Genomic DNA, 288,358 nt, shown 5'->3' on the forward strand with positions numbered 1-288,358 from the left:
TGGAAAAGGTCAGTTTTCATTTCAATCCCAAAGAAAGGCAATGCCAAAGAATTCTCAAATTACCGCACAATTGCACTCATCTCACACGCTAGTAAGGTAATGCTCAAAATTCTCCAAGCCAGGCTTCATGAACCATGAACTTCCAGGTGTTCAAGCTGGTTTTAGAAAAGGCAGAGGAGCCAGAGATCAAATTGCCAACATCTGCTGGATCATGGATTAAGCAAGAGAGTTCCAGAAGAGCATCTATTTCTGCTTCATTGACTATGCCAAAACCTTTGTCTGTGTGGATCACAGTAAACTGTGGAGAATTCTGAAAGAGATGGGAATACCAGACTACCTGACATGCCACTTGAGAAACCTGTATGCAGGTCAGGAAGTAACAGTTAGAACTGGACATGGAAAAACAGACTGGTTCCAAATAGGAAAAAGAGTACATCGAGGCTGTATATTGTCACCTGCGTATTTAACTTATATGCAGAGAACATCATGAGAAACGCTGGGCTGGAGGAAGCACAAGCTGGAATCAAGATTGCTGGGAGAAATATCAATAACCTCAGATATGCAGATGACACCACCCTTTATGGCAGAAAGTGAAGAAGAACTAAAGAGCCTCTTGAAGAAAGTGAAACAGGAGAGTGAAAAAGTTGACTTAAAGCTCAACATTCAGAAAACTAAGATCATGGCATGCAGTCCCATCACTTCATGGCAAATAGATGGGGAAACAGTGGAAACAGTGGCTGACTTTATTTTTCTGGGCTCCAAAATCACTGCGGATGGTGACTGCAGCAATGAAATTAAAAGACGCTTGCTCCTTGGAAGGAAAGTTATGACCAACCTAGACAGCATATTAAAAAGCAGAGACACTACTTTGCCAACAAAGATCGGTCTAGTCAAGACTATGGTTTTTCCAATAGTCATGCATGGATGTGAGAGTTGGACTATAAAGAAAGCTGAGTATGAAAGAATTGATGCTTTTGAACTGTGATGTTGGAGAAGACTCTTGAGAGTCCCTTGGACTGAAAGGAGATCCAACCAGTTCATCCTAAAGGAGATCAGTCCTGGGTGTTCATTGGAGGGACTGATGTTGAAGCTGAAATCCCAATACTTTGGCCACCTGATGTGGAGAGCTGATTCACTTGAAAAGACCCTGATGCTGGGAAAGATTGTGGGCAGGAGGAGAAGGGGACGACAGAGGATGAGATGGTTGGATGACATCACTGACACAATGGACATGGGTTTGGGTGGACTCCAGGAGTTGGTGATAGACAGGGAGGCCTGGCGTGCTGCAGTTCATGGGGTTGCAAAGAGTCAGACACGACTGAGCAACTGAACTGAACTTAACAGAAGGAGGATAAAGGGACCATTTCTGAATGGGTTTGTGTCAAATATACTTACATATTTAAAGCTACTAAGTACATGCCCATATGTGTGCTATTGACAGAATGGGGTGAGAGAGGCAGCTTTCATTAGCTAGCTTTAGCTGCTGTAATAAAATACCACAAACTTTGTGGCTTAAACAACAGAAGTTTATGTCTCACCATTCTGGGGGGTGGAAGTCCAAACTCAATGTGCCAGGTGATCTGATTGCTGAATTGTAGTCATCTTGCTGCGTTTCAGCACTGGCTCCCTGATCTTTACTTCTAAGGATACTAACCTGATTCTGAGGACTTCATCTTCAAGACCTAATCTAAATCTAACAAATTCCCAAAGGCCCCATCTCTATCACACTGGCATCAGGATTTCAGCAGATGAATTTGGGTGAGGTGTAAGACACACATTCAGTCCATAGCACTGTGTAAGGTGAAGTCACAGACAAGTGATACATTCTCTCTGCCATCAAAATAACTTCTCTTCCAATGGATGGTCAGTTGTATATCTGGAAGACAAAGGATGGAGACTAATGGAATTGGAAGGGGAGAGGCTTTCTAATTAGACACAATATAGGACTAGGAAGATATGTCTCTGTTACAATACATGAATGAATTACTAAATAATTTAAATAATTCCATTGAATTGGAACTGCTAGGATTTCCAAACTAGATTTCCCTCTACTATATGGACAGCACCTCATCAATCTTTTCCCCCAGTGTTATGTGGGTCTATTTCCTAAAGTCATTCAAATCTTAGATTTGTAATCTTTATAATATAATATCACAAAGAAATTGTTTTTCTCCTGTCACTTTTCAGTTCAGTAATCTTCATATATGCTTAATCTTTACTAGTTACTTGTGTTATTTCATTTTCTTCAGTTTTGTATTTCCTGTGGAATATCAATGTCTTTTTACTAGTTTCTAGGAATTCATTTATAACTTAGGATGTTAACCAATTGTCATGCAGTGTAAATGAAATATATTTTATTGCTATCAATTTGCTATGGTATTTTGTATTTTGGTTGTGTATTAAAATATAATCATTAGTGTTATAAAACAAAAGAAAGAAAAAAATCTTACATAAAACTCTAATATATGAATAGCAGAAGTAGACTATATCCAGTTTAAATGAAGATGCAGGGACCAGACTTTTTCTTGGCCCCTGTAGTAGTCTTCTAGGGCTGCCATAACAGGATACCATAGACTGGGTGGTTTAAGCAACAGACATTTGTTTTCTGATAATTCTGGAGCCTGGACAACCAAGATCAAGGTACCAGCAGTGTTGGTTTCTGGCGCAAGTTCTCTCCTTCCCTTTGACAGTGGTTGCTTTCTCACCGTGTCCTCGCAGGACCTTTTCCCTGTGCCCATACCTTCCTGATGTCTCTTCCTCGGATAAGGACACCAGTCTTAGTGAATCAGGACCCCATCCACATGACCTCATTTAACGTTAATAGCCTCCTCAAAGGCCCTGTCCTCAAACACAGTCACACTGGAGGTTAGAGCTTTAACATACAAATTTTGGAGAGATCATTCAGTTCATCCTCCCTACTCTTTATATGGTCTATAAGGCATTTTAAGAAACCCTAATAGTTTATGGAGAAAAGTATGAAAATCATTGGTCTACATCATCAGTGACTCACTTATACCACTCAAACCTTTCAGAGTATTACAGTGGATTGACCAGTGTTTCTCATTGGTTTGTGTTTATTTCTTCTTACTAGAATTAAGTCGACAATGACTAGAAAGCAGTTTAAGTAAATGGTATATGGTTAGCAGGAAATCATTCACTTAACTAAATGCACCTATTTCCAAGGACATTTTCTCTGAATTTGGCCAGGTCCACACAGATTTTAGACTCTACAGTTTTGAGCTTTTCTGTGCTGTGTGCAGCAGCCAACACATTCCTTGTGTGCATTTAAAAAGGGGCAAACAAGAGACCACTTTAGCTTCCTTTCTCGAGGCTTAGGTAAAACTCTTTGATTGGCTGGGAAAAAATACTAAACATATATCCTGAATTACCTTTAGTGTTATCAGACACTGAAATTACCTTTAGCATTATCAGACACTATAAAGGACATATAAACTACTCTATGTAGCAGATGATAAAAAGAAATTTACAAGAAAGAATCATTATGACCTTCAAAGTTACAAAATTTGTAGTAGCAGAATTAAATATGTAGTAACCAAGATTAAACTTCAGATTTTTGATCCAAAGCTACCATCTCTCCACTAAATCATATAACCAATAGAAAAGACATCGGTGTGTATTTTTATAGCTAGACCACAATGAAAAATCATGTGACTTCCTATGTGATTTGCATAAGAAAATTAAAACTTTAATGGGGTAGAATGGAAATATTAAACTAAATTTATAAACTGATCTCTATTTTATAAATTCATTGGTAAATGTAACCTTCTTTCTTAATAGAAAAGTTCTTGGTTTTTCTCAAAATGACATCAGTGCCAACTCTGAATTCCATAAAGTGTTAATGAAAAGCTGTGGAGAAAGTGTTTTCAAATTCATACTTGCATGAGAAAATTACAGAGATCTGGATATATGCCAGAACCTCAAAGATAGGGGAAACCTAGTATCATTTCCAAAGATGATAAATAAGTGCATCCCAGGAAATTAAGATGTTTATGTATGACTTTATCCCTGGCAAGAGAACTGGTCATAAACAGATTTCTTGTTAGCATGTGAGAAAAGCAAAGTGATCACATGGAGTCATCATGGATTCACTTGGGAAAGAGTCTACCAAACAAACCTCATAAAGTTAATATGACATTTAAAGTTAATATGACATTATCTTTGACAAGTAACAGAATGTCACAAAATCTGTAATGCAGCAAAGTCTAGTAGCACATAACAAAATCTTTCATGATATCCTTATGGACAAGATGAGGTAGTTAGCATTAGCTGTAATACTGAATAATAGTTGGTAGAACAATTATAATTATTGATGTTAACTATTTGCTACCATAACCATAGGTCAATGGACCTCATTTTCCTGGGAATGAAGAGAGACAGCAATGAGGGGGAAGGGTCTTTGAAAACAGAAAAACGTAGAATGAAACTAGCAGCATCAGGAGCTACATTCAAAGAGTGGTATGTCCATTCAGTGCAGTCCATTGTCAAGAATCAGAGAAATAATATCTTTGAGGACTGAGCAGTTCTGTAGCTTCAGAATCATAGAATGGAGAAGGTAAATGATTCTACTCCAATTATAAGTCTTTCCAGGGATCCCACTCAGAAATAAAGTACAAGAGACCAAAGCAGGTTACACTGTCGCCCCTCTCACCAGGGGAAAACTGCTGCAGGATTAAACAGAAAAGCTAACTATGCATAATAGACACTGTGCTCAACAAGATCACCAATCACCTCCACATTGTTGAAGTTTCCCTTCTCCATCTTCATCTTTATTGGCATATCAGCACCACTCCATATGCACTACAAGCTCTTGTTGGTTTTCAGGACAGCAACCCCCCGGCCACTCTTTGTCACTCTCCTTCACTCATTTCCCCTTGTCTTAATATTGAGGTATCCCAGAGCAAGTCCTTCGTTGTCTTCTCTTCTTTATGTACACTCACTACCCTAGAGAACGCATCCAATTTCCTGGTTTGAAATCCATCTATATTTTGACATCTCAAATTATTATCTCTAGCCCAAACCTCTCTCCTGAAGTCCAGATTCATATATCCGACTTCTTACTTGACATCTCCATTTCCATGTCTAGCAGAGAATAAGTCCAAAATTAAACTCTGTTTTCCCTCTGAAACTCTCTCCATCCACAGTCTTTACCATCTCAACTTCTAGCAACTTGCTCCTTCCAGTTACTGAGACTAAAAATCTTCGAATCATTCTTGACTAGTCTCTCTTCCTTGCATACACAGTCTGCCGGGAAATTCTATTAGATCTATTTTCAGAAAACATCTAGAATCTGATTGGTTCTTGTTACTGCTACTATTTCAGGCCAAAGTACTTAAACTTTCCCCTGAACTCTTGCAACAACTTCCTAATAGGTCTTCCTACATCTAACCTTGTTTCCCTGCAACATGTTCTCAGGAAAAGTGCCACAGTGATTCATTTAAAATCTCAAGATCATTTCATTGCATTCTTCAAAACATGTCAATAGCTCTCAAGTTCACTTAGCTGCTGCTGCTGCTAAGTCACATCAGTCAAGTACAACTCTGTGCGACCCCATAGACGGCAGCCCACCAGGCTCCCCCATCCCTGGGATTCTCCAGGCAAGAACACTGGAGTGGGTTGCCATTTCCTTCTCCAATGCATAAAAATGAAAGTGAAGTCGCTCAGTCCTGTCCGACTCTTAGTGACCCCATGGACTGCAGCCTACCAGGCTCCTCCATCCATGGGATTTTCTAGGCAAGAGTACTGGAGTGGGGTGCCATTGCCTTCTCCTAATTTCACTCAGAGTAAAAGCCAAAGTCACTCAATGCTTACCAAACCCACTATTACCTAGTTTTCCATTAATTCTCTGTCCTTTACTACTCCCCCATTTGTGACCCTGCTCCTTGCTGTTTCTCAAAGATGCTGGACTCACTCCCAGCTCAGAGTCTACCTGGAATTCTATTCCTTATGCCTGGAATTCTCTTCCCACCAATAACCATGTGATTCAATTCCTCACTTCTGTCAAAAAGTTACTCAAATTTCACCTTCTCCTGTAGGTTCTCCTTGAACAGTTTGCTTAATACAACAATCTGTCTACCCACTCCATGAAACTCTCATCTTTTACACTTCTATTTTCCTTTTTTCATTGTAATTATAATCTTAAAAACTACCTAATTTACTTGTTGACTGGTTTTAATGTTTATTTTCTATTTCTCTCTGCTAGATCACTAACTCCATGAAGACAAAGTCTTTTGTCCATTTTCTCATTGATATACTTCAAACATGTAAAAGTGTACTTGGAACATAGCAGTCAATAAATATTTGTTGAACTAATGCAGTTTAGAACCTTCCCCACATTCACCTTTTCCCCATATCCTAGATTTAAACAATGAGAGCTCTGCATTCTCCTACCAAGACAGAGAAGCTTCTGCTACTGAAGAAATACAAGCAAAAGAATCAAAATCTGAGAACAGGGGAATTCTGGACCAGGTGCCAGATGAGAGGAACAGAAAAGCCCTTTAATCATTTGACCACAAAGTGCCAATTCTCTTTCTTCATCTTCAATTCTAGAAAAGTATTGAGACCATGGCTGGTTGTCTTTTCCTTGGTTTGGAGGTCAAGGAACCCTCCTCTTGTAAGTGATTCACAGTCTTTCCCACTAACTGGGATAAAGTAAAGACCCAACCAATTTTGCCAGAAGAAAGGAGGGATGATTGATTGATGTCAACCTATCACCATTCAGTTTTACTCCCATTAAGGGTACTTGGCACAATGGTAAAGGATGGTCTAAAAAATCTGTCAGGGTCACCTGATTCCCTTGGGAACTCCTAAAAGTTTACCTTCTATCTCTATGAACCTAACTATGACTTCCCCTGGTTTTTTCTCCCCATATTGGTAATATCCCTAACTACTTTTCTTTTGGATGTCCCTTAGGCATTGACCTTTTCTCCTTTGGGACAGAAACTTCATACTTATTTTCTTGTATAGCCTCAAATATTACAAAAGTGACCCACATCCTCCCTAAATCATACCAGTTATCTGAAATTCTACCTTGTCAGATTTGTTCCATATTCAGCCCCAGCTGAATGAGAATGAAAATTTCCTAGGAATGACAACCTAGAAGAAATAGTTCAATGGTTTTTACTATTTTCTTTATTTGGTTCAAATTTATTCAATATATTCCCTCAATGACTTGAATAATTATATGACAACATGCTTGGCAAATTTGCAGGTGACAAACAGCTAGTATAAATAGCTATTATTTTAAATGATACACTCAAAAATCCAGAATAACTCAAGCAATTTAATGAAAAGATGATAATAAAGTAGCAATTCATAGAAATGACTAGGCCAACACCTGACAGACAGTAGGCATTCTATAAATGATTGTGGTTGTATACAGAGGTTATAAAAATCAAAGATAGATGCATAGGTTTACTGGATGATAAATGCCATAAGAGTCAGTTCTGTGACACAATGGGGCTATTGCTAGGGAGGGCACACTGACAATTATTGTCTTGATTTGTGGGATTCACATTTTTCAACTAATTTTGACAAATTTGAGTGATACCTGAAAAAAGTGATTTTGAAACTGAAAGATTATCCACTGATTTATTCATTCATTATGTAGTCTGGAGTGCCTATTTTTTAAAAGCCTTGGCCTAGTCATTAAGGATACAGAATGTTTATATATGGAATAGCTAAAGAACTGAATATATAAGATTATTTTGCCATTGTCACTAATGTTAAAATAAAATGTTATGACATTCTTTAATAATGTGTATATATAGTAACATAATATTAATCATAAATTGACATGATTTTAAGCAAACTTTGGGACATAGTGAATGACAGGAAAGCCTGGTATGCTGCCATTCATGGGTTGCAAAGAGTTGATCACAGGTGAACAACGACAAAAATCATATAATATTACTACTGTAATAAATATAATAATATATTACGATGTAATCTTACATGTCATACTATGAATATGGAAATAATTTTATTTGACCACATGTTATTGATTAATAATAGTAACAGGAGATGCTGAAGACAAGGGTTCAATCCCTGGGTCAGGAAGATCTCCTGGAGGAGGGCATGGCAACCCACTCCAGTATTCTTGCCTGAGAATCCCATGGACAGAGAAGCCTGGTGGGCTACAGTCCATAGGATAGCAAAGAGCTGGACACAACTGAGAAACTTAGCATGCACATGCTTAATAAATGTGTTTTGACAAGCCAATCAAAATTATCACAATTCCATTGGAAGCTAGGTCACAATTTCTATGACAGCAAGTACCCTTAAAGTCTTTAAAATAAGAAAAAATACTCTAAATATGGAATCCTTCTGAAATGTTGCACTTTTCCACAATCATTATACTTTTCTTGTTCACACCTTATTTGATGCTAATTCTTTAGTATGTGCCTTTACTGAGTTTTTCTAAAGTATTCAACATATTTTCATTGAAACAAAAGCTGTCCTTCTTTTTAAGTATTATTTTATTGTTGTTGCTTAGTTGCTGAGTCATGTTTGATTCTTTTGTGACCCCAGGGATTATACCCTGACAGACTCCTCTGTCCAAGGAATTTCCCAGTCTAGAATACTAGAGTGGGTTACCATTTCCTTCTCCAGGGGATCTTCATGGACCAGGGATCAAACCTGGGTCTCCTGCATTACAGGTGGATTCTTTACCACTGATCCAACAGGGAAACCCCTAATATTTTATTAGCTTGCATAATATTTACTCAAATTATATATCTATAGTGAGAACTCTGGGCTTCCCAGGTGGGGCTAGTGGTAAAGAACCCACCTGCCAATGCAGATGACATTTAGAGACTTGGGTTCCTTCCCTGGGTTGGGAAGATTCCCTGGAGAAGGGCATGGAAACACATTATAGTATTCTTGCCTAGAAAATCCCATGGACAAAGGAGCCTGGTGGGCTACAGTCCATAGCATCACAAAGAGTCAGACATGACTTAAGCAACTTAGCACGCACACACAGTGAGAATTCTAATGGTATAAGGAATTTGGTAACTAACACAAGTGACTCTGCAAACGTATATGTCAGTGATTGGAGCAGAAGTACAAGTGAGTACCAGAGTACTGCCTACTGGCTACAAGTATGCTGTAGAATCCATTACAATGCTTTACTATGGAGGTGAGAAATGGAATGTTTCCTGCCACATCAGTAAACAAATGATGTCACAAATCATCAGTGTTTACAACCACTGCTGTGGTGAGCTGGTAAGCCATGAGGAAACTCAGGAAGGAAAGAATACTTGCAGCAATCAAACTGCAGCCACTCCCTATGGTGAGCCCTGAGGAAACTCAGGATATGAAGACACAGGATACTGGCCCCAGATAGGAGAGGTGCCTATCAAAGGAATGATTTCAGTGAGCCAAGACTCTTGCCTCTTCTCATACATAGAAAAGCACTAAATTTCATAACTTGGGATATCTGGTTTTCCTCTAATTAACAATAATCTTTTGACATTCAGACTACCTGCCATTTGTTGCAAAATTTCTATATCACCTGACTCCCCACTACCACCCTCACCTCCTCAAAGCATTTCTCTCAGGGTTACTTAATATGCTGCTTACCAAGCTTAAAGTTCTAAAATTTCACACTGAATAAAACTTCACTCTCAACTTTCAGATTGTACATATCTTTATTTTTCTTTAATAATTTTAAAAAATACAAAGCACAATGCCATAAACATTAACAGTTAAAATATCACCAAATGAAAAAAATACTATAGAATACACAGTTGCAAAAAGGTACATTAAGTTATTTTACAACTGCCTCAAGCTGGAAAAAGGAAAAAAAAAACCCAATGCCTTACCTAAGTTATCCCTCTCTCAAAATAATGCCATTTATATTATAAACCACGAACTCCCCATCAAAAGATGGGAACTGCTTTTGTTAATTCATATATATATATATGACTGTATCACTTTGCTATACACCTGAAACAAACACAACACTATAAATAAAATAGAGTACAATATGAAATAAAAATAAGTAACAGATCTTTGGGGCTTTACATCGAGTTAGAGTTCCTATCAGAGGGACAACAGCACCACAGCCACACTGGATCCTCATGAAGGGGGCACACGAATGACTGGGTTACAAGAATTACAGGAATGAGAGCTGCTCACTTCCCAGAAACTACAGCTCACAGAAAACCAACAAAGGCACGAGATACAGACCATTCACTTATGAATGTGTAAAACTCAAAAAACTCCACATCACTCCTACAACATGTCGAAAGTGCCTCAGAATTCACACAATACCAACTTTCTCATGGTTGTGGTTAAATTACATACACCAGTTTATAACAAATGGCAAAATCTGTAACTCTGTTCAAAGTTTTAAAAAATTACTTAAGAATAATTTCTTGTATTTCTATGCCACCTTTATAGTTCTGGTTTCTTATTTCTTAATTAGTAAATTCAGCGTGCAGTTTCTATCCCAGGCTAATTTATACACTTCTGGAAGAAACGGCCTCTTAAATCCACAGAGTGTTGAGGTGGGGAGGCCCCAACCACATCAAATTCATTTCACATATGATAATATATATGTTTCAATCCATTCTCCCACATTATCCCACCCTCGCCCTCTCCCACAGAGTCCAAAAGACTGCTCCACATATCCAAGTCTCTGCTGTTGTCTCATATACAGGGTTATCGTTATCCTCTTGCTATATTCCATATACATCTGTTAATATACTGTATTGGTGTTTTTGTTTCTGGCTTACTTCGCTTTGTATAATAGGCTCCAGTTTCGTCCACCTCATTAGAACTGATTTAAATGTATTCTTTTTAATCCCTGAGTAGTACTACATTGTGTAAATGTACCACAGCTTTCTTATCCATTCGTCTGCAGATGGACATCTAGGTTGTTTCCATGTCCTGGTTATTATAAACAGTGCTGTGATGAACATTGGGGTACATGTGTCTCTTTTAATTCTGGTTTCCTTGGTGTGTATGCCCAGGAGTGGGATTGCTGGGTCGTATGGCAGTTCTATTTCCAGTTTTTTAAGGAATCTCCACACTCTTCTCCATAGTGGCTGTACTAGTTTGCATTCCCACCAACAGTGGAAGAGGGTTCCCTTTTCTCCACACCCTCTCCAGCATTTATTGCTTGTAGACTTTTGGATAGCAGCCATTCTGACTGGTGTGAAATGATACTTCATTGTGGTTTAATTTCCATTTCTCTAATTATGAGTGATGTTGAGCATCTTTTCATGTGTATGTTAGCCATCTGTATGTCTTCTTTGGAGAAATGTCTGTTTATTTCTCTAGCCCATTTTTTGATTGGGTCATTTATTTTTCTGGGATTGAGCTGCAGGTGTTGCTTGTATATTTTTGAGATTAATCCTTTATCAGTTGCTTCATCTGCTATTATTTTCTCCCATTCTGAAGGCTGTCTTTTCACCTTGCTTATGGTTTCCTTTGCTCTGCAGAAGCTTTTGATTTTAATTAGGTCCCATTGGTTTATTTTTGCTTTTATTTCCAATATTCTGGGAGGTGGGTCATGGAGGATCCTGCTATGACTTATGTCGGAGAGTGTTTTGCCTATGTTCTCCTCTAGGAGTTTTATAGTTACTGGTCTTACATTTATATCTTTAATCCATTTTGAATTTATTTTTGTGTATGATGTTAGGGAGTGTTCTAGTTTCATTCTTTTATAAGTGGTTGACCAGTTTTCCCAGCACCACTTGTTGAAGAGATTGTCTTTTCTCCACTGAATATTCTTGCCTCCATTGTCGTACATATCTTTAAGTCAGGAAGAGGAAGAACAGCATTTAACTGTGCAAGTTGATTAATCTAGCCAAATGGCAAAGTGGAAGCTGGCTAAGATAAATAATAACTGAACACTCAGTTAAGTTCAGTTCAGTCGTTCAGCCGTGTCCGACTCTTTGCAACCCCATGAATCACAGCACGCCAGGCCTCCCTGTCCATCACCAACTCCCAGAGTTCACTCAAACTCATGTCCATCAAGTCGGTGATGCCATCCAGGCACTTCATTCTCTGTCGTCCCCTTTTCCTCCCACCCCGAATCCCTTCCAGCATCAGAGTCTTTTCCAGTGAGTCAACCCTTCGCATGACATGGCCAAAGTATTGGAACTTCAGCTTTAGCATCAGTCCTTCCAATGAACAACCAGGATTGATCTCCTTTAGAATGGACTGGTTGGATCTCCTTGCAGTCCAAGGGACTCTCAAGAGTCTTCTCCAGCACCACAGTTCAAAAGCATCGATTCTTCGGCGATCAGCTTTCTTCACAGTCCAACTCTCACATCCATACATGACCACGGGAAAAACCATAGCCTTGACTAGACGGACCTTGGTTAGCAAAGTAATGTCTCTGCTTTTTAATATACTATCTAGGTTGTTCATAACTTTCCTTCCAAGGAGTAAGCGTCTTTTAACTTCATGGCTGCAATCAGCATCCACAGTGATTTTGGAACCCAAAAAAATAAAGTCTGACACTGTTCCACTGTTTCCCCATCTATTTGTCATGAAGTGATGGGACCAGATGCCATGATCTTAGTTTTCTGAATGTTGAGCTTCAAGCCAACATTTTCACTCTCCTCTTTCACTTTCATCAAGAGGCTTTTTTGTTCCTCTTCAATTTCTGCCATAAGGGTGGTATCATATGCATATCTGAGGTTATTGATATTTCTCCCGACAATCTTGGTTCTAGCCTGTGCTTCTTCCAGCCCAGCATTCCTCATGATGTACTCTGCCTATAAGTTAAATAAGCAGGGTGACAATATACAACCTTGACGTACTCCTTTTCCTATTTGGAACCAGTCTGTTGTTCCATGTCCAGTTCTAACTCTTGCTTCCTGGCCTGCATACAGGTTTCTCAAGAGGCAGGTCAGGTGGTCTGGTATTTCCATCTCTTTCAGAATTTTCACAGTTCATTGTGATCCACACAGTCAAAGGCTTTGGCATAGTCAATGAAGCAGAAATAGATGTTTTTCTGGAACTCTCTTGCCTTTTCCATGATCCAGCGGATGTTGGCAATTTGGTCTCTGGTGCCTCTGCCTTTTCTAAAACCAGCTTGAACATCGGAAGTTCGCAGTTCACTTATTGCTGAAGCCTGGCTTGGAGAATCTTGAGCATGACTTTACTAGCATGTGAGATGAATGCAATTGTGCGGTAGTTTGAGCATTCTTTGGCATTACCTTTCTTTGGGATTGGAAGGAAGACTGACCTTTTCTAGTCCTGTGGTCACTGTTGAGTTTTCCAAATTTGCTGGCATATTGAGTGCTGCACTTTCACAGCATCATCTTTCATGATTTCAAATAGCTAAACTGGAATTCCATCACCTCCACTAGCTTTGTTCGTAGTGATGCTTCCTAAGGCCCATCCTTAGCCCCTGCTATAATTTATCTTCAGGGGACTGATTATAATTTTACTTTATATATATATATATATATATATTTACTATTTGTTAAATATCTATTTCTACCATTAGACTGCAATGCCACGATGGTCATCACTGTGTCTACTGAATAATCTATAAATTATTGCTAAAGATATAAAAAGGAATTAATGAATGATTAATCCCTGGAGACTAGGGGATCTGATAGGATGTGGTAAGAATAATATTGGAAAGGTAGATGGGGCTGTTTGTGAGGAGCCTTGAATGACCTGCTAGGTCATTATGGCTTTAAACCTTAAATAGTGTGAAAGCACAGGAAACTGAGATAACAGCATACACAAAGGAAGAAGATATAAAGAAGATGTTCAGCCCAGATCTGAGTAGAACAGCAAGTAATCATATTTGGTTAAAAGAAGATAGCATCGTGTTACCTCAGGTCACTGACTCAAAAAAGAACAAAGGGGATCACCCAGTTTCTTATGACCCATTCAGCTCCCAGATTGGAGAACTGTTTTGCATTCTCCTGACTTTAATAAGATGCTCTTCAAGGGAAGCACAATAGCACTAATTGGGATCAAATCTCTGGGCAGAGATCCATCTCCTAAACCAAACCTGGGAGGCAAGAGCATTCCAGCAATGAAATATACTGATTGTCAAGGACATTTCAGGATCATCAGAGTAGATATGAATATTGATTGTCATGATCTTAAATCGGGTTACAGGGAGAGAACCCAGAGGAAGAGCTGGAGCATGTGAATAGAAATCAGTGATTCCCCTGCTTGGCTGACTGTCCCATGGCAGGATCCCAGAGGGTGGAAGATTTCTTCATTCATCCAGCAAATGTTTACTGAACACCTACAAGGTGTCAAGGTACTCCCTACACTAGACTCTAGGGATACAAGGTTGAGGGAGTGGCCAGGGCTGCCTAGAAGTTCACGGTCTAGCTGGGGAGAATAGCAAGGACCAGGCATTTAGATAAAGTGTGGTAAGTGTTCTGCTCCTAATAAGAACAAAATGTGAGTCCAGAGCAGTGGTGCTGGGAGCCAGCGAGGGAAATCCTACCCATGGCAAAGGTCAATTGGGGAAGAGGCCTGACGGGCAAAGCCTAATCAGGACTCGAGGAACCCCCTGGACTTACCTGAGCATCTACCCCAAAGAAAACCGGAGTCTGACTGCCTTACTATCTTACGTCTCTTATCAAGTCCTCTAATACTTACGGGGGCTTCCCCCCAACCACCTTTCTCTGAAAACATTAATTCAGAGCTGTAGTTTAAAAGTTCTCCTCAGCTTAACAGGAGTGTTCCAATCCAAGCCCCTCTGATAGCTTTCTAACTAGTATGACAAGTTTGTCCGGGCTCTTACAACTATGAGTGTGACTGTTTATAGCCTCCCAGCCATGCAAGGACAGAAAGCCTAATATTCTAAATACAGGAATTTGTTGAAGAAGTTAAAATCATTAGAATAGTACTAAAAAAGATTTCATTGTTGAATCAATGCTTGCTGCAAAGTTTCCTCTATCTATTGTATCCTTGGAAATATATTAATCACATATAGAGAAAATAAGTAATAGCCTTTGATTTAACCACATCAGATCTTAAGTTAATAAATTCCTTTCTTGTAGCTCACTACACCCTTGCCTTTTAGGAATGTAACTTTGTCATGTGTCTTTGGAGAATAGCACCTGACTTTAGGAAAATCACCTTAAAAGAATATAAGACTTTTTCTAGCTAACTAACCTTTGTTAGGAGAGAGGGCCATAAACTGTTAGCAGGCCACCTGGCCAGAAGATGATGTAAATCACCCAAAACTTTTGTATATCACAAGACATACAAAAATGAGCCCTGATCCTGATAAGGGTCAAGACTGCTGACCCCGCATGATTTTGGCGTGACTCTATACCCCTCTTTCTCTATTTTTTATGTGCACAACTTAGGGTACAAAAGCAGCACTGGAAAATAAAGTTTTGGGCCTTGCTTACTGAAGCTTGGTCTCCCCATGTCGTTCTTTCTCTTTTTCCGTCCTTTTCTCTATTCTCTTTTTTCTGGTTGAGATCCTTGGAGCGCTGGGCCCTCTGTGTTTACTTATCTGTCTGGGCTTCTAAGACCCACTCAAGGGGGTGCCCTGGTGGGGTGCCTCCAGTGATTCGAGAGGGCACCTGCAGCCTACATAAACAGAGCAAACCCCGTGCTGGGGTTTTATTGGTTTCCTGCGTAAACCAAGGAATCATCAGCCCCTGTCTCTCTCTCTCTCTCTCTCTCTCTCTCTCTCTCTCTCTCTGACACCGACGCCGTACATCCTGAGGATACCCTGGGCCATATCGAGGCTGGTCCCCGATACAGTGGTCTCTAATGCGGCAGTAGGTTCATGAAAAGCTTCTGGGAGGAAAATAAGTCTTAAGTTAGATGTTAAGCCTAAGCCCAGGATAACCTAGTTGAAGGGAAATGTATCGGTCACAACTTTTATTTTTTTTTATTTTTTTATTTTTTTTCGGGAGTTGGTGATGAACAGGGAGGACTGGCGTGCTGTGATTCATGGGGTCGCAAAGAGTCGGACACAACTGAGCGACTGAACTGAACTGAAGGATTGGTGACTTGGCTTCTAGTCCTGGTGATAAACAGCACCACTCTGAGCACATAGTGGGTGCTCAATAAATACCAAATATTGTTTCCTTCTAGCTTCTCACTAATCTCGACAGTGCCAAAGTCGAACAAATAAAATCATGTAAAATCGAGTTTGTGATTTTTCTGGTACTGTCCCTGCTCTCACCTGCCTCCCACCACCAGCTCACATTGTCAGAAAGGTTTATTTTGTGAGAGAAGTCATGTGACAAAAGAAGAAATGGAGCAACATGTGTACAATTTTTTTTTTGAGTATGTGAACAATAGAGTAGCATTTGCTATAAAGTGCAGGTGAAATAAAGCATCTATGTGCCAAAAATGATTGGGTTTACCTCAATCCAATCCCTTAGATGAATCCATGAATTGCTTTCAATTCTTGGTTCCATTGAGCTACAGAGGTTTCCAAACGGAAATCCTGCTACTGCCTTCAATAGGAGCAGAAGATGGAAAAGCTATTTCTTTAATAAGAATTTGGTAGGAAATTGTTTCTTTGTGCCTCCGTTTCTCAGTGGAGTGGTTTCCAGCATTCAAAAGGAAAGGGGACTCCTGTAACTTGTCCAAACCAAGATATCTTGAGATAACAGATAATGCACGATTTGCTTTTCAGAAAGAGTCCTATCTCAGGAGTCCTGAAGGAGGAAGAACTGAATTGACTTGTGAGAAATCAAAAGAAAAAGTTGTCCAATCTTCCCACACCACAGGAAAAAATATTTAACTTCTTGCAACTTTTAGATGCATGAACAATGAAAATTAACGCTACAGTAAGTAGTTTACCATCATTGCTTCTTTTCTTCTTTCCCCACCACCTCCCCCTGCTCCTTCTACTCTTCTTTCACTTCTGTTGTTGTTGCTCAGTTGCTAAGTCATGTGCAACTCTTTGAAACCGCATGGACTGCAGCATGCCAGGCTTCCCTGTCCTTCACTGTCTCCCAGAGTTTGCTCAAACTCATGTCCATTGAGTCGAAGATGCCATACAACCATCTCATCCTCTGTCTCCCTCTTTTCCTCATGCCTTTAATCTTTCCCAGCATCAGGGTCTTTTCCAAAGAATCAGCTCTTCATATCAGGTGGCCAGGGTATTGGACCTTCAGCATCATTCCTTGCAGTGAATATTCAGGATTGATTATCTTTAGGATTGACTGGTTTGATCTCCTTGCTATGATTATTAATATTATCAACAACAATAATAATTCATTTGGTGAAATTTTTCATTGTGTTTTGTACCATTTATTAAATAAAAATTAAAATAATAATAATAATAAGACCTAACATTTTGAGCAGGTATCATGAACCGGGCATTTTATGTTTAATCTTTGCAAGCACTATTTGAAGTAGGCACTATTGTTACCCCATTTTAGAGATGAAGAAACTGACGTAAAGAAGTTAGTTGGCTAGAGTAAGGTTGTGAAGAAAGCTGATCGCCGAAGAATTGATGCTTTTGAACTTGGTGTTGGAGAAGACTCTTGAGAGTCCCTTGGACTGCAAGGAGATCCAACCAGTCCATTCTAAAGGAGATAAATCCTGGGTGTTCATTGGAAGGACTGATGCTAAAGCTGAAGCTCCAATACTTTGGCCACCTCATGCGAAGAGTTGACTCTCTGGAAAAGACTCATGCTGGAAGGGATTGGGGGCAGGAGGAGAAGGGGACGACAGAGAATGAGATGGATGGATGGCATCACCGACTCAATGGAGGTGGGTTTGAGTGAACTCCAGGAGGTGGTGATGGGCAGGGAGGCCTGGCGTGCTGTGATTCATGGGGTCGCAAAGTGTCGGACACGACTGAGCAACTGAACTGAACTGAACTGAAGGTTACATAACTAATAACTAAGGTAGAGAGTATTTGGACTCAGTCTCTCTGACCTTGAAGCTTCTACTGTTGCTGTCTCTGTCAGAAAATTAGACAATGCCTGCTCCTTTCTACTTGTGTCACAAGTCCCTGAGCCAAACTATGGTTGGCAGAGCCTAAATCATATGCATATGTCTTAGCTACAGAGGGGGTTGTAATGAACCAATGATATCTCATCCCCTATGTAGTAAAACAGCCTGTCCCACAATGATCTCAAAGTGGAAGTTTCCCTATACTTAGAAAAGGGTCCTAATGATAGATAAACAATGACAGGGATGAAAATTTTCCAGGCACGAGAAGACATTTACAAAGACATAGAAGCAATAAAGAGCAAAGATATTTCAACAAACTGCAGTTAGTTGCTACAAACAGCACTTAAAATGAAAGTCTGTGGTGAGTATGAGAAGAGTTACAAATGGTGGGATGGAATTTCCACACAGGGAATCCTGGTGGGCTGCCACCTGAGTTGGACATGACTGAATAGCTGAACTGAACTGAAGGTATGGGAGGGTCAACCTGAGGAGAACCAAAGGGAAATGATGTGGAGACTCATATACACAGCTTTATCCACAGAACACTTGGCCAATAGATCTTGTCTAAAGAGTGAAGCTGATTTCCAGGGCTTTCAAAAAAATTTGAAAATTGAATTCAAAAAGAATAAAGAGGTCGGAGGTTCGTGACACTGTACAGGAGACAGGGACCAAGATCATCCCCATGGAAAAGAAATGCAAAAAAGCCAAATGGGTGTCTGAGGAGGGCTTACAAATAGGTGTGAAAAGAAGAGAAGCCAAAAGCAAAGGAGACAAGGAAAGATATAAGCATCTGAATGTGCAGTTCCAAAGAATAGCAGGAGAGATGAGAAAGCCTTCCTCAGTTGTCAATGCAAAGAAATAGAGGAAAACAACAGAATGGGAAACACTAGAGATCTCTTAAAGAAAACAAGAGATACCAAGGGAACATTTCATGCAAAGATGGGCTCGATAAAGGACAGAAATGGTATGGACCTAACAGAAGCAGAAGATATTAAGAAGAGGTGGCAAAAATAAACAGAAGAACTGTACAAAAAAGATGTTCATGACCAAGATAATCAAGATGGTGTGATCACTCACCTAGAGCCAGACATCTTGGAATGTGAAGGCAAGTGGGGCTTAGAAAGCATTACTACGAACAAAGCTAGTGGAGGTGATAGAATTCCAGTTGAGCTATTTCCAATCCTGAAAGATGATGCTGTAAAAGTGCTGCACTCAACATGCCAGCAAATTTGGAAAACTCAGCAGTGGCCACAGGACTGGAAAAGGTCAGTCTTCAATCCAATCCCAAAGAAAGGCAATGCCAAAGAATGCTCACACTACCACACAATTGCACTCATCTCACACACTAGTAAAGTAACGCTCAAGATTCTCCAAGCCAGGCTTCAGCAATCCATGAACCATGAACTTCCAGATGTTCAAGCTGGTTTTAGAAAAGGCAAAGGAACCAGAGATCAAATTGCCAACATCTGCTGGATCATGGAGAAAGCGAGAGAGTTCCAGAAAAACATCTATTTCTGCTTCATTGACTATGCCAAAGCCTTTGACTGTGTGGATCACAATAAACTGTGGAAAATTCTGAAAGAGATGGAAATACCAGACCACCTTACCTGCCTCTTGAGAAACCTGTATGCAGGTCAGGAAGCAAGAGTTAGAACTGGACATGGAACAACAGACTGGTTCCAAATAGGAAAAGGAGTCCGTCAAGGTTGTATTTTGTCACCCTGCTTATTTAACTCATAATCAGAGTACATCATGAGGAACTCTGGGCTGGAAGAAGCACAAGCTAGAACCAAGATTGTTGGGAGAAATATCAGTAACCTCAGATATGCAGATGACACCACTCTTATGGCAGAAAGTGAAGAGGAACTAAAAAGCCTCTGAGGAAAGTGAAAGAGGAGAGTGAAAAGGTTGGCTTGAAGCTCAACATTCAGAAAACTAAGATCATGGCATCTGGTCCCATCACTTCATGGCAAATAGATGGGGAAACAGTGTCAGACTTTATTTTTGGGGGGCTCCAAAATCACTGCAGATGCTGATTGCAGCCATGAAATTAAAAGACGCTTTTCCTTGGAAGGAAAGCTATGATCAACCTAGATAGCATATTAAAAAGCAGAGACATTACTTTGCCAACAAAGGTCTGTCTAGTCAAGGCTATGGTTTTTCCAGTGGTCATGTATGGATGTGAGAGTTGGACTGTGAAGATAGCTGATCGCCGAAGAATTGATGCTTTTGAACTGTGGTGTTGGAGAAGACTCTTGAGAGTCTCTTGGACTGCAAGGAGATCCAACCTTGCATGGGGTCGCAAAGAGTCGGACACGACTGAGTGACTGAACTGAACTGAACAATAAAGGATGAGAGAAATGGATGCAAAGACTGGAATTCTTTTAGTCCAAGAGAGAAAGTTCTGATATAAAAATCTATTTTCCAATTACTGTTTATGGTAAGCTGACTTGTAGATTACTTTCAAAACAGACTGTTAAGTTAGATTCTGCTTGTTCTTCTATTTTCTTTCTTGTTGTGGGTCTATACCCATTTACTCATTGATCATTTAATGAGAAACTTATGTGTCAGGTAGAAGCTTTTCATTCTGGAGCACAAAATGATAAATCAGAAATAGGGCTTACACTCATGTAACATACCAATCTAGTGATAGAAATTGAATGTGCTTCAGTTCAGTTCAGATCAGTCTCTCAATCATGTCCGACTCTCTGCAACCCCATGAATTACAGCATGCCAGGCCTCCCTGCCCATCACCAACTCCCGGAGTTCACTCAAACCCACCTCCATCGAGTCGGTGATGCCATCCAGCCATCTCATTCTCTGTCGTCCCCTTCTCCTCCTGCCCCCAATCCCTTCCAGCATCAGAGTCTTTTCCAGAGAGTCAACTCTTCGCATGAGGTGGCCAAAGTATTGGAGCTTCAGCTTTAGCATCAGTCCTTCCAATGAACACCCAGGATTGATCTCCTTTAGAATGGACTGGTTGGATCTCCTTGCAGTTCAAGGGACTCTCAAGAGTCTTCTCCAACACCAAGTTCAAAAGCATCAATTCTTCGGCGATCAGCTTTCTTCACAACCTTACTCTAGCCAACTAACTTCTTTACGTCAGTTTCTTCATCTCTAAAATGGGGTAACAATAGTGCCTACTTCAAATAGTGCTTGCAAAGATTAAACATAAAATGCCCGGTTCATGGTACCTGCTCAAAATGTTAGGTCTTATTATTATTATTATTTTAATTTTTATTTAATAAATGGTACAAAACACAATGAAAAAAAATTTTTTATTTATTTTATTTTTTTTATTTAATTTATTTTTTTTTTATTTTACAATATTATATTGTTTGGTTTTGCCATACATTGACATGAATTCACCCCAGGTGTACATGAGTTCCCCTTCCTGAACCCCCCTCTCACCTCCCTCCTCCCTTTATCCTCCCTCTGTGTCATCCCCGCACACCAGCCCCGAGTATCCTGTAACATACATTGACCCTAGTCATGTCTTCTGTCACCTCAAGCTTCCAGTAATTCCTATCTGCATTATGGCTTCTCCCCTCAGGACTAACTGCTATTTCTCTCTATGCACTACATTCAAGTTCACCGAGGTTAGCTCCAAGTGGCTCATTTGGTGATTAAAATACCTATTGGATGGATTTACAATGCCAGGCCCTTGAGTGCCCTTGAGCCAGTTATCTGGAAGATTGGCTCTGTCAGCTGTACCAATCTACTAAGATCACTTGGGAAACTATACTATGAGGAAGCAGTGCTTTATAAACTCTTCTGCAATAAAATTAAAAATAAGGTAAAGGATATCTGACTTATGAATCATATATTTACATGGAGTCTAGAAGAAAATAGGCCAGGAGAGTAAAATAGTGTGGAAATCCCAACACCTTGAAGAATAGAGTATTCGACTGCAATTTTGGCCTAATCCACCATAGAACTGCAAAGGAATTGTAACTGAGAAATGAGAAGGCTCAATCACTTCCATAACAAGACAAAGGTAGTGGTTTGGTCAGAGTAGAGAAAATGGTGTATTAAGTATGCAGTCTTTATATGAATAGTCCGGGATAGTGAGAAGGACAAAGGCATTGGAAACAGATAGACACGGTTTATACCTGTCTGGGTAGGCTCCTATTTAGAAAACCTTGGGTAAACTTTAACTTATATACCTTAGCATTGAGAATATAATATTTAATTAGCATGTCAGTTTCAAGGATAAATAAGAGAACATATGTAAATTGTTCAGCATATAGTAAACATTCAGGAAATGATACATCATCTATCTCTCCTGCTCAATAATGAAGGAAAATCTCCTTATTAACACTCTCATCACTCATACTTGGTTCAGTTCAGTTCAATTCAGTCGCTCAGTCATGTCCAAATTTTGCGACCCCATAAACTGCAGCATGCAAGGCCTCCCTGTCCATTGCCAACTCCCAGAGTTCACTCAAACTCATGTCCATCGAGTCGATGATGCCATCCAGCCATCTCATCCTCTATCGTCCCCTTCTCCTCCTGCCCCCAATCTCTCCCAGCATCAGAGTCTTTTCCAGTGAGTCAACTCATCGCATGAGGTGGCCAAAGTATTGCAGTTTCAGCTTTAGCATCAGTCCTTCCAATGAACAACCAGGATTGATCTCCTTTAGAATGGACTGGTTGGACCTCCTTGCAGTCCAAGGGACTCTCAAGAGTCTTCTCCAACACCACAGTTCAAAAGCATCAATTCTTTGGCGATCAGCTTTCTTCACAGTCCAACTCTCACATCCATACATGACCACTGGAAAAACCATAGCCTTGACTAGACAGACCTTTGTTGGCAAAGTAATATCTCTTTTTAATATGCTATCTAGGTTAGTCATAACTTTCCTTCCAAGGAGTAAGTGTCTGTTAATTTCATGGCTGCAATCACCATCTGCATTAAGTACTTGATAAAGATGGAACCTCTTTTGTATTTGTATTTATTGGTTTATGTATACATTTATTATTTTGAATAATTTATAGAGGGAGTTTTTCAAGTGGGCATATGTGTGAATGCAGAGGAGTCTCCAGAGCCCCTTGGCGACAATAAAAATATATAGGAAAAAACAATTTCTGAAATCACCTTTAATCTAGTTTTTAAAATAAAGTATATTATACTCTCAATCCAAAAATATTATTTGCACATTATGAAAATATATTGAAAAAACGGAATTGAAGAATGAAAGAAGAGAACTAATCAGAGTTTCACCCCTCAAAGGAAACATCTGTTATCAATGATATATTTCCATTATAGTTTTCCATTCTTTGAGCATACTTTGGTTTGTTTTACTTAGTATTTATCTAATTGAATATACAGTTCCTTCTGCTGATTATTTCCCTTAAAATTATAGCATGTTTTCCATGTCATTTAATCTTTTCACATTGAATCATGTCTGTGTAATGGACTTCCCTGATGGCTCAATTGTAAAGTATCCACCTACAAAGCAGGAGATGTGGGTTCTATCCCTGGTCCAGGAAGATCCCCTGGAGAAGCAAATGGCAACCACTCCAATATTCTTGCCTGGAGAGAGCCATGGACAGAGGAGTATAATGTGCTACAGTCCACAAGGTCACAAAGAGGCAGACCCGACTTAGCGACTGAACAACAGCAACACGTAAATCAGTAAGTGGGTGTGTGTTGATTGACTCAACCTTTCTTCATAGCCAATGGGCAATGGTTTTTCTTTTTTGTTGTTTTATTTTGTTTTGGGTGCTTAACTAATGCTACAGTAAAAATGATTTGTGTAAACTATGTCTGTACCTTTATTTTAGGAAAACAGATTATAGAATAAATGTCTTCTGGGGACTGAAAGTATGCATTTCACCACATCTACGATAACATTGCATATTCTAATTTTTGCTCATTTCCTAGTTTATAAGCCTCCTTTTACGGGGTCTGGGGTTCTAGGCAGTTCCAGTAATTCTGCTTTCCTGAACCTTCTACCCATTGCTCTCTCCACCAAATAAGATCACACAGAAAGAAAAAATATCTGCTTCTAGTTCCTTATGGCAGCCCATGAGATAACTGAGGACAGTTCTTATGTCCTGAGACTTCTTTTAGCAACAAAAGGAAATGTCTATACTGTGGCTATTTTTCAGGAAAATACAAGTTTATAACAAGTGATTCTAAACTTTTTGCAGCAAAGTTTTAAGTTTAAGCATTGAGATTCACAGAAAAAATAGTTTTAATGTCCAATACCATTGCCTATATCCTAGTTCCACAATGGAATGGAATGGAGAACACTGTGTTCTCTCCTGAGGCAGAGAACTGAATCCAGAGACTGAAAAATAACACTAATCATAACAATCATAATGATGATAATAGCTAACATTTCACTGCTTCCTATGTGCGTTGTTCTAAGGACTTACAGATAATCTCCCAGTAATCCTTAAATAATGCTATGAAGTTTACATACAGAGCTTTCTTACACAGGGCTAAATCCACTTGTTTTAAATGTGACTAAAGAGAGCAAAATGGAGAGGAAAATTCATTCATTAAGCCCAGATAGGTTATCCTATGTATTCATTTGCTATTGTTGCTGTTCTGAATTCTAACTTAGTACCTCCGTTCCGTTCCGTTCCATCGCTCAGTCGTGTCCGACTCTCTGCGACCCCGTGGACTGTAGCCTACCAGAATTCTCCGTCCATGGGATTCTCCAGGCAAGAATCCTGGAGTGGGTTACCATTTCCTTCTCCAGGGGATCTTCCCAACCCAGGGATCGAACCCGGGTCTCCCGCATTGGAGGCAGACGCTTTAACCTCTGAGCCACCAGGGAAGCCAGGGAAGCCCTAGTACCTAAAGTAGTGTAAATTCATTATCTTACAGTTCTGTAGGTTAGACTCCAGCACTGGCCTCAGTAGGGTAAAATAATCAAGATATCAACATGACTACATTTCATTTTGGAGACTCTAGGGGAGACCGTTTCCTTGCAATTTTCAGATTCTGGAGGCCACCTGTATTCCTTAGCTCATTCCCCCCCTTTCTCTGTCTTCAAAATAAGCAAAAGTGGGTTTTGTACTTCTAACCTTGCATCTCTCTGACATTCTTTCCATTGTTACACCTCTCTGACCACAGCTAGAAAATATTCTCTACTTTTAAGGACTCATGAGATTAGATCATGACAACTGGCTAACCCAGGAAAATCTTCTCATCTTCAGTTCAGTCGCTCAGTCACGTCCAACTCTCCGCGACCCCATGAATCACAGCAAGCCAGGCCTCCCTGTCCATCACCAACTCCCGGAGTTCACTCAAACTCATGTCCACAGAGTCGGTGATGCCATCCAGCCACCTCATTCTCTGTCATCCCCTTCTGCTCCTGCCCCTAACCCCTCCCAGCATCAGAGTCTTTTCCAGTGAGTCAACTCGTCGCAAGAGGTGGCCAAAGTATTGGAGTTTCAGCTTTAGCATCAGTCCTTCCAATGAACACCCATGATTGATCTCCTTTAGAATGGACTGGTTGGATCTCCTTGCAGTCCAAGGGACTCTCAAGAGTCTTCTCCAGCACCACAGTTCAAAAGCATCAATTCTTTGGCAATCAGCTTTCTAGGCAAGTGTATTCATTATCAACTATCGTATAACAAATGACCCCAGAAGTAAGTGACATTAAATGACATTTATGACTTCACAGTTTCTCACAGGATCATGAATCTGGCTGAAACTCAGCTATAGCCTCTCTTTCAGGGTCTCTCACAAAACTGTAATCAAGGTATCCATTTAGGCTTCAGTCTCATCTGAAGGGTCAACTGGGATTAGATTTGCTTTCAAATTTATGACATGTTTACTAGCAGGATTCACATCCTCATAGGCTGTTGACTGGGAGCCCCAGCTCCACTCAGTTGTTAGCCACAGGCTGTCTCAGTTCCTGTCTATGTGGGTTTTTCCATATGACAACTTTATTTTTCAAAGTGAGTAAGCAGAGAGAGTGAAAGTGTCAGCAAAATAGAAGTCATAATCTTGTACAACATAACTTCAGAATTGATGGCATGCCATAACTGATGCTAAAGCTGAAACTGCAATACTTTGGCCACCTCATGTGACGAGTTGACTCACTGGAAAAGACTCTGATGCTGGGAAAGGTTGGGGGCGGGAGGAGAAGGGGACGACAGAGAATGAGATGGCTGGATGGCATCACCGACTCTGTGGACATGAGTTTGAGTGAACTCCGGGAGTTGGTGATGGACAGGGAAGCCTGGAGTACTGTGATTCATGGGGTTGCGGAGAGTCGGACACGACTGAGCGACTGAACTGAACTAGCTTAAAGGAAGTGACTGGATCAATATATCCCGCCCACACACAAAGAGAGGGCCACGAAGAATGACTGCACGAGGAAGGGATCATGGGAGCCATTTCAGAAGCAGCCTACCACAGTGTTTGTATCAGTTAGCTATTACCACCTAGCAAGTCACCACCAAGCTCAATGAGTTGAAGTGAAAATTATTCACTCTTGGTTACCTGCCTGTGAGTTAATGGGGCACATCCGATTCAAGCTACAGGTTCTGCTGACCTTGAATCCTTGCTGCAGATTCACTGTAAGTTTGCTTATTGGAGCCCAGACAGAGGAGGCTGCAAAATCCCAGGGAAGTTTCTTTTTTTTCAATAACATAAAAGCAAGACGGTTAAAGAACCATGGGGCTATTTTTAAGTTCATCGCACTGTATCTGTTCCTTCTCCATTCCCATTGCCCAAAGCAAGTCATATAAATAAGCCGAAAATAAAAGGACAAGAAAATATGTATCCCACTAGATTTTCCTCTAGTAGGAGTGACTGCGGTCACAAGGTAAAAAAAAGTCAAGGATCCAGGAAGAGGTGAAGAATTAGAGCCAATAATTCCACCAATAATTCCACCTTCCATTGCATCATTACTCACATTTCACAGATAAGGAAATTGTGGTACAGAGAAGCTAGCTGACTTGCCCAAGGTTACATAACTCAAATTCAGATTTGTCTTACTTCAAGACTCATTCTACCTATTTTATACCACAAGGCCTCAAGATATATTCTCCAAATTAGTTTTTTTTTTCTTTCCCCCAAATAAATGAGTTTATAAATTGACATTTAAGAAGTCCTTTGGCAAACAGTAGTTAGAAATTCCATTTTGTTTTCTGTCTCCTGTTCCACTTTATCAGCCTAAATTTGTTACATGGGCAGAAGCACGGAGATAAAATCAGCTCTGAAAATGAGAAAATGGATTTTCTTGCCATGCTTTTGCATTACAAATGGTCCCAGTCCACAGCAATCATGGCTGCACCTGGAACACTGCACAGGCCCCCATGAATAATCCATGTTCCTCCCACACGCCTCCCTGCAGTGCTGACTCAGCAACTCCTCTCCTACTTCTGTGAAGCAACATAGAGGTCAGGTGAAGTGCAGGAATGCAACAACACTGTGAACATTTGGTTGAATCTTGAAGGCAGACAAGGGACTTAAAAATCTGATTAGAATTTAAGCAGACTGCCACACTTTCCTTAGAATACTCCATTCCCTTCAAGATTAAATCTAGGCTCCTTTATGTCACACACACAGAAGCTTTCATGATTTCACCATTGCCTATCTGAAGAGATGCTCATCCTCTAATTCTCTGGCTTTCAACTTGACTGCCTTGGCTACCTCCCTCACCTTCAAAAATGTCAGATATACCTATTTGGATTTTGCCAAAAGCAAACATAATCTGCAGTCCTTTGCACTGTTGGTCCCTTTTCCTGGAAAATTCTTCCTTCCCTTTGTCACTGACCTAAATTGAATTCTTTCTTTCAGAAGTAGTCCAGGGGTCACCTTTTGCAGAAAATCTTTCCTGACTTTACCCTCACCCTGGCATCCAGCTTACTTGGGGCTTCTTGGCTAAGAAACATTTAGTACTTCCAACTAGAGCCCACATCAGTTTATATTAGAAGCACCTCTTTACTTGTCAATTCCACAGACATTGAGCTCTTTAAGACTTGATTCTAAATTCACATTGTCTTATACACAGTGTCCAGCAGTCATTAAATATTTGCAGAATAAAAGATTGGGAAGAGAAGGAAAAGAAAGGAAGAAGGGAAGAAAGGGGAGAGGAAGAGAGGGAAGGTAGAAAGAAAGCAGGGAGGCAGAGGGAGAAGGAAGAGAGGAGGAGGCGAGAGAAAAGGGAAGGAAAAAAGATACAAGAGAAAAACTATGATCCTATATGAGAAGGTATTTTGTGATAGCATATAGTTGTGTGACTCTAAGGAGCTCTGTTCATTTTCACCTGGAAAATGCTGAAGTGTTTGGCTGGCTATTCCTGGGCAAGACTGTTTCCTTAAATTCTTCTACTCTGGCAGTTCCAACCCACTAACATTCTTTGTAAACTCAAGCGAGGAAACTTTTTAAAGAGTGAAGTCTCTTAGCCAGTTCCTCAAAGTGCTCTAGTGCGATCAATAACCAATCCAGATGACAAATTAATGTTAAATACGGTTTGAAGAATGGCAAGAAAAAGTGTAGTAGGAGAGGATTAGTGGAGAGTTTTCCTCCAGAATTGTGGCCTCATGGGATGTTTAAGGACCCTGCTGAGATTCCTCAGGTAAGAGGCAAGAGTGCTGGGAAGATGGACTGTGGGTTAGATTGGAGATGATGAGTAATCTGGCAGGTGGGAGGGCACTCTGCAAATGTAGTTCTCAATTCTGCTGTAGAAATTGGACTCTTGAATCAACCCAAACTAGAGTTTCCAGGTAATATTTCCAAATGCCAGCTGCTGCTATTTTTGCTTCTACACCACAACTGGCTGAGTGTGATTGCTTGATGGTTTTGAAGCTGCCTTCATACTCTAAGAACTGCACTTTGTGAATTGCACCTGAGGTATTACCATACCTGATAAGGCTCTTAATTGATGTTTTAGTATAATTTCTTGGAAAATGCATCCTTGAAAAGATTAGTTAGGAGATAAATCAAATATGTTCTAGGCTAATTCTTTGCAGTCATGGGATAACTGCTTCTCCCTATGACCCTTCCTCCCCCTAAAATCAATGTTGCTGTATTAAGGCTTGAAATTTTTTCAAAACCTCTAGAAGCTTTCCTCTTCTAATAAAAGATCCTTCATTTCTTTTTCCTGTGAAATTGCCACAGCATACAGCCAAAGAGAGAGGTGTGGCTGTCATGATCTAGGGTTGCCAAGCTCCTGACCCTTTCCCTGACATTAAAATGGTGTTTGGATTTGAGCAGCAATAGCAACTCACTTAGAGCAACTTATTAGCTGAAACTCTCCGTGCTTCATTCTCTCTACACTGTAAAAGAGGGGAAACAGCTTATCTTCACTGGACTATGGTAAGAATCAATGAAATCTGATGGATAAAAAAACAAAGCAAAAGCTAAACTAGTCTGTGTGATTGGAGAATTATGGATTAAAATTATAACTGAGGGCTAGAATTAGTTGAATCAGAGTAGACACAGTGTATTATTCTCTTCTGGCTTCCAAAGATTGGGTGGCTTAAATAACAGAAATGTATTTTTTCACAGTTCAGAAGGCTGAAAGTCCCAGAATAATTTCTTGCTGGGCTTCTTTCAGATGAGCATTCTCTTTCTGGTTTTTAGATCACCTCTTTGGTCTCACGTGGTCTTTTCTCTGAGCACGGACAGACCAGACGGAGAGAAAGTTCTGGAGCGTCTCTTCCCTTTCTTATAAGGACACCGGTCCTATCAAATTTGGGTCCCTCCCATATGACTTCATTTAATGCTCATCATCACCTCACAGGCACCGTCTCCAAGTTCAGTCACATTGAGGGACAGAGCTTCACGGCGTGACTTTGGTGGTCAGGAGCAGACACAAACATTCAGTCCATAGCACACAGGTTTTCCCTAAGGACTTTTCTTCCACAGATGTGTTCTTCTACTGCTCATGGAGCTCAGACATGGCTTTAGAGTCCACTTAATATATTTTAGGCGGGTTTAAAACTTTTGAAAGAACTTTTCTCTACTGCTCCTGCAGGACTAATGCCTGCCTTCTCTTTGCACCTGCTAGAACTTTCCTCTCCAATAGCACTTAGCTCATTATCACTTGTCTTTTCTCTTAGGAAAAGTAGAGGTTTCTCTGGGTCAAAACACCACTTCTTTTCAATTTTACATAACCAGACTATTGAGGATTCTCAATATGGTGTGGTAAAAGCATGAGTATATTTTAGCTTTTTTTCCATTAATGTCTTCAACCCAATTTTGACAGATCACCCTTTCTGATTTCCTTACAGATATCTTGGGCAGATTTATTTCTAGTTATTTTTCATAACTGAGAGCACAGTTTAAAATTTTAATCTCAAGATTGATTTGAAACCCATCTCTTTCATTTTCTCCAACTAAGCTTTGGGCTCTGACCCTTGCTTATCAGTGTTAGAGGTCAGAGATAGGCTGGGCTATGAGATTCATGCAGGCAACGACATAGATCCATGCAGGACATAGACTGCTCAACTCTGGAGAGCTGGATTCATACAATATACCATATGACCATCTTCCTGTGTTGTCCAGTACACAACCTGCACGACCGTAGAAGAAGCCCTGAATACACAGTCTTCTACCCCCTTGTCTAGGTCCATTTACCCCAGAATTTGATAAGAACTGAAAGAATAGGAGAATCAGGGGTCATCTTATAAAACTTGTCATATTATCAGTAAAGCCCTGATTTTGTTCAGTTCATCATCTCTTGGTGACTTTCACAAATAACAATAACAATCATAGCAAATAACAACTGTAATTATAATGCTTCTAGAGTATTCATTACCATACTACATAAATTCTAAAATACATTCTTTCATATTCCAACATTTCTGAAATAGCAATGTAATTTATAATTGATGATGTATCATAGCTTAACTGTCAGAATTCTTCTTTCTTTGTGGTACATAAAGGAATGATGAGTCTATCAATTGCTGATCTCTGATAACTGATGAAATATAGAATGTACAAGACAGTTCTAAGCACTTGTCTTAATTCATCTGGATACAATAATACTGTGGGATTAGCTATGATTATTATCATTCCATTTTAGTGACATGAAATCTGTGATGATGAGATTAAGAAAGCTAACCACAATCCCACCTACTAAGCTTTAGAGCTGTTGTTGTGTTTAGAGAATTAATACCCCCCCATTGGATGCTGGACCTACACAGCTGTGTGACCTTACAACATCTGCGCCTCAGTTTTCATTTCTGTAAAGAAGAGATAGTAATGACTACTTCCCCAAAACTACTACCATTAAGATCACAATACCAATGCAATGAATGTATTCTGTCCTCTTCTTTCTTCGCCCTTTCCAGTTAAGCACTGTTGATAATATCCTCAGTAAAACTCTCTGCTCTCTTCTTTCCTTTTGTATTTCCTATCTTACTTGCTTTCATCACAGTTACTGAGTCACCCACGCCAAAATCTTGGATGTGATCTTTGAGTCAGGCCTCCCATTTATCCACCATTTCCAATTACTAAGTCCTCTGTACATTTAGCCTTCTATTGGGCTGCAACCCACAGGCCTGCATGCCTTGTGGTTGCCTGGCCTTGAGACTGAAGAAAGAGCCTGGAAACAGAAGCAGTGACATCAGTGGTTTATGGGGCAGGGGGATCTTACCTGAAGAGAAGTCCTGGAGCAACACCCCACTGTGTGCAGCAGACAACATAAAGGATGTGGCAGCAGTCTTTGCTCCTTGGGGGAGACTAAAGCTACCATTTATAGGAAGAATTGACATCAGGTGGGTTTCCCAGTTGCCAGAGACTAATTAAGTCCTATAATTAACAGCATTGGATAGTCATGTGAGTGAAACAGGGCCTGGTCAAGCAAGCAATGTACAGAGAAAGACAGTAGCCATCTTGAATGGCCTGACCCATACTTTTAAAATATTTTATATTTCCACTAACTCTAGCCAAGTTTAGACCACCATTACCCTTTAGATTATTATAATATCTTACCAGCAAATAACTTATATCTCTGCTTTTGGCCCTAAGTCCCTCCAATCTATTTTCTATACTAATGTCATAAATCTGCCCATGTCATTCTGTCACTGAAAATGTTTCATGGCCACCTGCTAACATTCACTGAATGCTTGCTACCTGCCTAGAACAGAACTGTCAGGTAGGTACTGTTATTATTCCTATTATGCAAATGAGAAAGTTGAAACACAGAAAGGGTAACAACTTAGCAAGTTACCAATATTTGAAATGATTTAGAGTTTCTCAAGTGAATTATACATCCCTGTATCCAATATTTTCCTACTTGACCACCTTGCTTGAAATTTCAATAAAACTTACGTTTCAATAGTGCTAAACTGCTTTCCTGAACATTTAATGCTCTATCTTTGTTCATGCTATTTCTGTGACTGAAATTCACTTTCCAGGCAAGTCATCTTTCTTTTCCTAGTTAACTCTTCTGATCCCACAAGAGAATTAATTCTTCCTGCTTAGTGTTCTAATATCCCCATTAAATACATTTGTCATTGTATTTGCTACGATATATAGATGATCGATAATAATAGACGTATATGTACAATTATGTACCCCTCTCTCTCCCAACATAGATTAATGATAATGATCATATAATAATACTAATAAGACTATACTGCTAGTAATAATGTGTATTCAGTGAACAGATGATACAGCCTAGAAGTGTGCATGTGTTAATTCCCAGTAAGGTTATCTTTAACCAGTGAGATAAAGGAAATTTGAATGAGCCAAGAAAATAGTCTCACTCTTCATTTCTTCTGAAATGCTCTGAGGCCTTGGATTTTTGTATAGACTGATGGGAAATGTTTCATGAGACCAAGTGAAGCCAAGTGCTGATAGTTGAGGTTCATATTTGTGCCATTTGTAATGGATAATGAGTAATATAGCACCTTGTCTTGTTTTCCAACTTCCAGAATATGGAATATGCATTGACTCAAAACACAGTTTATGGTACAGTGTCTATAACTGTTAGAGTTCAAGAGTCAGCTATCAAGAAGTGGAAGTAGGTGTGGCCTCTCCTAACTCCAGTGATTCACTAACAGAATTGTGCTTCTTGCCCTCACAGTTTTGTTCCTAGGAATAGGGAACACATCCACCAAGCTGTGACTGTGACTTGGCTACTTTAGGCACATCCTTCCAGTGGACCAACAGGCGAAAGAAAAAAAGAAAAAGTTACTACAAGATAAGGGCAGCAGGGAAAATAGTATGTGCAACTGAAGAAAGCCACCAAAGATACTTTTAATAGTTGCTGTAAGTTTATATTACAGCAAGTAATAACTGCTGATGGGCAATGGCATCAACCCCAAGCCAATAAGAGTTAGGCAATTAAGGGCTCCTTCCCATTAGGGACGAAGGTCTGTGTTTCTCCACCAGGAAACTAACCAGACTAACTAAAATACTGGCCAACAGTGATTGGAAAGTCTAGGATGGTAAAGGATGGAGCTACATTTCTCAAGACCAATCCCTGGTAAGAACCTACCACATGCCAGAATTTTTCACATTGTTCATCTCATTTAGTGCTGCAAATTGACTAGTGATACAGGAACATTACTACACATCTATTCTATAGATAATTAAACTGAAATCAAGAGAGAGAGAATGGAATCTCAGAATAGATATTGACTTACCTTCAATTGGAAAACAATATTAAGCAAATTATTTAATACACCTGAATCTTTTCAGTTCAGTTCAGTCACTCAGTCATGTCCGACTCTTTGCAACCCCATGAATCACAGCACACCAGGCCTTCCTGTCCATCACCAACTCCCAGAGTTCACCCAAACTCATGTGCATTGAGTCGGAGATGCCATCCCGTCATCTCATCCTCTGTCATCCCCTTCTCCTCCCGCCCCCAATCCCACCCAGCATCGGGGTCTTTTCCAGTGAGGCAACTCTTCACATGAGGTGGCCAAAGTATTGGAGTTTCAGCTTAGCATCAGTCCTTCCAATGAACACCCAGGACTGAGCTCCTTTAAAATGGACTGGTTTGATCTCCTTGCAGTCCAAGGGACTTCTCCAGCACCACAGTTCAAAAGCATCAATTCTTTGGAGCTCAGCTTTCTTCACAGTCCAACTCTCACATCCATATATGACCACTGGAAATACCATAGCCTTGACTAGACAGACCTTTGTTGGCAGAGTAATATCTCTGCTTTTTAATATGCTTTCTAGGATGGTCATAACTTTCCTTCCAAGGAGTCTTTTAATTTCATGGCTGCAATCACCATCTGCAGTGATTTTGGAGCCCAAAAAAATCTTTTAAATGGTGCTAATTAACAGTAAATGTCCTAACTTTCTTGATGCCAGGGTGAAAAATAAACTATTCTAGAAGTGCCATTTTCCATATATTGATGAGGAAATTCAGATTCAAAACATATCTTTTAATGGGACCATGTACCACTGGGTCAATGTCCTACAAATTGAATAGCACACAGTTGAATAAGACTCTTAATCAACCACCTGCACAATTTATGCTACAATTATCTTGGGCAAAAGTGGAGAAGAGATTTCAGGTATTCTCATTCTAGTCCACTGTGTTCTCACAGAACAAGTCCAGTGGCAGCAGATAGGAAGAAATTGTGAAAGGCATGTTTTAAAGGACTTGTGTATCCTGACATCTTTCAAACGAGCCCACAGAGTAAAGGAGAGAATCAGTTTACCAATGTGAATATAAAGTTGTCTGTATTGATACTAAGGAGGTACTTGGTACTCCTCCAAGGTCTTTTATTTATTTTGGTGGTTAGTTTGTAAGGTTAATTCTATATGCCAAATAAAAGAGAAAGATGTATGTGCAGACAATGCTGCTTTCAAAGCTAGAAAAGCATTTGGGTGGTTAAGAATAAGGTCAAAGGAAAAATAATAATAATAGTGAAAAACAACACAATTAACATTAACAACAATAGAAACTGTCGATTTACTAAGTAAAGGACTCAGGTTAGTAACATACTATAGAATTCTGTGTAAGAGACGTAGAGGTAACTCTTATGCACATGCCCAGACTTTTGCACTTCTAAGAACCTTTCCTTCCTTAAGACTATTACAGATGGTTGGGGATGAACTGAAGGAACATGCTCTTAAAGTATAAAATGTGGAATATAATATTTACAGAGTTAGGTTTTATGATGTTTAATCAAAGGAGCTGTTGAGAGGGGACTGGAGTTCAAGGAATACTATGTATCCTCTGTAGATTTCACTGGCCTACATAGGTACACAGCTAGAATTCTAAAAAGTAAAGCAACTTGAACAAAACTACACAAGTTAGATTTCCTAAAGCAGGTTAGATCCCAATAGGCTCAAACTTATATATGGGAAGTATGCCTGGAAGTGTTGCTTTTGGTAAAATTACAAGAGGGCTTTGAAGGCTTTGCAGGCATTTGTAAATCTTCAGGAATCTATGAGAAATTAATATTCTTGACAAGTTAAATAGCATGATGTGAAATATCCTTTAGAAAAATTAATCTTGCCTGTGTGTAGAAGGAATTGGACTGAAAGATACAAATAAACAGGACAAGCAGTTAAAAGATGATAGTAACATAGTGCAGACTATACTTGGAGAAGGCAATGGCACCCCACTCCAGTACTCTTGCCTGGAAAATCCCATGGATGGAGGAGCCTGGTGGGCTGCAGTCCATGGGGTCACACAGAGTCAGACATGACTGAGTGACTTCACTTTCACTTTCCACTTTTATGCATTGGAGAAGGAAATGGCAACCCACTCCAGTGTTCTTGCCTGGAGAATCCCAGGATGGGGGAGCCTGATTGGAGTCAGACACGACTGAAATGACTTAGCAACAGCAGCAGCAGCAGCAGACTATGCTACAGTTCAGTCTACTGTATAGTATAGACTCAGTAGAATTATTCTACTCTTAGTTCTCAGATTGTGTTATGGAAACCTGGGGTAGCCAGATAAAGAGACCTCTAAATAAAAAGTAGGTTTCCTTCACTTCCACTGAAGATCTCATAGTAAAAGGAAAAGATAAAGAATTCTGGATAACAGCATCTCTGAGAAAAGAAGGTGGGAACACAAACCTCTGTGACAGAGATTGCTGGATGTCATCTGATAAGCATTTCTACCTTTTTTCACTGCAAAATAATCTTATTATTTGAGATGACAATGAACCAAGCTATAAGACTGTCTTCTTGCAGCTGAGTGCGGTAAAGTAGAAAAGATCTGGATAATTAAAAATGAGTAAAAGCAGGAAAGCTGCTTAAGGAAGCTGACTCAGCTGAAACTGAGTCCATTTTACCTGTACTACTTTCTCCTGCTGCCAGCCTGGAATGCAGATGTGATTATTATTCCAGCAGCTATTTTGGACAATCAGGTGACCTGGAGAATTAAAGCCATATGATGCAGAAAATACCTGGCCCTGAATATCTTTTGCATGACAGATAAACTCCACTCCTAAGTCATTATTGTTTGGTGTTTCCTATTATGTACAACTGAACCCAATCTTAACTGATAATGCAAATTTGCAAAAATAAACCTTGGGAACCTGGGATTTAGACACAAGTCCTTTAAAGCAATGACTAGAGGACCATCATGTTAAAGAATTCCAGGGATATTATCTAGCCTAACTCCCACCTCTTACAGGGCCCCAGCTATGAAATCTACTCCAAATAGCCTCCCTCAAGACGACATTGTTTTCAATTCTGTTTTCTAAAAATCTTAAAGACATACCCTTTCCTTCCCACTACCATTGCTTTAATTCAGTTTTTCATCTTATATATATTGAAATATTACCACAACTTTCTAATTTGCTTCCTATCTTCATTTGCCAACCTCATACCCTATACCATTGCCTACTGTCTTTAACTCCAGCTGCTGTAACAAAATCCCATAGACTGAGTACTTATAAACAGCAAACATTTATTTTTCACAGTCCTAGAAGCTAGTTAGTCCAAAAGCCACCAGCAGATCTGCTGCTGCTGCTGCTGCTAAGTCACTCCAGTCGTGTCCGACTCTGTGCGACCCTATAGACGGAAGCCCACCAGGCTTCCCCATCCCTGGGATTCTCCAGGCAAGAACACTGGAGTGGATTGCCATTTCCTTCTCCAATGCGTGAAAGTGAAAAGTGAAAGTGAAGTCGCTCAGTCGTGTCCGACCTTTAGCGACCCCACAGACAGCAGCCTACCAGGTTCCTCCATCCATGGGATTTTCTAGGCAAGAGTACTGGAGTGGCTTGCCATTGCCTTCTCCGACCAGAAGATCTAGTGTCTGGTAAAGGCCACTTCCTGGATCATAGATGGCAACTTTTCACTATGTCTCCATATGATAGAGGAGACAAAGTATCTCTCTGGACCCTCTTTGATCAGGCAATTATCTCATGAGGGTTCCACCCTTATGATCTAGCCACCTCCCAAAGACCCCACCCTCTAATATCATTACCATAATATCATATAGATTTGGGGGGAATGCAAACATTACAACACACACCCACTTTCCATGCTGCCAACAAAGTGCCGTGTGTAAATCCAAAGAAAATCAGGTTAGTGTCTTACTTTAAAAGTTTAAAGTCTTCTGATTGACTGGCAGAGTCCTTTCCTTCTTCAACCTTTCTCTCCATAATCTATTCCACATACTCCACTTGCATCAGCATGTCTTCTTAAGGTCCTGAATAGGCCACACAATGCTTTATGTCTTCTTGTCATCCCTCTGGAATGTGCTATCATCTCTCATCCACCTTACTTGCTCTGATCCATATTTAAAGACTATAGTGAATATATATGGCAGTAATAAGCCTTTTGGTCTCAAAAAAAGAGTCTAATCAATGTTATTGAGGACCACAAAGTCATTTGCTTGTGTCAGTTGTATACATTAATATTTACCATTTAGAAATTTTAAATGAGAACAATTTCAAATATCTATGTATTAGTGAAAGAAAGTGAAGTCGCTCAGTCGTGTCCGACTCTTTGCGACCCCGTGGACTGTAGCCTACCAGGCTCCTCCATCCGTGGGATTCTCCAGGCAAGAGTAGGTTAATAGGTTGCCATTAACCTATTTACAAATAATATATGCTAATATATAAAATAGTTTATGAAAAAAACTACATTTTAAACAAATTAATAAGAAGAGTGGCATTATTTTACATTTCTGAAAATTTCTCTGATGTCTGGCTTAATAGAAGACTTTTCTGGCTTAAAAGATTTTTCACATCTTTTTTTCACATTTTTCACATCTATAGTCAACCTATTTTGATATACTATTTTGACTGAAGTATGTAAAAATTTGGAGAATTTTATAGATTTTATTCTTTAAATCTAAGCAAACAGTTAAGTAGTGATATCTTAAAGGTTAAGCTGCAATGTAGAATCTGAAAACATACAAATAAATTTTCTATATTCTGTTACATTAAAATCTATTGGTCAACCCAGTATGGATTTTTATCAATGATCTTTGTAGCATCAGGATTCCTCGGTGGCTCAGAGGGTAAAGAGTCTGCCTGCAGTGCAGGAGACCGAGTTCAATTGGGTCGAGAAGATCCCCTGGAGAGGGAAATGGCAACCCCCTCCAGTATTCTTGCCTGGAAAATCCCATGGATGGAGGAGCCTGGTAGGCTACAGTCCATGGGGTCTCAAAGAGTTGGACATGACTGAACAACTTCACTTTTGTAGCATCAGAGCATGAGTAATTTTAAAAATATTGGTTTAGTCATGTAGCTCCTCCAAATATTGATATGTTGACTCTATAATATCAATAAATCATATTTGTTACTCTCCCCGCATATTCCATCAGAGAAGTAGTTAAGTATTAGAAACCATGAAGTTCACAATAGTACAAGCTTTCTAAAATTCTGATTTTTATTTGAAAGTTCTAATTTCATCATTGGTAACAAGTACTATAGTTGTTTCCCTTGAAATAGCAGCCTTACTTTGTTCATGAATATGTCTTCCAAATGCACAAGTTTGAACAGTCATAATTTTTCTGTAAGTTACTCTTCAAAGTAAAAAGTACATTCCATGAAAAAAGGCAGCTAGTTCAGCTTGCAACTCAAACAATTGTGCAACTATTTTCCTCAAGTCAGACATTTTACTACAGTATGCAGTGAAATAACCTTATGGTAGAACTAATTTGGTACATAGATATTAAAAAGCATGTAAACAGGATTAATATTTAATGAAATCAATAGTTTTACTGTTTATTCAAGGGCATTCTAAATTACACTGGCCTCTGTAGCTATGAGTAAAATGTAAAGAATACAATGATGACCTTAAAATTTTGGTGCTTTGATTCATACTGAGGTGCTTGCAGTTTTGCTGCTTTTGTAACATTACATTGCTTTTACAATATCAGTGCAAATGTCAAGATAGCGGGGAAAAGGTAAAAAGCATTTTAGGATTACAAAGTAGTTTTGACCTCATGGATCTTCTAAAATTCCCCTGGACCACACTTTGAGAACCACTCGTCTATAGAATCAGTAATCTGATCCTACTTCCCCTGTTTTGGAAACTGACTCTTGCAAGTCCTCTGACACAGTTTCTGTGGATGTTGCCTATTTCTAAGTAGCTATCTTAGAGATACATCTAATTGGCTGAGAAGTACACCAATGAATTCCTTCTCTAAAATTCTGGACAGAGAACTTTGGAATGTGGACACTTCAATAACGCAGCTTCTTTCCAGTGTCTGAAGATGTAAGATGTAAAATTTTGAAGTGTCAATGACAGTACTTGATGTCAAAGACACAAAGAAACAGAGACAGCCAGTCTGAAGCAAGAGCAAAGCAGAGATTAGAGGTGAAGAGACATTTTATTAGTGTTCAAATAAATGGATCCGAGTTTACATAACCATGTTGCTATACTTGATTGTGATGAGATCTCTATTAAAAGCTCCTTTGAGATAAAATCATTTCTATAGGTTTTCTATCATTTGCGATTCAAAGCATCTGCAAATAAAAGTCTCTTCAAGGGACTCCTCATCTGTGAAGCCCCCTAGCTCCATTCTCTAAGCAGAATTGATAGCCCACCTTTGAGACAACATTAGGCCTACCACTCACCTCTGGCACAGCCTCTGCCTTACTGCAATCACACACACTCTAAGGCTTTCTCACCTGGAAGTTTCCCCATTACACCACAAGCTCTTGGAAAGCAGTGAAAGAATAGAACCATTTTTTTAAACTTAAACTTTAAGTTGGCATCACTGACTTTTTTTAAACTTAAACTTTAAGTTGGCATCATCAACTCTTGGCATCACCGACTCTGTGGACATGAGTTTGAGTGAACTCCGGGAGTTGGTGATGGACAGGGAGGCCTGGCATGCTGTGATTCATGGGGTTGCGGAGAGTCGGACATGACTGAGCGACTGAACTGAACTAAACTTTAGCAAATTAAATGTATGAATGGATATAGGTAGGGGAAGAAGAAGAAATGAAGAAAAAGAATCATTGACATGGACATAAAATCTTGCTCTATTCCTTTCTGGGTAAGTCGTTTCATGTTTCTGTGCCTTCATCCACTCATGCTAGACTGAGTCTGAATTAGGTGAGAATCGTTTTTTAAAATTTACTTTTAATTAGAGAATAATTGCTTTACAATATTGTGTTGTATTTTGTGTTGGTTTCTTCCATATATCAACATGAATCAGCCATCGGTGTACATATGTCTCTTCCCTCTTGAACCACCCTCTCGCCTCTAATCCCAACCCCTCCAACGCCCCACCCCATGCCCAGCTCCAGGTTGTCACAGAGCACCGGATTTGCGCTCCCAAGTCACACAGCACATTCCCACTGGCTATTTTATGTATGGTATGGAGTGTGTTCCCGTGCTACTTTCTCAATTCATCCCACCCTCTCTTTTCCAGACTTATTCACAAGTGGGTTCTCTACGTCTGGGTCTCCATTGTGAAAGTTGCTCAGTTGTGTCCGACTCTTTGCGACCCCATGGAATATACAGTCCCTGGAATTCTCCAGGTCAGAATACTGGAGTAGGTAGCCGTTCCCTTCTTCAGGGGATCTTCCCAACCCGGGGATTGAACCCAGGTCTCCCGCACTGCAGGCAGATTCTTTACCAGCTGAGCCACTAGGAAAGCCCAAGAATACTGGAATGGGTAACCTATCCCTTCTCCATCGGATCTTCCTGACCCAAGAATTGAACTAGGATCTCCTGCATTGCAGGCAGATTCTTTACTAGCTAAGCCACCAGGGAAGCCTTGCTGCTCTGCAAATAGGTTCATCAATACTATCTTTCTACATTTCATATATATATATGCATTAATATACAATATTTGTTCTTCTCTTTCTGACTTACTTCATACAATAGACTCTAGGTTCATCCTAGGTGTGACTCTTAAAATGCCTTCAGTAAGTAAAATTTTCCTAAGAAACTCCATCGTTGCCAGTTCAGTTAGAAACAGAAACCATATCTATAGTATTTCTCTGGGAATCAAGATGAAGTTTATTAAACTTTCCGTTTTGTAGATTTGAGGCCTCCAAAGAGAACCACCTACTTTCTCCCACCTTCGTTCCATTTTAAGAAACTTCAAGTCCCCCACACTATCAAGTATAAATTTTATAACTCTTCAACAAATCTTTCAATTTCTATTTTCTCATCTGTTCCTGATTTATAACTTACCATCTTATGAGTTCTCTGAGACAATTGTTTGACTAATGTGTTCACATTGCCTACGTGAAATGAAAATATCTCCTGCCATATTAATAAACAAGAAATGTCACAGCCTTTGGTGATTTCTGGCCTCCAAATGTGAATGAGGGCTCCATAAACTGCAAAACAGCAATGCTGCCACCCGCCACGGTGATTGCTGAGGAGCTCTGGGGAACTAAGAAGCACGGTAAACAAAAACAGGATTGGCCCCAGATAGCTGAAGTGCATATGCTGCTGCTGCTGCTGCTGCTGCTAAGTCTCTTCAGTCCTGTCCGATTCTGTGCGACCCCATAGACGGAAGCCCACCAGGCTTCCCTGTCCCTGGGATTCTCCAGGCAAGAACACTGGAGTGGGTTGCCATTTCCTTCTCCAATGCATGAAAGTGAAAAGTGAAAGTGAAGGCGTTCAGTCATGTCCGACTCTTCCCAACCCCATGGACTGCAGCCTACCAGGCTATAAAAGGAATGAATTCAGTGAGTCCAGAGGCTTGTGTTTTCCCATACATAGAATGGCAAATTCCTTAACTTGATACCTGGTCTTTGATGTTCAGACTGCAAACTCTTTAACTTCCTAAATGATCTTCAATGTTCAGACTGCCTGCTCCATGTGTTGCAAACTTGCATATAGCCTGACTTCCCCTTCTGCCTCCCTGGAACGGTTTCCTCAGAGCAATCACAGCAGATGGTGACTGCAGTCATGAAATTAAAAGACACTTCTCCTTGGAAGAAAAACTATGAGAAACCTAGACGGCATATTAAAAAGCAGAGACTACTTTGCTGACAAAGGTCCATACACTCAAAGCTGTGATTTTCCCAGTGGTCATGTACAGAAGTGAGAGTTGGACTGGACCATAAAGAAAGCTGAGTGCCAAAGAATTGATGCTTTTGAACTGTGGTGTTGGAGAAGACTCTTGAGAGTCCCTTGGACTGCAAGGAGATCCAACCAGTCAATCCTAAAGGAAATCAACCCTGAATATTCATTGGAAGGACTGATGCTGAAGCTGAAGCTCCAATAGTTTGGCCACCTGATGCAAAGAGCCGACTCATTGGAAAAGACCCAGATGCTGGGAAATATAGAAGGCAGGAGGAGAAGAGGATAACAGAGGATGAGGTGGTTGGATGGCATCAGCAACTCAATGGACATGAGTTTGAGCAAGCTGTGGGAGATGGTGAAGGACAGAGAAGCCTGGTGTGCTAAGTCCATGGGGTCACAAAGAGTTGGACACAACTGAGCGACTAACACACATACCATGAGGTAAGCTAAGTCTTTTATTTTAAGCTCTTCTTTCTGGATGTTTCTCTCCTAGAAACGCTATGTACTTCAGGTTTATTCTCAGGAAGTTCAGATTGAAATAGTATTTATCTCTGACCTGCACTGAGAGAAGTCACAAGACTGGCCTAAATTCACACAGCTAGTAACCACTTCCCAAAAGCTCAATGGAACTTCCTGACTCTAAACCATGCTCTTTCCACACCTATGGCCAATTCCACTTAGACAAAGAGCCCAAAGCTTTTAGTTCAAGTAAAAGACAAGGATTTTATTCCATCTGTGGGTATTTAAGGAAATGAATTTTGTAAAGAACTGAAAAAGAGCTGAAAAATAATGGTGGGCATTTAAAGATATTACAATTTGACTGAAGCTAACGGCAAGGAGATTGGAAAGAGGAGGGTGTGGATTTCTGTCACTGCCCTGATACTAGCTTGGTGACTTGAGCAGGTTAAGCAAAACAGACAATTTCATCATGTATAAAATGAAAAGAAAAAAAATCTTACAGAGAAAGAAAACAAACTTATTTTCTGAGCGTACCCATAGTCTTGACAAGCATTATCATACTTAATTTTTACAACAACTCTACTTACCTGATTTTTTCTAACAAAGAATCTGGGATTTGCAAAATTAAATTTTCCCAACATCACAGAATTAACACCTGTGATTCCCACCACCACTGGTCTATAGGCCTTAAATGAAGGCTGTGAGATAAAATAGCCTAAGAAATGAGAATAAAAGTGTTACACTATCCAGAAACTGGTACCTTTGGGTACATCAGCAGAACCGTCCCTAAATGTCAAATCAGGAAATTTACTCTTATTTCACCACTTACATTCAATCATGACAACCCCACTTCATGTCTCCAAGCCTCAGTTTTCTCACCAGAAAAATGGGGCAAATGAATCACAGTCCTAGATTCCTGCCTTATGGAGCAGTGATGAGGCCTCATCAAGATCACAATGATAAAATGCTTTGTGTTCCATAGAGCCCTATACAAACGTGTGCTATTATTATTATTATTATTATTATTGCTATTAAGGTTATTATTACACCATGTTCTTTGGGAAAGACATTTATGTTAAACTGACACAGCACATAATTGGAGTGCTCAAGTTAAATAAATGAAGTCAGCTGTCTGACTCCTTTAAGATAAATGATGTTATTACAACATAATTGTATAACCCCATATAGCTTACAGCAGCAAAAGGATGTGTATTTCACATGCCCTCCTATAATTACATCCCCATTATAATTTTGCAGTTAGTTGCGATGAGCTCTGGTCATGAAAACATGCCAATTTTGTATGGGATTGAAGTCTGCCTAATTTTAGCAAATTGAGAGTCACACAAAAGAAAAGAGATAAATACTATGTTGTTATTTTTCATTAGAGAATTGCTATATTAAGAGGCTGCGATCCAGCTGTGTTTGTTTAAATAAAAGTGTGATTTGAATACCTCCTACAGCTAATGTTCCTGCCAATGAATAAAAGATAAAATGTGGCTCCCCTCTCGTTGGATGGGAGTCTCTGCATTCTAGCTGACTTGGAGATTTATTGTTCCACACAAGGAAGTTGAAAGCATGGAGGGCAGACCACACGCAGGGGCCTTTTGTGTATTGTTTCAAGCCATACCACTAATAGATTTCTTCCACTAAGGCTCCCAGCAATTCAGCTGTGCTCAAATGCTCCACTTATCTGTGAAAAAATAATAATAAAATAGTAATTATGCCTCAATGGCAAATGCAGCCCAGCTCGATGCCACAAGGAAGAAAGTAAACAGGAACAAATACCATTCAGAGAAGGAATGCTGTATTGGAGTCACTGTGATAATGGATTTAAGCCTTCTTTATTTCTTCCAAGCAGACTCTCTCACAGCTCAGTGCCTCTGTCTCCCAGTGTCCTCCCAAAACTAACAATATTCTCCTGAAATTCACTGCCTTGCAAGTTGGCCGACCCAGAATGAAAGACCAGAGGTGAGATTGAAGACGGAGTTACAATGTAGTTAAAGTTAATTTTAAAACATCTGGAATGGTTTTCTAGACGTCTGGCATACCAGGATATGGACAACATGAAAGTCTTTGCCATCAGGTAGATCGCAGTCTAACAATGCATGTAAGATATATACATATTCCTCATTCCCCAAGCCATTAAGTGTGACATTTTCAAAACCCTGTTATCTGAATACTACTTGCTCTTGACCACTCAATTCTTGCCCACCATTCCCTTTCATATAGCTATATCAGATCTCCCCTCCCGCTGCCTCAAACACACACACACAGCATTCTGTATTTTATCTTCAGGCTTTTTCAGGCATTAACTATCCCCTCTTTCTGACTTGACTTTCCTCCTTTAGTCATGAAGTTAATTTATCTTCATAATTTTGTTCAAACTTCAGCTCCCAGAAGTTTTCCTTTAAAAAAACTCACCCATCATGAGGATGCTCCAAGTGCGAGATAAACATACCTCCTCTCTGTAGCAGGAACACCTGTGCTAACCTCACACACTGGTGCCCAGCTGAGGAGGTTGAGTTAGAAAGACATATATCACATATTCCCTATCTCCATCCAGGGTGGGGGTGGGGGGGAGCGGGGAGAAGGGAGGATAGCTCTTCTCTCTTTTGTTCCTTCTCCTTCCCACCACTCAACACCATCTACCAGAACCATAGCCATCATGAGTAACTCTTACCAATAGGAGTGCATTTTTTACATGTGTTGAGCTGGAATAAAAATAAGAGAACTATATTTGTATTGAAACAGTGGTCATGTATGGATGTGAGAGTTAGACTGTGAAGAAAGCTGAGTGCCGAAGAATTGATGTGTTTGAACTGTGGTGTTGGAGAAGACTCGAGAGTCCCTTGGACTGCAAGGAGATCCAACCAGTCCATCCTAAATGAGATCAGTCCTGGGTGTTCATTGGAAGGACTGATGCTAAAGCTGAAACTCCAATACTTTGGCCACCTCTTGCGAAGAGTTTACTCATTGGAAAAGACCCTGAAGCTGGGAGGGATTGGGGGCAGGAAGAGAAGGGGATGACAGAGGAAGAGATGGCTGGATGGCATCACTGACTTGATGGACATGAGTTTGAGTGAACTCCGGGAGCTGGTGATGGACAGGGAGGCCTGGCATGCTACGATTCATGGGGTCACAAAGAGTCGGACAGACTGAGCCACTGAACTGAACTGATTCTATTCATTTATCTGTCTCTTTTCCAGGTCTTTGAGGAGGATCTTTTTGTCCCTGTATCCAAAGGCAGTACAGTGACTAAAGCTTTATAGACATATAGTAAATGGAAGAGTGAATAGCTAGATAAGCAAATAAACACAGGAGGAAAAGGTGACTAGTAACAGGGGCCATAACCTCCAGGCTGTGAACTGGTACCTCCTATCAGATCACTGACTGCATTAGATTAGAATTAAAGTGCACAAAAATTGTAATTCGTATGAATCATCCTGAAGCCATCCCCTCCAATCCCCTGGTCTGTAGAAAAATCATCTTCCATGAAATTGGTCCCCTGGTACCAAAAAGGTTGGGAACCACTACTGGTAACTTGAAAAGTGAGGACAAAATCCAATAAGAACCAAAATTAGGCGCAGATCATTTGCAGCTGGGAAAATTGGAGGACTCTTACAGAGAATGTGGCCATTGAGCTAAGACTTCAAAAATCTTGTGATAAAGGACAATAAAGGTGACTATTTAACAAACATACAGTATCCACAGGATGTAGTTACAATACCCAAATGGTGTAGTCACTTCCAAAATAAAAACTCTGAAAGGCTATACACCCTTCCAATAATAACCTATATCTTAATTTTTTGGAATGGTCTTCCTAATAGGCACTGAACAAAATCTAATTCAGATTGCTTTGGGTTTTTTTAATTTTTTAAACCCAAATCTGGACTGCCTAGCTTAATTTCCCACTTCACTGTTTCTTCAAAAGTTGAATATATGTGATTCACATAAACAGCATGTGCTCAATATATTGAATGAAGTCAGTGAAGTAACAAACTCAGAATTGCCACCACTGGGGACAATAAAAGTGTCACGTTACTTCATCATAGTCACCGAGAAGAATTGCCTAGGTGAAAAAGGAAAAAGCACACCAGTTATTGACTGTTTAACCCTGTGCATATTATATAACCTAGCTAAGCTGCAATTTCCTCTTTTGCAAAATAACGTTAACAATAGTTGATTTGTAAAGGTATTGTTAGGATCAAGTCTGACCTTAAATCACATGATATTGCTATTTTGTAGGTAAAAGATCAGCAATTTAATGTGATTCAACCCAATGTAACTGATTAGAATACAGTAAATGCTCAATTTAGGTTAAGAATGAATCTTCATTGTGTGTACACGATAAATGTCAATTTAAACCTTAGTTAGGCGAGAGACGCCCGGCTCCCGGCGGCGCAGACGCGAGAGACGCCCGGCTCCCGGCGGCGCAGACGCGAGAGACGCCCGGCTCCCGGCGGCGCAGACGCGAGAGACGCCCGGCTCCCGGCGGCGCAGACGCGAGAGACGCCCGGCTCCCGGCGGCGCAGACGCGAGAGACGCCCGGCTCCCGGCGGCGCAGACGCGAGAGACGCCCGGCTCCCGGCGGCGCAGACGCGAGAGACGCCCGGCTCCCGGCGGCGCAGACGCGAGAGACGCCCGGCTCCCGGCGGCGCAGACGCGAGAGACGCCCGGCTCCCGGCGGCGCAGACGCGAGAGACGCCCGGCTCCCGGCGCAACTGACCACGTGCAGAATCGTGGCTGAGAGGAGCTGCCCCGCACCCAGGGTTAGGGCGGTGGCCGAGAGGAGCTGTACCATGTCTAGGAGGCGGTGGCTGCTTGGGCACCGGAGGGCCGAGAGGAGCTGATCCACATTCAAAGCAGGAGGGGCGGCCTTGAGGAGATACCCCTCGTCCAAGGTAAGGTACAGCGGCTGCGCCTTGCTGGAGCAGCTGGGAAGAGGTACTCCACGATCAAGTGGAATATAAGAATCCAGTGTTCTGGGGAGGAAGGAACAAGATGGCGGAGGGATAAGACGGCGAGACCACTTTCTTCCCCACAAATTCATCAAAAGAACATTTGAATGCAGAGTAAAGTCCACAAAACAACTTCTGAATACTGGCAGAGGACATTAGGCTCCCAGAGAAGCAGCCATTGTCTTCTAAAGGAAAGAGAAGAAATCAAGCTCCACCCACCAGAACACTGACACATGCCTCCCTAACCAGGGAACCCGGACAAGTCACCCGTCCAACCCCACACACAGCGAAGAAACTACATAATAAAGAGAACTTCACAAACTGCAAGAAGAGGGAAAGGCCACCCCAAGCAAAGCAATATAAGCAAGATGAAGAGGCAGAGAAATACCCAGCAAGTAAAGGAACAAGATAATTGCCCACCAACACAAACAAAAGAAGAAGATATAGGGAATCTACCTGATAAAGAATTTCAAATTTTGATGGTGAAAATGATTCAAAATCTTGAAAGCAAAATGGAGTTACAGATAAATAACCTGGAGAAAAGGATTGAGAAGATGGAAGAAAGATTTAATAAGGACTTAGAAAAAATAAAAAAGAGTCAATATACAATGAATAATGCAATAGATGAGATCAGAAACACTCTGGAGGGAACAAACAATAGAATAACAGAGGCAGAAGACAGGATTAGCGAACTAGAAGATAAAATTGTAGAAATAAATGAAACAGAGAGGAAAAAAGAAAAACGAATTAAAAGAAATGAGGACAATATTAGAGACCTCTGGGACAATGTTAAACGCTCCAACATTCGAATCATAGGAGTCCCAGAAGAAGAAGACAAAAAGAAAGACCATGAGAGAATACTTGAGGAGATAATAGTTGAAAACTTCCCTAAAATAGGGAAAGAAATAATCACCCAAGTCCAAGAAACCCAGAGAGTCCCCAACAGGATAAACCCAAGGCGAAATACTCCAAGACACATATTAATCAAATTAACAAAGATCAAACACAAAGAACAAATATTAAAAGCAGCAAGGGAAAAGCAGCAAATAACACATAAGGGGATTCCCATAAGGATAACAGCTGATCTTTCAACAGAAACTCTTCAGGCCAGAAGGGAGTGGCAAGACATACTTAAAGTGATGAAAGAAAATACCCTACAGCCCAGATTACTATACCCAGCAAGGATCTCATTCAAATATGAAGGAGAAATCAAAAGCTTTACAGACAAGCAAAAGCTGAGGGAATTCAGCATCACCAAACCAGCTCTCCAACAAATGCTAAAGGATCTTCTCTAGACAGGAAACACAGAAGGAGTGTATAAACTTGAACCCAAAGTAATAAAGAAAATGGCTACGGGATCGTACTTATCAATAATTACCTTAAACGTAAATGGGTTGAAATTTTCAAAAAGGCTAGGAAACAATTCTCATAGCCATCAATAGATTCGTGTTGAGTTCATGAATAGTTTTTAAAGTTTGGGACAAACTGTAGTATTTGCTATTTGAAGTACTATTTGTAATTGGCATATTACGATGTAACATTGGTCTTCATTTCCAACTTAAAACGCCTAAAAATGCCTAACAGGTTTTTAGGTTTGTGAATTTTAGTTGAAATGTATTTTACGATGTTACTAAACCTGCAGAAATATTGAAATATTTCAGAGAACTTATTCACTGTACATTTAATTTATTTTATTTATAAAAGTTATGAACTGTAGAAAGTTTTACTTGTTGGGTCAAATGCTTGTTGCTTCAAATGCTTGTTGCATTTGAAGTGCTAGTTACAAGAAAATCAAATACCTTCAATGTATAAATGCTACTAAGTTTTTAAAGGACTCTGGAGTATAAGTAAGTTTGTTTAAAGAAATTTAGTCTATTCAACCTGAATCAGCTCTGTCAAACATTAATTAAAAGCCTCATTTTAAAAAAATAAATAAATAATGGTGGTGGGAGGGAGGGTTGGGAAGCTGGCTGGAGGTAGAGGTGGTGAAGTTTATAAATCTAATTAAAAGTGAAGTTGCATTTCCATTTTCCAAATCCACCCATCCACCAGCGTACTGTGTCACTAGACATTATGTACGATTTTACTTTGCGACAGAAACCATTACATTTAAAAATTCATTACAGCAAGGTGAGTTAGACACATGATGGATGCAGCTTTAATTCTGCCATATATTTTTACAGTTAAAATGTAAATGATGAAAAATATTTTGTGCTTATCAGCATTTATGTGGAAATGTGTTTTACAGTGATATATGATGTTATATTTCTATTATTGTGATGAAAAAAAAAGCAATACAAAAAGACGAAGTGTTTATTAAAACATGAAAAAAAAAGAAATAAATGGTTTTGCAGCACTGAAGAGATTATAGAAAGTAAATAAACTAGATCAGACCTGTAAAAAAAAAATAAAAAATAAAAATAAATAAACCTTAGTTATATCATTTAATAGCAGCGAACAAGTAAGTCACCATTGTCCTAACCACAGTTTCCTTATCTGGAGTTGATGTTATTTCCCTTGTAGATATAAAAATAAAAGAAATTAGAGATATCTGACACAAAGCGGTCACTCAACCAATAGAAACCTAGATGATTGCAAAAGACCAAGATCTATGAAAAGATAACAGTATTCCAAAAAATAATGGGGAGAAAATTTATTCAAGAGTAGTTTATATACATAGGTATTCTGGTCTCATGTTGAAATATTCTTTATTGAAATCCTATGACCTTTCATGTAATTCTAAAGAACTGTTGTGTTGGAGCTGACTTAATTAAGGCTCAGTAGAGAACTGAGCAGGTGGTTGCCAGAAGCCACTGGGAGTCTGGTTTATACTGTCTGAGTCCATTTAAATAACCAGAATGCTCAAAGTCTAAAAAAAATCTAGTCAAACAGTAACCGTCATGATCAAATTAAAACTACATGCTTTGTGTGTGTGTAAAAATATGGCATGGGGATCAAAATTAGATGTGAAATACTCAGAGGGATCTTATTAACAGCAGAAGTTTCTGACCTAGAAGCACATAAAGAATGTATTCATTCATACCATCAGAAGTTATTATTATCTGAAATAATAATAAACTAAGTTATGACAGCCTGCAAAAGTGCTGGGCAGACATGGTTTTTATCAAGTGTGTAATGCTAATAGCCATCCAACAAGGTAATTATTTGAGTTAAAGTTTAGAATATCTGAGAAGCAGTGCATAGGGATTGTAAGGGAATAGTAGTGTTCTCAGGGGAATGCTTCATCAATGTTCAGAATGTGTGCTTGGAGACTTGCATCTCACACACAGAGTTTAGAGGGCACATCTTGATGCTGTGCTGAAAATAATCACCAAATCTCAAAAGGTTTCTTCATTTAGAATTTGGACTGGGCATTATGCGAGGTATCCTCAAGAGAATATCTTGGAGTGTGTTCTGTTTTAAAAGGAAAAGAAAAAAGGAAAGAGACATTCTGAACTACCTTCTGAAGCATTCAAACAAGGAGAAACAAGAGGCTTCTCTCAAAACCAGGACTTGAAAGCTGGCTAACATGTGCTTTTAGCACCAAGTGACCACAGAGGGTGGTAATCTAAGGCTGCAGGCTTGGGGGTTACCTACCTCCAGGTCTGCGGGCAGGTTTTGCCATTCTAAGTCCTGGGACAAATCATCAAATCTCTCCAAGCTTTGGTGTCTTTATCTGCTAAGGTGGCTAATAATCTGTATCTCATGGGAAGTAAGTAGCACATAACCTCAGAGACAAGTCACCCAGTAACAAGTGGAGGCGAATGTGTGTCTTCAGGTTTGCTCTGCTTCTCAAGAAGGATTTGGGGATGCAAGAGGACAAATGTCCTGATCCTTAATGACAAGGTAGGTGCCCAAAATTTTTCCAAAACCTCTATGCTGGGATCTAGGAGGTAAAGGGTGAGCTTATGTGTGGGCTCTGAGATGTTAAGGTGCAGGAGCTGGCTGAGCCAAGAAGAGACTGAACTCTTTCTCAGCCTGAGGTCCTCTTGGAATGCCCGAGGCTGCATCTTGGCCCTGGGGAGACTGTGGCACTGGACAGACTAATCAACTCCAGGCTGTCATGTGTTTACTGCAGTATTGTGGGGAAAACGATAGGTTTTCTGCTATTGGAAATCTGAAACTAATCCAGTATAAGGTTTTGGTCATTTGAGAAAGAACTTGAATGAGAACCAAGAGAAGTTGAATATGAACATGTCTTTTCAATGTCCTTGTCAGATGCCAAAAGAAAAGCTAAGTAATGTGTAGGATACAATAAGTTTTCCTAAATTGTTCCCAGAACACAGATTTGAAACATTTATAGGGGTTCCACCAAAAAATAGTGTTCTGTAGTCAGACTAGAAAATGCTACATGCTGTGTTTACATCTGTCCTGAATAATAGTAATTCACATTAGTAAATCAAATGCTCTGAGAAAGCCTGTAATACCAAATATACTTTTAAAAATTTGTTCAGTCCCTTTGGGTATTGTTCTCTTTGTTTTCTTTTGAAAATATAACACCTATGTGTACCTCTCAAAACATCAGTAGTCTTATGAATTCAAATTGGGAAGTACAGAGGCTGCAAGAATGATAGTGTCAAACAATTGTTCCTATGGATGTCTTCTAGGGACTGACTAATCCCTACCTACAGGATGATGCCTTCCGTGAGGTACCCTTTCTATTTTCTTCACTGGAGTACTCAGCTCAGCATTCAGGCACAATTTCTGGAAAGCCTTCTTTATTTTTTCTACCAGTAGAAGTTAGGATCTTCAGTTGTACTCCTGCAGCCCCTAGGCTTAGCCCAGTGTGACAGTGGCCATAGCCACTTGTCCCTGAGTACCTTGAGGTCAGACAAACTCTTGTACCCCCAGCAACTAACCAAATACTCACAGTGCCCTGATTAACATCCTACACTTGACTCTTAATCTTTACTAAGCTGAACTTTAATGTTTGAGCAAGGCTTCTGTGCTGAAGTCTGTTCTGAAAGTCGAAGTAATTTCAAGTCTTTCTCTACCAAGGCAATTCCTTATCCCTGGTTTGGAGGCCTGTACAGAATTAGAGAGTCTTGAACGGTAACCCACTCCAGTATTCTTGCCTGGAGAATCCCATGGACAGAGAAACCTGGTAGGCTACAGTCCACGGGGTCGCAAAGAGTCGGACACGACTGAGCGACGGAACGGAACGAACGGAAGAAAAGGGAAGCTAGAAATGTAGCTTCTTGGCTGACAAATAAAAGGTTCTTCTGTGGTGTAATCAGTTCAGTTCAGTTCAGTCACTCAGTCGTGTCCGACTCTTTGCGACCCCATGAATCACAGCACGCCAGGCCTCCCTGTCCATCAACAAAAATCTTTATAAAGAAATAAAGGTATTACCCAGGTATTACAAATAAATCTTTATTCTAGAAGATTTGATATCAATGGCATGTTCAGAATGTATCCAGGTCATTTCAATCTCACCACCACTATTCTAGTTCCAGTGTTTGTATCTCCCATCAGTGACATTGCAATGATGCCTACACAACTCTCTCATCTTCCATTCACCTTATACAAGATTCATCATTTTCTTTAATAACAAAAGGTATCACTTTGACTCAGTGGTAAAGAATCAGCCTGTAAATGCAGGAGAGGCAAGAGACTCGCGGTCAGGAAGATCTCCCGGAAAAGGAAACGGCAACTCAGTTCAGTATTTCTCGCCTGGGGAATTTCATGGACAGAGGAGCCTGGTGGGCTATAGTCTATAGGGTCACGAAGAGTCAGACACAACTGAGAAACTGCAAATGCATGCATGACTTCTGCAGAAAACCATGAATTTTCACCTATGCAATATTATTTAATATTAGGTAGACCACAGTTTTTTCCTATTCTTCCCAAAATATTCCATAGAACCTCATGAACCTATCCAGTCATTCAAGATCATCAAAATATGGGGCAGATTTTCATATAGATTGCAAAACTGGGATTGATAGTTGGGGCATTTACATTATTAAGTGTGCTTTCAAGACTGAAATAATAAGCACTTAACTTAGTTCTGAATATATTTACTGTTAGCGATAACAAATGATATGATACATGTTTTAATTTTTTACTAAGCTGTAAAACAAATCCAAGTGTTTTGTGTTGCACAGGTATTACATCTTTTAAACTCAAATATAGCAATTTCTTCTATATGATTCACTCAGATACACTCTGTTCTGAATTCCCCTTAAATATCTCTTCTTGACTATGTTTTAATTGATTATAGCGCATGCTAAGTCACTTTCTGCATTTCCGACTCTTTGTGATCCTATTGACCATAGCCTGCCAGGCTCCTGTGTTCATGGGATCTCCAGGCAAGAATACTGGAGTGGGTTGCTATTGCCTCCTCCAGGGGATCTTCCCGGCACAGAGATCAAACCCAGCCTCTGAAGTCTCCTACATTGACAGGCAGGCTCTTTACCACTAGCACCACCTGGGAAACCCTGTGTGCAGGCATCCACTTAAAAGTGTACAGTTTAATGAGTTCTGACAAATGTGTACACCCAGACAGACTCGGTAACAATGAAGAAATAGAATATTTGCATCCCTCAAAAAAACTGCCTAATGCTTATGGCCAGTCTTATCAATCCTTTGTCCTTGGCAACTTCTGATCTGCTTTCTGCTATTATAGATTAATTTGAATTTTCTAAAATTCTGTATAAATGGAATTATACAGTATATACTCTTTTGTGTCTAGCTTCCTTCACTCAGAATAATGTTTTTGAAATTCATCTGTGTCATGCATTAGAAAGTATATCAATCCTTTTCATTGCTGAGTAATGTTCCTTGTGTGTGTATATATAATGAAATTGTTTATCAAATCCCCTATTGATGGGCATTTAGGTTGTTTCCAGCCTGATTACCAATAAAGCTGCTATAAACATCCCTTTACACAGCTTTCTGGGAACATATGCTTTCATTTTTCATTTCTTTGGGGTAAATAACTAGGAGTGGACATAGTGGGTATGTATGATTAGTGCATGTAGCATTTTCTAAGAAATTACCAAACTGTTTTCCAAAATAGTTGTAATATTATACTTCTCTCCAGCAACCTATCAGATATTCAATTGTTCTGAATCCTTACCAACATTTGATCTTACAGTCTTTTTCATTTTAGCCATTCTAATAGCAGTGTAGTGATATCTTATTTTGGTTTTAAATTGCATTTTCCTGATGACTAATGATGTTAAGAATCTTTTCATATGCTTATTAGCAATTAATACATCTTCCTTCATGAAATGATGAAGTATATGTTTAAATCTTTTCCCTGTATTTAGTTGGATTATCTTCCTGTTATTAAGCTGTAGTTTACTATATATACTGAATGCCAAGTCTTTTAACAGATATATATATATATATCTTTTTTCCCAATTTGTGACTTGCTTTTTCATTTTCTTAACATTTTCTTCAAAGAGCAGTGATTTTTAATTTTGATTAAACCTCACTTATCCTTTTTTTTCTCTTACTGTTTTAAATGTGTGAGGTATTAGTTAAGAAATCTTTTCCTACCTTGAATTTGCAAAAATTTTCTCTACTTTTACTTCTTAAAGTGCTATCTATTACATTTAGGTCTTTGAGTTAATTTTTGTGTATGTGCATGTGTGTCAAGTCACTTCAGTCATGTCTGACTCTTTGCAACACTATGGACAATAGCCTGCAAGGCTTCTCTGTCCAATTTTGGGGTGAAGTATGAGTTAAAAAACAATTTTTTTTTCTATCTAGATTTCTAGTTCCTCCAACACAATCTGCAAAAATGACCGCCATTTCCTCAGCAGATTACTTTAGGATATTTGTCAGTAATTACTTGACATATTAAGGCAGGTCTATTTCTGGACTCTATTCTGTTTCAATGATTATTTGTCCTCCTTATAGCAACCAATACCACACTGTCTAGATTGCAATAGCTTTATAGCAAGCTTTGAAATTAGGAGTGTAATTACTCCAAATTTGTTCATTTTTAAAATTGTTTTGGCTAGCTTAGACCCCTTTACATATTCATATAAATGGTAGATTTATATTACCAACTGCTAAATTTTTAAAAACCTGCTTACATTTTGGTTGATATTGAGTGACATTACTAGGTCATTTTTGGTACAGTTGATATCTTTCAAAACTTTAAGATTGTGTTCCATTGTCTTCTCACTGGATTTCTGATGAGATATATGCTGTCATTTTTGTTTGTTTGTTTGTTTGTTTTTTTAATAATTTAATTGGAGGCTAATTACTTTACATTATTGTATTGGTTTTGCCATACATTGACATGAATCTGCCCCGGGTGTACATGTGTTCCCCATCTTGAACCTCCCTCCCCATCCCATCCCTCTGGTTCATCTCAGTGCACCAGCCCCGAGCATCCTGTCTCATGCATTGAACCTGGACTGGCGATTCATTTCACATATGATAATATACATGTTTCAATGCCATTCTCCCAAATCATCCCACCCTCACCCTCTCCCACAGAGTCCAAAAGAATGTTCTATACATCTGTGTCTCTTTTGCTGTCTCGCATACAAGGTTATCATTATCATCTTTCTAAATTCCATATATATGCGTTAGTATACTGTATTGGTGTTTTTCTTTCTGGCTTACTTCACTCTGTATAATAGGCTCCAGTTTCATCCACCTCATTAGAACTGATTCATATGTATTCTTTTTAATGGCTGAATAGTACTCCATTGTGTAAATGTACCAAAGCTTTCTTATCCATTCGTCTGCAGATGGACATCTAGGTTGCTTCCATGTCCTGGTTATTATAAACAGTGCTACGATGAACATTGGAGTACATGTGTCTCTTTCAATTCTGGTTTCCTCGGAGTGTATGCCCAGGAGTGCGATTGCTGGGTCGTATGGCAGTTCTATTTCCAGTTTTTTAAGGAATCTCCACACTGTTCTCCATAGTGGCTGTACTAGTTTGCATTCCCACCAACAGTGTAAGAGGGTTCCCTTTTCTCCACAACCTTTTCAGCATTTATTGCTTGTAGACTTTTGGATAGCAGCCATTCTGATTGGCGTGAACTCTCTCTCTTTTTTTTTTTAATTTGGTTGCTTTAAAATTTTTCTCTCTATAACTGGTATTGAACAACATAATTAGATATTCCTTGGTGTGATTTTTTTCATTTTCTTTTTGCATTTGAGTTTCATAAATCTTCCTGATTTTGTGTTTATAATATTTACTAAACTGGAGCTGTTTCAGTGATTATTTCTTCAAGCATTTTCAATTTCTCCTTTCTTCTGTGGTTCAAGGAACCCTTAACATTCATTTTATCTATATTTGGCTACTTGATGTTGACTCCATTTTTTTATATTCCCTTCACTTAAAAGAAAAAAATTCTTCCTGTGTTTCATTTTTGTTATCTTCTATTTCTGTGTCAAGTTCACTAATCTTTACTTGTGTAGTATCTAATCTACCAATAACCCCATTAAATGTGTTTTTTACCTTGGACATTTTGATTTTTATCTCTAGAACTTTGATTTGGGCCTCTATATATCTTCCATGTCTATACTTAATTTTTTTGAACATAGAGAATATGTTATAATGTTTTTAACATCAGCTCAGTTCAGTTCAGTCACTCAGTCATGTCCGACTCTTTGTGACCCCATGGACTGCAGCAAGCCAGGCTTCCCTATCCATCACCAACATGATGTCTGCTAATTCTGCTTCTTTGTTAGCTCTGGATCAGTATCAATTGATTGATCTTCTTTGCCTCATTATGAGTCCATTTTTCTTCTTTGTTGTATGCCTGCTATTTTTTAAATTTAATGCCAGATATTGAATTTATCTTATTTTGTGCTTGATACTTTTTTGTATTCCCACAAAATATTGAGTTTTCTTCTTTGATGCTGTGAATGGATCACAGTTTGATCCCTTCAGATCATGCTTTTAAGATTTACTAGGGAGGATCAGAGCATTGCCTAGTATGAAGCTATTTATTCTCCACTGCTGAGGCTAGTTCTTTGGGTACTCTACCCAAATTCCTGTGATTCATGAGGCTTTCCTGGCTGACTGGTAGAAACAGGCACTATTCCCAGTCCTGCCTGAGCACTTGTCTCTTTATACTTTCAGGTGGTTCATTCAGTATCCTCAGATGCTCTTCCTACGTGTATGAGCTGATTTCTCTGTTGAAGACTCACAGAGAATCTTCTACGGATCTCTGGAGTTCTCTCTCTGTACAGCTCTCTCCTTCCCAGTAGTCTGACCTGAAAACCTGTCATGGTATCCTCAGACTGTCAGCCCTATCTCCTCAACTCAAGGAGTCCAGCGGGGTTCGTGTGATTCCTATCCCCTGTTTCATGGCCTGGAAAACCCCTCACAGCAGCAAGATGGGAAGATTATAGGTCCCACTTAATTTTTCCCCATCTTTCTTAAAATTCACTGGGATTTTTTTTTCTTTTATGCAGGGGAAGGTAGTGTTTATTTCTTGGTTGTTTCAGATGGGAGAGTAAATCTAGTTTCTGTTACTCAATCTTGGGAAGAAGTAGGGTCTATATTTGTTCATTATTAATACACTTTTCTTCTTTACAGTTATATTTGGATATTTCAAGTCCATTGGAAATTTTTTCTCAGTTTTCTAATCTGCTCTTTCATTCCATATTTCTATCTTTCCAAACTCTTAGCCCTGTGTCTTGAACTCAGTGAGAATGTTATGTTCTGTGTAGAATCCCCCTCCCCACACTGCAGCCCAGGAAGTTCCTCCAGATAAAGCATCAGGACGTTACAGAACTCACATTTTTTCCATTTTCTAAGAGGTTACTGTTCTGCAGTATTTGTTGTTCAATGTGTGAAAAGTTATTTTATGTATATTGTCCAATTCTCTGATCATTTTCAGTGGAAAAGTAAACCTATTCTTGTGACTGGTAGTAGAAGTATTCTTTGGGTTTTCTGTCAGCACTTAAAGATGTCACACCATTATCTTCCAGTGTGCATGGTTTCTGAAGTCTGCTATAATTCTTAATTTTTTCTTCCATATTGAATGTGGCTATTTTTCTCTGGCTAACTGCATGATTTTCTCATTTTTCTTTGTTTTAAAAATATGAATATGACATGCCAAGGTGAATTCTTTTAGGCTGGAAGATTGTTTCCTTTTGATTATCCTGTTTGGTTGACAATGGGGATTGGTCTGCCAGACAGATTATTTTTCAGTGCTTACTCTACCCTCAGATTTGATTTTCTCTTCACACTGCACCTCAGAGAGGGTATATCTCTTGCACATTACTTGCTACTCGCTGCTTTTAAGTCTAATGGTTTAGGATGTAGGTCTTCTAAAGACCCTTTTATTCTAAACCTCACAGTTATATAAGCGTTGTGTTTTTGGCTATGGACTTCTCACTAATATTGAGCCCAGCACATATTCTTGTTTCTCCACCCTTTGGATTTTAATCAGTATACTACCAAAAATCTTTTTGATAACATACAAGCACTATTATTTTCTAGCTGTGTGACCTTAGGCAAACAAGTCATTTTTCTGAACTTCAGGATTTTTATTATATAAAGTGGAGATAACAAAATCAAGGAGATTAAAAATTTTTCAAAAGAATATTAACAGATGCTCAAAATCACTAATAATTAGGGAGAAACAAATCAAAACTACAGTAAGATGTGACCTCACACCTATTAGAATGGCTATTATCAAAAAGATAGGAAATTACAAGAGTTTGTGAGTATATGGAGGAAAAGGAACCCTTATATACTGTTGGTAGAAATGTAAACTGATGTATACAGCCACTATGGAAAATAGTATGAACATTCCTCAAAAATTAAAAATAGGGCCACTGTGTGATCCAGCAACTTCTCTTCTAGGTATGCAAAGGAAACAAAAACAGTAACTCAGAAAGATGTTTGCTGCTGCTACTGCTGCTGCTAAGTCGCTTCAGTCATGTCCGACTCTGTGTGACCCCATAGACAGTAACCCACCAGGCTCCTCTGTCCCTGGGATTCTCCAGGCAAGAGCACTGGAGTGGGTTGCCATTTCCTTCTCCAATGCATGCATGCATGCTACGTCTCTTCAGTCACGCCTGACTCTGTGCGACCCCATGGACAGCAGCCCACCAGGCTCCTCTTTCCACAGGACTCTCCAGGCTGGAGTGGGTTAAAAAAATGTTTACACTCCCACATTCACTGCAGCATTATTCACAGTAGCCAACACATGCAAGCAACTTAAATATCCATTGATGAATGAATCAATAAAGAAAATATGAGATATATATATATATATAATTCAGCCATATAAGAGAAGAAACTCTTGCCATTTTCAACTACATGAATGGTTCTTGAAGGCATTATGCTAAGTGAAATAAATCAGAGAAAGATAAACACCATATGACCTCATAATAGAATCTAAAAATTTTTAAAAATAAAAATAAAAAAACTCATAGATAGAGTAGATTGATGATTACCAGAGATAGAGGTTGAAGGATGAACAAAATGAGTGAAGATAGTCCAAAATTACAAGCTTCCAGCTTCCAGTTGTAAAAATAAGTCCTGGAGATTTAACATACAAGCATGTAGTTAGTAATACTATATTTTTGAAAGTTGCTAAGAGAGCAAATCTTAAAATTTTTCATGACAAGAAAAATATTTGAAACTATGTGTGGAGATGAATAATAGACTTAGTGTGGTGACCATTTCACAACATATACAAATGCTGAATCATTATGTTACACCTGAGAATAATAAAATATTATATAGCAATTATATCTAAATTTTTAAAATAGGAAAAAAAAAGAATGGATACTGAAAAATACCTAAAGTGAAACAACATGAAATCTCTATGTTTAAAATATGGTAGTTGTTTGACATATATTTTTCTGATTAACTTACTAATTAATAATGATGCAAAGTGGGTGAATTGCAACTCTTAACACACCTGGAATTTAGCATTTCTCTTTCAAAATCAGCTTCTGGAAAAATCCCATTTCCTCAGTTGGCATCCAAAAGGAAGATAAAAAATGAGATGTTCACCATTCAGATATCAGAATGTGTAAGAACACAAAAGGTTAAAAAAAGCAATATGTCAGATAATTGGCAAAGGAAATGGAATTGAGGGGAGCCCTCTGAGCATGATGTAACTCCCAGATCTATAAATAGTGTTCAGAGAAATAGAGTAACTAGGAGACACAGTGAGATAACATGTTGGACTAGCAACACCTTCAGATGTCTGACCATGCCAGGTTTAAACCCCAAATCTTCCATTTTTAGGATGGGGCAGTTTGGACAAATTAATTTCTTTAAACCTCAGTGTCTTTATCTGCAACAAGGTAATAATTGTGCTTTCCTTACAAATGTGTCATAAGGATTAAGAAGGAGAAATGAGATAATATACATGAAAGATCCTGAGATACAAGAGGAGTTCACTCTACGTTTATTTACGAAACACACTTACTTAGAAAAAAGAAGGCTATCTAGCAGGAAACAGCAAAAGTAGCCAAAGGCAGCATGAACCAAAACTCAGAAATCTAAGAGAGAGATGCCAAACCAGAAACCCAAATACCAAGATTAGGAAGCAAAGGTGACAGTCAGATAGCACCATACCACACTATAGGAACAAAATTAGCCAGACTTGGGTTAATGAAGACAATGTGTCTGAAAGGGACGAAAAGGGGAGTCTACAAGGAATTCTAGTCTAGGTCACCTCTAAGGAGCCTTCCATCACTTGTATTTTATTTTATTATTTGACTGTGCTGGGTCTTTGTTGCTGCACACGCGCTTTCTCAGTTGCGGTGAACAGGGGCTACTCATTATTGTGGTACGCCGGCGGTGGCTTCTGTTGTGGAACAGGGGCTCTAGAGCCCAGGCTCAGGAGTTGTGGTGAATGGGCTTAGTTGCCCCACAGCATGTGGGATCTTAGTTCCCCAACCAGGGGTAGAATTCATGTCCCCTGATTTGGCGGGTAGATTCTCAACCGCTGGACCACCAGGGAAGTCCCCCAATACTTGTATTTCTGAATTCTATGCTCTGCTTAAACAGTGTTTTTTCACTAGCTCCCATTTCCAGCCTGGGAAGCAGCAGAGTAGCATAGTTCATTCCTGGATCTTAGCAAACCTTCCTTCAACACCTCAGCATTGTGAGTTTGGGCAAATTCTCGTAATGGACTTTGCCATTCTTTTTAGATACTTATTATCTTAACTCCTTTCACATATTTGGGATCTTTTCTACCTTACTGCTTAGAGGATAGCCACTCAGCATAGAAGCTAAAGAAGTTGGATGCTTGCTTTTTTAGTCTCCTCAGAAGACAATATTTGAGCATTTGAATTGGCACATCAGCAGCATTCTCCATGGGCTTTGAATTAGAAGCTCAAAACCCAAAGATTCAGAGTCATAGAGAAGCTTCACCTTTAAAGGTTAACACTGAAAAATAACATTCCAGGTCTAACATTGGTCTCCAGTGTCAACTGACTAGTAGCTCTATGCCAGTAGCAGCAATATTTTTCCCTCGTGAACTGGTTTTGTAGAGTTGATTTTAGGTTGTGTTGTTGGGAGTATCCTCTGAACCTGGCTTTCCAATCAACCCATCCATTCTTTTAGTAAATTCCTTTTGCTTAAATCAGACATATCAGTCCTGAGACTAATACATTCTCTTTAGCATCAGTTACCTCATCTATAAAATGGAGAAAATAGCAATTTCTGCTTATAGGAAACAGTAATGATTCAACTAAAGGAGGCACATAAAATGTTTACAGGTGTTCCTGAAATATCTGTTTTTCTTAATAAATATTTGCCCTTATTATTTAGTGTTTTATTTTTACAGGGAAATTTTGAAAACACTATATCATTGAAAGCTCTCAATCACATTTGAAAAAGATACGACTTTTACTAATTTAGGAACACATATCCATTAACATTAAGCACATAGAATGAACAAAGCTAGATGTTCTGAGAAAATTACTAGGCAAACTACCATTAAGATGGGATATGAAATGGTAGGAATGGATGAGATCAGTACAAGAAAGAGTGTGAGTGAGAATAGGGCTCCAAGTTCTCACAGAGATCAATAGGTTTACCAGTTCCAGTAAGAATGAGATGTGTGTCAGTTCAGTTCGGTCGCTCAGTCATGTCCAACTCTTTGCGACCCCATGGACTGCAGCACGCCAGGTCTCCCTGTCCATCACCAACTTCTTCCGGTGTTTACCCAAACTCATGTCCATTGAGTCAGTGATGCCATCCAACCGTCTCACCCTCTGTCGGCCCCTTCTCATCCCGCCTTCAATCTTTCCCAGCATCGGGGTCTTTCCAAATGAGTCAGTTCTTCGCATCAGGTGGCCAAAGTATTGGAGTTTCAACTTCAGCATCAGTCCTTCCAATGAATATTCAGGACTGTTTTCCTTTAGGATAGACTGGTTAGATCTCCTTGCAATCCAAATGACTCTCAAGAGTCTTCTCCAACACCACAATTCAAAAACATGAATTCTTCGGTGCTCAGCTTTCTTTATAGTCCAACTTTCACATTCATACATGACCACTGGAAAAACCATAGCCTTGACTAGACGGACCTTTGTTGGCAAAATAATGTCTCTGCTTTTTAATATACTATCTAGGTTGGTCATAACTTTTCTTCCAAGGAGCAAGCATCTTTTAGTTTCATGGCTGCAATCAGCATCTGCAGTGATTTTGGAGCCCAAAAAATAAAGCCCATCACTAGTTCCACTGTTTCCCCATCTGTTTGCCATGAAGTAATGGGACTGGATGTCATGATCTTTGTTTTCTGAATGTTGAGCTTCAAGCCAACCTTTTCACTCTCCTCTTTCACTTTCATCAAGAAGCTCTTTAGTTCCTCTTCACTTTCTGCCATAAGGGTGGTGTCATCTGCATATCTGAGGTTATTGATATTTCTCCCAGCAATCTTGATTCCAGCTTGTGCTTCTTCCAGCCCAGCGTACCTCATGATGTACTCTGCATATAAGTTAAATAAGCAGGATGACAATATACAGCCTTGACGTACTCCTTTTCCTATTTGGAATCACTCTGTTGTTCTATGTCCAGTTCTAACAGTTGCTTCCTGACCTGCATACAGATTTCTCAGGACTCAGGTCAGGTGGTTTGGTATTCCCATCTCTTCAAGAATTTTCCACAGTTTGTTGTAATCCACATAGTCAAAGATGTGTGTGCTGCTGCTGCTGCTGCTAAGTCACTTCAGTCGTGTCCGACTCTGTGTGACCCCATAGATGGCAGCCCACCAGGCTTCCCCGTCCCTGGGATTCTCCAGGCAAGAACACTGGAATGGGTTGCCATTTCCTCCTCCAATGTGTGAAAGTGAAAAGTGAAAGTGAAGTTGCTCAGTCATGTCTGACTCGTAGCGACCCCATGGACCACAGCCTACCAGGCTCCGCCGTCCATGGGATTTTCTAGGCAAGAGTACTGGAGTGGCTTGCCATTGTCTTCTCCAAGATTTGTGTAAGCAATACTAAAAAGAAAAGAATAATGGGGTTGAAAAAAATAAAATTTGGTAAAAAAGCCAAAAGAAAATCATATTTCAAGAAAAGAGGGTCAATTATTCTCTGGAAAATTCTAATCCCCCTGCTGAAGTAAGAAGCAGCATTCAATATAAAAACAGGGTGGGAGGAATATGGACAACATGATTTGCTAAAGGAGAGAAATAGGGTTTTGTTAATGCAGGAATGAACAGAAACATCTTGCTCAGTAGTTTCTAGGTAGAGTATCCCACAATTCAGGATAGAGTGTCTGACAGGATGCAACAAGGCCAGGAGAGGGCTAGACCTGATATATAAGAAGGGATCCAATCTCGTGCATTATCATGGGATGGACAGAGCTATGGGAATCTCTAGTTAGGTTGTTATCCTTGAAATCAAAATAAAATCTTATTCAGAATCCTGGTTACCAGACCTTTCAGAATATGATACTATTTGTTATTTTTTTGTATCAGGGACTGCATCCAATTTAAAACATGAGACCTAAAAAGAGATGTTTGATCACTAGCCAAGCTAAGAGTTAAGCCAGAGCTCACATACAGCATAGAACTAGAGCAAAATAAGAGAAATCCAGTGTAAAATAATCAAATAGCAGCTATAGGTACAGGGTCAAGATCTATAGAAAAGTTAGGTGAAAGCGAGAGCCTCAATGTTGAGAGCCAGTCCCCAGACACACCGTGTAAGAGAATAATGCAATCAGAAGTGCGAGGAGGATGAGGCTCCTAATTGCTGGGAGAGAATGGGCTCATGAGCCTGCAGAGAAGTCATCTCAGGGACCCGGGCTGAGGGGGCTGGAAGAAGGAAGGGAGAAAAAGAGGAACGGAAACGTTACCTGCCAGGGCTCTTGGCCTCCTTAATCAATAGATATTGATAAGAGGCCAAACAAGAAATTAAGGCAAGGCTTTATTGGTACTCTATAGCAGGAGAGAGTGAAAACAAGTAACAGTTTTCCCTGCTAGCTTTCTCGCTCCTTAGGGGAAGCAAGCTGGTTCCTTACATGGGATGAGGGTAGGGGTGGGTCCAGGAGTTGGCCAGATTGGTGGCTTTGGTGGTTTACCCACCTGTTTGGTGGTCGTGTGTGCAAGGGGGCACACACATACCCTGCTTTTGCTCCCAACACCCTTCTTTTGCTCCTGGCTCTTTAGAAGTGACAGTTGGGTTTTTGGTCTCTTTGTATCTTGTCCATAATTTAGCCCAACTGCACATGCACATAGTTATTTATAGTTCATTATAGATTCTTTGTATTTTGTTGCTCAAGGAGATGTTTGTCCAAGGGGCAGTGCTGCAGCAAAGGGTCCCAGGTCCCAGCCTGTCTCAGAAAGAAGAAGAAAGTAGGATGGAGAAAGAAAGCAGGATGGAGAAAGAAAGCATGGACTGTAAGAGAACTGGAAGGAAATGTGGGGGCAAAGGAAGAAAACAGAAAGGAAAGAGAAGTGGAAACTGGAAGTGTGGGAGCGACTGACAGAAAACGAGGCACAGATCTATATCTTAAAGCAGGAAGACACGACTGAATCATTGGGAGAGAGAGGATGCAACAAATGTTTGAAATGTAGGTGAAATATAACTTAACTTTCTGAGGTCATCCACCACACATGCGGGGTGGGGAAGGGGGGAATCATATCGGGTTCTAACTGCCATAGTACCAAAGAGTTACGTTTCTGCATTTATAAACAGATATCTTTTGGCAAGTGAATCAAAAAGGCCTCCACAAGACACGCGATTCTGGGCTTCAATCCATTCACTCTGTGAATTAATTGACTTTATCTGAACTCTACTGTTTTCAGTTGGAGAATTCACTGTGAACATGTTGTACATCTCTCAGATATCAAATAGCAAATACACTGCAGCCAGATACTGAAACAGAGCCAGAAATTGTTCATTAATCAGAAAGAGATTTCTCCATGATTAGGAAAGACAACCAAGAGGTAAATAAATAAAATAAACAGCTAAACTCTTTAAAATATCTTAAATTTCACTTTTCATTTGGGAAGCAGAAGCTCCATTGGAAACCAAGTAATTGTACTCACTAGGGAAAGGAGGTGGTAAATGACTTCTGCTTTCGAAATAACATTTGTTCCTAAAACCTCATTTATAATCAGTTCTTCATATCTTACTCAAAATCATCATTTACCAGCACTAGATTCACAAATTCAATTGTTTTCTTCTTTTACAGCATAAAAATTACGTTTTAATCTTCTACAGCATATAAACATTTATTTGATTTGAGAAGCTCATGGAGTACATGTTCTCATTAATTTTTAAATTTACTATATTTTAAAAGGTTAAAACACATATGTTCTAGCCAGAATTTATGGGTGCTTTCAAAAAATAATTACTCTTCTTTTCCTAAACAAACAAATTAGATAGGTGATGATAGATTAGATGATAAACAGATAAAACAAGGTTCACAGACTCCCATGAGAGCCTGGGTGAAAAATTGGGCTGGGAAATAGCCATAGCCAAAGGCAAACCACAGGTTCTTTCTGATATACCCGGCACTACTACTGGCATTGTGATCAGTCTAAGTATTTCCCCTGCCTGTTTCATTTTCTCAAATTCAAGATCTCCTCACTATGTTTTCATCCCCCTAATCCCTGAAAACTAGCACGGATTAGAAAATACCCTACAAAAATATACAAACAGCTCATACAACTTAATAACAAAAAACAAGGAACCAAATCAAAAAATGGGCAGAAGAACTAAATAGACGTTTCTCCAAAAGAAGATATACAGATGGCCAATAGGCACATGAAAAGATGCTTAAAATCACTAATTATTAGAGAAATGTAAATCAAAACTACAATGAGGTACCTCCTCACATGGGTCAGAATGGCCATCATTTAAAAGTCTACAAATAACAAATGCTGGAGAGGATGTGGAGAAAAAGGAACCATTCTACATTTTGGTGGAAATGTAAATTGGTATAGCCACTATGGAAAACAATATGAAGGAAAATAATTTTTTTAGTTAAATAAAAATAGACTTGCCATATGACCAAACAATCCCACACCAGGGCATATATCCAGAGACAACTCTAATTCAAAAAGATTTGTGCACCCCAACATTCACAGCAGCATTATTTGCAGTAGTCAAGACATGGAAGCAACCTAAATGTCCATGTACAATTGAATGGATAAGCAAGATGTGGTGCATATATACAATGGAATACTGCTGCTGCTGCTGCTGCTGCTGTAAGTCGCTTCAGTCTTGTACGACTCTGTGCGACCCCAAAGACGGCAGCCCACCAGGCTCCACCATACCTGGGATTCTCCAGGCAAGAACACTGGAGTGGGTTGCCATTTCCTTCTCCAATGCGTGAAAGTGAAGTCTCTCAGTCGTGTCGGACTCCTAGCGACCCCATGGACTGCAGCCTACCAGGCTCCTCCGCCCATGGGATTTTCCAGGCAAGAGTACTGGAGTGGGTTGCCATTGCCTTCTCCAGCAATGGAATAGTACTCAGTAATGAAAAGAATGAAATAATGCCATCTGCAGCAACATAGATGGACTGAGAGATTATCATACTAAGTGAAGCAATTCAGAGAGAGAAAAACAAATACAAGGCGATATCACTTATATGTGAAATCTAAAATATAATACAGATGAACTTATTTACGAAAACAGAAACAGGCTCACAGACAGAAAAAAAAAATTTATGGTAACCAAAGAGAAAGAGGGTGGGGGAGAGATAAATTAGGAGATTGATTGGGATTAGCATACATGAACTGCTAAGTCACTTCAGTCGTGTAGGAATCTGTGCGACCCCATAGACGGCAGCCCACCAGGCTTCCCCGTCCCTGGGATTCTCCAGGCAAGAACACTGGAGTGGGTTGCCATTTCCTTCTCCATACATGAACTGCTGCTGCTGCTGCTGCATCACTTCAGTCATGTCCACCTCTGTGTGACCCCATAGACAGAAGCCCACCAGGGTCCCCCGTCCCTGGGATTCTCCAGGCAAGAACACTGGAGTGGGTTGCCATTTCCTTCTCCCAAGTGAAAAGTGAAAGTGAAGTCGCTCAGTCGTGTCCAACCCTTAGCGACCCCACGGACTGCAGCCTACCAGGCTCCTCCATCCATGGGATTTTTCTAGGCAAGAGTACTGGAGTGGCTTGCCATTGCCTTCTCCTATGTATAAAATAGATAACAAAATTATACTGTGTAGCACAGGGAACTATATTCAATATCTTATAATAAACCATAATGGAAAAGGAACACTTTGCTGTGCACCAGGAACAAACACAACATTGTAAATCAACTGAACTTCAGTAAAATAATATTTTTTATACACTCTGGGGAAAAAAATAAAGCACATGACCAATATGAACTAATATAAATAGCTTTACACTGATTGAATAAAGACTACATTTTTTGTTTTTCAACATGCTTGAAATATTCACAGAATTCAGACAAATATTGAATACCCAGTAGGAAGCAGAGAATAGAAATTAAACAAATTAGGTCTTCTAATTGCCATACTGTAATGTCATCAGTTCAGTTCAGTTCAGTCGCTCAGTCGTGTCTGACTCTTAGTGACTCCATGAACCACAGCACGCCAGGCCTCCCTGTCCATCACCAACTCCCGGAGTTCACTCAAACTCATGTCCATCGAGTCGGTGATGCCATCCAGCCACCTCATTCTCTGTTGTCCCCTTCTCCTCCTACCCCCAATCGCTCCCAGCATCAGAGTCTTTTCCAGTGAGTCAACTCGTCGCATGAGGTGGCCAAAGTATTGCAGTTTCAGCTTTAGCATCAGTCCTTCCAATGAACAACCAGGATTGATCTCCTTTAGAATGGACTAGTTGGATCTCCTTGCAGTCCAAGGGACTCTCAAGAGTCTTCTCCAGCACCACAGTTCAAAAGCATCCATTCTTCGGCGATCAGCTTTCTTCACAGTCCAACTCTCACATCCATACATGACCATGGGAAAAAAAACAGCCTTGACTAGACGGACCTTGGTTGGCAAAGTAATGTCTCTACTTTTTAATATGCTATCTAGGCTGGTCATAACTTTCCTTCCAAGGAGTAAGCGTCTTTTAATTTCATGGCTGCAATCAGCATCTGCAGTGATTTTGGAGCCCCAAAAATAAAGTCTGACACTGTTTCCACTATTTCCCCATCTATTTCCCAAGAAGTGATGGGACCAGATGCCATGATCTTCGTTTTCTGAATGTTGAGCTTCAAGCCAACCTTTTCACTCTCCTCTTTCACTTTCATCAAGAGGCCTTTGAGTTCCTCTTCACTTTCTGCCATAAGGGTGGTGTCATCTGCATATCTGAGGTTATTGATATTTCTCCTGGCAATCTTGATTCCAGCATGTGCTTCCTCCAGCCCAGCGTACCTCATGATGTACTCTGCATATAAGTTAAATAAGCAGGGTGACAATATACAGCCTTGACGTACTCCTTTTCCTATTTGGAACCAGTCTGTTGTTCCATGTCCAGTTCTAACTGTTGCTTCCTGAGCTGCATACAGGTTTCTCAAGAGGCAGGTCAGGTGGTCTGGTATTCCTATCTCTTTCAGAATTTTCCACAGTTTGTTGTGGTCCACACAGTCAAAGGCTTTGGTGTAGTCAGTAAAGCAGAGGTAGATGTTTTTCTGGAATTCTCTTGCTTTTTCTATGATTCAGCGGATGTTGGCAATTTGATTTCTGGTTCCTCTGCCTTTTCTAAAACCTGCTTGAACATCTGGAAGTTCACGATTCACATATTGCTGAAGCCTAGCTTGGAGAATTTTGAGCATGACTTTACAAGCGTGTGAGAGGAGTGCAATTGTGAGGTAAAAGATAATTGAAATTTCATATATCTAATAATGAAATAATACTACTAAATAATGCATGGGCTAAAATTACAGCAGAAAGAAACTATTACAATTTAGAGTTGAAAAATAAAAGAACTATATGACAAATTTTGTGAGATACAATTATAGCAGTAATTAAAAGGAAAATTTTAGTTCTGAATACATTTATTAAAAAATAAAGAAGACTGAAAACAAATAAAAGAATCATTCAACAGTAAGCTTTAAAAAAAAATTACAACTGAATAGTAGGAAAAAAAATCAATTAACAAATGGGCAAAGAACTTGAATAGACATTTCTCCAAAGAAGACATACAAGTAGCCAATTGATAAGATATTCAGCATAACTTATCATCAGTAAGATGAAAATAAAAACCACAATAAAATGTTACCTTACCATTCTTAGGGTGGCCATTATTAAAAGGAAAGAGAAAAAAGAAAAAAAGAGAGAGGAAAAATATAACAAACTTTGACAAGGATTGTAGAAATTGAAACCCTTGTGCACTGCTGATGGAAATATAAAATGTTTCAGTCAGTATGGAAAATAGCACACAGTTTCTATAAAAAACTAAAATAGACTACAGTATGATCCAGCAATCTCATTTCTGGGTATTTACCCAAAAGAATTGAAAACACTATCTTGAAGAGATATTTGCACTTCCACGCCCATTGCCACACTGCTTACAATAGCCAAGGGTAGAAACAATGTAAATATCCATCAAGGATGAATGAATAAGAAAAATATAATATAAACACACAATTAAATGTTATTTAGCCTTAACAGAGAAGGAGTTCTGTCATATACTGTAGGCCTTATACTAAGTGAAAAAAATCAATCACAAAAGACAAGTACTATATGATTCCACTTACATGAGGCGTCTAAACTAGTCACTCATAGAAACAATAAATACAATGGTGGTTGCCAGGGGCTAGGGAGAGAGAGAATTGGGGAGTTTCTCCTCAATGAGTATAGAATTTTAGTCACGCAAGATGAAAAAGTTCTAGAAATCTACTGTACAAAAATATGCAAATGCATATCATATATGCATATAGATAACAGTACTATACTGTAAGTTTAAAAATATGGTAAGAGGATAACGGCTATGTTACCTGGATTTTTGTTGCAGAATTACAATAAAAGAAAAGTTAGAAAAAGAATATTAAGATAAACACAAAGAAACAAAAAAAGTAATAAAGAACAGAAATAGATGAAAAAGAAAAAACAGATAAATAGCAGTGTATTTTTTTTAATATTAATAATATAAATAAGTCTCTAGCAAGAACAAACTGACATAGAAGAAAATACACATATAGGCACATGCACACACACACACAGGGAAAGAAGGAAAAAAGAGAAATAGAGATTTAACAGATGTTTTTATAAAACGATAATACTTCTGAGAACCTATATAAAATTTATGTGTTTCCAGAAAAATATAAAATGCTAAAACTGGTACCTAAAATTATAAATTTTAATGAATCAATAAATATTCTTTAAAATGGTAACCAAAAACCTCTGCTTACCTAAATAGCCACAGTATAGACAGATTTTCAGATGAATTAAACCAAATTTTTAGGAAATAAATATTCCAATCTTAAACAAGTACTTTTATGAATAGAAAAATAAAACAGTAAAACAACTCTAATAAAACAAATAAATAAATGTTTTAAAATTTTTACAATGGTGCGTTGATTCCTGACACACAACAATGCAAATAAGCCATAATTATACATACATCCCCTCCCTCCCTCCATCTCATCCCTCCAAGTCATCGCAGAGGGCATCACATAACAGAGCACCAGACTAGGCTCCCTGTGCTACACAGCAACTTCTCACCAGCTATCCATCTTCCACCTGATAAAACTAGGAACCATGTCTGCACAAAAAGCAGCACGGAAATGTTTTTAGCAACTTTATTTATAATTGCCCAAACTTGGAAGCAACCAACATGTCCTTCAATAGATGAATGGTAACCAAACTGTGCTAATCCATAAAACGGAACACAAGTCAGTGACAGAAAAGAATTAAGCTATTAATTCATGCAACAACACCAATGAGTCTTACATGTATACTGTTATACGAAAGGAACCAGTTCGAAAGACTACATACTCTACGATTTCACTTATATGACATTTCAGAAAAGGCAAAATGATCGAGATAGAGAACAGAGCAGGGAGTTGTAGAGGAGAAGGGTTGATTAGGGGAAGCACAGGATTTTTAGGGCAATGAGACTTCTGTGTGTGGTACTATGGTAGTAGATTCACGCCACCATGAATTGTCAGTACTCGTAGACCTTAACAGCAACGAAAGTAAACTAAATATAACTTACTAGTGTATAAATGTATCCATAAAACACAAACTGTATGCATGTTTTCAAGGGTTTACAAGTACTTACTTTATTCCAGGCACTAATTTTATGCTGTATTATAAATCAATTAATTTAATCATCCAATAATGAGACATTAGTTAGGAAACTGAAGAATGGAGATGCTGAAGAGCTTGCTAAGGTCTCACTGGTAGAGTGAGGGATGGAACTCAGGTTCCAAAGCCTCCATTCTTAAACAGTGTGTGATATTGCCTCTTGTGTGGCAGGTGATTCAGAAGGGCATATATCAAATATACCATTTGTGTGACAGCTGTGGAGAGGGAGGAAACAGCAGAGGTAGGGAAAGAGAATGAAGGGAGAGAGTACAAAAATGTAACAGGAGGAAAAAGGGCACCTGCAAAGGCTGTTGATGAGAGCCAACCAGACTGAGGAGGATGATTAGCTAAATCTGTGCATCTGCTGATTAAAAAAAAAAGTGCTGACATTAGCCAGAAAATTCTGATTACTCTTCAATCTTAGGTAAGCAAACATTTTAGATACATATTTTTCTTCGGTTTTTTGGTTGTTTTGTTTGTTTGTTTTACTAAATCAGCAACTTTGTAGACCAGAAACGTCTAGCCCAACAGACTCATGAGTACCTGCCTAGAACATCTGAAGGACAGCTCACAGATCCTATAATTCTGGAGAACTCCTCACCACTTGTTTGAACTATAGCACCAACCCACACATTTCTGATCCATCCTTGAATTTATTAACTAGAATTTCTGTTGAAGCTGAAACTCCAATACTTTGGCCACCTGATGCGAAGAGCTGACTCATTTGAAAAGACCCTGATGCTGGGAAAGATTGAGGGTAGAAGGAGAAGGGGACAACAGAGGATGAGATGGTTGGATGGCATCACCGACTCAATGGGCACGGGTTTGGGTGAACAACGGGAGATGGTGATGGACAGGGAGGCCTGGCATGCTGCAGTCCATGGAGTTGCAGAGTCGGACACAACTGAGCAACTGAACTGAACTGAAGATCAGTTTATTGTCTCGCACCTAACCTATCTCCTACCTAGTATATATGTCTATTTCCCAAACCCTTCTTTCTCCTACTCTGTTTGCCCCTCTGCTCCATATGTCATGCATCTAACCTTACTGATACCAACTGATATTTATTCATCCCCCTGTCCATGCATGTATCCAGTCAATAGACTCTTAGCCCTTGCTATGTGTCATGCACTGTTCCAGGCACCAGAGATACAGGAACAAGTTGGACACAAATCCTGAGGATAAGAGCTCACATTTCAAGAAGGAAGACCAACATACAAATAAACGAGTGCAGTAAAATGAAACCCAACTTGTGAAATAATGTATGTAACTCTATAAATGGCTCAGCATCTTGTATGACATAGAGCTTAGAGTTCAATAAATAATACATTCTTGCCTATTTGCAATTTCTTTAATGTCCTTTTGGGGAGTGTGTGATTTTCTTTCTGGGTAAATGACTCCCCACACATTTTCTTTCAGAGGTCCTCAGGCTGTCACTGTGGCTCTGCTGCTGTTCATATGTATGTGCAAAATAGAAAATATACCAGGTTTGCACTTAGCATCAGAAAGAAAAAACTGGGACTTTCTCTACAAATTTTCCTCCTTGCCTGCCCATTTTTCTGATCTCTTCTACTCCAGATCTTTTCTATGGTATGAAAAGATATACTGCTTTTAAATCCCAACAGTTTAATTTATACAACAACTGTTTCTTTAAATAAAAATTATTATTTACCATTATAAAAGTTATGAATTATTGAAACTTTTGAGAACAAATCAAATATTATTTGAAGCCTCCATAAAGGTAAAAGAGGCCAGATGTCTCTATTAGTCTGTAAGTGCTGCCATAACAAAATACCACAGACTAGCTAGCTTAAACAACATAAATTTATTTTTTCACAGTTCTTGAGGCTAGAAATTCAAGATCAAGGTGCTGGCAGTGTTGTTTTCTCTTGAGGGCTCTCTTCAATTTTCAGATAAATATCTTCTCACTGTGTCCTGACATAGCCTTTTCTCTGTGTATGCTTCTAGTGTCTTCCACTTCTCATTAGGATACCAGTCCCTACTGAATTTAACTTCATCCTGATGATCTCATTTAGTCTTAACTATCTCCCGAAAGATCCTATCTCAAAATCTAATTACATTGGAGATTAAAGCTTCAAAAAATGAATTTAAGAGGAGAACACAATTCAGGCCCTAACATCATACTTAGAAGCACAATACGTATCACAGAACACTGGATTGAGCTCCCTCTTTTACACAGCAAATTCTCACTTGCTACCTGTTTTACATAAAGCTGAAACTGCAATACTTTGGCCACCTCATGCGATGAGTTGACTCACTGGAAAAGACTCTGATGCTGGGAAAGGTTGGGGGCGGGAGGAGAAGGGGACGACAGAGAATGAGATGGCTGGATGGCATCACCGACTCTGTGGACATGAGTTTGAGTGAACTCCGGGAGTTGGTGATGGACAGGGAGGCCTGGCGTGCTGTGATTCATGGGGTCGCGGAGAGTCGGACACGACTGAGCGACTGAACTGAACTGAATGTACATGTTTCCATGCTATTCTCTCAGTTTGTCTCAATCTTTCCTTCCCCCACTATGTCCATAAGTCTGTTCTCTATGTCTGCGTCTCTATTGCTGCCCTACAAATAGATTCATCAGTACCATCTTTTTTATTCCATATGTATATGCTGCTGCTGCTAAGTCGCTTCAGTCGCGTCCAACTCTGTGCGATCCCATAGCCAGCAGCCCACCAGGCTCCCCCATTCCTGGGATTCTCCAGGCAAGAACACTGGAGTGGGCTGCCATTTCCTTCTCCAATACATGAAAGTGCAAAGTGAAAGTGAAGTCGCTCAATCGTGTCCAACTTTCAGAGACCCCACAGACTGCAGCCTACCAGGTTTCTCCGTCCATGGGATTTTCCAAGCAAGAATACTGGAGTGGGTTGCCATTGCCTTCTCTATATGTATATGCATTAATATACAATATTTATTTTTCTCTTCCTGACTTCACTTTGTATAATAGGCTCTAGGTTCATCCATCTCATTAGGTGGAAAAACTCAAATGTGTTCTTTCTTATAACAGAATATTTTGTTCTATGCTGCTCAATACTGTAGAGTTATAATCTTTGATAATTATTAGTTACTCAAGAAAAAAAAAAAGAGTTGAACTCCTAAAAACAGAAAGGTGGCTGTGAGAGGTGTGAGGAGGGATATGGGGATATACTGTTCAAAGAGTAAATACTGTCATTTGTAAGATGAATAAACTCTGAGAATTCAGTTTAAATTAAAAAATAAGAAGAAGCACGATACCTTTATTCCCAAGGAGCCCATCACTGTCTGCTAAACAGGTTGATGTGAAATCTATAGCTCTACCACAAAACAAAAGGTGATTGTTAGAGAGTAACATCATCAAAATGGCAAAATAGGAATTTTCTACCATCTCACCCACAAAGAACCTTGATTCTGACAATTGTTCATGGACAAGAGTGTCTTTGGACAAGAAAGGAAAACTTTCTTGTCCAGCAGAGAAACTTTAGCACAAAATTGGGGGAAAAAAAATGATACTGGACATATTGAAGAGGGTAAGAGAAACAATTCCACTTTACCTGCATCACCCTTAACTAAAGGTGGTAGAGTTTATTACCAAAGAAACATGATAACTTTCTAATATATTTAGTCACTCAGTCATGTCCAACTCTTTGCCACCACGTGGACTGCAGCCCACCAGGCTCCTCTGTCCATGGGGATTCTCCAGGCAAGAATCCTGCAGTGGGTTGCCATGCCCTCCTCCAGGGGACCTTCCCAACCCAGGGATCAAACCCAAGTCTCCCACATCGTAGGCAGATTCTTTACCATCTGAGGCACCAGGGAAGCCCAACTGTCTAATAACTGACCTCAAAAAAAGCAGTTAGGCTCTTGATTTCTCCCACAAAAGAAAGTAAGAGAATGTCAGTGAGCACTTGGCTTCCTCAGCTATAAAAGATGCTGCCAAAAATACTCACTTCTTTCTTGCCTCACTTAGAATATTATGTGCTGCACAACTAAGGGGTGGAGACCCACTGGGAGAACAGCAGCCACGCCTCTCAGAGGGCATCAAACGGATGTAGATCTGAGTAATTGCAAAGCAGTCTCCATCAAGAAGCTTGAACTCCCCCAGCGTTCAGTGTGTCTCACCTACCACCTACCACACCCCCACCTCAAGGTTGGCTCCTGATGCAGGTCCTTGAGGAGAACAAGAGTAAGCCGTTGCAAGCAGCCTGTGAGTGTATACAAAGCTAGCCAAATTCCCCAAGATTGGGAGAAAGTCTACAAATATGAGCATTGAGCACCACTCTAGGGAAACAAATGGGAGGGAGCCCCTCAGCTCCTGAGTTGGCTCTGCAGGATCAAGAGAACATACACAATCCAAAGAATTCCTTCATAAGAGGGAATAAGAAGTATGGAGTAGGCATACTGGAAAGGTTTGAAGGGGTCCTCAGAATCCCCAACAGGGCTCATGGAAGATATTTCTCTCCTGATAGCAGTCAATAAAGACTGGAGGAAGTGACTCTTTTTTTCAATGTAAAGAAAGCAATGCATGACTTCAAAAAGCATGAAAATTCAAGGGAACACGACACACTAAAAGTACATGTTAACTTTCCAGTAACTGACCTCAAAGAAATGAAGATCTGCCATTTGGCCAATAGTTGTTTTATGAAAGCTCACTGAGCTAAGAAAATGCAGGAATACAATTCAACAAAATCAAGTAAACAATACAGAAATAAAATTAGATGTTTAATTGAGAGGTAGAAATTATTACCAAAAAAAAAAAAACACAGAATTTCTGGAGCTAAAGAATAAAATATATAAACTGAAAAATCAACATCATTAACCACACACACACACGCACAAAATTGGTAAGGTAGAAGATGATTTGAAATTATCTTACCAAAAGAGATCAAAGAAAAGAATAATTAAAATAAGTGAAAAAAGCCTATGTAAACTGTGGGATATCATGAAAAGATATAATCTACATATTTATTAAGTGTGAGAAGAAAGGGGAAAGGGGAGGTAAATAGAGAGGGGAGGAATGTTTATTTAAAGAAATAATGGCTAGGGAAAGATTTGATATCCAAATTAATGAAGCTCATAGATTTCTAAACACATTCAACTCAAAGAAATCCTCTCTAAGACACATTATAACAAAACTGTCAAATCAAAGATGAAAAGAGAATTTTAAAAGCAGCAAGAGAAAAAAACTCCTTAGTACAAAAGAACCCCCATAAGGTTGATTTATCGGCAGAAACATTGCAAGCCAGGAAAAAGTAGGATGATTTATTCAGTGTTGAAAGGGAGGAAAAAGTGTCCAACAAAGGATACTTTACCCAGAAAAGCTATCCTTCAGAAATGAAGGAGAAATAAAGACTTTCTCAGATAAACAAAATCTGAAGAAATTTATCAAGAAATATTCAGGCTGAAATGAAAGAATGCTAATTAGTAAGATGAAAACATAAGAAAATATAAAACACAATGATAAAATGAATATACAGTCAAATTCAGAATATTTTAATAGAGTAATATGGTGGTATATTAATCACTTACCTCTAGTATAAACATTAGAAGGCAAAGTATTAAAAATAGCTATAGCTCAATAACTTGTTGATGCACATGTAAATTGTGATATCAAAAACATAAAATGTGGAAAGGGGAGTAAAATGATAAGGTTTCTGTATGTGATCAAAGTTAAGTTGGTATCAGCTTAAAATGATTTACATTTTTGAGATGTTTTATATAAGTCTCCTGGTAACTACAAAGCAAAAATTTATAGCAGATACATAAGAGATTAAGAATCAAAGCAAACTGTTACAGAGAATCATCAGTTCAAAAAGGGAGAAAGAAATAAGGGGCTACAAAACAGCCAGAAAAGAATTAGTAAAATCTCACCGGTAACTCTTCACTTGATAATAACTACTTTAAATAATTACATTAAATAATCCATTTAACTGTAAATGGATTGAATTCTCCAATAAAAAGACACAGAGTGTCTAAATAGATAAAATATAAGATCCAACTATATGCTGCCTACAAGACACCCACTTAACCTTTAAAGACACATATAAACTTAAAGTGAAGGGATGTAAAAACAATATTCCATTCAAATAGAAACCAAAAGAGATTAGGGGTATCTATCATAAAAATAAATTTTGAGTCAAAAATTATAAAGGGGAAATAAGGTCATATGTAATGAAAAAGGGGTCAATTCTTCAAGAGAATAAACAGTTGTAAATATATATGTATCCACATGAAAGCACCTAAATATATTAAGCAAATGCTTACAGATTTTCACCAATTTCATCCAAAAAAATAAAAATAAAGAGGAGGAATATTCTCAAACTCATTTTATGAGTCTAGTATTACCCTGATATAAAACCCAATATCCCTGATAAATATAGATGCAAAACTTCTCAACAAATACTAGCAAACAGATTCAACAGCAACCATATGTAAAATAGATACCCAGTGGGAATTTGCTGTATGACTCAGGGAGCTCAAACTGGTGGTCTAAAACAACATGGAAGGGTGTGGTGGCATGGGAGGTGGATGAGATTCAAAAGGAAGAGGCTATATGTATACCAGTGGCTGATTCTTGTTGATATATGGCAGAAGCCAACACAAGATTGTAAAGCAGTTATCCTTCAATTAAAACTAAATAAATTTAAAGAAAAAAAAAGATCATACACCATGATCAAGTAAAATTTATCCCTGAGATGAAAAGATGGTTTGATATTTGCAAATCAATAAATGTGATACACCACATTGACAGAATGAAAGATTAAAATGTTTGATCATCTCAATAGATGCATGAAGAGCATGTGACAAAATTTAACATCCTTTCATGATAAAAATTCTCAGTAAATTGTGTACAAAAGGAACATACCTAAACAAAATAAGGACCAAATATGAAACAAGTCCACAGCTAACATCATACTCATAATTGAAAGATTAAAAGATCTTCCTCTAAGATCAGGAATAAGACAAGGATGTCTACTTTAAATGGATAAAATATAAGATCCTACTGTATGCTGCCCATAAGACACCTAGTATTCAACAAAGTACTAGAAGTTCCAGTGAGAGCAATTGGTCAAGAAAAAGAAATCAAAACATACAAATTGGAAAGAAAGAAGTAAAATTATCTGTATTTGCAGATACATGATCTTATACATATAAAATACAAAAGAAAAAACAAAAAACACCTGTTAGAACCAATGAAACTTTGAGTAAATTTACAGGATATGAAACAAAAAGTCAGCTGTGTGTCTATACACTAACAACAAATTATCTGAAAAAGAAAGAAAATAACCCTGTTTATAGTTGTATAAAAAACAATAAAAGGAATAAATTGAATCCAGGAGATTAAAGATTTGTAACCTAAAAACTCTTAAGACTGTGGTGAAAGAAATTTATTAATAAGAAGATATAAATAAATGGAAAGATCTATGTTCATGGATCAGAAGAATTAATATTGTTAAGATGTCACATTACCCAAAGTCATCCAAAGATTCAGTTGAATCCCTACCAAAATTCCAATGGCATTTTTCACAGAAATAGAACAAACAATCCTAAAATTCATCAGTTCAGTTCAGTTCAGTTCAGTCTCTCTGTCGTGTCCGACTCTTTGCGACCCCATGAATCACAGCACACCAGGCCTCCCTGTCCATCACCAACTCCCGGAGTTCACTCAAACTCATGTCCACCGAGTCGGTGATGCCATCCAGCCATCTCATTCTCTGTCGTCCCCTTCTCCTCCCACCCCCAATCCCTCCGAGTATCAGACTCTTTTCCAGTGAGTCAACTCGTCGCATGAGGTGGCCAAAGTATTGGAGTTTCAGCTTTAGCATCAGTGCTTCCAATGAACACCGAGGACTGATCTCCTTTAGAATGGACTGGTTGGATCTCCTTGCAGTCCAAGGGACTCTCAGGAGTCTTCTCCAACACCACAGTTCAAAAGCATCAATTCTTCGGCGATCAGCTTTCTTCACAGTCCAACTCTCACATCCATACATGACCATGGGAAAAACCATAGCCTTGACTAGACGGACCTTGGGGAGCAACAAAAAGCCTGAAATAATTAAATTAATCCTGAGAGAGAATAATAGAGATGAAGACACTGCAATCTGTATTTTAAACTATAACACAAAAACTGTAGTATTGAAAACAACATTTAACGGCATAGAAAAAAAGCAGACACATAGACCAACGGAACAGAATCAATAGCCCAGAAATAAACCCAAATATATATGTTCAACTTATATTTTTAAAGGGGGACAAGAAGACTGAATGAGGAAAGCTGGGGGGGTCTCCTCGATAAACTGTGCTGGGAAAATTAGATATTCATGCGGGAGAAAAAAAAATGAGACTGGTTCCTTATTTTATACCAAACCCAAAAATTAATTCAAATGGATTAAAGACTTAAATGGAAGACCTGAAACTGTAGAACTTTTGAAGGAAAAATAGGAAAAGAGCTCCTTGACAACGGTCTTGGCAATGGGTTTTTTGGCTACGACACCAAAAGCAAAAGCAATGAAAGTAAAACAGGACATAGAACTAAAAAGCTTCTGCCCAGCCAAAGAAACAAACAATGAACAAAATGATAAGGTAACTTGTGCAATGGAAGAAAATATTTGGAAACCGTGTATCAGATGACAGATTTCATTCAATTCCCATAGAAAAACACAAATAATCTGATTAAAAACTGGGCAGAGGACCTGATAGACATTTTTTCAAAGAAGACACCTAAATTGCCAACAGATACATGAAAAGATTTCAACATAACTAATTATCAGGAAATGCAAATTAAAACCAGAATAAGATATCACCTCACACCAATTAAAATGACTATAATCAAAATGACAATAGATAAATGTTGGCAAGAAGGTGGATGCACTGTTGGAAGGAATACAAACTTGGAAAAATACACTATGGAAAACAATATGGAGGTCCTCAAAAAATTAAATGTTGGACTACCATATGTTCCCACTTCTGGGAATACATACAAAGGAACTTAAATCATTATCTCAAAAAGACATCTGTATCCCCAAATTCACTCCAGCATTTTCACAATAGTCAAGACAAGGAAGCAACCTTAGTTTCCATCAATAAATGAATGGATAAAGAAAATGTGGTATATATAAAAAAAAAAATGGACTTCAGCCATAAAAATGAAAGCAATCCTGCCACTTGAAACATGGATGGAATTTAAAGGCATTATGCCAAGTGAAATAAGTCAGAGAAAAACAAATACTCTGTAATATCACTTATACATGAAATCTAAAAAATTCAAATTTATAGAAACAGAGAGTAAAATAATGGTTGCCAAGGAATGGATTGTGGGGGAAGTAGTGGGATTTTGATCTCAAAGTAAAGACTTCAAGTTATAAGATAAATAAGTTTTGGGGATCTAATGTACAGCATAGTAACTAAAGTAAACAATACTATATAATATACTTGAAAGTTGCTCAGAAAGTGGATCTTATTTTTCTTACTCCCCACAAAACAGTAATCATGTGAGTTGATGGTTGTGTTAACTAATGTAATTGGGGAAGTCATTTAGTAATGCATATGTATATGAAATAAATGTATATATCTTAAAGTTAATTTAGTCACACTTGCAAAGTCACTTTTGCTATATTCAGAATTTCCAGGAATTAGAACATGGCCATCTAATGGGCCATTATTCAACTTACCACACCTAGCTTATTGTAAATTTGAGTACATAATTGTTGGTTTTGCCTGCACAGTGTATCCTTTGCTCTCTTCCTTATCCTGTTCTGGTGATAGAATTTTGTATCTATGCTATTTGCCATGTGTCTAGAGTAAAAGGATGATATTATTCAGCCTTTGGTACAGGTCATTTACTTTGGTAAATGAAATGTTTGAGCAATAAATATAACATGAGCAAAGGCTTTGAATGTGCTTGTTTGGCCTGGCTTTGTCTTGAGAAGGGGATGCCCTGGATAACTCCTGGTCCCAGAGGAGAAGACATGTGGTTTATACTTAATCCGTAGACTAAGTAGAGCTTCTCTAGCCAACTTGTTAGTAAAAATAAAATATTTGATGTGGTAAGCCCCTGAGATTATGATGACCTCTTCTATCTAGCAGTATTGCAACAACAGTTGACCAATGAAATATCCTAAGTTAGGTTCCCCAGAAATAGATCATGAACCAAGAATGCTGTCAAAAGAATGAAAAAATAAACCACAGACTGGAAGAAAACATTTGCAAAACACATATCTAATAAAGGACTGTTGTCAGAAATACATAAACTATATACAAAGAAGATATAAAGAATAGACGTAAAACCTAACAATGAGAAAATAAACAACCTAATTAAAACTAGACCAAAGACCTTAAAAGACACCTCACCAAAGAAAACAAGCAGATGGCAAATAAGCATATGTAACATTCCACATTATGGTTTATTGGAAAAGGGCAAATTAAAACAACAATGAAATACCATTACACAGCTATTACAATGTCCAAAATTCAGAACACTGACTTCACTAAATGTTGGTGAGGATGTAGAACAAGAAGAGCTCTCATTCCTTGCTTGGGGGAGTGCAAAATGGTACAGCCATTTCGGAAAACTGTTTGATGGTTCTTACAAAACTGAACATACTCTAATCGAATGATCCAGTAATCACAGTCTTTGGTATTTATCCAAAGGAGTTGAAATAAGTCCATGTAAACACCTGCAAATGGATGTTGATAGCAGCTTTTATCATAATTGGATTTGCAAGATGTCCATTAGTAGGTGACTGGATAAATAAACTATATTACATACAGACAATGGAATATTATTCAGCACTAAAAAGAAATAAGCTATCAAGCCATGAAAAGAGATGAGGGAACCTTAAACACATATTATTAAGTAAGAGAAAGCAATCTAAAAAGGCTACATTCTATATGATTTGAACAATATGGCATCCTAATATTTGAGACTGTAGAAACAGAAAAAAGATAAAAATATCAATGGCTACTAGGGGTTAGGAGGTGAAAGTGAAGTGAAAGTAGCTCAGTCGTGTCCGACTCTTTGCAACCCCATAGACTATACAGTCCATGGAATTCTCTAGGCCAGAATACTGGAGTGGGTAGCCTTTCCCTTCTCCAGGGGATCTTCCCAACCCAGGGATCGAACCCAGGTCTTCCGCATTGCAGGCAGACTCTTTACCAGCTTAGCCACCAGGGAAGCCCCTAGGGGTTAGGAGGTAGGGAGTGATAAATAGATAAAGCCCAAAGGATTCTTGAAGAAGTGAAACTACCCTGTATGGTTCTGTGATGATGGATACATGTCACTATAAATTTCTCCAAATTCATAAAATGTACAACTCAAGAGTAAACTATGAAAACTATGGACTCTGGATGATAATGATGTTCAATATAGGTTCATCAGTTTTAACAGATGTACCACTCTGGTGGGTAATGTTGACAATGGGGGACTATGCATGTGTTGGGGCAAGAAATATATGGGAAAACTCTGCACCAATTCTCAATGTGGCTATAAACTTAAAATTGCTCTAAAAATAAAGATTATTTTTAAAAACTTTAAAAAATTACCATATGGTAATATTTATAGCTACTTCCGAAGCTATTCTAATAAGTAAGATTTTTCTATAACAGTAATCATAACTTTTTTCAACCCACATTTTCCTTACCTATGTATGCAAGGGTAAGGAGTAACAGTATCTCTCTTCCAAACTAGCACACCCTCTAGGTTCACTCAGATCATCAGAGGGAAAGGGTAAGTGTGTTCATTGGCATTACATTCCAAGTAGGATGCTCAATTTTATACAGATATTAACTTGTTTGATCATCAAAACTACCTTATGAAGAAGCATTATTATCCTTGTTTAGCAAAGGAGAAATATTACTGCAGAAAGTGCATGGATTTGGAGGTGAAACGAACTAAAATCATATAAATTACTAGCTATGAACTTGAACCAGTAATTTAACAGCTTTGTAGGAACTGACTAAAATGATGTTTCCATCAGCCTGGCACATGGTACATACTTTTTAAATAGTGATCCCACCTTCTCCCAGAGAGCAGTGGGACTGTGATTTGACTTCACTTCTGTCTGACTTTAAAATCCATGCTCTTTGCCCTTTGTAAGTCTTCCTGCAATAGAAAGCCATCTTGTGTAGATTTGGCGCATGTGTTTTTGCGCAGTGCAGAGCTGGAAAAGGATTATGATCCCCAGCAACCTTAAAAATGAAGTACTTAACTATTGATTTATTTTTATTTAATATGACCTCCTGAAAAAACCTCTGGTCTACTGAAGATTCAATTGAAATTATTAGCCTATAGGCATTTATGGATACATGACATATGCAGCTCTAATAAAAACAGATTAACCCCCTCTTTCATATTTTACACTGCATCAAGCACTGAAAACCAAGTCTGATGTAATAGATCTCTTTTGTGGTTTTAATCATAACAATTGTACCAAATGACTTTTTTTGGTGCATGTGATAACATCATAATGGAAAACTAAATCGATAGCATATTTCTCAATCTAATTATATGCCTTGCATTTCTAAACCAGTTTTAATGAAATACAGTAAGTGGTAGCATGGAAATTAGAAGAGGCTAAAAAAAAAGCAGTTGCAAATAATACTGTTAGTGACAGGAATAGTATGAACTCTGCTAGTCTATGTGAACAATGCCTTCTCACTACAATTGCACAAAAGACAAAAAGAGGCAAAGGGTTCATCCAAACAAATCATTATTTTCAGAAACAAGCATGTTTTACAGAATAAGCCTAGGATACAGCAATTCAAAAATAGATAAGGAGCATCAGAAACTGCAAAACTCATCTACACACAAACCTCACCTGGGTATCACAGCTAGGTCATCAATCTATAATCATTCTAGCACTCTCATAAAAATTTTAAATGGTTTCTTCCCCTATTCAGACCCCCTGGAAAAGGACATGGCAACCCACTCCAATATTCTTGCCTGGAGAATCCCCATAGACAGTGGAAACTGGTGGGCTACAGTCTGTGGGGTCACAAAGAGGCAGACATTACTAAGCAATTAAGCACAGTTCCCTATGTAGAAGAGTAACTCATGCTCATTACACAGTTATGGAAAATATTAAAAGACACAAAGAAAAAGTATACTTTAACCTAAAATCTACACCCAGAGATAACCCTGGTTAAAAATTTGACTAGTCTTTGTTTTTTTCTCCTACATATATGTTATGTATTTGAAATAATACAATAATTCAGATAGCTCAAAGTAATAAGGTAGGTAACCCATAAATAGTTCCTAATATAAAAATATATACTTTTATAGGCACTTTATTAGTTTCCTAGGGTATCATAAAAAAAGGAGTGTGGATTAGGTAGCTTAAATAACAGAAATTTCTTTTCTCACAGTTCTGGAGGCTAGGAGGCTTTCTTTTTCCTAAAATCAAGGTGAAGGGAGGATTGATTTCTTTTGAAACCTCTCCCCTAGGGTTATAGATAATGATCTCTCTGTCTTCATATAGTCTTTCCTCTATGTATGACTGTGTCCATATTTCCTCTTTTTATAAGGAGACCAGTCATACTGGATTTTACCAACAAAGATCCAACTTTACCTGCAAAGGTCCAAGTTTTTTACCAACTTTACCAACAAAGGTCCATCTAGTAAAAGCTATGGTTTTTCCAGTAGTCATTTATGGATCCGAGAGTTGGACTATAAAGAAAGCTTAGTGCCAAAGAAGGGATGCTTTTGAACTGTGGTGTTGGAGAAGACTCTTGAGAGCCCCTTGGACTGCAAGGAGATCCAACCAGTCCATCCTAAAGGAGATCTGTCCTGAATGTTAATTGGAAGGACTGATGCTGAAGCTGAAACCCCAATCCTTTGGCCACCTGATGCAAAGAACTGACTTATTTGAAAAGACTCTGATGCTGGGAAATATTGAAGACAGGAGGAGAAGGGGCCAACAGAGGATGAGATGGTTGGATGGCAGCACTGACATGATGGACATAAGTTTGAGTAGACTCTGGGAGTTGGTGATGGACAGGGAAGACTACAGTCCATGGGTTTGCAAAGAGTCGGACATGACTGAGTGACTGAACTGACTGACTAGGGGCATCATTTTAAACTAGTTGCCTCTTCAAGACACAATCTCCAAATGCAGACCCATTCTAAAGGGTTAGGGTTTCAACATATGAATTTTGAAGGGTCACAATTCAGCTCATAACAGGTGTTAAGTGTGGCATACAAATACATCATACACCCAATAAAAGGATAATATCTTACAGGCCCTGCAGCCTGCTCTAGAGACATAAAGATCAGTAAAGATCAGTGTCCTGAAGGAGCTTAAGTTAGTGAGCAAAGGAAGGACTATTTAGTGAATGTCATTGGGAATTTGTTAATATTCTGGGGAGAATATATAAAGGCTCTCCTGATAGCATATACCAAAATCAATGAGATATTTAGTAAAATGATAAAGCTTCCCTGGTGGCTCAGCTGGTGAAGAACACACCTGCCCATGCAGGAGAAACAAGAGACCTAGGTTCAATCCCTGGGTTGGGAAGATCCCCTGGAGGAGGAAATAGCAACCTGTTCCAGTATTCTTGCCTGGAGAATCCCATGGACAGAGGAGCCTGGCAGGCTACAGCCCAGGGGGTCACAAAGAATCAGACATGACTGAGTGTACACATGCATGCATACAGACACACACACACAGTAAAATAAGTGTTAAGAGAAATAGGGGGGAAATAAAGAAGAGAAGGAGGAAAGCCAGAGAAAGGGGAAGAGAATGGAGAAGAAAATAAGCAGAAAATGGAAATGAGTTGTATCTATCTTGCCTATGATACAATGGTGTATTTTTTAATCCATTCATTTAATAGATATTAGTTGATCATCTACCACATACCAGGCGTTCGACTAGGCACAGGAATAAACCAGGGTTTTTGATGTTCATGCACATTGGAAGGAGCCCCTCAGATTGTTTATAATGTAAATGCAAGTTCACATTTTCTTTACCTTCCTGTTTGATATTGGGTTTGCATCAACATCACAAGCTGTATGCAGTCAATATGTTCCTGCATAAGTTGTTTCCAAGACTTTTTGTAAATCAGATCTTATTAGAAATGCACAAAGAGAACCGGCTGTTCAAAGGCACCCTAGAGAGACCCCTGTGATAAGAAGAAGCGTCCTTATGTAAAGGGAGGTTCCAGGGCTGTGTCAGTCCCAACTGTCATACCTATGTCCTGGCTCGCAGGTTATGCCTGAGCGCTCATCTGTGTTCGCACTGTCTGTCCTTCTGCCTTGGATTACAAACCCCTGGAGGTTGGCCCACCACATCTGTTCCCTTTATTGCATCCAGCATCACAATGAAGAATGCACAGAGAGATCTTAGTAATGTTTTCAGCTGCTGAGAATGGATGCAGAAACGGATCTCAGCCGATAGCATCCGTGGGGCTACATTGAGGAAATATCCCACATGGCCTGTTTCTAAACAGTAAAGCCTCACATCAAATCATGGCAAGGCATTGCCAAGTGGAAGAAGCAAGACCTGGGATCCCTTAGTCCTGTTCATGTTCCAGAAACAGAGAAAGGAAATTATTTGAGGAGATAACAAAAGAGACTAAGAGAGTTGGAGACCACTTGAGGGCACTCTGAGAAGCTCAGTCTGAGCTGTTCTGGGTTGTTCACCACGCGGTGCCTTTGATGAGTGCAGACTTTTCTATACGCTTCCATGAAGGACAGTTGCTGTCCTCCCCAATGAGAACCCTCTCAGGTTAGTAGAACATTGCATGGCAGCTTGCTTCTGGAGTCTAATTATCAACTCAGAAGAAATGCCTAAGTCCTTGCCTTCTACCTTGGGTTCAGAGAAATATTTCGGCCAAAAACTGTTTTTCTAATAAGTAGTTTTACAGTGCCATTGCCAATAAATGAGTGCTATAATTTTTGGTTGACATTTGCTCAATTCAGTCAAATTGTAGCAACCCTAAAATTAAAGTCAATATTCACAAATACAAACATGTCCCTAGAACTATACTAATATTAATGAATCTTCTTTAAGGGGAAAAGGTATATTTCTCCAGTATGATTCGGTCATTTTAATTCTTTGACCAATTTTCTATCTACTCATATTTTCCATCTTTATTTCTATCTTAAATGATCCTCATAAGTATCCACCATTTTCCATGTATATTTTATAATAGAATTTGGAGTTATTTAACTTTTCATCCACACTAAATTGAATGATCATAATAACTTCTGCCATGGGAACTTTTCTTTAGGGGTTATTATTTCCATAATGTCTAATTTTCTTAATTTTGCATTTATAAATTTTGCCTAAATTATTTTATTTACCCATTAATATCTTGATAATGTCTTTATATTAGCAAGTTTCAGTCTGTGATGGTTTTGGGGGTTATTTTTCTGGAAACTATTATCTCCCCAGTTAATGTTTATGTTTTCGCTTTTACCTATTTTTCTACCTGTAACATACCTAATCCTATCAGTCCTGAATATTCATTGCAAGGACTGATGCTGAAGTTGAAACTCCAGTACTTTGGCCACCGGATGTGAAGAACTGACTCACTGGAAAAAACCCTGATGCTGGGCAAGATTGAAGGTGGGACGAGAAGGGGATGAAAGAAGATGAGATGATTGAATGGTATCACCAACTCGATGGACATGAGTTTGAGTAAGCTGCAGGATTTGGTGTTGGACAGGGAAACCCACTGTGCTGCAGTCCATGGGGTCACAGAGTCAGACACGACTGAGCAACTGAACTGAACCGAACATATTTAATCATACAAAGTCTTAGTTATTGCTAATCTTCTGCTAAGTTCTTATTATTTCTAAAATTAAGATTCCATATAAATTAGATGTAAAATAGTGTATTTTTATTCCTTTGTAAAGGCAAATAGGAAACAAAAGGAGATGAAATATCTGTGAAGTCAATATAGTGTGGCAAAAATTTTCAGCTTCATTCAAATGCACGCATCCCTGGAAAGGGCAACACCATTCATAGCTGGAATATTGAAAAAGTGATTCACATCTCATGCTAAAAGATGGGAATGGAGGTTTTCCCTTTCCCAGCTGCCTGCAGCTGAGGTGCTGACACATAACCTGGTCTCCCTCTGTCCCTTTCCCTTTCCAAGGCTCTGACGCTACAGCTGGAGAAACAAAGCAGCAGGAATGGGAGATTTGTTTCATTGTAGCACAGCTGTGGCAGCAGAGACATACAGGGTCCTGGAATGAACACGAGGGCCTTGAATGCCATGCTAAGGGGGTTGAGCTTTCAGTTCACTTCAGTCGCTCAGTCGAGTCTGACTCTTTGTAACCCCATGGACCACAGCATGCCAGGCCTCCCTGTCCATCACCAACACCCAGAGTCTACCCAAACTCATGTCCATTGAGTCAATGATGCCATCCAACCATCTGATCCTTTGTTGGCCCCTTCTCCTCCTGCCTTCAATATTTCCCAGCATCAGGGTCTTTTCAAATGAGTTAGTTCTTTGCATCAGGTGGCCAAAGGACTGGAGTTTCACCTTAAACATCAGTCCTTCCAATGAACACTCAGGATGGATCTCCTTTAGGATGGACTGGTTGGATCTCCTTGCAGTCCAAGGGACTCTCAAGAGTCTTCTCCAACACCACAGTTCAAAAGCCTCAATTCTTCGGTGATCAGCTTTCTTCACAGTCCAACTCTCACATCCATACATGACTACTGGAAAAACCATAGCATTGACTAGATGGACCTTTGTTGGCAAAGTAACATCTCTGCTTTTTAATATGCTGTGTAGATGGGTCATAACTTTCCTTCCAAGGAGTAAGCATATTTTAATTTCATGGCTGCAGTTACCATCTGCAGTGATTTTGGAGTCCCCAAAAATAAAGACAGCCACTGTTTCCACTGTTTCCCCATCTATTTCCCAAGAAGTGATGGGACCAGATGCCATGATCTTCGTTTTCTGAATGTTGAGCTTCAAGCCAACATTTTCACTCTCCTCTTTCACTTTCATTAAGAGGCTCTTTAGTTGCTCTTCACTTTCTGCCATAAGGGTGGTGTCATCTGCATATCTGAGGCTATTGATATTTCTCCCAGCAAACTTGATTCCAGCTTGTGCTTCATCCAGCCCAGCATTTCTCATGATGTACTCTGCATATAAGTTAAAGAAGCAGGCTGACAATATACAGCCTTGACGTACTCCTTTTCCTATTTGGAACCAGTCTGTTGTTCCATGTCCAGTTCTAACTGTTGCTTCCTGATCTGCATACAAATTTCTCAAGAGGCAGGTCAGGTGGTCTGGTATTCCTATCTCTTTCAGAATTTTCCACAGTTTATTGTGATCCACACAGTCAAAGGCTTTGGCATAGTCAATAAAGCAGAAATGTTTTTCTGGAACTCTCTCGCTTTTTTGATGATCCAGCAGGTGTTGGCAATTTGATCTCTGGTTCCTCTGCCTTTTCTAAAAGCTTGAACATCTGGACGTTCATGGTTCATGTACTTTTGAAGCCTGGCTTGGAGAATCATGAGCATGACTTTACTAGCGTGTGAGATGAGCGCAATTGTTCGATAGTTTCACTGTTCTTTGGCATTGCCTTTCTTTGGGATTGGAATTATAACTGACATTTTCCAGTCCTGTGGCCACTACTGAGTTTCTCAAATTTGCTGGCATATTGAGTGCAGCACTTTCACAGCATCATCTTTCAGGATTTGAAATAGTTCAATTGGAATTCTATCCCCTCCACTAGCTTTGTTCATAGTGATGCTTCCTAAGGCCCACTTGACTTCACATTCCAGGATGTTGGCTCTAGGTGAGTGATCACATCATTGTGATTATCTGGGTCATGAAGATCTTTTCTGTACAGTTCTTCTGTGTATTCTTGCCACCTCTTCCTAATATCTTCTGCTTCTGTTAGGTCCCTACCATTTCTGTCCATTATTGTCCTGTAGAAATGGAGAGACATGGAGAGCTCTATCTGGGGAATCATATGCTCACCTCTGAGATTTAGAGAGATGACTAGGGCAGCGCATCACATAGAATGGATTGAAGATAACAAGTCTGGAGACAGACTTTTGGAGGGCTAGTTCTGCACCACTGGTCAGCATCTTCCGAGTCCAAGACACTGGGTGCCAATGCTGCTTCACTAGTCCTTGATGGCATGGTTCTTGCCCACCTTTTCATCTGCCCAATAATCTCACCTACTCCATTGCGTACCTCTCTATGCTCCAAACAAATCATTCCATGCCCCCATATCTGTATTCGCATGTTCTATTCTCATGATTCAAGAAACCCCTTACTCTCATTCTCTGCTGCTGCTAAGTCGCTTCAGTCGTGTCCGACTCTGTGCGACCCCATAGACAACAGCCGACCTGGCTCCCCCGTCCCTGGGATTCTCCAGGCAAGAACACTGGAGTGGGTTGCCATTTCCTTCTCCAATGCATGAAAGTGCAAAGTGAAAGTGAAGTCGCTCAGTGGTGTCCGACTCTTAGCGACCCCATGGACTGCAGCCTCCCAGGCTCCTCTGTCCATGGGATTTTCCAGGCAAGAGGACTGGAGTGGGTTGCCATTGCCTCCTCCGCTCTCATTCTCTACCTGACAGATTCAGTTCCAGCTCTAGGGGTTAGTATTTCTAAGGAGACTGAGCTTCTCACTGAAAAAGGCAATGAAGAAACTACATAATGCTTCTTTAGGAATGAATTTCTCAAACTTTTCCTTCATTAATAAGAGGAATGAGTGCTTGAACTTGTGAGTGAGTGAGGAAAGGTGGAGAGAGAGAAAAATGAATCCATTCACAACGGTCTATCTTCTGAGTTTTCTATAAAAACATCACATAATTTGAAAAAATAAATATTAAACATTTTCACCCCAGTATTCTGATAATTATATTCATTTCTTCCAGGCAGCTCAAACATCCCAATATAGGTAGGCTTGCATACTCTTAGCCTGCTGCTGCTGCTGCTGCTAAGTCACTTCAGTCGTGTCCGACTCTGTGTGACCCCATAGACGGAAGCCCACCAGGCTCCCCCATCCCTGGGATTCTCCAGGCAAGAACACTGGAGTGGGTTGCCATTTCCTTCTCCAATGTGTGAAAGTGAAAAGTGAAAGTTAAGTCGCTCAGTCATGTCTGACCCCTAGCGACCCCACGGACTGCAGCCTACCAGGTTCCTCCATCCATGGGATTTTCTAGGCAAGAGAACTGGAGTGGCTTGCCATTGCCTTCTCCGACTCTTAGCCTACATGAGGCTTTTTATTTTAGCCTGGATTCCTTAAATATCAGATCCAGATAAAAGCTCTCTTAGAAAGGTTTATTAGAAAGTACTGTCTTGAGGAAGCAGAAGAGGGGGAAAGGGAAGTGGGAATGGGAAGAAAGAAAGTCAAGTGTAAGGAAGGCATTACTGTTCCCAACCCTGTCCCTGGGCTTTGGAGAGATCCTATGGAAGTAGTTCCTCTCCATGCAAGCCAAATATGGAGGAAAAGAGAGAATGATCCCACTGGTGCAGTTCATCTCACGGGGGCAACTCTCTCAGAAGTACAACTTGCATTACCCAGCCCCTTGGAAACCTCAAGGAAGCCAGGTCCCAGCAGTACCTGAGTTGTGAGTCACTGGACAGTGGAAGGAGCCCACTGGGGGAGCTGAGCCACAGTGAGCCAGCAGCAAGGAAGCCACAAAACAGGAGCTATCATGCTAACATGAGAGGCTGGAAACAGGTGGAGTGCCATGACAACCTAGCCCTGCCATCAAGGTGGCCACGGAACTGGAAATCAATGCTTCCTTCTTCAGCTTTTAAGAATACAGTTGTTGCAGGTGATTCTCCTAGAGGGCCATCAGTAGCATCAAGCAGAAAACCATATGGAGTGATTACAAACTAGGTTCAGTAGAACACTGATGAAAATAAAAAAGATTAAATAGCAGCTTAACAAATTATTGATTTTGTGAACTAGGAAAGTTTTTTAAATTGATTGATTAGTGTAAGCCAGGCTGTTACTGTAGGAGAAAAGCCCCCAAATCTCAGGTGTTTCCTGCCCTCTGTGGCCCCCACCAACCTCCATATGCAGCTTCCCAAATCGCTTCACTTGTTTCCCATGAGCCCGTGGTAAAAGGAAAAAGCATGGACAGTCTCACACGGGGGTCTTAAAAGGCAAGGCTGGGAAGGGGTACATACTTCTCTCATTCCATTGGCTGGAACTCCACCAGATTGCCATTCTTATCAGCAAGTGAGATGAGGAAGTATAGGCTGGCTCATGCCCATGAATAAGAGGAAACAAGTTCAGTGAAAGCTACTTTGTTTCTGCCAGAAGTGCCTACTTGGTCCCAGGCTTTGGGTCATGCACTGAAAGGACAGCGGTTACAATACAGACGTGGCCTCCCTTGGGAAGCCAAAAGTATGGAGAAAAATCAAGAGCTTCAACAACTAATCATGAACACATGTATTTAAACAATACCGCTGCAAATGTGATGAGAGCAGAGGGTACAAGAAGTAAAGTTAACAATTATTATGACATCGGTAACAAGGAACTAGACGCGTAAAAATCAACCAAGTGAAGCTAGAAAGATGTGAGTAGGTGTGTGTGTGTCCCTGACAGAGATATTCACAGGAGGCATTCCAGGGTGCAGAAATAACCTATGTCAGGGTTATTCTTTGGTGGAATAACCCCATTTGTTACATTACTGGGTTAGCAAATAAGAGTGCTCAGTATGTGCCAGAAAGTGTTAGTTGCTCAGGAATGTCTAACTCTTTGCAACCCCATGGACTGTAGCCCACCAGACTCCTCTGTCCATGAAATTCTCCAGGCAAGAATACTGGAGTGGGTTGACACTTCTTTCTCCAGGGGTGTATTCTGCAAGTCTCCGTAGAGAGAATGCAAAATCCCACAGACTACTGACATTGCCTTGGAGAACTTATTTTGATCCATCGAGAACAAGATCTCACAAATAATCTCATAAATAATCTATGTTTGGCATGATTCCAAATGTGAAATAGGCCTTTTTAGACACTAAGTAATGCTCTTCCTTCCATTTCTTAAGCCAACGATTGAGCCCACTGCCAGGATGTCAGTCCACCACCTCACTCAAAGGCCCAGGTTTGCCCTACTGAGAACAGGCTGAAGATTTAAATATCTGCCATCCTCAGGGCCCGCTTTTAAGGAAATCACTCCAAGCACATCGTGCATGACATTTCAACGATAGCCACAGTGCTACCCTGCTACCGTCCTCAGACTGCTTGGATCAGGGCTCAGAGCATGAACTCAGAGCCTCTAAGCTAAAGTGGCAAAAAAACTTTTCAAATTTTTCCATTTACTGTTATGGTAGTTTTAATAGTAAGAGTAGTATCAATATTTTTTAGTAAGAATTGATATCAAACTTATCCAATTAGACTTTCTTTCTTAGTATGATAAAAGCTAGATTCCTATTTCTTGGGATTTCCCCAGTGGCTCAGTGGTAGAGAATCCACTTGTCAAGGCAGCAGACATGGGTTTGATCCCTGGATTGGGAAGATTCCCTGGGAAAGGAAATGGAAACCCAGTCCAGTACTTCTGCCTGGAAAATTCCAGGACAGAGGAGCCTGGCAGATTATTGTCCATGGGGTCACAAAAGAGTCAGACACAACTTAGTGACTAAACAACAATCATTTATTTGAGAATAAAATTTAGAGACTGTTTACTGTTTTTTTTTAAAAAAAAATAAAAATAAAAACAAGCCTTGTACACAACAAGGCCTCCTATGTTGTTCTGGGTGGGTAATAATTTACAAAAATAAAAAAGGATATGATTAGGAATAGAAATTTTGTAGCTGTGGTCTAATGAGACATGTCTGCAAGCAGGACCTGAACATAAACAGAGCAAGTGAGCTTTTCCCTGCAGGAAGGAGGGCTGGCAGTTTTCAAGATGTCTAGTAATCTAGTTTTGCATTTTAGGTTGGCTCCTGCCCTGTGCTCTAATCCCTGGAGCCATCCTTAAATTTTTAGTAAAAGTCTGTTGCATATAACGTCCTTGTGTCAGGGATGCTTTAGAGAATGAAGGAGAAAACTCCCATCAGTGAATGAGACGGATGGGAGAGAGGCAGGAGGACAGCCATAAGAGACAAAAATGTGAGCTGGTCAATCAAGAAGCCGAAATTCACAGCAAGAGGCTCTAAGAGATCATTGGGTGAGTGTCATGAATCCTCTTCATTCTTCTTGAGGGCACTGGATTGCCCATTATAGAGGGAAGTGCTGCTCCAGGTCACTGTATCTGGTCATTAAAGTAAAAAGTAGCCTGCAGAAGGCCAATACACATGGGTCTATCAAGGTCAATGTCACAGGCTTCTATTCAGTTCCCGCAGATATCAAACCTGCATGTTTTCATACAGCTGTGAAGAAGGATACTGATGACTCAGTTTAGTAATAAAACAAGTTCTTTGAGCAACCAAATAAGCAGACAGAAACATTTTTCTTCTACTCTCCTCATCTTCTTATTTCCAAATGTATATGCTGTTGGTTGATTGTAGGTTGTTGTTTCTTTTTTCTGCAAAGAAATGAAAAAATTGCATCTTAAAAGCAGCCATGAAGCTTTTCTGTAATAACCTAGAAATCTATCAATTTTATAGACAACCCAACTGATAACAGATGCTCCAACATTGTTGTTTCCTATTGTTTTCTTCCTTTTTTTTTTTTTTTTGTCTTTTGGGTTTTCTTATTCTTTTTGCTCCCTGAAAATAGCACAATATGGAGTGATGTTTTAATTTGTTACTATGAAAGGGACAGCAACTGGTTTTTAATGGTCACAGAATGGTGACTCGCAGCCCTGGCCCAGCTGCTGTCACCAGCGTGCCGCAGCAGACTCACAGCATCTTGTCTCCAGCACACATCAGTGCTCCCGCCGGCTGCCTCCCTCCCTCCCAGTGGACGGGCCACCACCTGCTGCTGGCACAGTGCCGGCCCTTTGGGGAACAAATGTTCTCTGGCTGCTGGGTGACAGGACAGGACAGACGCCGGATTTCAAGGAAACCAGGGAAAGGCGCCCTGGGGCTTGTTGCCCCTACTCGTCCACCCATCTGCCTTCCCTGCCTGGCACAGATCTCCCTAATCAGGGCCATAGGAGAATGGGCTTTTTCAGACTGTGATCTAGATGGCTCCGTCTCCTTTTCCCTACCAGTTTCCCTTTGGGCTATAATGGCCATTTATTTATTCAGGCCACAAGCATTTTCCGAGCCTCTGTTCCATGCCAGGCAATTTGCTAAGTGCTAAGAATATAGACCTGAACAACTCAATCCCTCACCTTGAGAAGGTCACAGTTTAGTGGGGTGGACAAGACATACAAACCAATAAATTACAATACAGCACTGAGAGCGTAAGGGCAGAGTTAAAAATCAAGTGCACAGAGAAGCAGCATTAAAGTATCACACAGGCATGAAGCTTGTGGACTTAGCCTTGGGGAAATCCAGCTGTCTGTTTGCTTTTGGACAGTTCATTCAAGGTCTTTAAGGCCCAGTGATTCACTGGTGTACGGTTATGTGAAATAATGCAGTGAAGCGCTGTAACAGAGCGTGTGATAAACACTCAGTAAATCTGGACCATTGTTACCCAGCACAATTTGAATTCAAGTGCCTCTCCCAGAGCTGAAGGGTCCCGCCACTGCATCCAGGCAGGAGTTTTGGAAGCAGAGAAGGGACGAGGGGAGAAGTGGGCAGCTAGCGGACTTCAAATCTTAGAGCTGAAGAAGATTCCCAATGAGCCATGTCCAAGGACTGAAGCTGGAGTACAAAGCCAAGTGACAAATCTGCCTGGACTATCAGGCAGGAGGGGCTACAGTGAAAGAAACGAAATCCAGGGCAATGGACAGAAATTGGAGGTATCAGGCAAAACCCAGTCAGAAGAGAGAACACAATGCAGAGTGACAATCTGGAGCACCGGAGTCCTGAAAAGGCTGGAAAACTCTACTCAGCTGAGATGGTGTTTGATCTTGGTCTTAAAAGATGAGGAGGAAATTGCAAGGAAGAGGTGCAAGTGGAGGGATGTCCTGAGAGTGGTGTCTTGAAAGGGGAAACAGCATGGGCAAATGCACATTGATGTCCAAAGTGAAGAGTGAGAAAGTCAAGTAGCTGGGACCTTGAGTGCCTAGAACACATGAGAGGAGGTGAGGCTGGAAACAGTGCCGGAGCTGAGGCATGGAAGGCCTGGAGCGCCAGGCTAGGGAAACTAGTCTCATCCTGGAAGCCCACAGCGGGTGCCTATCAGAGTCACCAGTCCAGGTCTGACAAGGTGCCAATGCCCGGGGCAATTCTGAGTCAATTGGTCTTGAGTAAGACATGGTCATGAGTGTTTTTAACATCTCCCAGGTGATTCCAGTATGCCTCCAGGGCTGCAAATCACTGCTGCAGGCAATCAGAAGTCAATGGAGAGACTCTTCTCACTTTGGAATGCTATGAAGCTAAGAGATTCATTTAATTTCAACCAACATTATCCACATTGACTGGGTGCCAGTCCCTTGCTAACCTTGTAAATATGGAGACGCGGAGGTCAGGGTCCACCGCCCTGTTTGGCTCTTTGGAGTTTATGAATCACATTCACCTTCACTGTCTCATCTGGCCTGGGCATGGAGAGGGAATGCGGTTGCTTCCCTTCAGGGGAAGCAGTGTGCATAATCCACTAGGTCATTGTGGGGCCTACCCTGAGGTCTGGCGCTGGGCCGCAGTGGGGAGAATGAACTGAGCAATCTTTTCTAGAGCAAAATCAATAGCTTCAGAACAGCCAGCCACACCAGCAGCGGGGGCGGGTGGGTGGGAGGAGGGGAGTCATGGGGGGAGGGGGCAAGGAGCTCTAAGGAGAAAACAAGGACACTGCAAGGAGAGGACAGGAGAAAAAGAGGCGTTGTGGAGGGAGGAAGGAAAGCAGGGCCACGGGGAGCGGGTTAGGGGGAAAGGGGTGGTTCATTAGAGAATTTAAGCAAAACCACTGTAACCCTCTTGTCTTATGTTCTCTCCACTGCTCAGAACCCTGAGCGTAGAGGTAGGTAATGTGCGATGAGAGGGAGAAACTGGCACATTGCAAGTTCCTGTCCCTGTGCTGAGTATTTTGAATATATTCATACAAGGTAATACTTGCTAATCATTAATTCCACAAATGAGAAGACAGAAATCCTAAAGGTCACTGGACTACCAAGCTCAGATGTGATGGAGTCATTTATCCCCTTAGAGGCTTAAAAGAGAAAAGGATGGGGGAGCTGCTCTGTAAGAAAAGACACTCCAGAAATCGCTCTTTTTTTCCACCCTCAGCCCACCTAGCTTCCACAGAAGATCTTCAGTCTGCTTGAAAACTTGTCCATTACAGCTGCACAAAGCAAATGAAAGAGAACGGGAAAGCCCCCCGGGCACTTGCACAGAACACTTAGGATTGTCAGGCATCCTCCTGAGAGAGGCCCGTGGGAGGGACAATGGCTTTCCCTGCTGAGGCTGAAAGGCCTGCAGGATGGGCAATGAGCTCACTGCTGCCCACTAGAGCGAAAAAGCCGCTCCAAAAAACAGCAGCTCCCCTCTGGTTCATGCCCAGTGATCAGGCCTCTAGTGACTGCTTAGATATATACCCAACTCACACTAGGTCAGCAAAGGGAGAATTTATTGGAAGGATAATGGGTTATTTCACGTGGATGGAAGCGTTGGACCAAATGGCAGGAATGCGTGCTTGTAGCTGGGCTGTGGAGCACTTGGAATCAGGGACCTGAACCAGAAGGAAGTGTCTCATCTCTTTTCTGTACCTCCCGGGTTTTGCACTGTTGGTTTCCTTGTCAAGCACTGCAGACTGCCTTTTGCTGCAAGGTGAAAAACATAGCCACAAATAGGTCCAACCTCCAGAGAAGTAAGTTTAGAACTTGAAAAAAAATTCCAGGGGAAGGCTTACATGGAGAATTCTGCTTGGTTGAGAGTAGGGTGATGCCTACCCCTTTACCAAACAACTATGTCTACAGGAAAAGTATTAAGTTCAACGGTATGGCAACCCCAACAAGATCCCTGTGAAAAGAGGGGAGTACCACCAGAAGCAGGGAGAGGACTTAGGATTTTACACTCTATCTCACCAACAGAAATAAGACCCCTCAACAATGGCAGAGAGAGATTTTGACCATGGGAAGATTTCCAACACATAGCGTGCCTGTGTGATCAGCTGTTTCAGTCATGTCCAATTCTCTGGGACCCCATAGACCATAGCCCACCAGGCTCCTCTGTCCATGGGACTTTTTCTGGCAAGAATACTGGAGTGGGTTGCCCTTTCCTTCTCCAGGGGATCTCCCTGACCCAGGGATCAATCCCTCATCTTCTGTACTTCAGGCAGATTCTTTACTGCTGAGCCACCAGGGAAGCCCTTTCAACACATTATTTACATGCAAAAACAATTTATATGCAATCCTGAGAGATGGATAAGATCCCCCATCACTAGTCCTTAAAGTTCTCACAGTAACAGTGTGGCAGATCATCATGCTCCTTTCCTTACTAGACACACAGTGAGGGTGTATTTCCCACACTACTTGTGGTTAGCAGTGGTCATGTGATTGACTTATAACTACTGGAAAATGGTGTGTCATTTCCAGACCTGCTCCATTAAAATGTTCTCATGCAATCCTCTGTGTGCCTCTCCCCTTTCAGCCGAATGGAACTGATATGGCCCCCCAGGTAACTGGGAGGCCATGTGCTTAAAATTGTAAAACCACAGATGGAAGGAGCCTGGCTCCCTGAATCCCTGCTTAAAGAGACCCACTAACCGCAAGCACACACGGTGGGCTCTCAGATTAGGGGGAAAAAAAAAATTTTATAGCGTTAAGCATTAAATTTTGGAGGCTTACTTATTACAGATGTTATATCTGCCTTCATTAATAAAGTTAGTAAACAGTGCATTAACTGGAATTAACTACTTTGAGTCCCAGCTCTGTGGTAAACTTGCTAGATGACTTGGAGAAAATCACTTTATCTCTCCAAGTCTTCCTATCCATTATACCACCATTGCAGGATTTTTCATTAATGAATAGAAATAATGCGTATGAACAAATGTGAACGCTAAATTACAACTTCAGGATGGAATATTACGAACTTGTCTCTATATTGCCATTTCTCAAGTATGCTAAGATTTAATTTTAGTGGTTTAAAAAGCTTTCAAGTTTCTCATTGAAAGTCTCCTATTTAATAAAGGAGGCAATATAGGCTATAAGAATATAATTTTTCTGTAGAACTCAATAAAGTTATTTTCACTTTGGATTTTTTAAAATAAGTGGCACTTAAACATTTTTTATTTCCTGAATTAATCAGCATTAGAAGATGAATAGCTTTTCACCACTGATATTACAAAGTTTCATTTATATCGTCTTGAAGAAATCAAGAATGAATTGGAGGAAAAAAAGAGAACTTTTGCCCTTAGTAACTCATAGCTCTGAGCCTTGAACCTGGAACCTCTGTTCCAAGTTGTCCTGCTTCCACATCACCTTTGGAGGAGGGTTTAATTACTTAAATAATTTTTTATTTTATTTATTTTTAAAGAACTTTTTATTTTTTATTGCAGTATAAGCAGTTAGCAAAGGGCTTCCCAATGGCTCAGACGGTATAGAATCCACCTGCAACACAGGAGATCTGGATTCAATCCTTGGGTCAGGAAGATCCCCTGGAGAAAGGAATGGCTACCCACTCCAGTATTCTTGCGTGGAGAATTCCATGGACAGAGGAGCCTGTTAGTCTATAATCCATGAGGTTGAAAAGAATCGGACATAACTGAGTAAATAACACTTTCACTTTTCACTTTCATACGTCGTGACAAATGTTGTGATAGCTTCAGGTGGACAGAAAAGGGACTCAGCCATACATATACATGTATCTCTTCTCCCCCAAACTCCCCTCCCATCCAGGCTGCCACATGACATTGAGCAGAGTTCCCTGTGCAATACAACAGGTCCTTGTTGGTTTGATTCCCCTCCATTGGGCATAGCTATTTCATATCTGCCACTGCCATTACATAGGCTCCCAAGAAACTATGCGAATAGCCCAGTCTCAATTGACTCTTCCTTTTGCCCACACCAGAATGCTCTGAATAAAGATTCATGCATCCTGGTACTTCAGTGGTTTTCCAACTGTGCTCTTGCAAGCTCCCTAGGAGCCATTTGTGTTTGAGTTTTGGAGGAGTCTCTGTTGCTCCTCTAACCAAAGCAGCACTGATCTTACCTGTTTAACATACTGAGCTTTAGATAAGATTTTCTTTGAAAAAAGAGCTCCCTGGTTGAAAGCCACTAAACCAAAACTGAACTTGAGTGTTATAACATATGATGGCAGACAAAGGAGACAAAAGATTCATTTTCTAATGCTGTCTGCTACTTCTTATGACTTGAGATGAGTACTTTTCCCTTTTAGGCCTTATTTTCTTTGTCTGTAAAATGGAAATTGCAATGCCACCAGAGCTTAGTTTTCTTCCTATTTTGTATTAGAAGATCCGCTGGTCAAGGTCGTTTGGGGTGTGCCCTCAGTATTGGAGATGGAGGCGGGGAAGGTAGAACGGACTCCTCTCACAGAGAGGAGGAATGGAGGCCCCAAGAGGGAGATTTTAACTTTATTTAAAAAAATATTTGCTGAGCTACAACTATGTACAGCTGTGCAAAGCAGTGACAGTCCAATGAACCAAGTACGGTGCTTTCGGTGCCAAATCTTACATTGGTAAACGCCAACGCCAAGGAGTAAGGGGGCTGTCAGAGAGAAAGAGAAGGGTGCCAGAAGAAGAACAAATGGCTCCCTGTTAGGGCGCTCCCCCAAAATTCAGTCGTTATCTTCTTCACTGAGTCTTAACTCCCTCTCGCACCTTCAGCCATTCTTCTGAATCTTTAGTAGAGGCTAGAAAGAACCTAGTCCTTCCTTTAACCATTCATTTCTCACTCATTTGTCATTTACACAATATATACACTGAGCATCTCCTTTCCCCAACACATAACAGCTGAGCCTGAGGACCCAGAGATGAGTTCAATGCAATACCAGTCATAAGGTATTGATGTGTCCTCACAATCCAGTGGGGACACATGACAAACCCTGCAATGAATGTGCTAAGAGCTGGGATGGATGAATGGGCATGAGGATGGAGGAATCACGGGTGGTCCTTCACCGCTCCTCATTTGACTCTGGACCCCTCCTTCCTCCACTCCCTCACCTCTCTGAAGCTCATCTTATGCTGAATCACCTTATGATGCACCCTTTTATGCTGAATCAACAAGATCAGGTACAGGCAGCCCCAGTGAGGAAATAATGAGGGCACCAGAAGGTCCCCACAAAGAGGAAGCAGCTGTGTTGCTTTGTGATTTAAAGTACTAAATGGTACACTTATTTCCATTAACTGCAATAGAGTGGTGTTCTCACAGGAGAAAACAGTGGGATTTTCATAACATCACTTTGGTCTATCTGGTTACAGAACCTGCTAGGTTTCCTGAGTATTGAAAGTTCCTGAAACATTGAGGAATTAAGGATATTCTGTACTTTAACTTCCTAGCTCCCCTGCACCTGATCTTTTTTAGTTAGAGACAAAGTCTTTATTTTTTAGTCACTCAGTTAAGAAATATTTACTGAGCCCTAGTGCACGGCTGACACTGTGCTTTGTACAGATATGTAAATGAAAAGAAATGAGCCCTGATCCCAGAGACCTAACAGTCTCACAAGAAAAACAGAATGATTAAATTCAATACGATTGGTTTCACCTGCGATATGAGGTCAGTGCACACAGGGAGCACGAAAGAGGAACACGCCACCAGCAATGAACTTCTAGAAAAGCTTCCTAGCAGACAAAACCAACCTGGGTCGAGTGAAGAATCGTGGCTGGTCAAGGAGAGTGGGGTTGGAAGGGTATCCAGACAGAAGGGAGTTTGTCTCCCAAAGACGCTATCCAAAACCAACGTGCTCATACTACTTAGAAACTCAGCATGCAGCATGTATTTTGGAGTCAGACAAAATTTCTCTCAATTTTTTCCCATCTCTTCATCTACTCTGAGGCATGATTATGAAGGTGAAATGAGAAAATGGATGATGTGTTTCAAACGGTATCTGACACCAGCAAGTTTTCATAAACTTGGAGAGATCGGAGGATGTGTGTGGGTATATGCATGGATCAGAGAGGCGCCCCTGAATGTGTGTCTTTGTAAGACTGAAGACTTACCTTATCTAATATAATGAACTATCCATCTCCAATTTGTTCCCCCAGATCCACTCATGACCCCTTGTCTCCAGCTTCGTGTCCTGGGAGCCTGGCCTGTTTGGACTCTAACAGAGAGCGCCCTTGCTGACTTCTAGCTGGGACCCACAACAGAGGACATCATAGATCAGACACAAGAGTCAGTTCATGCTCCCTCCTCTGCAGTCATCTCGGGCTGCCGCACCCTTGACAGAAGGGCACAACTCCTGCCAAGTGGCCCTCTCTTTCCCTTTTCCATATCTCTAGATCGTGGTAGAGGCCCCCTGCTTTTATCCCTCACATACCAGGATAAAAATAGCCAGTTGCTACAAGTCTCTCCAGGACCTACATTATCTTGTGGTTTCCATACAACAGACCACCCCCCACCTTTGTAAATGAATCTTTGATTCAATTCTTCTATAATCACCCAGTTTGAGTACACTATCTGTTCTCTCTGGAACTCTGACAGACTCATACTCTGTAAAGGAACTCTACAAAGGAACTCTAAATAAGTGTGTGGACATGGGAATTCATTTTCAGATGCAGGAATAATGAATATATTTTGTTAGGGATATTTTGACAAGGACATATTGAGGCACTAAACCAGCTCAGAGCTACCTGAGAGAGGTGAGGAGGCTCTCTTTGCTGTTTCTCTTTCCCCACTAAGCTGAGAAAATTGAGAACAATGTCCAAATTTTATTCACCTTTTAATCTGTAGCCCCAGTGTCTAGCTTAGAGACTGGGATAAAGAAGCTATGCTCAATATATGTGTATTGAATGGATTTTCACAATATTGTCAATGGTTGGAAAAGAGGAGGAAGATAAAAGTTACATAACCATACTCTCATGCATATATACACCACACTTAAGACTTTCCACATTTCTAAGAACCTTCACTTTGTCATTCCAATCTTGATTAAAACATCATTCTTCTGGAGGTCCACAGGAACAACCCTCCTTCATTGTGTGGGATCAGGACCCAGAACTGGAGATGGGATGGGCACTGTGTCATTGAATCAAGAACCTCAGAGCCAGATAGAAGCTTAAAGGTCATACAGCCCCAAGACAACTGCTTTTTTTTAACTCCCCTGACTTGGATGATTATATTGTGACCAGGCTTTCAGAGTACAGAATTGGGAGACTAGATGGGTGTCTGATGAGGCAGAATCTCAGTGAATGAGGAGGTATCCCAAGCAGCCATGAAAGAAATAACATCCCAGCATTGGGAATTGCAAAAGCACGGAAAATTTGAGTGACCCACCAAAGTGTCAGGTGCCACAGTAATTGGTGAAAGGGGAGAGAGCCTGGGGAGAGGGGTGAGCTACTGGCCAAAAAGGAAGCAGGGCCCAGCTCTTCTACCTTCTTAGCAATGACCTTGGGAGAGTCACTTCCCCTCTCTGTGAAGTAAGGAAGTGGGAGGGCTACCTCATTTCTAAATGCCTTTCTCTTCCATAAATCAACTTCTAAAAATGCCTCACATTTCTGCAGCTCTTCACAGCTCATAAAGTACATTACCTCATTTCATTCTGTAGAACTGAAGGCAAAACTTGGCAGAATGCAGAGTTGACCTTACACTTTTCTGATGACTTTTCAACTGGAAGGCAAAATTCAAGCAGCCCCATGTTCTCATCTCTGAACCAGTCTTTCCAGTAACCTGTCACCCCTTGCTCACCACACACCACACACACACACACACACATACACACACACACACACACACATTTTGTCAAAGACAAAATAATTCTTCCTATGAGAGTTCCCACATTTAAATTTCAAAAGTGGCCAGCTATACAACCCCAACCCAAAGTAAAATGGTAAAGAGTAAAGGTCACTAGTGGTGCCTGGAGAGTAGGCAAATCTTCAGTTCAGTTCAGTCACTCAGTCGTATCCGACTCTTTGAGACCCCATGAATCACAGCACACCAGGCCTCCCTGTCCATCACCAACTTCCGGAGTTCACTCAAACTCATATCCATTGAGTCGGTGATGCCATAGGCAAATCTTACTCCTACCCTAAAAGTCCTGAGAAATTTGAGAATTCACCTAACATTCTGGTCCACAGAGTTTAGATACAGAGTATCAAGAAAGGTATCTCTAATTGGGGATATGTGAGTAGAACGGTTTAGAGAGAACTTGGCTTCCTCCCTTTAGAATTCTAAGTGGTGTAATTGATCCAAAAGGGCCTTAATCAAGATAAGGTTGTTTTTAAGTTAAAAAAAAAAAAAAGGGCCTTAATCATCGAGGCTATGTGGTAATGGTAAAAACTGAAAAGTTTATTTTAGTCTAGATACTAACACTGCCCAGATTGGTAACCTAGAACAAGGTAACTAACTTCTTTGAGATCTATTCTGTTATTATAAAATTGGGATTTTGGTTAGATGATCAATAAGATGCCATTCTATTTATTGGTTATTCAACCAACGCACATTTGTTGAATATCTACCCTGTGGCAGATATGTTGAAAGGCACTGGAATAAAATTGTGTTAATGTTAACTAAAATTAAATGTGAGAAGGACAGAGAGGAGTTCACATTATGGTTGGAAAGATAGATGTGCAAACAAAATAAAAGCACTACGCAATAATCATCATCTTGGACATGGAACAACAGACTGGTTCCAAATAGGAAAAGGAGTACATCAAGGCTGTATATATCACCCTGCTTATTTAACTTATATGCAGAGTACATCATGAGGAATGCTGGACTGGAAGAAGCACAAGCTGGAATCAAGATTGTCGGGAGAAATATCAATAACCTCAGATATGCAGATGACACAACCCTTATGGCAGAAAATGAAGAGGAAATGATGAAAGTGAAAGAGGAGAGTGAAAAAGTTGGCTTAAGGCTCAACATTCAGAAAACTAAGATCATGGCATCTGGTCCCATCACTTCATGGGAAATAGATGGGGAAACAGTGCAAACAGTGGCTGACTATTTTCTTGGGCTCCAAAATCACTGCAGATGCTGACTGCAGCCATGAAATTAAAAGACGTTTACTCCTTAGACATTTACACCAGGGCTTCCCTGGTGGCTCAGAGGTTAAAGCGTCTGCCTTCAATGCGGGAGACCTGCGTTCGATCCCTGGGTCAGGAAGATCCCCTGGAGAAGGAAATGGTAACCCACTTCAGTATTCTTGCCTGGAGAATCCCATGGACGGAGAAGCCTAGTAGGCTACAGTCCACGGGGTCACAAAGAGTCAGACATGACTGAGCGACTTCACTTCACTTCAATCTTTGGAAGGAAAGTTATGACCAACCTAGACAGCATATTAAAAAACAGAGACATTACTTTGCCAACAAAGGTCTATCTAGTCAAGGCTATGGTTTTTCCAGTGGTCATATATGGATGTGAGAGTTGGACTGTGAAGAAAGCTGAGTGCCGAAGAATTGATGCTTTTGAACTGTGGTGTTGGAGAAGACTCTTGAGAGTCCCTTGGACTGCAAGGAGATCCAACCAGTCCATTCTAAAGGAGATCAGTCCTGGGTGTTCATTGGAAGGACTGATGCTAAAGCTGAAACTCCAATATTGTGGCCACCTCACGCGATGAGTTGACCACTGGAAAAGACTCTGATGCTGGGAGGGATTGGGGGCGGGAGGAGAAGGGGACGACAGAGAATGAGATGGCTGGATGGCATCACCAACTCGATGGACATGAGTTTGAGTGAACTCCGGGAGTTGGTGATGGACAGGGGGGCCTGGCGTGCTGTGATTCATGGGGTCTCAAAGAGTCGGACACGACTGAGTGACTGAACTGAACTGAATTGACAGAGGGAAAATGCAAGAGGAGGAATTCTTTCTGGTGGAAGGTCAGAGAGTCTTCAGAGAAAAAGAGATGCTTAAGTTGGATCTAAAAGTGACTAAAGCTGAGAGGCTCTTCCCCCAACAGGGAACAGAACAAATGAAGACAGGCTTTGAGAAACAGACTTAGTTGATAATGTTTAGAACCCCGGGTGATGAGAAGGGGCAATGGCTCCTGGAGATGCAGGCAGGAACCAGGCTACACAGAGCCAAGTCAGCATGGGTGAGATGATCAAAAGTCACTCAGAGCTGTAGACAGGGGAGAAAAATGATTAGCTCTTCATTCAGTAAATGTCACTCTGGTTGCCATAGGGACTATAGCCGGGAGGAGCCCAGGCCTGTGGACAGGAGCTCAAAGAACACCATATGATGCCAGAGGAGTTAGAGTCAATGAAGGCAGCCTCCGTGGAGATGGAGAGGAATGTGTGAAGTTAACAGCCTTTCAGGGAATGTGATGTGTGATTTATTTACTTAACAAACATTTACATAGCATTTACTATGTGCCAAGCCCTATTCTAAGCCCTCAAAAATATTAATTTGTTTAATCATCACACCAAAACTATAATGTTAAAATTATTATCCTATTCTATGCAGTGGGTGAGATGAATATGACACAGACAAGATAAATCATTTACCCAAGGACCGCATCCCATAAATGGGATAGTCTTCCTCTGGAGTCTATGTTTTTAACCACTAACTGGTGGCTCAGAGGTTAAAGCGTCTGCCTCCAATGCGGGAGACCCGGGTTCGATCCCTGGGTCGGGAAGATCCCCTGGAGAAGGAAACTGTAACCCACTCCAGTATTCTTGCCTGGAGAATCCCATGGACGGAGAAGCCTGGTAGGCTACAGTCCACGAGGTCGCAAAGAGTCGGACATGACTGAGCGACAAAACAGAACGGAATACTAGTAATAGAGCTTAGTTGAGCAGTGGATGGATGGCCATGCCACTTACATCCTAACAGGAGAAAGAACAGATATTTGGAGAAAGACCAAGTTTGTTCTGTAGCATGTTATCAAGGCACCTGTGACATCATGGTGGGAAAGCCAATCAAAGAGATGGGCAGGTGGGTGTGGAGGAGAGAAGAGAGTTCTAGGCTGGATATCTAGTTTTGGAAGTCATTTGTGTGGCAATGGTGGCAATGGTCACCAAGTGGCCGACATAGACTGTCCACTGCTATCACTAGTGTGGCCCATGTGACATGGAAGGTGGCCTCCTCAAGTGCACAACTGGTTCTGGTTGCATGTCAAGAACTATTCTCCATTTCCTATGGAATGTTTCTTATTCTGCTAGTTGTGAACTAACTATTGTCTAAGAATATGGTTATTTTCACCCAAGAGTCATATTTGAAAGTATTCCAAAACACACAAAAGTATGAGCTGCTAAGAGAAAATAGGACTTTGATCTAGAATCTATATTAAGAACTCAAGGCACATGAAACCTCTAGTAAGATCTGATTTCATAAAGTCCTTCTCTGTAATCTTGTTGTTTAATATTTAAAGCTTACACGTAATAATTGGTAGAAAACATAAGCACTATAATTCGGTCAAGCCGGTTCTGTATTTACATTTCTTTTATTAAAAATTTAGTGAAAATGAATAATTGAAGAAACACTAGAGCTTAAAGACTTTTGCAGTGACAAGTTAAAGGCTGAACTCTGACCTACAGAATAATGACTATATCCATTTCAAAACTAGGGTATATTGCTTTCAGAGTTCAAAGAATTCTAATATGATTTAATGGAAAGCAAACACAACACTTACTAACTGCAGGCAAATCACTTCATTCACATGCTACTCAGTTTACTCTCCAGTCATCAGAGAGAAATATATTAAGCTTTTTAATATGTGTCAGGCACTGGACTATATGCGTTCTTTCCAGTCTCATTAACATAGCAGAAAGTGAAGAGAAACTAAAGAGCCTATTGATGAGCCTGAAAGAGGAGAGTGAAAAAGCTGGCTTGAAACTCAACATTCAAAAAACTAAGATCATGGTATCTGGTCCCATGGCAAATAGAAGGGGAAGAAGTGGAAACAGTGGTATATTTTATTTTCTTGGGCTTCAAAATCACTGAGGGCAGTGACTGCAGCCATAAAATAAAAAGATGCTTGCTTCCTGGAAGGAATGCTATGACAAACCTAGACAGCATATTAAAAAGCACAGATATCACTTTGTCATAAAAGGTCTGTCTAGTCAAAGCTATGATTTTTCCAGTAGTCATGTACGGATATGAGAGTTGGACCACAAAGAAAGCTGAGCACTGAAGAATTGATACTGTCGAATTGTGGTGCTGGAGAAGACTCTTGAGAGTCCCTTGGACTGCAAGAAGATCGAACCAGTCAATCCTAAAGGAAATCAACCCTGAATATTCGATGGAAGGACTGATGTTGAAGCTAAAGCTCCAATACTTTGGCCACCTGACGCGAAGAGCCAATTCGTTGGAAAAGATCCTGATGCTGGGAAAGATTGAAGGTAAAAGGAGAAGGGGATGACAGAAAATGAGATGGTTGGATGACATCACTGACTCTATGGACATGAGTTTCAGCAAACTCCAGGAGATAGTGATGGACAGGGAGGCCTGGTGTGCTGCAGTTTATGGGGTCTCCAAGAGTTGGACACAACTTAGTGGCTGAAAAACAACAAGATCTCACAACTGCCAGGCAAAGGCAAAATGACTGTCCTCATTTTTTGGATGCTGAAACCATAGTTCAGAGAGGGAAATTTACTTCCTCAAGCTCACTCAGTGAATAAATGACAAAAGTAAGGACCCCCGATCCAAGTCCACATTCACTTTGGGCAGTAATCAAAGTCTCAAACTCTAGGGCCAGGTTATTTTCTTGATGTTAACACTATCTCTTGCTCTCTAGAAGAGAATTCTCCATGCCATAATACTGGTGTGGGTAGCCTTTCCCTTCTCCAGGGAATCTTGCCAACCCAGGGATTGAACCCAGGTCTCCCCCATTGCAGGCAGATTCTTTACCAGCTGAGCCACAAGGGAAGCCCAAAATAGTGGCAAATGACAGTCAAAAGTTCAACTTTAGTGCCTCAACTGATAGATAAGAGGATCAAACTGGGTTTCCTACCACTGAAAACAAAAACCCTGGCAGCATAGGTTCAGTTATAACTCATTAACTGTGGGAGGCAGGCTTAACTGACACTCACAGTGTGGTTAGGCGGAAGAGAAATTAACTGGGAAAAATAGGGAGAACTCCCAGTTATTCTTCCATAGTTTTTTCATAACATCTTGACATCTCTCCCAGGATACAGTAATTCCACAAGAAAAGGGACTAAGAACATAAATAGGTCAAAGTGTAAGGAAAAGATGTTCCCTTCTAACTGTTTAATAACTCACCAACTTTCCATGCATTCTACATTTATTGAGTTGAAAAGAATGAAGAGTGACAGCATTGTTTATAAGACCTCTGTGAGTATCTGAAAAACATAATTCAGTCATAGTCATAATAATAACAGTAGCAATTATTTTTGTTATATTGATCACTTACTATTTTTAGAAATTATGCTATGCTTCAAATTACTATAATTACCGTATGTTCAATCCCCATTATACAGATGAGGCCAACCAAAATTAAATTTCCAAGGTCACAGATCAATTAAATGGTACAATCAAGACTTAAATCCAATTTTTCTAACTGAACAGGCTCTTAATGAAGATAGCATATAAGTAGCCATTACTACTGCTGCATACAAAATAAATAATTCTAAGACATGTGACCTTTATGTATAATTCTCACATGCATAGCATATCAACTGTCTTCAAATATGGTTTACAGAGGTTATGTTTTTATTCTTAATGTCTGACGAAGTGATTATCAACATCAATGGCAAATATATGCACATGCTGAATAAAGGCAGTTGTTATTATATCATTTAAGTGTGATGTCCTTGAAGTCCAAAGACCCAGTCTTAAAAGCCAGCTTAGAAACTTCGCAGCCACAGAGGGCTATTTTGAATAAATTACTTAACATACTAGATCTATTTTAAAAACAGAATAATTAAACCTACCATAATGTTGTTACAAAGACTAAAATAGATGGTCTACATAAAGTATGCAGCACAAAGTCCGACACACAGTAAATACATAAGAAATTACTACTAAGAGGAAGGCAAACTGGGAGGTGAGGGAGAATGAGGCAGAAAAGGAACAATAGCCAAACTCTGTCTCTGTGGTATGTTTACAGGATGAGAATTGATGGAGGAAAAGGAGGGAGGTGGAAAGAAGCAGAAGCTAAAGCAAGAACGTGTCGATGTAAACTGTTTACACTGTACTGGGGGCATCGTAATTGCAGGAACCGTGTGTTATTGGCGCTCTCACCAGTAACTAGCAGAGTGTATAACTCAGAGCAGGAACCCCATTAAACACGTGAGAGACAAGACCAACCAGTCTCAAGATCATCCCAGGCCCACTGTATTTATCAACTGCTCTGCTCCTGAGACCCTCCCTGACTCTCCATCTGACCTAAATTATGGTACCTTTTTTTTTTTAACCAATGACATCAGAGAAGAAGAATACGATCCTCTCGCCTGTCACCACTGCCTAAGGTCATTTGGAGCAACCAGTGATCACTACGGGCAGGATGCTTACAATTTCTGGACCTCAGTTTCCTCAACTGTAAAACAAAGGGTGGCCAATAGCTGTTCCTTAAGGATTTTGGTAGGAATATAACAATCAAAGCATTTAAACTGTTTGGCAAATTCACGGTCCTTCCTTACACACTCATGCATCCTTCACAATAATCCTAGAAGGTGGAAAGTAGGGCTTGTGTAGAGGGACAAGCACTTATTGTTTAGTTAATGTGTCCCAACCCTTCCTACTGTGTTGTTGCTGTTCAAGCATTCAGTCATGTCTGACTCTTTGTACCCTAATGGACTGTAGCACGCCAGGCTTCCCTGTCCTTCACTATCTCCTGGACTATGCTCAGACTTATGCCCATCGAGTCGATGATGCCATCCAACCATCTCACCCTCTATCATCCCCTTCTCCTCCTGCCCTGTGTTTCCCAGCATCAGGGTCTTTGCCAGTGAGTCATCTCTACGCATCAGGGGGCCAAAGTATTGGAGCTTCAGCTTCAGTTTCAGTACTTAGCATAATCTGTTCTGTGACTGTTGAGTTTAAATTAATCCACAGTACTTCTTCTGTTTGCAAACAATATAGATTCTTAAGCATACGTATTTTAAAATCTCTTGAAGGAATGGTATTAATTCCTGAGTTGATACTGTATTTCGTGGTTTTACCATTTTCAATGTCTCTTTTTAATTTGGCCCGCAACCCTTTCAGTCACTAAGACATGACTTAGTGACTGAAAAACAACAGCTTACCGTGATGAAGGCACAATGGTCACTACTTTGCAGACGAAGAAGCACTCCAGAGTGACTGCAGATCCTGCCTTCACTACTTGGTTAACTGCAAGCCTGGGGCCAAACCCAATTCCGTTGTTACAGAAGCCCAGATTCTGTCCAATCTCTCACACTAGGGGGAAAGAAGTAATGAATACGGCAGTACCTCCAGAAGGGGACCATAGTGAGGGCATCTCTCTGGCACCACAAGGAGATCAATCCTGGGTGTTCATTGGAAGGACTGATGTTAAAGCTGAAACTCCAATACTTTGGCCACCTCACGCGATGAGTTGACTCACTGGAAAAGACTCTGATGCTGGGAAAGGTTGGGGGCGGGAGGAGAAGGGGACGACAGAGAATGACTTGGCTGGATGGCATCACCAACTCGATGGACATGAGTTTAAGTGAACTCCGGGAGTTGGTGATGGACAGGGAGGCCTGGCGTGCTGTGATTCATGGGGTCGCAGAGAGTCGGACACGACTGAGCGACTAACTGAACTGAAGGACAACCTAACAGATGAACTCTTCAGCTTCCTGTAATAGTGAAGGGGAGATGCCATTAGTCCCATCTTACAGTGACAGCCCTTCCTCGCCACTCCTGTGGAAGTGGGGAGACTTCCACAGACTCGGAGATCTCAGAGATGAAGATCTCGATTACCCTGGTGAACAGAACATGAGCTCCCCAGTTCTAGGGTCTCCAGCTGCTCTGCCGGGGTCTGCTGGGGAAGGGAAGAAGTCTCACCCTGACTCACCATCTCAGTGTCTTTTACCTCTCTCGTGGACTGAGCCTCTGCCTCAGATTTCCATGCAAAAAGTTTTTCCATGAATAATAAACAAATAGTTTGAAAATCGCAAATCTTGTCCATGCTCTCAATTGATATTCTAATCTTCTTTACAGCATCTGCAAGAACATGTCCAAAGAACCTGACATTCCCCACTGGTGGGAACATGGCAACTTCGGGAAGCAGTTCATGTCATCTTCAGCTGTTCGGAATTTCTTCTCTGTGTTAAGCAGTGATCAGTCCCACCATGAAGCTTATTGCCCTTTGGTCTCAAGTTAGGGTGAAATTCAAAATTCAACAACCTGCCAAGCTGACACAGTGCCTGCCATCTGTGTATCAGCCCTGGTCCAAGTCAAGCCCTGAGGCCATACAGAAGAGGTGTAATTGCTTATCTGCAGGAGACCCTTTTAGTAAGGTGAGTGGGGCTGGAGGAAGGTGGGGCATCTCAGTTCAAGGCACCTCATGATTGGCTGGGATTCCCATGACATTCCCTTTCCATGAGCATTCCTTGTTCTGAGCTGCTTTTTAGACTCCAGGCAAATCTGAAGAAATATATTTTGATCTTCACTAATGCTGATGTCACCAGCAGAGATCTAGTGTAGTAAAGGGGAAGAACATAATGGTTTATTCATTCATTCAATCATTATCTACCCTATCTATCTATTTATTGTACTTAATGTTATGCAAGACCCCCTTGCCAGGCGCTGGAAATACACATGTATATTAAACAGATATGTCTTCATCCTCCAAGAAACTTAAAGTTTACAGGCAAATATTTGGAGTATAATAAAATTGCTTTTGAACACTAGCTTCACAAACTACAGGACAGTGACTTAACCTCCCTCGGTTTGTTTATTCATTTGTAAAATAGTAATGCCTATCTCATAGGATCATTGTGGTTTTAAGATGAGGTAACAAACTTAAAAACTCTAGCACTTTATAAACGGTGGTAGTTTTTCTTTTTATTTTTATCAACATCACTTAAAAGCCTCTATTACAGTGGATGGCTTATGTTAGGGTTTCAAAAGTGCTGGTTTCCTTCTTTTACATTTAATTCTTTTTTTTTATTTTTTTTAATTGGATGCAAATTACTTTACATTAATATATTGGAACAACAGACTGGTTCCAAATAGGAAAAGGAGTGCGTCAAGGCTGTATATTGTCACCTTGCTTATTTAACTTATATGCAGAGTACATCATGAGGAATGCTGGGCTGGAAGAAGCACAAGCTGGAATCAAGATTGCTGGGAGAAATATCAATAATCTCAGATATGCTGATGACACCACCCTTATGGCAGAAAGTGAAGAGGAACTCAAAAGCCTCTTGATGAAAGTGAAAGAGGAGAGGAAAGGCCATGTGAGAACAGAACACCATGTCTTCTTGTCTGCAGCCAAAAAAAAAGGCCTCAGGAACTTTCTCTCTGCCATGTGAGGTGGCAGTCTGCAAGCCAGCAAGTGAGATCTCACTAGACACATCCACTAACCACTTGAACTCAGGATTTTCTGCCTCCAGAACTGTGAGAAGTGTTTTTAAAAACATTAAGTGTTTTTTTAAAAGTCACCCAGAATTTAGGCAGACGCGGGAGACACCCGGCTCTGGCGCAACCGACCACGTGCAGAATCGTGGCTGAGATGAGCTACCCCGCGCCCAGGGTTAGGGCGGTGGCCCAGAGGAGCTGTACCACGTTCAGGAGGCGGTGGCTGCTTGGGCACCGGAGGGTCGAGAGTAGCTGATCCACATTCAAAGCAGGAGGGGCGGCCTTGAGGAGATACCCCTCGTCCAAGGTAAGGTACAGCGGCTGCGCCTTGCTGGAGCAGCTGGGAAGAGATACTCCACGACCAAGTGGAATATAAAAATCCAGTGTTCTGGGGAGGAAGGAACAAGATGGCGGAGGGATAAGACAGCAAGACCACTTTCTCCCCCACAAATTCATCAAAAGAACATTTGAACGCGGAGTAAAGTCCACAAAACAACTTCTGAATACTGGCAGAGGACATCAGGCTCCCAGAAAAGCAGCCCATTGTCTTCTAAAGGAGAGAGAAGAAATCCAGCTCCACCCACCAGAACACCGACACATGCTTCCCTAACCAGGGAACCTGGACAAGTCACCCGTCCAACCCCACACACAGCGAAGAAACTACATAATAAAGAGAACTCCACAAACTGCAAGAAGAGGGAAAGGCCACCCCAAGCAAAGCAATATAAGCAAGATGAAGAGGCAGAGAAATACCCAGCAAGTAAAGGAACAAGATAATTGCCCACCAACACAAACAAAAGAAGAAGATATAGGGAATTTACCTGATAAAGAATTTCAAATTTTGATGGTGAAAATTAAAGCAAAATGGAGTTACAGATAAATAACCTGGAGAAAAGGATTGAGAAGATGGAAGAAAGATTTAATAAGGACTTAGAAGAAATAAAAAAGAGTCAATATACAATTAATAATGCGATAGATGAGATCAGAAACACTCTGGAGGGAACAAACAGTAGAATAACAGAGGCAGAAGACAGGATAAGTGAACTAGAAGATAGAATTGTAGAAATAAATGAAACAGAGAGGAAAAAAGAAAAACGAATTAAAAGAAATGAGGACAATATTAGAGACCTCTGGGACAATGTTAAACGCTCCAACATTCGAATCATAGGAGTCCCAGAAGAAGAAGACAAAAAGAAAGACCATGAGAGAATACTTGAGGAGATAATAGTTGAAAACTTCCCTAAAATGGGGAAAGAAATAATCACCCAAGTCCAAGAAACCCAGAGAGTCCCCAACAGGATAAACCCAAGGCGAAATACTCCAAGACACATATTAATCAAATTAACAAAGATCAAACACAAAGAACAAATATTAAAAGCAGCAAGGGAAAAGCAGCAAATAACACATAAGGGGATTCCCATAAGGATAACAGCTGATCTTTCAACAGAAACTCTTCAGGCCAGAAGGGAGTGGCAAGACATACTTAAAGTGATGAAAGAAAATACCCTACAGCCCAGATTACTATACCCAGCAAGGATCTCATTCAAATATGAAGGAGAAATCAAAAGCTTTACAGACAAGCAAAAGCTGAGGGAATTCAGCATCACCAAACCAGCTCTCCAACAAATGCTAAAGGATCTTCTATAGACAGGAAACACAGAAAGAGTGTATAAACTTGAACCCAAAGCAATAAAGAAAATGGCTACGGGATCGTACTTATCAATAATTACCTTAAACGTAAATGGGTTGAAATTTTCAAAAAGGCTAGGAAACAATTCTCATAGCCATCAATAGTTCAGTGTTGAGTTCATGAATAGTTTTTAAAGTTTGGGACAAACTGTATAGTATTTGCTATTTGAAGTACTATTTGTAATTGGCATATTATGATGTAACATTGGTCTTCATTTCCAACTTAAAACACCTAAAAATGCCTAACAGCTTTTTAGATTTGTGAATTTTAGTTGAAATGTATTTTATGATGTTACTAAACCTGCAGAAATATTGAAATATTTCAGAGAACTTATTCACTGTACATTTAATTTATTTTATTTATAAAAGTTATGAACTTTAGAAAGTTTTACTTGTTGGGTCAAAAGCTTGTTGCTTCAAATGCTTGTTGCATTTGAAGTGCAAGTTACAAGAAAATCAAATACCTTCAATGTATAAATGCTATTAAGTTTTTAAAGGACTCTGGAGTATAAGTAAGTTTGTTTAAAGAAATTTAGTCTGTTCAACTTGAAAAATAAATAAATAAATAAAATTGGATTATTTGATTTAAAAATAAAATAAAACAAAAAGAAAAAAAATACAGAAAAAAAAAAAAAAAGGCCTCAGGAAAAACCAACCTGCCAACACCTTGATCTTGGACGTCTAGCCTCCAGAACTGCAAGAAAATAAATTTCTATTCTTTGAGCCACCTAAAAAAAAAAAAAAAAAGAAAGTGAAAGAGGAGAGTGAAAAGTTTGGCCTGAAGCTCAACATTCAGAAAACAAAGATCATGGCATCTGGTCCCATCACTTCATGGGAAATAGATGGAAAAACAGTGGAAACAGTGTCAGACTTTGTTTTTTTGGGCTCCAAAATCACTGCAGATGCTGATTGCAGCCATGAAATTAAAAGACGCTTACTCCTTGGAAGGAAAGTTATGACCAACCTTGATAATATATTAAAAAGCAGAGACATTACTTTGCCAACAAAGGTCTGTCTAGTCAAGGCTATGGTTTTTCCCGTGGTCATGGATGGATGTGAGAGTTGGACTGTGAAGAAAGCTGATCGCCGAAAAATCGATGCTTTTGAACTGTGGTGTTGGAGAAGACTCTTGAGAGTCCCTTGGACTGCAAGGAGATCCAACCAGTCCATTCTAAAGGAGATCAATCCTGGGTGTTCATTGGAAGGACTGATGCTAAAGCTGAAACTCCAATACTTTGGCCACCTTGTGGGACGAGTTGACTCACTGGAAAAGACTCTGATGCTGGGAAAGGTTGGGGGCGGGAGAAGAAGGGGACGACCGAGAATGAGATGGCTGGATGGCATCACCGACTCTGTGGACATGAGTTTGAGTGAAGTCCGGGAGTTGGTGATGGACAGGGAGGCCTGGCGTGCTGTGATTCATGGGGTCGCGGAGAGTCGGACACGACTGAGAGACTGAACTGAACTGAACTTGCCATACATTGACACGAATCTGCCCCAGGTGTACATGTGTTTCCCCTCTTGAACCCCACTCCCACCTCCCTCTTCCCCATATCCTCCCTCCAGGTGAAGTGAGCCTGAAAGAAAAACATCAATACAGCATACTAACGCATATATATGGAATTTAGAAAGATGGTAACCTTAACCCTGTATGCTGCTGCTGCTGACAAGACAGCAAAAGAGACATAGGTGTATAGAACAGTCTTTGGGACTCTGTGGGAGAGGGTGAAGGTGGGATGATTTGAGAGAATGGCATTGTAGCATGTATATTATCATATGTGAAATGAATCACCAGTCCAGGTTTGACGCATGATACATTTAATTATTATTATTACTAAAATGTTATAGTAAATCTTAGGTTGGAGAAGACTCTTGAGAGTCCCTTATACTGCAAGGAGATCCAACCAGTCCATTCTAAAGGAGATCAACCCTGGATGTTCATTGGAGGGACTGATGCTAAAGCTGAAACTGCAATACTTTGGCCACCTCATGCAACGAGTTGACTCACTGGAAAAGACTCTGATGCTGGGAAAGGTTGGGGGCGGGAGGAGAAGGGGACGACGGAGAATGAGATGGCTGGATGGCATCACCGACTCTGTGGACATGAATTTGAGTGTACTCCGGGGGTTGGTGATGGACAGGGAGGCCTGGCGTGCTGTGATTCATGGGGTTGCGGAGAGTCGGACACGACTGAGCGACTGAACTGAACTGAACTGAACATCTATATAAAGTATATATGTGTGTGTGCACATCCTTGTAACCACAATACAGTTCAATACAAAGAACACTTCCAAGACTGAAAATTTCCCTCACAACCATTCCCAATCAATATCCACTACCCCTCTCCAAAGATAAACACTTTCAGACTGCTATCACCACCCATTAGTTTTGTTTATTCTTGACCTTTACTAAATGGAACTATGAAGTGTACAGTCTTCTAAATCAACCTTCTTCCATTCATTATTATGTCTAGAGATTTGTCCATATTATCAAGTACAGCAATATGTCACCTTTTTATTACTGTGTACTTTTCCATCATATAAATTCACTCATCTTTTCCACTGCCATTAGACATTTGAGTTATTTGATTTGGCTATAATGAATAAAACTGCCATAAAAACATTCTTGTACCTGTCTTTTGGTGCACATGTGCATTCACTTTTTTGGAGTATCTATCTAGGGGGTCTTAAAAGAAACATAAGTTTATCCTTAGTATATTCTGCCAGTCATTTTTCCAGCTTATCTATACCAATTCCCATTCTTAGCAGCAATGTGTAAGAGGTTGACATTGTCACCAACATTTTTTATTACACACTTTAGCCAATTAGATGGATGTGTGCTGAAATACTATTGTGATTTTCATTTGCATTTTGCTGATAAGTAAGATGTTGAATAACTTTGCAAATGGTTATGGACCATTTGTCTGTCCTTCTTATGAAATAACAGTTCAAGTCTCTAGCTCATTTTGAAATTGTGGTATTTTTCTTTTGTTGTTTGGTTGACCTGTAAGAACTGGTTATGTCTTCTAGATATAAATTATTTCTATAGAATTCTATCCAAGTGTGTGACTTGAATATTCACTCTCTTAATGTGCTTTTAATGTACATAAATTCTTTTTTTTTACCTTTACATAAATTCTTAATTTTAATAAATTTCAACTTATTAATCTTTTCTATTATGATATATACCTTTTTATCTTGAATATTTTACTGATCTTCCTTTGAGTTTCAAGTGAAGAGCTTATATACAATTTTTAAACTCTTGGCCCTAGGATAAGTGTCCAACCCTCATTTTTTAAAAGAAACTATCAATAAACTTTATAGATAGCATGATGGAAGCAGAACTTCACTAGACTCAAGAAAAAGTAGTTATTTCCATAAGCCCTTTGACTACTTCAGTCAAAATGCTAAAGAGCAGTTTAGCATAATAATTCAAAGCAGGAAATCTATGATGTTATGTGAGTTTAATATCTAATTTTTATATTCCTAGAACTAGAGTTCTGGTTTACATTAAATTGCAAAGAGCACTATTTAACTAGAACTGGATGATAGCAATGCTATTTGATCATCAAGTTTTCTCTCCTCCAGGCTGAGCAATCATCGATCCTTCAACTGCATTAAGGACACCCACCAAGCTGACTGCTCTTCTCTGGGGGTGGTTTAGCCTCTCAGTCGTGTTCAACTCCTGAGACCCTATGGACTGTAACCCGCCAGGCTTCTCCATCCATGGGATTCTCCAGGCAAGAACACTGGAATGGTTTGCCATTTCCTTCTCCAACTCTTCTGTGGGTACCTTGCAAATTTTAATGTCCTTAAAATGAGTTGCTCAAAAGCGACTTCAACAAGGCAGGTAGGTTTGCTCCTTGATTGATGTAAATTTGGCTCACTTCAGGATGTATTTGCCTTTTCAGAAATGTTATATTAAATGTTTCTGAAATATATATAATTATTTTGGTTTATATTAAACCCAAGTTTAGTTAAACTCTTAGCCCATTGTTCTCTGACTTTAGTGTACATGTAAAAATCACCTGGATGCTTGTTAGATTTCTGGATCTCAACTAAAAGATCCAAATTCTGTAAATCTATGGTGTGGCTCCAAAAATCTGCATTTTCTAACAATCTCCCCCACCACCAATAATTCTAGTTTGGGTGATTTGGGGGCTATAACTTTGAGAAATGCTGCTTTAAATCTTTCTCGATCTTTTAGTTAAGTCTTAGCTCTTAATGGTGTTTTTTGTGCATTTGGATTTGAGGGTTCAAGTTCATAACTTTGCATTGATTCCTCTTAAATTCACCAGTGAGAAATTGTGGTGAAGAAAACACAAAGCACGGGCTTTGGAGATAAGAAGACTTGTATTCAAAAGCTCCTCTGCAAATGCTGGCCTGAGTTTCAATTCCCTCAACTGTAGAATAAGAGAACACATTCTTCCTGTGTTGTTGCAACCATCAGATAATCTACTTGCTGTAGCTACACGGTGTGGGGCTTACCGAAGGTGTTCCATTTATATTGTCTCCTAAGCACATTCCCTTACTATTCCAGCATATGGACACCTTGGGGAAAACTTATATTACTACCCAATTAATTAATTCTTCTTTCCAGCCTCCTGTCACTTGAAAATTTTGTTGACATTTTACCTCTGTCTTCCTCTGTCAGTGATACCCCACCAGGTGTGCATATGCAATTCCTCTGGGAGCATTTAAAAGTGCCAGATCCCTGGAATAAAAACCTCCAGAGGTCGAGCCTGGGAAAGAATTGGCTTCAAAAGCTCCCCAGATTATTTTTGATATACACCCTGATTAAAGAATCACTGATCTAAATAACTGATCATACTGTGGTTTACTATATATCAAAAGCCATAAAATGTGCTGACATTTTGAGCCATCAAGACTCACTCCTAGAAATGGATGCTGAGGAAATAATTATAGATGAGGAAAAAGGCTGGATTATAAGGATGCGTAATACAGATCTCTTTGTAAGTAGAATAAGAAGGAGGAACAGGAAAACGAGAAGACAGAAGGACTGAAGAAGTTGAAGGAGAAGGAGCAGTGAAAGGAAAGAAATTTATTGCCCAACAGCAGGCCACCAGGCACCCCCAAAAAGTGAATAAAATGTGGCACTCCTTCCTGCTCAGAATCACACAGCCCAAAAATAGACTGCTGCATTTTTCAGTAGTGATTTTGCTGGGCTTCCCAGGTGGCTCAATGGTAAAGAATCCACCTGCCAATACAGGAGACACAAAAGACATGTGTTCAGAAAAGGCAATACTGTCTAGTATTCTTGCCTGGAAAATTCCAAGGACACAGGGGCCTGCTTGGCTACAGTCCATTGGGTCGCTAAGAGTCAGACATGACTGAGCACTGAGTGCATTAGACACAAGAATCTAATGTGCTACATATGACAGGTATAATCATATTTTTTCTTGTTTAAAGCATAACTATGGGGGAAATACAATAAAACATTGGTAATAATTTTAACGGTAAGATGATAGTTTATGTTAATATATTTTCTAATTTTTTCTATAAAAACATTCTTCTTAAATAAAACTTTAAAAATAAATGTTATTTTTCTTGATAGGCTTTACATTAAAACAATGAATACATACTGCTATAGACTCTCCAAGTCAATGTTGTTGTTGTTTAGTGGCTAGGTCCTGTCTGACTCTTTGAAACCCCATAGAGTGTATCCCACCTGGCTTCTCTGTCCATGAGATTTCCCAGTCAAGAATACTGGAGTGGGTTTCCATTTCCTACTCCAGGGGATCTTCCCAGCCCAGGGACCAAACCTGCATCTCCTGCATTGGTAGTCAGATTTTTTACTGCTGAGACACTAGGGAAGCCCCTCAAGGTCAATATTCCTCCATTAATCAGAATTATTTGACTACCCTCAGTGTTCTTGCCTGGAGAATCCCAGAGACGGGGGAGCCTGGTGTGCTGCCATCTCTGGGGTTGCACAGAGTCAGACACGACTGAAGCAACTTAGCAGCGGCAGCAACAACTTTTCATCTAATGAGATTATCTGTTTATTGAGAACAGGCTGAGTACCAGTGCTATGTTAGGAGGTCTTAGGGACATTATTTCAGATGATCTTCAAAACAGTCTCATGTAGTGTATACTATTATTATTCCCATTTTACAGATGAGAAAAATGAGACCTAGGTACATTAAGTAACTTGAAAAGAAAAAAATTAGTCACTCAGTCATATCTGACTTTTTGTGATACCATGGACTGTAGCCCACCAGGCTCCCCTGTCAATGAAATTTGCCAGGCAAGAATATTGGAGTGGGTAGCCATTCCCTTCTTCAGGGTATCTTCCCAACCCAGGGATCAAACTCAGGTCTCTTGCATTGCTGGTAGACTCTTTACTGTCTGAGCAATCCAAGGTCAAAAGCAACCAATGGGAGAAGTGGGGTAGAGAGTACATGAGATAGATCTGTATTCTCAGACAAGTGAGGGTGAACCTACAAGTATCTCAAAATAAAAAGCTTAATTTTTTTTTAAAGACAAGTGATTGGCAGAGCAGGGATTCACATGCAACCCTGAGTGACTCCAGCTCCTATGCTTCCTCAGTTACACGAGTAAATTGGTCCCACTTTGCTGTCTTCTGATCTCTCCTTCTGCACCTTGTCCACTAAGATACTGAGTAACGTTTTGCAACTTTGCGAAAGTCCAACCCATTGTGCTCTACAGTGTGACTGCTTACCCCGTTCGTGAAGGCCATTTGCTGGATCTGCTAGAAGCAGCAGAGGGCTAGCCTGTGGGTTTTGGTGCCAAGAAGGAGCAGAATAAAGGAGGTAAGAGTCAATGGGCATTTTGCCTGACTAAGGACTCTGGGATTGGGCCCTCAATAGATATGCAAATTGAATTCTGTGTAATTTGTGCTTTTCAATAACCTCAGCATGTGTTGGATGTGTACAAAAAGAACTGTAAAATAAAATTGCAGACAAAAGTGGGAGTCAGAACATAGAAAGGGGAAGAATCGGTTTATTCCACAAGCCAAACAAAGGGTCATAATAAATTCGCCAGCCATTAGTTTTTTGGTTGCATGGAACAAAGAGCTTGAAATGAAATGGTCGGGGGAAAAAATCACAGTTAACTGTTACGGGGCTGGCCTGCTTCCATTTGGCTGACCAAATAGATCATGGGATGAGCCCAGGAGCTGCCTAGGGGCATCTGCACCTCTATGGGACAGCCCCCACCAGTTTGCAACCCAGTCGTGGCTCTTCCATATGGTCAGGTGCCACTGGGGCAATTTTTCCTTAGGAAAAGCAGGTATTAAAAAGATACAGTTGTGTTTTAATCAGCGATCAGTTCATCCATAGTTACATGTTTCCAAAAGAATTATAAAATATACAGGAGGAGAAAAAAGAATTGCAGAGATGTACCATGCGACAAGTTGACTCGCTGGGAAGGATTGGGGGAGGGAGGAGAAGGGGACGACAGAGAATGAGATGGCTGGATGGCATCACCGACTTGATGGACATGAGTTTGAGTGAACTCCGGGAGTTGGTGATGGACAGGGAGGCCTGGCGTGCTGTGATTCATGGGGTCGCAAAGAGTCAGACACGACTGAGCGACTGAACTGAACTGAACTGAACTGAAAGTTAAAAAAAGAGAGAGAGAGAGAAAGAGAAAAACATGCAGGAAAAAACTGGAAGAGAAGCAAGAAAGAAAAGAGTAGAAACTGACAGAGAAAGATGATAATAATGATCAGAGACACGGTTGCCAGTGCTGCCTTTTCCACCAGCAGTGCCATCATTTTTTAGTATTAGCTATGGCCTCAAACCTAAGGGCAGTGTTCCCCCCAAAACAGAGCTCTAACAGCTCTACACACACCTCCCAGGAGCCCTGTGAAGATCGCTATGAAACTGTTGTCTTATCTGAGCATGTCTTAACTGCTGAGCTTCCCACCTTAGTTCTTAGCTATTTGAGCATCCTTCCAATAGGCTCCAAGGTTCTTAACAATGAAGTCTAGAGTTCAGATACATATCCTAAATGACAAGCATCAGACCAGACCCATTTTAGAAACTTAAACAATATTTATAAAGTGAATGAGTGAGTTTTAAGTGGATGAATGGATAGATGGATGGATGGGTGGATGGATGAATGGATGGATACCAGACACCCTAATACTCACATGAGCCCAGTAGGTTAGCTGTTATTAATCTCATTTTACAAATGAGGAAATTAACATCCACGGAAATCCAAAGCTATCTGATTCTTTATCCTGTAAAACAGCAAAGAGTTTCTCAGACATATTGAGAAACAGAGGGGTACAAAGGTTGGGAGAGGTTTGGGGGGAAATGAATAGGGAAAAAGGAAGAAAACAGGAGGAAGAAGCATAAGGGAGAATTTGGTGCAGAGTAAAAAGGGGTCCTGCTTGGTGCCCTCAAAACAGAGGACAGGGCTTTAGCTCTGTCTGAAAAATGAGTAATAAAGTGTGGGGTGAGCATAAGCCAGGACTGGATGACATCATATCAGCATAGAATCAGGAGTTTAAGGGAGACTCCTAAATCCTATCTGGCTCTGACAGCAGGTGGACTGGGGTTGGGGATTTGCGAACGGGCCAAGGTCATCTGTGGTAGCCCTAATGCAAAGTGAATGTCAACAGAGATTTGATAATAAAGAGAAGTGCTCAGAGATTCTGGTGTCCAAATTCACAAGAGGAGCATAGGAAGGCAGTTTTGCTTGAGCGAGGCTGGATCAACCTTGCTCTTAAAGGCCTAAGTCCCATGGACCCTGCTTGCCATAATTTTCAGAGTAATATGATTTTTGACAAATTCATTAAGCAATAAGACATGACAGACTGTAAATTGCTCCGCTGTTAATTTACGTCCACTATATTGTTAGGCACCCAGCCAAAGCTTGGTCCTATCTGAAAGCAGAGATATAAATTGCTGTTGTGTAACCACAATCTGGAAAGCTTTGTAAGGATCAGAGAATGATCAAATCCCAGACTCCTCAACACTAAATGAGAATTCAGCCCCTTACTCGGGCCTCAACTTCCCCTGAGTGCCCACTCTGTTTCAGCCATGTTCCCTGAAGAGAGCTTATCAGAGCATTGGGAATATAGACAGCTTTCTTTCTATAAAGGGATAGGCTCTGCACCAAAGGTACAACATCATTATTTGCAGAGTACAGAAAGAGAAATGATCAATTCTAGCATAGAGATGAGATGAGAAGGTCATAGAAGGTTCCAGAAAGATGATTTTTGAATTAGGTCCTAAAATAAACACAGACATTTCTCAAATGGAAAAGGATGGAAGTTCTTTGCAAGAAAACCTCACAGAGGCATGAAAGTAAGATATATTCAATGAGTCTGAGCAATTTGGTGTGACTTTAACCCAGGTTTCATGAGGGAGAATCATAAGCAAGTTATATGGCAAGAGAGGAAGTTTGGGTCAAAGTGAGAAGTCTTGAACTTCATACTAAAGGTCTAGGAGTTTATTCAATAGTCACCTTCTCTGCATAATCCCATTGCCACTGCCTAATTCAGGCTGTTATTGTCACATTTAAAAATTGAAGACTTCCATTGAGAGTAACTATCTGGAATCATTAGTTTTTAAGAATATAAACCCTGAGGCTGGTACTCTACATTGATAATTTATAATTTTTAAGCAACAAATGGTACTAAGAAGAATAATAGCTAGTATATATCAATTGTCAGTCACAGTCATTCCTGGGTTGGAGCATTGGATCAGAAGACAATCTCTCAAAGGCTACTTTTAGTGGAGAAGTTTTCCAGGCTTATTTCCTCCTAATCCAAAAAAAAAAAAAAAAACGTTTAGATCTCTTCCTTTCTCTATAGGCATCTGGAGAAGGATGAAAAAAGGCTGAGAGAAGCCTTGGTTTTGGAAAAACATGAATCCCTAGGTCACCAGCTCTGTTCCCTATTTATTCAGCAGAGTCCTTTCCATACACTCCTAGACTGAGTTAACAGATTCAATGCCATGGACTTGATTCCACTTTAAGTTTTAACTGGACTTAAGGACTTAAGGAAAGGAAAATAAAGGGGAAGAAATTACAAGACTGACTTTCCAACCTGTGGCAGCAGAATTGAGGGAAACAGACTATGAAAAGAACCAGGAGACCAGGGTTTTACTCCACCTTCTCACCCAACAGCCCTGTGGACTTCAGCAAAGGTGACCTCACCTGTCTGGGCTGCAGGGAATTAAAAGGAAATCACGTATATGGAAACATCTGGCACAGAGTAGGCCCTCAGAAGATGCTTATGGAATCTAAATCTATAGTATAAAACCTGAGAAATACATAGCATTCATATGGGAGATGTCAGATATATCGGGAAAGGGCCGCAGACCCAAGGAATAAGCTCAATGAAATCATCAGCATGATGTGTTGGTATTGTGGGGTGATTTTTAGTACTTTGTCCAGTTATTTTCAGTCCCTTGAGGTCTTTTATCAGTTTCTGCGCTATCCCAACGCTGTTCATAAAGTTGGCATGCTTTATGAGTCTTCATCAACCTACACACAGTGAGACAGGTCCCAGGAGGTGGAGGAAAGTTCTGTTTCTTGTGAAACTAGCTATGTGTGAAACACATGGGGTCCTTGGGGATGCCTGACATGATTTAGACGTTCTTTGCCTGCCCACTGCAGGAGGCTTTATACGGGAAAGGCACCCTGTCATCTCACTAACTAATGGAAAGCAGACAAGGTACAGTAGAAAGAATGCTGCTCTTGGTCTCAGGAGGCCTCACTCTGGAAGCTCAGCTCTGTCACCTGGGAGACCTCAGGCAAATTAACTTTTCTGAGCCTCAGTTTGCCTGCCTAAAAGGTAAATAATAGAACTTACTATTTGGGATTTTTTTCTGGACTCAAATGATATAATTTACGTGCAAGCACTTTGCAAATTGTAAAGTGCCAACAATTGTGTGTTAGAACTCTCATCATTGTTATTTATGGTGATGGAGCATATAGGCTCTGCAGCCAGTTAAACCTTTCAGTCCTCATGTCCCCATAACCCCTTAGCTACTGTCTCTATCATTCCGGAAAACATAATTCATTTCCAGATAATTCAAATGGGGTGACTCTAATGAACCCCTACTTAGAAAGGTGTAGGGAGAGTTAAAGGAGTAAATAAAGGATGATGAGGTACCAAGAGGCCAGCAAGAGCTGGAAGCAGTTACTCCCCACTTACAGATGAAAGAAAGAGTAACAGCTTCTGCCAGAGCTAGGAGAATGAGGACTGAAGCCCTTAAGGAGGAGGACCTGGCTGGAGGGTTGCAGCTATTGCTAGATTTGGGGCACCAAAACGGGAGAGACTTCTCTCCTTCTGGTCACCAGTCTCCCACTGGTTGAACCTAATCAGAAGGCAACCAGCAACAGTTCCCACATAATGCAATCCACAGGGTCAAACTCTCAAAGATTCAAGTCTTTGTGGCCATCTGATGCTGGGAGGGATTGGGGGCAGGAGGAGAAGGGGACAACAGAGAATGTGATGGCTGGATGGCATCACTGACTCGATGGACATGAGTCTGAGTGAATTCCGGGAGTTGGTGATGGACAGGGAGGCCTGGCGTGCTGCAGTCCACGGGGTCGCAAAGAGTCGGACACAACTGAGTGACTGAACAGAACGGAACTGAGCTGAACTATTTTCTATACCCTATTCTTCATAGTGTTTTGTATGTGACATCTAGCTAGCAGCATAGCTGGTAATTATGAACTGAATTCTGAGTTAAGGTCTGTGTTCAAATTTTGGCTCTGTCATTTGCTATATGACCTTATGGAGATTTGTTTAACCCATCAGAACCTCAATTTTCTCATGTGTACAAGAGGCCTTATGAGAGTGCCAATTTCAGGGGATACTGAGAGTATTGAATTCGTAAACTGGTAAGGCACTTTCCAAGGTACATATTAAGCATTCTACAAATATTAAACATATTGCTGTTTAACTTTCTACAGACCCTTTTTTTTTTTACTGTCCCCCTCTCTCCCAACCTCTTTACTAGAAACCTTACCCTTTGGCATCTTTAACCTACAATTTTTTATCCTAACTGAAACATGGATCTCCATGGTACACTTTTCTAATCTGTTTGATTTATTGACAGTATCTGTATTTTGATCACTCATTCCTCCTAGGAAAGCCTTCTTCCCTTGGCTTTGGTATTACTGTCTCCTGATTTTCATCTTGAATGGATTGGACCATGTCCTAAACGGAATTTATTTTCTTTCCCAAAAAACACACTCCTCTCCTCTTAACTTAATTAATAACACCCACATTATCCAGTTGCTTAAACCTGTATGCCTCACCTCTTTCTTACTCCTTATATCCAATAAATCATACAGCTCCATATATTAAGCCTCTAAAATATCTCTAGAATCTATCTTCCCTTCTCCATCCGTAAGAGTATCATGTTCATGAGTCATTATCAACTCTTGCAACTTTATTGCGATAATTTCCTATGTGGCCTCACTGCCTTTTATCTTTCTTTCTCTACCCACTCCTCACACTGTAGTCAGAAAGCTTTTTCTATAAACAACATTTTCTCATGCCCTCACCCTTATTAAAACTCCCTCAGTGATTTTTCCACTGCCCATATTAGAAAGCCCACTCTTGTAATTTCTAGCAAGACCCTCTAGACTTAAACCCTGAATACTCATCTGGAGACACTCCTTTCTCTCACTCAACCACAATTGTAACAAATGAGTTGCAAATCACTCAGTGCTCAAGCTTCTCTCCCCTCTGGGTTGTATACACGCTGGCCAGGACCCTCCATGCCAAGTTGCACTTGAATAGTTCTCACTTGCCCTTTGTATCCCAGCTTGGATACCACTTTCTCTAGTAACCATTCCTGGCCCTGAGATTCCAGTTTCGTTGGCCCTCCTAGGTGTGCCACCGTGACTTTGGAGTGCTGTTCTAGGTAGGCAGTTCTTCATTCACACTGTTTGACCTTTGCATCCAGTACCTGACACTTTTGAATATCGTCACTGCTCAAAAAAGTTCTTTTGGATTTTACATAACGTCTTATGGAAAAGCTCAAATGAAGTTTTTGGCTAACCAAATACACCACTCTAACCCATTGATTGAGAAATTGTGTGGAGCCCGAAGTAGTATGGTGTAAATAGAAAAATGTTTATATCGAGACATCCATGTTGTTATTTTTAAACAAATATTAAACATCATACTATGTGCAAGCCCAGTGCTAGATTCTGATGAAACTGCAACAAACGAGACACATTTCCTGTCATCAAAACCTCATCAGTTAGTGGGGTAAACAGACAGGTAAACATACATCTACAATTTTGTATAATAATTTCTTGGACATAGGAAAACATAACGAGCATTTTTGAGCACTTTTAATAATAGCAATCGCCTATATGGTTATTGTGAGGACTGAATGAATTCATGCATAAGGAGGCACTTACAGTAGTACAAAACACAACTGCTTTTTATGCATTTATTCACGCAATCCTCACCTCAATAGTGACATAAGTACTATTATTGAAGCCCATGTCTCAGATGAGAAAACTAGGGCAAAAGCAGATAAGCAACTTAGCACAGGGCCAGCATGCTTTCATGACAGTACTTGGCTCTGAACCTGGCAGTCAGATTCCAGAGCCCACAGGATTTAATATTGTCCAGGGGCAAACACCCAAGGAGCTGTGGGAACAAAGAAGGAGGGACTCTAGTCCAGCCTGGGTTCTGAGAATGGCACACATTTCCTATCTGGCTTACATAATTCGGTCTCCACTGAGCTAATACTAAAATGAACACTCAGTTCTGACCTCCAGTGCCTTTGCTCCAAAGCAGAGCTGTGCATGAAACCGACACAGTGGATTTTGTATCAGTTCATCATGTTATTAGTCAGTCAGGCCTTGGGAAGCAGACAAAGGAGCAGATGTTAGGAATATTATATGTAGTATAACTATCATAATGATGTGCAGTTGTCAAAAGCATCTATTTTCTTTGTTAAAAAGAAGAGCATTTTATGTGGGAAATTTCTTACAAAGTCAATTTTTCAGCCGAGGGCAAGAGGAGAGAGTAAACATGAAAAGCCCAAGAAAAAGGTAGATGGAAGCGGAGGATGAATGTTTAGTCTGTGTCTAATAGTCTGCAAAGAACATGTGCAATTTGGGAAGATTACAGGGGGAACTGCCAGGGCCAGGCAAACTCTTTCTGAGCTATGCACACTACACGTTAGTAAAGGCTCAGCCAGCGCTCTCTGAGCCACATTTCCCTTCTGTTTGCCCAAGTGGAATGGCGCACAGAAGCAAAGAAAGGGCACCCTAACTTGTAAGCACCTACTATGTGTCAGGTGCAACCCTCCCCCTTACAATTATCAGTTAATCCTCAGGAAATTATGCAAAAGTAATATTTTTATCTCCTTGCAACTGAGCAATTGAGGCTTGAAAATTTGCCCAAATTGTGCCTATAAATTGCACAGTCAGAATTAAAATCCACTTCTGACTACTAGCAAAGCCCTTTCACCTCTTACTGCCCCCCGACCCTGAGAATTTTGAGGACTCTTTGATCATGCCTCACATAAACTTTAGGTTGGCACTCCCAAGGTCCATGCGGGAAGGGACTGTCATTGAATCCCAAGTACTACATTTAAAGTACCTAAAACACAATGGATGTTCAATAATTTTTTAAAATTCTTTAATAGACTTTATTTTTAGCATAGTTAGAGGTACACAGCAATACTGAGAGGCAGGTAAAGAGATTTCAAATATATCTCCTGCCCCACACCCTTGCAGGCTCTCCTACCATCAACAACCTGCACGGAAATGGTATATTTGTTACAACCAGTGAACAAACATTGTTACGACCTAAAGTCTGCAGTTTACATTCAGTTCAGTTCAGTCACTCAGTCCTGTCCGACTCTCTGCAACCCCCATGAATCACAGCACGCCAGGCCTTCCTGTCTATCATCAACTCCCAGAGTTCACTCAAACTCATGTCCACAGAGTCGGTGATGCCATCCAGTCATCTCATTCTCTGTCATCCCCTTCTCCTCCCGCCCCCAATCCTTCCCAGCATCAGTCTTTTCCAGTGAGTCAATTCTTCGCATGAGGTGGCCAAAGTATTGGAGTTTCAGCTTTAGCATCAGTCCTTACAGTGAACACCCAGGATTGATCTCCTTTACAATGCACTGGTTGGATCTCCTTGCAGTACAAGGGACTCTCAAGAGTCTTCTCCAACACCACAGTTCAAAAGCATCAATTCTTCGGTGATCAGCTTTCTTCCCAGTCCAACTCTCACATCCATACATGACCACGGGAAAAACCATAGCCTTGACTAGATGGACCTTTGCTGGCAAAGTAATGTCTCTGCTTTTTAATATACTATCTAGGTTGGTCATAACTTTCTTTCCAAAGAGTCAGTTCAGTTCAGTTCAGTTCAGTCGCTCAGTTGTGTCCGACTCTCCGCGACCCCATGAATCACAGCACGCCAGGCCTCCCTGTCCATCACCAACCCCCGGAGTACACTCAAATTCATGTCCACAGAGTCGGTGATGCCATCCAGCCATCTCATTCTCCGTCGTCCCCTTCTCCTCCCGCCCCCAACCTTTCCCAGCATCACATTCTTTTCCAGTGAGTCAACTCGTCGCATGAGGTGGCCAAAGTATTGCAGTTTCAGCTTTAGCATCAGTCCCTCCAATGAACATCGAGGGTTGATCTCCTTTAGAATGGACTGGTTGGATCTCCTTGCAGTATAAGGGACTCTCAACAGTCTTCTCCAACACCACAGTCCAAAGAGTAAGTGTCTTTTAATTTCATGGCTGCAATCACCATCCACAGTGATTTTGGAGCCCCAAAAAATAAAGTCTGACACTGTTTCCACTGTTTCCCCATCTATTTCCCATGAAGTGATGGGACCAGGTGCCATGATCTTTGTTTTCTGAATGTTGAGCTTCAAGTCAGCCTTTTCACTCTCCTCTTTCACTTTCATCAAGAGGCTTTTAAGTTCCTCTTCACTTTCTGCCATAAGGGTGGTGTCATCTGCATATCTGAGGTTATTGATATTTCTCCCGGCAATCTTGATTCCAGCTTGTGCTTCTTCCAGCCCAGCGTTCCTCATGACGTACTCTGCATATAAGTTAAATAAGCAAGGTGACAATATACAGCTTTGACGTACTCCTTTTCCTATTTGGAACCAGTCTGTTGTTCCATGTACAGTTCTGACTGTTCCTTCCTGACCTGCATACAGGTTTCTCAAGAGGCAGGTCAGGTGGTCTGGTATTCCCATCTCTTTCAGAATGTTCCACAGTTTATTGTGATCCACACAGTCAAAGGCTTTGGCACAGTCAATGAAGCAGAAATAGATGTTTTTCTGGAACTCTCTTGCTTTCTCCGTGATCCAGAGGATGTTGGCAATTTGATCTCTGGTGCCTGTGCCTTTTCTAAAACCTGCTTGAATATCTGGGAGTTCACGGTTCACATATTGCTGAAGCCTAGCTTGGAGAATTTTGAGCATGACTTTACTAGTATGTGAGATGAGTGCAACTGTGCAGTATTTTGAGCATTCTTTGGCATTGCCTTTTTTGGGGATTGGAATGAAGACTGACCTTTTCCAGTCCTGTGGCCACTGCTGAGTTTTCCAAATTTGCTGGCATATTGAGTGCAGCACTTTCACAGCATCATCTTTCAAGATTTGAAATAGTTCAACTGGAATTCCATCACCTCCACTAGCTTTGTTCATAGTGACACTTTCTATGTCCCACTTGACTTCACATTCCAAGATGTCTGGCTCTAGGTCAGTGATCACGTTATCGTGACTATCTTGGTCGTGAAGATCTTTTTTGTACAGTTCTTCTGTGTATTCTTGCCACCTCTTCTTAATAGGATCCACTAATGTAATGTACTGCAAGGAGATCCAACCAGTCCACTCTAAAGGAGATCAATCCTGGAGGGATTGATGCTAAAGCTGAAACTCCAATACTTTGGTCACCTCATGCGAAGAGTTGACTCACTGGAAAAGACTCTGATGCTGGGAAAGATTGGGGGTGGGAGGAGAAGGGGACGACAGAGAATGAGATGGCTGGATGGCATCACTGACTCGATGGACATGAGTTTGAGTGAACTCCGGGAGTTGGTGATGGACAGGGAGGTCTGGCGTGCTGTGATTCATGGGGTCGCAAAGAGTCGGACACGACTGAGCGACTGAACTGAACTGAATGTAATGTACCACTAATGTGTGGTACAGTCTACAGGTTTTGGCAAACATATAATGACATGTATCCACCATTATAGCATCATACAAAATAGTTCCACAGCCCTAAAATTCTTATTTTTCATCCTATTAATGCCTCCCTAGCCCTTAACTCTTGCAACCATTGATTTCTACACCATATCCATAGTTTTACATTTTCCAGAAAATCACATAGTTGGAATCACCCAGTATATAGCCTTCTTTTGCCTTCTTTTACTTGATAGTATACATGTAAGTTTCCTTCATGCATGTTTACAGCTTGATACCTTAATTTTTTAGTGCTGAATAATATTCCGTTGTCTGCGAATACTACAGTTTACTTATCCATTCAACTACTGAAGGACATCTTAGTTGCTTTCAAGTTTTGGCAATTATGAATCAAGCTGCTGTAATTATCTGTGGGCAGGCTTTCCTGTAGACATGAATTTTCAACTTTTTTGAGTAAACACCAAAGAGTAAGATTTCTGGATCATGTGGTAAGAGCAGGTCTAATTTTGTAAGGAACTGCAAAACTGTCTTCCAAGGTGACTGTACCATTTGTATTCTCAGCAGCAATGAAAGAGAGTTCCCATGGCTCAACACCCTGATCAGCATTTTCTGTTGTCAGTGTTTCAGATTTTGCCCATCTTATATGCTACTGGAGATCAGTGGAGAAATAACTCCAGAAAGAATGAAGGGATGGAGCCAAAGCAAAAACCACACCCATTTCTGGATGTGACTGGTGATAGAAGAAATGTCTAATACTGTCAAGAGCAATATTGCATAGGAACCTGGAATGTTAGGTCCATGAATCAAGGCAAATTGGAAGTGGTCCATCAGGAGATGGCAAGAGTGAACATAGACATTCTAGGAATCAGCAAACTAAAATGGACTGGACTAGGTGAATTTAATTCAGATGACCATTATATCTACTACTGTGGGCAGGAATCCCTTAGAAGAAATGGAGTAGCCATCATGGTCAACAAAAGAGTCTAAAATGCAGTACTTGGATGCAATCTCAAAAACGACAGAATCATCTCTGTTTGTTTCCAAGGCAAACCATTCAATATCACGGTAACCCAAGTCTATGCCCCGACTAGTAATGCTGAAGAAGCTGAAGTTGAATGGTTCTATGAAAACCTACAAGACCTTTTAGAACTAACACCAAAAAGATGTCCTTTTCATTATAGGGGACTGGAATGCAAAAGTAGGAAGTCAAGAAACACCTGGAGTAACAGGCAAATTTAGCCTTGGAATACAGAACGAAGCAGGGCAAAGGCTAATAGAGTTTTGCCAAGAGAACACACTTGTCATAGCAAACACCCACTTCCAACAATACAAGAGAAGACTCTACACATGGACATCAACAGATGGTCAACACTGAAATCAGATTGACTATATTCTTTGCAGCCAAAGCTGGAGAAGCTCTATACAGTCAACAAAAACAAGACCAGGAGCTGACTGTGGCTCAGATCATGAACTCCTTATTGCCAAATTCCGACTTAAACTGAAGAAAGTTGGGAATTCAGGTATGACCTAAATCAAATCCCTTATGATTATACAGTGGAAGTGAGAAATAGATTTAAAGGACTAGATCTGATAGACAGAGTGACTGATGAACTATGGATGGAGGTTCGTGACACTGTACAGGAGACAGGGATCAAGACCATCGCCAAGAAAAAGAAATACAAAAAAGCAAAATGGCTGTCTGGGGAGGCCTTACAAATACCTGTGAAAAGAAGAGAAGCCAAAAGCAAAGGAGAAAAGGAAAGATACACCCATTTGAATGCAGATTTCCAAAGAATAGCAAGGAGAAATAAGAAAGCCTTCCTCAGCAATCAATGTAAACAAATAGAGGAAAACAACAGAATGGGAAAGACTAGAGATCTCTTCAAAAAAATTAGAGATACCAAGGGAACATTTCATGCAAAGATGGGCTCAATAAAGGACAGAAATGGTATGGACCTAACAGAAGAAAAAGATATTAAGAAGAGGTGGCAAGAATACACAGAAGAACTATACAAAAAAGATCTTCACGACCAAGATAATCATGATGGTGTGATCACTCACCTAGAGCCAACATCCTGGAATGTGAAATCAAGTGGACTTTAGGAAGCATCACTACGAACAAAGCTAGTGGAGGGGACGGAATTCCAGTTGAGCTATTTCAAATCCTGAAAGATGATGCTGTGAAAGTGCTGCACTCAATATGCCAGCAAATTTGGAAAACTCAGCAGTGGCCACAGGACTGGAAAAGGTCAGTCTTCATTCCAATCCCAAAGAAAGGCAATGCCAAAGAATGTTCAAACTACCGCACAATTGCACTCATCTCACATGCTAGTAAAGTAATGCTCAAAATTCTCCAAGCCAGACTTCAGCAATACATCAACTATGAACTTCCAGATGTTCAAGCTGGTTTTCGAAAAGGCAGAGGAACCAGAGATCAAATCACCAACATCTGCTGGATCATGGAAAAAGCAAGAGTTCCAGAAAACATCTATTTCTGCTTTATTGACAATGCCAAAGCCTTTGACTGTGTGGATCACAATAAACTGTGGAACATTCTGAAAGAGATGGGAATACCAGACCACCTGACCTCCCTCTTGAGAAATCTGTATGCAGGTCAGGAAGCAACAGTTAGAACTGGACATGGAACTACAGACTGGTTCCAAATAGGAAAAGGAGTACGTCAAAGCTGTATATTGTCACCCTGCTTATTTAACTTATATGCAGAGTACATCATGAGGAACGCTGGGCTGGAGGAAGGACAAGGTGGAATCAAGATTGCTGGGAGAAATATCAATAATCTCAGATATGCAGATGACGCCACCCTTATGGCAGAAAGTGAAGAATAACTAAAGAGCCTCTTGATGAAAGTGAAAGAAGAGAGTGAAAAAGTTGGCTTAAAGCTCAACATTCAGAAAACTAAGATCATGGCATCTGGTCCCATCACTTCATGGGAAATAGATGGGGAAACAGTGGAAACAGTGTCAGACTTTGTTTTTTGGGGCTCCAAAATCACTGTAGATGCTGATTGCAGTCATGAAATTAAAAGACGCTTACTCCTTGGAAGGAAAGTTATGACCAATCGAGATAGCATATTAAAAAGCAGAGACATTACTTTGCCAACAAAGGTCCATCCAGTCAAGGCTATGGTTTTTCCAGTGATCATATATAGATGTGAGAGTTGGACTGTGAAGAAAGCTCAGCACCGAAGAATTGATACTTTTGAACTGTGGTGTTGGAGAAGACTCTTGAGAGTCCTTTGGACTGTAAGGAGATCCAACCAGTCCATTTTAAAGGAGATCAATCCTGAGTGTTCATTGGAAGGACTGATGCTAAAGCTGAAACTCCAATACTTTGGCCACCTGATGCAAAGTACTGACTCATTTGAAAAGACCCAGATGCAGGGAAAGATTGAAGACAGGAGGAGAAGGGGACGACAGAGGATGAGATGGTTGGATGGCATCACTGACTCGATGGACAGAGTTTGGGTAAACTCCAGGAGTTGGTGATGGACAGGGAGGCCTTGCATGCTGTGGTCCATGGGGTTGCAAATTGTCAGACATGGCTGAGTGACTGAACTGAACTGAATAGATGTACAGTCAGCAAATACGGTGGCTCAGCTAGTAAAGAATCTGCCTGCAAAGCAGGAGACCCAAGTTCAATCTCTGGATTGGGAAGATGCCCTGGAGAAGGGAATCACAACTCACTCCAGTATTCTTGCCTCGAAAATTCCATGGATGGAGGAACCTGGTCGGGAAGAGTTCATGGAGTCACAAAGAGTCAGACACAACTGAGCAACTAACACTTTCACTTTTTTTCTTTTAACAAATGTTTTTTAATAAAAATATTTAGTCATAAATCAAGATGAAATAAAGTTGTAAATCATTATGAAAGTAGAGCTATAACGTTGTTATTTTTATTATCACTTTTAGATGACTGGGAGTAAAAGGAGAGCCTCCACAATCAAACCCTAACCTGTCACTTTCATGTTACCTGCACTCTTCTGGGCAAATGGTCCTGCCTGCTCCAGTTAGGCAGTCTACTGAGTGTGTGTGTCCGCTGCAGCTGAGAGTGACAGAAATGCACTTAGTCTAAGATCCCTCTCATGTTAGTAAGTGAAAGTCTCTCAGTCATGTCTGACTCTTTAAAACCCCGTGGACTATAGCCCTCTCATGGCTATATTTTATTCTTTTCTAGCTACTATGTTTTTCTCCCCAAATTTGAGATGTAAATATTCACATCTCTTTTATTATCATAGATAATTGCTCTGAAGTCTGTTGCCATTATTAGAAGAAAAAACAGTACCTCCACATTGACATACCCTTTCTAATAAGACCCATATTAAACCTACACTAATTTAGGCTGACACACACATAAATAGAACAATGTCAAATTGTGAAATAAATCCAAATGCATAGAGGAATTTAGCTTAAGTGATATTTCAGTTCTGGGAAAGCTTTATCAGTAAATAAATTACTGTACCTATCACAGAATTAATGTGATAGGTACAATTTGAAAAAAGTGTTAGATCCTATTCCATACCTCACACAAAAATTTAATTCTAGAAGTATGAAAGGTTTCAATAATGCAAAAGGAAACTGAAAAAAAAATCTAAGGAAAAATGTATGATTTTTCTGAACAATCTTAGAGTAGGGAAGTTTTTTAACGAATAATGCAAAACCCTGAAACTTTAAACAAATCGATAAGTTTGACCATATAAAAATAAAATATTTATGAATGATTAAAAAGTAGAAGACAAATGAAATATTTGGGAAAGATATGTTTGCAATCCATATCACATCAAAAAGATATTTTTCCTAATACATAAAAAAGAAGAGTAATGAAGAAAATATCACTAATCTAACTGAAAAGTATCAAATTATATGTACATAGTTTACAGGAAAATACAAGTGTGTTTTTAAAATAATAAATAATATTCAACGTCGCTCATCATGAGTAGATATACTGAGAAGCCACTTTTCTCTTAAAATTTGGCAATGATCCATATTTTGAAAATATGCTTAGATGGTGAAGGAAGCTAACACTCTTGGATATTGTCAGTGGGATGTTTTTGTACTTTGCTACAAATGCACAGTGTGCTTCCCAGGTGGTGCATTGGTAAAGAATTCACCTGCCAATGCAGGAGACAGCAGAGACACGGTTTGATCCCTGGGTCGAGAAGATCCCCTGGAGGAAGAAATGGCAACCCACTCCAGTATTCTTGCCTGGAAAATTCCATGGACAGAAGAGCCTCGTGGACTCCCATCCATGGGGTCACAAGTGGTCAGCCAGGACTGAGCACACACAAACACACAGATGAACAGAAGGACAAGTGGGGAGCACCTTTCTATACATACCCTGTGACCTAGCAGTTTCACTTCCTTGTATTCATCAAACAGATACACCTGCACATTTGCTTGTGCTGATATCATTGCAAATTCCATCTACATCAGAACAGAGTAGTTAACTAAAACGTGGTGCATTCTTACAACGGGATACCATGTAATCATTAAAGAGGATGGGAAAAAAAACTATGTCCTTTATCTTTATGAGATACAGTCATCAGGATACATTTCCATGTTTTAAAAAATAAAAAACCATGAGTGCAACAGTCAGAAACCAAATAGCACAGATGATATGATTCCATCCATATGACCTTCAAGACCAGAAGAAACTAATAGATGGTGATAAAAATGAGGCTAGCAATAACCTCAGGAGAGACTGGGAAGAGACACAGGGAAGTGCTGCTGCTGCTGCTGCTAAGTCGCTTCAGTCGTGTCCGACTCTGTGCGACCCCACAGACGGCAGCCGACCAGGCTCCGCTGTCCCTGGGATTCTCCGGCAAGAACACTGGAGTGGGTTGCCATTTCCTTCTCCAATGTGTGAAAGTGAAAGTGAAGTCGCTCAGCCGTGTCCGACTAGTAGTGACCCCATGGACTGCAGCCCACCAGGCTCCTCTGTCCATGTGATTTTCTAGGCAAGAGTACTGGAGTGACTTGCCATTGCCTTCTCTGTGCTAGGGTACTAGAAATACATAGCTTGATACAGATGGTGATTACCTGGGTAAATGTTGGAAGAAAAATCCACAATGTACACATTTCTGCACTTTACTGTACATGTTATACCTTAGTTTATAAAAATATAAATAAGATGCAGAACAGTACATGTAACAGTTTATACTTGGCACAAAATAAGCAAAAGAGAAAAAATAAAAAGGTGTCTACATGGATTTGTTTCAACTTGCCTAGGATATTTCCAGAAGACCACACAAGAAACTGATAGCGTTAGCTACACCTGAAGAGTGGTTCCAGGTGACTAAGAGTAGAGGTGAGAGGGAAAACCCTCACATATATCTTATGCTGCTTTTGGAAGTTAAAGCATGTGGATATGTTACCTTACCATAATCATACATTGAATTAAAAATTTTAAAATATAGCACTTGTAATTATCCAAGACTCTGGGGGCTTACTCGGCCCTCCTTACAAGTGCAGACTGGCAGGACACTGAAGGGTCTACGGTCAGCCCTCTGCTGACATGGTCTATCCTGCCACAGAGTGTCACTCTGCAGGCTCGGCCTGTAAGACCTGACAGACACTGGTCCATTGCCAGCCCCCCGTCACCTCCCAGGGCAGGAGTCATCACAATTGCTTAGACTCTTAGGTTGACCGAGATCACGTGCTCAGGTGCCCCATTTTATTCATTCATTTTAAAATATTTACAAGTGCCCATTAAGTATCCACTGTATGCTCCACACGAAGGGGACACAGTAGCTCATATTTGTAGTTGAGGAAGACAGGTAACAAGCAAATGAACAAAATATCTAGAGAGAACAAGTCAGACGGCAATATGCACAAGGAAGAGAAACAAGTAAGGTGTAGGGAGAAAGTTTCAAGGTGGAGGTAGTGAGGGAGAGTCATGGCTATTTGAAGGGTGGCTTAGAGAAGGCCTCACAGGTGAAGCGGTACCTCAGATCGGAAAAAAACAAAACAAGCATGGAGAATATATGAAGATAGAGAAGTGAGGCAGAGGGAACAGCAAATCCAGAAGCCTTGAAATCAGAGCCTGCTGCCATCGCTGAGAAACATCACAGAGGCCAGTGTGGCTGCAGCTCCAGGGACCAAATCGGGAAGAGAGGAAATAAGGAAGGAGAGGGAAGCAGGGCCCAGATCACACAGGGCCTTGGAGGCCATGTAAAGACTTCCACTTCTACTCTTCACAACATGGGAAACCAGTAAAGGGTTTGGGGAAGAATCAAGAGATTATTTTTGACCTGTTACGTGGAAATGTCAGGATGGATACAACTCTGGGCTTTACAAAGGAGAAAGAGTCTGAGTATATGAATCTGGGAGTCACTGAGCTTCATTTTGCTCCAAGTCAGTTACTCTTTGGGCTCTTTGATGTCCTTTCTCATCAGGTCCTCTTGGTCAGGCCCATCCTAGACTATTTTATTTCAGTCAGGTTCCCCACCTTCTTCTCATCATGTAAAGCAAGTGCTTGGGTATTTCACTCCTCTGTCTCAGTAGGCAAACTGATCTCTCCCCACCTGGAGACTCCATATGTCAAAGGATCCAAGAGGCATAGCTTTTGCTAAGTCACACACATGTGCCCACATGCATTCAAGTGCCAGTTACGCTCTTCTGCTAGGGCCATAGATGCACACTCTCCTTAAGTTTTACATTTCCTTAATCAAGAGGGGCCATTTAATTGAATCTCCTCTGAACTAAAAAAGGGCTACTTTGTCCACTTGTACAGGTACCTTAATATCACTGAAAGCTTTCATTATGCCTTACTAAGGCTCCCATGACTTTTCTATGACCTTCACTAACTATGTAGACTTCTAAAACATTTTTCAATCTTTGTCTAGCCTCCCTCTACTAACATCTGGATTATCCATCAGCTCTTGTTTAAAAATACATGCCACCCAACCTTTAAATCCCTGGAATCAAGGCACAGCCTTCTCACTAGTGAATGACCATGAGAAAGTCACTTCATTTCTATAAGCTTCAGTTTCCTTACTTTATAATGAACTCCTATCTCTAAGAACAGAATAATTATTTTGTTTATATTTTTCTGTAGTTTTCTACTTAAATTGATGAGGATAAAGATGGTGATACTTGTATAGTGATCCCCTAGTGAACCAGGGGATCTTCATACTCTTTGCAGGGCAAGGAGGGAAAAATTTACAAGTGAAGATGAAACATGTGAACAGAATTCCTAGTGTGCATCAGTATAAAGAATATATATATCATGATTTTTATTATTATCCTGAATTGGCTATTAAATTAACTAGCTGTGTGAGCTTGGGAAAATTTACATATCCTCCCTGATACATTGATCGCTAATCTGTGAAATACAGGCAAAAATAATTCTATTCCTGAAAGTGTTATAAGGAATAATTAAATATATAAATTTCTTACTTAAATAAGAAATATTTAAATAAGTATAAGTACTGTGTCTGAAATCTTGGCAGTGACAGAACACTTCATAAACTTGATGATACCATCCTCATCACCATCGGGGAGGAGGGTCAGCTGGAGCAGGGCAGATGGAAGATCCAGGGAAGAACTGAGCACCAGGGGAGGGCAAACCAAACTTCTCGTACAGAGAATCCTCAGTTTTTAGAAGTTATGCAGAAGAAGGCAGAAGCAGTGGAGATTCAGACCTGAAATAGCAATATTTCACTCTGGGCAAACTAGAAACAAATATGTATTGAGTTTGTTTGTTTCCATGGATGCAGAAGCCTGGTGGGCTATAGTCCATGGGATCACAAGAGTGGGACATGACTGAGCGACTTCACTTTTCACTTTTGTTTGTTCCAGGGGGCTTCAGTTCAGTTCAGTTCAGTTCAGTCACTCAGTCGTGTCCTATTCTTTGCAACCCCATGAATCACAGCACGCCAGGCCTCCCTGTCCATCACCAACTCCTGGAGTTCACTCAAACTCAAGTCCATCAAGTCAGTGATGCCATCCAGCCATCTCATCCTCTGTCATCCCCTTCTCCTCCTGCCCCCAATCCCTCCCAGCATCAGAGTCTTTTCCAGTGAGTCAACGCTTCGCATGAGGTGGTCAAAGTATTGGAGTTTCAGCTTTAGCATCAGTCCTTCCAATGAATACCCAGGACTGATCTTTAGAATGGACTGGTTGGATCTCCTTGCAGTCCAAGGGACTCTCAAGAGTCTTCTCCAGCACCACAGTTCAAAAGCATAAATTCTTCAGTGCTCAGCTTTCTTTACAGTCCAATTCTCACATCCACACATGACCACTGGAAAAACCATACCTTCACTAGACAGAACTTTGTTGGCAAAGTAATGTCTCTGCTTTTTAATATGCTACCTAGGTTGGTCATAACCTTCCTTCCAAGGAGTAAGTGTCCAGGGGAGTAGTGGAACATAATGATCAAGAGGTTGGATTTTGTACAAGAACAGGCATGGTTTCCATCTTGACTCTGGAACACTGGCTCTGGAAACCCCACTCCCCAAATCTCAATTCCTCATCCACAGAGGAAAGATAAAAGTGATAGAATTTGGCCACCCATGGATCCCAGTGACATCATCCTCATTGAAGTATCCATAGAGGTCTCTTGAGACACAGAGCACCATAAGGAAAAGAAGCCTGAAGATAGATCTGGCTTGAATCCTAACTTAGATATTTACTATGTGATTTTGGATAAGTTTTTTGATCTTTCGAAGCCTGAGTTTCCTCAGCTGTAAACTGGAGATAATAACCACTTCTGACTGAAATACAGCAAGCAAAACACTATTGCAATGACGGGCACACAGTATGTACGCAAAGTGGTGATTACTATTATCACTATGATAGCTCTTTACCAGGAACTGTATCTCATGTATGTTTCATACTATGTACAACATGACACCTTTCAGCTATTTGAAGACAGGTGCCATGTTCCTCCACGTCATATCCAATCCTGTCTTCTCTGGCTTCTTGGCTATTTCTCACAGAACAAGATTTCCCCATGCAATCCTCTCCTCTCTGGCCTTCGCTTGCTTTGCTTGGTGTTTTGTTTTTGTCTTTTTGTCAATGCCCATTCAGAATATGGTACCCACAATGGAGACACCATCCAGCCATGGAATTCCACTATCAACCTGAGGATCATGGGAGGAGAATTTGGCTTTTGCGCTAACCCTCTCCTTTAGCTGATTAAGCCACACATTTCTGACAGTTTTTCTATTTTTACAGTCATGGTGAAATGACTCTAAATGACAGTCACAATGAAAACTGCAATGGAGCTACTGAACTCATGAGCTTAGCAAGAGTGCCTGAGAAATCTTCAGTTGTTTTAAACAAACTTACAGGTAAAGAAGGGGCTTCCCGGATAGCTCAGTGGATAAAGAATCCAGCTGCAATTGCAGGAGACACAGGTTCTATCCTTGGGTCAGGAAGATCCCCTGGAGGAGGGAATGGAAATCCATTTCAGTATTCTTGCCTGGGGAATCCCACAGACAGGCAGCCTATTGGGCTACAGTCCATGCGGTCGAAAAGAGTCAGACAGGACCGAGTGACTGATTGCACACACAAGTGTAAAGAAGCATATATCCTATATGAAGATTCAAAGTAAAATCAGGATGAATCTACTTTACCTCTTATCCTTTAAATAGTAAGGGTGGCCCTAATTTAGTACCACTGAGAAGATGAGTATCTCAATCTAGCAGGGAGAAAACAAAACCTTTAACATTACTAAGAATAGAAATACTTAACTAAGAAATCAGTTTTGAGTATATTTTAAAAGTAGACTCCCTAGTAAAGTTGAGAAGATCTTTATTATTAATGTCAAATATCCTTTACCCCAGCTCATAAATCCTCCCGGAGGAATGGAATACAATAGAGGTAGAACAGATTTATACCCTCCTCCTAAGGCAGAGTCTTCTACTGGTGCCTCCAGGCAACCTAAAGGGTCAACAAAAGCTACAGCTTTAAGACAGTCAACAGGTAGTTCCTGCAATCTTGGAATGTAAGCAACCCCTTTTCAAATTAGAAAAAAAAAAAAAAAAAGAGAGTCCTAAAATATAGATCCTAGTCTCCAAACATTCATGAGGACGCCTTTCTACTCATTGATTTATGTGCCTAGGCCTGAGTGTCAGAGGCCTGAGAAATCACAGCTGGATGAAAGAGATGAGCTTAGCATGAACGTCATATTCTGTTTTATAAAAGGAGCTCAAGCATCAGGGTTTGAATGGCTCGGCACCTCTTTAATCAAACCAGGGCTTCTCAGGCCAGGGCTTTGTAAGTGAACTAATTAGCAATGTGCCAGAGACTTACCTGGTTAATCAAATGATTAATCACTCCGTAGATTTCATTTCTCTTATTTCCTGGCTGTCTTTGGCTCTTCTATTTGGGTTTTTTGTATTTTGGGGGAGAATTAGCATTTTAATAGCTGGCAGTCACCATTCAGGGTAAAAAATGGCATTGTCCCATTTTAACCATTTTTTGTACAAATAAAAATGAGACAGAGGGGATTCTTTCCTAGGAGTAGAAAAAGACTAGTCTTCAACTATGACTTGACCACAAAATGTTAAACCATTTCTGAGGAAATATGGTGTTTAGGTAGAGAGGATTTGAATCACTGTGGAAGGTTTGAGCAATTGTTGACAAGGGCAGTCTTGTCTGGAGAATTACATTACCACCATGTAATTCATGTAATGATTTAATGATATTCTTAAAGTTTAGATATCTAAACCATTAAGGAGATCATTATCTTTTTCAAAGTTAATATTATAATGGCCCAACTTCAATTCAATGTCTTAAAGTAGCTGTCAGTCATAAAAAGATGTAAATTGCTAAGAACTATAAGAAATTCATCAATTACCAGCAATTCCCTCATTACGTCACTCCAGTCACCCTGAGAATCAGCCTCCCCACTCAGTCCACATGATCCTTCAGCCCATCTTCCATGACCTTGTGGATCTTCACCATGAACCATGTGAAAGCATCCTCTAATGACCCCAATTATGTTTCAAATGGATGACAATAATATCATCATACATTTGTTAACAATTCCTTGTGTTTGAATTTCCATTTAATTTTCTTCCATTGCCACATGTGTCAAATTTCCATGAGAAGTACAGAGAATATGATCCAATAAATATTTTCCTCTTTTAAAGGCCAGTGTAAGTGGATCTTGAAGGTAGATGTGAATGACCCAAAAGGATAATGGGCCTCCATCTGGCTTGACTGGTGATTCTCAGCTCTTCTAGAAAGAGCCTCATGTCTATGTGACATTTTCAAACTGCATTCTTTGCCTCTTTAAATATCCTGATCTTTGGCCACAATGAATCACTGTTTCTTATGGAAGATGGTCAAACACTTCAGGGTAGGTGTGTAAGTAATATGTGTGGGGTGTGTATTTGTGTGTGTGTGTGTGTGTGTGGTACGTATTTCAGTCAAGAGAGAGCTGACAACTGTAACATTAGTAGGTGTAATGTTATTACCAAACATTACTGGGTGCACTAAAAAGCAAACATAAATTTTAAGAAATGGAATATTCCTGTAACTTTAGAGCAAAATGGAGAAAACATGGAAGGAATGAGAATCCAACTGGAGGGATCAGATTTCGTTCATTGTTTCTTTATTAACTATTGCTCACAAAATAATCAGATCTTCTAGAAGTCTGTAATAAAGGCAGAAATTAGTTCCTGAGACAAAAGCTTTGATTATTGAGAAGGCTCATAAAATGAATGATTCTTCAACAAAAGTCTCTAATTTAAAGGACTCTTTCATTCTAAAGGAGATCAATCCTGGGTGTTCATTGGAGGGACTGATGCTAAAGCTGAAACTGCAATACTTTGGCCACCTCGTGCGACGAGTTGACTCACTGGAAAAGACTCTGATGCTTGGAAAGGTTGGGGGCGGGAGGAGAAGGGGACGACAGAGAATGAGATGGCTGGATGGCATCACCAACTCTGTGGACGTGAGTTTGAGTGTACTCCGGGAGTTGGTGATGGACAGGGAGGCCTGGCGTGCTGTGATTCATGGGGTCGCGGAGAGTTGGACATGACTGAGCGACTGAACTGAACTGAACTTGATGACTGGAAAACAGAATCATCAAAAGAGAATTCAAGATAAAGACTAAGTTTTTACCTTATTCCCTAGACAGTTAGCCCATTCAAATAGAGGACCTAGTTGAGGTAATGCTACCACTTCCAGTTCCAGGTGTATCCCAAAGCCAGGAGTAACCCAAGAAATGCTGGCAATCAGATCAAACTTTTAGTTTCCCCTCCTTCAGTTTTACTCATTTCCAAAGAGTTATCAAGTAGCCTCCAAAATGATCTTTCTAAAACAAAATCTGACCTATCTTTACAATCGATTCAAACTGCCTTGGACAGGTTACAAGGTTGTACATGATCTTCCCCTATCACCCTCTTCAGCCTTGTCTCCATAATTCCTCCATGCACTCTCTCTGCTTCTAGATCATATTGACCTGAATAACCAAATGTGTTGTGACTTTTGCCACCATTCAGTTCAGTTCAGTCGCTCAGTCATGTCCGACTCTCTCCGACCCCATGAATCACAGCACACCAGGCCTCCCTGTCCATCACCAACTCCCGGAGTACACTCAAACTCATGTCCATCGAGTCGGTGATGCCATCCAGCCATCTCATTCTCTGTCGTCCCCTTCTCCACCCGCCCCCAATCCCTCCCAGCATCAGAGTCTTTTCCAGCGAGTCAACTCAACGCGTGAGGTGGCCAAATATTGGAGTTTCAGCTTCAGCATCAGTCCTTCCAATGAACACCCAGGATTGATCTCCTTTAGAATGGACTGGTTGGATCTCCTTGCAGTCCAAGGGACTCTCAAGAGTCTTCTTCAGGACCACAGTTCAAAAGCATCAATTCTTCGGTGATCATCTTTCTTCACAGTCCAACTCTCACATCCACACATGACCATGGGAAAAACCACAGCCTTGACTAGACAGACCTTTGTTGGCAAAGTAATGTCTCTGCTTTTTAATATGCTATCTAGGTTGGTCATAACTTTCCTTCCAAGGCCAGCACTAACCACTTTCATGACTTCTTCAAGTAACTTCTGGAAGTCCATAGTCCTGAACAAACCCACCATGCAGAGTTAACCCACCCAAAGCAGATCCATGTTAATTGCTGCTCTGTGCCACCCAGCCAAGCTCTATACCCAGACTGATGGCTGTTTTACCTCCGCCCTGCCGAGGCTCAAATTTCAACAACCAAGAAACTTCAGCATGCCAAAGTTTCAGTACAATTTCATGGTCAAACAGAGAATATTTCTATTCCATTTGTATAAATCTCCAGGAATGAAGGGATGAGAGGTGGTACCAAAATGTTTAAATGCAGAGATTTAAACAAAGTTGTCATTTCTATTTTTATATATGGCAGCTCTGTGCTCCCAAGACAGCCTTTGCATGATAGGAGACTAATCCAAATGACAAATACTGTCCTATATTCAGAACTCTCTCTCTCTCTGACCTGTGAAGGAAGAGCTTTAGATGGGATTTCTTCTTGGTAGAGGATAATTTTTTTCCTAGAGAATCTGCCATGCCTCCCTAAAACCTGAGGTCACTCAATTGGTTCTCCAGACATGCTGAGATGTGTCTGTCTGGATCCCACAAGTGGAAACATGATTTATTTCACAGGAGAATTCTCAATATCCCCTAAAAGAGAGTTCCATCAGGTCTCAATCTGCAGTTTTCCAGACACCCTCAGACATGTCTAGATCCATGGGTAGACATAGCTAGTGCTCAGGCCGAGACCCAGCTACACCTTAATTTATGGGTGAGGTGGGAGAAAAAGTATCTGTGGAAAAGGAGGTATTTGAGGCATATTTTGAAAGCAGAGAAGGATTTATGGAAACACTGCAACAAATGATTCATGAAGAGAAAGCAGAACCATTATAGAGGCCAAATATCAAAATAATCCACTTTAAACAAATTTTGCTAAGCTGTCCAGAGAAGGACACACTGACATTCTTTGAGATCATACCGACGCAACAGTGACAACTCAATAAATAGTGTTGAATGAATAAATAAATGAATGAGTAAATTGTTTCATTTACTTTAAACAAATTAAATTTGGCTCTGAGCCCCTACTTGCCACATGCAGGGAGGATTCCATTTCAGTCAGTTTTGAGGGTGATTTTCTTCCCTGCCTAGGGTTTTGAAAACAGTCTTGGCAGTATATATGGTATGCACAAAATGAGGGACTGCTACATGGTGCTCACTCTCCTTACAATTACAGGCATCCTGTTCATGACATTGCCAGGCAGACAGTCCTCTGTGATGGTGCTCCAGGTGGGCTCAGAGATGCTTCCCCAGCAGAGCTCTCCAACCAACACAAGCCCAGCCACAGACCCAATACCTGCTTCAAAAGCCTCAGTGTTAGCAATCCTCTCACAGCCATCTTCCCTTATTTGGTGCTTCATCCGCATAGATCATGGATTTCTGTCACTCACAGAAGCACCCCAAGTGCTAACTAACCCTGTCTCAATCAGAAAAGGGAAACCCGTCCTTTCACGTCTAAATAAACCCCGTTTCGTTTCCTTGAATCACAGCACCAGTCTCTACTCATGCATTCATAAGCCCAAATAGAATAAGGAGTGCTTCATAATTTCTGCTTTCAACCCTGACATATAAAAACTATTAACAATCTCTTAGACAAGGAATGTGCTTCCCAGGTGGCATTAGTGGTAAAGAACCCTCCTGTCAATGCAGGAGACATAAGAGATGTGGGTTTGATCCCTGGGTTGGGAAGATCCCCTGGAGGAGGGCATGGCAACCCCTGTAGTATTCTTGCCTGGACAAACCCATGGGCAGAGGAGCCTGGTGACTACAGTTGATAGGGTTGCAAAGAGTCTGACATGACTGAAGCAACTTAGCAGGCAGACAAGGAATGCAAATTCAGATCAGAGCTTTGGCTGTTATATAAGGGACTTTGCTCTTTCAAGTCTGGAGAGATAACAGCCAGAAAAAAATACCAAAATCATGTTGCAGTATAGTATTTTCCCACCAGGATCATTCTAGTTCCCATGATACTGTGGATAATTATGTATTGCAAAGAACTCTGAATCCAGAGTCAGAAGACTCCATCCTCTGGATTCACTGCAGCTCATCATGGTTCCATTTTCTCTTGTGTAAAAATTGTCCCATTGACCTCCACAGACCACATGAAGATCAAGTGAAACAGGAATTCTATAAATCCTGAGAGCTGGACAAAGGGTGCTTACTAGTGTGGATCAGGTCAAAAGTCAGCAGAAACCTAGATTAGTTGCACCTGCTCCCCTGTGACTCTGAAAAAAAAAAAAAAAAAAGTCCTCAGAGTTGAAGTGACCCTCATGGCCTCAGAACAGGTGGCCACTCTTCTCATGGGCGAGTTCTGCTGTTTCATAACCCTGGAGGGAGAACGAGCCCTAGCGGCAATGCACAAGAAATACCAGCCAGAAATGCGATCCTTGGGCCGCTGCAGAGCAGGAAAGCAGGTCTATCACCTGCGTGATGTTTACTGTGGGCCCGAGGCCTGAAAGGCAGCTTTGTTCAGCCCACAGGTGAGCTGCAAGAGGAGGGTGCCTCTCCAGCCAGCACCACCAAGACTTGCACAAAGCTCTCATTCAGCGGCCCCGTCCTGGCTGTGCCCTCTGATGCTGCCTCTGACTTACTGGGTTCCCTGGACAGAGATAATTTCCCCGGCTGCGCCCCACCACTGCTGACCCTGCTACTGCACAATGCCACTCCGAGGGCACGGGTAGAATATTACATTCCAGAGAGAAAAGGCAATGCTCTGGCTGAAAAGACCCGGCTGCAGTGGAGGACACTCCCCATTCACCACAGAGCTCCCAGTGTCCCAGCAGACAATAGGCCTCTGTGAAGCCCCTTCTCTAATGCAAGGACTGCTTACATGTTTTCATCTTTGGAAACTTCAAACTGCTCAGTCCCCAGGAGTGGCTGTACAAGGGAGTGTCTGTCTAGGATGGAAGGGGAGAAGAAGAGGTGAGATTTATCCTTTCAAAATAATCTCCCAGCCAGGTTTATTTATTCCCAGGGGTAATGCCAGGTTTTTTTTGCCAGTTTATTCTTTCATTCACTTAAACAGTCAATATCTACAGATCATCTACAATGTGCTAGGCATCTTGCTAAGATGTCTTACTAGAAATGCCTTGCCCTAAAGAGAAAAATTAAATAGGACTGCCCTGCCCTTAAGCAGATGGTGTCCAAGGGTCTGAAAGAAAGCACTTTGTGTATTGATTTTTGTGTTGGGCATCCTTTTTCCCACTTTGTGCAGTACCTGACCTTTGATCTTCATTCTGTCCTGGCTCCTGAATCCCTTCTAATTTATCATCCTGTGGAAAATAAAAGTCAAAATGTTGGGTTTCCCAGGCAGTCGCTTACTAGTGGGAATGTAAAAGCGGCATAATCCCTGTGGAGGACAAGTTGTCAATATATAGTGAAACTGCATATGTATTTACTCTTCTACCCAAAATATCATCTCCAAGAATACATCCCAAACGTAAATCTCTAATAATACAGAACTACACATACTTAAGATTATTCAGTGCAGCATCATTTTTATTTGCAAAACACTGGAAAATACCTATATGTCCAAATATAAAGGACTGGTTCAATAAACCATAGTGTTACACAATGGAGTACTATGCTATTGTAAAAAAAATGATGATCACTGTATATTGAAGGAATAATTTATAGGGAGTATTATTAATTGACAAAATCAGGATGCAAAATAACATATATAGCATGCTAGCTTTTATGTGGAATAAAAAGAGGAAATAAGAAAACATAAAAATCTCTGCTTATTTTTATCCCCCCCAAAAAAAGGATAAGCAAGAAAACAACTAAGCTGGATAACTATAGGATTAAAGAAACAGAGATGAGGGGAGGTAAGAGAGTAAATTCCTCTAAGTGTAACTTTTTATATAGTTTTGACTTTTGGATTCTATAATAGAGGCTTAAAAATATAAAGGATCACTATCTTGTAACAACCTGTAATCAAAAAGAATATATATGTATATTTATAAAACTGAATCACTTTGTGGTATACCTGAAACTAACACAACATTGTAAATCAACTATACTTCAAGTTTTTAAATGCTGTAAAGGATATTATTGGGTCAACTGACAAAGTTGGAATAAGGACAATAAATTATATCAAAGTATTTTTTTCAGCGTTTACTGAAGTTGATAACCATGTTGCAGTTATATAAGGAAATACCTTTGTCTCTAGAAAATAGACATTGCTATGTTTAGGCTAAAGTCTATAATATATGCAACTCACCTTCAGATGATTCAGAAAAATATTATACATACATATACATATGTTTATTTACACTGTGTGTGTCCATATGTAAGCACAAAGGTAAAGAGAGGAAATGATAAAGCAAATCAAGCAGAATGTCAACAATAGAAGAATCTTGTTAAAGGGCATATGACTATCCTTGTACTACTCTTATTCTTAATTTTTCTTTATGCTTGAAGTTATTTTCAGTTAAAATTTTTTGTTGTTGTTGGGTTGGGTTTCTAATGATGACATTTCGTAAGAGAAATGTGAACATGATTGTCTCAGACTGTCTCCTCCTCCAGTGCACTTCTGGGTGTAGCAACTTCTTGGCCTGCCCATATGTTCTTCTTAAAGTCATTCTCCCATGAGTCTGGCAAGTAAGGTTGTATCCTAGGTGTACCCTTCACTGTATCAGGAAGATTGTAATAAAGGGAAATTAAATGGTATAGTTGACCAGGCTTGCACCTGAGTCATCTTGGGTCATTTTGAATAAGAATAGCTACCACCTATGACTTCCCAGGTGGCACTAGTGGTAAAGAATCTACTTGCTAATGAAGGAGATGCAAGAGACACTGGTTCACTCCCTGGGTTGGGAAGATCCCCTGGAGTAGGAAATGGTACCCCACTCCAATATTCTTGCATGGAAAATTCTATGGGCATAGGAACTTGGGATCTACAGTCCATGGAACCACAAAGAATCAGACACAACCGTGTGGCTGAGCGCACACACACACCACTTATGTATCAGAATTACGCCAAGAACTTTATGGATGTTGTCTCATTTGATCCTCATGACAACACTGGGGAGGGAGCAATAATGTCCTTGAGAAAGAAGCTGATATATACTGTGAGAAGTAGCAACGTCATGGCTAGAATTCTGATGGTCTGGTCCCAAAGCCCACGTTCCTTAACCTCCAGTATTTAATACCTGTTCCAAATATAGAAAGACCAGGTCGACCTGTCAACTTTTACTCTCTAGGTCTTGGTTCTGATGCTACATCCTCTATAAGGCCCTCCCTGAACCCCAGGAGGCATTGATACTACTTTTCCCTTTCTCCCATCTCAGTTGGTACCCATCACTTAAAAAAAAAAAGAGAGAGAGAGAAGAAGAAGAAAATTGATAATGTTGTATTATTGTCAAGTCTGTTTTACTTTGTGGACTTTGACTTCCTTGAGAACAGAAACTATGCCTTTTCTTCTTTATATTCCCAGCATCTCTCAAAGGTTCTAGTTCATGATAGATACTCTCTCATGTTATTGAAGTTGTACTGGATTTTGTTGAGTATCTATTGAGCCTTTAAAACAGCTCTATTATGCTCACATTTTATTCACATAGAAATTGAGGCTTAAACTTGAGCCTTGAGTCAACAGCTTGATATGATCTCCTGTTACGGCAAATATGATCTTAAACCTCATTAACAGAAGAATCATATGTAGAGAGAGAAAATGGATGACCTAATCTACTGCAGCTAATCAGGCCAAACACAGAGAAAAAGACTTCTGCATCTACCTGAAGGCAGATGTAGTCAAACTGGATGCAGCCTGAGAGCAAGATGAGAATAGATGGTACTCAAAGACAGCATTGTCTCAGTGGAGACCAAAGGGACTAGCTTTCATAACGACTCCAGGGAGCTTTGGCTGTTTTCAAACACCTTAGTGCTTTCAGTTTTTCTAATTGAACACCAAGAGATGAACTTTAGCTGATGTCACTGGGAGAAGGACTAGGGTTCATGGGGTCGCAAAGAGTCGGACATGCCTGAGAGACTGAACTGAACTGAAGTGAACTGAAAAATAAAAGAATATTATTTTTTTCTGTTCAGCTATCTAAAGATGGAGTGAACTGCTTCAGATAATAGTGAGCTCCCTGTCTCTAGAAGTATGCAAGCAATGATTGAATACCACTAGTTAGGAATGTTTTAGAGGGTATTTGAGTGCCAGCAAATGAAAAGACAGGGATAAATTAGTAGCATCTACATGCAGGTCCTTCAGCCAATCTAAAGATATCCCTGGCCCACCAAAAAATTAGCAAATAATAAAGACAAAGTAGAAAGTTTTCACAAAGCTGAATTAATTCAATTTAAACAATAACTCAATTATAAAATTACATCTTTCCGTGTTGAAGTTTCATTGTTTTTCTATAAAATGAGGATGATAGATGGTTTTTACAGTGCCTGACTTGGCAAAAAAAAAAAAAATTAGCAAGTTGAGAAATCTGTGGTGATGCCAAAATACTTTTTGAAATTATAGTGAACAATGGAAATTCAAAAGTCTATCAGCTAATGGACCAGACAACTTCTGAGGTCTCTTCCACCCCCAGGAATGAATGGCTCCACCTCTCACAGACATGAACCCTGAGTGTCACCATCTAGGTCCAATACAAACTCACTGGCTTTGGAGTCAGACATTCTGGGCTTCACACCAAGGTTTAGCTACTCATTAGTCAAGGAACTTTGAGCAAGTTGCTTAATATCTTTGATATCTCAGTTTGTTCATCTATTGATACAAATAAGGATTAAAAATAATGTCCTTTACTGTAGGATTTTGGGCGTTGGGGTCCAAAATCACACTTAGGCTTGTGTGGTATATAACACAAATGGCCACAATTCTTTTCACTTCTTCAGCTAAGAGGCAGAACTTACTTTTCCATCCTTTGTATTTGTATTGGCCTTGTATTACTTTGGCCAAAAGACTGTAGCAGAAGCAATAGTCTAAGTTGGGGCTGCAAGTGTCTGCTCATGTCTGTTTTTAGTCTTGGAACATTCACCCTGTGCCATGTGAATAAGCCAGGCTGGCCTGTTAGTTAATGAGGTCCAGTCACTCTCACTTCTCTAACTGACAGTCGGCCAACAGCCAGAGAAGGCTATTGAGAGAGGCCATTCAAGACTAGCCTGCCCTCCATCTGACCACAGATGCAGGAGTAAACCCAGTTGACACCAGCCAAGCATGACCCAGATCTTCAAAACACCCAACTGACCCCTTGACTCATGAGGAGTAATAAATGATAGTTCTTAGAAGCCACACTGTTTCAGAGGGGTTGTTATTCAGCAAAAGCTAACTGAAAAACCAGAGCTAATATTTTCTAGTTAGGTGACCTTGAGCAAGCTATTTTCAGTGTTTTAGTTTTAATACTCTTATCTGTAAAACAGATGAACAAGTCCTACTTCATAAGTTTATTGTGCAACTTAAGTGATATTATATAATTAAAATATTTGTTCCTGGTACATGTTAAATATTCCATTCATTATAGATTAAGATTAGTGATAATAAAAGTAGCAACATGCTTCCTCCCTAACCTACCCTCCACATAGATTCCAGCCCCAAGAACCTGCAAAAAGAGGTTATTTGTTTGAAATAACTGTTCTTCCTTTGACTAATAAGATGTCTTATGTAAAATGCACTCAGTTGGGCTTTGATTGATTTTATATTCGTGACTCACCCTCTGAACTATTCAGTTATGCAAAGTAGGTGCTAGGGTGCTAATGGCTCAGTTGTGTCCAACTCTTTGTGACCCCATGGATTGTAGCCTGCCAGGCTCCTCTGTCCATGGAATTCTCCAGACTAGAATACTGGAATGGGTTGCCATTCCCTTCTCCAGGGGATCTTCCAGGCCCAGGAATTGAACCCAGATCTCCTGAACTGCAGGCAGATTCTTGACTGTCTGAGCCACCAGAGAAGCCCAAAATGCAGAATTTTCATCAAACTGTTCAGAGTTAACAGCATCACTGTTCCCAGAGTCAAACAACCCAATAGGGCAAGGAGGGTAGGAATAGGTACAGCTAACTCATTTCACCGCGTCACAGGGCACCATGCATTCTCCCAAGGGAAAATATTATTACAAATAATATTCACACCAAGCATTTTCGTTTGCATATATATTGATGAGTAAACCAAGTCCAAGATGGTTCAGCGACTCTCCCATGATCACGTTGCCAATAATAGACTGAGGCAAGGTGCCACCGGGTCAGATGCACCAGACCTGTTGATCTTTGTTCTGAGGCTTTGCTCTCTGGCTTTGAGATCCAATCCTGGGTGTTCATTGGAAGGACTGATGCTAAAGCTGAAACTCCAATACTTTGGCCACCTCATGCGAAGAGTTGACTCACTGGAAAAGACTCTGATGCTGGGAAGGATTGGGGGCGGGAGGAGAAGGGGACGACAGAGAATGAGATGGCTGGATGGCATCACCGACTCGATGGACATGAGTTTGGGTGAACTCCAGGAGCTGGTGATGGACAGGGAGGCCTGGCGTGCTGTGATTCATGGGGTCGCAGAGAGTCGGACACGACTGAGCGACTGAACTGAAGTGAACTGAAGAAACCTCTTACAGAGACGCCCCTCTCCACCCTCACATATACTGCCTTCTTAGTGGGTCATGCCCAAGTCCAGCCTACTGCCTCTCACCTGTACACTTACAGTAGGCTTTGTCTCACCACCTCTAGTCTCAGCCTCTGACAACAGCCACCAGTCCCTGCCAGAACCAACCCCCATGACGCACAGATCTGATTACAGTAAAGTTCTGCCTTTCAGAATTGGAATTCCCTGACTTTTCTTCACCTATATGATAACATCAAAACTCTTGTCTCGGAGAAGCAGAGCTTTATCATACCTCATCAACCACGGATTCCAACTTTCCTCCCTCCAGGCCATCCTAACATTCTCCCTGTTCCCATGGCCCACCATGCTTTTCCTAGCTGCCACTTCGCTGCACATCCTGTCGTTCTCTTCTGAGCTCTCCCCAAGGGCTTGAGTTCCTGACAAACTCCAACTTGATCTTCAAATCTTCCTTCAAAAGCCAAATCCTTTGTAAAATTTTCCCTGAAGCCTCCACAGATTTAGATCATCTTCTCCCATCATCCCTCCTCTCACCCAGTTAAAGCAGAACTCATCCTATATTTTTTGCTTGTGTGTCTTCCCTATTAGAATCACAAACCAGGCATCAACCACAATTAGTGAAATTTTGTGTTTGTACCATGCTAATAAAAAGGGCTATTACAGTGGCCTCTGCTGTTTAGTTTAGTGGGCAAGAGATGAAGGCAGAAACCGAGTTAGACATTGCTAGTCAGTTATCAGACTTTGAACTCGTCAGCATCTTAGAACTGTGGGATAATGGGTCTCTAATAAATACCTCATTTTTAGATACAATGAAGAACTGCTCAAAGCAAGCAGCTATATCCTGAACTGAGGAAACACTCGGCTATGAAATAAGAGAGATGACATGGAAAACCTTAATGGAATACGTAGCAAAACCTGCAGGAAGACTTAGAAAAATCATTTACTTCAATTTTCAGGGGTGCCAAGGACAGAATGCATTTTCCTTGTGAGTAAGGAAGAGGAAATTTTGTAAAAAAACAAGATCTTTCCAGAGCAGGTGTTAAAGAAATTAAATCTCACAGAGGATGGACCAAGGCCAGAATTATGATCCACATGATAAACAAGGAAAAGGTATTCGGCTGGGGCAAGAGCAGAAAAGGATTGGAAAGAGACAAAGTGACACAGAGAAAGCAAAGGGGGCCTCCAGGGTGAGCAAAAGGTTTATCCTACCAGGTCTCAGGCAGGTTTCCAGGGAACACCTAAATGATGAAACTGGAGCCTATTATACAGATTGAAGTAAGCCAGAAAGAAAAACACCAATACAGTATACTTACGCATATATATGGAATTTAGAAAGATGTTAATGATAACCCTGTATACGAGACAGCAAAAGAGACACAGATGTATAGAACAGTCTTTGGGACTCTGTGGGAGAGGGTAAGGGTGGGATGATTTGGGAGGATGGCATTGAAACATGTATGTTGTCATATGTGAAACGAATCACCAGTTCAGGGTCGATGCATGTTATAGGATGCTCAGGGCTGGCGTGCGGGGATGACCCAGAGGGAGGATAAAGGGAGGAGGGAGGTGGGAGGTGGGTTCGGGAGGGGGAACTCATGTACATCCGGGGCGAATTCATGTCAATGTATGGCAAAACCAACCAATATAATATTGTAAAATAATTTGCCTCCAATAAAAAATAAATTAATTAATTAAAAAAAAAGAAATAAGCCAGGCACAAAAGGACAAATACTAAAAATAAATAAATAAATAAATGCTAGAAATATGGACTGTTCTTAAGTCATTTTGCAAAGAAATAGTAGCATCACTTGATTGTCTGGATCACAGAACCATAAAGACAATTTAATTACTACCCTTCAAGCATAAATATGAGAGTGTTCTCAAGCACATTAAAAACTTAGAAACTCAAAGCCTATGAGCTTTTGGTGAAAAAGGTGCCGATAACAAAATATTTCAAATCAATGATGCCTCAAAATAAAAGAATTCCGCAAAGGCAAAGCCATGGCGAAAAGGCCAGCAGTAAGCGTTAAATGGATTTGAGTACTGAATTAAGATTAGACAACTGAGAATTATGTTTGTAAATTAGATATTAATATTATGAATTCCAACAATGTAAAATAATTTCACTAAGGAAAAATGGAAGGCATGAGGAAGGGCTGTGAAGACATAGATGACGCACAAGTCTCATATTTCAAAAAAGGCACCTATAGATAAGGCCCAATTTGGAGCATCTAATTTAAAAGCAATTTTTCCTCATCCCATTAATGTATTTCATAATGTTTTTCTTAAGTTTGGAGGGATATTTTTTTCTTCTAGCTTTATTGAGATATAATTTATATCCAGAACTGTATAAAGTGTACGGCATAATGATTTGACTCCATGAATCATGACGTAATTACCACAACAAGTTTAGTGAACATCCACCATATCAGATAGATACAAAATTAAAGAAATATTCAGTGTTCTTGCTGTGTGGAAAAGAGGAACACAGCAGAAAGTAACAAATTGGGTCCTGGTGGGAACTGGTGCTCCTCAAAGTTCTTCAGAGAATCTAACACAGATCCTTATGGTGAGTAGCTGCTCAATAAATAAATGTAAATGGCATTAGAAAATGATCTGGCCCCCAGTACTGTATGCCCACACTGAGAATTTTTAGTTAGAAAACTGCAACTTATTAGCATTACTTTGACACCCCTTGATAGTATGTTGAAAAGCAGAGACATTGCTTTGCCAACCAAGGTCCGTCTAGTCAAGGCAATGGTTTTTTCAGTGGTCATGTATGGATGTGAGAGTTGGACTGTAAAGAAAGCTGATCACCGAAGAATCGATGCTTTTGAACTGTGGTGTTGGAGAAGACTCTTGAGAGTCCCTTATACTGCAAGGAGATCCAACCAGTCCATTCTAAAGGAGATCAATCCTGGATGTTCATTGGAAGGACTGATGCTGGAGCTGAAACTGCAATACTTTGGCCACCTCATGCAACGAGTTGCCTCACTGGAAAAGACTCTGATGCTGGGAAAGGTTGGGGGCGGGAGGAGAAGGGGACGACGGAGAATGAGATGGCTGGATGGCATCACCGACTCTGTGGACATGAGTTTGAGTGTACTCTGGGAGTTGGTGATGGACAGGGGGGCCTGGCGTGCTGTGATTCATGGGGTCGCTGAGAGTCGGACACGACTGAGCGACTGAACTGAACTGAACTGAAGAGGAAACAGAAGAGTCAGTTTTGTATTTTAATTAGCAGGGGCACTTAACCTCACTCGAACAACATTTTAAAAAAGGAATTCAGTTTTTACACTCTGTTCAGATTTAAAAGCCTGCTACACATAGATTCTTCCAATTTTCTTTTTTATTTATTTATTTTTATTGGAGGCTAATTTTTCTACAGTATTATATTGGTTGGTTTTGCCATACATTGACATGAATCCACCCTGGGTGTACATGAGTTCCCCTTCTTGCACCCCCCTCCCACCTCCCTCCTCCCCTTATCCTCCCTCTGAGTCATCCCCGTGCACCAGCCCCGAGCATCCTGTATCATGCGTCGAACCTGGACTGGTGATTTGTTTCACATATGATAATAATTAAGACTAAATATCCTGTTAAGTAAGTCTGAGGCTTAGCAATTCCTTGTTTTATTCTTCCATTAGAAGTAGTGATGCCACACAGATTATGTAGTCAACATTTCAAAAGACTAATAAAAATGAGAGTAGGATTTTGTGTATAACAACTGAAGTCAAATAAGGACAGACACACCATTCACTCAATAAAGTGGACTAAGCAAAGACCTACACATGCTAAATAGCTTACACGCAGTAGAAAGTGAAGTTTGTAGGCAAACATAAAAAAGGGCAAATGATAATGGGCAATTTATTTTACTAGTCTCTCTAGTTAGTGCATATTTGAAATCTCCAATAATATTTAAATATTTAAAAAACAAACAAAAAATAGAATAGAATTAATATAGAAGACTCTGTCATTAATATAACTAGTAGTCCTCTGCTGATCCAAAAACTACATGAATAAGTCCATTATTGAGAGATGTGTTTTCAATGAGATTCTAATTTGAGGTCTAATAATTATCAGCATTCATAATATATATAAATTATTGTGATCAATTGAGAACTACGAATAATTACAGTGGTGACTAAATCCAGAAGAGAAAATATTAAACATAAATCAGCATGGTAACACAATTTTTAATTATATTTCAAAGGAGAAACAAGGAAAGAGTACGTTTAAATGGTTTCAGCATTTCTTCACCTTCCAGATGCTTCCTGAACCTTGTGTGTGTCAGGTTCTGTGCTGGTTGCTGGGGTTAGAGGGATGAATGCAGCACCGTTATCATTAGGAAGGGAAACATAAGGCAGAAGAGGGCGAGACTGTCACTTAGGTGAAGGGAACCAGGAGAGCATGGGCACGTGGGAGCTGCTGGCAGGAGGAAGTTTGAAAAAGTAGAGGGAAAACAGCAACTGCTGCTGGCAGATGACCAGGCATTTCAATGGGACAGTAAGCAAATTCTTTGTTCTCCAGTAATCTTGGATTGATTACTTGCAAAGGACTATGATTGTTTGCCAGGTGGCACTAGTGGTAAAGAACATGCTTGCCAACGCAGGAGACACAAGAGATGTGGGTTCAATTCCCTGGGTCAGGAAGATCCCCTGGAGGAGGAAATGGCAAACCACCCCAGTATTCTTGCCTGGAAAATCCCATGAACAGAGGAGCCAGGTGGGCTACAGTCCATGGGGTCACAAAGAGTTAGACATGACTGAAGCGACTTAACAAAACACACACTTGATTAAGTTACATGTTTCCTATGCACACTCTGCGGAGTAATGGACACAGTAGCAGGGGGAAGAGTTGGGGGCCAGGGGGATCTGTAAACTCGCTTAAATATCCACATCTAGAAGATCAAATGCACAAGGCAGAAGCTGGGGGATTTCTGGCATGAAAACTTGGGGCCAGAGAGGAGAGCTGGTGCGGTAGACAACACCAGCTGTAAGTACACTCCTCTGAATTTGCTTGGACAGAATTTGGGGGCACCCAGGATGAAAGGAGGCTAGAGGTCTGCCTAGCAACACTATGTTTATGCAATGGTCCCAAGGATGTGCAGGGAATAATATGGGGGAATAAATACCCTTTCTGAAGTTAAGGTGCCAGAAAGCAGCACCAGTGATGGGGAGCCCTAGCTTGGGGACGGGCCTGCCAAGGCTTAGCCCAGCCATGTGATACCCAGATTCTGCAGACTGTGTGCTGACGTGGGAAACAGGCCTAGTGGGTCCCAGATTTCCCCAGCTTCCCCCACTAATCACAGCTCTCCTCAGCTTCTGCATTGTTTTCACAGCTGTTCAGTTGCTCCTGCTCAGTCAGGGGACAGACAGGCTGACTCCAAATCACAGAGCAGAGAATAATACTCAGGCCAAAGAGAGGGTGCACAAAACATGATTTTTATTGGTGGGGGTGGGGGCGAGGGGGTAGCAGGCAGATGCAAAAGATGCAAACTCTTAACCCTTTTAATGACTGATCAAGAATTTTTGGTCTGAGACAAGATTGTATCAGAATTAAAATCATTTGGCAATTCCAAAATGTGTGAAGGATTGAATTTTTCAACTTGAGATCATATTTGCCTGTAAAAATAACGTTAGAAATATCAAAATTTTGCCCAGGCCAGATCACAAAATCCCATCTAATCCTCAGCATATTCAGTTATACTCACTAACTTGATCAGAGAGCAGAGAGAAGGCAGAAACTTAATTATCTAAATAAAAACCACAGCTTACATTCATGGATTGCTCACTGTGAACTCCATACAATGTGTATATAATTTCACAACACCCACACTCTTAATCTATGAAGTAGGTATAATTGTCTCACTTTACAGATGAGAAAACTGAAGCATGAAGCAGTTAATAATTTGCTCAAAGTTGTAGAACTGTTAAGAGATATGGCCATGATTGTAAAAGAGACATCTGACTCTCAAATCAAGGTTTTTAATTACCATGTTACATCTCTGCTTTCAATACCTCTATATTAGTTTCCTGTGACTGCTGTAATAAATTACCTCAAAACACAGTAGTTTACAACAATGTGGGGACTTCCTGGTGATCCAGTCGCTAAAATGCAGGGGGCCCAGGTTCGATCCCTGGTCAAAGAACTAGATTCCACATGCAGCAGCTAAGAGTTCACATGCTGCGACTAAAATGATTCCACATACCACACCTAACTGACAGACCCCACATGCTGCAACTAAGACCTGGGGCAGCCAAATAAAAAAAAAATTTTAAAGAAACCATGAAGTGAATTATAGCCTATAGGTCATAAGTCTGAATCAAATTTCAACAAGCTAAATTCAAGTTGTGATAGGCCTGCATTTCTTCCGGAGGCTGGCTCTAAGGGATAATCCATTTTCTTGCCTTTTGTAGATTCTAAAGGCTGCTGACAAAATTCCTTGGCTTGTGGCCCCTTCCTCCATCTTCAAAGCCAGTATCATAGCATGTTCTCACTCCCTCTGCTTCCATCCTTACATCTTTATTCTCTTATAAGGATCCCTACAGCTACGTTCAAGGCCCACCCAGATAATCCAGGATAATCTATCAATTTCAAGCTTCTTAATTTAATCACATCTACAAAGTCCCTCTGGCCACGTAAGGTAATATATTCACAGGTTCTAGGAATTAAGAAATCCACATCTTTGGGGTCCATCACTCCATCTCCCACAAAACCTAATAACATATGCATATTTTACTCAGTATTTCCATCATGGTGTGTCATATGTATCTGTTTATGTTCTGTTTCATTGCAAGTTTTTTGAGGACAGAGACTGTTTACTCATCTTTAAATCATTTCAGTAAAAAACACTAAGTAGGCTGTCATAAATGTTTGCTGTGACTGACGAATAATGAAAAACTACAATGAAGAGATTTAAACAGGATAATGATTTGCATTCATTTATTTGAATAACATACATGCCATTTATAAGAAAAAATGTTCAGTGAGCAGAACTGAATACACACTGACCTTCGGTAGTGACCATAAAGTGGACTGAGTTCTTTGTCCTTACGCCATTTGGGGCCTCTTTCCTTTGTTTTTTCTGTTTCCCTACCTTGAATGTCCTTCTTACCTTTCTTTTCCTGGTTCCTTCCTACTCGTCCTTTAAGACTTAGGTCATGGGTCCCTTTTTCCAGAAAGCCTTACTGATGCATGCATGCACATACACACACACACACACACACACACACTCACTGGTGAGCTGGAAGTGTCTGAAATAGCTCACTAGAGTTGATTGTGCATATTTTTCTCAACTTCTTATCATGTTATCATGTTGATAGCCATGGCAGAAGTAATTACACCATGGAAACTGGCCAATGCTATAAATCATAGCTTTTTTTTTCAGAGAGCTATTATTCAATATTTACAGCTCTGCACATGTACATTCCCCACAAGTTCAGTCCTCCTTTCTGATCGCGTATACCCATTGCATCCCCTTCTTACCTCTACCATACTATTTTCCATTCTTTTATGATATTCTGTTGATATGCTGATTGCTTTTCAAGTACCATCAATTCAGTTCAGTTCAGTCACTCAGTCGTGTCCGACTCTTTGCAACCCCATGAATCATAGCACACCAGGCCTCCCTGTCCATCACCAATTCACAGAGTCCACTCAAACCCATGTCCATTGAGTCTGTGATGCCATCCAACCATCTCATCCTCTGTTGTCCTCTTCTCCTCCCACCTTCAATCTTTCCCAGCATCAGGGTCTTTTCAAATGAGTCAGTTCTTCGCATGAGGTGGCCAAAGTATTGGCATCAGTCCTTCCAATGAACACCCAGGATTGATCTCCTTTAGAATGGACTGGTTGGATCTTCTTGCAGTCCAAGGGACTCTCAAGAGTCTTCTCCAACACCACAGTTCAAAAGCATCAATTCTTCGGCGATCAGCTTTCTTCACAGTCCGACTCTTACATCCATACACGACCACTGGAAAAACCATAGCCTTGACTAGACGGACCTTGGTTGGCAAAGTAATGTCTCAGCTTTTTAATATGCTGTCTCAGTTCAGTTCAGTTCAGTCGCTCAGTCGTGTCAGACTCTTTGCGACCCCATGAATCACAGCATGCTAGGCCTCCCTGTCTATCACCAACTCCCAGAGTTCACTCAAACTCATGTCCATTGAGTCGGTGATGCTGTCTAGGTTTATGTTAATGGAGAGGGGCGGGGGGGGAAAGGATTTGGTGATCCCTTAAAGTTACTAAATAGTCATTTAACCATAGATTAGTCCTTCCCATAATTCAACCTGGTTCAGCAATTTTTGGACTGATCCTCTGATTCACTCCAGGCAAACATTCAGTCCCACAGAGGAATTAACATCTGAAGCAGCTCCAGGAAGAGGATGACAAAGGATTGAAGCCCCGACCACTTGTCCTCATGCTCTTGTGTTTCTTCTTTCTCCTCTATTTTTTATGGACTGGCTAACATGGGAGAGGGTAAATGGGGGAAGCTGTGTCTCTTACCCAGGAGAATGTAAGGGGCACACTAAGGAGCACCAGTGACCTTTCCCCTGTCTCTCTCATTACCAATCTACTCATGGTGTGTGTGTTTTCATCTGAGATAGGTGGGCACTGAGTCATGGACATACCTCTAGGCAGGAGACCCACAAGACATTTGAGAACATCTTCAATCTGACTCCAGCCCCCTTTCCTCAATATACACAAGAGATGTGGCAAAATTGCAGCTCACCAATCTCCTTACCCACCTCATCCCAAACTCAAAGTCTGTGGGAGCAAATGGGATTTTCCACTGCTCCCTGAGACCCCCCACTAGAGGTGGGATGACCTCTGTCTCTTTCCAACATCAATACCACTTTTATCTCCAAACTCCGAGATCTTGGGTGTGTGTCTTAAACCTAGCAAACATCCATCTGGAGAATAAGCTACCAGTTTTCCCTTCTTGAATAAAAACCAAGAATTCACTTAGAATGGGAAAGGAGGCTAACTTTCTATAAAATACTCTCCATCAAACCCTTTTCTGCAAAGCCACTTCTACACACACAGGCACACACACACACAAAGCTCTCTTTGCTTAGACAAGTGGCGGCAGGGTCATCATATACTTTCTTCTGGAGTGCTGTGCTGTGTAAAAACAATGTGTGGCCATCACTGCACATTGGAACAGATGGGTTCTTTGACTTTAGAAGGGAAGGTAACAGCATCTTTTTCTCCCGGCTGTGCGCTGCCTCCATGTTATTTTACTTTCCCACGCTACATATCTGTTTGTACCAAGCACCATGATAAGCATTTTATAGGAGTCATGTCATAGCAATAATTAACTCTTTTTTACAAATGGTGACATTGAGTTTCACAAAAGTTAAATTATTTCCTCAAATCCCACAGCTAATAACATCCAAAATAAAATTCAAACATAAGTTGGTTTAACTCAAAACCTTGTGTTCTTGACCACTTATTTTTTCCCCATCTCAAATCTGCCCTCATCTGTGGACCTTCCTTTGCCTTTCCACAAATACATCTCCTTCAGGTTATATTATTAAGTATCTTTTAAAATATATGTTGCTGCTTAGAAGGCAAGCCCACTGGCCATTTTTATTATAAGGGAATGTATTGCTCATCAATGCCAAGGAACAGGTAGAAGTTCACCAAAACAACCTAAAGGGGAAGTTTTAAGTTTTAAGGCATTTTACTAGGCTCTTGGTCTATTAAAGTAAGAAGTGTGGCTTGCTTATGGAGATTCTCCCAACTCTGGCTCTAGGAAAGGTTATTGATTCTAGGATGCTAGGAATTAAGTGACTCACACTGACCCTCCAGAAGGTTCTTGGCTCCCATGGAACAAAGAAAGATATATTTGCAAAACCTTCTGCTCATCATATCAGTGGGGGGCCCTGGGGTTTACCAAATGTTTGACTGGGATCCCTGGTCCCATAGCTTCCAACTTCCCCTATCCATTATCTTACTAGCCCTTGCTGAAGGTCACACCACTATTAAAGCCTTCTCCCCAGGCCTAATGATCTGGGCTGGACATTTCCAGAATCCTTTTTCCACTCAAACATCAGATCGAAGCAGTCATTTCCAGGTTCCTTTCACTCAGCCCCATCCTCACCCTGAGATGCCTGTGGAGGTAGAACCCTACTTTTTCAGTGAGAGGAGGCCCCAGACTATCAAACCTCACTACCCATAGTGAAGAGCGATTCTCAAAGAAGAAAAATACACGAGAGCTTGTGACCTCTTTCTCCCCTTCCATGCTTAAGAAATTCCAACCACAAAAGTTTTGAGTAAAATTTCCAAAAATAAATCAGTGGAAAGCAAAAATCATCATTTCAACCATTTTCTTGTTTTGAACAAATCATCTGCTCTCAGCCACTAGTGCCAAGGCTATTTTATCTATTCAGTACTGGGAGCTCAGGATTTTTAGACCTGCATGCAGATAAAATAATACAGGACCCAAAACAAAGAACAAAAACTGCAAGTCAAAATAATGCTGAACTAAGAAATATCAATAACCTCAGATATGCAGATGACACTACCCTTATGGCAGAAAGTGAAGAGGAACTCAAAAGCCTCTTGATGAAAGTGAAAGAGGAGAGTGAAAAGGTTGGCTTGAAGCTCAACATTCAGAAAACAAAGATCATGGCATCTGGTCCCATCACTTCATGGGAAATAGATGGAAAAACAGTGGAAAGAGTGTCAGACTTTGTTTTTTTGGGCTCCAAAATCACTGCGGATGCTGATTGCAGCCATGAAATTAAAAGACGCTTGCTCCTTGGAAGGAAAGTTATGACCAACCTTGATAGTATATTGAAAAGCAGAGACATTACCTTGCCGACCAAGGTCCGTCTAGTCAAGGCAATGGTTTTTCCCGTGGTCATGTATGGATGTGAGAGTTGGACTGTGAAGAAAGCTGATCGCCGAAGAATCGATGCTTTTGAACTGTGGTGTTGGAGAAGACTCTTGAGAGTCCCTTATACTGCAAGGAGATCCAACCAGTCCATTCTAAAGGAGATCAATCCTGGATGTTCATTGGAGGGACTGATGCTAAAGCTGAAACTCCAATACTTTGGCCACCTCATGAGACGAGTTGACTCACTGGAAAAGACTGTGATGCTGGGAAAGGTTGGGGGCGGGAGGAGAAGGGGACGACGGAGAATGAGATGGCTGGATGGCATCACCGATTCTGTGGACATGAGTTTGAGTGTACTCCGGGAGTTGGTGATGGACAGGGAGGCCTGGCGTGCTGTGATTCATGGGGTCGCGGAGAGTCGGACACGACTGAGCGACTGAACTGAACTGAACTGACTGAAGTAGCTATATAAATGTAACATTTTTTCAGCCACTAGATTACAATTCTACTCTATGGTTATTCTTAATTATAGGAAACAAGGAATGTGATTGCATTTTAATATGTTTGCAATGATCTTGGTTAAGACCTCCCAAAGAAAGACTGCCCAGAATAGTACAGCATCTCTGCCTAGTTCCATGGCTCATTGTGTATCCTTGACCAAAACTGGAGCGCATCTCCTCTTAAAGACTGGGGAAGGGAAGGAAAAGATGGAATAATCCTTCAGTATTACTAGAGGGCACAGGGGGGGCACTACTCCCATCACTCAGACTGCTTTCCATCCCTTCCCTTGCAGACACGGGGATGGCACATGAAATCAGACATCACAGGACCAGACAGCCCTGGATAACTCCTCAAGAGACAAACATATTCCATCTTATTTCTATTGTGTGATTTCCAGTCTGTTTGAGCAGAACTGCCCTACACTCTGCACTGTGGGCTGATCTTTTGGTTTCCATCTCCCCTAGTCTCTGTCTGGGTTCCCCGTTCCACTGCAAGAATTCCAGGTGATTACAATCTTCACTGATTTCCAATGACTAATTTCTTAGGCATCTCCAGAAAGAGGGACACCCATCTCCAGGAACCAACTGATGGACAAATACTGAGACCTCACCATATACATATAATAGTCACACACACATAGTGTAATACTATGTGCCAAGCACTGTTCTAAACACGTTCAAGTTTATCAATAACTCTATTATTATGCTTATTTTTCAGGAGAGAAACCTGCAGCACAGAGAGTAAATACCCTGCCCAAGTTCCCACAGGCAAAAGTGACAGAAGTCTTAATCACTACACTGTCCCATGAGTCCACCCAGGTAGGAGGAACCTAAGACCAGTAACAACGGGAGCAGCTGCCTAGGAACAAACACTTGTCTGAGGATAGATGAAACCAGACATCACAGAACCACACAGCCCTGGATAACTCCTTGAGAGAGAAACCTATTCCATCTTGTTTCCATTATGTGATTTCCAGTCTCTTTGAGCCACTCAGCTTGTTCTCTAGCTGCTTTGTCTCAGTGTCTTCCAAATAAAGCAGGCGGAGTCATTTTGCAAGCTTAATCACACATGGCTGTGTTTGGCTAACCAATTATAGTTTTGGGTAAGTCTCATCTCCCCAACAGAAAGAAATGGAAGCCAACTCCAGTGTTCTTGCCTGGAGAATCCCAGGGACGGCAGAGCCTGGTGGGCTGCCATCTATGGGGTCGCACAGAGTCGGACACAACTGAAGTGACTTAGCAGCAGCAGCAACAGCAGCATCTCCCCAACGAGATTTGAAGAGAAGTCCTTAAAGGCATGGAATCAATCCTACTGTAGTCAGAGAACACACCTGTGGCTTCTCATTTCATAGGCTTAAATTTCTACTCTCCATGTTCCAGGTGGGTCACCATGGACAGAATTCATTTCCCCAGGTTTCAATCTGGGGTTCAATCTTCAACTGTAAAATTGGGGTAACAAAGGTATCAAACTATAGGGTTACCCAAAACATTACAAAATAATACTTCATGAAAGAGGCTTAGCCCTTTGACTGACAAATAATAACTATTCATTACTATTAGCAAAAGCTAAACAGCTGTAAAAAGTGTGCAAAACTCTACCTGGTACTTTACATATATTATCTCATTTAACCCCCCAAGCGGTGCTTCAAGGGAGGCAAAAGTATTAAAATGTTACAGGAAAGTAAGTTCAGATTTAGAGAAGCTTAGAAAATTTCCTAACCATATGACTTATAAAACATGGACCTGGATTTGGAGCCCAGCATTCTTCAGAAAGAATGCAACTTCTCAGTCAGAGAGCCAGCACAGGCATGGCACAAGTGATGCAATCACTTATTTGGTGTGATCATAAACGCACAAATCATTTATTTGGTGTTTATTGATTGAATAAACGATTCCTGATAAAAGTTGGATTTAAATAGAGAGTTGATTTTATTCCTGGGCTTCCCTGGTGGCTCAGGGGTTAAAGCGTCTGCCTCCAATGCGGGAGACCCGGGTTCGATCCCTGGGTTGGGAAAATCCCCTGGAGAAGGAAACAGTAACCCACTCCAGTATTCTTACCTGGAGAATCCCGTAGACGGAGAAGCCTGGTAGGCTACAGTCCACGGGGTCGCAAAGAGTCGGACACGACTGAGCGACGGAATGGAATGGAATGGTATTATTCCTACATTTGATATCTCTGATTCAAGAATTTTGTTTTAAAATCTAAGTCCATGACCAGAGGTTTCATGTTAGTTAACTAAAATGTATAATAAGAATAAATAAAGATAAAAAGCTCTGTATGTGCAAAAAAAAAAAATTGAGCTAAGTAAGAGTTAGGAGAAGTTTTCACATCGACCTTACTTGAGCCAGGAGGATTGGGGAGGGGAGAAAATATACGTGCAAGTGATATCATGTTATTTCCAGAGCTATAATTCATGGAACAGATTGTATTTACAATATTTGTTTGAAAGAAGCCTATAGTAAGTTATACCCTGGAGACTAGTCACTACAACTAACCCGTCAAACACAACCAGGGCAGGGAGTTGGAGGCTCCTGATATAATCTGTATATTTATAAGAGGCTTTGCTTCAAAAAGGTAGCTCCAACCCCGGATCCCAAGACCTTTATTTGAACTCTTGGCGGAGGCATAATTGACAGAGAGAATTAAAGGGGATATGAAGACCTGGGACTGAACTTTTTCAATAGTCTCAGCTCAGCTCACATTGCTCACAATATTAGAGGCTGCCGAGATGATATTAAATGATGCCGCACTGACAGAGATTAACAGAGTATGCAATTAGATTTAAATGCTGTAATTGGAACATGCTGTTAAGTGCCTACCATCAGTGTGGGTCTCCCCTTATGGCAAGTGAGTCCCCCCTTGGGTTGCTTTGTAAATTTAACACTGTCCTCACCAGCCACAAATTCTCTGCTACTTATGCAGAGAATGAATGGGACTGACATTATGATGAAATTGTCGTCTATTATGCTGCACACCTCTGTGCTATTTTTCAGTTTTGAAATGCTTTCAAATCCAGTTAGATTTGTCAAGCTTTAAAGCAGCACATGGGGATAGGAGAGCTTCCCTTGTGGCTCAGATGGTAAAGAATCTGCCTGCAATGCAGGAGACCTGGATTCTATCCTTTGGTCAGGAAGACCCCCCAGAGAAAGGAATGGTTACCCACTCCAGTATTCTTGCCTGGAGAATTCCGTGGACAGAGGAGTCTGGTGGGCCACAGTCCATGGGGTCACAAAGAGTCAGACATAACTGGGCAACTAACACACACACACACATACACACACACACTTCAGGATAGGAGGACAGATGTCACAGGGATGTGGTCAATGATTGATACTTCTAAATAGAACTGCCCAGGGTCTACTAAACTACTCTGTGGATAAATCACAAATCTAAATTAGATATTTTGACTCCAAGTTCTGTGTGCTTTCCATGATGGCATTTTTCCTCCATAGGTTGTGATTTGAAATTCATTTTGCCTCTAGTAGTCATGTACGGATGTGGGAGTTGAACCATAAAGAAGACTGAGCACCAATGAATTGATGCTTTCCAATTGTGGTCCTGGAGAAGACTCTTGAGAGTCCCCTGGACAGCAAGGAGATCAAACCAATCAATCCTAAAGGAAAGCAACCCTGAATATTCATTGGAAGGATTCATGTCGAAGCTTCAGTACTTTGGCTATCTGATGCGAAAAGCCAATTCATTGGAAAAGACTGATGCTGGGAAAGATTGAAGGCAAAAGAAGGGGGCGGGCAGCAGAGGATGAGATGGTTAGACAGCATCACCGATTCAATGGACAAGAATTTGAGCAAAGTCCAGGAGGTAGTGGAGGACAGAAGAGCCTGGCATGCTGCAGTCCATGGGGTTGCAAAGAGTCAGACGCAATTTAACAACTGAACAGCAACAGGAGATGGAGGGCCTCAGGCCCGCAGTAGGACAGGTTACCACATTCTGATATCTGTTACCCTCACACCCATAAGCTTCCACCGAAAATTATGACCTCTATTAGCCACTGACAATACTACAGAATGAGGTATGTCAAGACATCGATAAGCACCATGTAAAAAAGAAAAAAAAAGAGGATTTTAAAATTTCATTGAGTATTTCTGTGTGATTCAGTTTGCCCATATACAAAGTATGGAAATAAAAGTGACACTTTACATTTGCCAAGCTAATCACTATATGCCAGGCTTTTAAAAGATGCTCTATATGCACTAACTTTTGGATTTTAAAAGTCGGTTTTCAAACTCTTCATGTGGTAACAGGATTCCCAAATGATACTATAAAGGTTATTGAAAAGTGAGGAAATTCATTGGATGGGTCTCTGAGTCTGGCTTTCCCAATTTCATTCAGAAAAAGAAACTGAAAATTTGTGACTTGTTCATTAATCTATCTTGTAGGCATTTGTTTCTTAAAATAATTTATATTTTTTTAATTTTAGAAATATTCATTTATATATTTTTATATTATACATGATTCAAAATTCAAATAGTAAAAAAATTGTGTCAAATAAAAAATCTTTCTCCTGTTCAAATCCTACAGCTAACCAGTTGACCTTTCTTCAAATGAAAACACCAAACAAGAACAGAAAAATTTATCACTGTCATTAAGTTATCTGTGTCCTTTTAGATATATTTCAATTAATATAGGAGCAAATATGAATATTTATTCTTTTTTTCCATCACTCCCTTGCCATACACACTGTTCTACATCTTGATTTTCACTCAAAAGTGTAACTTGGAGATCTTTCCATTTCAGTTCTTTAAAAGCTTCAGCTGTACAATTCCATTTAACCAGTCTTCTGTTGATGAATATTTAGGTGATTTCCAATTCTTTGCCATGAAGAAAAATACTGCTTATGTCAATTTTCACATAGGAAAACATATCCATAGTATAATTTTCTGTAAGTGGGATTGTAGGGTCAAAGAATAGATGTGCTTGTAATTTTGTTTGATATTAATATAAACTATACCTATCAGGGTCCAGCCTCGATATGACCCAGGGTATCCTCGGGATGAACGGAGTCGGCGTCAGAGAGAGAGAGAGAAAGAGAGAGAGACAGGGGCTGATGATTCCTTGGTTTACGCTGGAAACCAATAAAACCCCAGCAAGGGGCTTGCTCTGTTTACGTAGGCTGCAGGCGCCCTCTCGAATCACTGGAGGCACCCCACCAGGGCACCCCCTCGAGTGTGTCTTAGAAGCCCAGGCAGATAAGTAAACTCAGAGGGCCCAGTGCTCCAAGGATCTCAACCAGAAAAAGGAGAATAGAGAAAAGGATGGAAAAAGAGAAAGAACGACACGGGGAGACCAAGCTTCAGTGAGCAAGGCCCAAAACTTTATTTTCCAGTGCTGCTTTTATACCCTAAGTTATGCACATAAGAAACAGAGAAAGGGAGGTATAGAGTCACGCCAAAATCGCGTGGGGTCAGCAGTCTTGACCCTTATCAGGATCAGGGCTTATTTTTGTGTGTCTTGTGATAAAAGTTTTAGGTGGTTTACATTATCTTCTGGCCAGGGGGCCTGCTAACAGTTTTATGGCCCTCTTCTCCTGACAATAGGTTAGTTAGCAAGTAAAAGGCTTATATTCTTTTAAGGTGACTTTCCTAGAGTCAGGTGCTAGACACATAACAAAGTTACATTCCTATAAGGCACCGGTGTAGTGAGCTGCAAGAAAGGAATTTATTAACTTAAGATCTGATGTGGTTAAATCAAAGGCTACTACTTATATTCTCTATATGTGATTAATATATTTCCAAGGATACAATAGATAGAGGAAACTTTGCAGCAAGCATTGATTCAACAATGAAATCTTTTTTAGTACTACTCTAATGATTTTAACTTCTTCAACAGATTCCTGTATTTTAGAATATTAGGCTTTCTGTCCTTGCATGGCTGGGAGGCTATAAACAGTCACACTCATAGTTGTAAGAGCCCGGACAAACTTGTCATGCAAGTTAGAATGCTATCAGAGGGGCTTGGATTGGAACACTCCTATTAAGCCGAGGAGAACTTTTAAACTACAGCTCTGAATTAATGTTTTCAGAGAAAGGTGGTTGGGGGGAAGCCCCTGTAAGTATTAGAGGACTTGGTAAGAGGCGTAAGATAGTAAAGCAGTCAGATTCCGGTTTTCTTTGGGGTAGATGCTCAGGTAAGTTCAGGGAGTTCCTCGAGCCCTGATTAGCCTTTGCCCATCAGGCCTCTTCCCCAATTGACCTTTGCCATGGGTAGGATTTCCCTTGCTGGCTCCCGGCATATACCAATTTACTTCCCTCCAACAGCAGATAAAGTGTTTCCACACAGTCTTGGCAACATAAGGTATCATCAAATGTTTGAATGTTTGCCAGTTTGGTAGATGAAAATGGTATATGAGAACAATTTAAATTTTCTTATTAGGCAAAAAGTCAATTGACTCTTTTATAGAGTCTTTAGTTTGGGATTTTTCTTTTCTCTAATCTGTTATGCGTATCCTCTGCTCATTTCCCCAGTGGCTTGATGATCTTTTCTATATTGATTTGAATGACCTATTTATATATTAAAGATATTAGCTGTTCATCTGAAACAAGTTACAGATATTAGCCAAGGGTCATTTGTCTTTTGACTCTGCTTAGACCATTTTTGCAAACAGATTTTTTAAATACATGAAATGAGGTTTTTTTTTTCTTCTGGCTTTTTCATTTTGTATAATAATTGAAATGATTTTTCCATTTCTAGGTAATAAAATAACTCTTACATGTTTTCATCTACTATTTTTATGATTTCATATTTTACTTTCGAATTTTTGACCCGTTTGGAATTTCTCTTCATGCACAGTGTGAATGTGAATCCAATTATATTCCAAATGGCTACCCAGTTAATACTGTATGTGCATGCTAAGTTGTTTCAGTTGTGTCTGATTCTTTGTGACCCCATGAAATGTAGCCTGCCAGGTTCCTCTGTCCATGGGGTTTTCCAGATCATAATACCGGCGTGGGTTGCCATGCCCTTCTCCAGGGGATCTTCCCCACCCAGGGATTGAACCCGCGTCTCTTAGTCTCCTGCATTGGCAGGTGGGTTCTTTACCACTACCGCCACTTGGGAGGTCCTAATGCTATGTGGACTGGTCTGTTTCTTTTCCTCTCCACACATATACACACTCTCTCTCTCTTTGATTTGAGTTGCTTACTTTATTATACCCTAATTTCTATATATATTTGAAATCCATATATCTTTAGATATTGTATTATTTTCCATTGGTTCTTATTTACTAGCCAATACCTCACTGATTTTTTAAAGATTTATGATACACTTTAAGATTGTCTAGAACAAGTGCTCCCTCATTGTTTTGTGTTTTAGCACTATTCTGATTTGTTTCTCTTTCCATGAGAACTTTTACAAATTATTTTGTTATTTTTTAATAGAATTGTATTCATTATAAATTAATGCACAAAACCACTACAATATTGTAAAGGAACTAGCCTCCAGCTAAAATAAATAAATTAATTTTTTAAATTAATGAACAAAATTTGCATATCTAAAGGTTGACTCTCCCTATCCAAGGACTTAGTATATGCCCTTCTATTTGTTCAGCTCTTCTTTTATGGAATTTCAGAAGCATGTGTGTGTGTGTTGTGTATGTGTAAACAAGTAGACAAGTGGGAGATTGCTTTCATATATATAATGTATTACATATGCATATATAATTTGCATACATGTGAAAGATATGGGATGTTGCACACTAATCAGTTGCCTTCCATTATCTCTGGAATAAAATCATAGAAATTATATGTCATTACATCATTAATATGAAGCATTTTGTCAATTTATCTTTATATTCCTGGAGTAACTCTTCTTCGTCATGGTGTAGTATTCTTTAATATGCTGCGGGGTTCTGCTAGCTAATGTTTTACTTGGAACTTTTGCACCTTCACTACAAGAATGTTTTAAAGCATGAAAGCATTGACTAAGATCCTGTTCAATTCTCATATCCATTAAGTAAAACCCAAGAAACTATGAGAACAACTAAGTATCACACAGTCTGGTACTGGCTACAGGAGTGAAAAAAAATTAAAAGAATTCTTTTCCACTCTCTGTGCCTAGTAGAGTGTCCAGCACAAAAGTGGTGCACAAACAATGTTTGTTTTAACAGTAAATAAATGAATAAATATTTATTGAACATTAGAAAGCACATGACACAGCACAGGTAATGGGTTAGATAGAGCATGGACTTTAGACTCAAGCGTGCCTGCTATCTAATTTCAGCTCCACTGCCTTGGTAGACGAAAGATCTTAGACACAAATGACTCATTTTCCTCATCTTAAAATGCAGAGAATAATACATAGCATGCAGTTTGTGGTAAACATTAAGTGAAATATTCTATGTAATTAGCAAGCATATCTCTTGGTGAAGAGCAGATTTTTTAAAAAATTACTTTTTCCCCCTACTCTTTTATTTCCTTCCCTTATTAAGAACATATACTCTAATATAGGAAATAAAGCAAGACATACACCCATGCCCAGCCACACACACACACCCCAGAGTCGGGGAAGAGCCTAGGGCTACAGTAGGAACATTGAGTTCTGAGACAGAAATGAGTTCTAACACAGTCATTCCCTAACTATGCACCCATGGACACGTAATCCAAATCAGTCAATCTTAGTTTCCTTGTCTGTAAAATGGGAATCATAAAACTATTTCATACAGTTCATCTGAAGACCGGGGCAACACACTTGAAGCATCTGGTACAAATCATCAGTGGCTCCCTGGTGTCCTTGCTCCTTCCTGAGAGTTGCTCACTGACAGCTGATGGAGGGATTACCTACTGTTTGCCAAGAATTCGCCTCTTCACTCAGACTCCCTTCTGCAGAGTAGGGAATTCCAGTTGGCTGAGCAGGAGACGTGACAACAGGAAGCCCCATACACCCTGCTTTCTTCCCTGACCTCCAACTCTCCTAGCCACAGAGACCCCTCACTGTGCTCTTTAATCATATGCTGACATATATGGTTACCTGTTGGCATGTTAGGTTCTACTCACCAAATCACCTTGTCTCTTGTTGTTCTTTTATCTCTCAAAGAAGCTCTCACTGGATTGAACCCAAGCAATTAAATGTTGTAAACCATGTGATTTTAGGAACAGAAGGTTAAGGAAAGGTGTGATGTGTGAGTTGTCTTGGCTGTAGTTAATTAACTTCTTTGAAAACTCCACCAAAAGATTCTACTTCACACCACAAAACATTTACCAGAAGGTTCCCTCCCACCCTAGGACCTTTGTAAGGCTCTTCTTTCTCCCTAGAACACTCTTCCCCACTCCCTCTGTTTTTTGGTTTGATTGTTTTGTTTGGTTTTATAGTCCCACTCCTTTGATGCTGAAGAATCTCAGATCACCAACCTCTTCTTTTAGGAAGTCTTCCCTAATCCCCTAGGCTATTCAAGTATCCCTGACAATATACCATTATAGCTGTCTACTGTCTTCCTTTACTGCACTTATCACTTATTGAAAAAGAAACGTCTTTCTCACCCACTGACTATAAAATCCAAAAGGCCAGAAGCAAGTCTATTTTTGCACATGTTATTATCAATAGCACATGGTCCATAGTTGGCTTTTAATGATTCTTATTGAATTAATTAGTTAATGGATTAACCACTGCTAAGTGCTTCTCAGGGAGACTATATTTTTACACTCTATATATTATTGGATCTCTACCTCAGCTCAATCTTAAAATAAGCTCCAGTCTTTTGTTCCCCTTTATCAAATATCTTACCTTGATGGCAGACAGTTTATCACTAACCATCTCCTACTGATCCACTACTTGAAGGAATCTGTCTTTACCTTTTCTCCCAGGCAAACAGTCCACCCCATTCCTCTTCCAACCAGCCAGGTGTGCACCCCAGACGCACACACAGATACATACTATGCAGAGTTCCCTCGGCAAACAGCAAGCTAACACATGTTTACTAGTGATTTGAGTACTGTCTACACTTAAGGGTACTGTGCATTCAGTTCAGTTCAGTTCGGTTGCTCAGTCGTGTCTGACTCTTTGTGACCCCATGAATCACAGCACGCCAGGTCTCCCTGTCCATCACCAACTCCCGGAGTTCACTCAAACTCATGTCCGTTGAGTCGGTGATGCCATCCAGCCATCTCATTCTCTGCCGTCCCCTTCTTCTCCGGCCCCCAATCCCTCCCAGCATCAGTGTCTTCTCCAGTGAGTCAACTCGTCGCATAAGGTGGCCAAAGTATTGGAGTTTCAGCTTTAGCATCAGTCCTTCCAATGAACACCCAGGATTGATCTCCTTTAGAATGTACTGTGCATTCCGTTCCGTTCTGTCGCTCAGTCGTGTCCGACTCTTTGCGACCCCGTGGGCTGTAGCCTACCAGGCTTCTCCGTCCATGGGATTCTCCAGGCAAGAATACTGGAGTGGGTTACCATTTCCTTCTCCAGGGGATCTTCCCGACCCAGGGATCGAACCCGGGTCTCCCGCATTGGAGGCAGACGCTTTAACCTCTGAGTCACCAGGGATTAGACACTGATAAATCTTGGAGTTCTGTGCAAGGCCAAGGCCAGATGCAGTCCTCCCCTGTCCCCTGTGCTATATCACAACAGGGACTCATCTCCACAGCTGCAACTCCCAGGAGATGTTCTGAGGGGACTGCAGAGGCAAGAGAAGAGGGGAAGCCAGAGCATCCCACACCCCTTTTCTATGCTCAAGAGCCACATCACTTCCACAGATACAGATCCCATTTGATAGACCAGTCATCATCAAATTCTCCCAGTGAAACCCACCCCTAGACTCCAGAAACCCTCCCATTTCTTGGCCTGTCTAAGCCTTTAGGGTTAGGGGCTTCTTGCTGCTGCAGATCTGTGTGTTGCCTTCCATGCCTGCTGGCTCCCCATCTTTTCTATCATGTGTATAGCCGGTTCCCTCAAACTTGTTTTATTTTCCCAGTTGGACTGAAACAAGTGAAGATGACAACAAAGCTAGGACAATTATTCCCTACATTTCCGTTTCACTCTCTGATTGTCATTTCCACCTTAGGATGCAGGCACCAAGTGTTACACATTCTCTGCATTATCACACCAACTCCCAAAGTACTTTCTACATATTGAAACTTCGATAAATATTGTTGAATGAATTAATGAATTGAACCTTGGGAACTGTAATATCTTAAATGTTTAAAGCCTCTATTATATCATAAAGTTGTTATACATTAATTAGAATCAGTTGATAAGCACCCTCCTTAATAACAAATGAATCTGGAAGTAATATAATTAATTCAAAATTATGTAAGCAATCAAGATGTGCTTACTCTTCCATCAATCAAGGCATAACTACTTAGCCGTGAGAAAGCTCAAAAGGGGTTTGTATAGCCTTTTATGGGGCTTACATAGCATATGTAACTCAGGTTATCAGCAGAGCATTGTCGAAAGCATTAGACAGTTAAGGCTGCTTAAATGTGAGGCATGAAAGAAGTCTATTTCTTCTCAGATACTGTTATAATTTTTCTTAACAGAATTTATTGAAGAGATGACCAGATTTTGTATTTGGGTGTAATTTCACACTCACATACATTTCTACCACCACCCCAATAGCAACAAAAACAAAAATAAAACAACCAGTTAGATGTTAGATGGATAGATAGATATATGATAGATTGATCGACTGATTGACTGATGGGTAAACAATATATATATATGTACATGGAGATAAGAGGGACAAAGAAAGAAAGAGTGGCTTCATAGTGTAGCCTATGTTCCCTTGCCACAGCAGAGCTAGGAAAAGGGTTTATGAGTAAATAATTTGTTAAAGAGGTTCTTATGGGCTGGATTATGTTCCCCCCAAATCCCCAAAGAGTTGGACATAACTTAGCAACTGAACAACAGCAAAATTGTCATGTTAAAGTCCTAAACCCCAGTACCTCAGATTGTGCTACAGTTGGAGACAGGGCCATTAAAGGGGAATAAAGTTATGTGAAGTCATTTGAATGGATCTTAATACATTATTGCTAGTCTCCACAGAAGAAAAAAGATTGAGATGCAGACAGCTCAGAGGAAAGATCATGTGAAGACAGAGTGAGAAGACGGCTATCTACAAACTTAGGAGAAAGGCCTCTGATGAAATCAACCTGGCCAACACCTTGATCTTGAACTCCTAGCCTCCAGACCTACAAGAAAATTAATTTCTGTTGTTTAAGCCACCCAATCTGTGGTATTTCTCACCACAACTCTATAGAACTAATACAGAGGTAATGCTAGGGAGCAGAAGTGAAGCTCAAGTATGGATGGGGGATATGGAAAAAGCAATGCATATTCCCAATTCCAGTATCCATTCTTGACTTCTATGGCTTCAGATCTCCTTGTCGTCATACATTTACTCATTCAATCAACACTTATTGACAAATCAATCAACTACTGTGCCTAGCCTTGCAGATTCAAGAGAATGAGAAGGCAGCCCCTGCACTCAGGGTGGGAATTTAGCTACAACATCCAGTTTATAATCCTGGAGGCTCTGCCCTCAAGGCACTTCAAGTAACAATGTGCCTCTTACATCAGATCCCATGAAATTCGTTGACTCCCAACTCTAGCACACCATACTCAGTCTGGTTGTATGATCACTCTTCCAGAATTCTCCAGTATCCAATTTTTTAGATTTCTTCCACATTATATTTCTAGAATTATCTTTTTTAAAATTAACTTTTATTAGAGTATAGTTGACTTACAATGTTGTGTTAATATCTACGGTACAGAAAAGCAAATCAGTTATACATATATGTGTGTGTGTGAGTGTTCAGTTGCTCATCGTGTCCGACTCTTTGCAACCCCATGGACTGAAGCCCACCAGGCTCCTCTGTCAATGGGATTCTCTAGGCAAGAATACTGGAGTGGGTTGCCATTTCCTACTCCAATACATATATACATAGATCCACTCTTTTTAAGATTTTATTCTCATATAGGTCATTACAGAGTATTGAGTAGAGTTCTCTGTACTATACAGTAGGTTCTTATTCATTATCTATTTTATATATAGTAGTGTGTATATCAGAGAAGGCAATGGCAAGCCACTCCAGTACTCTTGCCTGGAGAGTCCCATGGACAGAGGAGCCTGGTAGGCTGCAGTCCATGGAGTCGCTACGAGTCTGACATGACTGAGCGACTTCACTTTCATTTTTCACTTTCACACATTGGAGAGGGAAATGGCAGCCCACTCCAGTGTTCTTGCCTGGAGAATCCCAGGGATGGGGGAGCCTGGTGGGCTGCCGTCTATGGGGTCACACAGAGTTGGACATGACTGAAGTGACTTAGCAGCAGCAGCAGCAGCAGTGTGTATATGTCAATCCCAATCTCCCAACTTTTCCCTCTCCTCATTTCTTCCTTGGTAACCACAAATTTGTTTTAGGATCTTCTTGAATATTGTTTAAAGATCTAAATAATTTATTATCATAAATAGTACCAATGTCACCCACACTGCTACAATTTTTACTTTTTTTTTTCCTTTTGGCTTCACCACGAGGCATGTAGGATCTTAGTTCTCAGACCAGGGATCAAACCTGTGCCCCCCTTCATTTGAAGAGGAGAGTGCTAACCACCGGACCACCAGGGAGGTCCCCACACTGCTACATATTAACAGCCTCATGAAGCCACATGAAGGCTCTGTCATTTTCAGTTTTCAGTATCGTGTCTATGTGTTAAGGATCTAACTTTCAGACTAAATCTCTAACCAGAAATAATGACTCCAAAATGAGCAAGAAGGTGGATAATATAACATGAGACATTTTTGCTATTATTGACAGCGGTTGTGTGTTCTATCACCTTTGGAAAAGATCACTGGCACAAGGCATGTCAGAGTCATAACAAAGGGGTTATATATGTCCTGACTTAGCCCAGCCCTATGTTTGAAAATCTACAAACAAAGTAGAATTGTAGAAACAGCCTACATTCAAGGTCACCCAGATCTGTGTCCAAATACCTACTTAGTCATTAACTCCCTGTGAGACCTCAGCCAAGTCACTTCACCTCCCTGAGCCAAGGTGCTTCATCTATAAAATAGAAATAACATCTAACTCATAGATTTACCATCAGCTTTGTGATGAGGTCTTTCCTACCCAGGTTATGTTAACTAAAATGGTAATCTCAGCTCCCCAACACTCCTTCTCTCTTCCCTGCTTCTATTTTTTTCTTCAGTTCTTCTCATCATATGATACATCATATATTTCTACAATTGTATCTCTTTTCACTTAAATTTTGCCAAGCAGATGTTGTGCAGCTGCTAAGTCACATCTGACTCTTTGAGACCCCGTGGACTGCAGCACACCAGGATTCTTTGTCCTTCACTATCTCCCAGAGTTTGCTCAAATTCATGTCCACATGATGGTGATGCCATCCAGCCGTCTCATCCTCTGTCTCCTGGAGGAGGAAATGACAAACCACTTCAGTATCCTTGTCATGAAAACCCCATAAACAGTATGAAAGTGTTACCACTACTAGAAAATAAATTCTGAAAGGACAAAGATTCTTGATTCTTTCATTTAATGTTGTACCCTCAGTACATGGTAGAAACTCAACAAGTATTTGTTGAATGAATGAGTGAATGAATCCTTGAGACTCTTTATAATGTACACCTGAAACTAACACATTGTAAATCAACTATACTCAAATAAAAACCAAAAGAAAGAGAGATGCACTAAATGTTAGTTTCATGAAGCAAAGGGCCACAGTCTAGCTAGAAGAGCTGACAGAATGATACCAGTGCCAAATAGAGACATGACCAACAAGCTGTAGCTTTTCCCCAAAGGGAAAAGATTTGGCTGTGACTTGTCCACAAAGTGCTTTTTAAACAACAGCATCAATTATTCTGGGTATCTTCTCCCTGGCATCCTAAATTTCTCACAAGTACCCAGTTGGCTAGCAGGCAGCATTTCTTAATAGCAACCTCTGACCCTTGAGGAATGGTTTCTCTTGCTCAGAGCACTCTCAGATATACATTCTTTGCAGCAAAAGGCTCTTTCTACCACTTCTATCTTGTGTGTTAGGAAAGAGACAAAGCTTAGCATGTCTCAAAGAGAAATGAGGTCAGCAAAGGAGAGAAAAAGTGCAATAACATATTGGGAGTAGAGCCAAAAAAAATAATGTTCGTGTTCCTGTTAATATGACCTCACTTTTAACCCTCAGGCCAATTCAGCCCGGGATGCAACACGGGGCCCACAGAGAAGGTGAGGAGAAAAAGAGATGCTTTCCAGCCCCATACACTGGCTAACTAAAGACTGGCAGTCAGTGGGGTCACAGAAGTTGTGGGTCAATGCTCCTCACAAACCAACAGCAGATGAACAAGTGTTTCTCTGGTGACTAGATGAATCAATGAAATATGTATTTGTTCTCACTCATAAATATTTATGAAGCACCTCCATTGCACCAGGGTCTGTGGTGGGCACCAGGGTTACAAAGATGAATGAGACTCACAGAGGGGCTTGGGCTGCACCAGTGACTATCAAACATTCTTGAGTCTTGTCATCTTCCTTCAAAAGAACAAAAGCCCAATATGCAATACAGTTTCAAGCTGAGCTGCTCCAAATTGAAACAGGCTGTGTGTGGAGGGGGAGGGCAGGGAAGGGAGGATGGGCTCTTCTTCAGTGGGATATCTGAGGAAGATCCTCTTCAGTGGGATATCTGAGGAAGATCCATGGCTTCCCAGAGCATGTTTGAAAGCATTGACATGGATGGCCATTCAGGTGCCTCTTTGACAGAGATGCTAGGTTTCTGTGATTCAGACACCAAGCTCATTATGAGAGAGAGGGGCTCTGAGGGATCAAAAACAAAGAGGCAAGTTTCAGATCTCAGAGTGTCCTCCTCGGAAGATGCTTATAGGGTTCCTCAGAAGCCAGGAGTGTGTTTGCAGGCAAGAGACATTAGTTATGTACATCTGCTACTCAGCATACATCTTGTGCAGGATGAAATTGCTTCCTCTTATACACTTGCACTTCTAGGTACTCACTTTCCCAGACTTATTTGCATCTAAGGCACAGGTAGGAACCAGGACCTAGGAACATGAGGAGATATGTCCTCTTCCCTTTCTTTTCCTTCCTTTCTGTTTCCTCCTATCCTCTTACCGTCTCCTCTCTTCTCCCCTCCACCCCCTTACTCTTTCCTCCTCTCTTTTCTTTCCCTCTCCTTAGTGGCATCTCAGTGTCTAAGGTGCAAGACGAGACCCTTACATAGTCAAGCAGTGTTGGGGCTCACATAACACTTTCCTTATCCACTGGAGATGGGACAGGCTACCCACACCAGTATTCTTGTGACTCAGCTGGTAAAGAATCCACCTCAATGTGGGAGACCTGGGTTCAATCCCTGTGTTGGGAAGGGAAAGACTACTCACTCCAGTATTCTGGCCTAGAGAATTCCATGGACTGTATAATCCATGGGGTCACAAAGAGTCGGACACGACTGAGCAGCTTTCACTTTCACTGTCATACTGAAAGCTTCCCTTCACACCTGCTCTGTGGCCCCCCACACTTCTGCTGGCACAAGGAAGTTGAGTGGGAGACAGGGACCCTTCTCTTTCAGAAGCTCCCCTCAAGTCATGCCAGAAAACTGCTTAAAATGAGGCTGCCAATGGAAAAATGGCTAAAGAATTTCCAACAGTTTCATGTGGCAATAGTTCTGAATTTTCTCCTTCAATACACAGATCTAAAAACATAAAAGGACTTTCTACCCTTGAACCTCTGTATTTATATTTGGGGACATGTCAGCCAAAGACAGTGGCTTATTCCAGCCCAGAACTCTGGGCGTTCTAGGAGTCAGATGTTTTGAGAAGACATTTTTCATTTGGGAAACTCCTTAAAAAGGAATCCAGGTGGCCTTCAGCCTGATAGCCAAGTTGTTGACAAAGCACCAGTGATTCTTACATTTCCTGGACACCAATCTATATTGCTTTAACAGGATTTCATTGCATTGAACTTGATATTCCCTCCAAAACCATCAATCTCATCTCAGCTACTTCTGTTGGTCAGAATAAACCTTGTAGCTATACTTAGAGAGGTCCAGAGAGAGGAAAATATTCTCCTGTGTTAATTAAACAAATATTGACCAGGAAATAAGGTCTTAGTTAGAGAATTAGGAATTAGGAAATCAGGGTTCTTATGCTGGACTTGCCAATTTCCAGTTTTGTGAACTTGGTGATCCGCCTCTGTGAAATGGGGACAATATATTTCATGGGATTTTTGTGGTAATTAAATAAGAATGAGAGAGCGGGGGAGTGGTCATACTCTCAAAAAAGTTTAGCTACTATTGTTATTTCTTTGTCTTCATTGTTATTATAGAGTCAGAAGCAAATGTGACCAGAGACCCTGGGGAAAGCATGTGCATGGAAATAAGGGAAGTTGTGATGATGGGGAACAAAGAGCACTTTGAATTCCCTGGATCCTGCTTTCCACCAGTCATGTGATTGTGGATCATCTATTTCACCTTCTGAAACTCCATTTTCTGACCTGTAGCACAGGGATTAAATTGTGGGGATTAAATGATATGATGAATATAAAAGTCATGAGTGGAATTCCCTGTTGGTCCACTGGTTAAAAATTCACCTACTAATGATGGGAACATGGGTTCCATCCTTGGTCCACAAAGATCCCACATGTTGCAGAGCAGTTAAGCCTGTGTACCTACAACCTGTGCTCCAAAACAAGAGAAGCCACAGCAGTGAGAAGCCTGTGCACCTCAATGGAGAGTAGCCCCCATTCGCTGCAACTAGAGAAAGCCCACGTGCAGCAATGAAGAACCAATGCAGCCAAAAATCAATCAATAAAAGCCATGAGTACAGTGCCTAGTTTACAGTATGACCTCAGTCAATGTTAATTTCCTTCCATTTGCCCCTTTTGTCAAATAAGTGAGAAGCTTTTTCACCTACAGAGAAGTAAATCAAGGGTCAGAATATATATATAACAACTGGACCAAATAAGCCCACCATTTGTTTCTATAAATAAAGTTTTATTGGAACACAGCCATGTCCATCTGTTTACTATTGTCCATGACTGCTTAGTTGCTATAGAAACCATATCTGACCCTAACAGAAAAAATTTACTGACTCCTGACCTGAGCTACTCAAGTCCAAAATTCATATTTACAGCTTTGGAGCAGAGCTCTATTGTCATATATTACCAGAGCATTTTCTATTTGTATATTCAGTCCCTCAGTCCCCTTTTTGATCATTCTCTAACCTTTAAGAGGTTGATCAATTCAAGGAAGACTAGAAAACCAGATCTTCCTGATGAGGGATTATCCAGTTGTCTCCACAGTCAATTGTATCTCAAGATCTTCCTAACCTTTAATTGCTGAGTCATCTTGCGGCAGAGAGAAATCCTGCACAGAATCATTTATAACCCTGAATAGAACATAATAAACCAACATTATAACTATGACAAAGCAAAAACAATGAATAGTCCCTTTAAGATGGTTGGAACCAGAGACTCCAATTGTGCGATCTGGGAAAAAATAATAAATCCCATAGGCCATAACATTTGGCTTTAGAGGGTCTAGTCACTTTTTCTTTCAGATGATGTAGAGTCTGCTCTATCTTGCCTGTTTCACTGACCTAAGTTAGCAAGTACTTGGAGGAGTTACTGGCGACCCACTCCAGTACTCTTGCCTGGAAACTCCCACGGACGGAGGAGCCTGGTAGGCTGCAGTCCATGGGATCGCTGAGAGTCAGACACGACTGAGTGACTTCATTTTTCACTTTCATGCATTGGAGAAGGAAATGGCAACCCACTCCAGTGTTCTTTCTTGGAGAATCCCAGGGACGGGGGAGCCTGGTGGGTTGCCGTCTATGGGGTAGCACAGAGTCAGACATGACTGACGTGACTTAGCAGCAGCAGAAGCAGCAAGTACTATTAGTAATGATACAAACACTACCACCATGACTAGTCAACAAAAAATCTAGAGCAATGCTATTGCTCATTGCTACTTATGCCAACAAGTTGAGACTGATCCATATCAGTCTAGGGCAAGAATAGCACCATTAATTATCTTTTCTAGAGTTAGTGATATGCTCCTTACAGGTTTCTTTTTTCCCCCATTTGTAGGATTTGCGCAATCGGGAACGCTGCTCTGATTGTTCACATAAAAAATGATAACTTCCCCCAAGCTGAGTGCCTGTGTAATCAAGGGTAGCCTCTTCTGAAGTTCACACCTGAGTTGAAATTTCCAGCTTTGTTGATTTATAGAATCAGGGTGCCTGTGTAGTGACAAGTTTTGGCATGCTGTTCCTAAAGTGAATGAAATATTAGTCTGAGAGAAAGAGAACCGGGAAATCCTAGCCATATGGCTCATGATAGGGGCAGAAGTACATCCAGCGGGAAAAGTTGTTCATGACATGAGGTCAAGGCCTTACTTGAGCTGGGTTACATATTTGTATCTTTTCTAGCCTCTTCCAGTTGTGAGTATTTATTAGACCATTCATTCTAAGAAAGTTGTTGAATTCAAATTTATATTATCTAAATTCTGATCAATAGATTGTAATAAATTATCCTTTTGCTAGGAAAGAAGGACACATAGTGAAGTCACTGGTTGGTTTATTTAAGGGTCCCTGTCCATGCAAATAGAAATGATATTAGCTGCAATTCTTCATGGTCTTGTTTGAGGAGATTGGAATTGCTCTAAAGTTTTTATCATGGGAGTCTGGTGGTTAATGGCACATTCAAATGTTGTTACAGTGGGAGATAGAGCTATTGTTTAGGATAATCAAAGAGTGGTGTTACAATGAATGTGTTCTAACCTAACAATTATCATAAAGGGGAATGATAAAAGAAAAGGAGCCATTATAAATCAGGACTCTATAGAAAATGATAGATAAATGATTATAAATAAGCAGATGATAAACAAAACCAGAATTACACAGACATGTTGGTCCAATATCTTGGGTGCAAGCTATTCATAATCTGATGTCAACAGATTGTTCTAAAGATCCTGGGTCAGATATTTACTTCCAAAGATCAACTATTATGAGAGAATCCATGAAAACTCTTTTTGAGAATTTATATTTGAATAACTTCCCAATTGTGTGAAATTATGTGTTGCTTGTTTAGTTGTGAAACAAGAACCCAAGAAATGTTCCACTGTATTGGTTGTTAAAGCACCTTTCAATCAAGCTCAAATGCAGTTGTTTTTGTTTTTGTTTTTCTTAAGTCTTTTCCAAGGTATAAAATTTCCTGGTTGAAAATCATGAAAAGGTTGTTCATATAGATTTTCTGGGGAAAAAGGCCTTAAGTGATGGGAAAGAACTAGGGATAGTACTTAAGTCCCTTGCAATATTTTGCCATGGCTTTGTGCAACAGGGAAGAGTCTAGTAGTAGAGATATAATCTCTTAATATATAAGCCTTCCACTGACCAGTTCTTAAGAAAATAACTGATGTGACCCCAGGGGAGTGGACTATGTGGCCATAAGGGTTGATGGAAATATCTTTGTCCAAGTATTAGTGAATTTTTTATAATTATGCTAATTATTATTACTACATATATTTTATAATCATGCTAATTATATCAAAGTATAGTTGTTTCACAATATTGTATTAATTTCATGTGTACAACATAGTGATTCAATATGCTTAGAGATTATACTCCATTTAAAGAGATTATAAAATGTTGATTATATTCCTTGTGCTGTACAATATATCCTTGTAGCACATTTATTTTATACACAGTAGCTTGCGCCTCTTAATCCTCAACCCCTATCTTGCCCCTCCTCCTTCTTTCTCCCCACTGGTAACTACTAGTTTGTTTTCTATGAGTTTGTTTCTTTTTATTATATTCATTCTTTTTTTTTTAGGTTCTACCTATAAGTGATAACATATAGTATTTGTCTTTCTCTGTCTTACTTCACTTAGCATAATATCCTCCAAGTCTACCCATGTTTTTGCAAATGGCAACATTTCACCCTTTTTTTATAGCTGAGTAGTATTCCATCAGGTGTAGACACACACACACATATATATATCACATCTTCTTTTTCCATTCTTCTGTTGATGAACACACTTAGGTTGCTTCCATATCTTGGCTATTGTAAATAATGCTGCTATGATAATTAGGGTGCATGTATCTTTTCAAATTAATATTTTCATATTCTTTAGCTATATACCCAAGAGTGGAAGCCTGGGTCATATGGTAGTTCTATTTTTTTTTTTTGAGGAACCTATGAGCTGTTTTCTACAGTGGCTGCACCAATTTATATTCCCACCAAGAGTGTGCTTTTATTTTCTCCACATCCCTTTTCTCCACATCCTAACCAACACTTGTTATCCGTGGTCTTTTTGGTGATAGCCGTTCTGTCAGGTGTAAGATGGTATCTCATTGTGATTTTGATTTGCATTTCTCTGATGGTTAGTGATATTGAGCATTTTTTCATGTGCCTGTTGGCCATCTGTAATCGTCTTTGGAAAAATATCTACTCAGGTCTTCTAATTTAAGGATGCCACTGGTTCTTTTAATCTTTGCAAAAAATTTGGAGGTAAGGGAAGAATAATTTTTGAGTATTTAATAACACCTTATAGAGTTTTTTTTATCATGTTTCCCATAAATTGTGTGTCTCAATCAGTTAATATAAAATAAAAGTTGATATTCCTCAGCTGGGAAACAAAAAGCCAGGCAGTTTTTTAGCAACTGTTTTAGTTTTTTAGCTATAGTTTTTGGCAAGGAAATATTCAACATCAACACAACCTGAAAGCAGACATACAGTAACTAAAACATATTTAAACCTCATGGAGTGGGGAAGCTGGATAAAATCCCACTCTTTTCAAATGAGCCTCAAGTTCTATAATGGCTATCTTTCTAGGAAGTATATGTAGCATCTAAAAGTTTCTTAACATGCCCATTTATGAAAAAGATTCCAGAGGAGGTGAGAAATTCTTGTTTCCAAAGAATATCAAAGGTTACGTATATTACTTCAAAACATATTTGCTATCTGGAAATATATTTACATTCCAGTCTTTGGCTAGTTTTCAAGCTCTGATAAACACCGTAATTTCAGCCATCTAGGTTGATGTTGCCTCAGGTAGAGAGGTATACTCTGAAGGATAGTTTAAGTTAGTGATACCCTATTCTGCTTGATAACCACCAGTTTCTGCTTTGAGTATGAGCCATCATGAAATAATAATAGAACAAAGTTCTCAATGGCAGTCTCATAAATTTGAGTGAACCAAATTTCTGAAGCAAGAAGGAATTTTTTTTTAGTCAAGGGTCCAAGAGTTGTAACTAAAGGCTAGGAGACAGAGAACCTGAGTTATTTGAAACAATTGTCACCTCTGTGGTATGTTTACTCCAGTGAAGAGATTGATCAAAGGTGGCAGAGCCTAATATAGAAAGAGTAGCATGCATTTCGGAGAAGGCAATGGCAACTCACTCCAGTATTCTTGCCTGGAAAATCCCATGGGTGGAAGAGCCTGGTAGGCTGTAGTCCATGGGGTCACGAAGAGTTGGATATGACTGAGCGACTTCACTTTCACTTTTCACTTTCATGCATTGGAGAAGGAAATGGCAGCCCACTCCAGTGTTCTTGCCTGGAGAATCCCAGAGACGGTGGAGCCTGGTGGGCTACCATCTATGGGGTCGCACAGAGTCGGACATGACTGAAGTGACTTAGCAGCAGCATGCATTTCTACCAAGAATTAGTGAGGTTGATCATTTATATTTACAATTAATTTACCTTGCATGTTCAATAAGACTACAGCAAAATACTAGGCACGTTCAATAAGACTACAGCAAAATACTGGGCACTTTTTCATTCACTGGAGCACCCTCATTGATCTGAACGGAGGAATTTTTCCTTACCTTGTGTTTTCTTTTCCAAAATGGGACCATCTTTGTTTTAATTGCTCTTTCTGTTTACAGTTTCTACAGGCACCTTTGTCAATACATGGCCTGTTAGGAAGTGGCCCACCCAACTTTTTGGTCATCAGGGCCACACATTTATTTGTGTTCCTGTCTCATTTTTGTTATAAGAGTCCTTTCAAAATCTTCTATCAAGTGCTGTAGTTCAGGTAAAAGGGCTCTTCCCCATTCTAATTTCAGTTTCCTTTTTAGCTTTCCAATGAAAGGACTTCTGTTACATCAGTGTTTTTTTAACTCCCAAATATTATCAGAAGCTATTTTCTAGTCTAAATCTTTTTTTTTTTTTTGGTAATTAATTTATTTTTTATTGGAGGCAAATTATTTTACAATATTATATTGGTTGGTTTTGCCATACATTGACATGAATTTGCCCCGGGTTTACATAAGTTCCCCCTCCCGAACCCCCCTCCCACCTCCCTCCCCCCCCCCATCCTCCCTCTGGGTCATCCCCGCATGCCAGCCCCGAGCATCCTATAACATGCATTGACCCTGAACTAGTGATTCGTTTCACATATGACAACATACGTGTTTCAATGCCATTCTCCCAAATCATCCCACCCTCACCCTCTCCCATAGAGTCCCAAAGACTGTTCTATACATCTGTGTCTCTTTTGCTGTCTCGTATACAGGGTTATCATTTGCATCTTTCTAAATTCCATATATATGCGTTAGTATACTGTATTGGTGTTTTTCTTTCTGGCTTACTTCAACTCTGTATAATAGGCTCCAGTTTCATCCACCTCATTAGAACTGATTCAAATGTATTCTTTTTAATGGCTGAATAATACTCCATTGTGTATATGTACCAAAGCTTTCTTATCCATTCGTCTGCAGATGGACATCTAGGTTGCTTCCATGTCCTGGCTATTATAAACAGTGCTGCAATGAACATTGGAGTACATGTGTCTCTTTCAATTCTGGTTTCCTCGGTGTGTATGCCCAGGAGTGCAATTGCTGGATCATATGGCAGTTCTATTTCCAGTTTTTTGTTTAATTATAGTTCTTAATTCAGCTTGTGTTGATGGTTTCAATTCTACTATACCCTGCATACCTGGTTCATGGGTAAGATGGACATCAGAGTTGTATTTTCATATATGGTCTTAGCATTGTCTTTATATTCAATCTCTCAGTCTTTTAAACTTTCCAGTTATTTTTCTACTAATTGTCCCCAACTAATAGTGTTTGTGGTTGCACAAATTTGGCATAATCTAGAGATCTCTTCAAGAAAACTAGAGGTACCAAGGGAACATTTCATCAAAAGATGGGCTCGATAAAGGACAGAAATGGTATGGACCTAAAAGAAGCAGAAGATATTAAGAAGAGGTGGCAAGAATACACAGAAGAACTGTACAAAAATATCTTCATGACCAAGATAATCATGATGGTGTGATCACTCACCTAGAGCCAGACATCCAGGAATGTAAAGTCAAGTGGGCTTTAGGAAGCATCACTACGAACAAAACTAGTGGAGGTGATGGAATTCCAGTTGAACTATTTCAAATCTTGAAAGATGATGAGGTGAAAGTGCTGCACTCAATATGCCAGCAAATTTGGAAAACTCAGCAGTGGCCACAGGACTGGAAAAGGTCAGTTTTCATTTCAATCCCAAAGAAAGGCAATGCCAAAGAATGCTCAAACTACCGCACAATTGCACTCATCTCACACGCCAGTAAAGTCATGCTCAAAATTCTCCAAGCCAGGCTTCAGCAATACGTGAACCATGAACTTCCAGATGTTCAAGCTGGTTTTAGAAAAGGCAAAGGAACCAGAGATCAAATTGCCAATATCTGCTGGATCATGGAAAAAGCAAGAGAGTTCCAGAAAAACATCTATTTCTGCTTCATTGACTATGCCAAAGCCTTTGACTGTGCAGATCACAATAAACTGTGGAAAATTAGGAAAGAGATGGGAATACCATACCACCTGAACTGCCTCTTGAGAAACCTGTATGCAGGTCAGGAAGCAAAAGTCAGAACTGGACATGGAACAACAGACTGGTTACAAATAGGAAAAGGAGTACGTCAAGGCTGTATATTGTCACCATGCTTATTTAACTTATATGCAGAGTACACCATGAGGAACGCTGGGCTATAGGAAGCATAAGCTGAAATCAAGATTGCCGGGAGAAATATCAATAACTTCAGATATGCAGATGACACCACCCTTATGGCAGAAAGTGAAGAGGAACCAAAAAGCCTCTTGATGAAGGTAAAAGAGGAGAGTGAAAAAGTTGGCTTAAGGCTCAACACTCAGAAAACAAAGATCATGGCATCTGGTCCCATCACTTCATGGGAAATAGATGGGAAAACAGTGGAAACAGTGTCAGACTTTATTTTTCTGGGCTCCAAAATCACTGTGGATGCTGATTGCAGCCATGAAATTAAAAGACACTTACTCCTTGGAAGGAAAGTTATGACCAACCTAGACAGCATATTAAAAAGCAGAGACATTACTTTGCCAGCAAAGGTCCGTCTAGTCAAGGCTATGGTTTTTCCTGTGGTCACGTATGGATGTGAGAGTTGGACTATGAAGAAAGCTGATCGTCAAAGAATTGATGCTTTTGAACTGTGGTGTTGGAGAAGACTCTTGAGAGTCCCTTGGACTGCAAGGAGATCCAACCAGTCCATTTTAATGAGATTAATCCTGGGTGTTCATTGGAAGGACTGATGCTAAAGCTGAAACTCCAATACTCTGGCCATCTCATGCGACAAGTTGACTCACTGGAAAAGTCTCTGATGCTGGGAAGGATTGAGGGCGGGAGGAGAAGGGGACGACCGAGAATTGGATGGCTGGATGGCATCACCGACTCTGTGGACATGAGTTTGAGTGAACTCCAGGAGTTGGTGATGGACAGGGAGGCCTGGCGTGCTGTGATTCATGGGGTCGCGGAGAGTCAGACACGACTGAGCGACTGAACTGAACTGAACTGAATCCCCTAATATTAGCCAATTAGAATTCTTGGGCATCAGTTGAGAATGAGAATGCAACTTCTATAGGCTTTCCAGATTAAATAAATGCTAGACCAAGTTACACTGTATTTAGCAACACAAGTCTGTGGAAAAGCAACAAAGATACAAATAAAGTGGTATGAGGATAAGGAATGATGTATGATAGCAGTAGCTAGTATTGTGAAGTCATTTAATCTTCATATCTTTTTTTGATTTTAGTTCAGTTCAGACTATCAGATCTAGTCCCTTAAATCTATTTCTCACTTCCACTGTATAATCATAAGTTATTTGATTTAGGTCATACATGAATGGTCTAGTGTTTTTCCCTACTTTCTTCAATTTAAGTCTGAATTTGGCAATAAGGAGTTCATGTTCTGAGCCACAATCAGCTCCTGGTCTTGTTTTTGCTAACTGTATACAGCTTCTCCATCTTTGGCTGCAAAGAATATAATCAATCTGATTTCGGTGTTGACCATCTGGTGATGTCCATGTGTAGAGTCTTCTCTTGTGTTGTTGGAAGAGGGTGTTTGCCATGACCAGTGCATGCTCTTGGAAAAACTCTATTAGTCTTTGCTCTGCTTCTTTCTGTGCTCCAAGGCCTAATTTGCCTGTTACTCCAGATGTTTCTTGACTTCCTACTTTTGCATTCCAGTCCCCTATAATGAAAAGGACATCTTTTTTGGGTGTTAGTTCTAAAAGGTCTTGTAGGTCTTCATAGAACCGTTCAACTTCGGCTTCTTCAGCGTTACTTGTTGAGGCATAGGCCTGGATTACTGTAATATTGAATGGCTTGCCTTGGAAACGAACAGAAACCATTCTGTCATTTTTAAGATTGCATCCAAGTACTGCATTTCGGCCTCTTTTGTTGACCATGATGGCTACTCCATATCTTCTAAGGGATTCCTGCCCACAGTAGTAGATATAATGGTCATCTGAGTTAAATTCACCCATTCCAGTCCATTTTAATTCACTGATTCCTAGAATGTCTATGTTCACTCTTGCCATCTCCTGTTTGACCACTTCCAATTTGCCTTGATTCATGGACCTGACATTCCTGGTTCCTATGCAATATTGCTCTTTACAGCACCAGACCTTGATTCTATCACCAGTCACATCCACAACTGGGTATTGGTTTTGCTTTGGCTCCATCCCTACATTCCTTCTAGAGTTATTTCTCCACTGATCTCCAGTAGCATACTGGGCACCTACTGACCTGGGGAATTCTTCATTCAGTATCCTATCATTTTGCCTTTTCATACTGTTCATGGGGTTCTCAAGGCAAGTATACTAAAGTGGTTTGCCATTCCCTTCTCCAGTGGACCACATTCGGCTGTAGTCCATGTGATCAGATCAACTAGTTTTCTGTGATTATGATTTCAGTGTGTCTGCCCCATACAAATTGTGAAATTATTTGTTCTAGTTCTCTGAAAAATACCATTGGTAGCTTGATAGGGATTGCATTCAATCTATAGATTGCTTTAGGGAGTATACTCATTTTCACCATATTGGTTCTTCCAGTCCATGAACATAGCATATTTCTCCAACTACTTGTGTCATCTTTGATTTCTTTCATCAGTGTTTTATAGTTTTCTATATTTAGGTCTTTTGTTTCTTTAGGTAGATATATTCCTAAGTATTTTATTCCTTTCATTGCAACGGTGAATGGAATTCTTTCCTTAATTTCTCTTTCTGTTTTCTCATTGTTAGTGTACAGGAATGCAAGGGATTTCTGTGTGTTAATTTTATATCCTGCAACTTTACTATATTCATTGATAAGCTCTATTAATTTTCTGGTGGAATCTTTAGGGTTTTCTATGTAGAGGATCATGTCATCTACAAACAGTGAGAATTTTCCTTCTTCTTTTCCAATCTGGATTTCTTTTATTTCTTTTTCTGCTCTGATTACTGTGGTTAAAACTTCAAAACTATGTTTAATAGTAGTGGTGAGAGTAGGCATCCTTGTCTTGTTCCTGACTTTAGGGGAAATGCTTTCAATTTTTCACCATTGAGGATAATGTTTGCTGTGGGTTTATCATATATGGCTTTTATTATGTTGAGGTATATTCCTTCTATGCCTGCTTTCTGGAGGGTTTTTATCATAAATGGATGTTGAGTTTTGTCAAATGCTTTCTCTGCATCTATTGAGATAATCATATGGCTTTTATCATTCAACTTGTTAATGTGGTGTATCATGTTGATTGATTTGTGAATATTGAAGAATTCTTGCATCCCTGGGATAAAGCCCACTTGGTCATGAGGTATGATCTTTTTAATATGTTGTTGGATTCTGTTTGCTAGAATTTTGTTAAGAATTTTTGCATCTATGTTCATCAGTGATATTGGCCTGTAGTTCTCTTTTTTTGTGGCATCTTTGTCAGATTTTGGTATTCAGGTGATGGTGGCCTCATAGAATGAGTTTGGAAGTTTACCTTCCTCTACAATTTTCTGGAAGAGTTTGAGTAGGATAGGTGTTAACTCTTCTCTAAATTTTTGGTAGAATTCAGCTGTGAAGCCGTTTGGTCCTGGGCTTTTGTTTGCTGAAAGATTTTTTATTACAGTTTCAATTTCTGTGCTTGTGATGGGTCTGTTAAGATTTTCTGTTTCTTCCTGGTTCAGTTTTGGAAAGTTGTACTTTTCTAAGAATTTGTCCATTTCTTCCAAGTTGTCCATTTTATTGGCATATTGTTGCTGATAGTAGCCTCTTATGATCCTTTGTATTTCTGTTGTCTGTTGTGATTTCTCCATTTTCATTTCTAATTTTGTTGATTTGATTTCTTCATAATATCTTAAAGGACGCATCTTTATCTGCATTCTACAGATGAGGAAAATGAAACAAGGAGGTCAAGTGATTTACCCCAATTATGCAGCTAGCAGGGCTTCCCAGATGGCCCAGTGGTAAAGAATCTGCCTGCCAATGCAGAAGATGTAAGAGACTCAGATTCAATCCCTGAGTTGGGAAAATCCCATGCAGTAGGAAATGGAAACCTGGTAATCTTGCTGGGAAAATTTCATGGACAGAGAAGCCTGGCAGGCTACTGTCCATGTGGTCACAAAGAGTTGGACACGACTGAATGACTGAGCATGCACGATACAGCTAGTAAGTTGCAAAGCAGTATTTAAGCCCAGGCTGGCCACATCCTTAAGACCATGTTTTTATCTAATTTAACTATGGAAACTATAGCTCAAGACAGCCAGAGCTGGACCCTAGCGTGGTTAAGACAACTGGATTTGGAGTCATCCAGATGTGAGTTCAAATCCCAGTTCCAGCACATACTGGCTGGAATATGAACTAACAAATTCATTAACCCACAGAGCTTTGAGTTCCCCATGTGAAAAATGGGAGACTACACCCAGAGCCAGGTAAAACCTCTTAGGCCCTCTAGGCAGATAGCCATGATATTACATCAAAACATTAATGAAGGTGAAATGAGGTAAGAGAAAAATGTATTTTTCAGGACCTCTTTCACAAAGAGTAAAATATGTGGCAATAAGGAATATTTTAATCAATTGTTGGCTGTGGTGGAGGTAATACTAAATAGTTGCTAAACTGCTTTCTAAAGACAGGTGTGTCTGGTTAACAGGAGGACTTTTGTTTAGCAGAATTATTTATGAAATCTTGGGTTAGAGCTTAATTATTTTGTAAAGGGGGAATTCTTGCATGATTAACAGGAATCCCCTTTATCTTCTTCCTTCATCTTTCCTTTAACCATCCTATAACTACTAGAAATTTGAAAGGGCACAGATCATTCAATTACCACAATGCCCATGTGTTTTGTTCCAGCCCAGCTAAGGTTTAGCTCATAGAAATGTTGTAAAAATTAAATGATATTAGGTGGAACCACACAATTGCCAGTATTTAACTGTTTTGACCTACAAAAATAGTATTTCTGTGTGGTTCAACCTAATATAATTGCAAATACTTTTACCTAGGTAATTGGCCCAACATAATTCCTTGGTAAATGGCAACTAGTTTCATCATAATTGCCAAGAAGAGGCCAGCTAACTCAGGCATGCTTCTGGAAGGCAACATTTAAGATCTAATCTAATGAATGCTGCTAAGTCACTTCAGTCGTGTCTGACTCTGTGTGACCCCATAGACAGCAGCTAACCAAGCTCCGCCATCCCTGGGATTCTCCAGGCAAGAACACTGGAGTGGGTTGCCATTTCCTTCCCAATGTGTGAAAGTGAAAAGTCAAAGTGAAGTCGCTCAGTCGTGTCCGACTAGTAGCGACCCCATGGACTGCAGCCCACCAGGCTCCTCTGTCCATGCGATTTTCTAGGCAAGAGTACTGGAGTGGCTTGCCATTGCCTTCTCAAATTCTGGTGAATACTAGCTTCATGGTTTGGAACTTCAGTCCACTGGAAGCAGAATGTCTGTCCATGAGGTGTCTGACACAGGACACAGCTTCTAGAAGGCAATCCTAGAAAGAATGAGAAGGATTGTCAAAGTTTTTCAACCAGCAGACAGAGCTGTGTCTACATGTCTTCAGGAAACAGGAATGAACACAGGGAAACTGAGGCAGTAGTCCAGACCTTGGACAAGAACAACTTGAAAAGAAAAAAGAGGAATGGAAAAAGAATGTTTTGATTTCTCTTTCTGTCCCCCTTCCTAAAATATTTTTCACAATAAAATAGTTCAGATTTAAGTTTCAAGGAGAGACACTCAGGAGTCAGAAAATCCTGCCTGTACCTTGGAGATATACAATAGACTTTTGTAAATAACCTTTATTTGGCAAACATTTGTTCAGGGCTAAAAGTTAGTTAGTATTAGTCACTCAGTCATGTCCGACTCCTTGAGATTCCATGAACCATAGCCTGCCAGGCTCCTCTGTCCATGGAATTCTCCAAGCAAGAAAACTGGAGTGGGTTGCTATTGCCTTCTACAGGGGATCTTCCCAATCCAGGGACGGAACCCAGGCCTCCTGCATTGCAGACAGATTTTTTTTACCATCTGAGCCACCAGGAAAACCCTAATAGATATATATTAAAGCCCTACAAGTCTTACAGTAAAAGCGTGTTTGATTTTATTGAACTCTGAATTTTTCAAATATTTCATAAGATAATTTTTTCTTCATTAAATGCTTAATACCCTACGGAGCCCAACTTTTCAAAAGATGATTTAGGAAATATATCCCTGGATTATAAATTTCTTGAATAAATATTCTATATAAAACTTTCTATCCTCTCTACTTAGCACAAGAATTGGCCTAGAGTTGAGTTTAATTTATCCAACGATGGGGTAAAGTGTAGAATAAGAAGATAGTCTCCAATTGAAGACAGGAAGAAGCCTTGGTGGACTGGGCTTTGCTAACACCTGCCGGATATTTTTAAATGAATGTGCAGCAGGTGCTTTCCCACTGGCCATTTCACTGAACCCTCATGACCACCCTAGCATGTAGGTAGTGTCAACCCCTGTTATGAGCAAAGAAAACAGAACTCAAACAATTGCAGTTACTTGCCCAAGTCACATGTTTTTTGGGTCAGAAACAACATTCAGAGCCTGGTCTTCAGTCTCCAAATCCAGATGCCCATATCCACTTCATATTAAGAGCATAAAATCTCTGGACAGGGTGTTATTCACCCAAACTAAGAAAAAAAAGTCTTAAATTTGTATATATGAAATCTAAATACAAGTATCCCAAAGCACTGATTGTTCAGACATAGTATGGCAATAGCAGGTTAGGTCTTGAGATAGGCAGAGGCATTCACTACAACCTGGGGGACTTGTTTTCTTCATTGTCTAAGTGCCCTTGGACCTCAGACAAACCTCATATTTCTTGGAAGCGTGTATTCTTCTGAGAGCCCAGGAAGGCATGTGGTCCAGTAAATGCAATTAGCAGTCTCACCACTCCGTTTCCTCATCTGTTGTCTCTGGGAGTACAGACATCAGAAAGCTCACATTTTCAAAAACACTCTTCCACTGGTCAGAGTCGCCAGCTGATTTTAAGTGGGTCTGAGGTGACTATCTAGGGAACCCTTGGGATATATGAAAAAATTGTATTGAGCATCTCTAGGAACAAGACTCAATTCTAGGCACAGAGACACACAGAAATGATTGAAAGAGAGAAACAGTTAGCCAGAGAGATCATGTAAGATAAACAAGAGATTCCAGCAAGTTATTTAACCTCATCCTCAATGTGGAATTGATAATATGATGATATATAAAACTTACATCTTATAACTCCAAGCTTTTATATTTAAATGCCATCCCCAAATTTGCTCTCAAATGATTCATGGGGGCCCCTGAATCAACATGATCAAAGCTGAACTTAGGGCTATCTCCTCCAATTTTGCAACTTCTCCAGGAGTTCTATTTTTGTAAAACATTCCCAGAAATTCCATCCTAACAACTCTAGAAAACTGAAGGTCTTAAACATTAATATGGAAAACACGTCAAAACACTTCCTCAGTTCTGTGAACTCCAAACTGAAGACAGTGTTATGCCTTTTTAGCCACCAATGGCAGAGGGGTAAAGACAAGTTTATAATTTTAGTGTTTCTGGTTTTTATTTTTTGGCCACATCGTAGAGCATGCTGAATCTTAGTTCCCCAACCAGGGATGGAGCCAGTACCCACTGCAGTGGAAGCATGGATTCTTCACCACTGGATTGCCAGGGAAGCCCCTATAGTTTTAGTATTTCTTGCACTTGATTGCCTGACCTCTCAGCAAACAGGCACACCTGGTTTCTGTGACTGGGTTTGGGACTCAGTAACACTTACTGCAATGGTCAGGCCACATCCCAAGAAATAGCCTGATTTTGAGGGGCAACTCCCTCTGAGAATAACTACAGCAGTGAACAGGACCAATGCAGTCCTCAGCTCAGGATCTCTTGTTTTCTCTGCAGGGTGACAGTAATCAGGACTGATCTCTTGAACGTATTTCAAGTTTCTGGGAATTCATGGCTCAATTACAGTAGTGACTCTGAGTTGAGAAGAAATACCTCATTGGAGTAAATAGAACTGGGATGTACAAATATTTCAGTGATGCCTCCAAAAGGAGTGAAAGTCATCATGTGGTATCAGCAGACGGTGCCCTGGAATATCTCCCTCACTAGACTGTGAGCTCCTGGAGGCCAGAAGAAACATCTCAACGTGCCTGTTGTCCTCACAGAGCCCAACACTGTCTGCATGCAGAACATGTGCATTGAATCACTTGACACACTATGCTTCCTGTGGACAGCCAACGAATTTTCCATTTCTTTCACTTCCATTATAAAATTGACACATTGAATCAAGGTTCTTGGGTTTCAGGCCACAGTTTTCAGTAATTAGATTTCAATTTGTATCTTTTATGAAATAGCCAGTTGGGGGAATTCCTTGGTGGTCCAGTGGTTAGGAGTCGGTACTTCCATTTCCAGGGGCCCAGGTGAGATCCCTGGTCAGGGAACTAAGATCCTGCAAACCGCACAATGAGACCAAAAAAGAAAAAAGGAATGGCTATTTGGAACTGATTGTGGTAGTTTACCAAGGTTGTAGTGAATGAGTGTAAGGCTTGCCTGTTGTTTATCAACCATTCTGTAAGATTTTATTCTTAAAAAAGTAATATGGCATTGTGGTCCATCTGGGTTGAAAGAATGGATTTACTCTTTGGGTGGCTATGCCAGCATTAGCATGAAAGGAGAAATGATGAAGTGCTGTGAGCTGAACTGTATGGAAACTGTACCTTTCCCATTGGTACTACAACTCCATAACACATGTCATATGTACTGGAGGGTCAAAGCCATAACAACAGGGATGGTGGATGCAGAGGCAGCATTTAGGGTTGAGTTCTTATGGAAGTGTCTCTTGCATGGTACTGGAATCAATTTGGTCTTGCTGTCTCTTGTTTGCAGGGCTTGGGCACATGTTTTCTATTTGACTTTTCATAGCTATCCCACAGGCTCACATACCATACAGAAGAAATACAGGCGTGTTAAGTCTGTGGGTTGAGGGTTTTTTAAGTAAAATCCAAATGAATGGGAAATAGATGCTGAAGAAAAATCATAAAAGGCATGACCGCCTGAGATATTTACTCTCTCCATGGATAGTAAAATCCCATTACAGGGAAGTTTCCAGGGGCTGGAGAGTGTTACAGAGTGGAGGCAAAATGTTACAGGGTGAAGGAAAAATCCTATAAACTGGGACTTTTGTCTGTATCTTCCATCCAAACTACTGGCATCTTTAAGATGCTGCACCTGTCTCTATATGAGGCACCAGTTAAATGGGTAGTGTTGGTGGCTTCTTTCACTCATGACTTCCTTCTTTAACCATTTTATATTTTATGTAGCTCATCTCTCACACTGTTTCAATATAGAGAGTTCTAGAAGTGGTTTATCTTTTCACATTTGCATCCTGTCTCCCTTCCCCTTTTTATTCACACTGTGTTTTTACCACACATGTTTTCATAGCCTAGAAAACAGGCTACTTGGAAGATAGATTGCTCCGCTTCTCCCAACTGAGTACCTTGCTTCTGGCTGCCCTGGGTAACCCAGCCATGCTCTGCAACCCTGGACCTCTTTGCTACCCTGTGGAAAGGACCCCTATCAATCTCATTCTTTGATAGAGGGAAAGCCCTGACCCACCCTTGAACTCTTGAAGCTGCATTCCAATAACATGGCACAGAAATGTTTGAGGGCAAGAAAAATCAATGGATAGTAAATTAAAATAAAAGAAAATATCTGGAAAAAGCCATAAAAATGATGAAGAACACATCAAGAACTAAGCATACATTGAATGGTTTTCTAAAATTACAAATCCCTCCCAGAAAACAACATGGCATATTCACGCCCATTACAGTCACCAAATTTTATAGTGACCAACTTTAATAACTTGGAGCCTTTCTCACCCTCGGGGAAGCATAAAACATTTCCATATCTGAATAAAGGAACAAAAAATGAAGTGAGAACCTGAGTGAATTATCTATAGGAGCAATCCACAGAGATAGTGTAAAAATAAAAATTACTTCATTAGAGTTGAACCTAGCCTGACTACAAATCAAGCAAAGAAGGTAAAGAAACACTGAACAGATCCAAGAAAGAAGGGGATGTTGGAAGAAGAACTGCTGAGAAAATCATCAACCTTTGGAATTGCCACAGATTCTCCCTCCAAAACAGGAAAACACGTACAACTGGGTTCAATTTCATTCACAAACACCAACTGAGAGCCTTTTCTTCAGGCATTCCTTTCAAGAAGAAGTCAAACAAAGTACAACTCCTGAGCTTGATGAGCTGAAAGTCAATAAGATGTGGTGGTGGTGGTTTAGTCACTAAGATTTGTCTGACTATTGCAACCCCATGGACTGTAGGCCACCAGGCTCCTCTGTCCATGGGATTTCCCAGGCAAGAATACTGGCATGTATTGCCATTTCCTTCTCCAGGGGATCTTCCCAACCCAGAGATCGAACCCAGGTCTCCTGCATCACAGGCGGATTCTTTACTGACTGAGCCACTAGGGAGGCCTCAATTAGGTAAACAGTTAATAATTTTAACATGATATGAGAAGAATCAAATGCTAGAGGACCCACTTCATGGGTACCCACCCCAACTTGAATGCCCAAAGGTTTCCTAATGACACATTTGAATTGAGCCTGGAAAACTAAGAATCATTGAGATAGGCCTGAAGCTACTCAAAAGATGTTCATTAGTCCCTCATTGTTTTAAAAAAATCCAATCCAGTGCACACATTCTGGGGCATGAAGACTTGGACATCTCTATAATGAGTTTGCAATCTAGTCACAGAGAGTTCAGTTCAGTTCAGTTGCTCAGTCGTGTCCGACTCTTTGCAACCCCATGAATCACAGCACACCAGGCCTCCCTGTCCATCACCAACTCCCGGAGTTCACTCAAACTCATGTCCATCGAGTCGGGTGATGCCATCCAGCCATCTCATTCTCTGTCGTCCCTGTCTCCTCCCACCCCCAACCCCTCCCAGCATCAGACTCTTTTCCAGTGAGTCAACTCGTCGCATGAAGTGGCCAAAGTATTGGAGTTTCAGCTTTAGCATCAGTCCTTCCAATGAACACCCAGGACTGATCTCCTTTAGAATGGACTGGTTGGATCTCCTTGCAGTCCAAGGGACTCTCAAGAGTCTTCTCCAACACCACAGTTCAAAAGCATCAATTCTTCGGCGATCAGCTTTCTTCACAGTCCAACTCTCACAGCCATACATGACCACGTGAAAAACCATAGCCTTGACTAGACGGACCTTGGTTGCCAAAGTAATGTCTCTGCTTTTTAATATTCTATCTAGGTTGGTCATAACTTTCCTTCCAAGGAGTAAGCGTCTTTTAATTTCATGGCTACAATCAGCATCTGCAGTGATTTTGGAGCCCAAAAAAATAAAGTCTGACACTGTTTCCACTGTTTCCCCATCTATTTCCCATGAAGTGATGGGACCAGATGCCATGATCTTCGTTTTCTGAATGTTCAAGCCAAACTTTTCTCTCTCCTCTTTCACTTTCATCAAGAGGCCTTTGAGTTCCTCTTCACTTTCTGCCATAAAGGTGGTGTAATCTGCATATCTGAGGTTATTGATATTTCTCCCAGCAATCTTGATTCCAGCTTGTGAAAAGACTTCTAAATGTGCATGGAAAATTTACAGTCACTTCTCCAATATGGTAGATATAGGCTAGACATGGTGCTTTCAACTGCATGAGTTCAGTTTAGTGTTGATAAAAGAGAAGAAACAGAGGATGAAGGAGTCAGAGAAGGCTATCATTTGCATCAAAACTCTCTCAGCATCAGCGAGTTAGAACTGGGCTGCTACAGACGAATGGATAAGAAAGCTGTGGTACATATACACAATGGAGTATTACTCAGCCACTAAAAAGGATACATTTCAATCAGTTCTAATGAGGTGGATGAAACTGGAGCCTATTATACAGAGTGAAGTAAGCCAGAAAGAAAAATACCAATACAGTATACTAACGCATATATATGGAATTTAGAAAGATGGTAACGATAAATCTGTATACGAGACAGCAAAAGAGACACAGATGTGTAGAACAGTCTTTGGGACTCTGTGGGAGAGGGTGACGGTGGGATGATTTGGGAGAATGGCATTGAAACATGTATATTATCATATGTGAAACGAATCTCCAGTCCAGGTTCGATGCATGATACAGGATACTCAGGGCTGATGCACTGGGATGACCCAGAGGGATGATATGGGGAGGGAGGTGGGAGGGGGGTTCAAGATGGGGAACACATGTACACCCGGGGCAGATCCATGTCAATGTATGGCAAAACCAATACAATATTGTAAAGTAATTAGCCTCCAATTAAAATTTAAAAAATAAAAACAAATAAAAATAAAAATATGCAAAAAAAAAAAAACTGGGCTGCTACAAAGCTAGTGAATCTAACCCTCTTTGAGAAAACTGACCTAGATCAGTTAAGATCACATGACCGAGAAGTGATAGACAAGACTGAGTTCCTTGAAAGTACATTCAGGTGAGTATTTCCAGTACTTGGAATATAGTTGCTGCTGCTGCTGCTGCTGCTAAGTCACTTCAGTCGTGTCCGACTCTGTGTGACCCCATAGACGGAAGCCCACCAGGCTCCCCCGTCCCTGGGATTCTCCAGGCAAGAACACTGGAGTGGGTTGCCATTTCCTTCTCCAATGTGTGAAAGTGAAAGTGAAGTCGCTCAGTCGTGTCTGACCCTTAGTGACCCCACGGACTGCAGCCTACCAGGCTCCTCTATCCATGGGATTTTCTAGGCAAGAGTACTGGAGTGGCTTGCCATTGCCTTCTCCATGGAATATAGTTAGTGCTCAGTAAATATCTGTAAGATTAATCAACATCCTTCTCTGAAGGACTATCTTAGGACAATCCTAAAGCACTATGCAGTACTTTCAAAGCAGCAGCTAAAGATGAAGATATGACAGACATCAATGCAAGATAAAAAAGGACTTTGTCTCTTAAATGAGCCACAAATAGAGTCAGATTCCAGAGCCCAAATAAAGCAGTCAATGTTTAATGATATGACATAGTTAAGAACTATCTTCTTGGATACTGTGAACTTCATCTCAACAAATCTTTTTCAAATACCTACTCTGTGCCAAGTAATTGATTCCTCTATGAAACACAAAGGTTACTAAAGCCACCCTTGATCTCAGGACTCCATTACCTAGAGAAGAAAGTACATCCACTTGGGACATTTTGCCGGTTTCCTAGAAGTAAACTTGAAATGCTAAGTGACCGAATGAGAGGAGCAGTTTGGTTCTAACTTCGGTGGATCTGGGAAGGCTTCATGGAAATGAAAACATTTCATGCTGGCCTTGAATTATGACTAAGTCTTCAGCAGGAAACTAGGTAAAGAGAGTAAGATGAAAAATCAGACAGAAACAAGACCATATTGTTCATATTTTAGATTTAGTGAGAAGTCTGGTACAGCAAACCCAAGAGGAATGCCTCTGTAAAGAGAGGTGGTCCAGAGCCTGAGCTGTACTGGAACATGTGTTTACCCAGAGCTATAAAAAAAAAAAAATCCAGGTGATCAGAGATGAAGCTGAATCAAGTAGAGCTGAAGCTCCAGTGTTGGGACCCCAGCTGTCTTGCATCCTTTAACAGTTCTGTCCAAGTCAGCCTAACTTGCAACTGTGGTCACCTAGAATGCTCCTGCATGCTAGGCAGGCTAGAGTGATAGAGAATTTAAATATCTTCTCTCCTCCTTCCCCAAGCAATGATTAATGGTAGATAAACACCCTCTTCACTCCCCATGTATAGAAACACTGGAGGACATGCAGTCCAGCAGAATTAGGCTCCAGCTGCCCACAATTTAAATTTGTTGCATAATTCTCTACCAGCTTTCTTCTCTAACCTGTCTTACTTCTCCACTCCCTTGCTGAGGTTTTGTAGGATCACCCTCAAAATATACCATTTACATCTGAGTTAGCCTCATGGTCTTCTTCTGAGAGGAAGCCAAACTGAGACACTATCAGGAAATTATCATTAATGATATACTGTCATTATCAAGAAAATAAAACCAGTGGTCAGCTTAGATGACCAGGAAAATGCTATAAAAAGAAACAGAGGAAATAAGCCAATAAATAGGAAAGTGAAAGAAAGTACAAGATATGGGCTAAAGAAAGTAATAAGTAGGGGCACAGCCAGGCAAGAAATTCAAAACTAAGTCAATAAAAATGAGTTTTATGTGCCAGTTGCCTGATTTAAGGGCAAGTCTAACAGATTGATGGATACTTAATCATTTTGATTTGGACTTCTTTGAAAAACTAATGAAAGCTTTGGACTCACTTTCCAGGAAAAAAAAAAAAAGTATATGCAAACAATACTGCTTGGAGCGTCACTGGATTCCCAAACCCCAGATTAAGAAACCTGATTAAAGGCTGTATGTGAGGCTGGACTCAGAGGGCCTTGATTGCCTGCAGAGGGCTTCAGCATTTATTCATAGGCAATAGGGAGCCGCAAAGCTTTCTACTATCAGAGGCCCCAAGTGGTTATAGTTTTCCATTCTAAATGGAACCCAATAAATCTGGATGCTTTTAACAGATTGAAAGATAGATTGGGGAAAAAAAGTGCATAGATAATTGAGTTCCTTGTTGGCCAAAAACATTTTCAACCAGATGCAACTGTAGGGCTTCAAAGGCTGCTGACGGCAGAATCCAGATGCACCTCCATGGACACCATGAGCAGACACTTCCACAGCCAAATGTTTTGGCCTCAAGAATTCCTGGAGTGGGATAGATGCTGAATGAAGCTGGAGACAAGCTCAGAGCAAACACAACTATCTCTATGACCACATATAAGCAGTCTGGGTTAGAAAGGCCCCTTTTGCAGAGTAGATAGGGCAGGTGTAGGGTAGGAACAGAGATAGATGAGAGACAGAAAGGCTAAGTACAAAAGAATCCACTTGGAGGGATAAACAAAGCTGGGAGGAGAAAGCAGAGAACTTACAGAGAAGGACCTATCAGAATTATAACTGTCAGTAGTGGAGGATGGTTTGAGAACAAATGAGACATCTATGGCCGTGAGAAGGAAGAATGACAGTAATAGACCTTGAAGGATCTGGGTACTAATAGGGATGAAGAAAAGTGATGATTTTTTCTCTTTTAAATAAATGAGTTCATGGAATGACTCTCATTTTAAGTACTCATCAAATGGGGAAGCTATATTCAACATCACATGCCATAATCTTACAAGTAAGGTGTTATCCCCGTGTCACAGGTAAGTAAACTGAGATCTAGAACTTGCACAAGCCCACCTAATGAGTAGTGCCAGAGCCAAGGATTGAACCCAGGCCTGTCTCACTTGGAGTCACAAACACTAGTTTCTGCTTCCCTTGTCCCAGAGCCCAGATTTGTAGACTTAACATGCCTGAAGTGAACACAAATTACATGACTTAGGCACCAAAGCAAAAATAAAGCGTTTTCTGTGCCTGAGTTTTTATGAAATAGGCTGATGGTGTAGAAAGAAGTTGCTGTATCTGGTCATCATAATCTTCTACACAATGACCTCCAAATCCTCAGTATCCACAGCACTGTGGTACTCTCACCATGCTCAGGCACAGAGGACCTGTAGGAAAAAGGGAGGTGTGCTTCAGACAGAAGGGTCTCAGACTAGGTCATCTAGATTGATGTAATCTAGTTTCTGGAGAAGTCAATGGTGTGGCAGAAAGAGCATGGATGCTGAGCCAGGTGATGAAGTTCTGAATCCTGCTCCTCCATCCATTACCTCACCCACTAACCCACTGAACCTCTCACAGCCTCTGATTCTTCATGGTAAAAATGAAACCACCTGTTTTTCAGGGCGAATGCAACGATTATACAAAATAATGGATATGTTGTGTCTAACACTGTACCTGGCACACAAACAAGCCCGCAAAAGCTAACAGTCTTACAATCCAACATCTTTTATTGTACTGTCCTTTTCTATTTGAAACCCTTCTTTTGGGTGTTCACTACAAACCCCCCACCAAAACCTGTTAGCACCCTGGTTAGCTCTTCCCCTTATTTCACCTCAATACACAAATACTTGATATCTAATATAACAGCAAAATTAATGTGCTTGGAATGTGCAATTTGCAAAACCCTTCCACTTCTGTCATAGAGTCTATCTTTACCATGGACCTAGGAAGTAAACAAACAGGAATAATTCAGTTCAGTTCAGTTCAGTTCAGTCGCTCAGTCGTGTCCGACTCTCCGCGACCCCATGAATCAAAGCACGCCAGGCCTCCCTGTCCATCACCAACTCCCGGAGTACACTCAAACTCATGTTCACAGAGTCGGAGATGCCATCCAGCCATCTCATTCTCCGTCGTCCCCTTCTCCTCCCGCCCCCAACCTTTCCCAGCATCAGAGTCTTTTCCAGTGAGTCAACTCGTCTCATGAGGTGGCCAAAGTATTGGAGTTTCAGCTTACCCTTTGTTAATTATGTTGGAAAGAGGCTCAGAGAATAGGTGTGATGTGTCCCAACCACACAGCCAGTGTCAGAGCAAGTAAGGATCAGGCAGCTTAAATAAACAGAGCCATGAAATACATAGATGCTGACTTAGTTGACTCTAGTCATTATAACAAAATTCTTTACTAACATAAGGGAAGCCCAAGGATACTGGGGTGGGTAGCCTATCCTTTCTCCAGCAGATCTTCCCACCTGGGGAATTGAAATGGGGCTTCCTGCATTGCAGGGGGATTCTTTACCAACTGAGTTATCAGGGAAGTCCTGACTCTAGTCATTATAACAAAATATTTGGAGATTAGGTGACTTCAATAGTAGAAATTTTGCACAATAATGCAAAAATCACAGTGCTGACCATTTCTATTTCTAGTGAGGACTCTTCCTTGCTGTGTTCTTATGTGTCAGAGAGAGAAAGAGAGCACGTGCTCTCTAACGTCTCTTCTTATGAGGACACTAATCGTACTGGATCAGGGCTCCACCCTTATGACCTCATTTAACTTCACCCTGTCTCCAAACACAGTCACACTGGAGACTGGAACTTCAACATCTGAACTTGGAGGAGAGGGCAACACAAACATTTAGTTCCTTGGACAATTTACTTGCCTTCTTTGCTTCAACTTAAAAAACAGTTTGGGATAGCTGTGTTTAAGACATCTTCCTAATCTGATATTCAGATCCTACTCTAACTCCAAGTAAGGGTTGAAAGTGAAAGTGAAGTTGCTCAGTCATGTCCAACTCTTTGTGACCCCATAGACTGTAGCCTACCAGGTTCCTCTGTCCATGGGATTTTCCAGGCAAGAATACTGGAGTGGGTTGCCATTTCCTTCTCCAAGTAAGAATTACCCAGCATTAACTTTTCTGGTTCACAGTCTCTTCAAACTGCCTTATAGGCAAGAGTGTTGCCTTTTCACTTTCAGTGAGTTTCCCTGAAAGAGCAGTTATTCATTCATTCAGTCAACAAACATCTGATGAGCATCCACTGTGTCAGTCACAATACTAGATGGTGAAGCTATATCTTTAAATGAGAAAAAAATCTCTTCCTTCCAGTAGAGAGACAGAGAAAGCTTCAAGGTGTCAGTTAAGATGCTTTCAGTCATAAATACTGGGAATACAAACCCTAATTGAAAACATGAGTTTATACCTATGGAGGTTTTACTATCTCATATGACAAGATGCACAAGGTAGGTGTTATGGTCTGAATGCTTGTATGCCACCAAAATTCATGTGTTGAAATCTTAACCCCCAAATGATGACAATAAGTGGGGTCTTTGAGAAGCACTTAAGTCTGAAGGGTAGAGTGAATGGATTAGTGCCATTACATAAAAGTCTCCAGAGACACCCCAGTTCATTCCACAATGTGAGGGACATAGCAAGAAAGTTAAGTTGCTAGTCATGTCTGACTCTTTGCGACCCCATGGACTGAAGACTACCAGAATCCTCCAATGGAAAGTCCATGGGATTTCCCAGGCAAGAGTACTGGAGTGGGTTGACATTTCCTTCTCCAAAGGATCTTCCCAACCCAGGATTGAACCTGGATCTCCCACACTGCAGGCAGATGTTTTACCTTCTGAACCACCAGGGAAGACCACATAGTAGGAAAGTACCAGCTAAACAAGTGGGACCTAATTAAATTTAAAAGCTCTTGCACAGCAGAGAAAACTGTAAACAAGGCAAAAAGACAACCCTCAGAATGGGAGAAAATGACAGCAAATAAAACAACTGATAAAGGATTAATTTCCAAAATATTTAAGCAGCTCATAGAATTCAATACCAGAAAACAAGCAACCCAATCAAAAAGTGGGGAAAAGACCTAAACAGACATTTCTCCAAAAAAGACATACAGATGGCTAACAAAAACATGAAGAGATACTCAGCATGACTCATTATTAGAGAAATGCTAACCAAGACTGCAATGAGATATCACTTCACACCAGTCAGAATGGCCATCATGAAGAAGTCTACAAACAAAATACTGAAGAGGGTGTGGAGAAAAGGGAACCCTCTTGCCCTGTTGTTGGGAATGTAAATTGATACAGCCATTACAGAAGACGGTATGGAGATTCCTTTAAAAAAATCTAGGAATAAAACAACCATATGACCCAGCAATCCCATTGCTAGGCATATACCCTGAGGAAACCAAAATTAAAAATGACACATGTACCCCAGTGTTCGTTGCAGCACTATTTGCAATAGCTAGAACATGGAAGCAACCTAGATGTCCATCAACAGATGAATGGATAAAGAAGCTGTGGTATGTATATACAAGGGAATATTACCCAGCCATGAAAAGGAATGAATTTGAATCAGTTCTAATGAGGTGGATGAACCTAGAGCCTAGGGTGAAGTAAGTCAGAAAGAGAAAGATAAATATCATAGAAAATCCCATGGATGGAGGAGCCTGGTAGGCTGCAGTCCGTGGGGTCGCTAAGGGTCGGACACGACTGAGCGACTTCACTTTCACTTTTCACTTTCCACTTTCACACATTGGAGAAGGAAATGGCAACCCACTCCAGTGTTCTTGCCTGGAGAATCCCAGGGACGGGGGAGCATGGTGGGCTTCCGTCTATGGGGTCACACAGAGTCGGACACAACTGAAGTGACTTAGCAGCAGCAGCAGCAGCAGCAACACATATATATGGAATCTATAAAGATGGTACTGATGAATTTATTTACAGCGTAGCAATGGAAAAACAGACTTATGGACACATTCAGAGGGAAGGAGTGGGTGAGATGTATGGAGAGAGTAACATGGAAACTTACATTGCCATATGTAAAATAGATAGCCAATAGGAATTTGCTGTATGACACAGGGAACTCAAACAGCGGATCTATTACAACCTAGAGGCATGGAATGGGGAAGGAAATGTGAGGGAGGTTGAAGATGGAGAGGACATGTGTATACCTATGGCTGATTTATGTTGATCTTTGGTAGAAAACAACAAAATTCTGTAAACCAATTATCCTTCAATTAAAAAATAAATTAATTAAAAAAAAACAAAGAAAGCACCAGCTATGAAAGAGGCCCTCACCAAACATGACCATTCTGGAGCCTTAATCTTGGACTTCCCATTCAGAACTGTGAGTAATACGTGTTTATTATCTACAAGCTACCATGATAAGCTTACCAGCAAGTCTGGTAAGGCTGTTGTGTTTTGTTAAAGCAATCCAGCCAAGCTAGGACAGAACTCTTCCAAGAATGGGTTATGCAATGGCTCAATACTGGTATGGACACTCAGCTTCTTTCCATTCCCAGCACACTGGAATTGCCACAGGCTAGCTCTTTACATAGACAAAACATGGTCACTATAGTTCTAGGAACCCACAGAGGAAGCAGAGACATAGCTTCTTGCAAATCCCTGTTAGTGAAGAACATTTTTCCAGAAGCCAACGGGAGACATCTCTCAACCATTCGTCATCACTGTAATATGGCCCTCCCTAAGGGGCTGGGAGGGTTTGGGGGCAGGAGGAGAAGGGGACGACAGAGAATGAAATGGCTGGATGGCATCACCGACTCAATGGACATGAGTTTGAGTGAACTCCAGGAGTTGGTGATGGACAGGGAGGCCTGGTGTGCTGCGATTCATGGGATTGCAAAGAGTCAGACACGACTGAGCGACTGAACTGACTGACTGACTGAAGGGGCATGTTGGGTTTCCCTGGTGGCTCAGATGGTAAAGAATCTGCCTGCAATGTGGGAGACCTGAGTTCGATCCCTGGGTCAGGAACATCCCCTGGAGAAAGGAACGGCTACCCACTCCGGTATTCTGTCCTGGAGAATTCCATGGATTGTAGAGTCTGTGGGGTAGCCAAGAGTTGGATACGACTGAGAACTTTCAAGGGGCATATTAAAAAGCAGAATAGATCTGCCATGAATAGACAATTATGACTTAATCCTAGAGTTAGAGTGGGTCACTTCTCCTGAGTCACAGGGGGAAGAAGCAGGCAACTGACCCAATCAGTGTGTTACAATAAGGAGTAGGGGGTGGCACCCAACAATTCTAAATTACCCAATTTACTGCTTTAAGGAATATAATAGAAGTAAGCCTGAGATACCAAGGGCTAAGGACAGGCTCCTCGGGCAGCCTGCCTGAGCATGCACTGAAAAAAGAAAGTACAGTAGTTTATAAGCTAGACTTTCAGATGGGGTTTGAGGCAGAACCAGAAATGCCATTGCTTTGGGGTGAAGCAGTGATATTTACAGACTCTCTGTGCCTCTGGCAGCAGTTGACTCCAGCGGATTATGATGATTCCCTTACAGCAGAGTCCAAACAAGGGCTCAGGGCCCTTAAGAAAGCTACCTTAAGGGAGCTTGGGGCCCATAAGAGACAAGCAAAGGTCAAATCTCTAAGATGAGACCAGAATGAGGGTTGAATGTGCTATGACTTAAGAGATGCAGGTTTTGTTGTCAGATAGCCTTGAGTTAAATGTAAGTTCTATTATTTATTAGAAAAATTATGTAAACTCTTTGGATCTCAGTCTCCTTGTCTGTAAAATGGGGATACCTACTTGGCTGGTAAGGATTAGATATAATGTGTACAAACAGTAACAAAATGCCTGGCACATAGCAGTAAATGGTAGCTATGATCATCACTAGAAGAAAATACAAGTGGGAATAGATCAGAAGTGAACAAAATTAACATGAACAAACCCTAGGAAACAGAAATTCAAACAGAGCTCAGGTTTTAAACTTAGACACCATTTTCATAATTTTTTTTACAATCAGCAAAACCTCTCCTAACCTGTTGTCTCTTTGGATTTTCTCATCAAGTTATTATTAGGGCTAGCCCATTTTACAGGTCCAAAAACTGATATTCAGCAAGGCTTCATCTATGACATGCTTTGTTCATCTCTGATATCATGACAAAAGAAAGTCCCTTGGAGTGCATTTTCTCAGGAAACTCAGGCTTCAAGAAAAACATCTGCAGATTGAAAACTCAGAAACAGTGGGGCCCTGAGACTAACCCACTAGTGAGTCACTAGCTCTGAGTCTGCTTAAAGGTCTTCTCAGAGAGCAGTGTTGCTTCAACTTTATGAGGCATCAGAATCTTTAAAGATTGTTAAGCAACAGATTGCTGGGCGGGACCCCAGAGGATTCAATTCAGTGTGTCTGGGGTAAGACCTGATCATTTGCATTTCTAACAAATTTCCAGATGATGCAAAAGCTAATGCTTTGGGACTACATCTTGAGAATTCCTGGCCCAGAAAGTGGACCCTAGAATTTAGATCAGGGCTCTCAAATGTAAATGTGCGTAAGAATTACCTGAATAACCTGAACATGCAGTCCCCACTTCCTCCCACGAGGCAGTTCAGCTCCATAGAGGGGACTATGATGAAGGAGGTGGACTCAGCCCTATTGAAGAGAAGCTGAGTGGGCAATTCTGTCAAGCTCTTTTTGATGGGCCCCCCTGATTATGTGTACTTATTTACATATAAATTATTTACATCTACTGCTATAATAATATATCACCTTATTTAATATTTTTAAATCTCAAACTTTAAAAAGTTACAAAAAATATACATAAATGTTCAGTTTTCTTCCTGCACCCAAGTGGATTGCCTGGCACGCCCGCTTCAGGGACCACTGAATGCACCACGTACTATTCAATGTGTGTTCTACAAAGTGGCAGCATCTCTGTCACCTGGGACCTTATTAGGTGCCCAAGTCCACAGTCCTGCCCCACCATGGATGGAGTCAGAATCTCTAGGGCTGGGGCAATTGTATTTTAACAGGCTCCCTGCATGATTCTATGGACAATAAATTTTTGAGAATCACTGATAGTTAAGTACACAGATGGAGGCAGAGTGGCCTCAGTGCTAAGACGATAAATAATGGGGGGAAAAGCACAATCACAAGATACAGCTCAACTGGGGCAAGTTCTTAAACTTCAAGATACTAGAATTCCCCACTGGAATTAACTTTTTTTAGTGAATGATTTTGAGTCAACAATGATCACATTATTATTCAGAAGTCTAGTGTTAGTATGATACTATTTTCTTACCTTGACACTGTCAAAGAAAAGCACTGGGTTTTTTTGTGTGAATTTCAAGAAAATCTACCTGGTCAGAGGAACCAATCCTCCCAGTTTGCCCAAGGCTGAGGGTATTCTCAGGACACAAGACTTTCTGTGTCAGGAAAGGCCTGAGAAAATCAAGACAGGTCTGTCACCAACCCTAGACGCCATTTGATGATTTTAAGAAATCAACTTCTTTACTCTTGACACCTACAGAACCTCTGCATAAGATGGGTGTGGACAGGGCAAAGAACTGTAGACTTGAAGGCCTGGGTCTCGCAGCCTCACTCAGAGCAAGTCAGATAATTTGTGAACCTCTGTTCATCATCTGCGAAATGGAGACCCAAATCGCTGCCTCCCACACCCCACAAACAATTGTCAAGGCCGAGAGAGCTGATGTTATGAAGACACCTTATACATTACAAAATAGTCCATAAATAAAAGGGACAGCTGCTCGACATCTTGGAAAGAGAGCAGGCTTTGGGACAGGCAGATCCTAGTTACAACCTAGCACCACACCGGACACATGATTTTCTCTCTCTGAGATGATTCCCATCTGTAAAATGGGAATTCAAATTACCCATACCTCTCTCCTAGAATACTGAGGAAATTGAAAGGGATGGTGGTCGCTAAGCGCCTGGCCTATTTGGAGCTCCAAAGTATTAATTCTTTTCCCCATGATTATAAGACAGTCAAAGACTTAATGATAGTTTTTTTTGCAGTTAATGCAATGAATAGCATCATTATGCTTGCTTCCTGAAGTGAAAAGCCACAATAACACTCCTCCCTGCTCCCAGGGCCCATCTGATGTGGAAGGGGTGGGAAAGGATGTTACTTCCACTTGGTATAACCAAGCCAGTTCCTAGTCACAGAGAAGCGGAGTGAACACAGGCTCAGGGAGGCCTGAGGCTGACATTCACAATAACCTTTGCATATGGGAATGCCAAATATATAACTTCTGAACCTGTTTAGCCATTTCTTCAGTACATAATACCAAATGTGAATAGATTTTTTTAAATCATTAAAAAAAACAAAACCAAAAAGAAGTACAAGTGCAGCCCATCCTTGCAGAGCGAAAAAGTGCCATTCATTGAATGTCTCTTTTCTTGCAGGGCTTTTGTAACATTTCATTTCTAAAGATTTCATGTGCTCATCAAGCCTTTACTCAGCCAGATATCCTGTGTTTTGAGCATCTACTTTGTGCCAGGTTTGGCCCATAATAAATATGAATAGTCTGTGCTTGGCAGGAAGCTCACAGATACAAATAAACACAGAGTTACAATCCACAGTGAAAAAAAAGTATTAATAGAGGTAAGTCTGATGGATGACAAAAAGATGGTTTAGAACCCCCACCTGGGGAAGTGTTGGAAATGAGCCACATTCTGTAAATTAAGCATGCACATGGGATTGATGGAAATTATCCCCTGATGGCCATTGTCTTTGGCACATGGCCTCTTCCCGGGATGCTGAGAATAAATGGTGGCCAGTGGGATCTGAGCACACACACTATGTGACATCCGGCTCTACCTTTAAAGGGAAAGTCGTGTTCACCCTGTTCCCTTTCCACTTTCCTTCTGGATGGAATCCAGGCATGGGAGTGAGCTGTCTTGGACCATGTGATTGAGAATATCACCTAAGAATGTCAGAGCATCAAGAGGCAGAACAGAACTAAAGGACCCAGATGGCAGAGACTAGAAAGGTGAAGGGCAAGAAATCTTTCATAGGATGTTTTCAGGAAGCTTATGGCTGAAAAGAGAGCTGTGAAAGACTCTGAGATAAATCAGACAGGCCTGACTGCCTGCTCAGACCATTACATGCAGTCATAGTCTTTGGAGATCCCAATTGTCTGTCACGAAGAACCTTCCTTCACGACTCAGTTCAGGTCCTTCAAAACACAGATGCCAACATGGAATTAGAAGTGCAAGAGATTTATTGAGGATGGTGTTTGTTAAATATAAAAGGAGGAGGAGAAGCAGCAGACAATGCTGTGATGCAGATCTGATGCCTGTGAAAGGAGAAGGAGAGACAGAAGGACTGGATAGCAAGAGCCTCAGACTGTGGCTCAGTTCTGAGAAAATCTCCAGCAGCCCAACGGGAGTTTCATTGCAAAGACTGCTCATAGAGAAATCCTAGGAAGGGCAGAAATGATATCTTGCTTCATCCCTGACAACAATAACTTCCTTTAGTTTCCCAACTGACTCAGAGAAAATCCAGGCTGGAAGGTGCCTTAGAGATAATTTAGGCAGCATTGTTCAAAAGTATTTTCTGCAGTGATGGAGATCTTCCATATCATCCCTGGCCAATATTGTAGCTACTAACCACATGTGCCTAGCAACCACTTGGAATGTGACTAGTGTGACTAAAGAACTGGGCTTTTCATTCAATTAATTTAAATTTAAAGTAATCATTTGTGGCTACCCTATTAAACACTAAAGATCTAAAATCCAAGTTTTTAAAGAAAGAAAAGGAGGCAAAACAGAACATGCCCAAACACAACAGTAGTTAAGGGTAGATCTAGGACTTGAACGCAGTCTCTTTAAGCATGTAAGGGCATGCATGCTCAGTCAATTCAGTTGCATCTGATTCTTTGCGACTCTACCAATTGAGGCAGCAGTTTCCTCTGTCCATGAGATTCTTCAGGCAAAAATACTGGAGTGGGTTGCCAGGCCCTCCTCCAGGGGATTTTCCTGACCCAGGAATCGAACCCACATATACTGCATTGAAGGCAGATTCTTTATTCACTCAGCCACCTGGGAAGCCCCAATTTTTAAGTATAGCTTTCTCTAAATCAACCCCTTCTACTCAGGATACAGAACATAGTACTACTATTTAAAAACTTGGGCTTTCACTTATAAGTTGTCCCACATATTTAAGGAGTCTGATCTTTCTTCGAGTACTTAGCAGTGAGTTTCATGCCAAAATATGCCTCATTTTTATGACCAATTGCTTGGTCCTTCCTCTCTGCTTTTGTGTATGTGTTTGAACATGCCTTCTCTCTCTGTCTGCTGCTTTAAAAGTCTTCTGTTCTCCTTTACTTCCAAACTCAGGTGTTCCTCTAGTATCATTTAGCCTCTCGGGGCCTGTCCCCCAGTGCTGTCCCCAAGAATAGTGCCTCTGGGAGTTGAAAGTTCCTCTGCCTGGCCATGACTACAGCCTTCGTGTTAATCCAGCTAAAGCTCCTGTCGAGCCCAAGGTCTCAGATCCCCTCCTGGGCCTTTTCCTCCTCCCTGATCTAATCCCACTCCATCACCTGCAGCCCAGATGGGGAGACCACAAATCCCCAGGAATGCATTCCTAGCAGAGGACACGTGATTGCTCCAAGGCTTACCATTCATTCCAAGACTTGGAATCTGGCCGCCTCAGAGAGTACACACTTCCTTTGGGCCCAATATGGGAGAGCACTTTTTCTACATCCTTCTAAACACAGAGCCCTTCACTGTAACCAGACATCTCAAAACAAAAAATAAAAACAAAGCACTTTTAGCACCCCCACAGATCTCTGTCATCCTCCTCACTCTGAATTCCCCTTCTTTTTGAATAAAATGATGGTCACTTGTAAAAACCCCAATAGACATTCTTCCCGTGTGCATTCTCTCCTTCTTTCCCTTGGATTGCTTCAGTTACAAACTCTTATTGTATCCAGACCTCTCGGTTCTTTGTTTTATGCAGCAGCATCTCCTGTCATTCTAATACTCACTTCTCTTTATCTAAAAATGAGCTGCAGAATTGGTAAGTAAGACAATCAGGCAATAGAAAATGGAAGCAATAAGCTGGTCAGAGAAGTTTAGAATTTTATTTCTAAGTGGAAAGTATGTGCTGGGTCTTCCTTTAACACAGAGCTTGGCAACTTTTTATTTGAGTGTTTTTCTGGGTCTTTTGGACACTGGGTGTGACATTACAGGTCCACTTCCACGGGATAGAGAATATTAAATATGGGGTAACAATAGAATTTGATCACTCAAGTCAGAACAACTTTGTAAGTGAAAGGGAATGTTACTAACAATTGTGTTGGGATAAAGAAGTAACTAAGGATCTTTTCTGGCAATCCAGTATGTGGTCAGCTTAGTCTTTGTTGACACAGTTATCCATCTTATCCTCCAGTTGTCAGGGAGCTGTGGAGAGATGGGGGACTAACAGAGCTGTTCCCCATCGAGGTATTGAGTTCTGAATGCTGGCCACAGCCAGCATCCTGTAAGGAAAACCGAGATGCAAGGAAACAAAAAAGTAAGTCAAGCCAGAACCTTGAGAAAATCTGGGGTATCAACACGAAGGCTGAGGAAAGCATTCAGAAAAATCTAACCACGTTGAAAGACATGCAAGTATGCCTCCTACGTCATGACTTCAGTCACCTGCTGGTCTTTGAGGATGGTGTGAGCATAAATATGGGTGAATTAGCTGCCAGAAATCTCCTGGTTTCCTAGATGCTGTTGCTAATGTTTCCTAGAGTTATTTAGTTCTAAAATGAGGCAGCGTGTATTATAAATGGAACAGGTACCTGGGAAAAAAAGGCCCTTAACCTTTGCTGGTACACAGAGGGTCCCTGAGGTTAGACATCACTTATCCGGGAATGTAGAAGGCAAATAGCCATAGCAAATGTAGGACCATTTTTTATCTTTCTAGTTTTGCTGAATAAGCCTTTTGAGATTCTGTTGGTATTAATATATACAGCCCTACTTCTAGGGCAGGAGAGAGGGAGCATTCTAAACTATAAAAGTAAATAAATAACACCAATACATCTTCAACACCCTAGATTTCTGTCTCAAGCCACCTGCACTTAAGAGGAAAATAGAATTATTTTTAAACGTGTAAATACAACTTCAGAGAGTTACTTAGAAGAGAAAAAAGATATGACCCTCAGAAGCCAGAATCAGTTCCCAAGGGCGTTCTTTCTGTGGTCCAATACCTTTCATTAGATATTTAAGAAGGAAGCCCACTGGAGAAACATCCTGACACAACACTGACGCTATAAAGAGTGAGCAAACTGATGTCCAGAGACAGAACTAAAACCACACAGACAGACACTATCAGTTCAGTTCAGTTCAGTTCAGTCGCTCAGTCATGTCCAACTCTCCGCGACCCCATGAATCACAGCACGCCAGGCATCCTTGTCCATCACCAACTCCCGGAGTTCACTCAGACTCATATCCACAGAGTCAGTGATGCCATCCAGCCATCTCATTCTCTGTCGTCCCTTTCTCCTCACACCCCTAACCTTTCCCAGCATCAGAGTCTTTTCCAGTGAGTCAACTCGTCGCACGAGGTGGCCAAAGTATTGCAGTTTCAGCTTTAGCATCAGTCCTTCCAATGAACACCCAGGGTTGATCTCCTTTAGAAAGGACTGGTTGGATCTCCTTGCAGTCCAAGGGACTCTCAAGAGTCTTCTCCAACACCACAGTTCAAAAGCATCAATTCTTCGGCGATCAGCTTTCTTCACAGTCCAACACTCACATCCATACATGACCACGGGAAAAACCATAGCCTTGACTAGACAGACCTTTGTTGGCAAAGTAATGTCTCTGCTTTTTAATAGACTATCAAGGTTGGTCATAACTTTCCTTCCAAGGAGTAAGCGTCTTTTAATTTCATGGCTGCAATCAGCATCTGCAGTGATTTTGGAGCCCAAAAAAATAAAGTCTGACACTGTTTCCACTGTTTTCCCATCTATTTCCCATGAAGTGATGGGACCAGATGCCATGATCTTTGTTTTCTGAATGTTGAGCTTCAAGCCAACCTTTTCACTCTCCTCTTTCACTTTCATCAAGGGGCTTTTGAGTTCCTCTTCACTTTCTGCCATAAGGGTGGTGTCATCTGCATATCTGAGGTTATTGATATTTCTCCCAGCAATCTTGATTCCAGCTTGTGCTTCTTCCAGCCCAGCGTTCCTCATGATGTACTCTGCATATAAGTTAAATAAGCAGGGTGACAATATACAGCCTTGACGTACTCCTTTTCCTATTTGGAACCAGTCTGTTGTTCCATGTACAGTTCTGACTGTTGCTTCCTGACCTGCATACAGGTTTCTCAAGAGGCAGGTCAGGTGGTCAGGGATTAATTTTAGTTCTCTTGACTTACTCGTGCTTCGGTACAGATATCCTTGCAATTTAGTAGGATGTAGCCTGGCATGAGGCTTTGATGTCAGACCCAAATTTCTATCTTGGTTCCATTTATTCTAACTCCGGTGCTTCAAATAAGGCCCTCTATAAAGAGTGTCTTAATATCTATTTTATGACATGGTTATCAAGAGAAAAATGCAATTATATTGATAAATTGCTAAGTATATGTTGCCTCAGATTCAGCAGATCCCAGCATAGCTAGCTCCATTCCCCATTTCTCTGTCTGAGACAACCGCCACCCCTTTGATTGTTAGTCAGTTCAAATAACACAAGTTTTCAATACCCACAATCTATTTATAGGAATACATACAGTAATTCTCAAGTTACTTTGATGTAAGAATCACCTGATCAAGAGAATGAGAAGACCAGTCACCATCCAGGAAAAAACATCGCCAAAGACATATCTGATACCTTTATATACCTGATCCAAAATATACAAAGAGCTCTTAAAATGCAACAATAAGAAACAGCAACCTATTTTAAAAATGGATCTAAGACGTTAATAGAAACCTCAGCAAAGAAGATACACAGATGGCACATAACCACATGAAAAGGTGTTTCACACCTTATGTTATAAAGAAAATGTATATTACACAGATGTGGAGAGCAAACTAGTCATTACCAGTGGGTGGAGGGAAGGTGGGTAGTGCAATATAGGGGTAGGAGAATAAGAGGTACGAACTACTGGGTATAAAATAAGCTACAAAGGTCTATTGTATAACATGGGGAATAAACCATATTTTATAATAACTATAGAGTGTAACCTGCAAAAATTATGAATCAATACAGTGCACACTTGCAATATATAATCTTGTACAGTGACTCTACTTCAATTTTGAAAGAGAAAGCTTAAAAAAAACACAAAAATATTTTACTTTGTCAGATTTCTACCCATTTTCAAACAATCTGACCTAATTACAAGCATAATTGTTTGTGGAACTTTCTTGAAAACAAAATAGTCTACATTTAAAAAACACATACACCCAAAGTTTATAGCAGAGAAATAAAGACAGTTCACAGGTTTGAAAGAAGGATCAGCTACTCAGGAAGCCGTATTTCACACTGTTCTCCAGTAACATTACAGACGTGTTAAAAGAGAGCATATAAATATTATCAGAGAACTATTTCCTCTAAAGAATAGTTCTAATATAAGGAAGACAACAAATCAATTATCCTCTGCCAATATTTCTCAGGGGAGTATTTTAATTTGTGGTCAATGTTTTCATGTGTATATAAGCATCTTAAAAACAGTAACAGTTTTCTGAGGAAAATTTAAATAACCTTTGCTTTACAAATAGCTTTACAATTCTGTCAACTATAGCTTGAAGGTTTACTCCAATAAGGATAAAGTCATTGTGGAGACTTGGCACATAAGTATGCTGCAGCATGCTCCTCAGTATCAGCTTCGCCCTTATTCTGACAATAAAAGGTTGTTTGTCCACTCAGAAAAAAAGAAGAAAATGTAGATTAAAACAACAATCAGATACCACTACACACACTAGAACAGCCAAAATCTAGAACATAAACAACACCAGAAGCTTGCAAGGATACGGAGCAACAGGAACTATCATCCGTTGCTGGCAGAAATGCAAAATAGCACAGTTTTCGAAGACAGTTTGATGGTTCCTTATAAACCTAATATGCTCTTATTATTACAATACAGCAATCATGTTCTTTTGTATTTATCCAAAGGAGTTGAAATACATGTTCACACAAAAGCCAGCTTATGAGAATTTATGGCAGCTTTATTCATAATTGTCAAAACTTGGATTTGGCAAGAAGTCCTTCAATAGGTGAATAAATAAATAAAGTATGGTACATCCAGACAATGGACTATTATTCAGCATTTTTAAAAATGAACTATTAAATCATGAAAAGACATGGAGGAAACCTAAGCATACATTACTAATCTGAGAGAGTATATATTGTATGACTCCAATTCTATGACATTCTGGAAACAAACAAAACTATGGAGACAGTAAAAAGATTAGTGATCACCAGGGATTGGGGAGCAGGGGAGGGATGAACAGATGAAGCACAGAGGGTTTTTAAGATGATAAAATACTCTGTATGATGCCATAAGGATGCACACATGTCATTAGACATGTCCAAACTCAAAGAATGTACAAAATCAAGAATAAACTTTAATGTAAATTAAGAACTTTGGGGATTATAACGTGTTGATGTAGGTTTATCAATTGTTAACAAATGTATCAATACCATTGTGTTGAGAGATGTTGATAATGGGGGAGGCCCTGCATGTGGGGGGTGGAAATAATAGGAGAAATCTATGTACCTTGCTCTCAGTTTTGCTGTAAACGTCAGATTGCTCTAAAAAAACTACCTCAATGAAAAAAAAATTTACCTGTGACATTAGTTAGAAATGCAGATTCAGCAGAATTTAAGTGCGGCCCCGGAATCTGTATTTTAATATGCAGTCCCTTCTCACTTCCATTCTCATCTTCTCACTCCAAGACTCAGATGCAACTGGACTACAGACCACACTTAGAAAAGTGCTAATAGAGAGGAAAATGATTTCCCTCTCTCTATTAGTTACAAAGGCTTCCCTGGTGGCTCAGAGGTTAAAGTGTCTGCCTGCAATGAGGGAGACCTGGGTTCAGTCCCTGGGTCGGGAAGATCCCCTGGAGAAGGAAATAGCAACCCACTCCAGTATTCTTTCCTGGAGAATCCCATGGACAAACAAGCCTGGTGGGCTATCATTTTTCTCTCTGTTAGTTATAAAACATTTCTGTGCTTCACATTAAAATATGAAGAAAATTCAAACTATAAATTTAGGAATCTCTTATCCCAAGAGACCAGAGAAGGCAATGGCAATCCACTCCAGTACTCTTGCCTGGAGAATCCCACAGACGGAGGAGCCTGGTAGGCTGCAGTCCATGGGGTCACAAAGAGTCGGACACGACTGAGCAAATTCACCTTTATTTTTCACTTTCATGCATTGGAGAAGGAAATGGCAACCCACTCCAGTGTTCTTGCCTGGAGAATCCCAGGGACGGCGGAGCCTGGTGGGCTTGCCGTCTACAGGGTCGCACAGAGTCCGACACGACTGACGCAACTTAGCAGCAGCATCCCAAGAGACAGTGAGTGGAGTCTTACACCTGTATTTTAATAGGTTCACTGTTAACTCTGATGCTTAACTAGGTTTAAGAACCACTGCTTTATGGATGCTGCAGGATTGTGGTCCTATCCATTCTGATTTCAATTCTCATGGCTAATTTTGCATCAAGTCATTTAAAGCCATTCCACACTGGACTTGTTTTCCTACAAAAGTGGAAGGATTTTGCTATCAAACATTCCAATCAGAGGCTTTTATGAATAAGACATTGCTCACAGGTGTTCATAATGATTGCTTTCCACAGCCAGTTGGAATGTGAAGCTTGTCTTCATTTTAGTTTGTTTGCTTTTAAATATACACAATGCCTAGGTAATAGCAAAGTTCTTAAATACAAAGATGTTAATTTCATCATGGAGGAAAGATGGACAAAAAGAGACACAGTGGCATTTACAGATTACAACTTGGCTTTTTGAGATTGTGAAGAGTAGTAGAATGGACATTCTTTAAATAAGCATAATAGCTACTGTGTCCATTTCATGCCAGGACAATTAAATGTAGTCTGCCTTCCTAGGTTCCAAGCTGAAGTGCATCCTTGAAGACAAACAAAGACTCTAAAGTCTGCTTCACATAAATGTCTATGTTATCCCCTCCATATTCTCAACCTGCAGATCTTCACTGGTCTCTACGAATAAATTATAGTCAGATGCTATCTATATGTATATTTATAATACATATAAAATATTTATATGTATAAACTATATAATATGCATACATGCAAACACACATACACATATATAGCACCTGACACATAATTAAATCCATGAAATGCCAGCAACTTTTCTTTTGAAATACACTAAAACAAACAAAATTATAGTTTAAAAAGTGCTTTGAAAGATGTGAAACATACTCAGGCAAGATTCTATAAAAATAACAATGATGAACATTTATCACAATGCTGCCTAAGGCCATCCCCGTAGGTCTGGATCTGTCTTCTTCATTCCTGATATAAGTGCCCAGCTGTTTCTTCCCCTGAGTTTTGAATGATAGCCAGGTTCTTTTCACATCTATCAAATGAGTCCTACCAGTGCCTACCCAAACTCCATCCACCCTACTACATCACCAGTTGGTTGGAAAGGGAAGGAACTTCTGTTTATTATGAATTTTGCATTTCAGGTACAATACTTACCTATTCATTGACTTAATTATCAAATATTTATTGAGCACCTACCATGTGCCAAACACAGTTGGGAGGTTCCTGCAAGTGAGCAAGCATCTGTATTCAGAGAGTCTCATAATGTGTGTCACATGCATTATCTCATTCACTCCCATGAATAAGTCCTTAGACGGTGCTCTTATTACCATCCCCATATTATGGATAAGAAAATGAGGCTAAAGTTAGGTAACTTGCTGTTTCACACAGCTACATGATGAATTTGGATTTAAAAATACAGTTAACTCCAGAGCCCATATGAAGTTTCTCCTCTTTTTCAATTTTTGTCCTACTTTGCCTGCTTTTTAATGCAAACTAGAAAATCCCATGGATGGAGGAGCCTGGTAGGCTGCAGTCCGTGGGGTCGCTAAGGGTCGGACACGACTGAGCGACTTCACTTTCACTTTCACACATTGGAGAAGGAAATGGCAACCCACTCCAGTGTTCTTGCCTGGAGAATCCCAGGGACGGGGGAGCCAGGTGGGCTTCCGTCTATGGGGTCACACAGAGTTGGACACGACTGAAGTGACTTAGCAGCAGCAGCAACCTCTTGAGAAACCTGTATGCAGGTCAGGAAGCAACAGTCAGAACTGGACATGGAACAACAGACTGGTTCCAAATAGGAAAAGGAGTACGTCAAGGCTGTATATTGTCACCCTGCTTATTTGACTTATATGCAGAGTACATCATTAGGAAATCTGGGCTGGAAGAAGCACAAGCTGGAATCAAAACTGCCGGGAGAAATATCAATAACCTCAGATATGCAGATGACACCACCCTTATGGCAGAAAGTGAAGAGGAACTAAAAAGCCTCTTGAGGAAAGTGAAAGAGGAGAGTGAAAAATTTGGCTTAAAGCTCAACATTCAGAAAATGAAGATCATGGCATCTGGTCCCATCACTTCATGGGAAATAGATGGGGAAACAGTGGAAACAGTGTCAGACTTTATTTTTGGGGGCTCCAAAATCACTGCAGATGCTGATTGCAACCATGAAATTAGAAGACACTTACTCCTTGGAAGGAAAGTTATGACCAACCTAGACAGCATATTAAAAAGCAGAGACATTACTTTGCCAACAAAGGTCCGTCTACTCAAGGCCATGGTTTTTCCAGTGGTCATGTATGGATGTGAGAGTTGGACTGTAAAGAAGGCTGATCGCTGAAGAATGGATGCTTCTGAACTGTGGTGCTGGAGAAGACTCTTGAGAGTCCCTTGGACTGCAAGGAGATCCAACCAGTCCATTCTAAAAAAGATCAATCCTGGGTGTTCATTGGAAGGACTGATGCTAAAGCTGAAACTCCAATACTTTGGCCATCTCATGCAACGAGTTGACTCACTGGAAAAGACTGATGCTGGGAGGAATTGGAGGCAGGAGGAGAAGGGGACGACAGAGAATGAGATGGCTGGATGGCATCACCGACTCGATGGACATGAGGGTGAGTGAACTCTGGGAGTAGGTGATGGACAGGGAGGCCTGGTGTGCTGCGATTCATGGGGTAGCAAAGAGTTGGACACAACTGAGCGATTGAACTGGACTGAACAGAACATACAACTCAGTTCTTACTATTGCAAAGTCAAGGAAAGACTTGCTGAGTGCATGTGTGCATGCTCAGTCACTAAGTCATGTCTGACTCTTTGTGACCCCATGGAAGCACCAGGCTCCTCTGTTCATGGGATTTCTCAGGCCAGAATACTAGAGTGACTTGTCAGTTCTTCCTCTAGGAGCTCTTCCCAAGCCAGGCTTGAACCCACGTCTCCTGCATCTCCTGCATTGGCAGGCAGATTCTTTACCACTTGGGAAGCCCCAACTTATGAGAGCATGAAATAAAATGTAAGCAAAAGTTAGAACAGAACATGCCTGACCAAGCCCAGCTAGTTCTTCTCAGTGCAGTAGGAGCAGCTCTGTGATCTGTCTTACCTCCTTGGCCAAGAGCAAAGATGTACCAAAGTGAGCAAATATCTTTGACTGGAGCTTGCCAAGATAGGGACAGGCCAGTGACTGAATTACTACCTTCTTTAAGTAGTCTTCCAAATTTGTCTTTTCTGTAATTGCTGAGTGTGCAAAATTCTATACATCTTCAACCTACTAATAAGTTATCTACTAAGATATTTAAGGCTATACAATTTATTATTCAAAAACTGTCATTAGCACATTACTAGAATCTCCCACGGAGAAGGCAATGGCAAGCCACTCCAGTATTCTTGCTTAGAAAATCCCATGGACGGAGGATCCTGGTAGGCTGTAGTCCATGGGGTCGCTATGAGTCAGACATGACTGAGCGACTTCACTTTCACTTTTCACTTTCACTTTTCACTTTCACACATTGGAGAAGGAAATGGCAACCCACTCCAGTGTTCTTGCCTGGAGAATCCCAGGGATGGGGGAGCCTGGTGGACTGCCGTCTATGGGGTCACACAGAGTCGGACACGACTGAAGTGACTTAGCAGCAGCAGCAGAATCTCCCATGGATGGAACTTCTATTTTCTACTAAGAAAAATGACTTCATCAAAATGCTTCCCTGTGTTGCACAGTTTCCACTGTAACTCAAGCAGGTCATTGTAATGCTTGCAATTTATAGGAAGGAAATTTTGTTACCTTTACATCACCGGCATTGCTTTGATCATGGTTTTATTTCTACCATTCTTGCTTTGTAATGACCATTTACTGCTATTTTAGCAGCACTATCAATCTCACTTGTGGATTGTTTGGTTAACCTTGCAGAATATAATGATAGATATGTATGTATTTTGTTACCTACTGATCTAATGCTAGACTTTGACATGCATGCATTATGTTTCAAATATGAATCACTCATACTTCCTTGATAAAGCAAATGGATCCATAACTGCAATTTCTTTCAACGTATGGTAACACTTGATTGGTATTGCCTGTGAATTTGAGCCATTCAAATGGGATTCTGTTTCTGGTTTAGCTAAATAAACTCCAACTGAATCAACTATTGGGCATACACCTATATACTCTAGACAAATATAAAGATAAAAACTACCTTAAGTTACTTGGAAGTGAGAAAAAGAAGAAAGATTTTGGAGAAAAGGGAGCAGCAAGTTAAGTTTCACTTTTATACACTTAACCCTAAGGACAGGCTACAATTGGCAACACTAAATAACTAAAACTCCTATAAAACATTTATTTTTGTAATCCTGAAAACTAGAGAAAAAATGTTTAATGTAACTGTAGCTGCTATAAAGTGAGTATGGGAGGGGTTCTCAAAAAGGAGAAAATAAGAGTTCAGTTCAGTTCAGTTCAGTCGCTCAGTCGTGTCCAACTCTTTGCAACCGCATGAATCACAGCACGCCAGGCCTCCCTGTCCATCACCAACTCCCGGAGTTCACTCAAACGCATGTCCATCGGGTTGGTGATGCCATCCAGCCATCTCATTCTCTGTCGTCCCCTTCTCCACCCGCCCCCAATCCCTCCTAGCATCAGAGTCTTTTCCAGCGAGTCAACTCGTTGCATGAGATGGCCAAAGTATTGGAGTTTCAGCTTTAGCATCAGTCCTTCCAATGAACACCCAGGATTGATCTCCTTTAGAATGGACTGGTTGGATCTCCTTGCAGTCCAAGGGACTCTCAAGAGTCTTCTCCAGCACCACAGTTCAAAAGCATCCATTCTTCAGTGATCAGCCTTCTTCACAGTCCAACTCTCACATCCATATATGACCACAGCCTTGACTAGACGGACCTTTGTTGGCAAAGTAATGTCTCTGCTTTTTAATATACTATCTAGGTTGGTCATAACTTTCCTTCCAAGGAGTAAGCGTCTTTTAATTTCATGGCTGCAATCAGCATAAGAGTGGGAAGCCCTAAATTCTGTACTTAAACTATGTCAAAATCTCTGTATACATGGGACAGATTATTGAAAGCTAAAATAAGAATAATAGAATTGAATAAAATTCAAAATGCTTTTATAGACACAGCTTTTTCAGTTTGAAACCAATAAAGCTAATATTCTGTTAGGAAAGAAAAAAAGAATATTCTCAGAGGAGTATCGAGAATTTATAATCTGTACAACCTAACAGTTATCAGTGTCCAAGATGCAATCCAAAATCACTCAGCATAAAGGAAGCAAGAAAATATAGTCCATTCTCACAAGAAAGTATAATCAGCAGAAACCAACCATAAAATGACCCAATTTTGAACTAGCAGAAAAAGATTTTAAATAGCTATTAAAAGTATGCCAGATAATGTAAAATAAAATGTGACCACAATGAACAAAGGATAGAAAATCTTAGAAAATTTATAGAAAATATTTTAAAAGATTCTAGGAAATCCTAGAAAGGAAAATAAAATATCTGAAAATTTTAAATTCATAATATGGACTTAATGACAGATTGGAGAACAATAGTCGACCTGCTAACTTGAAGACAGATAAATAGAAAACATCTAATCTGAAAAAGAAAGAAATAAAAGACAGAAAAAAAAAGCAAAGCCTTGAGCACCTATAGGACAATACCAGATTGTTTAACACAGATAAATTACAATTTTAGGATGAAACAATAGAAGCAGAAAAAGGTTTAAAAAAAAATGACAACAATTGCCCCAACTTTCATGAAACACATAAATTTACAAATTCAAGAAATGCAATGAACTCCAAGAAAAATAAAATGAAGAAAAATCACACCTGCTGATAATGAAAGATGAAATCATCTTGAAAGCTACAAAAGAAAAAGACACTTGGCATACTAGAGAAGAGCAGTTCAGATGACAATGGAGAAATAACTAAGGCCAGAAGACAGTGTTCAGTTCAGTTCAGTTCGGTGTACCAGCCTCTAAAAAGTGCTGAAAGAAATTGACACCCCAGAATTCTAACTGAGCAAAAATATTTTTGAAGGCAAGAATAAAGATGAAATATGATATCTGGATAAAAGAAAACTAAAAGATTATATCATCTTATAAGAAAGTATCCCCCCAAAATGCTTTAAACCAAAGGCAAGCAATAACATGAAAACTCAGATCTTCAGGAACAATGAAGATCATTGGAAATATTAAATTCCTGGATAAATATAAAATATTGTTTTCCTCGTAATTTCTTTTTCTATAACAATTTAAAGCAAAAAATAAATTATAATATTATCTTGTGAGATTATACAATACACAAGAAAACCATCATATCAGATAATCACAGTGGAAGGTATAGACTGATATAGTTGCAATGTTTTTACATTTTTGCATGAAGTGGCAAAATATTAAAATTAAGAAGTATATCTTAAGCCTTAGAGCAGCCATTAGAAAGATAATGCAGAAAGTTATAACTAAGAAACCAGGAAATAAATAGAATTCTAAAATAATCATCAAAGAATCCAAAAGAAAAGAACAGAGAAACAAAATATCAGAGGAAATAAATGAAAAACAAACAACAAAGCTTAATGTAATTATTGAAGTATCTTGGAATCACTGAGCATTGTCCTCTAGCATTAAAGCATTCATACGTCATTTTACATTCAGCGAACAAACCAATACTGTTTTGTAAAATCACTCATTCAGTAAATATTTACTGAGTTAATACTATGTGCAGTGCACTAATGTTATGTGCCTGGTACACAGTGATAAAAACGATTTTGTCTCTTTTATAAAAGTAATAGAAATCATGAAAGGTATTTGAGCAGGGAGGTAACATGATAAGATTTGCATCCGTAAGGCTCTCTGTGTGACGACCTGGGTGGAGGAGGTGTCGGGGGGTGGGGAAGGCAAGAGGAAGAGGACCGGGCTGCTGCTCGCTTCAGGGGAGAGGTAGAGTGGCTTGGAAATGGCTAACAAGACTAAACTTGGAGAACCTTCTCTGAAATTAAAAGATCTAAAAATATGTTCGAAAAAAATTGATAGGGCATGGTGATGAATCATTTATAAGGAGTGACGAGAAGGGTGATTTCATGGAGGATTTCTAGTTTTCTTTTGTGGAAAGCCACTTGAGAAGGGTGCCATTTGCTGAAGTTAGGGGACGATGGTAAAAGTGAAGACCATGAAGTTCATTTAGGGATATTTTAAGTTTGAGTGACACTAAAGCAGCCAGCTGGAGATTTCAGTTAGGGAATTTATGTTTTATTCCATGCAGTATCCAGTACTCAATACAGTGTACGTTTCAAAATAAAAATTCAACACATATTTTTTAATTGACCAGCTTGGAATAAGAAGAAAAAATAAAAGCAATAATTTATTAAGCATTGACTCTTCCAAGCATTCTGAGAGGCATTTTGTCTGAGGCATCTCATTTAATTCTACTATAACAGTTCAACTTTGGTGATTCCAACTTTACCAATTAGGGAACACTCAAGAAGCTTAAGTAAGAAAACAATGAAATTGTAGAATCAAAATTAAAACTCAGATCTGCCTGGTTACAAGTCACTTGCCAAATCTTTGTTCTTACTCACAACCTCCTGCTCACCCACCACAATGTAACATTTATTTTATGGAAAATAAATCAGCTTCTTCCTCTGTATCTTAGAAAAATTCTCCCTCTCTTTTCCTCATAATCATTTATTTTTTCAGTCAGGCATGGATACTTCGGAATGAAATTTGGCAATTTCTACTTTGCCTCTACCAGAGATTAAGAGAAGAGAGTTTGCTGCCTTCTCTACCTGCACTTTGCTGGAGAAAAAATAGAAAAATGAAAATGTTCCCAGTGCTCCAAGATCACGGATGCACTCATTTCATGTGTATTCTTCAAAAATTTCAAGGAAGCTAAAATCTAATTTAATCTATTACGTGATTGTTCTAAATGACTTAACCACATCAAAGCATCAGTGGACTCACACTCTGGGAAGGGAGATTGTAAAATGGTTTTCAAACATATAATGCAGTCTCTCAGGTGCTTGAGACAGGGACGCCCATCTCTGAATATAAAGATTCCCTTACACTTCTGAGATCAAAACAACAGAGCCATTATTTGAGAGGCCGGATGAAATACCAGAGCCATTTCTTATTAGCTTCAGTCATTAAAGAGAATTTAGTAGCCTGGCTATTTATGCATTTTTTTCCTTCCTTTAAAAAAAGGCAATCTTAATGGAATGAAAGGGCGGAAGATTTTTAAGATCAAGATTAAGGGTAAATTTCCTACTAATTACATTGTTTTCTGCTTTCAGAAAAGAAAACCCAAACCAGTTTTCCAGTTCCCCTCTCTATCTCATGCTAAACAGTTCAAGAACAACAAAAAAAAAGAGATATCAAGCATATTTCCCTTTGTTTAGAGTGAGGAAAGTTACTACCATACTACTGTTACTGCTATGAGTACTAGAGAAAAACATCCATCTGTCCTTTGGAACGTCCGATGTGTTTTCCCATAGCAACGATACTATGAACACAATCTGGATCCCCAGTAGGACGCTTAAAAGCCAAGTCAAGCCATGACGCTGATGCAAAAACAGTACTACATCTAAGCACTAAGGCAAGATTCTATGAACCTCAGAAACATCAGAATTGCATCCCTGTCCCCTTCTCTCTTGATAACAACTATTTTGAAAGTCATATAATTGTGGACATTCAACCTTTGTGTAAAGAAGACAATATCTGACAGGGTAGAATAGCTTAATATTGAATAGCATAGACACTAGAACTAGATTAGGTAGGTTTGACTTCTTTCTCCCAGCACTTTCTAGCTCTGAACACTGAACAAGTTACTTCTTTTATTCTGTGCCTCAGTTTTCACATCTATACAATGGGAATTTAAGGAGTACCCTTACGAGGCTTCCCTGGTAGTCCAGTGGTTAAGAATCCATCCTGCAATGCAGAGGACACTGGTTTGATCCCTAGTTCAGGAAGATTCCACATGGCATGGAGCAACTAAGCTCATGTGTCACAACTGAGCCCACGTGCTGCAACCACTGAAGCCTAAGTACCTTGAACCTGTGCTCTTCAACAAGAGAAATCACCTCAATGAGAAGCCAACACACCATAAGAAAGACCCAGTGCAGCCAAAAATAAATAAAAATTTTTAAAGATAATTTTTAAAAGTTAGAGCCAGATTTCTAACCCAGCTCTGATTCTCAAATTCCAGGTTCTGAAATATAAACCAGGACTCATTGCCTGTGATGATGGAGGGCTCTTGGGAGGAGATCTTTTGCCCTGACACTCAATTTTCTTCACTAATTCCTCCACCATGGCCTCCACAATAAGAAGACAGAACGGATGATGACTGGAACTTTTTCTCCCTTTAAAGGGCCCAGCTCCCTGCCCAGCATGGGCTGAGCTGTAAATTGGGTATTCAGAGGTCAAAGAATGCTTGTGTTTTGAATTTGCACTGTTGAATCTGTGAGTGTGAGCTCTTCGAAAATACCACAAGCCTATGGATATATTGATCTTGGCCTTGGAAATCCTGGTGGATATAGTTAGTTAAAGACAACCGACCATGTGCAGTCAGAATCATAAGCAACCGAAGTATTACAGAAACTAGGACATCAAAACCCAGGGACAGTTGGGACCCAAAAGCGAGTTGTATGTAGAGACATCTTCCAGGTATCAACTGTTAAAGAGCTAAGAGGGTGTTCTCCTCACAGGCTTGACACTTTCCAGTTTCCCTTTTCATTCAGAGATGGATGCTAAAAGAAACAGAGCAAAGACAGACAAGAAACAAGACTCTTCCAAGGCCTGAAAAACAGGTCTAGTGGCACTGAGGTTTCCCCTGAGACAAGGTAGGAAAGGATAGGTTAGCCTCCTTGATTCCTGTGAGCCTCCCACAGTACCCAAACTTCTTGATTATTTTGAAAATGTATTTTTGATTATTAGGAAGGTTTCTTTAAGGAGTTATAGAATCCCAAACTGGAAAAGGGATTGGTCTTTTAGAGCACCTACCATGTGTCAGGCATTTTGTTCTCACCTTAAATCCTCCCAGCAACCTGGTAATTCTTGTCCTCACATTACAGCTGAGACTCAGAGTGGGGTAAGTAATGCCAGGGTCATAGGGCCAGAACAGGACACACTGGCTCCTAGCCTGCCCACCCCACAAGCAGAGCTCCCTCTCAGTCAGTGTCCACTGACTACCCCCGATGTGATCTCCTCCAACATTCAACACCCTGCAAGGTAGCCTGGACAGCATCCCCAGTGAGTGGCTTTGCAGTGCCCACTTAATTATGAGCTACAAAAGGAATCTTACTGTTTCCTTTTTTATTGTGGCAAAATGCACATAAAATAAAATTTGCCATTTTAACGATTTTAAAACCTGCAATTCAATAGCATTTAGTATGTTCTCAAGGTTGCACCACCATTGCCACAATCTAGTTCAAGAAAATTTGAATCACCCCAAAAGGAAGCCCCCTTACCTATTCTCTATCCCCGCTTCCCCACTGCCACTAATTAGCTGTCTCTGCGATCCTCCTATTCCGGATAATTCATATCGATGGAATCATACAGAATGAGCATTTGTGTCTGGCTTCTTTCACTCAGTGTAATAGTTTTAAGGTTCACCCATGTATTAGCATGTATAAGTACTTTATTTCCTTTTATGGCTGAATAATATTCCAATGTCGTGGATATTCCACATCTTATTTATCGATTCATCAGTTTCTGTCACTGCTTTTGTCTATCTGGAATAATTTTTTGAACATCTGTTTTACCTATTTGGGGTATATATAAGGGCAGAATTACTACTCCATATGTGAATTCTGTCTAACTTAGTGAGGAACGACTGAAGTGTTTCCATAATAGCTACACTAGTTTACATTCACATCAGCGATCTATAAAGTTTCCAATTTCTGCACATTCTCATCAAGGCTTGTTATTTTCTGTTGTTTTTAATCATCGCCATCTCAGTGGGTATGAAGCGGTAACCCATTATGCTTTTGATTTGCATTCCCCTCATAATTAATGACACTGAGCATCTTTTCATGTGCTTATTGGCCATCTATATATTTTCTTAGATAAATGTCTATTCAAGTAATCTGCCTACTTTTTAACTAGATGGTTTGTCTTTTTGTTGTTGAATTGAAAGAAGTTTTTTTTTATATATTATGGATACTAGACTATAGGTGAATACATAGTTTGTAAATATTTTTCCCCATTCTGTTTTTTCATTCTTTTGATGGTGTCCTTTGATGAATTTACGTTTTTTATTTTGATGAAGCTTAACATTTATTTTTTCTTTTGTTGTCTGTGCTATTGTTGTCATGTCTGTCAAACCACTGCCAAAGTCAAGATTTGTCCTGCATTTTCTTCTAAGAGTTTTATACTGTTAGTTCTTGTAATTATGTCTTTGATCCACTTTGAATTAATTTTTGTACATGATATGAGGTAAGGGTCCAAATTCATTCTTTTGCATGTGAGTGGGGCTTCCCCAATGGCTCAGTGGGTAAGGAAACTGTCTGCAATGCAGGAGACACAGGAGACAAGGGTTTAATCACTGGGTTGGGAAGATCACCTGGAAGAAGAAATGGCAACCCACTCCAGTATTCTTGCCTAAAAAGTCTCATGGACAGAGGAACCTGTCAGGCTACAGTCCATAGCGTCACACAGAGTAGGACATGACTGGAGTGACAGCATGCACGCACATCAGCCGCCACATATCCCCACTCACTTGTTAGAAAATTCTCCCTCACCTTGTGTTGAAATATACTTCATGTTACCACTAACCTCTGATCTCACTTCTGCCCTCTGGAGTCTTATAATTACCCACAGCAACATGATCGGGAAACTTGTTAGTGTTTTACTCCTATTATTTATCAGAGTGTGTCCTCCAACACTATAGATACCATCATTATCCCCAATTTATAGATGAGGAAACTGTGGCATGGAGAGGTTAAGTAACTAACTCACTAAAAGTTACATAGCAGATCCAGGATGCAAACCCAGAGAGTCCAACACTCCAGCTCACAATCTCAACCTGCAAAGTAGTTGAGCAAATATTCATTGAGTGCCTCTGGGTCAGGCACTGTGTTAAGAGCTATAAGTACAATGTTAACTGGGCCCCCCTCCCTGCCTTCATGAAGTTTATATATTACTGGAGAAAATACTAATCAATATCAAGTTTCCTCTGGGGAGAGTTGTAATGCAGGAACACCAAAGATAGATATTCTTCCTGAGAAAGTAGAAAATTTCACTAAGTTCACAAAAACCCTTGCCTCTCACCCCTCTTCTCCCTCATCCAGTGTAACTCATGTTCATGGTACCACTCCTGATATAAATACCCCCATCCTTGAACAGAGAGTAAGATTCTCTGGACCACTGCTGATCTCCTTAGCTTCACATGGCCCCACATTGACCTGGAATATTAAGAAGGATCATTCTCCAATATGGGAGTTTCAACTCATTCATGACTGTTCACGTTACCATTCCCAAAATGATCCTCCACCCATTTCCCATAGTGCTTGGATCTCTCCAATTATTATTCTTCCATTGGTAAAGATGTTTACTCTTCCAAAGACCAAATATCGATATCTCTAGAAGTAAGCAAGTAGAGAACTACATTTATTAAGGACCTATCACATACTGCTGCTGCTGCTGCTGCTAAGTCGCGTCAGTCGTGTCCGACTCTGTGCGACCCCATAGACGGCAGCCCACCAGGCTCCCCCGTCCCTGGGATTCTCCAGGCAAGAACACTGGAGTGGGCTGCCATTTCCTTCTCCAATGCATGAAAGTGAAAAGTGAAAATGAAGTCGCTTCAGTCGTGTCCGACTCTTAGCGACCCCATGGACTGCAGCCCACCAGGCTCCTCTGTCCATGGGATTTTCCAGGCAAGAGTACTGGAGTGGGGTGCCATTGCTATCATATACTAGGCATTTTATATAGACTATCTCACAGAAGAGCATAGTGAGGTAAGCATTATTAGCTCCATTTGACACAGGCAGAAACTGAGACTCAGAATTTAGGGAATGAAGTGGCAGGTTAATATTTAAGCCCAGGACTGTCTAACCTCCCTGCAGAAATACCTTTGGTAGCTTCTCTGAAAAGAGAACATTTAGTTTATGCTAAACCACTTTCTGGGACTAAGAGCTCATAATCCACATTTGGAGTGTCTCCCATCATGGAGTAATATAATAATCCCATCGTGGATTGTCTCTGGTTGTTAGAAAATGTCTGCTTCTAACAACGAAAGCATTCCAGAAATGAAATGGGCTGCTTCAGGTGGGGCAGTGATATTCTCATCTCAGAACATTCTCAGCTGTCAAAAGGTCTTTGTTTTAAATGGAGATTCTCCATTTAAAAGTGGAGTCCCCACTTAGCCAACTCATTCCCAAATGCAACATAGCAAAGATGACAAACCACTAGAGCCAATCTGAATGCCTATATCATTCCCTAAAAGCTAAAAGGACAAAACTGTTTTAAAAAAAAAAGCTGTGTTTATGTTGCCACTTTTCTCATAGGCAAGGGCATTGCAGGCTGTGGAGAGTGAGAGCAAAATTAAACTATAAAGAAATAATTGACAGTGTTTCCTTAATCGTGGTCTGGATCTGCTGATCCAGCCAAAAGCAAGGGGGCAGAGGTGATCTTTGCTATGCCACACTGAATAATGCAATCATATTTTTGATACCAAACTACATTTAACTGCCATATAAATCCTGCCTGCCTCCATACCACACCTCATTATCTCACAAGAAACGTACAACCTCTGGAAAGTCAAATGTGGTAAGACCTGTGCCCCTGAAGCTGAAATGGAGACACAAAGCTGAGGGGCAGATACTTGCTGCACAGCAGTCCATCTTCCTGCCTGCACACCAGGAGCTTCACTCAGGTATCCTTGGTGCTAACTTGCTCTGGGACATTGAGCAAAATATTCCACCTTTCTGGGATTCGGTATTTCATCATTAAAATAGGAATAGGTGGTATCATTATTCCCATTTTGCAAATAACAAAGGTCAGGTACAGAGAAGTTAGAAAATTGTTCAAGGTCAAAGTCAAATATCTCAGTTCAGTTTAGTCACTCAATTGTGTCCGACTCTTTGTGACCCCGTGGACTGTAGGACATCAGGCTTCCCTGTACATCACCAACTCCCAGAGCTTGCTCAAACTCATGTCCATAGAGTCAGTGATGCCATCCAACCATCTCATCCTCTGTTGTCCCCTTCTCCTCCTGCCTTCAATCTTTCCCAGCATCAGGGTCTTTTCCAATGAGTCATTTCTTTGCATCAGGTGGCCAAATTATTGGAACTTCAGCATCAGTCCTTCCAATGAATATTCAGGGTTGATTTCCTTTAGGATTGATTGGTTTGATCTCCTTGCTGTTCAAGGAGTCAAATATCTAGTCAAAGTGAATCTGGACATCAAATACAAACGTGTCTGTCTTGACTCATAAATTCACTCTTCCATAAATGAGAAAGCGCTAACACTGTGACTCAGTGGAACTTTGATTTAACTGTGAGGGTCAAAAACCCTTAACAGTAGCTTCCACAGTTTGAAGCTTATTGTCAACATCTGAACTGCCCAGATTCCCAAAGGAGGAAAAAATGCATGAAATAAGCACAGTGTTTAGTGTTTAGTGTTTAAGCTTGACTTACAGGTATGTGGTGGGGATAGCAGAAATGATTGATATAGAGAAGCAGGAAGAGCTCTTTCTCAGTCTCTTTGGAAGGCAAAAGGAGGAGGATGCCACTCTGCCTGGCTTGGGAAGAAGCAAAGAGCACACTGGGTCATTTTTGCCCTGTTTCCAGCTACATGAATTGAAAAGCCAAGTCCAGGTTCAATGCATCATTCTTGAGGCCGGGAACAAACTCCCTCTTTGTTCCCCAGTGAAACTTATCTCTGAAGAGCTGCACAACTTCCTGTGAGATATAGCCCCGCAGATGTGCCATGGGAGACCCGCCTGGCTGTGCTGCCATCACTCAAAGTGCAAGAATGGGCACTTTGTACTGCTGGACTGAAAATGACACTCTCTGCTCTGATCCCCGTTGGGGTTCCAAAGTGGACAAAACTTCCTGCTAAGGGGAGGGGCTGTGGGCAGTGGATGTGTGTGTGATTTTGTTTTGTTCCTTTGTGAATTTGTTTAGTTATTTATAAAGCCAAAGGAAAAAGCAAGGGGGCAGAGTGTAGCACAGTGTTTTGCAAACTGTATTCCATGGAACCCTTCCAAGGGTTGGAGACCATGAAGGCTGGAAGTAAGGACAGGGTGGGTGGAAGAGCAGGCAAAGCTCCGGGATATTATATCTGCCTCCTTCTCCCCCAGCCAACACCACCAACAATAACAATCACAGCAGTTATACTTCTAACAATTTAATGTAGGAGGCTAGATATGATTTTATTTCAACAAAGACTTTTATAGTTTAAAAAGTGTTTGAAAAGCGCAGTTGCTATAGACAAATTCAATTCTCAATTTTGCTAAAATGTAGCTCTGTGATGTTGACTAGTTATTTCAACTCTGGTCTCAGTCTCTTTATCTATAGAACAAGGAAAAGCATCAAGTCCCCTAGTACACTCTAGGCAAAAGGAGGAATTACCAAAAAAATTCTTTCTGACACAGTTTTATACAAGAGAAAATGAAAAAAGAAGGAAACCCTCTTTGTAAGATGGTTTAATTTTCAATTAATATAGGGCAAGAAGCTCTTCCTGACTTTCCTATTATGGGCCCAGAATTAAATGAGTACCAACAGACTGTACATAGTACACAGAAAGCTACTGTTGGTGCTACTAAAATTAATGGGCTATTTGGACATCTTTATAAGGGACATTAATTTTTCTCTGGTTGAAAACATGAGTTATACTTAATTGATGTCTAGATAATCAAAAGGAGGGGAAAAGATGCAGTTGGACAGAAAGAAAAGTGGAAAATCAAAATTTTCTCATTGAGTATGCAGGTAGGAACTATTGATGGCATAAGATAGGAAGGATTTTATGCTGGATTGTTCGTCAACTTGGTTAAACTGGGTACTTGGTTTCCCAGTATTCCCTTCCCTATATGATTCTGAGTTGCTGCTCCTGCTGCTGCTAAGTCGTGTCAGTCATGTCTGAGTCTGTGCGACCCCATAGACGGCAGCCCACCAGGCTCCCTGTCCCTGGGATTCTCCAGGCAAGAACACAAGAGTGGGTTGCCATTTCCTTCTCCAGTGCATGAAAGTGAAAAGTGAAAGTGAAGTCACTCAGTCGTGTCCTACTCTTAGCGACCCCATGGACTGTAGCCTCCCAGGCTCCTCCGTCCATGGGATTTCCCAGGCAAGAGTACTGGAGTGGGGTGCCATTAGCATCAGCCAAAAGAGGAAGTTGTGTGAGATTTGAGGAGCAGAAGGAGAAGAGTGGCCATCACCCTCTGAAGGTCTTATTGTGATCAGTGACAAACACAGAGGTTCCCAGTGGTTCCAGCTTGTCCTCACTTCTCTACATGTCAAGCTCTTCTTCTGGACCTTGGGCTCTGCTGAACAACAGCTTGTCCCAGGGTCACCACCAGACACTTGACGGCAGTAGATACGCGAAGACAACTTCTAATTGATTTCATTCCTCCCAAGTTGCTCCCTTGAGGTCTCACTCCAGCAGTCATGCATGACTTCTCAGGTACCCCTGGGAAGCTCCAGCTTGTTCTTTTGTATCAACACTTAACAAAGATTGGTTAGCAACATATTTCTCAGATATTCCAACCCTCTTTTTGCCCATCACTTCATTAGCTCCTTCCACAATTGTATCAGGTCTAATTTCACTACTCAGTCACTTATCTGAACACTCACAGGAACTCTGCTTCCCTGATTGATCCCTAAGGGATACAGAAAATTATGATTGGAAGTCAAAAGCTACCATAGCATAAAATCTACAATATATGGCATTTTCTTTGAGATAGCAGCAAGCAGAGGTAGGAAGGGCAACTAGGACAATGTTTGTAGAGGCTAAAAGATCAGTGAGTAAATCTGAGGCCAGATAAAGGGCAATCAGTATAATATGGTGGCGAAACAACTGGCAAAGCTGCCTCTTATGGTGATTTGGAAGATAGAAAATGTACTGGATAACTTTGTTGATCTGCCTAAAACATTTCCACACAGGGTGTTGAAACTGTCAGTTGTCATCCTAATTTATCTACCTACAAGTTGCAGGAGAGAAATATGAGCTAAAAAGAGAAATGACCCATTTTCAAGCAGAATTGTTAAAACTACATATGCAAATCAGACTGTTATGAGCAGAACACCTGTGTGTGTGTGATACATATGCAATTTAGGATTTTCTGAATTAGAAAATAAAGTTAATTTTACATTCTTTAGTCTCTGTAGCCAGTAAAAACTTCTTAAATTATGAATTAGTGTCTGAGTAATGATTAAATTAAACATATGACCATAAGATGCTATATTAAAACCTAAGGAAATTTTTAGCTAGTGACTTATGGATTTTCTAAGTAAAGAGGACTCAAAAATCTTAAGCGTGTTACCCATAATAGTCTGACTTGCATATTGAGAAGTATTTCTCAAAAAGATATGGATTTTAGACATGAACTGAACCCAAGGGAGATATAACACTTCAGTTCAGTTTAGTTGCTCAGTTGTGTCTGACTCTTCGCAATCCCATGAATTGCGGTACACCAGGCCTCCCTGTACATCACCAACTCCCGGAGTTTACCCAAACTCATGTCCATCGAGTTGGTGATGCCATCCAGCCATCTCATTCTCTGTCGTCCCCTTCTCCTCCTGCCCCCAATCCCTCCCAGCATCAGGGTCTTTTCCAATGAGTCAACCCTTCGCATGAGGTGGCCAAAGTATTGGAGTTTCAGCTTCAGCATCAGTCCTTCCAATGAACACCCAGGACTAGTCTCCTTTAAGATGGACTGGCTGGATCTCCTTGCAATCCAAGGGACTCTCAAACATCTTCTCCAACACCACAGTTCAAAAGGGTCAATTCTTCGATGCTCAGCTTTCTTCACAGTCCAACTCTCACAACCATACATGACCACGGGAAAAACCATAGCCTTGACTAGACGGACCTTGGTTGCCAAAGTAATGTCTCTGCTTTTTAATATGCTATCTAGGTTGGTCATAACCTTCCTTCCAAGGAGTAAGCGTCTTTTAATTTCATGGCTGCAATCAGCATCTGCAGTGATTTTGGAGCCCAAAAAAATAAAGTCTGTTACTGTTTCCACTGTTTCCTCATGTTTCCCATGAAGTGATGGGACCAGAGGCCATGATCTTAGTTTTCTGAATGTTGAGCTTTAAGCCAACCTTTTCACTCTCCTCTTTCACTTTCATCAAGAGGCTTTTTAGTTCCTCTTCACTTTCTGCCATAAGGGTGGTGTCATCTGCATATCTGAGGTTATTGATATTTCTCCCGGCAATCTTGATTCCAGCTTGTGCTTCCTCCAGCCAGCATTTCTCATGATGTACTCTGCATATAAGTTAAATAAGCAGGGTGACAATATACAGCCTTGACATACTCCTTTTCCTATTTGGAACCAGTCAGTTGTTCCATGTACAGTTCTGACTGTTCCTTCCTGACCTGCATACAGGTTTCTCAAGAGGCAGGTCAGGTGGTCTGGTATTCCCATCTCTTTCAGAATGTTCCACAGTTTATTGTGATCCACACAGTCAAAGGCTTTGGCATAGTCAATGAAGCAGAAATAGATGTTTTTCTGGAACTCTCTTGCTTTTTCCATGATCCAGCGGATGTTGGCAATTTGATCTCTGGTGCCTCTGCCTTTTCTAAAACCTGCTTGAACATCTGGGAGTTCACGGTTCACATATTGCTGAAGCCTAGCTTGGAGAATTTTGAGCATGACTTTACTAGCGTGTGAGATGAGTGCAATTGTGCAGTAGTTTGAGCATTCTTTGGCATTGCCTTTTTTTGGGATTGGAATGAAGATTGACCTTTTCCAGTCCTGTGGCCACTGCTGAGTTTTCCAAATTTGCTGGCATATTAAGTGCAGCACTTTCACAACATCATCTTTCAAGATTTGAAATAGCTCGACTGGAATTGCATCACCTCCACTAGCTTTGTTCATCACCTCCACTAGCTTTGTTCATAGTGATACTTTCTAAGGCCAACTTGACTTCACATTCCAGGATGTCTAGCTCTAGGTGAGTGATCACACCATCATGATTATCTGGGTCATGAAGATCTTTTTTATACAGTTCTTCTGTGTATTCTTGCCACCTCTTCTTAATATCTTCTGCTTCTGTTAGGTCCATATTATTTCTGTCCTTTATCGAGACCATCTTTGTATGAAATATTCCCTTGGTTTCTCTAATTTTCTTGAAGAGATCTCTAGTCTTTCCCATTCTGTTGTTTTCCCCTATTTATTTGCATTGACCACTGAGGAAGGCTTTCTTATCTCTCCTTGCTATTCTTTGGAAATCTGAATTCAGATGCTTATATCTTTCCTTTTCTCCTTTGCTTTTCACTTGTCTTCTTTTCACAGCTATTTGTAAGACCTCCTCAGACAGCCATTTTGCTTTTTTTCATTTCTTTTCCATAGGGATGGTCTTGATCCCTGTCTCCTGTACAGTTTCTCAAACTTCCGTCCATAGTTCATCAGGCACTCTGTCTATCAGATCTAGTCCCTTAAATCTATTTCTCACTTCCACTGTATAATCATAAGGGATTTTATTTAGGTCATACCTGAATGGTCTAGTGATTTTTCCTACTTTCTTCAATTTAAGTCTGAATTTGGCAATAAGGAGTTCATGATCTGAGTTACAGTCAGCTTCCAGTCTTGTTTTTGCAGACTGTATAGAGCTGCTCCATCTTTGGCTGCAAAGAATATAATCAATCTGATTTCAGTGTTGACCATCTGGTGATGTCCATGTGTAGAGTCTTCTCTTGTGTTGTTGGAAGAGGGTGTTTGCTATGACCAGTGTGTTCTCTTGGCAACACTCTATTAGCCTTTCCCCTGCTTCATTGCATACTCCAAGGACAAATTTGCCTGTTACTCCAGGTGTTTCCTGACTTCCTACTTTTGCATTCCAGTCCCCTATAATGAAAAGGACATTTTTTGGGGTATTAGTTCTAAAAGTGCAGACACACTGAAACCATAATCACAGAAAATTAGCTAATCTGATCACACAGACCACAACCTTGTCTAACTCAATGAAACAAAGCCATGCCATGTGGGGCCACCTAAGACGATGGGTCATGGTGGAGAGGTCTGAGAGAATGTGGTCCACTGGAGAAGGGAATGGCAAACCACTTCAGTATTCTTGCCTTGAGAACCCCATGAACAGTATGAAAAGGCAAAATGATATAATACTGAAAAAGGAACTCCCTAGGTCAGTAAGTGCCCAATATGCTACTGGAGATCAGTAGAGAAATAACTCCAGAAAGAATGAAGGGACGGAGCCAAAGCAAAAACAATACCCAGTTGTGGATGTGACTGGTGATAGAAGCAAGGTCTGATGCTGTAAAGAGCAATATTGCATAGGAACCTGGAATGTTAGGTCCATGAATCAAGGCAAATTGGAAGTGGTCAAACAGGAAATGGCAAGAGTGAATGTCGAGATTCTAGGAATCAGTGATCTAAGATGGACTGGAATGGGTGAATTTAACTCAGATGTCCATTATATCTACTACTGTGGGCAGGAATCCCTTAGAAGAAATGGAGTAGCCATCATGGTCAACAAAAGAGTCCGAAATGCAGTACCTGGATGCAATCTCAAAAATGACAGAATGATATCTGTTCATTTCCAAGGCAAAGCATTCAATATCACGGTAATCCAAGCCTATGCCCCAACCAGTAATGCTGAAGAAGCTGAACTTGACTGGTTCTATGAAGACCTACAAGACCTTTTAGAACTAACACCCAAAAAAGATGTCCTTTTCATTATAGGGGACTGGAATGCAAAAGTAGGAAGTCAAGAAACACCTGGAGTAACAGGCAAATTTGGCCTTGGAGGGAGATATATGGAAACCCACAAAATTTTTAAGAAATTTGTACTAACAAAAGCACTGTCAAATTGGACAAAAATGAGTATAAATCATCCAAAATTAAAAAATTCCTCTGGGTACCAAACTTTGTCTGGGCAGAAGGTAGGTTGACAATGCACTCAGTTGTAAACACAAGCCAGTTCTTATCAAAAAGAAAAAGAAGAAGAAGGAGAAAGATCTCAGAGAGTTCTACAAAAACGGAAGATAATAAAGAGCAAAGGAGAACAGTGGGTTAGAAAATTATATACAGGACAGGTTCAAAACTGAACCCTTGTCAGTAAACATACCCCATCAATAGAGTAGGGGACTCTGAGAGTATGTGCTCTACTGGATTTGTGAATTTCTATGAAAATTCTTTACTATTCTTGCAAGCCTCCCCTTTTTGAATATGTCTTTTAAAGCTGTCCTTTCTCAAGCTCATCATTGTATCCTGTGTGTGTGAGAGATAGATATCTTGTCTTTTTAATTAACAGTTCTCTGAATCAAGCGCAGCTACCCCTAAGAAGCTTCATTAGGGGAACTTCATCTCCACCCAGATCTGATGGATCTGCAATAGTGAGATAATGACTTCACAACTTTGCCATAATGAAATGAGACTTTGGCGGGGGGGTCTTATCCCATAATGAGAGGATAAATGTATTTTGTATGTTTGACGAATGTAAATAAGTATGACCAGAGGATAAACTGGGGTGGAAGTAAAAGGGTCAAAAATGACTATGAATTCCTTTGAAGTTCATAGCATCAAGGCAAAGAGTCAATTTCCTCACTTTTTTCAACTGGGGTGGCCAAGTGACTTGCCTTGACAATAGAAAGCAAGAGAAGTGATATTATATGGTTTCTTAGTGCTTCTCTCACCCTTGTGCATGGGCCACTTCCATTCTTATTCTCTTGGTCGTTCTCATTGCCACTTATGAAAAAGCCCAGAGTAGTCTCCTTGGGGATGAAATACCACTTGATGAGAGAGACCATGTAGAAGTAAACAAGGTCAGTCATCCCAACTGCTGTAGCCATGCCAGTTGAGTCCCAGTTAAATCCTATATATATAAGTGAGGCCATCTAGGCCAGCCACCCCCTAGAAAACAAACCAACCAACTTTATATACATGAGTGAGCCCAGTATTGTATGGATTAGCCCAGTCCAAATTTCCAATCTGCTGCTGCTGCAGCAGCAGCACCAGCAGCAGCAACTTAAGACCTTAGTTCTCCTGACTAGATCCAAAGGCATTAATGACCCAGTTGCTAGTGGTGGGAAGGGTGTTCAAGATGGGGAACACATGTATACCCAGGGTGGATTCATGTCAATGTATGGCAAAACCAATACAATATTATAAAGTAATTAGCCTCCAATTAAAATAAATAAATTAAAAATAAAAAGAAAGAAATAATGCTCATCCACAGCATTAAGTGGAAAAATCTTTTCCTAAATTATCATCTTGTAGCACCTAGAATCAAGTGCCCATATACGAGAAGTCTTTGAATGGCCAACTAGCTGCTGTCATAGAGTATTTTAGTAAAAAAACAACGAGTTGATGGTTGTTGTTTAGTTACTAAGTCATGTCTGATTCTTTTGTGACACCATGTACTGTAGCCCACCAGGCTCCTCTGTCCAGAGAATTTCCCAGGCTAGAATACTGAAGTGGGTTGCCATTTCCTTCTCCAGGGGACCTTCCCAATCCAGGGATTGAACCCACTACTCCTGTACTGCAGGCAGATTCTTTACCACTGAGCCACCTGGGGAGCCCAATGAGTTGGTAGATTGTTCCTAAGAGTAAAGGAGAACATGAGGAGAAAATGAACTTAATGCTTTAAACTCCCAGCTCAAAGTTTGATTAAGAAATCAGAAGTCTTCTATGACTACACTAAAAGACACCACTATCTCTTATAGCCACAGGTGGAGATTTCAGAAAACCAAATCAAAAACCTAATTCTAAAGGTAGCTGAATTATAACACAAAATGTATCACAAGCTCATAGGGTCCTGTATTAAAGTTAAGGTACTGAATGGGAAAGGATAAGACCCCTTGAAGAGAGACAATGTATATGAGAAAATTCCAGTGAACCTGAGGGCCTTAAACTCCAATTCCTCTGAGTATCCTTTGCCAATAAAAACAATACTTCCTCCTTAATAGTTTTAGGGAAAGATGGTGAAAGGACTGAAAAGCATCCAAGAATATAGGTAGTAATAGGATTGCTTTGCCTGGGAAAGAATACACAAGCAGGTACATGAGATGTGACTCTAATTATACAAGAAGCCAGCTTTGCAGGAAGTTTAGATTTGTTTCACCTAGGCTATAGGAAAAAATCAAGAACAAGTTGGTAGACATGGTGTGTATACTACTATTTCCATGTTAGAATTCCTTTCTGGAATTTTTTGATAAAATTATGCTTTTCCAAATTCTAAATGCCAAGAAAACCTGTCAAGAAATTAGGAAAATGAAAAATTCAAGAAATCCTTTCACAATGTATATGTATATCAAATCATTGCATTGTACACTAAGTATCTCACAGTTTTGTTAATTATACCTCAATAAAGCTGGAAAAACTGAGATTGCTCCAAAATAATGTTATCACAACAGCTTAGTATCTCCAGCTACACCATACATTTTCCATTTGCCCCTTTAGACCCATTCTCCACTCTTATCCATTCTGCTCTGCACCCTGGAACACTGTCTTGTATGGACTACATGAAAGATTTTTATGTCCTCCAGATTTCAGAAGTATTGGCCAATAGTAGTCTATAGAGGGGTTTCCCTGGTAGCTTAGCTCAGCTGGTAAAGAATCTGCCTGCAATGGAGGAGACCTCGGTTCAATTCCTGGGTTGGGATTATCACCCAGAGAAGGGATAATCTACCCACTCCAGTATTCTTGGGCTTCCCTGGTAGTTCAGACAGTAAAGAATCTGCCTTCAATGCAGGAGACCTGGGTTCGATCCCTGGGTTGGGGAGATCCCCTGGAGGAAGGCACGGCAACCCACTCCAGTATTCTTGCCTGGAGAATCCCCATGGACAGAGGAGATTGGCAGGCTACAGTCCATGGGGTCACAATGAGTTGGACACAACTGAGCAGCTAAGCACAGCACAGTACAACTACAGAAGAGGGCTTCCCTGGTGGCTTAGTGGTAAAGAATCTGTCTGCCAATGCAGGAGACATGAGTTCCATCCCTGGGTCAAGAAGATCCACTGGAGAAGGAAATGGCAAGCCACTCCAGTGTTCTTGCCTGGGAAGTCCCATGGACAGAGGAACCTGGTGAGCTACAGTCCATGTGATCGCAAAGAACTGGGCGTGACTTAGTGACTAGACAACAACAAAGACTATGGAAGGAAGAGAGAGGAAAGAGAATATGTGCAAGGTATTCATTCAGCTGGCTTCCTCCCTCAAAGGTCAGATTGAATTGTCTGTGTCCATGACCAGACAAAGTGGTTTCTTCTACTTGACTCTGTCTAATTGCATATAACTGCTCCTTCTCATCACTTTGAGGCAGACAGCTCTTCCACTCTTACTAGCCTCAGGATACTGAAGTATCTCTAATAGTACTTTTGTTAAAAGTTCCTTTGTAAAGACCGTCTGTGAATCACCTTATTCGAATATCTCGTTTACTTCCTGCTGGGCCACTGGTTTATAGACCAGTGGAAAGAGAACTTCTCTTTCTCAATAATTCTAACAAAAATCACAAGGCTGATGCTAATTGGCTTCCATGCCATAGCTTTAGTTAAGTGGTCACTAATAATTGTGGCCATAGAAAGGCAGCATTTTGATTAACCAGACCGTCTTCATGTGTCCATCCCTGGGAGTAAGGTCCAGTCCCACTGGAATCATGTAGAGTCAGAGTATGAGTGAGATAGTTCCCAAATAAAAATCTGAGTAAGCATGGATTTTTTAAAAAAAAAAGATCTGATATCTATAAAACTAAGCAAATTCCAAATGTTTGGAATCCCACCTCACCTATAAAATGATAATAATGCATTATCTAAATTGAGTAAATGGACTAGGTTCTCCTTTGACTTTTCTCATAGCTTTAAAATTTATGAATCTAACTCAAACAAAATTTAATTCTATTTCCTGCTCTACCAACAAATATCTATATGGCCTTGAACAAGTCAGCTCTTTTCTAGGCTTCTATTTCTTTATCTGTAAAAGGAAAAGTTTGGACTAAATGATCTCCTGGGTATGCTCTAGATGTAAAACCTCTATGAGTCTATGATTGTCTCTGAAATTCCAAGTTCTGTTAGGGTTCTTGGATTGTAAACATCACAAATAAGTCCAGTATAACATCAGACTCTGCCCCTACACCCATATAAAAGGAATATATTAAAGGTATGAAAAGACATAGAGTCCTAGGCAAACTATAAAAACAAAACTTTGGAAATATCAGAAGCCATAGATTTTCTGTGAATCTAAGCAGAAGTGTTGTCTCTTTTAAGCACTGCTTATACAATGAGTCAGCTCCACTTTTCATCTCTCCATCCCACTCAGTATTCAAATTCCCAAGCATAAGATCAGAAATGGATTAGTGTGAGCTGCCTTCTCACCTTCTGTCTGGAGATGGCAGAGTACCTTGCTGACTTTCCCAACAGGACAATGCATCATGGGAGGATAATGACTCCCAGAAGGTAGAAAAGATAATGAGCAAAATTTACAGATCCCTTTATACAAGTCAGCAATAGCATCAGAAGCTGGGTACAAATTTCCTTTGCTCATATTTCCAATATAGCTCTATGTGGCGGCTCAGCGGTAAAGAACCTGCCTCCAATGCAGGAGACACAGGTTTGATCCCTGGGTTGGGAAGACCCCTGGGTCAGGAAGATCCCCTGGAGAAGGAAACAGCAACCCACTCCAGTATTCTTGCTTAAAAAAATCGCATAGACAGAGGAGCGTACAATCCTTGGGGTCACAAAAGAGTCAGACATGACTTAGCAACTAAACAACAACAAACTCCTTTCTAATTTTCTTGAAATTATATGCATCATGCTTAAGTCACAGTCCCAGAATCTTCAAAAAAACGAACAAACAAACAGTTTAACCTCCAAAATTCAAATGAATTTGTTAGGTCACCAAAAGATCTGGAGATTAGAAATGACAATTTTAAAATGAGATTCTCTTTTCAAGAACATTGTAAAGCAAAGGCCAATAACTTGGTTTTGTTTTCATTAGGCTCTATTATTTTTTAGCCGTGGGCAAATGCTTACAAAATGAGATATTACTTGAATATATGAATGCAAAATCAAGAACTCCAGCATAAAAGGTGAATAATTTATAAATGTACAAAATGAACCCAACCCTCCTCCTGTCACCACTGTCACTGTGTATAGAAACCAAAAGCCATGTAATCTCACAGTAATTATCCAGTTCCTAACTTCAGGCTTCAATATCAGCATTGAAAATTATGTATCAGTTGTACTTGGAATTGTAAGTTTTATAGTGGGATGAAATTACCACGAATTAGCAACTTGTTGGCATCTTTAAAGAGAATTTTAATATTTAGTTTTGAAATGGACATATTATAAGGTTCTGCATATACATTATCAAGACGCATCATATGTGTATGTGGCTTATATTTATAGTTCTGTGTTTGTATGAATCCTGGATCTATTTACCTTGCATTCATAAACATCTGCAAAGATTGAAAAGTGTTAGTCACTCAGTCATTTCCAACTCTGCAACCCCATGACTAGAGTCTCCCAGGCTCCTTTCTCCATGGAATTCTCCAGGCTATATTGAAGTGGGTAACCATTCTCTTCTCCAGTAGATCTTCTCGACCCAGAGACTGAAGCCAGGTCTTCTGTATTGCAGGCAGATTCTTTACCATCTGAGCCACCATGGAAGCCCTTGCAAAGATTATGTTTTTTTTATTTCAGGTATGATTCATTTTTATAAATGTGCTTACTCTGCACAGTTGAGCTAAATAAACTGTAGGGAAAAAATTTTAAAGAATTACTATTACTCTCTACATCCCAGTTCTGAAAGTTGTTGGTACCTAACTGGCAGACAGGCCCTACTGAGGCTTCACAGGGCCTGAAGCAGAATTGGCACACAAGGTACTCAACAAATGAGTTATGAAGAGATGAATGGTTGAATGAATATCAAAATGTTTCATACGAGAGTGTGAATAGCATTAAGATTCCTTTTCCGAGAAAGGGAACATCAAGAGATGCTTAGGAGATACCAAAGATGATCTAAGGTCTTCCCAAGAGGCACTAGCAGGAGATGTTGGAGACAAGGGTTTGATTCCTGGGTTGGGAAAATCTCCTGGAGGAAGGGATGGCAACCCCCTCCAATATTCTTGCCTGGGAAATCCCATGAACAGAGGAGGGGCTACAGTCCATAGGATCACAGAGTTGGACACGACTAAAGTGACTTAGCACATATGCAAAGGAGATATAGAAACAAGAGGCATATTTCCAAGCTATGGTCTAGTCCAGCCCCCTACCATAGCAGTGAATTTTGGCTTAAGCTGTTTGTCATTATAGCAAACATTGTGCCTGATCCAACACTTCACCCTGGCATGGAAGTAGAAGAAATCAGATAAAACGGAAAACCCTACCAATACAGGCAGGATCCTTCCCCAAATCCTGGACTTTCACCTTCACTCTAAAGATGCCTCAAAACTGGAAGAAAAAGAGTTTGTGTTCCTCCAGTTCCTCACTACCTCTGCAAAGTGGAATCTGTCCACCTTCCCTAAGGAAAGCATAGTCACCAAAAGCAAGCATTTCCAGAAAACCTGACATGGGTAAACACTGCTTGCGATGTGACATAGAGATGGACACAACATTGTTCCTGCTCTCATTGATGGGTATACATGTGTTAAAATTAGAGGAAATTACAGAAGAAGCAGTCACTAAAAGGGCAGTGAAAGCAAGGTCTGCGGATAAATTAGTCATTAGCTGGATGGGGCATTCCTGGGAGGTCCACTGGTTAAGAATCCACCTTCCAATGCAAAGGACATGGGTTCAATCCCTGGTCAAGGAACTGAGGTCCCACATGTTGCAGGGCGACTAAGTCCATGCACCACAACTACTGAGCCTGCACTCTCTGGAGTCTCCACACCACAGCTAGAGAGAAGTACGTGTGCCACGCTGAAAGATCCCACAGCTGCAACTGAGCCCCGACATAGCTAAAAACAGGTAAAAAATATTTAAGTTACTAGCTGGATGATAAAGGTTGAGACGGTTTGTAAAAGAAGCAGAAAGAGTAACTGTGCAGTCTACGAGAACCACGGGAGAATGGGTGTGGACACTCAACACCAAGAATATCAGTGTGACTTGAGAGACAGAAGCAGCGACATGATTGGAAATCAAATTCTTCACTTCTTCCTTTTAGCCAATTGTTTCTATTTGGGGCTACTCATTAAAATAATCTGAGAAGCTTTACCAAAAAAATGGGCATTTTATGGACCCTATCCCTGGAGATTGATTTAATTGGTCTGGGGTGAGGCCCAAGTATGTTTGTTTTATTGTTTTTTTAAGCTCTCATGGTGATTCTAATGTACAGCCAGGGTTGGAAACCATTGTTTTGATCATCAGGATCCACCAGTATTATGCAACTGACATCGTTAAAAGAGGGCTGTAAATACTTACAAATATTTTGCAATCCAAGTCCCAAGTTATTGGATGTAATGCAAATAACATTTTATAAACCTTAAGTAAAAGTCATTTATTTCCTCGCTTTGTAGTATTCTCCTGGAAGGCTTAACAATGAAACTTTTGCCATATGAAGAAGTGAGCTATCATCACAAACAGTGGTTCCCTTTGAAAAAATATTGTGCTCAAATCTCATGGACTAGACATGCAGAAAAGTTTTTCTTTGAGACCTGAAAGGTGTTAGTCGTAAAAGAAGATAAATAGGTTTAAATGTTTGCATCAGCCACTTAACAACAGATCCTAAGAAACAAAAGTGCCCACGTGCTCTTGAATAAATCTCTTTTCTTGGTTTGCTTGTAATATACACAGCCCTCCAATGCAAATCCCAGAGAGGAAACCCCTATGGTTTGACTCTGGAGGTGGTACTTTAGTACCTATTCAGGAAATATCAGAGCTCATTGGCTAGGCAATAGTGAAGTAAAGGCACTTGAGTGGGAAGATTATGGAAATAAGGGGACCAGAGTCAGGAAAGTCAGGGAATAGGAAGTGTGTGCTTTTGTGCATGAGAGTGCTGTATGAGCAACTTTTCTTTCCTCACTATTTAAGAGGTATGAGAGAGTGACATCAGCATGATGGTGGAAGAGGAAGCCCCAGACCTTGTTTCTTGACTTAACAATATATATGATCCAAAAGGCTTTTATAAGTATTCCTATAAATTAGAAAGTTGCAGTATTTCAAGCAAAGCATTCTCAAAAGCAAGAATAGCTACACTGAAATGGGTAAGAAAAGGCATTTTATTTCAACAACATCACTTCCTTCCCCAAGTTGGCACAGGTTACAATCAAGAGGAAAAGTCTAAAGCATGGATTCTCTTTTGGGATAGAAAGAGAAGAGTGGAATGTATGTCTAATACTCCAGCTTTGGAGGGGGTCGGGGGCAGCTACCTGTGAAACTGTTTCTGTCTCACCTGATGTGAGGTGCTGATTAGGAACCAGAATATCTTGTGTATCTGGGTATCACAGAGAACCAAAGAGAGCTCAGCAGTTTATGACAACATCACAGAATTTGTAACCCCATGAAAGAAATGAGCACAGCTCATCAGGATCAGAGGGAAACACTCTTGTGGCTTCTTTCTTGAGAGGGAAAGAAAAATGTGGAATGTGCAACCAGCATTCAGATTTTCAAGGGGCTCTCAGAGGGACTGGTTTCTTTCTTGCCTGACTCAGAGCACTTATAGAACTGGCACACCCTGGACACCTGGGGACCACAGAAAACAAAAGAGAATCAATAAACAAGAGAATCAATGACTTGTGGCAGCACCAGAGAACTTGTAATACCATAGACAGACACCAGAGGCACAAAGAGACTAACTCCAGGAAAAAAGTTGACAAACCTCTCTAACCAGCAACCCCAGGAAAGGTTTGAGAGGCCCCAGAATCTCTAGCCATGTTGACTGGCGAAGGTCTTTCCTGTACAAAGCCAGACTATAAAGAGTGAGAGAGGCAACTGTGTTTTCAAATATGTAAAGCTCAACATAAACCTAGACAGCGTATTAAAAAACAGAGATAGCACTTTGCGAAAAAGGTCCATATAGTCAAAGCTATGGATTTTCCAGTAGTCATGTATGGATGTGAGATTGGATCATAAAGAAGGCTGAGCACTGAAGAACTGATACTTTTGACTTGTGGTGCTGGAGAAGACTTCTTGAGAGTCCCTTGGACAGCAGGGAGATCAAGCCAGTCAATCCTAATGGAAATCAACCCTGAATATTCATTGGAAGGACTGATGCTGAAGCTCCAATGTTTTGGTCACCTGATAAAAAGAGCCAACTCATTGAAAAAGACCCTGATGCTGGGAAATATTGAGGGCCAGAGGAGAAGGGGGCAACAGAAGATGAGATGGTTAGATAAAATCACTGACTTAATGGACATAAGTTTGAGCAAACTCCAAAAGATATTGCAGGACAGGGAAGCCTGGCATGCTGCAGTTCATGGGATCACAAAGAATCAGACACAACTTCATGACTGAACGGCAAAGCTCAACACAATGCACATGAAGAAACACAGAAACAAGGCCAAATCAAAGGAATAAAATCTCCAGAAACCAGCCTACAGAAATAGAGGTATACAAGTTACCTGACAAAAATCTTCAAATATCCATCAAAAAGATGCTCACTGAGCTAAGAAAAATTATTCATGAACAAAATGAGAATATCAAAAGAGAGAGATAAAATTTAAATAAAAACAAAAAGAAATTCTGAAGTTGAAGAATACAATAACTTAATAGAAAAATCCACTAGGGGGGTTCAACGTCAGCCTTAACTGAGAAGAAGGAATCAGTGAACATGAAGACAAGTCATTTGAAATTATCCTGTCAGATGAGCAAAACATAAAAGGATAAAAAAGAATGAAGAAAGCTGAAGGGTTTATGGGACACCACTGAGTGGAACGATATATGTATTATAGAAGTCTCAGAGAGGAAGTTGGAGAAGGCAATGGCAACCCACTCCAGTACTCTTGCCTGGAAAATCCCATGGACGGAGGAGCCTGGTGGGCTGCAGTCCATGGGGTCACTAAGAGTCAGACACGACTGAGCGCCTTCACTTTCATTTTTCACTTTCATGCATTGGAGAAGGAAATGGCAACCCACTCCAGTGTTCTTGCCTGGAGAATCCCAGGGATGGGGGAGCCTGGTGGGCTGCCGTCTATGGGGTCTCACAGAGTCGGACACGACTGAAGCGACGCAGCAGCAGCAGCAGCAGAGAGGAAGAGAAGAAAAAAAGGAAGCAATAATGGCAAAAACTCTTCCCAATCTAGGGAAAGAAACAAACACCTAGATTCAAGAAGTGCACCTGATCTCAACTAGGATCAATCCAAAGAAATTCACACAGAGACACATTATGATCAAATTGTCAAAATCAAGGACAAAGACATAATTTTGAAAGCAGGAAGATAAAAATGCAAGGAAGCCTTCCTAAGACTATCAACAAATTTCAAAGAAGAAAATTTAAAGGCCAGAAGGAATGGAATGATATATTTAAATTATTGAAAAGAAATAAAATCCAACCAAGAATACTATATTCAGGAAAATTCTCTTTCAAAAAAGAAAATAAATGTCAAGACTTTCCCAGATAAATAATATCTGAAGTAGTTTATCACCACTAGACCTGTCTTTATAAGAAATGCTAAGTGGAGTCCTTTAAAAAGATCGCACAGCAACATCAAACTATATAAAATTATAAAGCTCTCTGATAAATCTATAGACAAATACAGAATACTGTAATGCTGTAATGGTGGTGTTCAATCACTTTTAATATATATTGCAGAAGCTAAAAAACAAAAGTATAAAAATATGACTATAAAAATATGTTAATGGATAGATACGCAATATTGAAAAGATGTTACTTGTCACATAAATAGCACAAGTGTTGGACAAAAGAATAGAATTTTCATTTGTGAATGAAGTTAAGTTGTTATCAACTTAAAATAGCCTGTTTTACATAAGCCCCATGATAACCAGAAAGAAAATATCTATAGAAGATACACAAAAGAAAATAAATATGAATCACTACATACTTTTATTGAGACCTCTCTCTCTCTTTCAGCCCAATCTCCAGGTATCCCTGCTCTCATCTAAGTTATCTTCATTTTATAGATAAAGAACCTGAGGCCCTAGGAAGAAAAGGGACTCAGCCAGGAGTATGCAGAGAGATAGTGGCACGGCCCTGGCTGGATTCCACATCTCCTGGTTCCCAGCTTGGTGTTCATGTTAAATTTCTTGTGACTAACCTGGGAAATATCCAGCTAAGCAAAGAGGTAACAGAGAAGCAATCAGTTGTGGCGGGGCGGGGTGGGGGATGTGTGCAGGGGGGGTGCGGGGGGGCGGTCATTAAAACTAATCAGCAATAGACACAGATCTCCAATTTTAGCAGGTTTTTATGCATATTTTGTTTCCATTATGGAAATAGTATCCACTCATTACAGGAACTTTTGAAATCTCAGAGAAGCAGAAAAAGGAGAAAAATTGTAATTCCACCAATTATATACACAACCATTAACACTTGAATGCGTGCTCTTTCTGTCTTTTAATGAATAGACTGTTGAGTTTTCACTGAACTACACTCTTTCTGTATGTTCATTTTGTACCCTGCTTGTTTACAGTATTATAAGCATTTTCCATTTGCAAACATTTTCTTTCATAGCTACATAATATACTTGAAAGTAGTTGAGTAGTTGTGCCATGCCGAATGCTTTTTCTAACTTCACTATTTCAAATGACACGAAAACAAACACGTATCTGTGTATATGATAGTTGTTTCACATTTGCCAACCACTTGGTAGTGTACCAAGGTGAAATTGTAACATTAAAGAATTTGAGGATTTTTAAGTGTTTTGGTACATAGTTCCACATCACTTATAATACATATTTTCTTGTTGTTGTTCAGTCACCCAGTCACGTCCGACTCTTCATGACCCCATAGACTGTAGCACACCAGGCATAAAAAGACATATTTTCTTATTTATGCACAGTTATACAAACATTGTTTTCGATCTAGAAATAGAAAGAACCCAGAGATAGGCAACTATTGAATATCCTGGCATATTCCTTTCCAATCTTTTTGAAAGCGTATACATATACACACATAATTACCAAATTGAGATCATTATGCTTAGGTTTGGTTTTTGGTAGAATAGTTTATGAGCTTATTTCCATGTCAAGAAATAATACTTACAGACCAAACAGATTTCATTAATCACAGCATTTTATCCCAGTCATACAGGCACACTCTCGTTCATCCACTCACAGTACAGCAATACCCATATCCCCAGACCCAAGTAACAGAGCACAGGCAAGACCCACACCTAACAGGATAATTCTCAAGGAGTCACTCTGGTTGTAGTTCTCATGAGAAGTCTCTGAGAAACTGACTCTAGAATGGATATAGGAAGTTGCAACAAACATTTCCATAAATTGGCACTTCTGCAGAACTCAGAGTGATATTCCAACATGCCAATCACCAGGAACTGCTGTAGGTCCTGAAACTTGGTCGCTTGCTTTCATCAGAAGATGTTCACAAAATCACAGCAGTTAAGGCAGAAACTTTGGCATCAGAACATTCCAGGCCCAAATCATGACTCTGCCTCCGACTGTCTATGTTGCTTAATTTACATAACTTCTCTAAACCTCAGTCTCCTCATATGCAAAATTGAATGACAATGCTTGCTAACTCATAGGTTGAAATGATGATCAGACAAGACAAAGCATGTAAAATACTTAGCAACATGGAATAGTAGGCGCTCAATCAATTTCAGCTATAATTACTCTTTTTTGAGAAATTCTAGCAACACTTGTCTCTGATCCCTCACAGCTTTGTCTTCTCACAAACAGGACTTTCTTTTTCCTCGTTTATCTACTAACAGACAATACCTTTTATCCAATAATTCCCAAAGCAGATATTCTGGCATTGAACATGGTATTTCACAATGTTATCATATTTGTCTTATCACAAGTGATATTAATAACTCAAATATTGAAATTGTCATTAATTATTTTTAATTAATTTTACTTCAGGCTTACTAGTGCCAGGAGCTTATATGACAGTATCTTCTTCAATCTTTACAAGCCTGTAAAGTATTTTTATGACCATTTTTCAAGTGAGCAAACTAACATAGAGGCAGTTTAAGAAATTCGTTGAAGGTCACACTTAGATGTTGAAGACTCAGGATTTGAATCCAAGCCTGTTGGACTTCAAACCCTAAGCCCCATTCACTTGGCCAGGGGTCAGCAAACTTTTTTCTGTAAAGAGCCACATAGTAAATATTTTAGACTTTCCAGACTATATGGTCACCATCATAACTACCCTCCTCTACCAGTGTAGCATGGAAGCAGCCCCAAACAGCACAGAACCTTTTGGACGCTAACATTTTAATTTCATATCATTTCTGACCAAGTGCTCAGATGGGAGAGCTTCTTTGAGATGAAAATATAGGGACTAAGAAACATCAGTTTTTCATTTCATTGCTTTCTGCTTTCCTCACCCAAATTCTCTTCTCTGGTGGTGCAAGACTCCAAGGAGATGTCAACACATTATTCTACCAAGAAGCTCCTTGGAGGTACAGTGATCTGATTGCATGGGTTTAGTGTCACACTGCCGGAGAAGGCAATGGCAATCCACTCCAGGACTCTAGCCTGGAAAATCCCATGGACAGAGGAGCCTGGTAGGCTGCAGTCCATGGGGTGGCTAAGAGTCGGACTCGACTGAGCGACTTCACTTTCACTTTTCACTTTCATGCATTGGAGAAGGAAAGGGCAACCCACTCCACTGTTCTTGCCTGGAGAATCCTAGGGACAGGGGAGCCTGGTGGGCTGCCGTCTATGGGGTTGCACAGAGTCGGACACGACTGAAGTGACTTAGCAGCAGTGTCACACTGCAAATAGCTCTTTCATTCATTCCCTGAACCTTTGTATATGATGAGAAAGACGCCAGTCACTGGAGAGAAAGCCAAAAAATGCCCACCGTTGTTCTCATTGCCTTGGCTTCCTTTCCCTGTCTCTCTTACGTCTCCATGGGAGAAGGTGCTCCTAGATGTGTCCTTGCAAGAGCTTGTCTCTGATCCCTCACAGATTTCTCTTCTCACTCACAAATATGACTTTCTCTTTCTGTATTTATCTATTAATAGACAATCCTTTGTAAACTGATAATTCCCAAAGCAATCATTCTGGTAATGAATATGGCAGTTCACAATGTTCGCTTAAAGACATGTAGCTCTCTTAAAAAGAAGAGGTGTACTGGGTATATTCTGTTCAAATAATGCATGAAGCTTTCTCCCTGCCATTTGGGAAATAAATAAAAACTATGGACTGGGACTCACGAACTCCAGGCCCAAGTCTGCCAGTAACTTGGCAGGTGTCCTTAAGTAAGCCATTTGACTTCTCTAAGTTCAGTTAGCTCCTGTGGCATACCATCTAGATGCCCTGCAGCTACTGGGAACATTGGAAGTTGACAGTTCTCAGCTGAAAGCCCCTTTGGGTTTTGCCTTGGCTGAAATATTCATGTAGTCCAAAGCTGCATTGAAAGGTCTGGTCCCCTTGATCAATTTGGTACAGTTCCGCAGGGAGACCCCAGCTTCTGGGTTCCCTGTAGAATTATCTATACCTTTGCTGGAAATGCATGGATTTTGAACTCCTCCCTCTGCTCAGGTCTCCTTTTCCTTCCCTGCAGGTGTTGATCCCAAAAGCCTCCCCAATAAAATTCTTGCACACAGATCTCCACTAAGCCTTACCCAAGATTCAAAGTTTGCCACCCACCTGGGACACTCGTCCTTCCCTTTCCCATCAACCCAATAAGCAGGCTGTGCTAGATGCCTCCATTTCTGTCCATAAATAGGAATAAGGCACGGCGGCCCAACTGCCAGGTGTATAATATAATCAGCAGAGGCAGCAGTGGCTGGGTCTCATGTGCCTCTGAATCCAGCTGTAATTCTGAATTACAGAATCCAGGACACAGCTCTTCAAACTCTATGAAACAAGTGGTTCAGTGGCAACAGAGGCACTGAATATTAGGACCTCTGGGTTGGAGCCCTGTCTCTGCCACTAACTTGCTGCGTGACTCCAGGTGATTCTCTCTGCCGGGTTTCATTTTCTTAATCTACCAAATAAGAGGCTTTGTCATTCCCTTCTCTTAACTTTAAACAAATTTATGCCATCTCTGCTTTGAAAAGAAAAATAGTTATCATTAGGTGCCTAATTGTTCATGACTCTGTCTGGTGCCTTATGCAGGGCTGGTTCTCAGAACCCTTTGGCCTGAGCTGAATGATGTGAATAAATAGTCACAACCCTGCCAAAGGGGCAGCCTCCCTGGATTCAACGTGCTACTCAACCACAAAGGAGAAATCTGCTGGAAGTTCACTCTTCAATACATGAAATTGTCGTGTATTCAGGGGATGACTAGAAAGGAATGGAAACTAATGGACGTAGAGTAGCTGCTAAGTTGCTTTCACTGACTTTCACTTTTTACATAGTTAATTTCATGCCAGCAATATTACCTGAAAGTAAGCCATTGCCCTCTCCATGTTACAGATGAAGCCTATAGAGAACGCATGACAAACCAGGGTCATGCATGGAGAATGTGGAGGAAAGAAGGCTAGGACCCACCACAGTTTCACTGCACTGTAACAGAGGTGCCTGCTCCATTGTCTCCTCTACTAGAGCTGGGAGACGCCTTGATGGCAGGTCCCACATTTCCCTTATTTGTATCCTGAGCACCTAGCACAGTGGTAAGCATTTGCTGTTACTAAACTCATGTATGACATTAATTAATTAAGACCTCCTGACTTCTTTTGCTATCGTTATTATACCAGCACACAGTCAGTCTTGCTTCTTTACCTCAAAATTTCTATGAAAATGATCAATCTTGAGACAGAAGATCAATCCCGACTCACAAAAATGTAGCTTATTATAGTCTGCCAACTTACATGGGGACACCAGTCACTTGGCCACTTGAGGATTCCATGACTGGCTAACTAGTCTCCGCTCTGTCTACTTGCATGAGACTGGCTCTCTTGGGCCAGCCAAGTGAGGGCTTCCATTGATTTTTACTAAAAACCCATTATGCTTCTGAAAGCTGTTGCATTTTAAGATGGTTTAAATGCATCCATCTTGTCATTTTTAACCATGCCCACAAAAAGCATCCTAAAGATACTTGATCATTCAATTAGACTAAATGAGGCCAATGTATATGCTGCTGCCACAGAGGTTATCATGCTTAATAAAACATACTTTATAAACCCCATGAAGGCTGTAATTAAATTTACAAGAAGCCTTCCGCATAACTTGAACAAAGGGTGCCTGAATGGTGTGTGTGTGTGTATGTGTCTGTGAGTGTGTATTTTGTGAGTGCTTGTGTGTATTGTAAAGTTCTGTTCCATAAGGATTATAGCTCCCCTGCTGTTTGGAAAAGATAATTTCACTTGTAACACTAATAACTTGAGCAGGGGAGAAGCTGGCCTGGTGAATGGAATGCACTTCACTGCACATCTTGGCTCAGCTAGAAATCGGAAACAGATGGTCCTTGCGGCTGGTTTCCCACTCGAGCCCGCTCACTGCCAGCCTGTGGTCTTCAGTGAGCTGCTGCTGGCAGTCTGTGACTTGAACATAGTAGGACAGTGGCAAAAGAAATCAAATCTTTTCCAATGAGCAGCAAGTTATAATGAAATTTGACAGATCTGACATTCTATACCCAACATCTAGTTAGAATATATTAACCTTTTAGTTTTCTTAAGCGCCTTGCATTGAAGTTGTGAATATACTTATTAGAGGGTTGTGTTGTATGCATGTTTTTCCTTTCCTTTTTTTTTTTTTTCCTTTTTAACAGGGGGCAGAGGGTTTAGTTCAATCTTGGGTGGCAGCTGGTTGATAGAAAATGCAGAGAAAATAAAAGAGAATTTCTAAATGGCAGTGAAGAACAAGAACTGCCACTAAACCCAGTTCTTCACAGGGTACAGGCGGGTGAGTTTCTGCTGAAAAAAAGTATCAATATTTTTCTTGAGCAAAAAGATACATATCCTAGATCAAAAATCTGGACAATCTCTGGGCATATTATTAAAATGGATGGGGCTGTCTGGACCCCCTGGCATTTTCTTCAATTCTGCCCTTTTCAGCTTTGCAGCATTTGCTTCTGCCATACGGTGAGAAAACCATGCCAGGTGACTTGGGACACTGTTTTATTTTGTTTTTTTTTAAAGTCCCCACAATCATGCCTAGTAATATGAGTACCAGTGCAAAAGACTTTGATACTTTCATCATAAAGGGCTAAATCTCCCACCAGAGACTTTGGCATTTTTCTAGGCTTCAGCAGAACTAGACTGTCTATCCTTTTGTGTAGATTCTTCCTCTGGTTCCAAAGCTTACATGTGAGTGACATTTTTATTTTCAGTGTTAGACAGTGACGTCCTGAACATCATTTTAGGATTTTCCACCTGATTAAAGTTAGAAAAGACCTTGGTCTATAGATAATCTCTCTTTCATACAAGCTTATTTTTCAAGTCTTAGATACCCATTGCCCTAAACTGAACTTCAATTTCAGGCAACAGGGTACATTTCTAATTTCATTATTTTCAAAAATTTGGAGAGTTGTTTCATTAAGCCCAACACCAATAATACAAAAGAAATTTTTAAAAATCTTCTGAGAGCTAACTAGAACAGGAGAAGCATGGGCTTTCTTGTCAAGTAAGTACCAGGCTGTCTCAGCTCTTCAAACTTTTGTATGTGTCATTAGGCAAGGCTCTTACCTTTTGGATTTTGACCTGCAAATTGAAAATAATACCAACCTTCTAGGTTGCTATCGAGGTTAAATGGTATATCATACCTGAAAGTACCTTAACAAGCACTTAACAGGTATTGAGTGCTTTCATGGTTTGGAGGCAGCACCAGCCTGGTGAAGCTCTGGCGTCATAATTTCTAGCCTTGAATACTTCTTCCTTCTCTAGCTCCAGGACCCAAAACAAGTTGCTTCAACTCTTAGAGCCTGTTTTCTTGCTTTTAAAATAGGGTTAGTAATAGATCCAACCTCATAGGACCTATATGAAAAGAAAAATCTTACAACGGTGCCTAGCTAAGAGGAAGCACTCAATGTTAGCTATTGCATGCAAAATCAAGTTGCTCTTCTCCTAACTTTCAAATTTCTAATAGCCCTAGAAACAAAGCTTCAAAAGGAAAAACAAGGTAGTTGCCAACATTGCACAAGTTTCTACTAAAGGAGTGAATCAATGAATAAGTGAATGACCTGTGTTCGTTAAAGACAAATAAGAGTATAACCTGTCTCTGCGAGTACCCGTGGATGATACAGATAATGAAGGCAACAGGAATTCAAAGGTCTAGACGTCACTGCAGACTAGGGTCTTAAAGCAGGGTGTTAACTAGTAAAGGCAGATGTTGTACTAGAATGGGCAGTAGTTCAAACCAAGGTAAACGAAAAGGCTCTTAAATTATGAGATGAATGCAAATTTCAAATCAGCTAATGTTCTGTGCCTTTTTATTGTCTTTCTCTCACTATTTAGGGAGCCCCTACTGTTTGTCCATTATAGAGTTTGACCTCATAGCTACTGAGATAAACAAGACACGGCCCCTGTCCTCAAGCATCTCAAGATTCAGGAGGGAAGGCTGACTGGGAGGCAGATGGTTCCAGAAAAGGGTGCTAAGAGCTGAATGGAGCAAGGCACAGATTTTTATGGAAGCACAGAGTGAAGGGACCTAACCCAATCTCACAGAGGCAGAAAGAAAGGGGTTTCCCTCCACAAAGGAATAATAGTAACAAAACATCAATAACGAAATAATAATTTTGCTTGAAACCTTGGTACATATCAGGAACTATTGACTTAATGCTTATTTTGCTACTAACTTTATATTTATATATATGTATGTATGTATGCATATATTTAATAACAATTGCTATCTTCATTTTTCTGATTAGGACTCAGAGAATCAGAGATATTAAGTAACCTGGGAGTGGTCACACAGTAACTAACCAAGCCAGCATATGGGCAACTGGACTTCAGAAACTGTCTTTCCAATGACTCTGTTATCCAGCCTCTGAAAATCATTAATATTCCAATTCCTGTTGACTTTTAGCAGCATACAACAAAAACCAAAAACTCCCCTTGGTATTGCACACCTGTTGTCAGTGAAATCTTCAAGGTCTTTACCCAAGTGAACTGCAGTAAACACACAGATGGGAATGCCCCAGTCCCTCAGTTCTTCCAGGTTCTTCCATTCAACCAAGGCAAGTGGGTAGCTGATTTGGATAGCATTGGCCACAGACCGCCAGAAAGAGGCTGTAAAGTGACTTGTTCTTTGCCCCAGGGGGCTCTTGTTATGAGAAAACAGCTCCTGTTCTAATGTTCCCCCATAGTCAGTTGGGCCATACTCATCCATGCCCAGCAGTTTAACCCAGCATTTGACTTCATAGCTAAGGGGATTCGTACTTCTTAGGAAACACGTTCCAAGGAAGTAAGAAAGTTCCAATCCGGATGGGCTCATTTCTTGACAAGAGTGCTGTTTTTGCCTCAGATTCATTCACGTGCAGTGGGAAGAAGTATTCAAATGACAAGAGTTAAATTCAAAACATGTAGCCACTTTCTGTTAAATTTTTTTCTGACTGAAAGCAAACCATTTAGATGTTTGTTTCCAAAAAGGCATCTGTCAGCAATCAAAGGGGAAAAATGCATAAAGCAAATGCAATTGTTTGGAGTAGCATTTCCTGGATCATGTTAAATGCTTGAATTGCTCCCCATTATGCTCACCAAATAATTTTATTTCCCACAATAATTGCAATATTTAACATGTTTTATTTAATCTTGTTTTAAGGCTATTAACAACGGGCCACACTGTGAAAAGATTGATTGCTATATGGGAAAGGACAGTTTCCACCAGCCTCTTAGAGAACAATGATAAAGTTAAATGCACCTAATTGTTTTGGATTTAAAACACTATTATCCAATAATATTTCTCATGTCTTTGTTCAAAACTACTTTGCCATCTCCTGTAAAATCCTCCTGGGTATTCCATCATTCACAGAGTGAAATCTGGACTCCAGTTTACCTTATGCCCCATTCATTCATAAATAATGTGTGTGCATGGGGTGTTCTGAGTCTCAGAAATGCAGCTACTCAGATCAGAGACACCTTCAACTTCAGAGTCTGCTGTGGGACGAATTTAGAAATTGTATCCACGAACCTGGACCCACGAATCCAAAATACCCTCGTGCCTTTGTGCTCTAGGAGAAGGCTGAGCAGACTCTAAAGCAAGGAACTTTGGTTTTGTCTGCCTGTCAGAGGCAAGTTGGAAAGGATGAGATGGAACAAGAGGTTGATTCAAAGGCAGAATGCTACTTCACTCCTTTTCTTTTTTCCCTTTTATTTCTGGTTTATGTTATTTTTACATTTATACAGAATTTTCAACACTTTTCCTATTTCGTTCTCCAAATGGTAAGCTGAAGAAAGACTAGGTCATTTTAATGATGTTGCAGTTATACAAGGCAACAACTGTTTTGACCGGCAAGGTCCATTTGCTTGTGGACACCTAAAGTAACTTAGTATTTCCTGTGTTACTGACTCTCTCTCAACAGAGAGGTGACACCAAAATAATAAAGGCTACATAATGCTTCTAAGAGTAATGGCAATATCCATATTTGATAATCATTTTCATTACCACCTCCTACACTCATTTGGAGAAACCCCATTAAATGAGGGATGAGGAAGGGGGAAAATGCCATACTTACTATATCTGTGGTTCGTTCTGTAAGAGGCAGTCTGTGGATTGTTCTTTAAATGCTAAAACATTTCAGGTGCAAGTGGATAAAATTTGCTTCGCCGGAATTATGTTTGTCAAAGCAGCCATTTTGCTGATGCTAAGTGGTTAAAATAACACCAACTAAGGAAGAGGTCAGAAATAGGAAAACAAAAGCCACCAAAATTCCACCTCTTTGGAAATGATACTGTGTCCTGAATAAGTTCATCTAAAATATTATTCAGTTGAAAACGTGACTAGAAAAAAATCCGTTGGATAGTTTGGCTGTAAATGCACAACTTTTCAAATAATCACAGTTGCTACCCTGAGAAATACTGGAGATAAATTCTCCCGTGCTTCGGAGTGCCTATACAGGAGACCTGGCGTATAAAGAATTATAATATCACTGCTAGTTTCTTGGAGATGAGCAAAATGTCTGTGTTTATGGGAAAAAAAAACGGGATGTGTTTGGTACATGACTCTTATAAAGGTATTTCTGCAGTTCCTAATTTCACACGGTTAGCAAGAATAAAATATAACAAATCCAAGACATCCTTTCTATTTCTTTCTCCCATCTTAGTCCTAAAGTCAAATGACTTGAAATTCAGCAGTTTCTTGGAGGTCTCAGTTAAATTTTAAAAAATTATTTTTACAGCCATTCTTATTGGTAGGTCCGTGTGGTGGTTTATTTTTCCTGCTAAAGAAAGGATGTGTGGCTAAAAATCCCTGCGAAGAAGATGGCTTGGTTACAGTAAGGAAATCAGATGCAATTTTCCCTGAATAAGGACGTCCTCAGTCAAGTTTATCCTGAATTGTGTTAACCTGTGTTGATAATAACTGAATCACTTTATTAACAAACAATGGAAAAGCCCAGAATTAACTTCTGCTTAAAAAAAGGTATACCCAAAGACAGATATGGTACCTAACCTAGATGAGAACTTGTGAAATATCAGTAATGTATTTCCTCCTAGAAAAACACACATGTAAATACACCACCAGCAGAATCAAAACGCAAGGGACCTTAATGTTGTCCTCTCGTGTTTTTGTTCCTTCACAACCAAATCAACTGATGAATCGTTTTTAAAAAATAAGGTAAGGAAAAATATTTTTCCCCAGACTTTTTTTTTATTCCTTGGAAAACCTGTTCAGCTGTCCACAGATTTAGTTTTTGACTTTTTGCTTTGCTTCCAACAAGACATGTAAGACAAGAAAACTGAACTAAACACTTTTTTAAATGCACAGCTCACGTTCCTGAGAAAAGTGGCTGTGAAAAACAGATACTGAATCAGACTTAAAGTCGAAGAAGGTGGGGGGGGGGGGTAGAAAGAAAAAAAAGCCCAAAACATCGCATGATAGTCTCTAAGCAGTTCCATCTGTCAAGCAGAAATTTTAGGCTAATAGCCTGTGGCGATCCCTCCGCAGTCCACTACCTGCCTTTGTCCTATTAAATCTCTTTATTCTCCTTAAAAAAAAAAAAAAAAAAGAGGGGGGATTGGTTGTTGGAAGGAAAGGAAAAACCTTGCAGACCAAAATCATCTGAGTGATGAAGCCCTAATTTTAACCGCCTCGCTTTGATGTGTAGCAGTGGGTTCTTGTTTTTTAAAAAGGAGAGAGAAGACAGTGCTAGGAGCAGAAGAGTTTTCATCTCCACTTCACCTTGCCACTGGGTCTGTGAGAGATTGGTTCATTGTCAAGGAGATTTTTTTTTTTACCCATGATTCCATATGGTATGGACCGGACTACATGTTGCCCCACATGCCACTGCAAATGTTTTCTCAATTAGGTGTCTTATCTCCCGTGAGTTAGCATCAGATGAAGCTTGCTGACAGCGTAATGGCAGGGAAAGCTTCCGACGGCTCCATCAAATGGCAGCTCTGCTACGACATCTCGGCCAGAACTTGGTGGATGGTGAGTTGGCAGCCGGGGCTGCTTTTTTTTTTTTTTTCCCTTTTCTATTTTCCCTCCCTCTTTGACAAAATGTCCCAGACCTCACATTCATCAAATTCACATTTGATTTTTTTCACACTCTTCAGTGAGGCAGCCTCACACTGCTTCCTCCTGCCATCCTCTCTCTGCCACCCTGAGACTTGAGTTCCCAGGAAGGTTTGTCCTGCTTTTCCACAGGACAGTGTATGGGAGTCGTTATGTTTCAGGTTTTTTTGTTTGTTTGTTTTTATTTTTTTAAGAAGATATCAGAAGTTTTAAGGTAGAGGTGGATATTTTAGCCAAGTCGACCTTGGGGTTTAAAAAAGAGAGAGAGAGACATTTATCCTGGCCCTCAGGTTTTAGTCCTTCTGTCTAGCTTTCCATCCTCTTTACTTTTGTTTTCAGGGACTCTGGGGTGTGTGGTTTTTCCTTGACTGTGGTATTTTTTGAGGACGCATGTTAGGTGCTGGTAGAAGCTAACCCTGGGTGAGTTCCGCTGTTTGCCCCATTAACTGGATGGCCTGAAGTCACCTGTGGGAGACCTCTGGGTGCCCACTCCCTGTTTTCCATCCAGGACCCACAGCCCTCATTTAACTTTCCCCCATTTGTTTATGTCAAAGCAGGTCTTCAGTCTCTCAGGAGCTCTAGCGCTGAATGGGAAAGACTCGCACACCCTATCTTTTCAAAATTCTGGGTCCAAATAAAGTTTTAGTAAAAGTTCCACCCCGCAGCCGCAGAATGAGTTAACTCACATGTCACGGTCAAGCAGGCCAGACAACCTTTGACATCCTGGATCTATAAGAGGTAGAACAAGTTGGGAGGATGCACAATAGCTTATTGTCACGGGAGATGCAAGTCCGGTGCCGAAGAAAGTCCTCAAATCATTACCGCCCTCGTTAGGGTGGTGTCCGTTAAGGATTAAATCGTTAGCAGCGCATTTCTAGTTTTCTGTAATTATTATTCTTGCGGCAAGCGTGAATTCTTCCAGGGAGTGAAAAAAAAGTTTGCTGCCAGGACAATGAATGTATTATCCGTTCCTAACTGGACCGTGAACTTCAGCTCATTTCACATAGATATCAGTTTAAGAAAAAAATGAGAGGGAGAGAGAGGAAGAGAGTGGTGTTGGAGGAGGCTGGCGAATGGAATTACAAGACGGGACAAGTTGGTTTCATTGTATGCTCTCCGGGAAGAGTTCTCCTTTCCTCTTCCTGGACCAGTGGTGGTATCATTTTGGCATGCTTTAGGAATTCTGAGGACTGAGATACTATTAAAAGTGAGCTTCTGCAGGATTCTATTCGGCTGCTTCTTGGGGTGCAGCAGGATGTGCATTCTAAGGACTCTTGAGTTAAGGTGGTTGTGGGTGTGTGTGTCCATATGTGTTTGAACTTGCAATTTCTTAACTAGACCTTAGAAACTTTACCAGTTATTTCAGGACAATGTTACTCGTGGCTTTTGGTTAATTAGACTAGCAGTAGGCTATTCACTTCCATCTTGAACTTTTATTCAGGGCACTTGTTTTCCCATAAGAGTTTCTGCCAGCAAGAACAAGGTTTGCTTGTATGCAGTGATGTTGTCTATTGCTTTCGCCTTATCCAGCTTGTTAAACACTAGAAATGAACATACTGATTGGTTTAGCTATTACTTTCTAAACTAAGTTGTAATTTAAAAAAAAAAAACCTGCACGCTGTTGTCATATTCTGGGTGACATTCTAGTTCCTTGTATTTCAAGAGTTCATAGATTTTATAGACTGTTACTTTTTACGGCAAATTGTGTCATCTTTTTTTTCTTTCTTGCAAAGATCACCAAATGCTCCTCTTTTTGTAACTCGGAAAACTGTCATTTCTTTTATGTAAAGTTTACTTGGAAGTTGTTTTTCATTTAAAATTAATTTACAGATGTTTTACCGCCGGGAATATAAAATATAAAAGTGGTGGAAACATTTAGCAATGCAGTCGACTAAAAATAAACAATGCTGTAAGCTCACATGCTGCTGTTTAGGCTGTATACTACAGGAAGTTTCTCCACTTCATTCCTTCTAGATCTTTGCTTTGAAAAGGAGTGAGAAATCAGAGTGCTCTTTAAAGAAGTTGTAGAAGCTACCATAGAGAATAAATCGATTTTTATTTCCCTCAAAGGTGACCACAGACCACAGCGTTTTAGATCTGCCTATTCCAAATAACTCTAATGTAAACTTCCCATTACTGACGGGAAATTGAGGACTTTGGTGTCGGGAGGGAGAGGATTAATTAAAATTAAAACAAATTTTGCATTTTCTCTTAACTCTTATCTTTCCTTGAATAGCATTCACTTCCTCTCCCTCCACACCCCCTCGTCACCCCAAACAATTTTTCCCAACTCAAAACAAAAAAAGAAATTTTTAGACATGCCCCTAGTTGATATGCTTCTTTAACCAAAGAACAGTACAAGATCCGAGTTTCGCACTAAAGGCAAATAAAGCTTTAAAATTACCTCATGCGTCATCTGGCTGCACAGACTCCAGGCTGCATAGTGGGAACCTCCGGCTTGGTCCTCCCAGCATACAAAGGCAACTCAGTGAATGCCCCCTCCGCCCGTGGAGGCTCGGCCTCAGCTGCCAGCACCGGGATATGCAATTTTGCTTTTTAATGAATCGTAAACAATTTGTATGGCAAATGAGTTTGTTTGTTTTAGTTTGGGGGCATATGTTGGACCAGGTTGTAGACATCCATTACCTACTCCAAATTTTGGGGGTGAGAATGGAGAGAGAGCCCCGGATCATTTTTATTTTTCTAAATAATAAAGACCCTACTAGAATGAAAGAAACTAGTTAATCAAAGACTGAGAGTAACAACCTCTCTCATCTTTCCTCTCTCTCCCTCTCCATCCCCACCCCCTCTCCTAATGTACCCTGGCTTACAGTAGGGTTTTAACTTCACTTTTTGATAACTAATTGGAGAGCAGTTGACTAAATTAATCAGGGGCTTTTTGAAGTACAAATTTTAGCTTTGTCTTTATAAAACTACTTTTGTCTGAGAAACAAGTGTTTTAAAATGAGAAATACTGAGAAGTGCCTTCTCTGTCTTCTATCACTTTTTTTTTTTCTCGCTGAAGCTAATGTTGTCTTGAAGGACATAGGGTATAAGAAATGCTAAATACACTTTCGTTATCAAAATGGAATAAGATACGGGTCTTGATATGCAAAAGTCAAATGAAAACTTTTATTCCAACCCAAGAAGTTGTAAACAATTTAGAAGTTAACAAGCGACCAGGGTTCGAGCATGTACATTTTAACAGTAATTACCTTTGGCGCTGCCACTTATGAGAAATCTTTTGATATCTGAGCCACTTCTCTAATGCTTTAATCATGCAAATCAAGAAATAGATATTACGTCTCAACTTAATCTAGCTATGTTGTGACATCTCTATTTGAAACCTTCCGGTATAAAACTCTGGAAAACCCTTGTGAAATTTTCCTTCACTCCAAATGATATGGAAGTGCCCTGAATGTCTTTATATGCTTCAAAATATAATTCTAACCAGTGGAGTTACCTTCATTCTACCTACTTGGCATTAAAGTAAAGGCGGAATAAACCTTCTCCTCTTCCTAAAGATTAGCTGATAACAAGATACTATAGGATTATTTTTATGTGAATTACAAATTTGTCTTGCTTCTATGATCAAATTTAAAAACTCACAGTGACTATTAAAGGAAGGCTATTAAATCATCCTTCATCTCCCTCAGTCCATCCTAGGTTCCCAAGCACTGATTTTGGAAGTATTCTCTTTAGAAATTGCCATACAATTTTTCAGTCAAGAACTATCCAATTTTTTACATCTCAGATTTTGTGTGCCATGAAAATGCTTGGGCAGGAAGGATATGCTTTGCCTTATAATGTAAATGCCTTTAAAAAATACATTTATGCATATATAGACAGGTATAGATAATTTAGCAAGGTACTTCTATGAAATACTGTCTTTCTGTGCTCAACAATTTAAAAGAACTCTCAACTCCAGCCTACTTCTCAAATGATTGGCAGTCCTGACTGCTGCAGACACAAAAACTCATATTTCATGAAAACCTTTTGTTGTTATTTGCTTAGTTTCACATCTTATGTTGTATTTATTGTTTCCATTTTTGAACTGTTATTACTTAATGAAACAATTTTTGTTAGATATTGGCTTCCATATTCCTAAGAAGACATTGCTTTATGTGCATCGGCTCTAGCTCTTTCATGATGACGAGTAACATAACTTGGAATTTGCTACAATAGCCATAAAATGAAAAGAATTAAAATAAGGGAATTCCGAAAATAATAAATCTTATATGCTCAGCATCCAGTATTTTATCAAAAGAAAGTGTTCATGATAAACAGATCTACACACAGTTATTTCAAGCATTTACACACTCCAAGTGAACTTATTTTTAAATATACAGTTGCCTTATTTTTATTGATCATTATAAAGATGTGCAACTCTATTAATTAATCTAAGAAAATACATTAATTTCAAAGGTCTCTGTACACCCCAAAAACTATTTTCTCACAGTATTAACAATAATCAATTGAATGAAGTAGAATATTTTCTCCCACATACACTAAGAAATTATCCTTATCATTTTCTTTTTGGTTAGTCTTGCACAACATTTTTCAAAGTACCATTTACTATACTTAGAAACAGATACATTAAGCTATGTTCCTATTTTTTTCTTTAAATCAAATTATGATCCAAATGTACTTCATCCAGAAATGTGATTGGTTACTTAAGTTAGCCTATGTACTTCTACTATCTTTTTTAAAATCTTGATTTCCTGTTATTACACTCATATTTCTCCTGTGAACTTTAAACAGTAAAATAAGTGCTTTGTCCTTACTTATTTTCTAGTTGATTTTCCTTCACCTGTCCCGAATATTGTCAGGAATGTTTCTAATTTAAAACCAAAAGAATCAGGGGCTGATTAGAAGACAGGAAATTGGAGGATTAAACTGTCTGGTTGAACTTCCTTTACTTATCAGCACTCAGTAATTCACACTGGATTACAAACTCAACAGGACAATTTTTACAATGCATTGTTCCTCCTGGATGTCTACATATATACAGTGTCTCTGAGGGAGCGTGTATGCGCATACATGTGTGTATGTACATGTGCACGCTATCTGCGTCTGTGTGTGCATTCATGAGCAAGAGAGAAAAGAGCCAGCAGCTGGTAGCTATAAGTAGATGTTTTTAAGAGGAGCAGTTTTAAACCAGAGGGGCTTATACTAGTGGTATGAAAGTTCATTCAAAGACTATAATCCCGGGATATTCTCAAAACTTTCCTATTAAAACAGGTCTGTGAAACCAAGCAAATAAGGAGATACTACAAAGCAGAAAGCAAGATGCACTATTTGAGAAGTGAAAAGTAGTTGGTGGTCCCTTATGTAGTTCTTCTCTCCACAGTTCTGCTCCAAAATCCCAACACCCATGTGATGAGTGAGTAGGGAAGGTGAGAGAGTTCATCTAAGAGGCTTCCCAAGCCTTCTTAAGATCCCCTTGGCACCAGCTGAGAAAGGACTCTCTCTCACTGGGATAGCAGGTCTGAGCGTTTCAGGTGATCTTATACTGTGAAATGAGTGTTTGGCAGGGAATTAAATAACAAACCAGTGCAAGTAGGTTAGGGTTCATCTCATGCCATTAGATCGCTTAAATTTGAAAATGAATAAAAAATAAACCACCGCCCTCAATTTTTTACCATGTCTTATATATTTGCAGGGCTATGTTCTAGAAACCATGCTGAGAATTATTTTTCCTGACTCCACTCTGCTCACCAGTCTTGTCCTCAATAAATATTTGTGGATGTGGCTTAAGAGAGCTCCAGAATAATATTTAACAGTTTTTCCTGCTTCTAATTGAAATGGTGCATTCTACTGAGAAAAATAGATGGAAGAAAGCGTGGAATATGTGATCTGGCAGAATGAATTGGTCAGTTGCACTGGTAGGTCTGGGGGTTAAAATTCAGGAGCTTGTTCTGGAGGTCTTTCATTCATTCACCAAATATGTACTGAGCCCTGACTGAGAGCCTGGGACAGAGGGGGCTAGGAAGTCAACTGCTGCTTCTGTCAGATGCCATCATTTAAGCTTTAAAGGTCCTCAGATGCCAACCTCTCTCACCTAACTGAACATTTCATCCTAACGGCTAGCATTTATTGAATACAAACTTTCTACTAGAATCTCTCCTAGGTGCTTCAGGTATATTTTTTTTTTCATTTAATCCTCATCATAAATATGAGGTACTATTGCCTCATTTTACATAGAAAGGAACCAAGACTTAGGAAAGGTGGCACACTGCCCAAGGATGGCCACACACCTAGAATGAGCTGCTCAGACCACATGCCCACTGGCTTCATCTTGGCTCAAACTTGTCATGAAAAAGTTGATTCTTTTAGCACTAGAAGATGTTTCAGAACTTTGTAGGATTAGGATCATGCATCCATTTGTATAATGATATTGTGGGGCACAAACCTGTTTGCTAAGAAAATAGAGACACAGAAATTACAATGTGTTAAAAAACAAGACAGGACACTGGTCTTGTGATGCCCAGTCCCTGTTCTGGAACAGCTGTACAAAAAAAAAAAGTTTCTATGCGACATAAACTTGTCACCAACTAACAAACTCATAAGAGGTATGAGAGAGTCTGATGCAAAGAATATACCCAGTTTTATTAAAATACACCTTTTCATCAGAAAATAGATGGCTCAGGGAAAACCCAGAGTGTTTAAGTTCTTGCTGAATATTAGGGACATTTTTTTCTCTAAGAAACGTAATCTATATTTAGCAAATATTTCACTTGTGGTTTTAAATGGAGCATACCATTTTAAAAAGACCACCCTTCCAAAGAGAGGTTCCTGGTGATTCTCTTTCTCTCTAACAGGCTGATATACCACCATAGAACAGTATTGCTATTTAATATTTTTCCTTGCCCCATGACTCACCAATTAAAGGTTTATTCCACCATACTTTTCTGTAAGAAAAAATACAATGCAGGATATATACTGCCTAATGGCAAAGATCTTAATATGCTTCCTATAAGTAAACATCTACTTTCCAGACAACTGCTGACCATAAGAAATATGTCTCAGCCAGAACTCATTAATGGTGCCACATGTTGGACAGATTTTTCTGTTCTTCATAATCCAAATTTCTTTTGCGATCCTTGATGCACACATGCTATCGCTGGCTGTTTGAAGTGGATGATAATTGGGAATAATGACCGGGTCAGAGGTGGGGATGTATGCTGGGCAAAGCAGTCCTCCACCAGGTCGCAGTGCCCCAGGCCAGGGAGAGGGGGGTGGGCAGTGTTCGTAGTGGGGACTTCATGCTTGTGAACTGAATCAAACGTTCAATTAATGCAGCTGACCCGTCTCACCTCAGTAGGTACCACATTGCATGCACCATCTCCCCACATGACCTAGGTGTCAACAAAGTCTATACCCGTATATTGTCTGAGAATGCTCTTCCCAGTGGTCCTATCTGCCTCCCTAACCCCTAAATCGTCCTCAGCCACCCTCTCCCCCCGCCCAGAGATGCACCACTCTAGTCCTGTTGATGAAATGCCTTAGCAGCTGGGTTTGATAAGCTCCCTTCACATGTTGAAAAACTAAACATTGTGGGCTAAATAATTTATTTCACCCGTTTATTTAAGAATCAATTAAAATCATCACAAATTGTTTTGTTATGTTTTAAGAAAAACGTCAGCCTCGATTCTCATTTTACTGCGTATGTGAGAAACAACTTAGTAACAATTGAATGAAGCCTTAGTTCAGTTCAGTTCAGTTCAGTTCAGTCGCTCAGTCGTGTCCGACTCTCCGCGACCCCATGAATCACAGCACGCCAGGCCTCCCTGTCCATCAACAACTCCCGGAGTTCACTCAAACTCATGTCCACAGAGTCGGTGATGCCATCCAGCCATCTCATTCTCCGTCGTCCCCTTCTCCTCCCGCCCCCAACCTTTCCCAGCATCAGAGTCTTTTCCAGTGAGTCAACTCGTCACATGAGGTGGCCAAAGTATTGCAGTTTCAGCTTTAGCATCAGTCCCTCCAATGAACATCCAGGATTGATCTCCTTTAGAATGGACTGGTTGGATCTCCTTGCAGTATAAGGGACTCTCAAGAGTCTTCTCCAACACCACAGTTCAAAAGCATCGATTCTTCGGCAATCAGCTTTCTTCACAGTCCAACTCTCACATCCATACATGACCACGGGAAAAACCATTGCCTTGACTAGACGGACCTTGGTTGGCAAAGTAAACAGGTGCTAAAGTCTGGTCTCCCTCCTGGTAACGGGGAGGAAGCCTAGAACACTTGTAACCATTACCCAACACTGGGTTCAAGTTGATAGAGTATTATCTGTAGAACTGCCTAAGAAAGAAAAGAAGAGGAATTACTATAGGAGGTGTTGATGTAATTTCTCAATTGAAAACTCCAGAAATGAGAAAGCTTCTTGCAGGGTCCACATACACAAATATGTTCAGACCAGGCCAGCCACAATGAGGATGTAATAAACCGGTAGGAACAGTGGGATCTATGAGAAACTGGAGAGTGATACCTACTTACCACTAAACGACAGTGAAAATACCACCACATTCACCACACAAAACTCATCCATTACCCTGGGGGCCTAAAACGATTGAGTGCAGACCATGGATCAGAAGATAGAGTGGGATTCCAGCATCAAAGTGTTTCACTCCACAAAAAGCGAGGAACTTAAAGGCAAATACACCTAGGGGAAAGATCATAGCAACGTAAACTGCATAAACTACACTGCAGGTTCAACCGTTCACATCTGATGCTTTTCCCCTGGCTTTTGCGGGTGGGAGAAGGGAGGCAGAGGACCCTTCTGCCTTTTTAAGTATCCAAAATAGGGGGTGGGGCCCTCAAGCAGGAAAGGCAGTTAGCAGAAAGGGGAGCGAGGAGATATGGGAGGATGTGGAAAGCATGTAGAGACGGGAGCTTGGTGGTAGCACCAGACACGCTTGCTGAACCTCATCTTCACACCCCAATTCCCTTTAGAAACTAGCCCCTAGTTTCTCAAAGTGGCCTTAGTACCCCTAGCCTTTTGTGGAGCATTCTAGAAAAGGATACTTCACTGACACACAGTGGGGTACTCATGCCTTTCTCTCCACCCAGCAAATTCTACCCTCCTGAAGGTCCAGGATGAAGGAAGCCTCCCCAGGTTCCCCAGAGGCAAAATGAGTCACTTCCCCACTGCCTCCTGGCCCCACAGCCTATTGCTCATAGTATTAAGACTCTGATGAAACTGTGTTGGTGTTATTCTGTTTACTATCCTGTTCCACTATGTTACTTGCTCCTTCAGAATGAAATCTAGGGCTCAGTGTTCTTTTTATCTCCAGTCACAGAGATCAAAATCCTGTGGCAAGTACCCCCAAGAAAGTGGTTCTGTGCTGCTCAGTCAGCAGTTGGAGAAGTGAGAGCAATCAGAACTAGGGGGCCTTCCCTGACTCTGCTTCCACCTCCCTGAGCGCCGGAGGTCATTCAGCAATGTTGCCTGGCTGTGTTTTTGTGGAGATTTGTCACTGCTGTGTGTTCACTGCTTGCTCTGCATGGGGTCTGGACCCAGCAAGCACACGGCACACATGTGAGCTAATCCTCAAAACCTGGAAATAGAGACACAGGCATGGAGAACAAAGGTATGGAAACCAAGGGGGAAAGGGATGAACTGGGAGACTGGAATTGACATATATACACTGCTGTGCATAAAATAGGTAACTAATAAGAAATTCCCAGGTTGCATTAGTGGTAAAGAACCCACCTGCCAATGCAGGAGACGCAAGAGACTCACGTTCCAGCCCTGGGTTGGGAAGATCCCCTGGAGTAGGGAATGGTAAGCCACCCCAGTATTCTTGTCTGGAAAATTAAATGAACTGAGGAGCCTGGTGGGCTACAGTCCATGGTGCCGCAAAGAGTCAGACACGATGGAGAGGCTGAGCACAAAACAAAGCAGTGAGAATCTACAGGATACCACATTCTGCTCATTGCTCTGCGGTGACCTAAATGGGAAGGAAATTCAAAAAAGTGGGGATATACATATAGCTGATACACTTTGCTGTCCAGTAGAAACTAACACAACATTGTAAAGCAACTGTACTCCAATATATATGTTTTTAAAACCTTTCTGTGACACCAATATCATTATCTCCCCTCCACCAATGAGGAAACAGAGTAGAGGTAAAGAAGCTAGTTAAGTCGTTGGAGAAATTCTCAAGCTGTGTCTTTCACTCCTACACTGTACTAACACAAAGATACCCAATACTGCCACACTGTGACTCCGTCTCAAAAGAAAAAGACTGTGATAAGTAAATGGGGACAAAGTTTCACTCCATTTCACAAAGGACAAGGGGAAGTCCCAGACTCTAAAGCTTCCCCTGAAATCAAAATCACAAAAGAGTAGGTCAAGATCTGGGGTCTCTAGTGATCTTTCCACTAAATACCCATGGTGGTTAATCATAGTGTATGGTATTGTGTAATTACAAGCAAACAAGTGTTTTCCACCCCCTCTGAAGATTACAGGAGATTTTCATTTTTTCTTTCTGCTTGTCTGTATTTTTTTTCCTATAATGAGCATATATTTTTATTTATAAAAGTGATATTTGACAAAATCATACTCCCTAACAATATTAATCCTGTTCCCTTGATCTCATGAAACAGAAGTAGCACCAGCTGCAAACATGCATGGACGTCATAGGACCTTGGACTCTAAGGATGTGCATATTTTCAAAGTTGAGTGATGTCCGTTTACTCATTAACTTCCATACTTAACTGCTAATTTTAAGATTTCCTTTCCTATAATGGGTCCTGTGGTTCTTCCTATCCCCCAGTGTAGCATAGGAACACAGATTTCAGATTCAGGTGGACCTGAGTAAATCTTGGCCTGAACGGTATGACTATGGACAGTGACAGAAACATTTTGAATCAGGTTCCTGAAACTTGAAAATATAATAATCATCATAGTGCTGATGTGAGGTTTAAATGAAACAAGGCATATTACACAAGCCAGAAACCTGGGAGGCATTCTAACACCTTCCTCTTGTTTGTTCCATGTACCTAACTTAAAATTAATCTCATTGAATTTACCTCCTAAATAGTTCCCAAATTCATCTCCACCACCACCCTGCAGTCTAAGCTACCATCGTGTCTAGCCAGTATTGCCACAGTAGCCTCCTAACTGTTCTCATTAATGCATGTTTGCCCCCTGCAATTTATTCTTAACATTAAGGCCAAAGGATCTTTTCAAACACCAGTGATCTGGTGATTACACTTTCTTTTAGATAAAGTCCTTAAAAAGGCCTGCATGGGGTTGCCTCTCTAAGATTGTGTGGGGCCATTCTTCTCTCTGAACATACTCCAGCTAGCTAACTTACTTTTAGCTCCTTGAAATGCCTAAAATGTCACATCCTATAAACAGCCTTCTCTTTTCTCTAGAATGTATTCTCTTGTAGTTAACATTTCCACACCTACTGTTCTCAGTACAAACATGGCTTTTTCAGGAAGACTTCCCTGTCCCTAGATGGTATCAGAGTACTCTCCTGATGGATTCTCAGAGACCCTAGACTTTCCAGCAGGGCACTTAGCACTGCTATAGTCATAAATGTAGGTGATTATTTTATTACTTTCTGTTTCTCCCCAAAGACTATAAGCTCCATGAAGAATAATGCTTTGTTCATGTATGTATTCTAGCCTTCAGAACAGCACCAGGCACATAGTGGGTGGTAAGCCAAAACTTCATTCAATGAGCAAATGGATGGTGCAGTGCCTAAAATAGCAAGCCTAAGAGAGTCTTAATTATTATTATCATAATCAATATTTTACACATACAGACAGGTGTTTAACCCTGGAGAAGGAAATGGCAACCTGCTTCAGTATTCTTGCCTGGAGAATTCCCATGTACAGAGGAGCCTGGCTGGCTAGAGTGCATGGCGTCACAAGAGTCGGACACAACTTAGCAACTAAACTACCACCAGAGGTGTTTAAAAGTAGATAGAATGTCCTTTGGCTTCCCTGATGGCTCAGATGGTAAAGAATCTGCTAGCAATGCAGGAGATTCCTGGGTTGGCAAATCCCTTGGAGAAGGAAATGTGACAACCCACTCCAGTATTCTTGGAGAATTCCATGGACAGAAGAGCTTGGTGGGCTATGAGGTCTCAAAGAGTCGAACACGACTGAGCAACTAACATGTCCTTTAAAGAAAACTCATTAAAGAAATGGAGACTTAAGAGTTGAGAGCCTCAACCTGGACTTGATTTCTGGCTTTGTCATGTCTTAAGAGTGAAACTTGGCCTTGTGATTTCACATCTTTGATTGTGTGTGTCTGTGCTAAGTCACTTCAGCCCTGTCATATTCTGTGCAAACCTGTGGACTGTAGCCCACCAGGCTTCTCTGTCCATGGGATTCTCCAAGAACACTGGAGTGGGTTACTGTGCCTTCCTCCCAGGGATCTTCCCGACCCAGGGATTGAACCCAGGTCTCTTAAGTCTCCTGCATTGGTAGGTGGATTCTTTACTACTAGCAACATCTGGGAGGACTGTCTTTGATTGCTGAGAGTTAAATGAGATAATACCATTGATGTGATTAGTATGGTGCTTGGTATATGGTAAATATTTAGCAAATGGTTTATTATTATTATTATCATTATTATAGATAATTCCCAATCTTCCTCTAATAGTCTATATGGACTTTAGAAAGCCTCTTAACCTCTCTGGTTGTTAGCTTCATCATCTTTGCAATAATAATGTCATTCTCACATGGTTCACAGGGCTCTTTGGGGAATAAGTCAGCAGGTGGAAAAGTTTCTCTGAAAATTATGAAATGCAAAAGATATGTAAGACACCACTATTGACGAATCTGAGAAACACAGGTTCTAAATAAACACATTCAACCAAAATTTTCATTGCTTTTTCTAAATCTTCTAAGAGTGAGGTTCAACACACCTCCTCAACAGTGACTTCAAGTAGTTGATAACTAAATGTTAGTTAAGTACAGAGCCCTTATAGTTTAGGAACGTACTTTGTAGAGTGAGAATGCCTGTACCAAATCCCTCTTACACAACTTTCCATCAGTGTGACCTCAGGCAAATTGCCTAATCTGTTCATCTGAAAAGTGGGACAAATGACAATACCTGTGTCATGGATTGCTATAAGGATTAAATTACATAAATTGTATAAATCATCAAGAACCAGCCCTGGACACATGTTATACATGTAATATGCATATTCATCCATCTTTAAGATTGTAATTATTTTTGTTGTTACTGCTATCATCATTGTCATGTTGGCTATCACTTTTTAAGAGATTGATATGCAAGGCTGTGGGAAGATACTAATAGCAAGGCAGTCAAACAGTATCTAACAGACTCGTTCTTCCAAGATGGTACCTTTGGATTTAGAGGCAAAGAAATTGCTCCCCTAACGTGTTGGATTAATCTGCCCTAGCAACTCAGTTTGGGCACACAAGGACCATGTGTCTTAGACACCTCGGAAACAGAGAGAATATATGAAAGAACACCCTGCTAACAATAGCCTCATCCCACGCTGTGGACATCACACCTTTTGTGATAAAATTTCATGCAAGCAAATGTGCTCCCCTTCTCAAGATGTAATTCCATTTCCCAAGATATTTAGTGAGATATCTTAAATGATGTCACTTAAATTCATGCTGAGTTACAAGCATGCTTTCTACACTTGAAACTGTCACGTGTTCAATTCAGTGTAACAACCTTTATGCAACAATTTCTGTGGAATATCAGTGACCTCTTATTCCCTTGGGAGAGAGAATCATGGCCTGTGTATGACTAACTCACAAGTTTTATCTATTACAATAGGGTGCAATGGAAAACAAACAAACAAAACAGTAACTGTATCTTTATTCAAGAAAAAACGTATTAGGAAATTATAAGCGTATCGGTTCAGTTCAGTTCAGTCACTCAGTCGTGTTTGACTCTTTGCGACCCCATGAATCACAGCACGCCAGGCCTCCCTGTCCATCACCAACTCCCAGAGTTCACTCAAACTCATGTCCATCGAGTCGGTGATGCCATCCAGCCATCTCATTCTCTGTCGTCCCCTTCTCCTCCTGCCCCCAATCCCTCCCAGCATCAGAGTCTTTTCCAGTGAGTCAACTCTTCGCATGAGGTGGCCAAAGCATGAGGTGGCCAAAGTATTGGAGTTTCAGCTTTAGCATCAGTCCTTCTAGTCAATGTTAATTTAAAAATAATAATAATAGATAACATGTTATTGAGTACATCCCTGTGCCAGGCCCTCTACCAACTACTTTACTTGCCTAGCCCTATGTAATATTCCCATTTTACAGATTATAAACTGAGATGTTAAATAACTTCAGTTTAGTTCATTCACTCAGTCGTGTTCAACTCTTTGTGACCCCATGGACTGCAGCATGCCAAGCCTCCCTGTCCATCACCAACTCGCAGAGTTTACTCAAACCCATGTCCATCGACTTAGTGATACCATCCAACCATCTCATTTTCTGTCACCCCCTTCTCCTTTTACCTTCAATCTTTCCCAGCATCAGGGTCTTTTCAAATGAGTAGGTTCTTTGCATCAGGTGGCCAAAGTATTGGAGTTACCTAAATTTAATTCTAAAAGGAAGGAAGTGATCTGGGATTTGAATGCTAGTCCAAAACGCATGTTCTTAACCACCTGGATATGCTATCTAGTTTAATGTGCTGTTATACTAGTGTTTGCTATTTAAACTTTGCATTAACTATTAATCTTATTTAGTATTTTTCTGTGTGGGGAATAATAACCACAAAGCTGGCACTGAGATACAGGGTTCAGGGTTGCAGCACTAAAGACCTTCTGGAAAATCTAATAATTGAGCCCTTTAAGAACCCTCTTGGTGGTGAGTTATTGGAAAGAACTAGAAATCTCTGGTTTTAAAATGCTTCTATCTAGGAGTCCCTAACGCAATCCTTGCCAATGTTCAATACCTCAGATAAGAAAGAAGGCAAGACTTCTTAAAAAATACTGACAAATAGTACTAAGAAATTTCCCACTGGTATTTCTGGTAGGAAGTTCCACTAACCACACATCTATGCTGTTGAATAGAAACATACAATTAGTGACTCCTGACTGCTTGCATCAAAAATAAAATCCCACAAGCAGATGATGATAGATGGGAAGATCTTCTGTCACTTTCCACACTTCTTTCTACTCATTCAGAAACATGAATTATACAACACATGGAAATAGCTGTTCCTTTTTTGCCACTAATATTTCTAAACTGATTGAGATACTGTAACTACTGCAAAATAATTGAGTAGGGGGAGCAGGGAAGCTGGCAGTGATACAGTGCATCCTTGGAAATGTAGTCCCATTAGTAAAACCCAAAAGACAGGGAAAGGAATGGAGAAAGTTGCAGTGTCCTGCATGCTGGGAACTGTAGTTTTGCATCTTTCATCTGCTCTGAATATTAGGGAGTCAGTCATTGAGACAAGAAGAAATTATTATTCTTATCACAGATCAGCAAAATAGCAGAAGGAAGCTAATACACTGGAAGTAAGGCTAAGACATCAATCTAATATACAATTACAGACCTGGGAAGAGGATTTCAGCAGAATCCAATTGCAGAGCAAGTGGTGTGCCTTGAGCAATATGTGTACTGTATATGTAAGAAAAAAACAGATCCAGCTAGACCTCTTCCCATTTGAAGATAGATATTTTTAAAAAAAAAAAGGAAAACATACAAAATAGAAAGCATTACATACTGTTGGGAAAGAGCAAAGTGAGTCTTAGAAGAAAAAAATATCTGAAAACTATAAAGGACAGAAACAGTGAAAAAAATGGAACAATATCTGCTCTCTAAGACTACAGTAGAAAGTCACAAAGAAAATATGTGATGACAAAGAATTGGAGGATAAAATTTTAAAAGAGATTGACAAAATCATGTAGTAATTTAAGAAAACTAGCAGTGTTAAGTCTGCTGCAAGGCAGAATTGCTAAGTCACTGCTAAGTCACTTCAGTCGTGTCCGACTCTGTGTGACCCCATAGATGGAAGCCCACCAGGCTCCGCCATCCCTGGGATTCTCCAGGCAAGAACACTGGAGTGGGTTGCCATTTCCTTCTCCAATGTGTGAAAGTGAAAAGTGAAAGTAAAGTCGCTCAGTCGTGTCCAACCCCTAGCGACCCCACGGACTGCAGCCTACCAGGCTCCTCCATCCATGGAATTTTCTAGGCAAGAGTACTGGAGTGGCTTGCCATTGCAAGGCAGAATTAATACTGTGAAAATTGATCCCGTAATTTCAAAGTCAAACTCTGAATAACTTTCCCAGACATACATAAATCATGCAAAATGTAAAACTCATGACAGAGAATGACACCTATCCCAGAGACTGAAGACCCTAGTCAAAGATTACAAAGGTATTATCAAACAAAAGAAAGCAATTGGACAGGAAGCAGTAATCAAAGATACAACAGAAAAAGAAGAAGAAAAAAAAAATCAGCCTTCTAAACTAGAGACATTTATAGACTGAGCTAAGTTTACTACATTCCAAGAAAAGATCAATAAGAAAGTCCCACCTGGCTCACCTGTTATTCAGGATGGGAAAAAAGATTATAAAATCAGGTGGGAGAGGAATAAAAAATCACTAAATGCCTGATCTCACATAGAAGAAATTCTAAATTCTGTTTAGAATTCAAATTATTGACTCATAATTTAAAAATTATAAACCAAAGTTGGGTTTTTGGAAATTAAAAGTTAGGTTGAAAAGAGAATAGACGTCTTCCCAATGACTAAGGAAACAAATAGACACAACATTCCATATTTTCAAACCTCCAAAGCAAAATAAATAGCAAAAAATCAAAAAGAATAAATTATGTAAAGAAGAATGACAGAAGTTAACAAAGTCATCTGTACAACAATAAATATATGCGGTTAAATCCAACTATTAGAAAACAAAGATTCTCAGATTGGAGTAAAAAAGTTAAATCCAAATATCCATTGCTTCTAAGAGACATACCTAAGACAAAAATGTCCATGTTAATATAAAAGGAACATGTATGACTGAGTCTCTTTGCTGTTCACCTACAACACTCACAACATTATTAATCAGCTATGAGTGTGTGCTAAGTCACTTTAGTCGTGTTAAACTCTTTGTGACCCCATAGACTGTAGCCTGCCAGGCTCCTTTGTCCATGGAATTCTCCAGGCAAGAATACTGAAGTGGGTTTCCATTTCCTCCTCCAAGGGATCTTCCCAACCCATGCCTCTTGCATCTCCTGCATTGACAGGTGGATTCTTTACCACTACACCACCTGGGAAGCCCAATGGAAAGTAAAAAGTTTAAAGAAAAGAAAAATTAAAGAGTCATTAAATACAATGAAAGTAAAAATAGGGGAAGTGGTATTAATTTCTGGAAAGTAGGCTTCAAGGGAAAAATAGATTACCTGTTCATGTTTACAGTTCAAAAGCATCAATTCTTCAGCGATCAGCTTTTCTTCACAGTCCAACTCTCACATCCATACATGACCACTGGAAAAACCATAGCCTTGACTAGATGGACCTTTGTTGGCAAAGTAATGTCTCTGCTTTTTAATAGACTATCTAGGTTGGTCATAACTTTCCTTCCAAGGAGTAAGCGTCTTTTAATTTCATGGCTGCAATCAGCATCCGCGGTGATTTTGGAGCCCCAAAAGATAAAGTCTGACACTGTTTCCACTGTTTTCCCATCTATTTCCCATGAAGTGATGGGACAGCTGGAAAATAGTGCAATTAATCTACACTAGTAATTAATCCCTTTATGCAGCAGCTATCCTAATATCAAATGATATAAAGCAAAAATGCTCAAAAAATTAAGGAGAAAGTGACAATAACACAATTTGTGTATTTAATCTTAACCCAGGTATATCCACTTTTTCTAGTTCAATTAGACAAGCCAGAAATAATAATACAGAGAATTTAAATAAATATAATTAATAATAGTCTACTAAATAATATTGACCTCTTACAAACACAATGTATTATGTATAATAACTCTAGAAAATAATCTCAAAGAATAGTAAATATCAGGGCTTCTCAGGTGGCTCAGTGGTAAAGAATCCGCTACCAAGCAGGAGACACAGGTTTGATCCCTAGGTCAGGAAGATCCCCTGGAGGAGGAAATGGCAACCCACTCTAGTAGTCTTGCCTGGGAAATCCCATGGACAGAGCAGCCTGGCAGACTACAGTCCATGGGGTTGCAAAGAGTCAGATACAACTTAGCATATAAACAGCAGCAACAGAAGCTTTATATAGAAAGAAAGAACTTCAATAATTAATGCATATATTAAATGATTGTTTAAAAAAAAGAATAGTCAACTTCATACTTAATGGCAAAACAAGAAGCATTCCCACTAAAATCAGTAACAAGGTGAAGAAGCCCCAAGCTATCATTATTTTTTAATGTCATCCTGGAATTTCTAAACAGTTCAAAAGATATGAAAGAAATATAAAGTATAACTACTGAAGGAAGATAAAAGCAGTGTTATTTTCAGGTGACCTGATTAAATACTTAGAAAATCCAAAAGAACCAAATGAAAAGCTGTTGCAATTAATAAGATAGATTACTTAAGTAATGGCCACAAACTAATTATATACAACAATGGCAGATAAAAGATACAATGGGAAATGACTCCATTCCCAATAGTAACAAAAACAAACTCATGAAACACCTAGAAGTAATCCCAACAAGTAGTATGTACAACCTAGATAAATAAACTATAAATAATTACTGAGAAGATTTTAATAAACGTATCCCCAGTGTGGGGCTATAACAACACTATGTCCTAAAATTGCAAATGTAACAATTTTCTCCCAAATTAATTTTTAGGTTTAATGCCATTCATGTCAAAATCCTAAGGTTATGTAGAAGTTTCTAGCTAGATTAGCTACAGCACATACACAAACATACTTCCTTTCCTTCTTAACCAATTTTATTTTTTTTTTCCTCGTATTTTTCAACATTTACTTAGTGTCTGTGTATATCCCTACTAAACTACAAGCTTTAGAAAGTCAGGATCATAGTCTCCTTGACTGCTATATCTCCTATATTTAGAAAAGTGCCAGGTACACAGTAGATGCTTAATAAATATTTATAGAACAAATGAACTTTGTAAATGATTATGATATGCCAGTTATGTTCTAGGAGGGGAACACAAACAAGGGAACAGATCATTACACTTCAATGCAGTAACTAGAATGATACAAGTTTGCACAGAATGCTTAAAAAAAAAGAGGCCAAAAACCCAGTCTGGAGACTGTCAGAGGGTACTTGAAGAAGACAGGGATCTGAACTCAGTCACAAAAACCAAATAGAAATTCACCAGACAGAAGTGAAAATATGGTAGAGAAGTAAACAGAACCTGTAGAAGCACCTAGATCAAAGAAGAGAGGAAAAAGCATCCAAGGTGTCTAGAGCAAGAAGTTAAGGGCTTGATGAGAGCTGAGCTGATGGGGTACTTAAAGGACAGAGAATGTTAAGGAAATACTCTTCATTTTCAATTAGTATTTAAGAAGTAGAAGTTTTATTACATGTTTCTGTGCTCCATCTCCCTGTACTCTGTAGTCTGTAAACCAACCAGTCAATTGTAAGGTCTCTAAGGAAAGAAACAAAGGGTTGAGTAATTTTTTTAATGAACATTCTTTTCCATCCAGTCTTCCCATTTAAAAATGTATTTGTATACTCTCATTTCTCTTTAGATCATATAAATCTTTCATGTTTTACTAACAATGTATTTGCTTTGCAAGTTCAACCCTTAAAACACTGACTTCCTTTTTTTCTAAAAAGAAGTTTACATTCCAGGGTTGGAAAGGGTTAAGCATAGAGAACTTTAATATTATTTATGGATCTTTCGTTTTTCCTGAACCAAATTGTTCCCTATGGTTGATCTTATGGGCATTTGTCAAATCTGCAAAAATATCTCAATCAATCAGTATTTTCTGAGAGAGGTGGTCTACTTGATTTTATTTTCTAGTTAGCTGAGACTTGACCCTTTTAGTTCCACTCTGGAGGCTAAGGTTTCTTGTAAAATATAATAGCATACTTTTGTGCTTCAATAAAGCATTATGCTGAATCTTTATTTAATGCCTGAGGATTTACAGAGCTTACAGGCATTGTTCCGAGCGTAAGTTTATGACCTTAAGTTTAGAAGCAGGAGGAATTTTGCATTAATTGCACACTATATCCAATATTTTGAAATACACGAACCTCCACTCTTTCAAATGTATGTGTGATTGTCCCCATTTTCCAGACAAAAGAACTGAGGCTTCAAAAAGTTAATAAATTGTTCCATGTCATAAAAATACCCCAAGATGGTCCCAAATCCCATGGTCTTTCCTTTGAACCTGAGCTGGGGACAAACCCCTCTAAAACGGATTCTAAAAAAGGGTATTATCAGCACACCTGAGAGAGGGATCTCCATCAACAACCACCCTGATGCTCTGAATTCAGACCAGGCAGGAGCAAGCAGGCATGCTTTGAAATGTCTTCCCTGTTCATTTCAATATACCAAGTAAAGCTTTTGAAAAAAACTCTGATTTCAATTTCTATCTTTATGGCCGCCTATTATCCTATTATAATAATTAGAAAGCAAGAGAAAATTGCACATTTCCACTTAATTTAGGGC

The sequence above is a fragment of the Moschus berezovskii genome, chromosome 4 (assembly GCF_049115385.1).
Source record: "Moschus berezovskii isolate FMDL1 chromosome 4, NW_MosBer_1.0, whole genome shotgun sequence".
NCBI lineage: Eukaryota > Metazoa > Chordata > Mammalia > Artiodactyla > Moschidae > Moschus > Moschus berezovskii.